This window comes from Phacochoerus africanus, chromosome X (assembly GCF_016906955.1).
Source record: "Phacochoerus africanus isolate WHEZ1 chromosome X, ROS_Pafr_v1, whole genome shotgun sequence".
In the NCBI taxonomy this organism is placed as follows: domain Eukaryota; kingdom Metazoa; phylum Chordata; class Mammalia; order Artiodactyla; family Suidae; genus Phacochoerus; species Phacochoerus africanus.
Genome location: NC_062560.1, coordinates 68,216,402 through 68,475,376, shown reverse-complemented (window position 1 = coordinate 68,475,376; position 258,975 = coordinate 68,216,402). Strand labels below are relative to the sequence as shown.

Below are 258,975 nucleotides of genomic sequence, written 5' to 3'. Positions count from 1 at the left end.
TGCACCAAGTCCTATAGGGCATCTCTCCCACAGTGAATGGCATCGTGTGAGCTCTTAGTGAATTTCCATTGTTGGGCCTCATGGATTAGAGCCTTACCCTCTTTTTTATACCAGCCTGTGTGTGCTTCCTTTAATATTGGGGAAGGCTAGGGAGTCTGGGGCGGTGGGGGGCGGGGGGGTGCATTTCCTAGGCCCATAATTTGCTCAAGCTCCTGCAATCTAAATATCTGTTTTGCAATTTGATCAGCTTTCCTGTTCCCTTGACACAAAAAAAGATCCATCCTCTGATTGCCCCTACAATGGATTACTGCTACCTGGGTCAGGAGCTGTATTATTTCTAAAAGAGCCAGAATCAAATCTTCACGTTTTATGGAGGAATTTCTATCAGTTAACATTCTTCCTTCTTTCCAGATGGCAGCATCAGCATGTAGCATTTAGGATCAGTAAAAAAATTTAATTTCTTATCCCTCCTTAAATTGTAAGGTTCTCATTAAAGCAATTAGTTTAGCTTTCTTGAGTGATGTCTGGGATGGCAGGGCCTTGGCTTCTATGACTTCATCTAGACTAACTATGGCATACCCTGCCTTTCAGATTCCCATTTCTATAAAACTACTCCCATCACTAAACCACTCAACCTCATTGCCATTTATTAACTAGTTCAGATTTGTTTTTGTTGGTCTTTTTTTTTGCCCCTTATCTCTTATTCTCTTCTCTTGTGGTTTGATGACTATCTTTTTTTTTTTTTTTTTTCCGCTTTCTAGGACCTCACCTGCAGCATATGAAAGTACCCCAGCTAGGGGTTGAATTGGAGTTATAGCTGCCAGCCTGCACCACAGCCATGGCAATGGAGTGAGGCCAGGGATTGAACCCACATCCTCATGGATACTAGTCAGGATCTTAACCCACTGAGCCATGATGGGAACTCCTTGATGACTATCTTTAGTGTTGTATTCAAGTTGCTTTTTCTTATTTGTGAGTGTATCTATTGTGGATTTTTGGTTTGTATCTACCCTGAAGTTTTGATATAGGAGTCTATAAATATACAAGATTGTTTTAAGATGTTGGTCTCTTAATTGCAAGTGCATCTCCAGTGTCCTGCATTTGCACTCTCCTCTTCTCATGGTTTCTGACGTTGGTAGCATATTTGTGTGTGGATGATTTCCTACCTTTGCTATATGTCTCCCTTTACTGGTGAGCCTTGTCGTTTGTAATATTTTTGCTTCTAGTTGTGGTCTTTTCTTTTCCACCTAAAGAAGTTCCTTTAGTATTTGTTGTAAAGCTGGTTTAGTAGTGCTGAATTCTCTTAGCTTTTGCTTGTCTGTTAAAGCTTTTGATTTCTCCTTCAAATCTGAATGAGAGCCTTGCTGGGTAGAGTAATTTGGTTGGAAGTTTTTCCTTTCATCACTTATAGTATATTGTGCCACTCCCTTCTGGCCTGCAGAGTTTCTGCTGAAAAATCTGCTAATAACCTTATTCGGGTACCCTTGTATGTTACTAGTTTCTTTTCCCTAGCTGCTTTCAGTATTTTCTCTTTGTCTTTAATTTTGGTCAGTTTGATTAATATGTCTTGATTAATATGTGTTCCTCCTTGGATTTATTTTATATGGACTCATTGTGCTTCCTCTATTTGAATGAATGATCCTTTACTTGTATTAGAGAAGTTTTCAGCTATTATCTCTTCAAAGGTTTTTTTTCTGTCCCTTTCTCTCTCTTTTCTTATGGCACCCCTATAATACAGATGTTGGTGCATTTGCCATTGTCCCAGAGTTCTCTTAGATTGTCTTCATTTCTTTTCTTTTTTCTCTTTTCTGTTCCACATCAGTGATTCCTGCTAGTCTGTCCTCCACCTCGTTTATTCGTTCTTCTGCCTACTGTATTCTGCTGTTGTTTGCTTCTAATGAATTTTTTATTTCCATTATTTTATTTTGCATCTCTGCTTGTTTAATCCTTAACTCTTGCATTTCTCTGCTCAATATTTCTTTTTTTTTTTTTTGTCTTTTTTGCTATTTCTTGGGCCGCTCCTGAGGCATATGGAGGTTCCCAGGCTAGGGGTCAAATCGGAGCTGTAGCCATCGGCCTACGCCAGAGCCACAGCAACGTGGGATCCGAGCCGCGTCTGCAACCTACACCACAGCTCATGGCAATGCCAGATCGTTAACCCACTGAGCAAAGGCAGGGACCGAACCCGCAACCTCATGGTTCCTAGTCGGATTCGTTAACCACTGCACCATGATGGGAACTCCTCAATATTTCTTATAATTTATCAATCTGTGCCTCCAGTTTATTTCCAATGTTTTGAATCTTCTTCACTATCATCAGTCTAAAGTCTTTTTCATGGAGGCTGATAATCTCCACATCACTTACCTGTTTTTCCCAGGATTTTTCTTGCTCCCTTATCTGAGTCATAATTCTCTGCCTTTTCACTTTGTATAGATTTTTGTCGTGGTCTCCTATTTCAGACAAATAGAGTTGTAGCCTCTCTTATTTCTGATATCTACTCCCCCCTTGTGGCTGAAGTTGGTATGGGGGATTGCTGTAGGCTTCCTGATGGGAGGAACTGGTGCCTGCCCACTGGTAGGTGGAGCTGATTCTCATCCCTCTGGTGGGTGGGGCTTTGTCTGGGTGAGATTTGAGGTGGGTGTGTGCCTGGGGGGTCTTTAGGTAGCTTGTTTGCTGATTGGTCAGCCTGTGATCCCTGGATTTTTTTTAGATTTTTGTTTGGCCTGGGGCTTCTCAACACTGATGAGTGGGGCCAGATTTTTCCAAAATAGCCACCTCTGGAGGAAAACATGATGATGATTATTCCCAAGACCTTTGCCTCCAATGTCCTTCCCCCACAACAAGACACTTTCACCCCCTGTTTTCCCAAGAGATCCTTCAAGAACTGCAGCCAGGTCTGATCCAGATTCCTACGGAGTCTCTGCTTTTCCCTGGGACTAAGTGCACATGAAAGCCTGTGTGTGCCTTTTAAGAATGGGGTCTCGGAGCTCCTGTCATGGCTCAGCAGTAAACAAACCCAACCAGTATCTATGAGGATTTGAGTTCAGTCCCTGGCCCCACTCAGTGGGTTAAGGATCTGGCATTGCTGTGAGCTGTGGTGTAGGTCCCAGATGTGGCTCGGATCTGGTCTTGCTGTGGCTATGGTATAGGCTGGCAGCTACAGCTCTGATTATACCCCTAATCTGGGAACCTCCATAATGCCATGGCTGTGGCCCTAGAAGAGACAAAAAAAAAAAAAAAAAAAAAAAAAGAACAGCATTCCAGGAAAACTTTGTTCTTTTATGAGAGAAAGAAACCAAATCCAGTCTTGTATAGCCTACTCTTAATAAAATTCATTTAATCCAACTTTAGAAAATCCTGGCCACTTACGAAACTCTTTCCCCAATGTTCCTTTTCTGCAAACCTTCTGCAAATTCCTGTAGCATTATTTTGTCCCTTATTCTTTTCCCATTCAGAAACAGCCAGCTCTAGGACAAACTCACCCTTTTCCTTTCAATAAAATGCATTTCCATTCTTCATACCTTATTTTATGAAAATACACATCCTACTATCCATAAGCAACCATGAATTGTCTTTTCCATTAGCATTCTGTAGATTGGGAGGGAACGTCTCAAGGTGGCACCGAACATCTTTAGTTTTTCCCTCATAAGAAGACAAAAGTAAGAGTTCCCATGGCTCAGCAGGTTAAGAACCTGGCTAGTATCCATGAAGATGCAGGTTTGATCCCTGGCTTCGCTCAGTAGATTTAGGATCTGGCATTGCCCCCAGTTGTGGTGTAGGTCGCAGTTGTGGCTTGGATCTCATATTGCCATGGCTGTGGTGTAGATCAAGAGCTGCAGCCCTGATCTGACCCCTAGCCTGGGACTTTCCATATGCCACAAGTGCAGACCTTAAATGGAAAAAAAGAAAAGACAAAAGTAGATAAATTTAGATCTTTTTAGCAATTAATGTTCCAATATTTTATCTTATTGAAATGGCTTGGATATTCAGTAAATTCTTATCATTTAACTTAATTTAGCTTCAAGTTATCAAAAATTGGAGGGACTGTTTTTTTTTTTTTTTTTTGGCTGAGCCCAGAGTTTATAGAAGTTCCCAGGGCAGGGATTGAACCCACAGCTACAGCAGCAACCTGAGCTGCTACAGTGACAATTTCGGATCCTTAATCTGCTGCACCACAAGAGAATTCCTGGAGGAAATATTTTAGATGGACATTTCCAAAACATAACTATTTCTGTAGAGTTTACAAAATAACCTCTTATCTCAGTAATATTTACTTTAAAAATTAATCAAATCAGATTATTTTCCTAGTTGAAAGATTTTATATCAGAAATAATATACACTTATTGACTTTCAGTAACCCTAGGTACAATTCAAATATTATACTTGATGATTCCAAAGATAGGTTTACATTAACTAAACCCACAAGCTTAAGCTAGCTTTAATACCAGATACTAATTCAACATTGAATGTTTCCCATATCACATGAACCTGAGATGTACTCTGGTGAGTTATTTTTATATTTATTTCTGAGAGTTTATACAAACATTCAATTTTCTTTGTGCCAAATAAAAATAGATACAGCTCATTTACAAGTTAATTTTACCTAAAGACAGACAGAACCATTGTAAATCAAGTATAATAGAAAAAAATTAAAATCTTTTTAGAAAAAAAGACTATCAGAACCAGAGATCTCATAGTTTTTCTACTTGAATTTAAAAAGGCCTCAGAATTCCCATTATGGCTCATTGGTAACAAACCTGACTAGTATCCATGAGGATGCACGTTCAATCCCTGGCCCCACCCACTGTGTTAAGGAACCAACATTGCCATTAGCTGTGGTGTAGCTTGCAGATGCAGCTCAGATCTCCAGTTGTTATGGCTATTGTGTAGGCCGGCAGCTGCAGCTCCTATTCAACCCTTAGCCTAGGAACTTCCATATGCTGAGGGTGCAGCCCTAAAAAGACAATAAATAAATAAATACAAATAAACAGGCCTCTTTTTCCCCCTCAGTATAAGTACTACATACAGATGGATAAAATAGTTCCTGAACCCCCATGCAGAATAGTTTCATTGAAAAGGCAGAAGAGTAGGAGTTCCCATCCTGGTGCAGCGGAAGAGAATCTGACTAGGAACCATGATGTTGAAGGTTCGGTCCCTGGCTTTGGTCAGCGGGTTAAGGACCCAGCACTGCCGAGAGTGAGGTATAGTTTGCAGACTTGGCTCAGATCTGGCATTGCTGTGTCTGTGGTGTGAGCCAGCAGCTGTAGCTCTTACTCAATTCCCTAGCCTGGAAACCTCCATATGCCACAAGTGTGGCCCTAACGCAAAAAAAAAAAAAAGTAAAATGCAAGTTCCTCATTTTGTTCTTTTTTTTTTTTTTTTTTTTTTTTTTAAGGGCTGCACATGTGGCATATGGAAGTTCCCAGGCTAGGGGTTGAATTGGATCCACAGCCACAGCAATGCTTGCGGGGTACCTAACCCACTGAGTTACTCAAAGTATCAAACCTGAATCCTCATAGATACTAGTCGGGTTAGTTACCACCAAGCCACAATGGGAACTCTTTTTTTATCTTTAAAATCCCATTAGGTAACCTAAGGCTGGAGTCTCAGGCAATGCAGGCTATGTTTGTATTTCAAGGCTTAAGTGCTCCACCATGCCCACAGTCTTGGCATAGACTATCAGGAGCAGTAGGACAAACAAAGATACCAATGACGAAACTTAAAGACACAAACAAGAAGTTTTCAGGATCAAGTGTATCAGAGTATAGGGTTGAGGAACAAGGGAGAGATAAAGGGAGGAAGGACAGAAAAGACTGAAAAAGAGAAAGAGACGTAAAGAAATTGCCATTTTAACCCACCCCCTGCAGGTGTCTATTCAAGCACCAACTTGTGTGCTTCCAGAAAGGGCCAGTGAAGGAGGAAGTACCCTGTCACTGCCCACCGGGGTGATCAAGCCAAGAAACCACCTAGTTGTATGTCACTTGTGAGACTGCAACCCGCAGGTGGGACTCTCATCCATGCATACACCTGTCACCAGTATATAGAAGTCTGCCATTTCAATCTGTTCCCAATGGAACTTCTCTTGGTGGTAGGAAAATACAAGTGAGAATATTAGGACAATCAGACTTCCAGCCAGTACACAAAATGAGGTTTGGACCTCTATCACTCTCATAAATCTCCCACCAGGGAGAGCCTCCTAGACCAGAATATGTATGCTGTAAGGCAAGCCTCTCCCATCTCTGTTTGTCAACCATCAATGTGAGCAGTTGCCAGCCAGAGTGAGCATGATCTCACAGGCTGAAAGGATTGATGCTGTAACTGCCCACTGTCTACTCGCTCAGAGTAGGACAGAAATAGGAGAAGAGAGAGAGAGAGATTTCAGGAGAGGAAAAGGGACCAAGGGGAAAGAGAAAATGGTGAGGGAAAGAAAGAAGAAAAAGTGGGTGGGGAAGTTCCCATCATGGCACAGCAGAAATGAATCTGACTAGGAACCATGAGGTTTCAGATTTGATCCCCGGCCTCGCTCAGTGGGATAAGGATCTGGTGTTGCTGTAAGCTGTGGTGTAGGTAGCAGACGTGGCTTGGATCCTGCATTGCTGTGGCTCTGGCGTAAGCTGGTGGCTACAGCTCTGATTCCACCCCTAGCCTGGGAACCTCCATATGCTTTGGATGCAGCCCTAATTAAAAAAAAAAAAAAAAAAAACGCAGGTGCAGGAGTTCCCACTGTGGTGCATTGGGTTAAGTTTGGGTCACTGTGCAGATGTAGATCCCCAGCCTGATGAAGTGGGTTAATGATCCAGCATTGTGATAACTGTGGCTCAGATTCCCTTCCCCCCCCTCCCCCCGACCCCCTGCAGCCCAGGAACTTCCTTCCACATGCCCCGTGTACAGTCATTAAAAAAAAAAAAAGAATGCAAGTGCAAAGGAGTTCCCTGGTGGCTTGGATTTGATCCCTGGCCCAGGAACTTCTGTATGCTGTGGGTGGAGCCCAAAAAATAATAATAATAAAAAGAATACAGGTTCAAAACCCCTAATTCAACAGTGTATTAAAATAATAATATATCATCCACAAATAGAGTTTAATACAAGAATGGAAGGATTGTTTTATCAGGAAATCTATTAATATGTAACATCATATCTATGTTATTCACAGAGTATCATGTTCCAGAAAGGTTTTTTGTGTAGCTCAAAAGAATACAGGTGATAAGATAAATGTAGAGGAGTTCCCATCATGGTGTAGTGGTTAAAGAATTCAACTAGGAACCATGAAGTTATGGATTCAATCCCTGGCCTTGCTCAGTGGGTTAAGGATCTGGCGTTGCCGTGAGCTGTGGTGTAGGTCGCAGACAGGGCTCAGATCCCATGTTGCTGTAGCATAGGCTGGCAGCTACAGCTCCGATTAGACCTCTAGCCTGGGAACCTCCACATGCTGTGGGAGTGGCCCTAGAAAAGGCAAAAAGTCAAAAAAAAAAAAAAGAAAGAAAGAAAAATGTAGAATGTGTAGAAAAAAACACGAAACAAGGAATATAAAAATGACACCAACACCATCATTTTTAAAATGACTAAAAATAAAAATCTAGGAGTTCCCATCATGGCGAAGCAGAAATGAATCTGACTAGGAACCATGTGGTTGCGGATTCGATCCCTGGCCTCACTCAGTGGGTTATGGATCCAGCGTTGCCGTGAAATGTGGTGTAGGTCACAGACATGGCTCAGATCCTGCATTGCTGTGGCTGTGGTGTAGGCTGGCAGCTACAGCTCCCATTTGACCCCTAGCCTGGGAACCTCCATATACCTCAGGTGTGGCCCTAAAAATAAAAAGGCAAAAAAATAAAATAAAATAAAATAAAAATCCATTCCTGGTTTAAAAAAAAAAAACAAAGAAAACAAAGAATAAGTATGGCTTTTTTAATCTGACAAAGAATATCAACCTTAAATCAATAGTCAATATTATACTGAACACTAGACATACAATAAAACAATGGATTTTTTAAAGTTATAACCATTATAATGGTTGCAAAATTTTTACTAAACACAGTTAGGAATGTTTTGATAATTGAGATAAGACATAAATTTAAAATAAGTACAAAGATTGGAAAGGACTTTAAATCACTATTAACATGAATGAACACTCTACCTAGAAAGCCTATCAGTTGGAAAAGTATTAGAATGCCATTAATAATAAATATTTTGTTAGTGCTTACCATGTGCCAAGTACTATCCTAAGTATTTTACACCTCATCTTATTTAGCCCTCACAACAATTCTTTAAGGTAGATACTACTATTATTTGGAATGCACACAGGAAGAAATTGAGAATTAGAGATTAAAAAACTTGCCTCTAGAATACGTAATAAGTATCTGATCTTAAATACAGCTTGATTTAAGACAGCTTGACTATATAGAAAATGCTCTTAATTTCTACATTATACTTCCTCAGAATTAATAGTTTAGAAATAAATATTTAGGCACTGTACACTAGGCTGTCCTCAGATATGTCTCTAGAGACATATGTCTTCAAAAGTGTCTGCAAGGAACAGCTGCAGCCTGGTGAACCTGCATCTCCCAGTTTCCTATAGCTATCTCTCTCTGGACTTTTTTTTTTTTTTTTTGCCATGCTGGCAGCTTGTGGAAGTCCCTGGGCCAGAAATTGAATCCAAGCCACAGCAGTGATGATGCTGAGACCTTAACTGCTAGGTTATCAGGGAACTCCTGGACTTCTACTTTGATCGAAAAGATGTGGTGCCAGAGAGTGTGGACCAATTCCTCTTTTAATTTATTTTTTATTGTTATTTCCCCCAACACACTTTTTCTTCCACTGTACAGCATGGGGGCCCAGTTACATATACATGTATGCATAATTTGCCTCCCATTGTTGTGTTGCGATGTATCTAGACATAGTTCTCAATGCTACACAGCAGGATCTCATTGTAAATCCATTCCAAGAGCAATAGTTTGCATCTCTTAACTCCAAGCTCCCAATCTATCCCATTCCCTCTCCCCCGCTCTTGGCAGCCACAAGTCTATTCTCCAAGTCCATGATTTTCTTTTCTGTGGAAAGGTTCATTTATTCTGTATATTAGATTCCAGTTATAAGTGATATCATATGGTATTTGTCTTTATCTTTCTAACTTATTTAACTCAGTATGAGAGTCTCTAGTTCCATCCATGTTGCTGCAAATGGCATTCTTTCATTCTTTTTTATGGCTGAGTAGTATTCCATTGTGTATATATACCACACCTGCCTCATCCAATCATCTGTCAATGGACATTTGGGTTGTTTCCAGCTCTTGGCTATTGTGAATAGAGCTGCAATGAACATGTGGGTGCATGTGTTTTGTGTTTTTGTGGGGTTTTTTTTTTTTGGCCATTTCTTGGGCTGCTCCCATGGCATATGGAGGTTCCCAGGCTAGGGGTTGAATCAGAGCTGTAGCTGCCTGGCCTACGCCAGAGCCATAGCAATGTGGGATCTGAGCCACGCCTGTGACCTACACCACAGCTCACGGCAATGCCGTATTCTTAACCCACTGAGTAAAGCCAGGGATTGAACCCACAACCTCATGGTTCCTAGTTGGATTCGTTAACCACTGAGCCATGATGGGAACTCCCACGTGTCTTTATTATGTAGAGTTTTGTCCTTATATAAGCTCAACATTGGGATTGCTGGGTCATATGGTAGTTCTATGTTTAAATTCTAAGGTACCTCCATGCTGTTCTCCATAGCGGCTGTACCAGCTTACATTCCCACCAACAGTGCAGGAGGATTCCCTTATCTCCACAACCCCTGCAGCACTTGTTATTTGTGGACTTATTAATGATGGCCATTCTGAGTGGTATGAGGTGGTATCTCATGGTAATTTTGATTTGAATTTCTCTAATCATCAGGGATGTTGAGCATTTTTTCATGTGCTTGTTGGCCATCTGTATCTCTTCCTTGGAGAAATGTCTATTTAGGTCTTTTGCCCATTTTTCCATTGGGTTGTTGGCTTTTTTGCTATTGAGTTGCATAAATTGCTTTTATATTTTAGAGATTAAGCCCTTGTCAGTTGCATCTTTTCAAACTATTTTCTTCCATCCTGTAAGTTGACTTTTTGTTTTCTTTTTGGTTTCCTTTGCTGTGCAAAACTCGTCAGTTTGATTATGTCCCATTGGTTTATTCTTGCTTTTATTTCTGTTGCTTTGGGAGACTGACCTGAGAAAATATTCATAAGGTTAATGTCAGAGAATGTTTTGCCTATGTTCTCCTCTAGGAGTTTGATGGTGTCTTGTCTTATATTTAAGTCTTTCAGCCATTTTGAGTTTATTTCTGTGCATGGTGTGAGGGTGTGTTCTAGTTTCTTTGCTTTGCATGCAGCTGTCCAGGTTTCCCAGCAAGACTTGCTGAATAAACTTTTTCCCATTTTATGTTCTTGCCTCCTTTGTCAAAAATTAATTGACCATAGGTGTCTGGGTTCTCTATTCTGTTCCATAGGTCTGTATGTCTGTTTTGGTACCAGTACCACACTGTTTTGATGACTGTGGCTTTGTAATATTGCCTGAAGTCTGGAAGAGTTATGCCTCCTGCTTGGTTTTTGTTCCTTAGGATTGCTTTGGTGATTCTGGGTTTTTCGTGGTTCCATATAAATTTTTGGATTGTTTGTTCTAGTTCTGTGAAAAATGTCATGGGTAATTTGATAGGGATTGCATGGAATCTGTAGATCACTTTGGGTAGTATGGCCGTTTTTACAATATTAATTGTTCCAATCCAGGAACGTGGACTATCTTTCCATTTCTTTACATATTCTTTAATTTTCTTGATTAATGTTTTATTGTTCTCGGCATGTAAGTCCTTTACCTCCTTGGTCAGGTATATTCCCAGGTATTTGATTTTTTGATGTACAATTTTAAAGGGTATTTTATTTTTATATTCCTTTTCCAATATTTCATTGTTAGTATACAGAAATGCGACTGACTTCTGAATGTTAATCTTATATCCTGCTACTTTGCTGAATTTGTTGATCAGTTCAAGTAGTTTCTGGGTTGAGTCCTTAGGGTATTCTATGTATAGTATCATGTCATCTGCATACAGTGACAGTTTTATCATCTCGATAGATGCAGAAAAAGCATTTGACAAAGCCCAACATCCATTTATGATAAAAACTCTCACCAAAGTGGGTATAGAGGGTACATTCCTTACAATAATCAAGGCCATTTATGACAAACCCACAGCAAATATAATACTCAATGGAGAAAAATTAAAAGCCTTCCCACTAAAATCTGGAATAAGACAGGGATGCCCACTCTCACCACTGCTGTTCAACATAGTATTGGAAGTCCTAGCCACAGCAATCAAACAAAAGAAATAAAAGCATCCAAATAGGAAGAGAAGAGATTAAACTGTCACTGTATGTAGACAACATGATACTATACATAGTGTGGACAAATTCTTGGTGAAGAAGCACAAGGGCTCCAAATGTCCCTTGAAGATATAAACCCAGTGTAGCAGCCAAGTATGTGCAGAAACCATCCTAAGACATGTGGGGTTGCATGCTGGATACCAAGGAATCTGCCATGGCCCTGGAGAAGAACCTTAACCAGGTCCTGCTAGATTTGCATACCTTGGGTTCTTGAGCCACACATATCCCCATCTCCATGACTTTCTGCAAAATCACTTCCTGGTAGGAGGTGAAACTTACTAAGAAGTTGGGTCACCACATGATCAACCTCCACAATCTGACCAGAGGTACAAAACAAGTCTGTCTGGTGGAGAATCTCTTGGAAAAAGCTCACTCTCAAGTTTGGTAACTAGGAGCCTCCCAAGCCCAGTGTCCCCACCATCACCTAATTCCCTTAAACTGGGGCTTCTGCCAGAGCCTCTTCCTCCAGCAGAAGACAGCTTACTACCCACCATAGAACTCTCTCAGTCCATGGACCAAGTAGAAAAAATAAGGCTTGTTTTGGCTATCATAAATGAATAAATTATACATAGATAGATAGATAGATAGATAGATAGATAGATAGATAGATAGGATGGATGAAATATTTTTAAAATAGTTTTTCTAGCTCCCAGCAATAACCAATTAAAACAATAGAAAGCATATTTGGGAAAAACCACTTCCACAATAAGAAAATTAAATATTTAATCAAGGGAGTCCTGATATTAAATAGCTTTGTGGTCTTGGACAAGCCACTTAATCTCTCGGAGTCTTCGTTTCTTTATCTCTAAAATGGGGATGATAAATCCCTACTATGCAGGGTTCTTGTGAAAATTACTAATAATTTATATGAACATATGGTCCTGTGTTTAGCACATAAGAGGTACAAAACAAAATGTATTTATCTGGATTCCAAAGGAACTAAGATTATAAACTGAATAATAATTTTAACAGGGACCATATAGAATCTTTATAAAGAAAACTTTACTGGAGTTCCCATTGTGGTGCAGCGGAAACGAATCTTAGTAGGTTAAGGATCCAGCATTGCCATGAGCTGTGGTATAAGTCGCAGACAAGCCTCTGATCTGGCATTGCTGTGTCTGTGGCATAGGCCAACAGCTGTAGCTCCAATTAGACCCCTAGCCTGGGAACCTCCATATGCCACAGGTGTGTCCCTAAAAAAGCAAAAAGACAAAAAAATAAATAAAAATTTACTAAGAGATATGAATGTGTAAATAAGTGAGTCAAGAAAAATGACATACATGGCACAATTGCAATCAATAACCCAATGTAAAATTTGGGAATAAAAAGGGAAAATGTAACAAAATTTTCCTGAAGTTCCTCTGAAAAATTAAATAGCTGAAAAATAGAAAACAGGAGTTCCCTTGTGGCACAGAATGGTAAGGATCTGGCATTGTCATTGCAGAGGCTTGGGTGGATCCCTGGCCCAGGAACGTCCATATCTCACAGGCACAGCCAAAAAAAAAAAAAAAAAAATGGAAAACAGAAAAGAGGTGTGCAGGCTAGTCTTGTCAGATGTTAAAATTTAATATAAGCTAAAAAATTAAATCAACTTGATATTAGCACAAGAATGAAAAGACAGATTAATGGAATAGAGCAGATACCAAAGAAAAAAATACTCTCATACCATATAAAATAAATTCCAATTAGGAAAAAAAAAGTAGTGATATGTAAAAAAAAAAAATCAAATTATGGGAGTTTGCATTGTGGCTCACTGGGTTAAGAACCTGACTAGTATCCATGAGGATGTGGGTTAAATTCCTGTCCTTGCTCAGTGGGTTGGGGATCTGGCATTACCCGATCTTTGGTATATGTAGATCACAGATATGGTTCAAATCCTGAATTGGCCAGCAGCTGCAGCTCCAATTTGACCACTAGCCCAGGAACTTCCATATGCCTTGGGTTCAGCCGTAAAAAGAAAAAAAAATAATAAAATTATGAAAAAGAAACTAATGGAAGGAAATGTTGATTATTCAATAAATCTCAGGATAAAAGATTACTTTCTAATTTTAAGAACAATGGGAAATAAAGCATTAAAAATTAAGTTTGACTTTTAAATCATCCACCATTAAAAACAACAAATTGAAGTTCCCACTGTGGCACAGTGGATTAAGAATCCAACTGCAGGAGTTCCCACTGAGGTGCAATAGGATCTGCAGCGTCTCTGGAGCCCTGGGGTTCAGATTCGATCCCTGGCCCTGCACAGTGGGTTAAAGGATCTGGCATTGCAGCAGCTAGGACATAAGTCTCAGCTGTGGCTCTAATTCAATCCCTGGTCCAGGATTTCCATATGCCACAGGTGTGGCCATAAAATTTTAATACATACATACATACATACATACAAGAAAAAACTTGCTACAAATATGACCGAATAATGGTCATATTCTTAACATATGAGTGGTTCATACAAATTGATAAAATTCCAAAGATCTAGTAAATAAATGGGTGAAGGATATAGATGATTAAAAAATTCAAAGATGATGGAGTTGCCGTCATGGCTCCGTGGTGAATGAATCCCACTAGGAACCATGAGGTTGCGAGTTCAATCCCTGTTCTTGCTCAGTGGGTTAAGGATCTGGCATTGCCGTGAGCTGTGGTGTAGGTCACAGATGTGGCTCAGATCCCGCATTGCTGTGGCTCTGGCATAAGCTGGTGGCTACAGCTCCGATTAGACCCCTAGCCTGGGAACCTCCATATGCCGAGGGAGCGGCCCAAGAAATGTCATAAAAGACAAAAACAAAACAAAAAACAAAAAACAAAAACAAATTCAAAGATGAAACATCAATGGATAATAAACAAGTAATAAATGTTTAATTTCACTAAACCAAGGAACTTCAACTAAAAATAAACGGTAACAATATCAACTAACAAATTAGCAAATTAGGTTGGTGATTAGGAACATTCATACGCTGACATTCATGCACTGCTGGAAGGAATATTACAATTAGTAGGAGTATAAAATAATACATTTCTGAAAAGTAAATTGGCATTTTGAAGAGCCTTTAAAAATGTTTATACTTTTCAGCCGGTAATTCCGGTTTTGTGAATCTATTTTAATGATATAATCCAAAATGTAGATAAAGATTAATGCTTAAAGATGTAATGTTGCTTTAGTTTTGATAATGAGGATGGAGAAATCAAATATAGGATATTAAGGGAAAGGTTAAATTATTTATAATTCATCCAAACAATGTAATTCTATACAGCTATTAAGATGATTAACAAATAATTTTTAATACATGAATAAACATTTATGCTATAATGTTAAGTGAAAAAAGCAGAAATTGGGCACCATTGGAAACAAAACTGGCAAAATGTCGGGTTGGAAAGAAACATGACAAAATATTAAAAGTAGCTGATTCAGGGAGTTCCTGTCGTGGCGCAGAGGAAACGAATCCAACTAGGAACCATGAGGCTGCGGGTTCGATTCCTGGCCTCAGTCTGTGGGTTAAGGATCCAGCCTTGAGCTGTGTGTGGTGTAGGTCGCAGATGTGGTTCAGATCTAGTGTTGCTGTGGCTGTGGCATAGACAGGCAGCTACAGCTCCGATTTCACCCCTAGCCTGGGAACCTTCATGTTCCCTTTAGTGCAGCCCTAAAAAAAGGACAAAAAAACTGTGGCCAATTCCGAATAGTGAGGTTTTTCTGTTTTCCAAATAGCTCTGAAATTTTTATTCATATAAAAAAGGCAGGAGTTCCTGTCGTGGCGCGGTGGTTAAAGAACCCGACTAGGAACCACGAGGTTGTGGGTTTGATTCCTGGTCTTGCTCAGTGGGTTAAGGATCCAGCATTGCCGTGAACTATGGTGTAGGTTGCAGACGCAGCTCAGATCCCGCATTGCTATGGCTCTGGCGTAGGCCGGTGGCTACAGCTCCGATTGGACCCCTAGCCTGGGAACCTCCATATGCCACGGGAAGCGGCCCTAGAAAAGTCAAAAAGACAAAAAAAAAAAAAAAAAAGGCAAACACACTTACTATTACAAATATTTTGAATAGGAGTTCCCATTGTAGCTCAGCAGAAATGAATCCAACTAAGAACCATGAGGTTTCGGGTTCAATCCTTGGCCTTGCTCAGTGGGTTAAGGATCTGGCATTGCCGTGAGCTGTGGTGTAGGTCACAGACATGGCTCGGATCCTGCATTGTGGTGGCTGTGGTGTAGGCCAGCAGCTGTAGCTCCAATTCTACCCCTAGCCTGGGAACCTCCATATTCTGCGGGTGCGGCCCTAAAAAGAAAAAAAATTTTTGAATAATCCAGAATATTGAAATAGAAAAGTTTCTGTTCTACCTCTCATCCCACTACTTCCCAGAAGTTCTTACTGTAAGGCTTCTTGTATATAAAAAAATCATTACCCGAGTTCCTGCTGTGGGGTGGGGGGTTAAGAATCTAACTGTAATGGCTTGGGTCATTGCAGAAGCAAGAGTTTGACCTCTGGCCTGGTGCAGTGGGTTAAAGAATCTGGCATTGCCCAGGTGTGGCATAGATCGCAGCTGAAACTCAGATTCTATCTCTGGCCCAGGAACTTCTATAGGCCAAGAATGTGGCCATTAAAATTTTTTTAAAGAGGGATCATTACCTTATCATAAGTTTACTTTGAGACTATGGTACATTTATTTATATTTCCAGGTAAAATTGTAAACACAATATGTTCTATATGCTTAGATTACTGTATAGAACAGATTGGCATTGATTATTGCTCTATAGGAGTTTACAATTTATATTTCTACTGTTTCAGAGTACAGAACAATTGGTAATTATATTAATTACTACTGACAAAAGTGAAAATGTGTGTACTGAATTAATTTTATATACCAAGAGACAAAGTCTAGGTTCTGCTACTTATATGTGTGATTTGAGCACTTAAGAATTTTAGACTCATTTTCTTTATCTGTAAAACTGTAAGGTGTTTTGATTAGATGATTTCTACTGTTACTTGTAGCTTTATAATCCTTGATTTAACTAATCAAAACATAGCAATTTATGCCTGTTTTCCTTGAACATAGAGACTCAGTACATTAAAAGAATTTAATTTTTAGGAGTTCCCATCATGGCTCAGAAGTTAATGAACCTGACTAGCATCCATGAGGACGAGGGTTTGATCGCTGGCCTCACTCAATGGGTTAAGGATCTGGCAAGGCCGTGAGCTGTGGTGTAGGTTGCAGACATGGCTTGGATCTGGCATTGCCGTGGCTGTGGAGTAGGCCGGCGGCTATAGCTCCAATTAGACCGCTAGCCTGGGGACCTCCATATGCCGCGGTGTGGCCCTAAAAAGACAAAAAAATTTAATTTTTAAAAATAATCCAATTTTAGGAGTTCCCGTTGTGGCGCAGTGGTTAACGAATCCGACTAGGAACCATGAGGTGGCGGGTTCGGTCCCTGCCCTTGCTCAGTGGGTTAACGATCCGGCATTGCCGTGAGCTGTGGTGTAGGTTGCAGACGCGGCTCGGATCCCGCGTTGCTGTGGCTCTGGCGTAGGCCGGTGGCTACAGCTCTGATTCAACCCCTAGCCTGGGAACCTCCATATGCCGCGGAAGCGGCCCAAGAAATAGCAACAACAACAACAACAAAAAAAAAGACAAAAGACAAAAAAAAAATCCAATTTTAGTCAACTGTATGTTGCTTTTCCATTCTGTGTATTTCCCCTTGCCTTATTTCTTCCATTATTCAGTTGGGAGCACAAAGCAACATTAGTAGGAAAGGGCCAAAGTAAGATAGAGTAACTGTTACAGAGAAAATATGTCAATGTTTCCATGTATGTACTTGACTGGCTGACTGACTATGATTGAATAACAAAACCCAGTATAAATAATTTGTATATTACTTTCCTCTTTTGTTTTTCTGAATCTTGGATTCTACCTAGTATTTTAGACTTTTGGATAATATCTACTATTAGCAATAGAGGACAGCACGAACTATAGAATGTTGAGTTCCCATTGTGGCTCAGCGGGTTAAGAACATGATTAGTATACATGAGGATGCAGGTTCAATCCCTGGCCTTGTTCAATGGGTTAAAAGATCCGGCATTGCTGTGAGCCATTGTGTAGGTCACAAGAGGCAGCACAGATCTGGTGTTGCTGCAGCTGTGGCATAGGCTGGCAGCTGCAGCTCCAATTAGACCCCTAGCCCAGGAACTTCCATATGCCATGGGTGCAGCCCCCCCCCAAAAAGAGTAGAATAGGTTTTGTCATTCTGTTGATTTTAAAGGCCATTTATTTTAGTTAGGCTGGGCCTGGCTTAATTTACGGTAATTAACTCCTAAATTAGGGTCTTTCTTTGAAGAGTCATTCACAAATTGCCCACTTGTCACAAAATTTACTATTACTTCTCAAAATTAAACTTGTTTTTCTTTTCTTTTTTTAATGGCTGCACCCATGGCATATGGAATTTCCTGGCCAGGGACTGAGTCTGAGCCACACTGCCACCTTCGCCCTATCCTTTAACCCACTGTGCTGGGCCAGGAATCAAATCTGCACCTCCAGAGCCACCCGAGCTACTGCTATAAGGTCCTTAACCCCTGCACCACAGTGGGAACTCCAAACTTGCATTTTTATAATCACTATTATTCAAGTTTGAAATATCAGTAATCTATTTTCAAAATGGATGTAAATTTATTACTTTTAGTATAATCTTTCTAATTCTAAAATGTGCATTACATATTTATTCATTTATAAATTAATTTCCTATTTGTTCCAGAAAATATAGATACTGATACTAGTTTACTAACATTCTATTTTTTTAGGAATATAAATGGGTGATGTTCAAATATCCAAATTAACCAGAGGGTTTTGAACCAAAGTACTCATTTAGTTAACTGAGAATTTAAGTTTACTCTTCCACTACATGCCCACTAGGTTTTTTGTTTGTTTGTTTTTTGTTTTGCTTTGTTTCATTTTGGCTGCACCCACAGCATGTGGAAGTTCCTGGGCCAGGGATTAAAATCAGGCCACAGTAGTGACAATGTCACTTAACCTGCTGAGCCACCAGGTAACTCCCCCACTAATTTAGTTTGACTTCTCTTTTACATTCTGGAAAATTATGTAGAAACACACAGTACATTATATATTGAATGTTCATCCTATATCAAAAGAAATGCCCTCAGGAAAAAATATGGCCAACAAAAAATATCAAAAGTTATTTAAAAATGCTTCCATTTGAAGATAGGTTCATTTGTGCCATATTTTAGGTTCCACATATAAGTGATATATGGTATTTGTCTTTCTCTTTCTGACTTACTTCACTTAGTATGAGCATCTCTAACTGCATCCATGTTGCTGCAAATGGCATTATTTGTTCTTTTATATGTCTGAGTAGTAGTATATTGTATATATGTACCACATCTTCTTAATCCTTTCATCATTTAGGTTGTTTCCATGTCTAGGCTATTATAAATAGTGCTTAAATTAACATAAGGGGTGCACGTGTCTTTGTTGATAGACAACATTAGATTAGCTCTGTTCTGCAGTGATAAGAGAAAGTTGGGATAAAAAAGTCCCAAAATAACTGGCATACTTACTAGTGTGTATGAATTTTAGAGACTGCTGTAGACATACTGAAATGCAACCAGTAAGACAGGTAAAAACTGGAAATTTTTTTCTTTTTTTGTCTTTTTGCCATTTCTTGGGCCACTTCCCAGGGCACATGGAGGTTCCAATGCTAGGGGTCTAATCGGAGCCATGGCCACCGGCCTACACCAGAGCCACAGCAACATGGGATCCGAGCTGCGTCTGCAACCTACACCACAGCTCACGGCAATGCCAGATCCTTAACCTACTGAGCAAGGCCAGGGATTGAACCCGCAACCTCATGGTTCCTAGTCGGATTCGTTAATCACTGAGCCATGACGGGAGCTCCTGGAAATATTTTAAATATTATAAAATAACTTAAAAGGGAAAAGAGTCTGAAAAAGAATATATATGTATGTATTTATAACTGAATCACTGCTGTACAATTGAAACTAAAACAACATTGTAAGCCAACTATACTTCAATAGAAATAAATACATAAATGCTAGGGAGTTCCCATCATGGCTCAATGGAAAGCAATCCGACTAGTATCCATGAGGATGTAGATTCCATCCCTGGCCTTGCTCAGTGGGTTAAGGATCTGGTGTTGCCATGAACTGTGGTGTAGTTCACAGACGTGGCTCGGATCCCACATTGCTGTGGCTGTGGCATAGGCCAGTGGCTACAGCTGTGATTCAACCCCTAACCTGGCAACTTCCATATGCTGTGAGTATAGCCCTACAGAGCAAAAAATAAAAATAAAAATAAATACACTAAAAATTGTGATAAAATAAAATCGGTTTGTGACCTTGAGAATAATTTTGTCTTTAGGCTCTATATCATAGCTTACATATTACTAAGACCAATAAACATACTTCCTCAGTGCTCCTGAAAATAAATTGAGCAGTCGTATATGTTAGGTAAATTTTATTCAGTAAATCAGCTAACAAATATAATATAGGCTCCCACTTAGATTATTTCTCTTTATATTATTCCTTACCTAATAATCTATTAAATTTTTCTCGTTTTTACTGTACTGAATTCTTGTAATTAACTTCATCCTCTACAATTTACTCTAATTCTTCAGGAATTCTTAGCAAATATCTTTCTAGGTTTATTCAGAAACCAGCACTAAAGAACAAACACAGCTTACTGCACTCAAAGCATATGGAGGTTCCCAGGCTAGGGGTTGAATCGGAGCTGCAGCTGCCAGGCTACACCGCAGTCACAGCAACTCAGGATCCGAGCCGAGAACACCACAGCTCACGGCAATGCTAGATCCTTAACCTGCTGAGCTAGGCCAGGGATCCAACCCACATCCTCATGGATCCTAGTTGGGTTCATTAACCGCTGAGCTATGAAGGGAACTCCCAAAGTCTTGGGTTTTTGAATCTAGTGTTCTCCCTACAATCAATCCAGACTGGGTTATCTAAAAAAGGTGTTAGTAACTGTTTCACACAAACAATTACTGAGAAGAGGACTATAATAATCTGCCCTTTGGGAAAAATCTGGTGCATGATTGGGATTATGAAATACTGCTATGGTTATCCAAAGTTTGAAATATTGGGGAGTTCCTGCTGTGGTGCAACAGGATCTGCAGCATCTCTGAAGTGCCAGGATGCATGTTCGATCCCCAGCATGACACAATGGGTTAAAGGATCTGGTGTTGCCGCAGTTGGAGCGTAGTTCACCGCACTGCTGGGATCTGATCCCTGGCCTGAGGACTCCATTAGCCAAGAGGATGCAAAAAAAAATGTGTGTGTGGGGGGGAAACCACTTGTAATGTAGGAAGTTACCTTGAGGCATTAACAGGTTAAGTATCCAGCGCTGCTGCAGCTATGGTGCAGGTCACAACTGAGGTGAGGGTTCGAGCCCCAGCCTAGAATCTTCCACATGCTGCAGGTGTGGCCAAAAGAAAAAGAGATTCGCAACATGATTTTACAGAATTAAGATAGGTGATATTAAGATACAAAAATAAATGTCCTACTTAAGCAGTTTTTAAGTGCTATTCCCTTACTTAAAACACTGGCAATCTAGTTCTCAGGAAGGCGTAAAGAAGGATTTATTTTTTATTTTTTATTTTATTTTTTTGTCTTTTCTAGGGCCACACTCGAGGCACATGGAGGTTCCCAGGCTAGGGGTCTAATCAGAGTTGTAGCCGCTGGCCTATGCCACAGCCACAGCAACTCAGGATCCAAGCCGCGTCTGTGACCTACACCACAGCTCACCACAACGCCGGATCCTTAACCCACTGAGCAAGGCCAGGGATCGAACCTGCAACCTCATTGTTCCTAGTGGGATTCATTAACACTGCGCTGCGACAGGAACTCCAAGAAGGATTTTTTAATTGCTCTGACTTCCTGCCTCAACCTTTCAGGATATTCCGGGGAATCATAGGGAATGAAGTCAACATTGTCCAATGACTTAAGGAGATGCATAATAAAAAGAGGAGATAAGACACAGATAAACATGCTTGACTTTGAAAAAAGGGAGTATTTTAAAGGATAAAATAGCAACTGAGAATCCTTCAGATGAAGGAGGCATCTTCAGAGGGCGTCCTTTGTCACTCCCCATTCGAGTTTGCACTTTTTCTTTCTTTTTGCCTGTTTTAAAGTTTTTGTTTTCCTCTTTATATGCTAGAAGATATCCAAAACCTCCAGTGAACAGAAGGCCCCAGGCTATTTGGGCTCTTGTGTGTCTGTTTCTTACCTCAGCAATCCTCACTTTACTGCTATCCTTAAGAAATAGCAACAGATGGGAGTTCCCATTGTGACTCAGTGGTTAATGAACCAAAGTAGTATCCATGAGGATGCGGGTGGGTTCAACCCTGGCCTTGCTCAGTGGGTTAAAGCCCTGGTGTTGCCGTGAGCTGTGGTTAAAGCTAGTGGTTTAAGGATTTGGCATTGTCGCTGCTGTGGCTCTCGTCAAAGCTATGGTGTGGGTTTGATCCCTGACCCAGAAGCTTCTACATGCCATGAGTATGGCAAAATAAATAAATAAGTAAAATAAAGTATACAAGTCAATACTTTTTAGTATGTTTACGGAGTTATGCAACCATAACCACAATCAATTTTAGAACATTTCATAATTCCTCCAAAACCCTGCACCAGTAGTCACTCCCCATTTTCCCTCAAGTTCCCTAGTTCTGGACAACCACTAATATACTTTCTGTTTCAATAGATAGACATTTCATATCAATGGAATCATACATGCAGTGTTTTCTGAATGGTTTCTTCTATTTAGCATATTTTCAAGTTTTATCCATGTTTTAGTGTTTCAGTACTTTTTCCATTTTAATTGTGGAATAAATAATATTTCATTGTGTGGATATACCACATTATTTTATGCACTCATCAGTTGGTGAATATTTGTATTGTTTCCACTTTGGGGCTATCATGATTAATGCTGATATAAACATTCAAATACAATTTTTTGAGTAGACATATTTTCAATTCTTTGGAGTTTTGGGGTAACTCTGTGTTTAGATTATTGAGGTAATCAGTTTTCCAAAACAGCTGCAACATTTTATATTCTCACTAGCAGTGAATGAGGGTCCCAATTTTTCCACATCCTTGTCAACACTAAATTCTACTCCAAGGGCAGGAGGAGAGATGATGTATCCCAGCTTCACTGTAAAATAGGGAAAAAGGAACAAATTCCTCTTTCTTCTGCCTTTTGTTCTATTTAGGCCCTCAAGGGATTAGATAATTCCCAACAAACACTGGGGAGGGCAATCTACTTTACTGAGTTCACAGATTCAAATGTTAATCTCATCCAGAGACACACTCACAGACACACCCAGAAATACTGTTTAATCTGGGCACCCCTTGGCCCATTCAAGTTGACACATAAAATTAACCCTCACAACTCCACCCCTTGTCAATCTGGCTCCCACTCAGCAGCTCCTTAAATCATATTTAATCATTAAATAAAGACAATAACAAGGTCATAATTTTTTCTAACATGATAAATCTATCCTGTATATAACTGAAACACACTGCACTGACCCCTCTCCTTAAAGAGGAAGTGAAGTTCTTGAGTGATGTTTACTCTTAATATTGCATAACAACTATTATAATGTAAAATTAACAATACTTAAATACTGTGACATAAAATCAGTACACACACACACACATAAACACCTGCATTCATAGAAAAGTAAGGAAAAAATCATCATGACAATTACAATCCTTGTTTCTGTCACTGGTCAGTCCTCATACCTCGTATTTTGTAACTACCTTCTTCTACTATCTATTCTGTATTCCCTTTATCTTCTATAAGTATCTCAGCTGGTCATGGTTCTTTACCTGGTAGGATGATTCAAACATTCATTTCTGAAAGTTCTGGGCCATTACTAATCTTGACTGCATTGGATTGTTGTAGTTTTCCATTGACCTTAATCACAGAACCTGGTAAACCAGGGAAGCCCTAAGGGATCTTCTATATTCCAGATATATTCCTCCTTACCTCCATCCTGGAGTAACAATCCAATATTCCCTTTATATTCAGGATCAAACACCCCAGTCAACCCTATAATTCCCTTCTTTGCCTGATGTTTTAGAGGTATTGGGAGCCCAAAGTGGCCGGGTGGCAGTCTTAACTTTCTGTTCAATGGAATCATTGTGTCTACTGGTAGAAGCATTCTTCCATATGGAACTAAGGCCTCAAAGTCAACAGAGCATAATGTCCTGGTAACAAGAATAAAATATCTTGATAATTCACTAGAGGTAATAGTGAGTAGTGCCACTCCCATTTTGACTGCCTGATTCCTGTACCCATGAATCCTGGCTATGAAAGAAACAGCACCAGGAGTTCCCGTCGTGGCTCAGTGGTTAACAAATCCGACTAGGAACCATGAGGACGAAGGTTCGATCCCTGGCCTTGCTCACTGGGTTAAGGATCCGGCATTGCCGTGAGCTGCGGTGTAGGTTGCAGACTCGGCTCTGATCCCCTAGCATGGGAACCTCCATATGCCACAGAAGTGGCCCTAGAAAAGGCAAAAAAAAGACAAAAAAAAGAAAGAAAGAAACAGCACCATATATTAGATGTTGATTCAGAGCATATATAGATGTCTGGAAAATGTTACTCTAGCTCTAAAATATATTTCCATCTAGCTGGCACTGTAATTGAGTCTTCAAAAGCCATTCCAGGAGTTTCCTGGTGGCTCAGTGTGTCAAGGATCCAGCATTGTCACTGCCATGGCTTGGGTCACTGCCGTGGTTTGGTTTCAGTATCTGGCCCTGGAATTTCCACGTGCTGCGGGTGTGACCAAAAGAAAAAAAAAACGCCATGCCACTTTTCTATGAAGCCAGCTGCTTCAGGATGGCAGATACATGATAAGACTAGTGAATTCCGTGAGCATGGGCTCATTGCCACACTTCTTTCACTGCGAAGCTTTTTTTTTTTTTTTTTTTGCCTTTTCTAGGGCTGCTCCCGTGGCATGTGGAGGTTCCCAGGCCAGGGGTCTAATGGGAACTGTAGCTGCCCGGCCTATGCCAGAGCCACAGCAACGCGGGATCCGAGCCACGTCTGCAAACTACACCACAGCTCACGGCAATGCCGGATCCTTAACCCACTGAGCAGGGCCAGGGACTGAATCCGCAACCTCATGGTTCCTAGTCAGATTTGTTAACCACTGTGCCACAACAGGAACTCCTCACTGTGAAGCTTCTTGATCAGAAGTGATGCTGTAGCCTTTTGCAGCAACAGGGATAGAAGAAGAGATTCTCATACTGAGTTAAATAAGTCATAAAGAGAAGGACAAATAGCATAGGGTATCATTTATATGCATAATCTAATGTATGGCACAAATAAACCTATCTACAGAACAGAAAAAACCTCATGGAGAACAGATTTGTGGTTGCCAAGGAGAAGGAGGACAGAGTGGAATGGACTGAGAGTTTGGACTTAGTAGATGCAAACTATTGCATTTGGAATGGATAAGCAGGAGTACCCATCGTGCCTCAGTGGTTAACGAACCCAACTAGTATCCATGAGGATGCGGGTTCAATCCCTGGCCTTGCTCAGTGGGTTAAGGATCTGGCATTGCTGTGAGCTGTGGTGTAGGTTGCAGACACAGCTGGGATCCAGAGTTGCTATGACTGTGGTGTAGGCCAGAAGCTACAGCTCCAATTTGCCCCCTAGCCTGGGAACCTCCATATGCCATGGATGTGGACCTAAAAAGACCAAAAAAAAAAAAAAAAGATGGAATGGATAAAATGAGGTCCTGCTATACAGCAGGGAACTATGTCCAACCACTTGAGATGGATCATGATGGAAGATAATATGAGAAAAAAGAATATATGTATATATATATATTCTAGGTCACTTTGCTGTACAGCAGAAATTGACAGAACATTGTAAATCAACTATGATAATTTTTTAAAAAAGCAATGCTGTGTAGTATACCATGTTGGTGGATAGGTCATTCTGTAAGTCCAGGGATGATACTGTTGATAGAAGCATTGCATGCAGGAAAGGCAAATCCATATCCAGAGTAAGCTGTTTCAGTAAGAACAAAATGCTTTTGCTTTCATGATAGAAGTGGTCTAAGGTAATCGACCAGCAACTGAGTAGCTGATCACCCAGGGAATGGATTTATGTCATGAGGTCAGTGTTGGTCTCTTTTGCTGGCAGATTGGGCTACTCGACGGTGGCCATGATCAGATTGGCTTTGGTCAGTAGAAATCTATGTTACTGAGCACATGTATAACCTCCATCCCTACAACCATGGCCACTTTGTTCATAAGCCCATTTGGCAAAGACAGGGCTGACTGGTATCCAGGGAATGGGTCATCCTATCTACTAGATTATTAAAACTCTGTTCTGCTAAGTTTGGTGAGCATTCACCTGAGACACAAATATCTTCACTTTTTTTTTTTTGCCTATTCAGAGAGGTCTATCCACATAACTCTGCTCCAAGTGCCTTTGTCTCCAGTTTTCCAGTCTTGTTCCCTCTAGTCCCAGAGCATCCAGCCAAATCATTGGCTATACCCCATAAGTTGGTACATAATCATAAATTTGACCATTACTCCTTCAAAGCACAGTGCAACAACTAGGTGCCCTTCTCAACATTCTGCACACTTGGAGAATGTCACTTTACCAGTGTCCTTGAGCAATGTCTCAGAATGGGCCTGTAGTGCTGCATTTGTCCACTTTCAGGTGGTGCCTTTATGTTGTACAGAACCATCTATAAACCATATCATAGTGTTCTCTTTTTCTGTCAACTGATCCCATAGAACTCTTCATGAGGCTAACAGGACCAGACTGGGAGAGAGATGGTAGTGTAAGAGGAGAGGAATTCATGCGTATTTGGGCCACTCTTTCATGAGACTTACTTGTGTCTTCAAAGACTGCTTCCACCCAATCCTATATATACCACTTCCACTTGATAATGCTGTGTTGCTGTGCATGCCCAACTTTATGGCTTGGTGGGTCAGATAACACACAGTTCATGATGGGCAGCTTAGGGCAAGTGATAACTTGGTGGCCCATGGTGAAGCACTTAGTCTCTGCTAAAATCCAGTAGTAGTCCAAGAACTATTTCTCTAAAGGAAAGTAGCTATTTGCAGATGATGGCAGGGACTTGTTCCAAAATCTTAAAGGTTTGTACTACAATTCACATCATATACAGTCTGCCCCAAATCTTTAAAGAGTATCTCTACCTGCTTTAAGTATCATTGAATATGCAGATTTATATGGTCTAAGTGAAAGAGCAGTTTGCACAACAGCCAGGATCTATTGCAGAGCCTTCTCTTGTTCTGGGCCCCACCCAAAAGTAGTAGCTTTTTTGGAGTTCCCACTGTGGAGCAGTGGGTGAATGATCTGGCTTATCTCCATGAAGGTGCTGATTTAATCCCTGGCCCAGTGCAGTGGTTTAAGGATCTAGAGTTGGTGCAGCTGTGGCATAGGTTGGGAACTTTCATATGCTGTGGGGGCAGCAAAAAAAGAAAAAAAAAAGTAGTAGCTTTTTAGGTCACTCGGTAAATGGGCCAGAGAAATATATCCAAATAGGAATATGTTGCCTCCATAATACAAACAAGCCCACTAGGTGTTGTGCTCTCTTTCTTGGCAGTAGGAGGGGCCAGATGCAACAACTTGTTTTTAAGATTAGAAAGGATTTCTCAACATGCCCCACATCATAGGACCCCTCAAAATTTCATTGATGTAGAAGTCACTTGAGTTTTAATCAGATATATTGCCCATTTTCTGACACACAAATGTCTTACTAACAAGTATAGAGTAGTTACTACCTCTTGCTCACTAGGTCCACTCAATATAATCTTATCAATGTAATGGGATAGTGTAATATCTTGTGGAAGGGAAAGTTGATCAAGGTCCCAAATTATGACGAAGGACTCAAGGTAGGAGGTACTCTCCTACTCTGAGGTAGGAGAGTGAAAGTGTATTGTTGGTCTTTTCATCTGAAAACATAACGCTTCTGGTGGATTTTATGGACAAGTATGTAGAAACGATACCTGCATATCAAATACCAGGGGATGTTATAGTTTGCTCAAGCAATGCAACTATATTTGGTATAGCAGCTGCAATTGGAGTCACCACCTGATTAAGCTTATCATAATCCATTGTTTTTCTCCAAAATCCGTCTGTCTTCTGCACGATACAAATAGGAGAGTAGGATGGGAATGTGGCGGGAATTGCCACCCCTATGCCTTTTTTCTTTTTTCTTTTTTTCTTTTATTTTGGCCATACCCGTGGCATATGGAAGTTCCCAGGCAGGCTACAGCAACACTGGATCTTTAACTCACTGTGCCAGGCTGGGTATTGAACCCGTGTCAACTCAAAGACAACACTGGATCCTTAACCTGTTGTGCTACAGAGGGAACTCCCTCTGCTTTCAGTTCCTTGATGATGGCATAAATGTGTGCAATCCTTCCAGGAATGTGGTATTGCTTTTGATACACTGTTTTTCTAGGTAGTAGTAGTTCTAAGGGTTTCCATTGGCCTTTCACATCATAATAGCCCTAACTTCAAAGGTCAGAGAACCAATGTGGGGATTCTACTATCTGTTAAATATGTCTATTCCAATTATGCATTCTGGAACTGGAGAAATAACCACAGGATGGGTTTGGGAATCCTCTGTGAGATGGATCTGAGCTAAAACTCCATTGAACACTGAACCTGCAAAAGCCCCCACCCTGACTTGAGGGCAACAGTTGCATTTTAGTTTTCCTAGAATCAATGTTAGTTCAGAGCCAGAGTCCAGTAGTTCCCAAAAGTTCTGATTATTTTCCTTTCCCCAATATGCAGTTACCTTGGTAAAATGCCATATGTCCCTTTATTTACGGCTGATAGAAAAATGAGCAGTATAATTTTTAGTAGTGTACCAGCCCTTCCTTGAAGCAATGTGCTCTCCCCTTTATACAAGGGTTTCTGGGTCTGTAAACTTGCCCGTCTTAATTGACTGAATGACTGTTATCATATGTTTTTATGATTTGGGTTAGACTTTGCTTTACTTGACTTAGAACGTTTCTGCTCATATAGACCATGTAGGGTTTTAGTGGGCTTTCTCTCTTTCACTTCTAAGAACACCAGGATCAATTAGCCAATGCTATAGGTCTGGGCAAGTCATACTTTTGTAATTGCAGCTTTAAATTTTTTTTTTTACTTTTTGTCTTTTTGCCTTTTCTAGGGCCTCTCCTCAGCATATGGAGGTTCCCAGGCTTGGGGTCTAATCGGAGCTACAGCTGCTGGCCTACACCAGAGCCACAACAACACGGGATCCGAGCCACGTCTGCAACCTACACCACAGCTCGTGGCAATGCCGGATCCTTAACCCACTGAGCAAGGCCAGGGATCGAACCTGAAACTTCATGGTTCCTAGTCGGATTCATTAACCACTGAGTCACACGGGAACTCCCTGTAATTGCATCTTTAAGTCCTCTGTCCATTACGGAAATCATGCCCACATTCCCTTTAATGGTTGAGTGCAGACACTTGGCTTCTGTCACCTGGGGATCCAATTATTCCCATTGCATTGAAGTTTCCTAATTCAGTGACTGTAGTTCCCACTCTGAGGTCTAGCCTGCAAAGAAGAGTGCTCAGAGAGCTCTTTAAGGATGCTGTAACTCTCCTCACAAATGTATGCCTCAGAGCACTGGTGAAATGTGTCTTTTGGACCCTCCCAATTTGGGTGAGTTGTCTTAATTGACAAATCCATTCCACCATTACAATCTCTCAAAGCCCTAAACCTTTGTAGCCCTTCCTCTATATTAAAAAAAAAGCATTTCCAATTCACTCATGCTGGTTACCTTTCAGTCCTACTAAACCACAAACCTAACTGTTAGAGCCCTTCCTAAATCCTCAGGTTGCAACATTAAGCATAGGGTTTTTGTTTAATGAGCCCATATCAATAAATATGATCTGATTCATTATGTTTCATCCACCATTATCCACACACTTCATATCCATTCCCACATATGCTCCCAGGATTTCTGTTTGTATAAATTAGAAAACTCAAGTAGTTATTTTGGAATACATACACCTTCTCATGGATCACACATTGTACCTCTTCTTTAGGGGCTTGCAGGGACTTAAGTCTAGTTATAGGTCTAGAAGCAAAGAGTGGTGGTAGGGGTGGGTCCTAAGGAGAATCACCAATGTCTTGCACGGCAAGTGCCTCAGGGGAGGTCTTTAGAGTTTCCTTGGGCAATGCATGGTTAATCCCCTTAGGTGGAGGAGGAAAGCCTGATACTGCTATTGGTTGAAAAACTGATACCAATCAGGGTGGAGATGCTATTGCCTGCTGGAGGTGAAAGGCTGCTTAGGATGGGGGTTGAGAAGACAGTTCTGCTGAGATAATGGAGGAGTCTTTCCACTGGTGGTAAAAAAAGATTAATCAGAATTTGAGGGTCCAGTGTCCTCAGCTTCATCAGAGTTCTCCCTTATGTCCCCATCCCCGTTTATTGGATCTCATTCTTTCACAAGCCATGCATTCACTTTATTTATTTATTTGCTTTTTAGGGCTGCACCCACGGCATATGGAGGTTCCTAGGCCAGGGGTCAAATCGGAGCTACAGCTGGTGGTCTACACCACAGCCACAACAACACAGGATCCTTAAACCACTGAGCAAGGCCAGAGATCGAACTTGCATCCTCATGGATGCTAGTCAGATTCATTAACCACTGAGCCACAGACAGGAACTCCTAAGCCTTCACATTAACAATATATAACCTGAGGAGTTCCCACTGTGGCCCAACAGGATCTGTGGAGTCTCTGCGGTACCAGGACACAGGTTCTACCCCAGACACAGAGGGTTAAAGAATCTGTTGTTGCCACAGCTTATTAGATCGCAACTGTGCCTCAGATCTGATCCCTGTCCCGGGGAACTCCATATGCTGTGAGGCCACCAAAATAAGAAAGAGAGTAGACACCCTGCAAAACTGGGAATTCCACTTGCATTGTAATTCAGCCAGTCACAGGATGAGATTCTGCTTTTGATTTTCAGCAATTTCAGCTCTGTAGATTAGAGATAAAGTCTCCTTCATGGCACATGGAGAAATTCTTAAGTTATTTCTGTGCCTCTTGACTGTGAATTTGAATCCCTGAGTTCATCCTTTTCTTTCACTGCGATGTCCAATAACATTAGGAGCAATTAACCAACATCATTATATTTATTAGTTTTCTAAATATAGTGGAAATAATCATACACAGACTTATGTAGCTCCTTGCTCATTAGCATCTTTGAATCTAATCAGATTAGAGGGTCAATTCCCCAAACCCCAGAACCACTTCAGAAAAGAAATCCTTAAAATTATTTCCCTCTAAGAATTGGATAACATGAAGTCCCATGATCTATTATCTCCAGCTTGGAGACAGTGGTATAACACTCTAAATTTGAAGCCCTGAGAACTAGGGGAGCCAATGGTATAAATCCTAGTCTGAGAACAGGAGACGATGAGATGAGATCTTGCAGCTCAAGGAGTGAAATGGGAAAAAAACGGCAATTTTCTCCTTTGTCTTTTGTTCTTTTTAGGACCTCAATGGATTGAGTAGTGCCTACCCACATTGGGAAGGGCAATCTACTTTACTGAGTTCACCAATTCAAATGTTAATCTCATGCCGAAACACTCTCAAAGACACACCCAGTACTGTTTAATCTGGATACCCTTGACTAGTCCAGTTGATACATTAAAATTAACTATCACAGGGCTTTCCCCTTGTGGCTCAGCTGAAATGAACCCAACTAGTATGAGGATACGGGTTTAATCCGTGGCCCTGTTTAGGGGGTTAAGGATCCAGCGTTGCTGCTGAGAGCTGTGGCTCGGATCTGGCGTCGATGTGGATGTGGTATAGGCCAGAAGCTATATATACAATTCGACCCCTAGCCTGGGAATTTCCATATGCCACAGGTGTGGCACTAAAAAAATTAAATTAAATTAACTATCAAAATATTCATAGGAGATATTATCTATAGTTTTCTTGTGATATGTTTGTTTGCTTTTGATATCAGTGTAATACTTCACAGAATGAGTTACAAAGCATTATTTCCTCTTCAATTTTTTTGAGGAATTTGAAGAATTGCCATTAATTTTTCTTTAAATGTTTTCTAGAATTCAAGAGTGAGCTTAGTGGTGTCTGGGAAGTTTTTTGATCCCTTTTTTTCCTGTGAGCTTGGCAATAAACATCTCATCTTTCATTCTTGATTTTAGTAACATGAGTCCTATCTCATTTTTTTCTTGGTCTGCCTATCTAGTTTTGTCAGTTTTGTTGGTTGCTGCACATTATCAACTTTCGTTTTCATTGATTTTTTTCACTATCATTTTTCCATTCTCTATTTCATTAATTTTTTCTTGAATTTTCATTACTTCTTTCTTTCAATGTGTTTTGCAATTTACTTGCTTTTTTTTTCCAGTCTATTATTGTGGAGGGTTAGGTTAGTGATTTTGGATCTTTTATCTTTTTTTTTCTTTTTTTGCCTTTTCTAGGGCTGCTCCTGTGGCATATGGAGGTTCCCAGGCTAGGGGTCTAATGGGAACTGTAGCTGCCCGGCCTACGCCAGAGCCACAGCAACGCGGGATCCGAGCCGCATCTGCAACCTACACCACAGCTCACGGCAACGCCAGATCCTTAACCCACCAAGCAAGGCTAGGGATTGAACCCACAACCTCATGGTTCCTAGTCAGATTCGTTAATCACTGTGCCAAGATGGAACTCCTCTTCTTTTTTAATATAGGCATTTACAACTTTAAATTTCCCTCTAAGAATTGCTTAGATGTGTTTCATAGTTTTTGCTTCATTGTCATTAATCTAAAATGATTTTTTTTTGTCTTTTTGGCATTTTCTTGGGCCGCTCTCTTGGCATATGGAGGTTCCCAGGCTAGGGGTCGATTCGGAGCTATGGCCACCAGTCTACACCACAGCCACAGCAACGTGGGATCCGAGCTGTGTCTGCAACCTACACCACAGATCACGGCAATGCCAGATCATTAACCCACTGAGCAAGGCCAGCGATCAAACCCACAACCTCACGGTTCCTAGTCAGATTAGTTAACCACTGTGCCACGACAGGAACTCCAAATCTAAAATGATTTTTAAATTTCCCTGTTTGTTTCTTCTTCCTTGGTAATTCAGGAGTGTGCTCTTTAATTTCCGCATATTTGTAAGTTTCCCACTTTTCTTTGTTATTGACTTCAAAATTTATTCCATTGTGATCAGAGAACATAATTTGTATTACAGAATTTCCTTGACTTATGATGGAGTTACACCCAGATAAACTCATAAGTTGAAAATATTTAAGTCAAAAATGCAATTAATACATCTAACCTACCAAACATCATAGCTTAGCCTACCTTAACTTAAACATGCTTAGAAAATTTGCATTAGCCTAAACTTTGAATCAAAAGTGTTTCACTTCTAGACTGAATATAGTTGTATTTTTTTATGGTGACTATATATAATTTTTTTGTTATTTCTCCAATACAATTTTTTTTTCTACTGTACAGCATGGTGACCCAGTTACACATACATGTACACATTCTATTTTCTCCCATTATCATGCTCCATCATAAGTGACTAGACATAGTTCCCAGTGCTACACAGCAGGATCTCATTGCTAATACATTCCAAAGGCAATAGTCTGCATCTATTAATCCCAAGCTCCCAATCCACCCAACTCTCTGCCCCTCCCCAACCACAAGTCTATTCTCCAAGTCCATGATTTTCTTTTCTGTGGAAAGGTTCATTTGTGCCATATATTAGATTCCAGATATGAGTGATATCATATGTTATTTGTCTTTCTCTTTCTGATTTACTTCACTCAGTATGAGACTCTGGTTCCATCCATGTTGCTACAAATGGAATAATTTTGTTCTTTTTTATGGCTGAGTAGTATTCCATTGCATATATATAGCACATCTTCCTAATCCAATCACCTGTAGATGGACATTTGGGTGGTTTCCATGTCTTGGCTATTGTGGATAGTGCAGCCATGAATATGTGGGTGCATGTGTCTATTTTAAGGAACGTTTTATCAGGCTATAAGCCCAAGAGTGGGGTTGCTGGGTCATGCAGTAGTTCCATGTTTAGATTTCTAAGGTACCTCCATACTGTTCTCCATAGCGGCTGTACCAGCTTACATTCCCACCAACAGTGCAGGAGGGTTCCCTTTTCTCCACACCCTCTCCAGCATTTGTTATTTTTGGACTTATTAGTGATGGCCATTCTGACTGCTGTGAGGTGGTATCTCATGGTAGTTTTGATTTGCATTTCTCTAATCATCAGGGATGTTGAACATTTTTTCATGTGCTTGTTGGCCATCTGTATATCTTCCTTGGAGAAATGTCTATTCAGGTCTTTTGCCCATTTTTCAATTAGGTTGTTGGCTTTTTTGTTGTTGAGTTGTATAAATTGCTTATATATTCTAGAGATTAAGCCCTTGTCAGTTGCATCATTTGAAACTATTTTTCTCCCATTCTGTAAGTTGTCTTTTTGTTTTCTTTTTGGTTTCCTTTGCTGTGCAAAAGCTTGTCAGTTTGATTAAGTCCCATTGGTTTATTCTTGCTTTTATTTCTGTTGCTTTGGGAGACTGACCTGAGAAAATATTTATGAGGTTAATGTCAGAGAGTGTTTTGCCTATGTTCTCTAGGAGTTTGGTGGTGTCTTGTCTTATTTTTATGTCTTTCAGCCATTTTGAGTTTATTTCTGTGCATGGTGTGAGGGTGTGTTCCAGTTTCATTGATTTGCATGCAGCTGTCCAGGCTTCCCAGCACCACTTACTGAAAAGACTATCTTTTTCCCATTTTATGTTCTTGCCTCCTTTGTCAAAGTTTAATTGACCGTAGGTGTCAGGGTTTATTTCTGGGTTCTCTATTCTGTTCCATTGGTCTGTATGTCTATATAGTTGTATTTTTTAATTCAGTATGACAAATTGCCTTTCTATTGGCTTGTTTAATCTATTCTTATGTAATGGCATTATTGATATATTTGGATTTAAATATCATTTTATTTTCCCCCAGCTTTATTGAGATATAATTGACATCTAACATTGTGTACTTACAATGTGATGATTTGATACAAATATATATTGTGAAATAATTATCATATATGGTTAGTTCACACATCCTTCACTTCACATTATTACTATTTTTATTGTTATTATGGTAAGAACATTTAAGATTTAGTCTCTTAGAAACTTTCAAGTTAACTATAATCACTATGTTGTACATTACTGTTGAGAGTTTAGCTAAACTACTCCAAAATATTGCTGCCTTAGATTCCGTTTTGCATGGGCAAGTGGCCTTCAAGGCTGTTGAACTGACACTAGCTCCTCTTGGGAGCACCTGCCCTAGAAACAACCTGTGAAGTCACAAGCAAATATAAGTTCCTGATGCTCCCCCAAAGCCCCTTATTATAAACAGTCCCCATCAGAGTCTTCCTCTTGTGCAACCCTTAGATGAAATCTCTCAAAAGCTTACCAAATACCTGGTTTTCTTGGTGCAAATTAATCAATCTGGCTTTAGCCTGGGAACCCCAAAGCACTTCACCCTCAGATCCTAATAAAGGTGTGTATCTTGGGTTCTACTGCTCTCTTGGCCTGCACCCTGCTTTGACCTACTTTCTCAGATGGTCCCTTGAGGCATGCTGTGAACCTCCTCCAGGATCTGTGAATAATAAACATGACTTTTTTTTTAATTGATGTATAGTTGATGTACAAAAAACTTCTCTATTATATTTAATTTTTTTTTTTGGCTGCACTGGCAGCATATGGACATTCCCAGGCAACACCAGATCATTAATCCATTGCACCACAATGGGAACTCCAAAAAAACTTCTCTATTTTAATTCCCTTGTGTTTTTTTTTTTGTTTTTTTTTTTTTGTTTTTTTTTTTTTTTGTCACACCTGAAGCACAGGGAAGTTCTCCGGCCAGGGACTGAACCCATGCCACAGCAGTGACAACTCAGGATCCCCAACCTGCTGCACCACAAGAGGTCTTTTGTTGAACTGAAGCTCACCATCCCACACCCTGGGATTCTACTTAAAAGCTAGAGCTTGGGGAGCTCCCATCATGGCTCAGCAGTTAGCAAACCTGACTAGCATTCATGAGGACTCAGGTTTGACCCCTGGCCTCAGTCAGTGGGTTAAGGATCTGGCATTGCTGTGAGTTGCAGTGTAGGTAGCAGATGCAACTCTAGATCCCACATTGCTGAGGCTCTGGCATAAGTCGGTGGCTATAGCTCTGATTGGACCTCTAGCCTGGGAACCTCCATATGCCAGGAGTGTGGCCCTAAAAAGACAAAAAGACCAAGAAAGTAAAAAGATAGCCTGGAGTTCCCTTGTGACTCAATGGGTTAAGGATCTGGTGTTGTCACTGCTGTAGCTCTGGTTATAGATATGGCATGGGTTTGATTCCTGGCTTGGGAACATCTGTAAGCTGTGGGTGTGGCCAAAAAAAAAAAAAAAGGTAATGAAGCTCTGGTTCAATAAAGCTTGATTAAGAAAAATGGTAACAAAAATTCCCTTGTGGGAGTTCCCGTCATGGCTCAGTGGTTAATGAATCCCGCTAGGAACCATGAGGTTGAGGGTTTGATCCCTTGCCTTGCTCCGTGGGTTGAGGATCCAGCATTGCTGTGGGCTTTGGTGTAGGTCATAGATGCGGCTGGATCTTTTGTTGCTGTGGCTCTGGTGTAGGCCAGCGGCTACGGCTCCGATTGGACCCCTAGCCTGGGAATCTCCATGTGCCATGGGTGCAGCCATAGAAAAGACAAAAAGACAAAAAAAAAAAAAAGAAAAGAAAAGAGAAAATTCCCTTGTGGCACAGTGGGTTAAGGATCCAGCATTGCAGCAGCTATGGTGCAGGTTGCCACCATGGCATAGGTTCTATCCCGAGTCCATGAACTTCCACATGTTGCATGTATGGCCAAAAAAAAAAGATAAAAGTCACAACAATTGCATTTCCAGAACTTCTTTATCTTGTAACTAGAAGTTTGTACCCTTTGACCAACATCTCCTTATATTCCCTTTGTCCCAGCAACCACCATTCCAGTCTATGTTTTTATGAGTTTGGCTTTTTTAGATTACACACACACACACATGTTTTTGTTGTTGCTGCAACCACAGTATATGGAAGTTCCTGGGTCAGAGATTGAATAGGAGCCACAGCTGCAACCAACAACACAGCTGCAGCAACAGCAGATCCTTAACCCACTGCACCAGGCTCAGGATTGAACCTGTGCTGCTTCAGAGATAATGCCAGATCCTTAACCACTGTGCATCATCGGGAACTTCCCGTATACACATGTAAATGATATCATATAGTATTTGTCTTTCTCTGTCTGACCTATTTCACTTAGCCAAATGCCCTCAAGTTTCATCCATATTTTTGCAAATGGCAGGATTTCCTTTTTTATGGGTTAATAATATCTCTTCCTCTCTCTCTCTATATATATATATCCATATCACATTTTCTTTACCCATTCATTTGTTGATGGACACTTAGGATGCTACCCATGTCTTGACTATTGAGGATAATGCTGCTATGAACATGAGAGTGCAAATACATGTACAAGAGAGTGATTTAATTTGCTTCAAATATATATCCAGAAGTGGGATTGCTGGATCATATGGTAATTCTATTTTTAACTTTTGGGTAACCTCCATACTGTTTTCCATGCTGCCTGCTGCACATATTTACATTCCTATCAACAATTGTTAGAATTTTACTTTTTGTTTCCTATATGTATGTTGACCTTTTTTTCCCCTCTATTCCTTATTTACTGGTTTCTTTTGCATTAGAGTGAATATTTTCTGATGCAGAATTTAAATTTCATTCATGATATTTCTCCTATATTTTTGGAAGTTATTTCCAGAGGGATTGTTCCGCAGCTTACTATATATACCATAATGCATCAAAATTGGCTTAAGATTTACACAAAATTAATTCCGCTAAGTTATAGATATATCACTCCTGTATAACTCTACTTCATCCCCCCACTTTTGTGGTGTTAATGTTAAACATATTACATTTATAAATTTGTCAATCCAAACAATGTATTGTTATGGCATTACTTTATATAATTTAATGTCTTTTTAAAAACTTAATGTCTTCTAGAGAAACTAAGAGAAGGAAGAGCTAGTATTATTTATAGAGTTTGTTACTATTATTATTATTATTTGCTTTTTAGGGCCACACCCATGGCATATGGAGGTTCCCAGGCTAGGGGTCTAATCAGAGCTACAGCTGCTGGCCTACACCACAGCTCATGGCAACACTGGATCCTTAACCCACTGAGCAAGGCCAGGGATTGGACCTGCAACTTCATGGTTCCTAGTCAGATTCATTTCCTCTGTGCCCTGATGGGAACACCTAGATTTTGTTATATTAACCTGATTGTCATTTCTTGCTCTCTGCATTTGTTCCTACGGATTTGAGTAACCACATGGTATCATGTTCTTACCCTAATACAGTTTTGTTCTCTCTCCCCTTCCTTTTACTGTATTGGCAAATATATTACATTTCTATATGTTATATGCCAAACAACAAATTATATACACATTATTTTATTTTATACAATTAAAAATAATTCAAGGAGTTCCCTTCGTGGCTCAGTGGTTAACAAATCCGACTAGGAACCATGAGGTTGTAGGTTCGATCCCTGACCTTGCTCGGTGGGTTAAGGATCTGGTGTTGCCATGAGCTGTGGTGTAGGTTGCAGATGCGGCTCAGATCCTGCGTTGCTGTGGCTCTGGTGTAGGCCAGTGGCTACAGCTCCGATTAGACCCGTAGTCTGGGAACCTCCATATGCCGTGGGAGCGGCCCAAGACATGGCAAAAAGACAAATAATAATAATAATTCAAGAGGAGTTCCCGTCATGGCTCAGCAGAAACGAATCTGACTAGGATCCATGAGGATGCTTTTTTTTTTTTTTTTTTTGTCTTTTTGCTATTTCTTTCGGCGGCTCCCGCAGCATATGGAGGTTCCCAGGCTAGGGGTCGAATCGGAGCCACAGCCACTGGCCTACGCCAGAGCCACAGCAATGCGGGATCCGAGCTGCGTCTGCAACCTACACCACAGCTCACGGCAACGCCGGATCGTTAACCCACTGAGCAAGGGCAGGGACCGAACCCGCAACCTCATGGTTCCTAGTCAGATTCGTTAACCACTGCGCCACGACGGGAACTCTAAGGATGCATTTTTGATCCCTGGCCTCACTCAGTGGGTTAAGGATCTGGCATTGCAGTGAGCTGTTGTTTAGGGCTGTGGCTGTAGCTCTCATTTGACCCCTAGCATGGGAACCTCCATATGTCAGGAGTGTAGCCCTAAAATAAATAAATGAATAAATAAATAAATAAATAAATAAATTAATTAATTAATTTAAGAATGTAGGAGAAATGTGATTTTACTTTTTTAAAATAATTACAATAGTTATCTTTACAATTGCATTTTGTTTTTCATGTGGATTTGAATAATTTGAGTTTTTGTCTGGATTCAGTTGCTTTCAGCCTGAATAATTTCCTCTGATACTTCTTGTAATGTGGGTCTGCTAGCAAGAAATTTTCTCACTTTTTGTTTATCTGGTAATGTCTTTATTTCACCTTCATTTTAAAAGATTTCCTTCTTGGATATAGTATTCTCCTTTCTTTGATTTTTTTTCTCTTTGAGCACATTAAATGTGTTTTCCCACTGCCTTCTGGCCCCCATCATTTTTGGTGAGAAATCAGCTTTTAATCATTCTTTGTAAGGTAGGAATAATTTTTCTTTTGCTGATTTCAAGTCTGTCTTTCAGAAATTTTTTGCTATTATATGACTATTTGTGGATCTCTGTGTATTTTTCCTACTTGCAATTCACTGAGCTTCCTGCAGAGAGTAATATTTTTCAATAAATTTGGAAAGATTTCAGTCATCATTTTTTTCTACTATTTTTTTCTACTCTCCTTTCCCACTTTTCTTTCCTTCTAATACTCCCAATCCACATATGTCAGTACTCGTAATATTGAGACATGTGTGTCTCTAGGGCTTTCTTAATTTTTTAAAATTTTTTCTCTATTCTTCAGAGTTTATAAATTCTATCAATTTTCATGATGGTTATTTTAAAATTATTTATTGAGGTATAATTGACATACAACATTATAATAGCTTCAGGTATACAACGCAATGATTCAATATTTGTATATATTGTGAAATGATCACCAAAATAAGTCTACTTAGCACCTGTCACCATCCATAGTTACAAATTTCTTTTCTTGCCATGAGAACTTTTAAGATGCACTCTCTTAGCAACTTTTAAATGTGCAGTACAATATTATTAACTATTGTCAGTATGCTGTACATTACATTCCCATGATTTATTTATAACTGAAAATTTGTAACTTTTGACCACTTTCACCCATTTCACCCTCATCCCCATCACCTGCCTCTGGCAATTCCACCAATCTGTTTCTGTAAGTTCATTTTTTGTTCGTTCTTTTAGATTCTACATGTAAGGTCATATGGTATTTACCATTCTGTCTGACATTTTACTGAGCATAATGCCCTCAAAGTTCAGCCATATGGTCACAAATGGTAAAATTTAATTCTTTTTATGTCTGAATAATATTCATAAACACATAAAATTTCTTTATCCACTTATCTGTCTGGGGAGAGTTAGACTGTTTCTGCCATTAGCTATCGTATATAACGCTGCAATGAACATGGGGGTGCATATATCTTTTTGAATTAATGTTTTTATTTTCTTTGGATAAATATTCAGAAATGGAATTTCTGTATACTCTATTTTTAGGGTTTTTGTTTTCGGTTTTTTTGGCTGTGCTCATAGCATGTGGAAGTTCCTGGGCCAGGGGTCAAACCTGAGCCATACCCCATACCTGTAACCTGAGCCACAGAATTGACCACAGAAGTGGTGGCCTTAACTTCTAGGCCACCAGTTAACATTGCTTTTTTTTTTTTTACTATTACTATTATTATTATTTATTACTATTTTGTTATGTATATTGTAGCTATGCAATATGTTAAAATATATTAACATATTATAATGCAAATAATATATTTACAATCCAATAATACATTGTTTTAATTATTACACGATTTTGTTATTTTAAGAAACTGAGACAGGGAAAGTGAGCAACTACTTATTTACACAACTTATTATATTAATCTTCTTATTTACCACTTTTGTCACTCTTAGAATTTTATACATTTTTTTTTTTTGTGGCCATCTTGGGGAGAACTGTTAAATTTTCAACTTTGATCTTCCATTAAAATGTGATTTTTTGGCATTCCTATCCTGGCTCAACAGTAAAGAGCCTGACTAGTATCCCTGAGGACTCGGGTTCAATCCCTGGCCTTGTTCAGTGGGTTAAGGATCTGGTATTGCCATGAGTTGTGGTGTAGGTTGCAGATGCGGCTCGGATCTGGTGTTGCTGTGGCTGTGGTATAGGCTGGCGGCTCTAGCCTGGGAACTTCCTTATGCCATGGGTATGGCCCTGAAAAGACAAAAAAAAAAAAAGTGATTTTTTTAAAGCATTGAATTAAAATAAATGATTTAGTGATTTAATTATGTATCTTCCAAAAGATAAGTCCATGTCTTAACCCCCAGTACCTGTGAATATGACCTTAAATGAAAATAGGATCTTTGCAGACATAACCAAGTAAAGGTTCTCAAGATGAGTTCATTCTTGGAGTTCCCATTGTGGCACAGCAGAAAGGAATCCGACTAGGAACCATGAGGTTTTGGGTTTGATCCCTGGCCTTGCTCAGTGAGTTAAGGCTCCGGCGTTGCCATGGGGGCCTGTGGTGTAGGTCGCAGACACGGCTCAGTTCTGGTGTTGCTGCGACTGTGGTGTAAGCCAGTAGCTGTAGCTCCGAATAGACCCCTAGCCTGGGAACCTCCATGTGCTGCAGGTGTGGCCCTAAAAAGACAAAAAGATGAAGAAGAAAAAAAAAAGATGAGATCATTCTGGATTTGGGATGAGCCAAAATCCAATGATTGGTGCCCTTATGAAAAAAATAACAAAAGAAAAAAAAAGAAAAAAAGGACAGAGATTTAATACAGGGACAAACAAGGAAAAAGGCCATGTGAGGAAGAGATTTGAGTTAGGACACCACAATTTCCAGCAATTTTCAGGAATGCAGGAGTTACCAAAAGCTGGAAGAAGAATTTTTCACTAGAGATTTTGAAGGGATTCTGGCCTGTGTTTGATTTCAAACTTCTGGCCTCTAGAACTGTGAGAAAACAAATATCTGTTGTTTAAGTCATCCAGTTTGAATACCCCTATCAGGCAAACATTCCTGATTTTTTTCTACATAAATCCATATCTGCTTTAGTTTATAAACATTTCCTTCCCCTCGGAGTTAAGCCTTTGGCCACAGGGTTAAGACTGGTGATCTTGTTTTCTTTTTTGGCTGCCTCATGGTATATGGAGTTACCATGGCCCAGGGATCAGATCTGAGCCACAGTCACAACCTACAAAGCAGCTGCAATCATTTAACCCACTGCATTGGGCCAGGGATTGAACCTGTGTCCTGGTGTTGCAGAGACACCATTGATCCCATTGTGCCACAGGGGAGCTGCAACACTGGTGATTTTTTTTTCAGCCACCTCTGCTGCATATGGAAGTTCTTGGGCTACAGGTCGAATTGCAGGTGCAGCTGCAGGCCTACGCCACAGCCACAGCCACAGCAACGTGGGATCCGAGCCACGTCTGCAAACTACACCACAGCTCACGGCAACGCCGGATCCTTAACCCACTGAGTGAGGTCAGGGCTTGAACCTGCAACCTCATGGTTATTAGTCAGATTCATTACTGCTGTGCCAGGACAGGAACTCCATACATATATTCATTTTAATAAGTTTCTTTTTATCAAACTCATCATTACAGTAAAGAAAATAGTAGGGAAGTTGTGCCAGTTTATTGATGTGTTTATCATCTCCAAATCCTTCCTTATCAGCTGCTCTTTGAAAGTAGATCTGGGCCATTTAAATATTTTCCCTTTGGTTGGTGAAAACTTAAGCTTTGTCAGTAGAGGGAAATGGAAATACAGTTTAGGAAGAAAGGGTTTTGCATCCTGTTTCTGGTGTGCTTACTGGGTAGGCTGCTCCTGAAGCCTGTTCAGCTTTCTCTAGTGCCTGGCTCCTTCGGTGCATGGTTTTGGTAGTACCTAGCAGCCTTCTCTGGTACCCTCCCTCTGGTGCTTTTGTAGTAAAATGCCTCTGGTGAGACACTTCTCTGTGAACATATTTCCCAGGTACCTTAGAGGATTGATGCCAGAGGGTATAGGCTTCTAGAAAATTCTAGAAGTTGGAGTTTCAGCAAGTTCTGCCTGCAAGGTACCATAGCATCTTTCCTGTCATTTAATGAGCCTTAATGGCTGTGTCCTCTCCAACAAGATTTGGATCCTAGCCCTGGATGGGCAGTAGGAATTGAGAGTACTCTATCTCAGCAATAGGGGTAATGGCTATTATATTATATATTATGTCTTCTATTCCTATATTCTTTAGAGTTCTCTTTGTGCCTTACTAGGTATTCCTCATTATTCCAATCTCCTGTTATTGTTAATAATTCTGTATCTTAAACTTTCTTGGAGTTCCCACTGTGGCAGAGCAGGATAGGATCTAGCATTGTCTCTGCATAGGGTGTGGGTTTGATCCCTGGCCTCTTTCAGTGGGTTAAGGATTTGGTGTTGCTGCAACTGTGGTGTAGGTCATGCCTGCAGCTCAGATTCTATCCTTGGCCCAGGAACTTCCACATACCTTGGGTGGGGCCAAAAAAAAAAAAAACAAATAAAAAACACTTAAACCTTCCTCTATTTGAATTACTATGAGGCTTTTTCCTCTTGATTGCACCAGAATTATACTGAAGTGATCCCTGGAAAAACAATGCCCTAAAAAGTTTGAAATATGTGCTTGCTTCAGCAGCACATATACTAAAACTGGAGCGATACAGAGAAGATCAGTATGGCCCCTGCACAAGAATGACATGCAAATTCGTGAAGCATTCTATATTTTTAGTTCTATTTTTTGAAATGCTTTTCACGAATAGATTATATTGGAGTTCCTGTTGTGGCACAGCAGAAACAAATCCGACTAGGAACCATGAGGTTGTGGGTTCGATCCCTGGTCTTGTTCAGTGGGCTGAGGATCTGGTGCTGCCCTGAGCTGTGGTGTAGGTTGCAGACTCAGCTTAGATCCTGAGTTGCTGTGCCTCTGGCGCAGGCTGGCGGCTACAGCTCCAGTTGGACCCCTAGCCTGCGAATCTCCATATGTCATGGGTGTGGCCCTAAAAAACATAAAAAGACAAAATAAATAAATAAATTATATTAAGTTCTTTATGATTATCATGTGAGTTTCAGGAGGAAAGAGCTTGGGAGGCTAGGGAAGAAGAAAGTTTCTTTTCTGTCTGTGATTTAGAATTTGAAATTAAATGAAAACTAGAAAAAGTGTCAATAATTCATCTTAAAATGTTATGAGTACTAGTTGGTGGGTTAATGCATTTATAATGTTCTCTTATAGTAGAATTAATGTGTGGAAAGCTGTTTTAGAAATTGTTTACCTCAAACTTAATAAATATACTTTTTCCTTAAAAAAAAGTTTGAAATATGACACAAATATATTCACAAGACTTTTACAGCAATTCCTGTCAAGTGGGAATGGCAATTACTATTACTCACATCTAATAGATGAGGAATAAAGTTCATGGAATTTAAGTGAGATGAAATTCCCTGGTGGCTCAGCAGATTATGGATCTGGCATCATCATTGCTGTGGTGTGGGTTCAATCCCTGGCCTGGGAACTTTTGCATGCCAGAAAAAAAAATCTGAATTTAAGTAAGTTGTCCGAAGTCATATAGTCACTTTTATCATTGGTAAAATGCAAATAACAATAGAGACTACCTCCTAGGGTCATTATAAAGATTAAATAAAGTATGTGAAGTATTTAGTACATGGTAATGGCTTAATGTATTTTTTTTGGGGGGGGCTGCATCTGTGGCATGTGGAAGTTCTTGGGCCAAGGATCAAACCTATGCCACAGCAGTGACCCAGGCCACTTCAGTGAACAACACAGGATCCTTAACCCACTGCACCAAAAGAGAACTCCAGTGATGGCTTAATGTTAACTGTTGTATATATTATACTTGACCTGTAAAGTATATTCAGTCTGGTGTTTTGCTAACCTACTTTCAATGAGTTATCTAGGTTTTCAATATCTAATATTTTTCAGTTGATGGCATTTGTTTCAAGTACTATAGCATAATGACCAAAGATAGACCTATCATATCACAAATATGTGTGGTTATTTTTTCTGAGGGGAAAATGTTGACTAGAGTGAGAGCTAACCAACCTAGGCTAAGTTTATGTCAATGTAATGCAATTCTAGGCCCACTATGGTCAATGACTGAGCTCTGAGTAAGGAAATAAAATTCTTAAGAATCCAGCCATAACTTTTTTTTTGTCTTTTGTCTTTTTAGGGCCTCACCCAGGGCATATGGATGTTCCCAGGCTAGGGGTCAAATCTGAGCTGTAGCTCCCAGCCTACAACTACAGCTCACTGTAACTGTGGTGACAGGAACTCCAACCCTAACTTTAAAGGGGAATCTTCAAATCAGAATGTAAATGTATGAGCAATTTAAACATTTTTGGTCTCAACAGGTTCAGCTTTGATGAATTACTTTTTTTTGGTCAGAGCTTGAGGGAACAGGTATTAAGTAAGGGAAAGTAGGGCATGAGACTGTTTACTATATGTGTGTCAACTACTCTACAAATGCTTCAATCACAAGTTTTCGGTAACCAAATACTGAAAGTCAATACCAAGCTTGGAGTTATATATTAAATAACATGTTGCCCCACACCGGCATAAAACTCTCTTGCATACAGATATGCAATAATACATAAAAATCCATGGTTAACATAAAATACTTATTTACGTTTATGCCAGTATTTGAGGACACAATTGAAAATTCCTATAATGGACAAATACGGCATGTTAAACATTCAAAAGGGGAAAAAATAATATGCTTCATGTCTGATCTGACTGAAAATTTCTCCTGAAATTTTTTTTTTTTTTTTTGGCTTTCAGGGCAGCACCCCCACGGCATATGAAAGTTCCTAGGCTAGGGTTTGAATTGGAGCTGCAGCTGCCAGCCTACACCATGGCTGCAGCAACACTGGCAGCCATGTCTGCGACCTACACCATAGCTCACCTCAAAGCCAGATCCTTAACCCGCTGAGCAAGGTCAGGGGTCCGACCCGTGTCCTCATGGATACTAGCGGGGTTCTTTATTCTTCAACCACTGAGCCAGATGGGAACACCCCAGGGGATTTTTTTTTTTTTATTTTGTCTTTTTGCTATTTCTTGGGCCGCTCCCGTGGCACATGGAAGTTCCCAGGCTAGGGGTCTAACCAGAGCTGTAGCTCCTGGCCTACGCCAGAGTCACAGCAACGCGGGATCCGAGCCGCGTCTGTAACCCACACCACAGCTCATGGCAACGCGGGATCCTTAACCCAGTGAGCAAGGCCAGGGATCGAACCCAAAACCCCATGGTTTCCAGTCGGATTCATCAACCACTGAGCCACGACGGGAACTCCCCCAGGGGACTTTTTAAAAAACTGCTGCGCCGCGGGACTTCTTCAAGTTCTAGGGCCAGCTGCTGGCAACTCCAGATCCTTGTACCCACCATCTGGCCTCAGCACCTCAGCAGAAACTGAGCTGCTGCAGCAGGATTCTTAACTCACTGCACCACAGCGGGAAGGAACTCCAGGTGACGTTTTGAGAACAGGTCTTTTTCTTTAACAACATGGACCCTGCACTCTGGACTGCTAAGTATCACAGCATTTTCATCTGGTACAAAAATCATTTTCTTTTTTTCTCTTTTTTTTGGCATGCGTAAGTTCCCGGGGCATGCGTAAGTTCCCGGGGCATGCGTAAGTTCCTGGGGCCAGGGATCAACCCACGCCACAACAGTGACCCGAAAAACAGCAGTGACAACCTCGGATCCTTAACCTGCTGAGCCACAAGGGAACTCCACAAAGACCATCTTAAAGAGAAGCAAGAGACAACGAAGTAGGGGCTCCTTTTTCTTTCTCAGTCACAAGATCCTTTAGCGGTTAGACTCCTCTCGGTGCAAGAGAGAAAAAAAACCCAAAGCCTCTTCGGTGCCGAGAGGAAATAGAAGCAAGCAGCTAATTCAAGTCGGCTCCTCATCTATTCCTCACCACCACACCAGACGGTAAGGTTCTCAACAGGAAAGGGCCTGGCTACCCTCACAGGAAGGGCAACCCGCTCTGGAGTTCGCGGAAGGGAACGTCACCACCGAGTTCTACTGCGGCTGCCAGAGCGTCAGCCGTCAGTTAGCACCTCCCCTTCCTTCCTGGAGTGGTAGCTAGGCAACCGTCGGCCTTCTAGGAGAGCTGGAGACTGGAGGGTGCATCAGTGCCTCTGGCGGCGAACAACGAACTCTGCAGGCCTCTCACATTTTTTACCCTCCCCTCTCTCCACCCCCTTTGCCCCCGCCCACTCCTCCGCCACTTCGGCTCCTCCCTCCTCTTCTCTCTCTCCCTCTCCTTCCTCCTCCGCCTCCTCAGCTCTTGGGCTAGAATATCTATGGGTCGAAACGTGATGCGATGAATCCGAGAGAGACCGAAACTGGGACGAGGAGTGCGGCGGAAGCGGCGGGACTCCTGGGCATGGGGGCTTCACCACAATAGAGGCAGCGCCCCCACCCGCTCCCGCCAGCCCCTCCGGAACGAAGCCCCCAAAACCCCTCGGGAAAAGGATGGCGGCGGCACCTACCCAGATTGAAGCCGGTGGGTAGCTGTGTCCGGAGGCTAAGGGGATGGGGGCTTAGCGCGACGGCTGTCAGTTTCTTTTGAAAAACCTTCTATTTCTCTTCTTTGCCCCCTTCTCAACCTCTTTTCCCCCTCTTCTTCAGAGCTGTATTACCTGATCGCTAGATTCCTGCAGTCCGGACCCTGCAACAAATCTGCCCAGGTGAGCAGGGGAAGGAGATCTAGAGTCTTGAGGAACGGTCCCAAAGGGGAAATCATGTCAGCGGGGAGTACGGTTCCGCTGTGGGTGAGGGAAAGGCCGTCCTTGACTAGCCCTACGGTCAGCAGCTGGGTTCGAACTGGGGAGGGAGGAAGGAATGAGTTGGCCTGAGCTGCTCCTCATATCCGTGTTTCCCTTTTACTCAGGTGCTAGTGCAGGAGCTCGAGGAGCATCAGGTACGGAGCCCCTTCGGGAAGAAGTGGGGAGGGTTGGGGTGAGACTGGAGGAAAGGAAGGGCAGGTTTGGGGCGGAGGGCAGGGGCCGGGAGGGAGGCTAGGATCTGGGCACTCTTAGCTGTGGTAACGGGGGTGAACCGGTTTCTTTCCTCAAAGGGGCGGATATCGCAGGGGTCTTAACAGGTCCCCTCTTTATGCCTGTGGGAGGTGGTTTTTCAGGATTTTCTCCTCCCCAGCCTCCTTTCCCCACACTCTAGCTCTGAGACAACAGCTATCAGGCCAAGAAAAATTAAGACGCTAAAGGGTTGAGGACCAGGACTCAAGCTGGGTCGGTTGATGGGGAGCAGAGGCTTGGCCTTTATCGTTGGCCACCACCCTCCCCCTTTCTTTTCTCCGGTCCCCAGCTTATTCCGCGCCGCTTAGACTGGGAGGGGAGAGAGCACCGAAGAAGCTTCGAGGATCTGGTGAGTAAAGTTTTCATTTCAACTTAACCCAACTCTTTCTCCACTCCCTCCCCACCTTGTTCCCCCAACCCGCCCCGACCCCTCTACCAGCAGGGCTCTAGTGATCTCTGTGCTAAACTGAAGAACTGCCCCCTTCCCCCCTCCCGGCGAGTCTGAGAAAGGGTACCCTTGGCCTTGTTTGTTTCCACCCGAAAACTTTGAAGAATGTGAGCTGGTTATCAGAGATGCTGTATTGTGGATTATGAATATGTTACAAACATCGGGAAAGGCCCATTGTAGGGGGAAAAGGGAGAAAAACCAGGGGGTTATCTTGGGGCACGTACCAAGGACTGACGCTGGCCAATGACAGCGTTGGTAACAGCCCGGAGTTCCGGATTAGTGGAAGAAAACTGGTTTCTGGTTGGTCCTGGATTGAAATACGGGAACTGTGGCCAGGCTTAGTCTTTTTTTTTTTTGGGGGGGGAGTGGGGGGAGCGGCACGGGAGGAGGGGGGTTCTGGAGGGGAGTTGACGGACCTAGGACTAGGGAGAAAGGACACAATTAAAATAATAGGGAGCGTCGAGCTAATTCCAAAAATTGCCAGGTTTAGACAATCGGCTGTGTAATACAAGCGTAATCGTTGTATATCTCAGATTTTAGAAAATAGATCATCAAATCGTTATTAAATCGCATTTGTGCAGTTAAAATTTCACTAATAATAACTATGCATTATGACCTTTTTGAGAATTGATGAAACACGATTTTGGATTTACAAGGAGACAACAATGGTCATATTTTAAAACAATATACTTTATTAAAGAACCAAAAGCACTAGATTGACTGTTTTTCCTCCTATAAATATAATTCGTAATGTAAATGCATTTTCTGTTCATCATTGACACACAGAGAAAGGTGATCCTTTTTATTTTTAGGAGGATGTTCCCTTGTCTTAGCCACTGGCACAGTGAATTGGAAGGAAATGAAAGGAGAAAGGGGTGATGTTACTAAAATCTAAAATCAGCTATCTTTCCTTCAAATAAGATCCAACGGGAGGAAAATCAGACAAAAGTTGAGGAAAGTTGGAGGGATATGATAGGCTCTAAATAGAAATAAAATGATTTAAAATTCCTTTCAACAGGACAATATTTAAATTGCTTTGGTGTTCATTTGATATTTTTCTTTTTATTAAATTACAATAATGTGGCCATACTAATTATTACATTATCTCCTGATCACATTTTTTATTTTTGCAAATCACAGGAAATGTTATAATAATTGTGATAAGGATAAACTCGACCATCTGTACTATTAATGATAAAAAATTCTCAAATGGATATAAATTATTTTTGAAAAACTGCATGTATTACCAGTTTATTTAATTTGTAGTCAGACTTTTTGTTGGACTGATGTTCTACCAAAAAAAAAAAAGGGCAAATACAACAGTGCCTACCAATATGTTTTAACACTTTATGACTAATGTGGTTTTGAAGATAGAGAGTTTTATTCAGAGGCATATTGAAAATGTTTTTGTTTACATTTATTTGTCTCTAAGTGGAACATTTTAAGCATGTGGCGGAGGAGACTTAAAAGGAAAAAGCTTTTTAAAAATTAACTTCACAGTGGTAAAATGTAAATGAGCATCAAAATAATTAAAAATACAGTGCTAACCACACACATTCTTTCTCTCTCTCACACACACACACACACACATGAACACACTTGTGCACACACAAAGCCCAGTTTACTAAATTTCCTTTCCTTATATTGTAAAGGCATGTTTTCATGTAATTGTTATCATTGTCCACTTTATGCTTTATACTTTCTTAACACTTTACATATAATTACCTGTATTTGAATAGTTATTGTTATTTTAATGGTGATGAAAAATTCAATTGTATTTGTAAGTTGATTTGAACTCAATTGCCATTTGAGCATCTTTAGGTTACTTCCATCTTTGCATAAAGTAGTTTTTCTGCTTTTTCCCTGTTTTTTAAAGTGTTTTCCTGGGCTATATTTCTTCCATCTTTTCTTTCTTTCTTTCTTTCTTTCTTTCTTTCTTTCTTTCTTTCTTTCTTTCTTTCTTTCTTTCTTTCTTTCTTTCTTTCTTTCTTTCTTTCTTTCTTTCTTTCCTTTTCTTTCTTTCCTTTTCTTTCTTTCTTTCTTTGGCTTTTTACCCGAGGCATAAGTTCCCAGGCTAGGGTTCAAATCGGCAATGAGGGATCCAAGCCAAGTCTGTGACTTACAACAGCTCATGGCAGGATCCTTAAGCCAGGGAGTGAACCTGCATCCTCATGGATACTGGTTGGGTTCCTAATCCACTTAGCCACATCTGGAACTTTCCTGGCTATATTTCTGTAGTGGAGTTATCAGGTCAAGGGTCTCATCCATTTTATAGCTTTGGTTATATATTGTAAGATTGCTCTTAAGAAGATTGTACTAATTTATAATGTCACCATCTATGTATTTATAATGAATTTTTAAAATATTTAAAAATTTTTGGTGGCTTTAATAGATGAAAATAGTCCTTAGTTGATCTAATTAGTGCTTTCCTCCATTATTAGTGAAGCTTAAACTTTAAAAAGTTTTTAAAAAATTTTAAAATCCATTTGTATATCCCTCCATTACTTGATTTCAGCTTATTTTTAAATTTTATTGTTTTTTTATAATTCCTTATACATCTTTAATTTTTACATACACAGAATTTACTCTATTGTTTGATTTTAGCTATAGTTTACACAAATATTTTGGTGTTTTTGTTTTTAATTTAATTTTTCATTTGGTCACGCCTGCCACTTGTGGAAATTCCCAGGCCAGAACCTGTGCCACAGCAGCAACCCTAGCTGCTGCTGTGACAATGCCAGATCCTTAACTCACTGTGCCACAAGGAAACTCTTTAACTTTTATATTGTACACTTAGGTTTTTATTTTTCCACATGGGCTTCAATTTTTTTAGGGATGTTGCATTTTGATAATATGGTCTTATGCTAAGTCATGTGTCTGTACGCTACCTATAGATTCCTTTGTAAGGGAAGATAAGACAGGGTTGAGTAAGAATTTGAATAGAAGGAAGAAAAGTATAGTGGCTGAGGGAGTTTTTGTCATGGCTCAGTGGAAACGAATCTGACTAGCATCCATGAGGATACGGGTTCAATGCCTGGCCTCACTCAGTGGGTTAAGGATCCAGCGTTGCTGTGAGCTGTGGTATAGGTTGAAGACGGCTCAGATCTGGCATTGCTGCAGCTGTGGCATAGCCCAGTGGCTGCAGCTCCAATTCGACTCCTAGCCTGGGAACCTCCATGTGCCACTGGTGCAGCCTTAAAAAGATAACAACAAAAAAAGAAGTATAGAGGCTGCAAACTGAGTGTGAAGTGTTTGATTGCTAGATTCATGGGTTGTATTTTTTTTTTCTTGTCTTTTTGCCTTTTCTAGGGCCTCTCCCACAGCATATGGAGATTCCCAGGCTAGGGGTCTAATCAGAGCCGTAGCCACCAGCCTACGCCAGAGCCACAGCAATATGGGATCCCAGCGGTGTCTGCAAACTACACCACAGCTCACCGCAACACCGGATCCTTAACCCAGTGAGCAAGGCCAGGGATCAAACCCACAACTTCATGGTTCCTAGTTGGATTTGTTAACAACTGAGCCACGACGGGAACTCCCATCAGTTGTATTATTGATAAATGTTTCAAATCTGATTTGAGATTTTGAGCAGCTTCATTGTGGGAGAGGTGGATTTTTTTCTTGGGCTAGGCATTTTTCAAAGTGCTATTACAACAATGGATTTATACAGTGGTGATTTTTTTTTAAGGGCCGCACCCATGGCATAGGGAGGTTCCCAGGCTAGGGGTCTAATCAGAGCTACAGCTTCCAGCCTATGCCACAGCCATAGCAACATCAGATCCTAGCCATGTCTATAACCTACACCACAGCCCATGGCAACACCAGATCCTTAACCCACTGAGCTAGGCCAGGGATCAAACCTGCAACCTCATGGTTCTTAGTTGGATTTGTTTCTGCTGCACCAGGAAGGAAACTCCTGTCAAAGTGTTATCTTTGATTTAACTATGTGTTTTGGATTGAAATTTAGGGCAAAGTGTTAATAAGGAGTACAATCTTAAATGTTAAATTATATAGCAGCACTTCAAACTTAAGATGTACTGGGGTATAAAAAGGAAAGAATACAAATGTATAATGAGGTGTAGGACTATAAACAAAGATATCAAAATACTGAATTGAAGTTGCATAGTCATGTATACTATATATTTGAAACAAAAATCCTGCCTTTCTGTCCTTATGTTTACTTTCACTTGAACTTCTATATTGCCTAACTTGATTTATCCAGGAGAATTTAAGATAATTGGATTTCTTCAACACTTCATTACTATTATTACTATTGCATATTTTAGAAATCCCTATTTTTCCTTTCTTAAATCTGATTTATTCGTGTTTTACTTATGATTTGGAGCACAAGGGAAAATGTTTTTTTTTTTTTTGTTGTTAAAGCTATTTGCAGCCAAGACATAGCAAGATCTGAAGTGCATGAGTCCGTGAAATGTTTGTCAGTTTATATTGAACTGTAAAAAAAAAAAAGTCTTTTCATGAAATGTTTATCAGTTTATGCTGAACTGTAACATTTTAGATTATAACATTAAAAAAAATTCTAAGTTTGTAGTTCCACTCTGATGCAGTGTGTTAAGAATCTAACCGCAGGGAGTTCCTGCTGTGGCTCAGTGGGTTATGAACCCAACTGGTATCCATGAGGATGCAGTTCAATCCCTGGCCTCCTCAGTGGGTTAGGCGTTACTGTGAAGTGTTGCTGTGGCTGTAGTGTAGGTTGGTAGCTGCAGCTCTGATTCGACCTCTCGCCAGGGAACTTCCATATGCCCTGGCTGCAGCCCTGAAAAGCAAAAAAAAAAATCTGACTGCTGCCGCTTGCTTCGGAGTTTGGGATTTGATCCCAGGCCTGGTTTCAGTGGGTTAAATAAAGGGTCTGGCGTAGGTTGCAGCTGCAGCTAGGATTCAGTCCCTGTACTGGGGGAACTTCCATATGGCAGGGATTCAGCCATAAAAATATTTCTAAATTAATTTTCAGAATTTTAAGTAGTGATACAGGGAGAGATTTGAAGTCAGGGTGATTGTTTTTGAATTTTGATCTGAGAGTTTTTCTTTATACTTGAATTATTTACAACGTAATAGTATTAGATTTTCTTCTTTAATCTCAAGGTAGATTAAATAGTTACGGATGTCCTTTCATTTGTGGTGACCCTGTTGAATTGGTGACTGTTTTATCGCTTCCTCCTTAGAGCTTTATAGAGGATGACAAACAGTAGTGAGGGGTGTGTGTGTGTTTAAATGAACAGTTTTTGTTAATATACCATTTCCTGTGTGGCTCACAACAAATTTTATATATTTGAATGGTGACTTGGAAACATTTTTTAAAGACATGCTTTAAGTTTTTTTTTTTTTTTTTTTTTTTATCTTTTTGCCATTTCTTGGGCTGCTCCTGCGGCATATGGAGGTTCCGAGGCTAGGGGTCGAATTGGAGCTGTAGCCACCAGCCTATGTCAGAGCCACAGCAACGCGGGATCCAAGCCATGTCTGCAACCTACACCACAGCTCATGGCAACGCTGGATTGTTAACCCGCTGAGCAAGGCCAGGGATTGAATCCAAAACCTCATGGTTCTTAGTCAGATTTGTTAACCACTGCGCCATGACGGGAACTCCATGCTTTAAGATTTTTGAATCATTTTATGGGGACTCCTATCATAAGACTGAACCAAAGACATAATTATCTTTAGGTGTGGTATATATTTTTACATTTATTCAGCATTTTTCATCCATAGAATTTTTTTTCTTTTTTGTCTTTTTGTATTTTCTATGGCCGTACCCGTAGCATATGGAGGTTCCCAGGCTAGGGGTCCAGTCGGAGCTGTAGCCGCCAGCCTACGCCAGAGCCACAGCACTATGGGATCTGAGCCGGGTCTGCGACCTACACCACACCTCACGGCAATGCCGGATCCTTAACCCCCTGAGCGAGGCCAGGGATCAAACCCACAACCTCATGGTTCCTAGTCTGATTCGTTAACCACTTAGCCACGAGGGGGAACTCTCATCCATAGAATTGAAAGCACTAATTAATGCTTACATTTGGAGTGACATGGATTGTATTAGTTTTACTTTATATACAAAAGACTCGAAGCAATCTTATGCTATTAAAAAAAATTTTTTTTGGTGTTCCCATCATGGCACAGAGGAAACGAATCCGACTAGGAACCATGAGGTTGTGGGTTCAATCCCTGGTCTCACTCAGTGTGTTAAGGATTCAGTGTTGCCGTGAGCTGTGGTGTAGATTGCAAATGCGGCTTGGATCTGGTGTTGCTGTGGCTCTGGCGTAGGCCGGCAGCTGTAGCTCCAGTTAGAGCCCTAGCCTGGGAAACTCTATGTGCCTTGGGTGCAGCCCTAAAAAGACAAAAAAACCCCACAACTTTTGTCAAGATGGAATGTTCACTACTATCTTTAAAAATAATACATCTAGGAGTTCCTGTAGTGGCTCAGTGGTTAATGAATCTAACATCCATGAGGACGAAGGTTTGATCCCTGGCCTTGCTCAGTGGGTTAAGTATCTGGCCTTGTTGTGAGCTGTGGTGTTGGTTGCAGATGCGGTTCTGATACTGTGTTGCTGTGGCTGTGTCATAGGCCAGCAGCTACAGCTCAGATTCGAACCCTAGCCTGGAAACCTCCATATGCTGCAAGTGCGGCCCTAAAAAAAAAATCTATGATCTATGGTGATATATGTTATTGTAAGAATTTTTATCTGCATTTAACAATTTGAGTTTAAAAGTGGTTTCACATCTCCTTTGATCCTCACCAACTACTTTAAAACACTGTTTGAATTCCAGACATACCTGTATTTTTTTCTTAGCTTATTTAGTTCCTATAATTATTAGTAATAGCTTAAATTGCCTATTAGAACTGTGGAACGATCTTTGAGTGCTGATAGCGTGGTTATTGTATCTCTAAGTGTGGAAGCAGTTTAAGCATGTGTGATTTATTAACTGTTATTTGGACATAGCCATAGTTAGGAGGAACAAAATGCATCATGGGAAACCAAAAAAGCATGTGCTTGCTGTTTGATCTCTGTATAGATATAGGCTAACTTATAGGTACTATGACAGATGGCAGTCAGTGTCTGGAAACTGGTATTCCTCACTACTGATTTGCTTGAACCAAGTGTACACTGTTGCTTTCTATAATATGTTAGTTTTAGCTATTCATCCGGATTGATCCTTGGCTTTTTCATACTTGGGTTCTAGGAACATACTCTCAATGATTAAAATTCATTAGTCCTAGGAAAACTGGTATCTTAGTACAAATGAGGTGGTATTAGGGCCATGAAGAGCGCTGCTGTTAAAGAGTAAAAATTTGAATTGTGGGTGAATGTTTCTTTTTTTTTCTTTTTTCTTTTTGTCTTTTTGCCTTTTCTAGGGCTGTTCCTGTGGCATATGGAGGTTCCCAGGCTAGGGGTCTAATCGGAGCTATAGCCGCTGGCCTACACCAGAGCCACAGCAACACAGGATCAGAGCCGCATCTGCAACCTACACCACAGCTCATGGCAACGCCAGGTCCTTAACCCACTGAGCAAGGCCAGGGATCGAACCCACAACCTCATGGTTCCTAGTCAGAATCGTTAACCACTGCGCCACGACAGGAACTCCAGTCTATCTGTTTTTATTAAAGTTTTACTGATGTTGGTTATTGTAGGAAGCAAAATAGTAATTTGAAGTAAACTTAGTGACATTTCTCACCTAGGATTTTGTAGGTACTAGAAAAGGCTATAAAATTTAGTTGGGGGAGATAGTCATTACTTGCTGAGCCATCCTGGGCAAGTTGCTTTACCTTTCAGAGATTCAGTTTCCTCATTTGTAACATAAAAAAAAAAAAAAACCCTACATGTTTTACAAGGTTATTTGGACCAAATTAATTAAATATAAAAGAATGCATTTTCTTAATTGAAAATGCTGGTCAAATGAGTTGGTTACTACATTTTACAAATAGGACAGAGAGGAGTTCCCATCGTGGTTCAGTGGTTGACGAGTGAGCTGTGGTGTAGGTTGAAGATGTGTCTTGGATCCCGAGTTGCTGTGGCTCTGGCGTAGGCCGGCAGCTGCAGCTTCGGTTGGACCCCTAGCCTGGGAACCTCCATATACCATGGGTGCGGCCCTAGAAAAGACAAAAAAGGCAAAAAAAAAAATAGGACTGAGAGATTAAATGGCTCCCATGAAAATCTGAAGAACTATGACTCCAGAATTTATATTTTCTTAGCTACCTAATTATCACCACTCAATTTTCTTAAAGTATTTTTATAAGGGACATATAAAACTACCATATTAAGAATATTTTATTTATTTATTTATTTATTTATTTATTTATTTATTTCTGCTTTTTAGGTGCTGCACCTGCAGCATATGGAAGTTCACAGGCTAAGGGTCAAATGAGAACTGCAGCTGCCAGCCTGTGCCATCCTTCATTGCAGCTTATGGCAACACCGTATTCTTTTATATATATATATTTTTATTTTTTATTTTGTTGTTGTTGTTGCTATTTCTTGGGCCGCTCCCGTGGCATATGGAGGTTCCCAGGCTAGGGGTCGAATCAGAGCTGTAGCCACTGGCCTACGCCAGAGCCACAGCAACACGGGATCCGAGCCGCATCTGCGACCTACACCACAGCTCACGGCAACGCCGGATCGTTAACCCACTGAGCAAGGGCAGGGACCGAACCCTCAACCTCATGGTTCCTAGTCGGATTTGTTAACCACTGCGCCACGACGGAAACTCCAACACCGTATTCTTAACACACTGAGCAGGGTCAGGGATCTAATCTGCATCCTCGTGGATATTACTTGGGTTTGTTACCACTGAGCCACAATGGAAACTCCATTTTTTGTTTGTTTGTTTGTTTGAAGGCTGCACCTGGAGGTTCCCAGGCTACGGGTCTAATCTGATCAGAGCAGTTGCTGCCAGCCTTTGCCAGAGTCACAGCAAAGCCAGATCCGAGCAGTGTCTGTGACCTACATCACAGCTCACAGCAATGCTGGATCCTTAACCCACTGAACAAGGCCAGGGATCGAACCCGCAACTTCATGGTTCCTAGTCAGAATCGTTAACCACTGCGCCACGACGGGAACTCCTTTATTTTTTTATTTTTTTTTTATTTTTTTGGTCTTTTTGCTATTTCCTGGGCGGCTCCCGCGGCATATGGAGGTTCCCAGGCTAGGGGTCTAATCAGAGCTGTGGTCGCCAGCCTACGCCAGAGCCACAGCAACGCAGGATCCGAGCTGCGTCTGCAACCTACACCACAGCTCACGGCAACGCTGGAACGTTAACCCACTGAGCAAGGGCAGGGACCGAACCCGTAACCTCATGGTTCCTAGTCGGATTTGTTAACCACTGCGCCATGACGGGAACTCCTCCTTTATTTTTTATTTATTTATTTTTTTAGTCTTTTTGTCTTTTTAGGGCCATGCCTATGGCATATGGAGGTTCCCAGGCTAGGAGTCCAATCGGAGTTGTAGCTGCTGAACTACGCCAGAGCCACAGCAATGTAGGATCTGAGCCATGTCCTCGGCCTGCACCACAGCTCATGGCAATGCAGGATCTTTAACCCACTGAGGAAGGCCAGGGATCCAACCCCTGTCCTCATGGATGCTAGTCAGGTTCGCTAACCACTCAGCCACAATGGGAATTCCTATTTCTTGTATTTTAAATGACCTTGTTTGAAGGCATTTTCTTATGCCTTTAGTGTCTACCATGCTGCTTTATAATTAGCTGGTTCTTAGTTACTGTTTGTTCAGTTTTGTTAACTTTTGTCAGAAGCATCTCATGATATATATTTTTTTGGATTAGTAATCTGCTAGCTGGTATGGAGGTCCGTTCCCCCTAGCCTGTCCCCGTACCTATGGTATGAGAAAGTTCTGGGGCCAGGGATCAAATTCCTGCCATAGCTGCAACCTGAGCTGCCGCAGTGACAATGACAGATCCTTAACTTGCGCACTACTAGGGAACTCCGCGGAGTTCTTTTATTGAATCTTTCTCTACTGAGAAACTTCTAGAATGTGGGTCGGCCCCTTGTTCTTTTTATGATATCATCTGGCCTCAAGGTTATAGTACTTTTTTTTTTTCCTTTTCTGACTGCACCTGCAGCCTGTGGAAGTTCCTGGGCCAGGGATCAAATCCTAGCCACAGCTGTGATCTATGCCTTAGCTGTGGCAACACTGGATCCTTAACCTGCTCTGCCACAGCAGGAACTCCAAGATTATAGCACTTTCATTGCTTTCTTGAGATTGTATAACCCAGAGATATTTGAGCCCTAGGTAGATTGCTCTGCCTGTCTTATTCCTGAGGAAATCTTAAAATTAATACAAAGAAAAAATGCTATAAGCAGTGATTAATATTTTCAAAAGAAAGTGATAGGAAATCTTAACATTTTATAGCCCACCCTCTTAACCAGTGGTATTACAGCAACAGAGAGGCCAGGCCTATTTTCTTTCCCTTGCTGCCCAGTTTTTTCATTCTCTTCCTTCAAATTCAGCAAACATTAAAACTCAGTATTTAGATTATAAAGATATTATTGGATTATCACAGACATTTATATTTTACCAAAAATACCAAGCAGAAAATAAACTTACTAATTTTTAAATGTTTTCTTCCATTCTTATTTATTTATTTATTTATTTATTTATTTATTTATTTATTTATTTGCTTTTTAGGGCCATACCCATGGCATATGGAGGTTTCCAGGCTAGTGGTCTAATTGGAGCTACAGCTGCTGGCCTACACCACAGCCACTGTAATGCCAGATCCCAGCTGTGTCTGCGAACTACACCACAGCTCATGGCAACACCGGATCCTTAACCCACCGAGTGAGGCCAGGGATCAAACCTGCAACCTCATGGTTCCTAGTCAGATTCGTTTCTGCTGTGCCATGACAGGAACTCTGTTATTTTTTGTACAAATATTTGCACTTTTTCCTTTCAAAATCAGATAATACTTTGGGTAGTCTTTTTATTGTTTTTTTTTTTAACTTAATATTGCAGAAAAGAATCTTAAACATTGAGAAGATAGTATGTAATAATCAATTGTGCAAAGTATGTTTACAGGCTGGGGATGCCTTTCTTTTTGCTTGGAATGCCTTCTCTTCCTTTTGTCTGTCTTCTTAAATTTCACTTAGACTTCAAGTGTGAAACTGGACATGAACCCCTACCCCCAGGCCGAGTTAGATACTGTACTTATTTGTTTCCTTAGCTCTTTGTACTAAACCTCTAGGCACTGGTAGCTTTGACTTTTTCTGTGTACTAATTTGTTTTCCCCATTGGGATTATGGGTTCTCATAGGGCAGCAGTTTAATTTTTCCATTGTATCCCTGTACTTCAAATGTCTGAATAAATAAATGCATGAATGAATGATTTTCTTTTTGTTTTCCAAATAATATGAAGTGGTTATCATTACTCCCTGTTTTATAGATGAGGAAGTTTGGGCTCAGAGAGACTGAGTAACTTTGCAGGTCACATAAGTGGGAACCAAGTGATACTGGAAAAATTCAAATCTAAGTCTTCTACTGTATCACACTGCCAGAAGGAGTAACAGCTAGTAAATTTTAGAGCCTGAGTTATCTAGGCTCTTAGACTTCACAGTACCATGGTTATCTCTGTACTATGCCTATATTGATATAAAGCCTTGCTATATTTTTCAAAATCTGTTTTCTGTCCCTAAATATCAAAAATTCATGTGACTAACTTTATGTGCTTCTTTTTTTTTGTTTGTTTGTTTTTTATGGCCACACCCACGGCATATGGAGATTCCCAGGCTATGGTTCTAATCCAAGCTGTAGCCGCCAGCCTATTCCACAGCCACAGCAACACAGGATCCGAGCCATGTCTGTGACCTACACCACAGCTCATGGCAACACCGGATCCTTAACCCACTGAGTGAGGCCAGGGATTGAACCCACAACCTCATGGTTCCTAGTCGGATTCGTTAACTACTGCTCCACGATGGGAACTCCCTCCTTTTAACTAATTTTGATGAGTAGGATCATCTCAGTGAGCTCTCTGGTATTCTCAGTTGGTATTCTCGTAATGATTCTAAAGTATGGTAATTTCAGTTGTATTTGCTCTTTAGGTTAGCCAAGCTTCCTGTGAAGATGGTTTATAATCTAGTATTCATGTAATTTCTTTCAGTTTATTCAAATTTATAGGTTTTTCTCGTGTCTTTGTGTTAATTACCTTCATTTGTCAGCTACCTTAATGGGACAGTGATAGAAATAACAGTGGTCAGGGAGACCCAGATTCCTGTCCATTCATTGTGACCACTGGGCTTTACTTCTCTGGGTCTGTATTTCCTATTGTAAGAATTAGGTTGATTATATATAAGGATCCTTCCAGTTCACAGGTTCTGTAATTTAACTCCTTGGAGCTGTTTTATAGAACAATACAAAAGTTTGAACTATACTTTTAAACTTTGTTTTTAGAGATTTCGTTAGATCTCAAAGTGCTTATTCTGTTACTTATTGGCTTTATGTTTCAGAAAGAGAAATTTGGTTAAATAACTGAAATTAAAATATTTTGAGTTTTAATTGAAAAGAGTGGCTTATAATAAGCCATGAATTTCACAGAATTTCTTTTTTCTTTTCTAGGGCGGCACCCGCTGCATATGGAGGTTCCCATGCTAGGGGTCTAATTGGAGCTACAGCTGCCGGGCCTGTGCCATAGCCACAGTAACGAGGGATCCGAGCTGCGTCTGTGACCTACACCACAGCTCACAGCAACGCCAGATCCTTAACCCACTGAGCGATGCCAGGGATTGAACCCTCAACCTCATGGTTCCTAGTATATTCGTTTCCGCTGCACCATGACGGGAACTCCAATAGAATATTTTTAATACATATTTTTTTTTAAAATACATACTTCTAATATTACATTTTATTCACATATAATTCTTTTTTTTTTTTGTCTTTTTGTCCTTTCTAGGGCTGCTCCTGCGGCATATGGAGGTTCCCAGGCTAGGGGTCCAATCGGAGCTGTAGCTACCAGCCTACACCAGAGCCACAGCAATGCCAGATCCAAGCCACGTCTGCGACCTACACCACAGCTCATGGCAATGCCAGATCCTTAACCCACTGAGCGAGGCCAGGGATTGAACCCAAAACCTCGTGGTTTGTAATTGAATTCATTAACCACTGTGCCACAATGGGAACTCCCTCACATATAATTCTAATACAGAATTTTTACAAACTTAGAAATGTAATTACTGAGAGTAGGTAAGGGTTTTCATGCTTGAAAAGGTCATCGTTTCCAGCTTTGGAGTTCCCATGTGTCTTAGTGGTAATGAACCTGACTAGTATCCATGAGGATGCAGGTTCGATCCCTGGCCTTGCTCTGTGTGTTAAGGATCCCATATTGCTGTGGCTGTGGCTGGCAGCTGCAGCTCTGATTTGACCCCTAGCCAAAAAAAAAAAAAAAAAAATCCAGCTTTATTGAAAGCAGATGGGTGGAAGTAAATGTTAATTAACACTTAATAAGTCCTGAAGTTTGACTTAGAAGAAACTATTATTGCAAGAATTGTACTGATATAGTCTAGACGCCTGTTAATGTTGTTTAAAGGAGAAGAGCCCCTTCAGACTCAAAAGTGTTATTACTAATGTATTGATAGAATCTATGTTTTTCTAGCACTGGTTTTTGTTTTTTTTTTTGGCTGTGCCCACAGCATATGGAAGTTCCTAGGCTTGGGATTGAATTCAAACCGCAGCAGTGACAGTGCCAAATGCTTAACCACTAGGCCACTAGAGAACTCTAGTAGTTTTTCGTTTTTTTTTTTTTTTTTTTTTTTTTGTCTTTTGTCCTTTTTAGGGCCACACCTGTGGCAAATGGAGGTTCCCAGGCTAGGGTCTAATTGGAGCTGCAGCCCCTGGCCTATGCCAGCGCCATAGCAATGCCAGATCCGAGCTGCATCTGTGACCTATACCACAGCTCACGGCAAGGCCAGATCCTTAACCCATTGAGTGAGGCCAGGGGTTGAACCTGCAACTTCATGGTTCCTAGTTGGATTCGTTTCCACTGTGCCACAATGGGAACTCCTCTAGTAGTGTTTTATAATCAAATTTTTATTGATTTTAGAGGAATGGATTTTTGAATGGGCTGCATAGAAATTTTCTATTGCAGAGTGAAAATCAAACTTATGACCTTTAATAGTTTATAATATAAATCTTCAAGGGGGGAATTTGAGAGTACATGAGCCTTGTTTTAGTTGCTTAATTAATGATTCTGAATTTTTAAATGATTACTGAGGAATTGATAAACAATATATATTATTAGCTGAAGTTTAGACATCTTTTTTTTTTTTTTTGCTTTTTAGGTCCACACCTGTGGCATATGGAGTTTCCCAGGCTAGGGGTCAAATTAGAGCTGCAGCTGCCGGCCTACCCCACAGCCACAGCAACATGGGACCAAGCTTTGTCTGTGACCTACGCCACAGCTCATGGCAAAGCTGGGTGCTTAACCCACTGAGCGAGTCCAGGGATCAAACCCAAATCCTCATGGATCCTTGTGAGGTTCATTACCCACTAAGCCACAAAGGGAACTCATAGACATCATTTTTTTTTGTAAACTGAAGTAGCCAGTGGACCTAAGAGCTCAGTTTAAGATTTAATTTTGGGAGTTCCCTTGTGGCTCAGTGGTAATGACCCTGACTAGGATCCATAAGGACACGGGTTCTATCCCTGGCCTAGCTTAGTGAGTTCAGGATCCAGCATTGCTATGATCTGCAGTGTAGGTTGCAGATGCAGCTCGGATCTGGCATTGCTGTGGCTTTGGTGTAGGCTGGCAGCTGTAGCTCTGATTGGACCCCTAGCCTGGGAACTTATATACTCCTCTTGTGCAGACCTAAAAAAAAAGCAAAAAGAAAAAAAAAGATTTAATTTTGACAGGTTTTCTATAAGATGTTAATTCAGAAAATTCATATTAGAGAACTCCCATTTTCTGGGTTATATATTGCTATATATCACAAATTCTAGGGTAATTAGATTTTTGTAATAAGTGAATAACTTTTGGGATGATAATGAAATGAAGAAAAGAAAATTGATTAAAAAAAAAGAGAAAATGGAGTTCCTGTCGTGGAGCAGTGGTTAAGGAATCCGACTAGGAACCATGAGGTTGCGGGTTCGGTCCCTGCCCTTGCTCAGTGGGTTAACGATCCGGCGTTGCCATGAGCTGTGGTGTAGGTTGCAGACTCTGCTCGGATCCTGCGTTGCTGTGGCTCTGGCGTAGGCTGGTGGCTACAGCTCTGATTAGACCCCTAGCCTGGGAACCTCCATATGCCGCGGGAGCGGCCCAAGAAAAGGCAAAAAGACAAAAAAAAAAGAGAAAATGCCACTAAAGATGTCAACTATCATCATGTGTAAAGCCTTATAACATTTACTTTGTGAAAAAATAGTGGCTGATATCAAAAGCCTAGTTTAATTTTTTTTTCTTTTAGGGCCGCACTTGCAGCATGTGGAGGTTCTCAGGGTAGGGGTCCAATCCGAGCTACAGCTGCTGGCCTATGCCAAAGCCACAGCAACGTGGGATCTGAGCCGCATCTGTGACCTACCACAGCTCATGGCAATGCCGGATCCTTTAACTCACTGAACGAGGCCAGGGATCAAACCGCAACCTCATGGTTCCTAGTCGGATTCGTTTCCACTGCACCATGATGGGAACTCCTTAAAAATGATTTAAGGAGGTCTCTTGAGGTGCAGCAGGTTAAGGATCTGGTGTTGTCACTGCAGCAGCTTGGTTCACTGCTTTGGTGCTGGTTTGATTCCCTGTTCCAGGAATCCAATCCACATGCTTCGGGCACAGCCAAAAGAAAAATGAGTTAATATTGCAATGAGTTTTGAGTACATAGCTTGGTTGTTTAGGATGTGATATTTGAAATAATCATTAATTTGATACTCTTTTGAAAATCAGTTAACTTTTTTTTAGGAAAAACAGTTCTTATTAAGCAAATATGTCCTGTTAATCATAAAGGGACCTCGGTGAGAGTTTGGTGCCAGTATTATCTTTTGTTTACATTATTATCATTTATACAGAATCTTGTTTCTGTGATTCTTGATCAGTTCATCACTACTGATCAAGTACTAATGGAGTTTACTCATCATCTTCGTATGTCTTTGCTTTTAGGCAGACTCATTTTTTGCTGTTTTTGTAATGCTTATTGTGTAAGATTAACAGCTAAGCAAATGATTTAATCAAGGCACGTAAAGTTAAACTACGGTGTTATTTACATGTTATCATCTGTTTAAATGTGCTTAATTTTTGTAGCTTTTTTTTAGATTTGGTTGAAATATTACATATTTAAAATAATTATTTTCCTTATTGCATATTTTAAAATTATACTTTGTTCCATGATGGAACAGTATGATAATAGACTAGATTAGTGTTTTTAAACCAAATTTGTTCTACTATATTTTATTTATGCTTTTTAGGTGGCAGCCAATGCACACATTCCTCCAGACTACCTCCTTAAAATTTGTGAGCGGATTGGTCCCTTACTAGATAAGGAGATCCCTCAGAGTGTTCCTGGGGTACAGACTTTACTAGGTGTTGGTCGGCAGTCTCTGTTACGGGATGCCAAAGGTAAGATTTTTATAGTTTTCAGAGGAAAGAGTAGAGAGCGCCTATTTTTTTGTTAAGTAAATGTTCCCATGCTTTTCTAAATACTAATTTTCTTTTACTTTTTCTTATTTTGCCAGTCTTGTTTTTATTTTCCTAGTGCACAAGTAAATTTTTAGAGGCCTAAGTGGAATCCTTTTCTTTAAAAGAGTCAATATTGTAGTGGTAAAGGATATAAACTCTCAGAGTTCTCACTGTGGCACAACGGGATTGGCAGCATTTCTGCAGTGCCAGGATGTAGGTTTAATCCCCAGTGTGGCACAGTGGGTTAAAATAGTCTGGTGTTGCTGCAGCTCTGGCTTAGGTTACAACTGCAGCTTGGATCTGATCCCTGGCCCGGGAACTCCATATGTTGGGAGGTGGCCAAAAAAGAAAAAAAGGATGTAAAATCTCTGTAATCCTTTGGAATAGAGATCTCAAAAGATCTCTGCTTTGATTAGTACAGTATAAATGTTTTATTCTTTCATTACACTTTGATGTTCTTAATCTTTGTGAGTCTTAAGATCATCCTAATCACATTGCATGTTTAGTAACAGGTAAGTGAAATATATGATACATAAAGATGTTTATAATTGAAGATAAAAATATCAATCCATTTAGTGTTGTTTTTCTACTCCACTATTTTTCAGTCTTACAGATTAGCCTCAAAGTTTTACATGGAACCCCAATATGTAAATCATGTAGAGACTTTTCTAAATGTAAAAATGTAAAATTATGCATTAAATGCCTCAATGAATTAAATATTTCAGGTCTGGCAAGCAGTTTATTTCCATGTTTTTTGTTTGTATTTTTAGGGCTTCACCTGCTGCATCTGGAAGTTCCTCAGCTAGGGGTCCAATCAGAGCTGCAGCTGCTGGCCTACGCCGCAGCCACAGCCACAGCAATGACAGATCTGAGCCTCATCTGCGACCTACACCACAGCTCATGGCAATGTCGGATCATTAACCCCCTAAGCGAGGCCAGGGATCGAACCTGCAACCTTATGGCTTCTAGTTGGATTTGTTTCCGCTGCACCACGACGGGAACTCCCATAGCATAATGTTTTTAAAATTCTAATTCATGGGAGTTCCTGCTATGGCACAGTGGTTTAAGAATCTGACTGCAGCGGCTTGGTTTGCTGCAGAGGCGCAGGTTTGATCCCCGGCCACTACTACACTACCATGTAGTAGTGTAGGTTGCAGTGGCTTAGATTCAGTTTCTGGCCTGGGAACTTCCATATGCTGTAGGTGTGGCCATTAAGAAAAAAATCCTAATTCACATAGAAATAGTTACATAAATGATACCAGTTTTTTTTTATTATGGTTGATTTACAATGTTCTCCCAATTTCTGCTGTACAGCAAAGTGATCCAGTCATATACATTGTTTTTTTCACATTATCTTCCGTCATGTTCCATCACAAGTGACTAGATAGAGTTCCCTGTGCTATACAGCAGAAACAGTTCTTAAATATTTTATAATTTGGGGAAATCCTTCAGTTCAGTTAATTTGAAACCTTTCAAGAAAATATTAGAATATTTTTGTTTCAAAGTTGAATTTTTAGGAATACTTCATATTTCCTTGAATTTTTTAACATAAACATTTAGACAAAAAAACCAAAACTATATATATACTCAATTATCATCTGATATTGTTGTTTCCTGTTGTGGCACAGCTGGCAGGCACACCATAACATGAGCATGCACAGAGTATAAATGTTTCTGAAGTTTACCTGGCATAATTTGCTATATTCATTTCTTTGCTTATACAGTTTTATATAAGCAGACATGTATAAGCCTAAAGATCAAGAAGGGGACCAATGTAATGGTAAAACTGTATTAATCCATGACATATTTGTGTAAGATTCAAATATATGTATAATAAAAACTTTAGTTCTAGATCAGCACAGAAATAAAATATTCTGATGATAAGATTAAGTTGTTAGTGTTTACCTGTCTGTAATATAGATTATAACATTTAAACATATGCATGTTTTTATTATAGTTTTAATAGTTTAAAATGTATTTTGACAAATGAAATAGAAAACCAACTTTTGCCTTTCAAGTACAGTTGAAAAAATACTTTCCTCTGCCTTGATTAACTTTTGAATCTTTTTGTATAGACTGTAAGAGTACACTATGGAATGGATCTGCTTTTGCAGCTCTACATAGAGGCAGACCTCCAGAACTACCTGTAAATTATGTGAAACCTCCAAATGTGGGTGAGTAATGTCCATGTGAGTTATAAACATATTTTTGATTTGTTCCTTCCTGAACTCATTTATAAAGTCAAAGATAGGTACCAGAATTAAATTTAAGTATAAACCAACTGCTTACATTCTTGAGGAGTTTCATGGTTAGTTTTAAAGCATTTTTACTTAAAGCAAATATAATCATGGTTTTGTAAATAGTGACCTTTTCTTTTTAAAATAATTAATTTTTTTCTTTCTCCTCTCCTCTCCTCTCTCCTCCTCCCCTCCCTCTCCTAGCCTCCCTCCCTCCCCTTCTTCCTTCTTTCCTCCCTCCCTTCCTCCCTCCTTCCCTTCCTTCCTTTTTTCTTTCCTCCCTTCTTTTTTCTTCTTAGCAGAAGCATTTCCTTTTTTATATGCTTCAGGTGTTTTTAACCATATGGATGTCTATTAACATACTTCTATGCTGAGCTCAAAGATTTTACAGGAAACTATGTAAAGATAGATTTCAGAAGGAAACAAAAGTACATTTTGCTTATAGCTGCTTGCCAAACTTATAATGATGTAATAAATTTTATATATCTTTCTTAAAACAAGTCACATTTCCCACTTAGAGTATGCTGAAATTCACATGTCCCATTCATATTATTCTTGGGATATCTCTCTTTTTTTTTTTTTTTTTTGTCTTTTTGCCTTTTCTAGGCCGCTCCCGTGGCATATGGAGATTCCCTGGCTAGGGGCCTCATTGGAGCTGTAGCCACCAGCCTACTCCAGAGCCACAGCAATTCAGGATCTGAGCCGTGTCTGCAACCTACACCACAGCTTACGGCAATGCCAGATCCTTAACCCCCTGAGCAAGGCCAGGGATCAAACCTGCAACCTCATGGTTCCTAGTTGGATTTGTTAACCACTGAGCCACGACGGGAACTCCTGGGATATCTCTAATCAGACCATTATGAATCACCAGTAGTGATTCCTGAGGAGATCTAGCTAACAGAACCATTTATACTAAAGTTAATTCTTACAAAGAATGTATAGAACCAAACAGCTAGATGAGTAGCTGCTACTGTTTCCCTATTTTCTCACTCTTCTGAAAAGTCAGATTTTATGTAGTGCTTAGTGCCTAGAGACTATGCCTTAAATTCAAGTAGAAAAATACAAATATTTTTGGTGCTGGACAAAAAAAGGAAAACAAGAAAAATATGAATTTTTTAATGAATACTATTTTATATGATTAGATTACAGAACTTATTTACCCAAAGAAGTTAATAAATTTAGACTAGAAATAATTTAAAAAGATATTTAGGTGAAGTCATTTATCAAGATTCATAAGCATTATTAAGACAAATTAGATTCTTTTTGCTAACAGTGTTCTTCTATAAGCTGGTTATTACTGGAAAAAGTAGACTACTGAGTTGTGTCCAGGTATTTTTAACTTTTTTTTTTAATTTTCAGGGGTAGTTTGCTTACCATCTAGAATTTTCCAGTGTTTACTTTTCCCTTAAGCCGTAGTCACAATTAATTTATAGAATTGAGATAGCTTTTATTATTCATGCATTTATTTATGCTCAAGTGATGTAATAGTTTAAGCCATACTGTCAACATTGTTTGTAATGCTTTATACTTCCTTCAGTGGTCACATGTGAAGTGCTGAGGAGCAGCCTTTAGAGTATTTGGTTTTTAATATTTCTTGATTCTTTCTTTTTCATTTAAAAAGTTCTTATTACTATGTATGCATATACATTCAAACTTCTGTTGGTTTTGTCCAGTGCACGCTTTACATTCTGACTTAATCACTGTTATTCGTAACAGTAGTTGCTTAGAATTTTAGTGTCCCTGGCATTGATGCTTTTATGTTCTTAAATTTGCCATGTTATTTGGGGAAGATCTATTAGAATAGAGATAATTCAATCATGATGTATTTTCATGTAATGTATTCTAGTAAAGATACTTAAGTTCAAGATATTTAGAATTCAGAACCTGATAAAAACTCAGGAGAGCTGACTAGGAAAGAAAACAAAATGAATAAAAAATCTTTTTAAAATTATTTGAGGCACTTTTCTCATTGTGGAGTACAGGCTTTAAATTCAATCAGTTTTATAGTTTTCTAGTGTAAATAAAACTTAATCATGAAAGTAAAAATTTGAAAATGTTAGCACTAGGAAGAACTTTAAAGAGTTCCCATTGTGGCTCAGCAAGTTAAGAACCCCACATAGTGTCTGTGAGGATATGGGTTTGAATCTTTGCCTTGCTCAGTGGCTTAAGGATCCTGCATTGCCGCAAAATGCAGCACAGGTCGAAGATAAGACTGGGATCTGTTGTTGCTGTGGCTGTGGTGTAGGCCAGCAGTTGAAGCTCCAGTTTGACCCCTAGCCTGGGAACTTCCATATGCCGCAGGTGTGGCCCTAAAAAGAAGAAACAAAAAAGAGGAAGAACCTTAGGAATACTTGGTAAAAGAGTTCCTTGGTCAAGTAAATGTGGGAAATAGTGTTAAAAAAAAAATGTAGAAGTTCCCATCATGGCTCAGTGGTTAACGAATCCGACTGGGAACCATGAGGTTGTGGGTTCAATCCCTGGCCTTGCTCAGTGGGTTAAGGATCTGAGTTGCCATGAGCTGTGTTGTGTAGGTCGCAGACACGGCTCAGATCTGGCGTTCTGGTGGCTCTGGTGTAGGCCGGCAGCTGCAGCTCCAATTGGACCCCTAGCCTGGGAACCTCCATATGCCACGGGAGTGGCCCAAGAAATGGCAAAAAAAAAAAAAAAAAAAGAAAAAAGAAAAAAATGAATGGGAGTTCCTGTCATGGTGCAGTGGAAACGAATCTGACTAGGAACCCTGAGGTTGTGGGTTCATTCCCTGGCCTCTCAGTGGATTAAAGATCCGGTGTTGCCAGGAGCTGTGGTATTAGTTGCAGATGCGGCTCGGATATGGCATTGCTGTGGCTGTGGCATAGGCCGGCAGCTACAGCTCCGATTAGACCCCTAGCCTGGGAACCTCCATATGCTTCGGGTGTGCAACCCTAAAAGGACAAAAAGACAAAAAAAAAGAAAAAGACAAAAACGAATGCATGTAGGACTGCTCAGAGTCATGTAGGAATGTAGGACTCCTTTCATCCGGTAAAATGCATTGTGAAATGCCTTATTGGGAGCATTATCTAAGTAATTGGACAGTGAATACCCGTAACATTCTAAAAGTTTCTGGAACAGATTTGGGAAACTGGATTGTAAACCCATTTTTACAGCAGAAAAACCTAAAATCCAAAGAAGTATGTGACTGGCATATGTTACACTGCTTGCCTTCCAGTCTATTTCTTTTTCTTTTTTTGTTTTTCATATCTTAAAGTTTTATTGGAGTATAGTTAATTTACAATGTTGTGATAACTCTGCTGTACAACAAAGTGATTCAGTTATACATGTACATACATTCTTTTTCAGATTATTTTCCCATATAGATTATCACAGAATATTACAGTCTATTTCTACACCATTTCGTGGTCAGATGTTACTAGTACTTCCTTGTTATAACAGATGTACACTCAGAGAACTTGAAAAGATAAAGTATTAGCCACATTACTTTTATTCTTTAAGTCAAATATAAATCACATAAAAGTTCTCCCTTTTTAAGTGTGCAGTTCAGTGAGTTTTGACAAATGTATACATTGTATATAACCACTAGCACAATAAAAATATTGATCATCTTATCACCCTTTAAATTTTTTTCATGTCTCATTGTAGTAAATCCCCTCTTCCTCAATCCCTGGAAACTACTAATCTATTTGTCATTTGCCCTATTTAGTTTCATCCAGGTGAAATCATACAGTATGTAGCCTTTTGTGTCTGTCTGATTTCACTTAGACCTAATTTTTTTTGATTCATGTGTATCAATTCATTTATTAGTGAAATGCCGTGGGTGCGGCCCTAAAAAGACAACAGACCAAAATAAACAAACAAATAAATAAATAAATAAAAGCCTAGAAATATTTTTGTACAGGTTGTTACATGAACATCTATTTTCATTTCTTCTGAGTAAATATCTAAGTAGTCGATTGTTGGATCATATGGTAAATGCAGGTTTAACTTTAAGACACTGTCAAATTATTTCAAAAGTGGCTATCCCATTTTTTATTCCTACCAGCAATGAATAATTTTAGAATTAGTTTCTCAATTTCTATAAAAAAGTGACTGGGATTTTTCTTGGAATTACATTGAATCTGTAGATAAATTTGGGAAAAATTAATATCTGAACAATATTGAGCCTTCCAATCCAGGAACATAGTATAATTCTCCATTTATTTAGGTGTTTTAAAATATCTCACAGTAATGTTTTGTGAAATTTTTCCCTAACGATTTCATTGGTTTTTGATGCTGTTTTATTTTATTTTATTTTTTTGGCTTTTTAGGGCTGCACCCATAGCATATGGAAATTCCCAGGCTAGGGGTCTCATCAGAGCTAAAGCTGCTGGCCCACACGAGAGCCAAAGCAATGCAGGATCTGAGCTGTGTCTGTGACCAACACCACAGCTCATGGCAACACCGGATCCTCAACCCACTGAGTGAAGCCAGGGATCGAACCCGCAACCTCATGGTTCCTAGTCTGATTCGTTTCTGCTGTGCCACAACAGGAACTCTCTCTCTCTTTTTTTTTTTTTTTGATGCTATTTTAAATTGTATATATATATTTTATGGTCACACTCATGACATATGGAAGTTTCCAGGCCAGGGAATGAATCCAAGCTGTAGCTACGACTTCTGCCACTGTAGTTGGTTTCTTTTTTTTTTTTTTTGTCTTTTTTTGCTATTTGTTTGGGCCGCTCCCGCGGCATATGGAGGTTCCCAGGCTAGGGGTCGAGTCAGAGCTGTAGCCACTGGCCTACGCCAGAGCCACAGCAACGCGGGATCTGAGCTGCATCTGCAACCTACACCACAGCTCACGGCAAGGCCGGATCCTTAACCCACTGAGCAAGGGCAGGGACCGAACCCGCAACCTCATAGTTCCTAGTCGGATTCGTTAACCACTGCGGCACGACGGCAACTCCTGTAGTTGGTTTCTTAACCCACTGTGCCACAGTGGGAATTCCTAAATTGTATATTTTTACTTATATAATATTTTTATTTTATTTATCTTTTTCTTCTACCATGCCTGTGGCATGCAGTTCCTGGTCCAGGGATCAAACCCAAGCCACAGCAGTGATAACACTGAATCCTTTACTACTGTGCTACCAGGGAACACCTAAATTGTATATTTTAAAATTTCAGTTTCCAGGAGTTCCCGTTGTGGCCCAGCAGGTTAAGGACCTGACATTAATTCAATCCCTGGCCTCACTCATTGGGTTAAGGATCTGGCATTGCCACAAGCTGTGGCATAGGTCGTACATACCATTTAGATCTGCTGTTGCCTTGGCTATGGCATAGGCCCAACTCAACCCCCTAGCCTGGGAACTTCCATATGCTGTGGGTGTGGCCATAAAAACAAAACTAATATAAAATTTCAGTTTCTAGTTGTTGCTAGTAAATAGAAAGTCTTTTAAAAAATATATTGACATTGATAGATTCACAGTTTACTAATTAGATATAATATCCTTTTTTTTTGAAATTCTTTGGGATTCTCTACATAGATGATCATGTTGTCTGCAAATAAAGATAGTTTCACTTTTCCTTTATAATCTTGTCTCCCTTATAGTGCTTTTTTTTGCATTGAACTGCTAGTACCTCAAGTACAATTGTGAATTTAAGTGTTGAGACTGGACGTCCTTGCTTTGTTCCTGATCACAGAGGGAAAGCAGGCAATCTTTCACCATTATGTATAATTATAGATGCCCTTTATCTTCAGGTTGAGGATATTCCCTTCTATTCCTACTTTGTGTAGAATTTTTATCATAGATATGTCCCACATTTAAAATTTTATTCAGTATAGTTGGATGTGTACCATTTATTTCTTGGCACTCATTTTATTTTATTTATTTATTTTTATTTTTTTGTCTTTTTTGTCCTTTTTTTTTAGGGCCGCACCAGCGGCATATGGAGGTTCCCAGGCTAGGGGTCTGATTGGAGCTACAGGTGCCAGCCTACACCAGAGCCACAGCAACACCAGATCCAAATGCGTCTTCAACCTACGCCACAGCTCATGGCAGCGTTGGATCCTTAACCCACTAAGCAAGGCCAGGGATCGAACCCACAACCTCATGGTTCCTATTCAGATTCGTTTCTGCTGCACCACGAGGGGAACTCCTCTAGGCACTTGTTTTAACTGATATTTTATGTAGAATAGTGCTACCCAATAGAACTTTCAGTGATAATGGAGATGCTCTGTCCTGTGATATCCAAAACAGTAGCTGCTAGTCACATGTGGCTATTGTATCTTGAGGTCTAAATTTTTAATTTTATGGAATTTTAAGTAAATTGACATTCAGTAACCACATGCTTAAGGACAGTACAGATCTAGGCCAGTGTGGAAACGAGTAAGCAACCCTCTGGTTCATAATTTGGTAATAATATATTGACTAGTGATTCACTTTACATACTTAACCTGGAATATTTCCAATTTTTGTACTTGGAAACTACCTTTAGCTTTTCCTATTATGATTTTAATAACTCACTTCAAAGATCACATTGTGGCACTTGTTTCCAAAGAAAGTTTTGTTTTATTTATTATATTTTATTTATTTATTTATTTATTTATTTATTTTTTGCCTTTTAGGGCTGCACCCACAGCATATGGAGATTCTCAGGCTAGGGGTTGAATCGGAACTGTAGTTGCTGGCCTGTGCCACAGCCACAGCAACGCCAGATCTGAGCTGCGTCTGTGACCCACACCACAGCTCACACAAAACCGGATCCTTAACCCACTGAGTGAGGCCAGGGATTGAACCCGCAACCTCATGGTTCCTAGTCGGATTCGTTTTCACTGTGCCACAATGGGAACTCCCAAAGAAAGTTTTATAATTGTCTTTGGCCAAAACCAAATTCTTACCTTATCTGGACTCTCCACTGTATTGGATTGTTTATTCAGTATTTCCATCTTTTGTACAGTTAATTAATATGAAATAGAGGGGAGGGAGTTAATTCCCAGATTCCATTCTCCAGACAATGGTATTACTTTAAATATACGTGTACTTTACCAAGAGTGAATCTCCAAATTCCTAGAAAGCAGAAGCCTGTATTTACATTGTTATAGGTCTAAGCTCGAGTCATGCCACTTCATTAGCTGTATGCTTGACTAATCAAGTTGATTTTGCATTGTGCCAAATCAAATCAGAGGAAGAAAATTGAAGTAAATTCAAACAGTATATATATTTTTTTCATATTAAGTCCTTGTCATTTTTTTAACCATTTCTTTTTGAAGTATAGTTAATTTACAAAGTTGTGTTAGTTTCAGGTGTATAGCAGAGTGATTTACTTATGCACACAAACACACAAATTTTTCTTTTTCAGATTCTTTTCTATTATAGGTTATTCCAAGATACTGAATATAGTTCCCTGTGCTATACAGTAGGTTCTTGTTGTTTATCTATTTTATAAATTGTAGTACGGATATGTTAATCTCAAACGCCTAATTTGTCCCTTACACTCTTGCTATCCCCTTTGTTAAACATAAGTTTGTTTTTTATGTCTATGAGTCTATTTATGTTCAAATCATTTTTTTTGTTTTGTTTTGTTATTTTGGCTACACTTGCAGCAGCATGCGGAAGTTCTTGGGTCAGGTATTGAACCCCACCATAGCAGCTACTTGAGCTGCAGCAGTGATGATGTTGGATCTTTAGCCCACTGACCCACAGGAAAACTGTTCAAATCAGTATTAATACCTAATACCACTCAAAGAAATCCTAAAGCATATGTAATTAGTATTTGTAGTATTATTTGAGATCTTCACTATAAACACTACACATTGTTATTTCTTCATTCCTTTAAAAATTAGTAGCTGTTGGAGTTCCCTTTGTGGCTCAGCAGCTAACCAATCTGACTAGCATCCTTGAGGACACAGGTTCGATCCCTGGCCTCGCTCAGTGGGTTAAGGATTTGGCCTTGCTGTGAGCTGTGGCGTAGTTCACAGACTTGGCTCAGATCCTGTGTTGCTGTGGCTATGGTATAAGCCGGCAACTACAGCTCTGATTCGACCTCTAGCCTGGGAACCTCCATATGCGGCAGGTGCGGCCCTAAAAAGCAAAAAAGAAAAGAAAAGAATAAAAATTAGTAGTTTTTTTGAAAACTTTGTAGTGGTCACCCTAAAATTTGAAAATTAAATTTCTCACAATCATTAATTTTGCTATGAGCTAGTTTCTAAAAAGCCTGTTTTGGAGTTCCTGTCGTGGCTCAGTGGTTAACGAATCTGACTAGGAACCATGAGGTTGCGGGTTCGATCCCTGGCCTCATTCAGTGGGTTAAGGATCCGGCATTGCCGTGAGCTGTGGTGTAGGTTGCAGACATGGCTTGGATCCTATGTTGCTGCAGCTCTGGCATAGGCCAGCGGCTACAGCTCTGATTAGACACCTAGCCTGGAAACCTCCATATGCCATAGGAGTGGCCCAAGAAATGGCAAAAAGACCAAAAAAAAAAAAAATTTAAAAAAGCCTGTTTCATGTCTGTTCGAAATCTATTATTTGGAAGAACTAGTGTTATAGTTATTATCCATTATGGTAATAGTTTTAGATATTGTCCTAATTATCACATTTTAATAATTTTTGTAAAATTATCCATTGAAATGGCAGCAGGATGGCTTATTCATTTTAGTTTGAGACTTAACACTATACCCAAGGAACAAATACACATGCTTTTATTTCTAAGCTGAGTCAAGGGCATAATGAGATAAAACTCTCTAAACCTTTTCCCCCTCTTTTATCTTTAGTACAATTGAGGTATAGCTTGTGTCCTGTAATTTACCTAGTAGACCTGTAATTTACACCTTATATAGGTCAGGAGGCTTGCATTAACTCTGTAGCCAAATTAATATTTATATGTTGCCATAAGCTTCCATTCAGTATTGATTGGCTCTTAACTTATTGGAATTGTATGTGTCACACCTAAAAGCCAGAATTCACATGGAAGTGAGAAATCTGCCTCTTGTTAATATGTAAATATAAATTGTAAGAAAGTAGTCTAATTGGAACTGTATTTGGCTGAGGTGACTGGGCTTCTGCCAGGAATATTTGTTATCCTCCCTCTCTAATTTTATGTAGTTCTCATCTCTCGTCCATGGATCACACTTTTGCCAGGCCTCGCATTTTGCCTGCTCCCTCCACTTCACCTTCCTCCTTTTTGTACTCAATAATTGTATATAAAGCAAGTTGCTTCTAAAGTTATTACTTTTTTTGTATCTGGAGAGGAGCAAGGGATTCTTGTCATACCTGCAAGTAATTAGAACTAGAATATAGGAGTTCCCGTCGTGGTGCAGTGGTTAACGAATCCGACTAGGAACCATGAGGTTGCGGGTTCGGTCCCTGCCCTTGCTCAGTGGGTTAAGGATCCGGCGTTGCCGTGAGCTGTGGCTCGGACCCCGCGTTGCTGTGGCTCTGGCGTAGGCCGGTGGCTACAGCTCCGATTCAACCCCTAGCCTGGGAACCTCCATATGCTGCGGGAGCGGCCCAAGAAATAGCAACAACAACAACAACAACAAAAAGAACTGGAATATAAACTCAGTCTTTTGTATGCTACATTGTGAGTGCTCACTAAATGTTAAATAAATGGAAGTGCTATAATTGCTGTCACATGGAAATGGAAGCATCCCTTTTAAAGGCATTTATATGTTGTTTACAGCTCAACTGAGTTTGTAGCTCCTTGTATCTGTTTCTGGAATCAATATTGTATTAATATTAGGATAAATAATTCTAGAATTTTAGAGAACAGATTTTATTATATGAGTCTTGGTATGATCATGTAAAATATAATGAAAAAAATTCATTTAATCCTATTATGAACATTTTTTCGTTTCCTCATTATCCTTTGTCATTTCTTCAGCTTTTTCTTTCAACATACATCAAAGTGTTCAAAAAGGATCTTTTAGTATTTGTTCTATATATTTTACTCAGCACCTTATTGAAATAGAACTTTATATTTATCATTCACAAAGGCAAGTTGTAAAACAGTTCCAGATTTATTTAGTTGGAGGAAAAGGCAGTTTAAAACATCTATGTATAATAACCAAATCAAGTTAAGTGATTTAGAAGATAGTAAAATAAATATTTTAGGTATTCTCAAATTATAGGTGAACTTTGCAGGAGAAAGGCTGAATGGAATTAGAAATATTATTTCTTTGCCATAGCTTAATATTATCCTAGCAATAAGACATTCAATGACCATGAATATTAATAGCCTGTAGGACTTACTAGTTTTGTGTAAATTGCACTGTGGATAGGTATTAAGCAGTGGGAATGGCATCAGTCTTAAAGATTGTAAATCTGTCCCTCTCTGTGTTTAAAGTTTCATAGTAGCATCAAATCCATGAAATAAATAATTCTGTTTTGCTTTAACTACAGTTCTCAGGTTTTATTAAAATTGATTTTTGCTCTTTTTCTTGGCTTCTTTTAAGATTTTATATTAATTTATTGTTAGAGCTTTTTTTTAAAAGGCTAAACCAAGCTTCACACAGAAAATACTATAGTTGACACTGAATTTCATAAGTCACTTTCCAGTATTCTTGACAAGAATTTTTTCTTGGTCTGTTATTGTCCTTTCTTGATTGATATGTTCAGCTGCATTTTAACCAATTAGAAGATTGTATATTTATGCTATTTTATTTTCTAATTAAAATTAAGAAAATAAAATTACAAATGTTGATCAAGTAATTTTTTTGTAAAAGAGAAAAGACTAATCCAAGAATATTTTATCCTCTGAATACAGCTTGTTTCTTGAAAAACCTCTTTTTTGGCCATACCTACAGCATGTGGAAGTTCTCAGGCTAGGGATCGAACCTATGCCACAACAGCAACCTGGGCCACTGCAGTGACAACTCTGTGTCCTTAACCTGCTGTGATGTAAGAGAACTCCAAGACAATTGTTTTTGAAGACAATATTGATGATGATGGGTATGGTGTAAGAAGCCTGATCTTTGAACAATAGTCCTTTCTGCATTGTGTGTATAAAGGCTTGAGTCTTTTATTTGGTTAGCAGTTATTGGTTGAGCCTGATAGTGTTTTTGATTGTCTTAAAAGGCTTTTGCTGAAAGCACCCCTTTCCCTGCTCATCCTCTACCTTACCCCCACATTCCTGAGGTTTATCTTTGAAGTAGATGTGTAGTTACTGTTTCTTTGAAGGTCAAAACTTCATTGTTATGAAGTTGTTTTAGTGGATTTTAAAGCATTTCTTTGTGATACTATAGGTATCATATTAGAACATGCTTGTGATAGTAATGTCCTTTGTAAGGACATTCCGCTCACGAGGCTGGCCTAGCAAAGTTAAGTTGAGATTATTCTTTAAAATAACTAGACGCACTATTTGCAAAGTATTATTGGTCAAGAGGCACCTATAAACTCTCTAGGTTGTTCATGGCTTCTATGGATATGAAGTTAGCTTGACCCATATTTAGAACAATTCAGTTTATCTTTTAATGCCAGTTGCAGAAGAATTAGAAATAATCTATTTTTATATAATCTATATTAAAGTTTACAAATGAAAAGTTAGCAAATTATGCAAGGATTTCAAGAACAGTTTGTATAGGGGACAGAAAATGTGGTATATATACACAATTGAATACTACTCATCCATAAAAACAAATGGGATAATCCCTTTTGCAGCAACATGGATGGAACTAGAGGTTCTCATACTAAGTGAAGTAATTAAGAAAGAGAAAGACAAATACCACATGATATCACTTATATGTGGAATCTAAAATGTGGCACAAATGAACCTATCTACAGAACAGAAACAGACCCACAGACATGGAGAACAGACTTGTGGTTGCCAAGGGGGAGGAGGGGGAGAGTGGGATTGACTGGGCATTTGGGGTTGGTTAGTAGATGCAAACTATTATATTTAGTATGGATAAGCAACGAGGGGACTACATCCAATCACTTTTGATAGAACATCATGGAAAATAATAGAAAAAGAATGTATATCTATGTATGATTGACTAGGTCACTTTGCTGTACAGCAGAAATTGACAGAACATTGTAAATCAAGTATAATACAAAAATTTGAAAACAAAATAATAACACCAATTTGTACATTTCTGTTTTTCATACGGAGCTTGATGTCAAGTAGTTGATATATTCTTTTTCCCAGTGGGTAGTTACCTGACTTTGGTTAAGTAGTAGTATCTCTTAGCATCACTGATTAGATATTTCTTGTGATATAAGCTGTAGAATTCAGTAAATTCATCTTTATTGGCGGTGAAAGTTTCTCATTAGTGATTTTCTGGGTTAGGGTCAGGTGTTTTTTGATTTTTTTGTTTTGCTTTTTTTTGGGGGGGTGCTTTTGTCAGTAGTTAACTGCTGAATGTGTAGGGTTTTTCAAAAAAACTTGCCTTGTTAAAACCTCATCAGGGAATCCCCATTGCTGCTCAGCGGAAATGAACCCAACCAGTATCCATGGGGATATGGGTTCAATCCTTGGCCTCACTCAGTGGGTTAAGGATCCAGTGTTGCTGTAAGCTGCAGTGTAGGTCCCAGTCACAGCTCGATATGTGTTGCTGTGGCTATGGTGTAGGCTGGCAGCTGTAACTCCAATTCAGCTCCTAACCTGGGAACTTCCTTATGCCATGGGTATAGCCCTAAAAAGAGGAAAAAAAAAAAACCTCATCAGAGACCATTGGGAATAAGCCTATAGTCTGACAAAATCAGATTTATTGATTCATAGTGGAGAGTATACTCCTGAGAACTGTGGAAGGCCTCTGGATAAGAGGGAGGAGGGAAGTGTCTTTTGTAAGTTTTGGCTTACCACTGAAGAATTTTGAGGAGGGTCTGAAGGAAGCCAGGATTATTTCTGGATTGGTGGCTGCTTCTGAAGCAAATTGAGAGAAGTGGGGATCAACTATAAGTTGGGTGCTGTCATGAAGCGGGGTCCTGGTTTAAGAATTGTGTATCTCCAGTAATAAATGAAAATAGCAAAGTGAGGATGGGGGCATCATTGGTGAGAATGCAGTCATCACCCAAAGAAGGGGTCATTATGATATTTTACAATTGCTGCCTGACCTTGGGAAGAACAGTGTTTCCAATAACTTTGTAGCTGGCTTTATCTGTGGCTGTCCTCCCAGCCTGATTAATTGCAGGGCTGCTTCTTTCTTTTTCTGTCTTGGCTGATATTTACTCTTTCACTCCTGGACTCTTTGATTTTCTCAAATATGTTCTTATAAGTCTTTAAAGCATGTGATCAGTATATAGCAATTTGTTAATAATTGCATTTAAGGGCTTTTCTAGTCTGTTGAATTGAAAACCTTTTGTTTTAGCCTATAAATACTTTTCTAATACCAGTTTAAAGTTCCATACCAGTGTAAAATAATTTTAAAGCAAATAAGTTTTCCTTCACTGTATATAGAGAATGAATGGGGTAGATGTGTGGTCTAACAACTTTGATGTGGCCATCTCAGAATACTCTTTGAATCTTGGTGAACTTTCCAGTAAAACTCAATTTAGTAGATACAAGAATCCCTGCTGATTTTGTTCTGTCTTTTGTGGGTAGAGGAAAGATTGAGGAATATGATGTAGAATTTTTGACATTAAAGTTATTTCCTTTTTCAGGCTCATGGCAGATTGTATTTTCTATAATGTTATTAAATAGACAGCATTGAAAGAAAGGAAGGCTATTGAGCTAGGATGACGAGAACTAAGAATTGAACTAAGGCTCTGCCATCTACTGGCTCTGTGATGTTAGGAAAGACACTTGGTTTCTTTGGGTTTTAATTGCCTCATTTACAAATTGAAGGAAATGCTTGCCTTCAGATCAAGATTACTATAAACTCAAATGAGATGTCTGTGGAATTACTTTATAAGATTTAAAATGTTATGCAAATGTAATTTGTAATTATAATAGTGAGTCACAGATGCTGATAATAATGTTGACAGTGGTAATGACTCATAAAGATCTGGTATTCAAGTTACTATCATTTAAAGATTATCTAGCTCACATGCAACTGTACTGGGGTGCTTTTTTAGTATCTAAACTTAAATGTCAGGAACTGTTCTTTGTCTCCAAATCCAGTGTCCTTTCCACAAAATTCTCAGCAAAGTAAATTCTGTATTTCCTAGTTGCCATAATAGAACCTCTTGTGAAAAACAGTAGGTGCTCTGAGATATGTATGATACTCATATTTATTATCACTTTTCCAAATAGTTTCCAGCCTCTGATTTAGTTTTGAATCATAGTTTTCACATTGTTATATGTGTTTTGAATAAGACATGAGAGAATATGGTGGAAATTTTATTCAATACTTTGAGGTCCAACTGTATCAAGCCCCTTGAAAAATGAGTAGTGGTTTTATTTAGAACGTAATTGCCTGTTTGATATAATAAGAGCCTAGAGTCTGTGGCGGGAGATGAGACTAGAAAGGAAAGTTGGGGCCCAATTATTTCGGGAAAGATGGGACAATATTTTTTTTTTTTTTTCTTTTTAGGGCCGCACCTACGGCACATAGAAGTTCCCAGGCTAGGGGTCAAATTGGAGCTGCAGCCGTTGGCTTACACCACAGCCACAGCAACGCAGGATCCGAGCTGTGTCTGTGACCTACACCACAGCTCATGGCAACACCAGATCCTTAACCCACTGATCGAGGCCAGGGATCGAACCCACAACCTCATGGTTCCTAGTCAGATTCATTTACGCTGAGCCATGACAGGAACTCCGAGACCATATTAACTAAAGAAATACTTGAGTGTCTTTTGCTTCCAAGGGACTGTGAAAGGTCATTATGTGACACATTAGTCATTAATCCATATCCTTAAAGTACTTATAACTTAGATCAGAGATATACACAAATAACTAATACAAGGACCATGTTAAGAAGTGAAGCAGGAGGAGTTCCCCTGTAGAACAGTGGGTTACGGATCCAGCATTGTCACTGCATCACTTTGGGTTGCTGCTGTTGCTTGGGTTTGATCCCTGGCCTAGGAATGTCCATATGCTGTGGGCGTGGCCAAGAAAAAGTGAAGCAGAAGGGTTCGCTTTGGGCTGAAATGATTGAGATGGATTTCATGAAAATGTATGTGGTTTTAGGCTATTCCTAAGGAGAAGAAGGATATTGACTGACAAATGGCGGAGGTTATACCTAAGGCTAAGGGAATAGCATAAGCAAAGGTGCTGGGTGGTAAACTGGGAGAAGTTTAGGTTCGAAGTTTAAGTGGAAGTTCATTATTTTTTATCAATGAATGTCTAGTTTCTCTAGCACCATTTGTTTAAAAGGATATCCTTCATTGAATTTGATTTGCACTTTTTTCAAACATTAGTTAAGAATATTTGTGGCTCTATGTGTTGGTCCTCTATTCTGATCTGTTGATCTATGTTTATCTCTTCACCAGTACTGAATTGTTTTGATTACTGTAGCTGCATAGTAAGCCTTAACATTAGAAAGAGTAATCCCTCCAACTTTATTGTTTATTGAAATTGTTTTCAACATTCTAGGGCCATTGCCATTTCATATAAGTTTTAGAACAAGGTTCTTTTTTTTTTGTCTTTTTTTTGTCTGTTGTTGTTGTTGTTGCTATTTCTTGGGCCACTCCCGCGGCATATGGAGGTTCCCAGGCTAGGGGTCCAATCGGAGCTGTAGCCACCGGCCTACGCCAGAGCCACAGCAACGCGGGATCCGAGCCGCATCTGCAATCTACACCACAGCTCACGGCAACGCCGGATCGTTAACCCACTGAGCAAGGGCAGGGACCGAACCCGCAACCTCATGGTTCCTAGTCGGATTCGTTAACCACTGCGCCACGACGGGAACTCCAGAACAAGGTTCTTAATCTCTATAAAAGCCTTTTGAAAGGAATTGCTTTAAGCCTATAATTTCAGTTTGGGAGAATTGATATGTTTGCTATGTACCTATTTAGGTCTCCTTTGATTTCTTTCATAAGCATTTTATAATTACAGCATACAGGTGTTGTACATGTTTTGTTAAGTGTATAACCAAGTATTTAATTTTTGGAGTGATTATAAATGGTATTGTGTATGGTTGTTTTTTTATACTTTATTTTTTTATTGAGGTATAGCTGGTCTACAATATTATGTAAGTTTCAGGTGCACAACATGGTGATTCACAATTTTTAAAGATTATACTCCATTTATAGTTATTATAAATATTGGCTATATTTTCTATGCTGTATTATGTATTCTTGTAGCTTATTTATTTTATATGTAGTAGGTTATTTCTTAATCCACTACGTGTATCAGTTGTATTGGTTTTTAATTAGTTTCTGCATATTCATTGCTGGTATATAGAAATGCATTTGATTTGTTTGTGTTGAACTTGTTTCTCATGACCTTGCTGAACCCACCTTTTACAGTTTGGGGGTTGGATAATTTGGCAAATATAATCATATTCTGTGTTGGTTTGGGCTAGAAGTTGTTTGGGATGAAAACTTTTTGTAGTCATTGGAGCATAGTTTACATATTGAAGCAAACGATAATTTTTATACCTTTTTCTCGTATTTTCAAAAAAAGCTATTATAGAATATTGGTTAAGAGATTACCCTCTGATGTCAGATTGCCTGAATTTGAATTCTGGTTCTGCTGCTTACAAGCTTGGGATCTTGGAGAAATTATTTAACCCCCTTATGCTTCAGTTTCCACATCTTTGAACACAGGGTATTAATAGTACTCACTTCATAGGGTTATAGGTAAATTAAAAATATAGAGTGCTTAGCATAGTGCCTGGCCTAATACCAAACTTCTCCCCTTCCCTCCACCCTACCCATTTTGGAATGTGAGAGCATCGGGATTCCAGAGAGGAAAGGAAAGGGAAGAATAATAGGAAATAAGCTTCATGGAAACTAAGCCTACTGGGCTAGACATTCTACAAAATTCACAGCACTTAATTTTCAAGTTAGGTGGTATTAGGCCTGTTTTATAGATTTTTACAGTTAAGGAAGGAGCTACGTCACCTGTTCTTTATTTATTTTACTTATTTTTTTGGCTGCATCTGTGGCATGTGGATGTTCCTGGGCCAGGGATTGAACCCATGCCACAGCAGCAACCTGAGCTGTTGCAATGACAACACTGGATCCTTAACTCATTGCACCACAAGGAAACTCCTAGGCCACTTATTCTTTTCTCAATGCTGTGTACCTTTTCACTATACCATTCTGCCAAAATAGGGGGAATTGGTAAAGCAAAAATTCAGTCTGTCAACACCTTTTGAGCTACTTGCCTGGCTCACTGATTTTTCCCATAGGATTACTAGTGTATATGGCCTTTGCTCTGTTCTCCTTGCCCCTCCAACACATGTCCTCATAGTTTACTCTTTTGTATTGAATAGTGACTTGATACCCAAAAAACAAGGGGGTAAGTTCACTGCTTTAGACCCATCAGTATATTTTATTTGATAGGAGGCAAACCATTGCTGATATATTTAAACATAAAGCACTGAGAGGCAGCTATGATAGAAGTAAAAGAAGATTGGATGCAAGTTTCAAGCATCTGCCTACTCTGTTAATTATCACCTGTATGTCTTTGGAAAACTTGCTTCACCAACCTGGATCATAGTTTATTTATATGTAAGATGAGTGGTTGGATTAAAAATTAATCTTTAAGGTCCTCTCAAGCTCTAGCACAATTCTACAATAGACACAAGTTCAAAGAGAGAAAGGCAAAACATGGTTGCTTGTAGACTACTTTCTAGGACCTAGAAATGGTGATTAGCCTCTCAGAATCGTCACTACTGGAGGTTTGCATTTTTTCCTTTTTATTTTTGACAGATACAAATTGGGTACATTTAAGTTGTACAATGTGATGTTTTGATATATGTCTCTGATGTGAAATGATTGCAACAGTAAACAATTGACATGTCCATGGAGTTCTTTTGTGGCACAAGGGGTAAAGGACCCAGTGTTGTTACAGCAGCCACTTGGGTTGCCTCTGTGGCGCAGGCTCAATACCTGGCCTGGGAACTTCCATATATGGTGAGCGTGTCAAAAAAAAAAAAAAATTAGGGTGGGGAAAAAAATGCAATTGTAATGTATACATGTAAGGATAACTTGATCCCCTTGCTGTACAGTGGGAAAATAAAAAAAAATTAACATGTCTATTACCTATTATGTTACTACTTTTTTTTTTCTTAATGGCCACACCCATGGCATATAGAAGTTCATGAGCCAGAGACTGAAACCAAGTCGAAGCTGGGGCAACACTAGATCCTTTAACACACTGTGAGGGGCCAGGTATCACACTTATACCTCTACAGCAGCCCTAGCTTTGTTTTTTTAAAGGGCAGCACCTGCTGCATACAGAAGTTTCCTGGCTAGGGGTTGAATCAGAGCTGCAGCTGCCAGCCTATGCCACAGCCACAGTAATGCCAGATCTGAACTGTGTCTGCGACCTATACCACAGCTTGCAGCAACTCTGGATCCTTAACCCACTGAGTGAAGCCAGGGGTCGAACCCGCAACCTCATGAATACTAGTTAGGTTCATTTCTCCTGAGCTACAATGGGAACTCCTGCAGTCGATTCTTAACCCACTGTGCCACAGTGGGAACTTCTCATATTAACATTTTTTTGTGTGTGATAAGAACACTTAAGATCTACTTTCTTGGAGTTCCCATTGTGGTGCAGCAGAAACAAGTCAAACTAGTAGCCATGGTTTGTGGGTTCGATCCCCAGCCTTGCTCAGTGGATTAAGGATCTAGCATTGCTGTGAGCAGTGGTGTAGGTTGCAGACGCAGCTCAGATCCCACGTTGCTGTGGCTGTGGTGTAGGCCGACTCGACCCCTAGCCTGGGAACCTCCATATGCCCTGGGTGTGGCCCTCAAAATAAAAAAAATATCTACTTTATTAGTAAATTAAAACTGAATGTTTGTACTACTTTAACAGTATCTTCTCCATCTCTCTCACATTTGGCAACTACCATTCTACTTATTGTTACTATGAATTCAAATTTTAAAAAAAGATTCTACATATAAATGAAATAAGGCAGTATTTATTCTTCTCTATCTGGTTTATTTCACTTATCATATCTAACAAATTCATCCGTATTGTCATAAATGGCAGGTTTACATTTTCTTTTTTTTTTAATTTTTTTTTTTTTTGTCTTTTTGCCATTTCTTGGGCTGCTCCTGCGGCATGTGGAGGTTCCCAGGCTAGGGGTCTAATCGAAGCTGTAGCCACCGGCCTACGCCAGAGCCACAGCAACTCGAGATCCGAGCCTCGTCTGTGACCTACACCACAGCTCACAGCAACGCCAGATCCTTAACCCACTGAGCAAGGCCAGGGATCGAACCCGCGACCTCATGGTTCCTAGTTGGATTTGTTAACCACTGCGCCACGACGGGAACTCCCAGGTTTACATTTTCTTATGCGGAATGCAACTGTTTTTCCTATCTCTTGCTTTTCCTCTATCTAGAATTAAAGAACACAAAGCTCAGTTTTATTTTATTTTATTTTATTTTTTATTTTTATTTTTGATTTTTAGGGCTGTACCTGTGGCACATGGAGGTTCCCAGGCTAGGGGTCCAATCAGAGCTACAGCTGCCAGCCTACACCACAGCCACGGCAGAGCAGGATCCAAGCCACGTCTGTGACCACAGAAGGTCACCACAACTCGCAGCAATGTCAGATGCTTAACCCACTGAATGAAGCCAGTGATGAACCTGTAACCTCATGGTTCCTAGTCAGATTCATTTCCACTGCACCATGACAGGAACTCCTCAGTTATATAAATATATATATAGTTTTCAAAATGAATATGGGCTTTTATTTATTTATTTATTTTTAATGAATTTTGTTACATATATAGTTGTACAATGATCATCACAATCCAGTTTTATAGCATCTCCATCCAAAACCCTCAGTGCATCCCCTAATCCCCAAAATTGTCTCATTTGGAAACCATAAGGTTTTCAAAGTCTGTGAGTCAGTATCTGTTCTACAAAGAAGTTCATTGTGTCCTTTTTTTAGATTCCATGTGTAAGTGTTAGCATTTGATGTTGGTGTCTCACTGTCTGATTGATTTCACTTAGCACGATAATTTCTAGGTCCATCCATGTTGCTAAAAATGCCATTACTTCTTTCCTTTTAGTTGCTAATATTCCATTGTGTATATGTACTATATCTTCTTTATCCACTCCTCTGTCGATGGACATTTAATTTGTTTCCATGTCTTAGCTATTGTATATAGTGCTGCAATGAATATTGGAGTACTTGTGTCTTTTCGAGTCATGGTTTTCTCTGGATAGATGCCCAGGAGTGGGATTGCTGGGTCAAATGGTAATTCTAGTTTGAGTTTTCTGAGGAATTTCCATACTGTTTTCCACTGTGGTTGCACCAATTTACCATCCCACCAACAGTGTACTAGGGTTCCTTTTTCTCCACACCCTCTCCAGCACTTATTGTTTGTAGCCTTTTGGATGACGGCCATTCTGGCTGGTGTTAGGTTGTACCTCATAGTGGTTTTGATTTGCATTTCTCTAATAATGAGTGATGTTGAACGTCTTTTCATGTGTTTTTTGTCCATCTGTATGTCTTCTTTGGAGAATTGTCCGTTTGGATCTTCTGCTCATTTTTTGATGCTTTTTTTTTTTTTTTTTGAATTGAGCTGCAGAAGGTGTTTATAAATTTTGGAGGTTAATCCCTTGTCAGTTGATTCATTTGCAAATATTTTCTCCCATTGTGTGGGTTGTCTTTTTGTTTTGTTTAGGGTTTCCTTTGCTGTGGAGAAACTTTTAAGTTTAATTAAGTCTCATTTGTTTATTCTTGTTTTTATTGTCATTACTCTAGGAGGTGGATATTAGAAGATATTGCTGTCGTTTATGTTGGAGAATGTTTGGCTAACGTTTTCGTCTAAGAGTTCTGGTCTTATATTTAGGTCTTTAATCCATTTTGAGTTTATTGTTGTATATGGTGCTAGGAAGTGTTCTAATTTCACTCTTCTACATGTAGCCGTCCAGTTTTCCCAGCACCACTTGTTGAAGGGACTGTTTTTTCTCCATTATGTATTCTTGCCTACTTTGTCATAGATTAGGTGTGTGGGTTTAATTCTGGGCTTACTATCCTGTTCCCCTGATCTATATTTCTGTCTTTGTGTCAGTGCCGTACTGTTTTGATGACTATAGCTTTGTAGTATAGTCTGAAGTCAGAGAGCCTTATTCTTCCAGCTCCATTTTTCTTTCTCAGGATGCTTTGGCTATTCTGGGTTTTTGTGCTTCTAAACAAATTTTATTTTTATTTTTATTTTTTGCTTTTTAGGGCTGCACCAATGGCATATGGAAGTTCCCAGGCTAGGGGTCCAATCGGAGCTATAGCTGCAGGCCTACCCCAGAGTCATAGCAACTCATGATCCGAGCTGTTTCTGCTACCTACACCACAGCTCATGGCAACACCAGATCCTTAAACCACTGAAGCGATGCCTGGGATCGAACCCGCCACCTCATGGTTCCTAGTCAGATTCATTTCTGCTGCACCAGGACATGAACTCCTAAACAAACTTAAAATATTTTGTTCTAGTTCCGTGAAAAATGTCCTTGGTAATTTGATGGGGATTGCATTGAATCTGTAGATCACCTTGGGTAGTATAGTCATTTTGATAATATTGACTCTTCCAATCCAAGAGCACGGTATGTCTTTCCATCTGTTTGTGTAATCTTTGATTTCTTTCTGCAGTGTCTATTATAGTTTTCAGAGTATAGGTCTTTTGTCTCTTTCAGTAGGTTTATTCCTAAATATTTTAATCTTTTTGATGTGATGGTAAATGGGATTGTTTCCATAATTTCTCTTTCTGATTTTTTGTTGTTAGTATATAGAAATGCCGTCAATTTCTGTGTATTAATTTTGTATCCTGTGACTTTACCAAATGCATTGATGAGCTCTAACAGTTTTCTGGTAGTCTTTAGGATTCTCTAGGTATAGTATCATGTCATCTGCAAATAATGATAGTTTTACTTCTTCCTGTCCAATTTGGATTCCTTTTATTTCTTTTACTTCTCTGATTGCTGCGGCTAGGACTTCCAAGACTATGTTGAAGAGTAGTGGCAAGAGTAGACATCCTTGTCTTGTTCTTGATCTCAGCGGGAATTCTTTCAGCTTTTCACCATTGAGAATGATGTTCGCTGTGGATTTGTCATATATGGCCTTTATTATGTTGAGGTAAATTCCCTCTGTGCCCACTTTCTGAAGGGTTTTTATCAGAAATGGGTGTTGGATTTTGTCAAAGGCTTTTTCCGCATCTATTGAGAGGATCATATGGTTTTTCTTCTTCAGTTTGTTAATGTGGTGTATCACACTGATTGATTTGTGGATATTGAAGAGTCCTTGCGTCCCTGGGATAAATCACACTTGATCATTATGTACAATCCTTTTAATGTACTGTTGGATGCAGTATGCTAGTATTTTGTGGAGGATTTTTGCATCTATGTTTATCAGTGAAATTGGCCTGTAATTTTCTTTTTTGGGGTATCTTTGTCTGGGTTTTGTATCAGAGTGATGGTGACCTCATAGAATGAGTTTGGGAGTGTCCCTTCCTCTCCAATTTTTTGGAATAGTTTCAGAAGGATAGGTGTTAGCTCTTTTCTAAATGTTTGATAGAATTCGCTGTGAAGCCATCTGGTCCTGGACTTTTCTTTGTTGGAAGTTGTTTTTTTTTTTTTTTTTCCTTTTGGCTTTTGTCTTTTGAGGACTGCACCTGTGGCATATGGTGGTTCCCAGGCTAGGGGTCGAATCGGAGCTACAGCTGCTGGCCTACGCTAGAGCCACAGCAATGCCAGATCTGAGCCGCATATGCAAATTGCACCACAGCTCACGGCAATGCTGGATCATTAACCCACTGAGCGAGGCCAGGGATGGAACCCTAAACCTCATGGTTCCTAGTAGGATTCATTTCCACTGCACCACGACGGGAACTGCATGTTGGAAGTTTTTTAATCACAGTTTCATTTTCAGTATTTGTGATTGGTTCATTCATCTTTTCTATTTCGTCTTGGTTTAGGCTTGGAAGATTGTAGCTCTAAGGATTTGTCTGTTTCTTCTAGGTTTTCCTTTTTATTGGCATATAGCTGTATGTAGTATTTTTTTTATGACCTTTTTATTTCTGTGATGTCCCTTGTTGCTTCTTCTTTTTCATTTCTAATTTTATCGATTTGAGTCTTCTCTCTTTTTTTCTTGATAAGTATGGCTAAGGGTTTATCAATGTTGTTGATCTTTTCAAAGAACCAGCTTTTAGTTTCATTGATTTTTTTCCTATGGTTTCCTCTGTTTCTATTTCATTTATTTCTTCTCTGATCTTTATGATTTCTGTCCTTCTGCTAACTTTCATTCTTGTCTGTTCTCTGTCTAGCTGCTTTAGATGTAAAGTTAGGTTGTTTATTTGAGCTCCTTTTTGTTTCCTAAATTATACTTGTATTGCTGTAAACCTTCCTCTTAGAACTGCTTTTGCTGCATAACATAGGTTTTGGAGTGTTGTATCTTTTTTTTTTTTTTTTGTCTTTTTGCCATTTCTTGGGCCTCTCCCACAGCATATGGAGGTTCCCAGGCTAGGGGTCGAATCGGAGCTGTAGCCACCGGCCTATGCCAGAGCCACAGCAACATGGGATCCGAGCCGTGTCTGTGACCTACACCACAGCTCATGGCAACGCCGGATCCTTAACCTGCTGAGCAAGGGCAGGGATCGAACCCGCAACCTCATGGTTCCTAGTCTGATTTGTTAACCACTGAGCCACAACGGGAAATCCTGGAGTGTTGTATCTTTGTTGTCATTTGCTTCTAGTTATTTCTGAATTTCTTCTTCGATTTCATCAGTGATCCATTGGTTGTTTAGTAGCATGTTGTTTAGTCTCCATGTTTTTTTCCTGCAGTTTTTTTCTTGTTGCTGATTTTCAGTCGTATAGCATTGTGGTCGGAAAAGATGCTTGATATGATTTTACTTTCCTTAAAGTTACCGAGGCTTGATTTGTGGCCAGAATGTGGCCAACGTGGATCAATCCTAGAGAATGTTCTGTGTGCACTTGAGAAGAATGTGTATTCTTTTGAATGGAATATCTTATAAATATCCTTTAAGTCCATCTGGTCTAATGCTTCATTCAGGGCCTATGTTTCCTTATTGATTTTCTGTCTGGATGATCTGTCCATTGCTGTAAGTGGGGTGTTAAAGTCCCTTGCTATTCTTGTTATTGTCGTTTTCTCCTTTTAAGGTTGTTTGCAGTTACCTCATTCTATTGAGGTGAACCTATGTTGGGTGGATACATATTTACAATTGTTATATCTACTTCTTGGATTGATTGATCCTTTTGCAGATGTTTCCGAGCCAGGGATTGGACCTACATTACAGCTGTGACCCAAGCCACAGAAGTGATAACTCCAGAGCCCTAACGTGCTGGACCACCAAGTGTTCTTGTTGTTGATTTTTGGTTTTTTATCACCATTTAATATTTGAGGGTCTAGCACTAACTTTTGAAGTCCAAATAATAAATAGTACTGATCTTGGTAGTTGTGGCTTAGTGGGTTATAAACAGGACTAGTATCCATGAGCATGTGGCTCATATCTGGTGTTGGCTGTGGCTGTGGTGTAGGCCTACAGCTGCAGCTCTGATTCAACCCCTAGCCTGGGAGCTTGCCAAGGGTATTCCTAAAAAGCAAAAACATCTCGGAATTCTTTTGTGGCAAGCAGGTTAAGCATTTGGCATTGTCACTACAATGGCTTGGGTTTGCTGCTGTGGCTAAGGTTCTGTCCCTGGCCTGGGAACTTCTACATGCCATGGGCAGGTTCCAAAAAAAGATCATTAATAGTAAATCTTGTGCTACACTCAACAAATGTTTTAAAATATACACTGTTTTTTTTTCTAACACTAGAATTTTACAGGTTATTGGTAGTTTTAAAATTTTTTCCTATAAAATGACACGATGGGTCACTAATGGAAAGGACAGTGATGAAAAGAATAGCATAATCCTGCTGTATAGCACAGGTAACTATATCTAGTCACTTGGATGGAACATGATAGAACATAATGTGACAAAAAGTATGTAAATATATATGACTGGTTCACTTTGCTGTACAATAGAAATTGACAGAACATTTTAAACAACTACAATGGAAAAAAATAAAAATCTTTAAAAAAAAAGAAATATACGGGGGTACAATGATAGATGTACAAGGATATACATTGAAGCAATTATATAATAGCAAAAATTTAAAACAACTTGTCTATCAATAATGATGTGGTTAAATAAATTTGGCATATTCATGCCGTGTAATACTATGCAGCCATTAAAAACAACAAACTTGGAGTTCCCGTCGTGGCGCAGTGGTTAGCGAATCTGACTAGGAACTATGAGGTTGCGGGTTCGATCCTTGGCCTTGCTCAGTGGGTTAAGGATTTGGCGTTGCCATGAGCTGTTGTTTAGGTTGCAGACGCGGCTTGGATCCCATGTTGCTGTGGCTCTGGTGTAGGCCGGCGGCTCCGATTAGACCCCTAGCCTGGGAACCTCCATATGCCATGGAAGCGGCCCTAGAAAATGGCAAAAAGACAAGAAAAAAGAAACTATATAAAATACATAGAAAGGTATTGATTTCTTATTAAAAAATATGAGATTGGATATAAATGGAGATAAAAGGAAATATGGGATTATATTACAGACTGGACAGTATAGATGATGATTTCCTAATGGAGAGGTAAAAGAGCACGATATCTAGCTCAAACTAATAATGTCCCCCCATTACTCCCTGCTCCAACTTAGTTATTATGTTGAACCATTTAAAATTACTACTACTATCTGCTGTATAGGACAGGGAACTATATCCAATCTCATATTATCTTCTATCATAAAACACGATAGAAGATAATATGAGAAGAAGAAAGTATATATATTTATAACTGGGTCATTTTCCTATATAGCAGAAACTGACAGAACATTATAAACCAACCATAATAAAAATTTCAAAAAATAAAATTACTATTTCTGTTTTTAGAATATAGTTGAATTTCAGCACTTTCATATGGTTCCACTCATATGGGAATACCCCCCCTCCACAAACACCTTTAAAGTTCCATATGGGGAATGAAACTATAGATTTGTTAAATCTATGGAATAAATTCATAGCTAAAATATAAGTGCTAAGAACAGTCATATTTTGCTTTAGTATTCTCTGTCAAAGAAATTGATGTCTAAACTGTAAAGGATAGAACAAGCAAGGTTAAAAGAAAACAAAACCCAAGATACATGAGTACCCAGATGCTTTAAGAGGCCCAAATGAATAATGTCTGGTATACTGAAATAGTTTTCACTGGCAAGTATTCTTTGTGAAATCAGAGTAGACAAGAAGATTGGAAGTGACCCAGTGGACAAGCATATAAAAGGGAACAAAGAATAGATCTAGAAATTATTGACTGGTCAACTTAGCTTTATCTCCATGAAAATATTAGACAGGCTTACTTAATAGGTAGTTTGTATACTTTTGGAAAAGAAGGAGATGATACAGAAAAAATGTCAAACCCACTTTATTTCTTCTTTAATGTGACTAATAGTATATGGTAGCTGTTTTAGAAAACTAATGTAGTTATTGTAATCTTAAATTGTATTTTAAAAAATTCCATTTATAGAAGTGTAACTGGAAATAATCCATTGTACTCTGTCCTGATCGGACCACTGGGATGATTTGCTCAGTCTTTATTGTTTAAAGAGGCTCAAACATTGATGATCTAGAAACTTCCCAGAAAAAAAGCAGCCACAGTAGTGTTTTTGGTGAAAGTGTTTTTCTTATAGGGGATGACAGGAAAGAGAGGTGTTTATAAATTATGGCAGGGAGTAATGTAGAGGGAACCTCACGTGTTAAGAGAAGGCTTAAGATAAAAATGATATCTATCTTTATTTTGTGGCTTACTATATAACAAAGAGATTTGACTTTTTTTTTTTAGTGTAGCCCCCAAGGACTGAACATATATGATACTGTGGAAATTACAGAAAAGAAATTGAACTCAAAGGTAGAGTCTTCAAAAATTTGAGCAGCTCAACGTATAAATTGTTCATTTTTGAGAAATGACAGTTTTTGCTTTACTAGAAGTGTATAGGCAGAAGCTGAATGGCCATCTACCAGATATTTCATAGAAAAGATAACTTTGTGGGGAAGAAAGTTAGACTAGAATTGGTAGTTCCCAAAATTGGCACAGTTACTTGCAGAGCTTATTAGAAAAACACATTTTGAGGGCTATGTATATTTCTGTAGATAGATCACTTTCTCCACTATTTTATTCATTCTTGCAATTGAGTAAATAATAAAGCTTTTGCCCAGTGGAATGATATAAATTGCAAAAGGATGGGGATCTTGTTCCTAAGTTGTATTTTGAGTGTCTGTATTGGCGCTTAGCTCATAGTAGGTAGTCAACATATATGTTTTAAAGAAGATGATTATTCCATTTATAGCTGTTTATTAATCTCTGTTACTTAATTGGTAAAATACACAAATAATTCTTAGCCTGTTATTACCTGAATCTTTAAGCATTTTGGTTTCTTCTTGAGTTAGTTTGTATATATTTTTTCAAGAACAATTTGGAAGCTTATCTTACAAAATATAAAAAAAATTTAGGAGACAGTGGATTCTGAATATAATATTTTGTATTTAAATACATTGTATACACACACATATATTTGACTAATTTATCTGCTAGTTGAATTTGTCAACATTGCTAAATACAAAGAAATTATTGTGACGTCAAGGATATTTCTCTCAAAAGCAAAGTTCTTAAAATATTTCAGGACAGAGTTGTCATGTTCAAAGTACTGCTCAAGACAAAATGCTGTCTAGTTGATTGTTCGAAGTTGATTATAACCATCTCAGCTTCCCAGATAGAAAGGTGTAATACTTAAAGTGCACTATTCTTCAAAGGTTGCCAAATCCAAAACAACACTGAATGGAGAAGCAGGCATTTTGTTCTAAAATTATGTTGACTGGAGTTCCCCTTTTGGCCCAGCTGAAACCTGATTAGAATCCATGCGGATGTGGGTTCGGTCTCTGGCCTTGCTTAGTGGGTTAAGGATCTGGTGTTGCTATGAGCTGTGTAGGTCTCAGACTTGGCTTGGATCCTGATTTGCTGTGGCTTGGCATAAGCCAGCATCTGCAACTCCTATTCAACCCCTAGCTTGGGAACTTCCATATGCTGCAGCTGTGGCCCTAAAAAGCAAAAAAAAAAAAAAAAAAAGTTCATTGATGCCCTATTCTAACCAGCATTTTGAGAGTTGTATTGTCATTTCACTTTTGTAATTTTGATTTTTTTTTTTTTTTGGTCTTTTTAAGGCTGCACCTGGGGCATATGGAGGTTCCCAGGCTAGGGGTCAAATTGGAACTGTAGCTGCTAGCCTGCACCACAGCCACAGCAATGCCAGATCCAAGCCGTGTCTGCAACCTACACAACAGCTCATGGCAATGCCAGATCCTTAGCCCACTGAGCAAGGCCAGGGATTGAACCTGCATCCTCATGGATATAGTCAGATTCCTTTCTGCTGAGCCATGATAGGAGCTCCCTTACTTTTGTAACTTTGAGAGCTAAATTCCTCAGTAAATAGAGTCTGAGGTAACATTTACTCTTTATAGCGTTTTTGAAATACTGAAGTAATCAAGCTAATTATACATACTAAAACTTATTACATATTTTTGAAATACTGTAGATTTTATTAGAAGGCTTAATATTAAGAATGCAGTAATGAATAGTGGATATATTGGTATAGGACTTGGGAATTTTTTCTTATTTATTTGTAGTTCTTTCTCATTAATACTTCATTCTGCTTTGTTAGGGTGAAAATTTAAATTGCTCATTTCTAATCTTGCGTTGTGCGTATAATAGAAGAAATGATACATAAGTAGTACATTTGATATAGATACTTTTTAAATTTTATTTTTGACTTTGTTTTTTTTTTAACTCAATGAATTTTACATTTATAGTTGTACAACAGTCATCACAACCCAATTTTATACTTTTTTCATCCCCAAACCCCAGCCCATCCTGCTTCCCACCCTACACCTGGTCTCCATGTTTTTCAAAATCTGTGAGTCATTGTCTGTTCTGCAGAGAAATTCACTGTATCCTTTTTTTTAGATTCCACATCTAAGTGATAGCGTATGATGTTGGTGTGTCACTGTCTAACTTCACTTAGCATGGTAATTTCTAGGTCCATCCATCTTGCTGCAAATGCCATTATTTCATTCCTTTTAATGGCTGAGTAATAGTCTATTGTGTACATGTACCACATCTTCCAGATCCACTCCTCTGTCTATGGACATTTAGGTTGCTTCCGTGTCTTGGCTATCATATATAGTGCTGCAGTGAACATTGGGGTACATGTATCTTTTTGAGTCATGGTTTTCCCTGGATAGATGCCCAGGAGTGGGATTGCTGGATCAAATGGTAATTCTAGTTTGAGTTTTCTGAGGAATCTCCATACTGTTTTCCACAGTGGTTACACCAATTTACATTGGCACCAACAGTGTATGAGGCTTCCCTTTTCTCCACACTCTCTCTAGCATTTATTGTTTGTAGACTTTTTGATGATGACCATTCAGGCTGATGTAAGGTTGTACCTCATAGTAGTTTTGATTTGCATTTCTCTAAAAATGAGTGATGTTGAACATCTTTTCATGTGTTTTTTGGCCATCTGTATGTCTTCTTTGGAGAATTGTCCGTTTGGATCTTCTGCTCATTTTTTGATGCTTTTTTTTTTTTTTTTTGAATTGAGCTGCAGAAGGTGTTTATAAATTTTGGAGGTTAATCCCTTGTCAGTCGCTTCATTTGCAAATGTTTCCTCCCAATCTGTGGGTTGTCTTTTCCTGGGCTTTTTCATTTCGCTCACATTTTCTTTTTCTGTGAGTTTAGGGAAACCAACTGTTGTAATCTTGGAGGGCTATTTCTATGCAAGAGTGCCCCTTTGTATTTAGTGGGGTGTTACTATTTATTTTTGGCATGAGAGTGGATATTTTCTGTCTCTTTCTTCAGTGTGAGCAGTATATCTGCTTGATAGGATGCTGAGTGTGTTTCCATGGGCATGGGTAGTAGTGCCTGGTTGCTGGGCTCTTGGTAGTAGCAAGGACCTACAGGAAGGTGGTGCAGGTTACTCCTAGTTGCTGGGCCCTGGGGAGTGATAATAAGCCTCAGGCAGATTTAGGCAGTGCCTGGAGCATTTCACAGTGGTAATGGCAAGATATCTGAGTTCCCAGGGGTGTGAGAGCAGCAACAGGTGTTGTTTGGTCATACTGCCCTCCTCTGTGGTGCCCTCTGAAGTTATTGGGGCCGCAAGTGGTGCCTGTTCATGGATCCCTAGTGGTGGTGGGCCATGGCCACCTCTGGAGTCAGAGATACCTGCAGTGGTTTGACCCCACACCTGTAGACCATGCATGACACACTCCATTCCACTTTGCCCACTCAGGAGGTGCTGCACAGGCTGCTCCTAGTTGCAGGGTCCTGGGAAGTGACAGTGATCAGGCATGTGTGGGTGCTGCTTGAGCCTTTGGCAGTGACAGCAGCAGGGCAGGTGTGTTCCCAGGGGAGTAATAGCAACAACGGGTGTTGGTCAGTTGCAGTGCCCTTTTTTGCCAACCTCTGAGGTTACTGGGTTTATAGGTGGAGCCTGTTCACAGACCCCTATTGGTGGCCAGCCATGTCTCCCTCTGGTTTCTGAGATGACAGCTGTAGTTTGTCCCTGACATTCATAGATCATGCAAGAGGTGCCGAGTTATGATTGGCCTCCCTCTGCCCTTAGCTCACACAACAGGTACCTGGCCACCTATAGCCTGAACAAGAGGCATCGGGTCTCCCGTAGCCTGAGCAAGTGGCCTCTCACCACCCATACCCTGTGCCAGAGGCACCCTGCCCTCTGAGAGTTGAAGTGTGCCCGGGGAAAGAGATTCCTATGGTGGTCCACCCCTCCTCCTCTCACCCTCCCCAACAATGGTGCATTGCTTCTGCAGGCCCAGACCTCCTTCTGCTCCGTAGCTTGTGGCATACCACTCCCTAACCCCTCAGGCTATCTCAATACAGCCAACCCTAGTTTTCTCTCTGGAACTGACCTCTGGAGCTTGAGTCTCAGTGCCCAGCCCCCACCTAAGCATCTCAGGCTGTGGTGGTCAGAGCACTGATGCAGATGATCTGTGCTGCTCTCGCTCTGCTTTGCCCTCCTCAGTCCAGCTGCTGAGCTTTCTCTGTGACTTTGACATGCCTCCCTCTCAGCTGATCTCCCTTTTGGTTAGGTGTCTTCCCAGGGTGTGCGTTCCTTTTCTCTTTCATAGCTACCTATCAGGGTGCTAGTCCCATCTTGATTCATTTTCTCTCTCTCTCTCTCTTTTTTACTTTTGTTCTACCCAGTTAGTGGAGGGTTTCAGGCCCATTTTTGAGGTTTAAGTTCTTCTGCCAGCATTCAGTAGATGTTTTGTGCAAATTTTTCTACATGTAGATTTGTTTTTTTGATGTGTTTGTGGGAGAAGATGAGCACCATGTCTTACTCCTCTGCCGTCTTGATCCTCCTCCCTCAAAAAACCAGCTTTTAGTATCATTGATCTTTTCTATGGTTTTCTTCATTTCTATTTCATTTATTTCTGCTCTGATCTTAGTTTCTTAGTTTCTGCTAACTTTAAGATTGTCTGATTTTCTGGTCTCACGGATAATTTAAGGCCTGTGTTTTACTTTTTTTGGGGTGGGGGCCACCCCAAGGCATATGGAGGTTCCCAGGCTAGTGGTCAAAATGAAGCTGTAGCCACTGGCCTACACCACAACCACAGCAACATAGGATCCAAGCCACGTCTGTGACCTACACCACAGCTCATGGCAATGCCAGATCCTTAACCCACTGAGCAAGGCCAGGGATCAAATCTGTGTCCTCATGGATTCTAGTTAGATTTGTTTCCTCTGAGCCACGATGGGAACTCTCATAAGGCCTGTGTTTTTTGTTGATTTTCTCTCTGGATGATCTGTCTATTGCTGTAAGTGGGTGTTAAATTCCCCCTCTATTATTGTGTTATTGTCAATTTCTCCTTTTAAGGTTGTTAGTTGCTTTATATTTTCAGGTGATTCTATGTTGGGTGCATATGTATTTACAATTTTTATATCTTCTTGGATTGATCCTTTGATCATTATGTAATGTCCTTCTTTGTCTTTTATAATATTATTTATTTTAAGGTCTATTTTGTCTGATATGAGTATTGCTACTCCAGCTTTCTTTTGATTCCTGTTTGCATGGAATGATTTCTTTCATCCTATCACTTTCAGTTTGTATGTGTCTCTAGAACTAAAGTGGGTCTCTTGAAAATAGCATATATATGGGTCTCCTTTTGGATCCAGTCAACTGGTCTCTGTCTTTTGGTTGGGGCATTTAGTCCATTTACATTTAAGGTAATTATTGATATGTATGTTTTCACCGCCATTTTATTAACTGTTTTGGATTTGTTTTTGTTGGTTTTCTTCTTCCCTTCTCTTGTTCTCTTCTCTTGTGGTTTGATGTCTATCTTTAGTGTTGTATTTGGTTGGATTGCCTTTTCTTATTTGTTTGTGTATCTATTGTAGACTTTCGGTTTGTAGCTACCCTGAAGTTTTGATATAGGAGTCTATAAATATACAAGATTATTTTAAGTTGTTGGTCTCTTAATTGCAAGTGCATCTCCAATGTTCTGCATTTACACTCTCCTCATGGTTTCTGATGTTGGTAGCATATTTGTGTGTGGATGATTTCCTACCTTTGCTATATGTCTCCCTTTACTGGTGAGCCTTGTCGTTTGTAATATTTTTGCTTCTAGTTGTGGTCTTTTCTTTTCCACCTAGAGAAGTTCCTTTAGTATTTGTTGCAAAGCTGATTTAGTGGTGCTGAATTCTCTTAGCTTTTGCTTGTCTGTTAAAGCTTTTGATTTCTCCTTCAAATCTGAATGAGAGCCTTGCTGGGTAGAGTAATTTGGTTGGAAGTTTTTCCTTTCATCACTTATAGTATATTGTGCCACTCCCTTCTGGCCTGCAGAGTTTCTGCTGAAAAATCTGCTAATAACCTTATTCGGGTACCCTTGTATGTTACTAGTTTCTTTTCCCTAGCTGCTTTCAGTATTTTCTCTTTGTCTTTAATTTTGGTCAGTTTGATTAATATGTCTTGATTAATATGTGTTCCTCCTTGGATTTATTTTATATGGACTCATTGTGCTTCCTCTATTTGAATGAATGATCCTTTACTTGTATTAGAGAAGTTTTCAGCTATTATCTCTTCAAAGGTTTTTTTTCTGTCCCTTTCTCTCTCTTTTCTTATGGCACCCCTATAATACAGATGTTGGTGCATTTGCCATTGTCCCAGAGTTCTCTTAGATTGTCTTGATTTCCTTTCAACCTTTTTTCTCTTTCCTGTTCTGCATCAGTGATTTCCACTAGTCTGTCCTCCATCTCATTTATTCGTTCTTCTGCCTACTGTATTCTGCTGTTGTTTGCTTCTAATGAATTTTTTATTTCCATTGTTTTATTTTGCATCTCTGCTTGCTTAATCCTTAAATATTGTATTTCTTTGCCCAGTGTTTCTTGTAATTTATCAGTCTATGCCTCTAGTTTATTTCCAATGTCTTGAATCTTCTTCACTATCATCAGTCCAAGGTCTTTTTCCTGGAGGTTGTTAATATCTAGATCACTTTGCTGTTTTATTTTTTTTTTTCTTACTCCCTTGTCTGAGTCATAATTCTCTGTTTTTATTTTGTATAGATTTTTGGCGTGGTCTCCTTTTTCAGACAATAGAGTTGTAGCCTCTCTTGCTTCTGAGGTCCACCCCTCTTGTGGCTGAAGTTGGCATGGGGGCTTGCTGTAGGCTTCCTGATGGGAGGGACTGTTGCCTGCCCACTGGTAGGTGGAGCTGATTTTTATCCCTCTATTGGTTGGGTCTTTGTCTTTGGGTGAAATCAGAGCCTATCAGTGTGCCTGGAGGGGTCTTTAGGCAGCCTTTTTGCTGATGGTTGGGGCTGTGATCCCACCCAGATTATTATTTGGCCTGGAACTTTTTAGTCTTTATGAGTAGGGCCAGATTTTTCCCAAATGGCTACCTCTAGAGGACCTTTGCTTCCAATGTTCTTCTTCCACACCAAGCCCCATTCACCCCTGTTTTCCCAGGAGATCCTCCTAGAACTGCCGTTAGGTCCAACTCAGATTCCTGTGGAGTCTCTGCTTTACCCTGGGACCCAGTGCACATGAAAGCCTGTGTGCGCCTTTTTAGAATGGGGTCTCCATTTCTTCCAGTCCCGTGGAGTTCCTGCACACAATCCCCACTGACCTTCAATGTCAAATGCTCTGTGGGCTCCTTCTCCCGATTCCAGATCCTCAGGTGTGGGGACCTGACCTGGGGCTCAGAACTCTCACTCCCATAGGTGAGACTTTGTGATATAGTTGCCCTCCAGTCTGTGAGCTGTCCACCCAGTGGTTATGGGATTGCTTATATCACATAATCAACTCTCTTACCATCTTGATGTGGCCTCCTTTGTTTTCTGGAGTAGGATATCTTTTTTGATAGTTTACAGAGTCTATTTGGTTGAAGGTTTTACAGCATGGTTGTAATTTTGTTGCTTTTATGAGAGAAGGTGAGCTCCAGCCCTTCTACTCTTCCATCTTAATCCCATCTCTGACTGCTTTATTTTTATTTATTTATTTTTCAATTGAGGTATAGTTTGTTTACAATATTAGTTTCGACTGTACAACAGTGATTTAAAGTTTTTATAGATTATACTCCATTTATAGATATTATAGTATAATGGCTGTATTTCCCCATGCTGTATAATATATCCTTGTAGCTTTTTCATTTTATATATAGTAGTTAGTACCTATTAATCTTCTACCTCTATCTTCCCCACTGTTCTTTTCTCTTACTGTTGGTAACACTAGTTACTGATGGTCTCCATATTTTGTTTGATTTTGGTTCAGTCTTAGGAGATTGTACATTTCTAAGAATTTGTTCACTTTATTGGAACATATTTTTCATGTAATCTTTTTTTGTTTGTTTGTTTGCTTTGTTTTTGTCTTTTCTATGGCTGCTTCCGCAGCACATGGAAGTTCCCAGGCTAGGGGTCGAATCAGAGCTGTAGACTCCGGCCTACGCCAGAGCCACAGCAACGTGGGATCCGAGCCGTGTCTGTGACCTACACCACAGCTCATGGTAACGCTGGATCCTTAACCCACTGAGAAATGCCAGGGATCAAACCTGCAACCTCATGGTTCCTAGTCGGTTTCGTTAACCATTGTGCCACGATGGGAACTCCTTTCATAGTAATCTTGATAAAGATGTTTAAATACGGCATGATGATAATTGTGTGTGTGTCCCTTTATTTTATTATTACTCTTGAGGAAAGGAATATGTACTTTGAGCATCCCTCTCCCCCGGAGGAGCTATATAATATTTATGCCAGAAAATGAGATCCACTTTTTTCTAGTAAAATACTCAAGGATTATTCATAAGTGAACTCTTTTTATTTGTATCTTTAGTCATCAGCCATTACCATTTTTAGAAAATGTTCCTGATAAAGGGCTCTTTAGAGATGTAAGTAAATCAGAAAGCATCAGTATTGAAAAATAGTGGCTAAATGAAGAATACATGCAAAAGAGTGTTCACAGAACTCCTTACTATATAGAGCCTATGGCCTCTTGACATTACAAAATGAATATTTGATAATCCTACTGTCAAATTTGCAGTATACCTTATATTGGAGTTTTTTTTTTTTTTGAATAGCTGTTAGTGAAGACCAGAATATAATAGAAAACTTAAATTTAAAATAAAAATGTATTGTTAAAACAGTGTTCAGAGAATATTTAAAAATCTACCTATATTTTTATCACAAAGCAGTTGATTTCATTTCTCTTTTTTCTTTTTTCTTTTTTTTTTTTTTTTTGTTGTTGTTGTTGTTGTTGCTATTTCTTGGGCCGCTCCTGCGGCATATGGAGGTTCCCAGGCTAGGGGTCTAATTGGAGCTATAGCCACTGGCCTACGCCAGAGCCACAGCAACTCGGGCTCCGAGCCGCGTCTGCAACCCACACCACAGCTCACGGCAACGCCGGATCCTCAACCCACTGAGCAAGGCAAGGGATCAAACCCACAACCTCATGGTTCCTAGTCGGATTCGTTAACCACTGCGCCACAACGGGAACTCCCCAGAAGCATGTTATTTTGTTTCCAAAAAATAGCAGTTTTTCTATAGATCTTTCTGTTACTGATTTTCAATTTAGTTCCATAAGCTATTATTATTTATAGATATTATTTATGCAGTGTGGTAAAATTTTGCCTCACCTCAAGGGTACTTTGAACTAATAAGTAATAAGGCTCCTGTGATTTGATTAGTACATAATATGTGGGATGTTAAGTATTTTCAGTGTAAAAGGGAAGACTGGAGGAATTTCACAGAGTAAGTAGGTGCTTGTGTATCCTTACAAGGGGAACGAGATCTTCATTTTATGGAAGTGAGTAGAATCCAGGGGGTATTTAGAGGAGAATTGTGGAGATTTATGTTTTATTCTAGCTGCTTTTTAAGAAAATTAAGAATACAAAAGAAACAAAAAAAGGAGACAGAAATCTAAGATGACATCATAGAAGATGAAGCCTTAAAAACCCATTGATAATTAGAGGGAACGTCTGTAGTTTCTGAAACCAAAAGGAGAGAATCTATAAACAAGCCTAGAAAGGATTGTTACTGAAAACCTATGTGGTATCATAGCTTCCTTTCTCTTTTTCCTGATAGATCTCTTGTATTACTCTTGAATTTTTAGGGGCTGTTTATGGGGTTGATGGGTGTGAAGAAGTAGGACAGGAGTTTATGAAATGCCTTATAAGATTTTTAAGACGTTTTATACCTAACTAAATACAGTCTTTATTCTAAAATTCTTTCAAGTTATAGTCAGATTTACCTATATATTTAGTTACAGTGTCTTTGACTGTAGTATACCAAGAAAGGCAAAGTGGAAGTGTACTTAAGAAACCATAGTAAGGCAAACACAAAATCCGACTTCTGGGATTTGAAAGAAGTTTATTCTTAGTGCTTTGTGGTGGTGAACTTGAGTTCATAAAATCATGAAATATGTAATGGAATTTTAGACTTCTCACAGTGCAGAATTGCTATGGTCTGTGTACCTTATTTTGTTTCATCTTAATATTCATGATTTAACTTCATGCTAATTGTAGGTTTCACTTTTAGGCTTTAAGAAGTGAATCTCCTGTTTTATGTTTTCCAGTGAATATCACTTCTGCCAGGCAATTAACCGGATGTAGTCGCTTCAGCCATATTTTCCCTTCATCTGCTTACCAGCACATTAAGATGCATAAGAGAATTCTGGGACACTTGTCATCTGTCTACTGTGTAGCATTTGACAGAAGTGGGAGAAGAATTTTTACAGTGAGTTTAAAATTTATGATACTGTAGCATGTTAGAGATTTATAACAATTGAAGCTAGGCTTCATTGCTTTGACTTAATGCTTTGTAAGCAGTTCATCCTTTTTAGACACATGAATACAAAGATGAGTAGAAATTGAAAATCTTTCTTCTTTCTATATAAGTAAATGGATGAAATATAATGACCTCTATTATTTGTGAAATTTAATTAAAAATTAAATCTTCAGAAGGTCTTATATTCTAGAGGTGGTTAATTTATGTGAAACAACTTTACTCAATTTAATTTCATTCCATTTTAGCAAAATTTATTAAAATGCATTTTCCAGGAGTTCCCACCATGGCTCAGTGGAAATGAATCTGACTGGTATCATTCTGGTTTGATCCCTGGCCTCGCTCAGTGCATTAAGGATCCAGTGTTGCCGTGAGGTGTGCAGGTTGTAGACGCAGCTTGGATCCTGTGTTGCTGTGGCTGTGGTGTAGGCCAGCGGCTACAGCTCTGATTAGACCCCTAGCCTGGGAACCTCTACATGCTGTGGGTGCCGACCTAAAAAGTTAAAAAAAATGCATTTTTCATTTGTCTCATAGAGTAATTAGTGTCAATTCTGGTTAATTAATGATTACGTCATCCTCATGGTTGAGTAGTTGAACTACACAGTAATGAAGATTATAGTTTTTGTATATATCTTTCTTTGAATTCAGAACTAATTATATTTAAAATTGAATTTTTATTAACCAGAGCATATTTTGTGCTTCTGAGTACAAAATTGTAGCACACTGATATTTCCAAGTAAAGGCTTAGTCTCATTTCTTCAGTACCAATTTAAATAGAAGTATAAGTAATGGCATAATTTTCTTTTTCTTTTTAAAATTTTTTTTTTGTCTTTTTGTATTTTCTAGGGCCACACCCACAGCATATGGAGGTTCCCAGGCTAGGGGTCTAATCAGAGCTGTAGCCGCCAGCCTACGTATGCCATAACCACAGCAACATGGGATCTGAGCCACTTCTGCAACCTACACTACAGCTCATGGCAATGCCAGATCCTTAACCCACTGAGCGAGGCCAGGGATCGAACCCACAAGCTCATGGTTCCTAGTCGGATTCGTTAACCACTTAACGACAACGGGAACTCCTAATCTTCTTTTTAAATGCCTATGTTACAACAAAGGAAGTGGTTTGTATTTTGAGAAGCTCAGCTTCTTGGAGTTCATTACAGACTCTTCCATTGATGTTTTTATGACTCCGGAATTCATCTTAACTAAATGGATGTTGATGATAATGATTATTTTCATCTTGTTATAAACAGATAATTATTAAATAGCTTATCTAACAGAGTAGAATTGCTTTTTATTATTTTAAAGCTCTTGAAATTCTCAGTAGTAAGTTCAACATAATATTTTCACCAGAGATTACTAACAAAGCTTCATGTTCACTGAGAAATACCTGTAGACTTAAGGTTAAAGTTTTAAGTATCTGTAGAGAAAAATATATTCAAGCAATTAAGAAAAAAGCCTGTCAGGGGTAAGGAAAGAAATAAAAGAGAAATAATAGCAGAGATACTTAATGCCAAATCACTTAAAAATGAGTTAAAATATTTTGAGTTGTCAGAATTGGTAGTAGTTTTGAGTTCTTTACATATGCCATTATAATTTTGGATAATATTTTGTTGGTGCCATCATTTGGGTATCTTTTATATATGCTACTAGATCTATTTTATATGAAGAAAAGAGACCACAAAGTAAAGGCTTAGAAATAACTTAATAAAATCCTCACTTTGTCTTTTTGTGTATTTTTTGAGGGGGGAGGAGGCGGTGAATTTCTGCTTCATTTTAAATCTTCTGTCCTTTCGTATTACTATAGGGCTCAGATGACTGCTTGGTGAAAATTTGGGCAACAGATGATGGACGCCTCCTTGCTACACTTCGAGGGCACTCTGCTGAAATTTCTGACATGGCTGTTAACTATGAAAACACTCTTATTGCCGCAGGCAGCTGTGATAAGGTTGTAAGAGTGTGGTGTCTTCGAACTTGTGCGCCAGTTGCAGTCCTTCAGGGACATTCAGCTTCTATTACTTCCATACAGGTAAAAAAAATGAAAAGATACCTGTAATACATGTAATAAGGATGAGAATCATCTTGGTTTTTTTGTTACATTCTATGAATAATATAGAGAATGACAACATAAAAATGTTGATCTCTTAAGGGCTTTGTCGCTACCTTGCAGACAGGTATGTTTTAAAGTTCCCTTTTCATATAAATCTGTTCCCTTTAGAAATAAGTAAAAAGGTCGTTGAAAAGTTTTTTTCATAGTCAATGTATGTAATTATATTTATCTCATTCGTGTTTGTGAAGAAGGGAAAAGACTTGTAATTGCCTTAAGGAACAACACTAATACTTTTTAGAGAAGGTATAAATAGGTTCTAACTTGAATATTGGCATACTTTGTGTTAATTTCAAGATGTTCGTCAGGTCAGATTTAGTGTGGTTTAATGTTAGGGAAATTGTTATTCTTAACTTCAGCTATTTTGTATTTCAACTTGATGTTTGACATACAACCTATTGACTTCTTTTTTTTTTTTTTTTTTTTCTTTTGAGGGCCTCAGCACGGCATATGGAGGTTCCCAGCCAAGGATTGAATAGGCTGTAGACGCCGGCCTACGCCAGAGCCACAGCATCTCGGGATCCGAGCTGCATCTGCCACCCACACCACAGCTCATGGCAACACTGGATCCTTAACCCACTGAGCGAGGCCAGGGAACGAATCCACAAGCAACCTCATGGTTCCTAGTCGGGTTCGTTAACCACTGAGACACAACAGGAACTCCCCATATTACTTTTTTTAAATACTTGTCTATATAGTGTTTTTACCAGATGTTGGTAGTGAAAATCCTTGATACTTCTTAGGACTTTATTCTCTTGTGTTGACAGCAAAATACAGGAATCCTTTTGAAACTGTCTTTTGTTTTGGTCAAGGAAGCCACTTTGATGGATGAGATAATTACTCCCTTTTCTTTGTTCTTTAAGTTGCCAGTCAACTTTTTATGTGTTATTTAAATAATAATCACCTATTCATGAGGCGATAACAAGAATTGGATTCAATGTGTATTGAATTTGAAAAATTTTATGTGAAATTTTTATTAGATGAAATTATTTTTTGAATTTTGTTTTGGGATATTACCAGCTACGTGTGTTCCCACCACCCTGACAGATTATTTCTGGAATGTGGACATAGTCTCATAGAACATAAAACCATATGAGTATTTGTTCATACTGAAAATGTTAATGATACTGTTCGGCTCCTTCATAGCTTCATTTGTTGGTTTCTGTCTTAGTTTGTTTACATGAGAGAGATCCAGGGATCACTTTCTTTTTTGTTTGTTTGTTTGCGTATGTATCTCTTTATAACATTCTTTCCCTTAGTGATATCATTAAGTCTCATGGCTTTAAATTTCATCTGTAGGCTGATGACTCTAAGCTTAAATTTCCATCTTGGGGTTATCTTTTAGCTCCATACTTGTATATTCCACTATCCACTTAGTGTCATCATATGAATGTCTACAAGGTATCTCAGACTCAACATTTTCAAAATTGACTCCTATCTTGCTTCCTCAGATCTGCTCCTACCAAAGCTTTCTTCATCCAAACAAATGACAATTTCATCCTTCCAATTTCCCAGAGTAGTCACCCCTAACTTCCTTTCTCATATCCCATATCTGACTTGTTAGCAAATCATGCTGGCTCTACCAACGTGAATATGTATCTAGGTTTTGTGTGTAGGCTGTAATTTGCAGACTCATGCCATAGATTGTGGATTAAGCTTTCTAATGTAAGCTTCTCTATCTCAAATGAAAATATAAGTGTGCTGAGTACTGGTTTCTTTACTGTCCATCAACTGTTAGTGGATAATATTAATTGATATTTTTTTGTGTGATTTAAACTCTAGTCTTTAGGAATTCCATGCTTCCAAACAAGAAAACTAAATAAATACTTAAAATATCTCTAACGATCATCTTCTTTTGAGATTAAAATTTATTCAGATCCTATTCATCTTGATCCTTAATCTTCATCTCAGTGGAAGGTACTATGTTCACTTGGGATTTTAAAGACTCATGGGTATGTTAGAGACCCTGGTTTGATTACCAGTCTTCTCCTATACTCCAGTACCACAGTGTCTTTTCTCTTCTCTCTGATTGGCTTCTGTGGATATGTACCATACTGAGAATTAGAGCCTAAGAATCGTAAATGATAAAGATCATCCATGGTCCATCTAGGATAGTAGTCATACTTTACATTGGCAACTCAAGTATATTTTTTAATCTCTTTTTTCCACAATGATACATAAGGAGATTAGACCAAATTTTTTTTTTTCTTTTTCTTTTTTTGTCTTTTAGGGCCACACCCGCGGCATATGGAGGTTCCCAGGCTAGGGGTCCAATCAGAGCTGTTGCTGCAGGCCTACATCACAGCTCACAGCAATGTCAGATCCTTAACCCAATGAGTGAGGCCAGGGATCGAACCCATAACCTCATGGTTCCTAGTCGTATTCGTTTGCACTGCACCACGATGGGGACTCCGAGATTGGACCTATTTTTTTTTTTCCACTGAAACACATGAAAATTATTTAAATTTAAAAATGTCAAAATTGGATACAATACTTCATTGAAGTTAGAGTTTAAAGTAAACTGTTAAAACCCAAATACTTAGACTTTAACTTTCTAATCACTTTTTTTAGATTAACTTCTGATACCTTTTTCAGGTGAACCTATAAAAATTTTATATTATTGCTTTGTAAGCCTGTATTCAACAGATTTGTAGTAGTTTAACTAGTAATGACTTTGTGAGTTTTTTCTTCATTAAAAGGAGTACAGTAATCTTAAAGTGTGATGTTGAATAATGTAAAAATAATTTTTTTTTTGTCTTTTTGCTATTTCTTTGGGCCGCTCCCGCGGCATATGGAGGTTCCCAGGCTAGGGGTCGAATCGGAGCTATAGCCACCGGCCTACGCCAGAGCCACAGCAATGCGGGATCTGAGCCGCGTCTGCAACCTACACCACAGCTCATGGCAATGCCGGATCGTTAACCCACTGAGCAAGGGCAGGGACCGAACCCGCAACCTCATGGTTCCTAGTCGGATTTGTTAACCACTGCGCCACGACGGGAACTCCCTAAAAATAATTGTTTTAAGGCTAATTTTTTTTCTGAACCTGTGGCATGTGGAAGTTCCTAAGCCAGTGATCAAACCCGCCCAACAGCGGTGACCTGAGCCACTGCAGTGACAACACCATCTCCTTAACGTTCTGTATTAAAAGGCAACTCTCAGAATTAAAATTTTTTATCCTAAATTCAATGACTGACTTTTTTATACAGTTTTTTTGAGTTTTTAAATATTTATATAAGGTATTCATTAATCCAGGACATTTAAATAACTAATTTCTTGAAACTAATTAAATTTGAACCTGAAAATTTTCTAATTTAATTAGATTTTTTTTTTCAGTTTTGTCCATCAACTAAAGGCACAACAAGATACCTCACTTCTACTGGTGCTGATGGAACAATTTGTTTCTGGCAATGGCATGTAAAAACAATGAAGTTTAGGTAAGTTTAGAATTGGGTTAGAAATTTTGTGAAAAGTCAACTGTGTTCATTTTTATTTATCACCTTAAGAGATTCTTAATAGTCCACGTATTTAAATATATAAATGTATGTATGCATGAGTGTATATATATACATCCATACTTACTTCAGTTAATTGAATTTTAGAGATAGAGATTTTAGAATAAATTTTTTATGAAACCAGTGTTGAAGAGACTAATTTATACAAAATTTTGATGAATATTTATTTCATTTCTTACTCTGGCAAGAGCACTTTGAACTTCTTTTAATGATAATAGTAAGTAGCATGGTAATTTATAAAGTTAAAATAGTAGTACTAATATCATAAAGTATATTTTTAAATGCATTTTAACTTCAATAATGGGAATAATACTTATTGACTACTTCAGTTTTGTGGTTTCTATGATATTGATGGTAAATCTGTCAAATCTAGCAGTGTACTAAAATTATTGGACATTAAATGATGAAAAATATAAACATCTTGCTTTTCTCTTAGAGATCGCCCAGTGAAATTTACTGAAAGATCTAGACCAGGAGTTCAGATATCTTGTTCATCTTTCAGTTCTGGTATGTGTAAAAATGGAATGTTTTAAGTATCTAAAATACTGAATAATCCAGTTGTAAAATGTTTTTCAGTTGTAATATTTTTTTAGTTTTGTGGAGAAAAATGTATATGTTTGGGTATTAATGGAAGCATACTAAAAACATAAACCATATGTTAGAGGGAGCTTTGTAGACTCTAACATGTGATAGATATTGATTTTTTTCTTATTTATAATTAGTATATTTTTATATAGTGAAGAATTTAGTTGGTAAAAAGTATAGCCTCCTCCCCAGCACTCACGCATAATTCAACACTAAAATCCTGCCCTGAGTTTTCAGAAAAAAAAATGTACTGTGAATCCATATAGAAGACACATTCAGTGTGTAAACAGTGCTTTTCTACTGATAAAAATTATATGCTTTTTAACCTTTTCTTTTTTATTGTGGTAAAATATAACATTTGCCATTTTAAGAACCATTTTTAAGTGTATTGTTTTGTGGTATTAAATATATCCATATTGTTCTGCATATATTAGCACCATTCATCTCTAGAATTATTTCATCATCCCAAAAGCTGTTGAGTGTTTACACTCAACTGCTATAGCCACTGTAAAGAGAATTATGTCTTTTTTTTTTTTTTTGTCTTTTTGCCATTTCTTGGGCCGCTCCCATGGCATATGTAGTTTCCCAGGCTAGGGGTCTAATCAGAGCTGTAGCCGCTGGCCTACACCACAGCCACAGCAACGTGGGATCCAAGCCGCGTCTTCAACCTACACCACAGCTCGTGGCAACACTGGATCCTTAACCCACTGAGCAAGGGCAGGGATCGAACCCGCAACCTCATGGTTCCTAGTTGGATTGGTTAACCACTGAGCCATGACAGGAACTCCTATAGGTCATTTTATAAATAATTTTGGAACATCATGTTTTTAGATAAAATATAAAGAAATGAATTCCTCAAGGCTGTGACCTTTAATGTTTGTGATCCATAGGCCTGTATTTAGTGTATAGTTGGTGGGTTTTTGTTAAGTGAATGGTGTACTTGTCCTTTAAATATTCCTCTTGTTTTTCTCGAATTTTACTTATTTTTCTTTTTTTTCAGATATTTCTTTCCATTTTGTATTTCACATAACATGTGAAATAAATTCCATTTATTTATGGTTTATTCCAAGTATTTTTCTTTTTTTCCTGTTTTTTTTTTTTAAATTATAGTTGATTTACATTGTTCTGCCAATTTCTGCTATACAGCAAAATAACCCAGTCATACATCTATACATACTCTCTTTCTCATACTATCTTTCATCATGTTCCATTACAAGTTATTGGGCATAGTTCCTTGTGCTATTCAGCAGGACCTCATTGTCTATCCATTCTAAATGTAACAGTTCACATCTATTAATCCCCAACTCTCAGTCCATTCCACTCCCTGCCTTTCCCCTCTGCCCTTGGCAACCACAAGTCTGCTGTCCATGTCTTTAAGTCTGTTTCTGTTTTGTAGATAGGTTCATCTGTGCCATATTTTAGATTCCATGTATAAGTGATATCATATGCTGTCTTTCTCACTTACTTCACTTAGTATGAGAATCTCTAGTTCCATCCATGTTGCTGCAAATGGCATTATTTCATTGTTTTTATGGCTGAGTAGTATTCCATTGTATATATGTATCACATCTTCTTAATCCATTCATCTGTTCATGGACGTTTAGGTTGTTTCCATGTCTTGGCTATTGTGAATAGTGCTGCAATGAACATAGGGTTGCATGTATCTTTTTGAATAAAAGTTTTGTCTGGATATATGTATGCCTAGGATTGGGATTGTTGGATCATATGGTTTTATTATTCTTTGAAATGTTAATAGGTCTTTAATGAATAGCAGATAACCTTGTGTTTCTTGAAGTCTTTTTATTAATAAGGTAGTGTATAGCTAAGAAAGCAATCAGGTTTTTTTTTTTTTTTTTTGCAATCAGGGTTTTTAAAGTTCCTTGGTATAATATTTGTTTGTTTTTTAACCCTCTAGGTGGTATGTTCATTACAACAGGTAGCACTGACCATGTAATTAGAATATATTATTTGGGTTCTGAGATCCCTGAGAAAATTGCTGAATTAGAGTCACATACGGTAAGAACAAAATGAGAATCTTAAATATGTTGCTTTCTTTTTTTTAATACCCCTGGAAAGTTGCTTTTATTTCTTCTTTTATGATCTCTACCCTAATTTAATATAGATTGGTACTAAAACCTACATGGTAAGATATATATCTCTTTAGACTTTTAGTGTAGAAGTATGGATTTAATGTGGTTGTAGTATTTAATAAAACAAGTTATATCTGACTATATGGGATGGGAAATATAATATTACAGTAGTAACTTGTGAAAATCCTCTTTTAGCCTGCTTTATTTTATTATATAAGCTGTTTGTTACTTTAAAGTCTATATACTTATTAAAAGACAAATTAAGGTATGTCTGAGGAAAAATTCTTTTTAGTGAATTTAGCTTGTTAGTTTGATTATTTTCAGAATGCCATCAGACTCCTGAAATCTAATCCCACTTAGTTATCAATAACAACCTTCCATACAGGTTACAGTTTTATCCTGGGGTGACAGCCATTGCTGCCAAGCTACCTACACTCTCTTGTGACATTTTCAGGAATCTTGGAGCCACTATTGTTTATTCATATCCTTGTGCACTTTTTATTTCTTTCTCTTCTTTACTTCTTTACCTTCTTCTCCAGATAATTATTTATGGTAGAATATAGGAGTATAATGTTTCAGCTTACTCTATTTTTTATGTGCCTTACTGTCAGCTTCACAAGTCATGTTCTTACTGTGCCTACTACTGTTGACACTTTATTTGGAATTGTATTGGTGCATATCAATAAAACACACACAATTTGCCTGAAAGATGACTTTAAAAAAAAAAGATTTTGTGAATTTCAAAGTCAATCATATTACTAAAATTTGTAGTAAAAGAGATCCCCATTAACAAAACCTTCTCATTGAGCTTTTGAGCCTTCTACTTTTGTTTTATCATATAAACATAATTGGACATCCCTTTTTTTTTTTTTCTTTTTAGGGCCGCACCTATGGCACATGGAAGTTTCCATGCTAGGGGTCGAATCGGAACTGCAGCTCCCAGCCTATGCCACAGCCACAGCAATGCCAGATTCAGGCCATGTTTTTGAGCAAGGCCAGGGATTGAACCTGCATCCTCAGGGATACTAGTCAGGTTTTTTTGTGTGTGTGTGTGTGTGTGTGTGTCTTTTGAGGGCTGCACCCATGGCATATGGAGGTTCCCAGGCTAGGGGTCAAATCAGAGCTGCAGTTGTTCGCCTACACCACAGCAAAACAGCAACGTGGGATCTGAGCCACCTCTGCGACCTGCACCACAGCTCACGGCAACGCAGGATCCTTAATTACTAAGCGAAGCCAGGGGATTAAACCTTTGTCCTTATGGATGCTAGTCAGGTTTGTTTCTGCTCAGCAAGGATGGGAACTCCAGGTTCTTTTTTTTTTTTTTTTTTTGTGGAATGCACCCATGTCATCTGAAGGTTCCCAGGCTAGGGAATGAACCAGAGCTACAGCTGCCAACTACGCCACAGCCACAGCAACACAGGATCTGAGCCTCATCTGCGACCTACACCATGGCTCATGGCAACACCAGATCCTTAACCCACTGAGCAAGGCCAGGGATTGAGCCCGCAACCTCACGGTTACTAGTCGAATTCGTTTCCACTCTGCCACAATGGGAACTCCCACTAGTCGAGTTCTTAACTCACTGAGCCACAGTGGGACCTCTCTGGACATTCCTCTTACGAAGAGTTACTGAACCAAGCTGAGCTGTCACCTTGCTCTTACTTATTCCTAGATACTCAAATCCTGGAATATTATTTAAATTGTGAAAGAAAAAACTTAGGAAATACATAAAGATCTCAGCCTGAGACTATCCAGTGGGAAAAATCCACTTGTTCTAGAGTACACAAAGGAGGCATCTTTATAGTTACTACCTTAACAAGGTGTGTTTCCAGTGTAGTCAGATTTATTGAGAACTGAGAGACAAAGGGGTAATAAGTAAATGGGAAAGAAATGAGGAGGGAAAAAATGAAGAAAAATTGATTAGTAGAGTATTTTTTTTTTGGCAGGGGCCAAGCTAAGGAAAAAAGTCAGAAAACTTAAACATTCTGTCATTGAAAGTAAGATGTCCTTCCAGAACATCTAAAACCAGTTATTGCAACTGGCAGTGAGAATCCCAAATCTGTCAGATACTCAGTGAAATCATGGAACAGTGTGAATCACAGATAAGTCTGAACATATGAAGACAGTTTAATAATTTTTTAAAATGAAAAATAATTAAACACAAAAACATAGAATATCTGAGCTTTTTATTAAAAATTAAGTTCAAATAAAACATTTTTTAAAAATTAAGTTCAAATGCTGTTCAATAATTGAGTGGTTTGTAAAAATGTCTATAGCATTTGAAGGTACATTACTATAGTACAATCACTGAAATAACACATTATGCTTGTAAAAGTATGGTTTAATCATTATAAAGGAAGATTCAAAAGCAGTATCTAAATTATAGTACCTAAAGATGGTCAGATGAATTAATTGTAAAATAATTGATTAAGCCATGTAAGAAACAGGAAAAAATTGATTTGTTTTCTGAAATTGAAGAAAGTTAAGTGAGAAATTTAATTCAACTGCTATTAAATGAATTATTTTAAGGCGGCATTTTAGATTAGTGTGCTGGCTTTATTGGGGGTTATAATAAACTAATACCTATTCTGAACTATTTATCCTTGAGATTATGGTTTAGAAACAGGTTTGCTTATGTCTGGTTTGTCTCACATTACTGCTTATAGGTATTTCTCCTTAGGTAATGTGTTGTTTCAGCTTTTATTAATTTTTTTAAAGAAAATTAGAGTTTTTTTTTTTTTTAAAGAAAAGTGTAGCATTAAAAATGTCTACTCCATGATGCTTTTACATGTGAATTGGGAGGGGAAGAGTATTTTATCCATTTTAAAAATAAATTAATTCTAACCAAAAATCTGTTTTGTGTCTTAGGATAAGGTTGTTGCTGTTCAGTTCTGTAACAATGGAGACAGGTAACTATGTAGTATATATCTGTATAAACAGATGTCTTCACATATTTTACCTTTGTTTCCTCAGAAGACACTATTTCTACTTATGTTCAGTCTCTTATGCTGAAAGCCCTAATCTATTTTTGATAATATTCTTACCCCAGTTCTTCTGAGCTCCCATCCAAGTAGTATCTATAGTCTATCATTTTTTTCCTTTCTGAGTGATTTTTTTAATTTTTCTTTTTCCATTTGTTATCACCCACTTTAGTGAAGAATTCTATTATTTGACCCATTACCTTCATTTTTCTTCTCCCTTCTAAATATATCTCATCCATCTCTGTCAGATAATATTACTCTGTTCAGAAATCTTTAGTATTTCCTCTTTGTCTATAGAATAGAATTTACATGTTTTAGGCTGGTATTCAGAACTCTACAACTTGACTTAGACCCATGTTCTTTTCTCATCTGCTATTCCCCATTTAAATATTTAGATCCAGACTAATTGATTTAGTCATTGTTACTGTTATATCTCATATACATTCTCTCATCCATTCTTTTGCTTATACTTTGCCTCACACCAGAAATAATCATACCCTACCTCCCTTTCACTCCTTCTCTATCCACCTGTGTCTTTCTTCTCCCTTTTGTTCTCCTTCCTTTTATTTTCCTTCTCCCTCCTATCTCTTTCTTCTTAAGTTCTGTCATCCTTTACAGGCTTACACCCTACCCAAGTCTCTCCTGACTGCTTGAGATTTTAGCTATATGTCTTCCTCTGAACTTCTGATCACTTACTGTCTCTATTATTCATATAATACACATTTCCTATGTCTGTAAACTCAGAAATTATATACAGGTATTCATGCACCCTCTCAAATGCCTAGTCCCCAGAAGGTGATAATCTTCTGCCTTAGCTTACAAATTGACTTAGAATAGATTTAAAAACTTACCTACTTAGCATAAATTTGTATCCATATATGTCTGTAAGGACATATATCTGAATTTTTAAATTCCTTGCCTTTTTTCTTAAATAAGAAACATTTTATCTTAATTAGTTATATGTCTAATAAACATATCACAAGATGTCCAATTTTACTAATGATAAGAGAAATGTAATTTAGAATAATAGTAACAATTGTTTTCTTTCAGAATGACAAGATATTGAAGAATGATAACACCTAATATTGCTAAGGGTTTAGACACTCTTTCTCCCACAACTTTGATGCTGATGTAAATTGTTTTTTTTAAAAAAAAAACTTTACAGGGAAATAATTTGGCAGTATTGCAAAGACTTTAAAAATGTGCCTACACTTTGACTCAGCAAAGATATGTATAAGGTTGGATAAAGACATATATAGAGCTATTTATCACAATATTATTTACAATGGTGAAAATTGGAAATAGTATAAATATTCATCATTGGGAGGTTGATTAAATAAATTTTGATACATCCCTATCATTAAACATTTATTAAAAGTGATGGTAGTTTAAACATAAATATATATCTACAAAATACAGTTGACCTTTGAAAAAACATAAGTTTGAACTGTATAGGTCCACTTATATGCAGATTTTTTTAAATAAATACATGAGGATATTTTTTGGAGATTTGTGACAATTGACAAAACTCACAGACAAACTGCATAGCCTAGGATTATCAAAAAAAATAATAAAAATTTATGTCATGAATGTATGAAATATAAGTAGATACACATATAACATACAAAATATGTATTGCGAAATGTTAATGTCATTGGTAATTCTGGTCAACAGTAGGCTAATGGTATTTAAGTTTTGGGGAATCAAAAATTACATACAAATTTTTGATTGTGTGGCAATGTGCAGGCCAGTGCCTCTAACCCCTGTATTAGCCAAGGGTCAAACTGTACACTTAAGGAACAACATTCTAAAACATTATATATAGTGTAATTTTATTTCACATAGGTGGAATGTATAAGTATATATATATATATATATATATATATATATATATATGTCTTCAATAAAATCTGAAGGAATAGATAAAAATGATAAGAATTATAGGTGAATGAATTTGTTTTTTGGCCATACTTATGGCATGCACAAGTTCCCAGGCTTGGGATCCAACCTGAGCCACAGCAGTGACAATGCCAACTCTTTAATGACTTAGCTAGTACCAAGGAACTCCTGTTTTTTTATAGCAGTTTTATTGAGATATAATCACATAAAATTTAGTGTTTTTAATATATTCATAGGGTTTTTCAACCTTTACTATGATTAATTTTATTTCATTATTTTGATTGAAATATATTTGATTTACAATTTTAGTTTCAAATGTACAACATAGAGATTTGATATTTTTATAGATTATACTCCATTTAGTTATTACAAAATAATGCCTGTATTTCTGCATGTTACATCATATATCCTGTTGCTTATCTATTTTATACATAGCAGTTTATCTTAATCCTCTATCTCTAGAACATTGTCATCACCCCCAAAATAAGCCCCATATCATATGCTTTAGCTCTCAATCCCCAGTCTTTTCACACCCCCACACTCAGCTCTGAAGAACCATTAATCAGGCTACTTTTTGATTAGCTTATTAGCTTGTTGCCTATTTTGAACATTTCGTGTAAATGGAATCATAACAATATGTGGTCTTTTGCGATGTTTTCACTTAGCATGACATTTTCAAGATTCATCAGTGTTGGAGCATGTATAAGAATTTGGTTCCTTTTTATGACTGTCAAACATTCAATTATATGGATATACCATAATTTGTTTATCCGTTTATCAGTTGATTGACATTTGAGTTGTAACCACTTCTTGGCATGTAATGAATAATGCTTAGAATATTTGTGTACAAATTTTTATGTAGACCTCTGTTTTCATTTCTCTTGTATATTTACCGAGTAGAATTGCTGAATCTTATGATACTGTTTTATCATTTTGCGGAACTGCCAAACTGTTCTCCAAAGCGTACCATTTTCACTCTCCCCAGAAGTGAATGAGTATGAATGTATTGCTTTTATAATTAGAAAAGTAGTGGTTTCCATTTTAGAGGAAGTTAATAAGGCTATTTTAACTGTTTCCTTGCAGTTTAAGATTCGTTAGTGGAAGTAGAGATGGAACAGCAAGAATTTGGCAATATCAGCAACAAGAATGGAAGAGTATAGTGCTAGATATGGCTACTAAAATGACTGGGTAAGATTGGATGTTAGATATTTTAGTGGTTCTCATATGATGTAGTATCTTTTACCTTACTGAATTCTATTTAATAATTTAAATATCTTTTTAGTTTGGAATTAATGGGTAGATGTGAAATTTGCATCTGTATTTAATCTCTAAGCACATTACCTTTTGCTGTTGATTGACAGATTGGATGATAGGAACATAACTGACTCATTCAAAATTCTGGTCTCTTGTGATCCAAAGATCTCTGTGCTTTACTAATGCCCACAGAGTCATTTACTGCCTTAATTTTCTTTCTTTCTTTTTTTTTTTTTCCCTTTTCTAGGGCTGCTCCCGCAGCATATGGAGGTTCCCAAGCTAGGGGTCGAATCGGAGCTGTAGCCGCCGGCCTACACCAGAGCCACAGCAACATGGGATCCAAGCCGCATCTGTGACCTACACCACAGCTCATGGCAATGCTGGATCCTTAACCCACTGAGCAAGGCCAGGGATCGAACCCACAACCTCATGGTTCCTAGTCGGATTCGTTAACCACTGTACCACGACAGGAACTCCCTGCCTTAATTTTTTATAGGTTGTTTTTGAAAATTTTATGGCCACACATGGCATATGGAAGTTCCCGGGCCAGGGATTGAACTTGTGTCTCTGCAGGGACCTAAGCCATGCAGTCAGATTCTAAACGCACTGTGCCACAGCAAGAACTTCTATAGGTCATTATTTATATCTATTTGTACTGTTTCTACTTTGAAGGTTGTCCCTATTAAATGTCATCATGTTTAGATATTCCTCTTACTTACTAAGGATGCCTTTATGTTTCATATTGTTGGCATTCTTACTCAACATTATAAGTACACTTAATCAGAATTCTGTTTCATCATATTCACTGTTCACTGGAAGATACATAGTTACCTCTTTAGGATACTATAGTTTCTTTAGGGTATGACTCTGAAATTAATTATCTTCCCATTAATAACAGTATAGAATGGACTTTGTAGTCCTAGTCAGCTAATGATGATGTCATTCTATAAAATCAAAGGTTACTCAATTTCCTGCTGCTTTTTTGTAAGATCTATTAGTTTCAAAAAATGAATATTAAGGAAATAAAGTATCTATTATATTTTCTGATAGCCAATATAATTGTACTTTTTCAGGGTATTTGCAGATTTCTTTACAGTTTCACTTCTATGTTGTTCTCATATAACTAACTACAAAATTTTTGTCATCTTTGTAGGTTTTTTTCCTCCCTATAATAAGCTTATAGATATTACCCTATGTAGTTACTTTTTTTTTTTTTTTTTGTCTTTTTGCCATTTCTTGGGCCGCTCCCGCGGCATATGGAGGTTCCCAGGCTAGGGGTCAAATCGGAGCTGCAGCCACCAGCCTACGCCAGAGCCACAGCAGCGCGGGATCCGAGCCACGTCTGAGACCTACACCACAGCTCACGGCAACGCCGGATCCTTAACCCACTGAGCAAGGCCAGGGTTCGAACCCGCAACCTCATGGTTCCTAGTCGGATTCGTTAACCACTGTGCCATGATGGGAACTCCTGTAGTTACTTTTATTATTTTATTTCATGACTATTTAAAAGTATAGTTTAGGATTTTTAAAATCTAAAACATTGCTGAGTTCCCGTTGTGACGCAGTGGTTAACAAATCCTACTAGGAACCATGAGGTTGTGGGTTCGATCCCTGGCCTTGCTCAGTGGGTTAAAGATCCGGCGTTGCCGTGAGCTGTGGTGTAGGTCACAGACACGGCTTGGATCCCATGTTGCTGTGGCTCTGGTGTAGGCTGGGGGCTGCAGCTCCGATTCGACCCCTAGCCTGGGAACCTCCATATGCCGAGGGAGCGGCCCTAGAAAAGGCAAAAAGACAAAAAAAGAAAAATCTAAAACATTGCATACTCCTGGGGAAATTTTGGTCATAATTTGCTATGTTAGATGTTCTTTTTTCAAAATGTACAGTGTATGAATCCTGAAATTATTTTGTTTAGGAATAATTTACCATCTGGTGAAGACAAGGTCACTAAACTTAAAGTGACTATGGTGGCCTGGGATCGCTATGACACCACAGTCATTACTGCAGTGAATAATTTTCTTTTGAAAGTATGGAATTCTATCACAGGCCAGCTTCTTCATACTTTATCTGTAAGTATTCTATTTTTGTGATAATTTAAATGGTGAGAGTTGGCATTATTCCAAAAGACAGGAAATATAAGTGTTCTAGTTTACATTCTATGACTTACTATCCCTTGGAGAAGTAATTATTAAAGGTACCTCTATTGACATATCTGCAAAGCAGGGATCATAGTTTAGCTTCTAAAAGCAAGTATGAAAAGTTTTTCAGGATAGTTTCCTGTTCTTGTATTTATTTTTATCTATAATGTAATCATATGCGGTCAAGGGGATATAAGTTTTTTTTTTTAAGCATGAGTTGGGATTTTTTTATTGTTAGTGTTTTAAGGGTAGAGCTGACTTCATTTTGACAAGGGTATGTTGTATATTCTACCTTCAGGGATTAGTTTATGCAAGAAGTAGAGTTAAGAAGAAGAGGAAGGAGAAAATGGTACCTTTTATTGATTGATTGATTGGCTGTGCCATGAAGTTTCAGGACCAGGGATCAAACCCAAGCCACAGCAGTGACAATGCCAGATCCTTTAGTTGCTAGGCCACCAAGAAACTCCTTTCTTTAAAAAAAATGTCATAGTTAAATTCCACTCATAAGCCTTATTGCCTATCTGCTTCAATTATTGATTCAGAAGTAGTTTAGAAAGGGCCAAGTGATTGCCATATGGTTTACACAGTAGTAAATGATAGGCACTAGAAACCAATTCTCATGACTCAGTTCTCTTTGTTGTATACCATAGTATCATTCTTATTAGACTCCTATATAAGATAATCTTTTCTGAGGCTTCTGAAGTTTCTAAAGGTTGGTTTAATTTTGGGAGGATTTGCAGTTTATCTTTCATATACCTCCCAGGTCTTCCTTCCTAAGTAAAACCCTAATACTGTATTAGTGGAGTTTCAGATTCTTCCTTTTACTGGTTAAACCAATGCTTATCTCATTCTGACCTTTCCTGTTCTTTAATATAAATTTTTATTAATATGTATGTTTGATTACTTATATTAGGAATACTTTTATTAGGAAATGCTTGTCTTTGTCAGCACAGTCTAATAAAAATATAATGCAAGCCATGTATATAAATTATCCTTGTGACCACAATAAAAATAAACTATAATAGATGAAATTAATTTTAGTAGTTTGGTTTTTTTTTGTTTGTTTGTTTTTGTTTTTTTTTTGGCTTTTTAGGGCTTCAACTGAAGTTTTGGGGCTAGAGGTTGAGTTGGAGCTGCAGCTGCCGGCCTGTACCACAGCCACAGCAATGCAGGATCTGAGCTGCATCTGCAACACTGGATCCTTTACCCACTGACTGAGGCTAGGGATTGAACCTACATCTTCATAGATACTAGTTGGGCTCATAACCCATTGAGCCACAACTGGCACTCCAATTTTAATCATATATTTTATTTAACTTAGTATATCCAAATGAGTAGCATTTCAGCATGTAGTTAACATACAAAATATTTATGGAATAGTTGACATTTTTTCATAAAATTTTGAAATCGAGTGTGTATTTTATACTTATAGAATGCCTCAATTTGTATTAGCCACATTTCGGATGCTGAATAGCCACATGTGGCCAGTGGTTACAGGTCTTTATTTCTAAAAATCACAATTTCAAAGACCTTGTTGTAGCCATTGGTTTTATAAATCCATGTAAAAATCTGTCCTAATAAGTACCTTAATTTAGAGTTCTCTTTAGTAGTACTCTTACAGTGGGCTGGCTCCTGGATCCTCTGTTTTCAGTGACTTTTACTGAAGAAATTTTAGAATAGACTATTTTTTTTAGTCTATGTAGCAGTGAAATCTACTTAGTTGTGCTATAGCATTTATATTTTATATGTTAACAATTTGTATGACAGGGTCTTAGTAGGGCATAAAGTTCTTCCATTTAGCAAGTACTGAGTATCTACTACGCCAGCCATTGACTTAGTTGTAATGGTAAGTTAGAGTCCCTGTCCTTCTGGAATTTATATCCTATTAAGTAAAACTTAAAAAGAAAGGTGCAAAACACAATGCAAGTTTCTAATAGGATGACCACCTGGTCTGGGAGGGTCAGAGAAAGCTTCCAGAGGAAGTGAAGATTTGGTTAAGATTTGTAAGATAGATAAAAATTACCCATCTCTCAGCCTAAATGTTATCTCCTTGACAAAGCCTTCCCTGATCAAACAGTCTAGAACAACCTTCCAGTCATTGTCTGGCTTTATTTTCATGATGTTATTTATCACTACCTGTTATTTTCTTGTTATATTTTCTTGTTTGTGCTTTTCTGTCTCAATGTGGTAGGGGATCAGTAAATACTAGGTCAATTACATATGTGAGGAGGTTGGAAGGTCCCTCCAGGAAAAAAGAAAAGCATGAAGTAGAAAGGAGTTGAAAGAAAACCAATTTTTGGCTAGAGCACAGAGAACAGAAAGAATATCACCAGAAAGGACTGGAGAAATGGATAGGGGGCAGACCATTCAAGGTCTTGGAAGGTCTGTTCTGAGACCACCAGGACACCATGAAAAGGTTTAAAAGCAAAGGAATAATGTGAATTTTGTTTTTGAAAAATACCTTGTAATTCTAGTAAAAGAGTAGAGAGAATGTATTGGAATGGAGATAAGACTGACTGAGTATATTGTAAGATTCTATGATAGGGTGGGCCATGATGATAATTTGGATTAATGTGATGGTAGTGGTGGAAATAAGGTACTTAATAAATAAAAATAGGGCAGATAATAAATCTGAAGACATTACTGAATTTGACTAGATTTTGATTAATCCAGTAATTAAATCATTTTCACCAAAAATATAACCACCTATTTAAAAGCTTCTCTTTCCTAACTACACTAATGTAGTCATATCATTATTTGAGTTTACAGAGTATTTTTATTGTTTACTGGTTAAGAATTTGAGTATTTACTAGTTCATATTGTAAAAAAAAAGTATTTACTATATCAAAGTGATTATTCAGCAGGAGATTTTGTTATAACAAAGAAATATATATATATATATATTTTTTTTTTTGTCTTTTTGCCTTTTTCTAGGGTCACTTCCCTCGGCATATGGAGGATCCCCGGCTAGGGGTCTAATTGGAATTGTAGCCACTGGCCTACTCCACAGCCACAGCAACACGGGAACTGAGCCACGTCTGCAACCTACACCACAGCTCATGGCAATACCGGATTCTTAACCCAATGAGCGAGGCCAGAAATTGAACCCGCAACCTCATGGTTCCTAGTGAGATTTGTTAACCACTGTGCCACAATGGGAACTCCAAGAAATAATTTTTTGATAATCAGTTGGGGAAAAAGTTTTGTGATAGTATTTAGTGTAATGAATTTTACCTTCTCATCTTATACGTTACATTTTGAACTATTCTGCAATTTTTTTTTCATTTTTTTATTACTCAAATGAATTATCACATCTGTAGTTGTATAATGATCATAACAATCTGATTTCACAGGATTTCCATCCCACAGCCCAGGCACATCCCCCCACCCCCCAAACTGTCTCCTCCAGAGACCATAAGTTTTTCAATGTCTGTGAGTCAGCATCTGTTCTGCAAAGAAGTTCCGTCTGTCCTTTTTTTCAGATTCACATGTCAGTGAAAGCATTTGATGTTGGTGTCTCATTGTATGGCTGACTTCACTTAGCATGATAGTTTCTAGGTCCATCCATGTTGCGAAAAATGCTGGTATTTTGTTCTTTTTGATGGCTGAGTAATATTCCATTGTGTATATGTACCACATCTTCTGGATCCACTCCTCTGTCGATGGACATTTAGGTTGTCTCCATGTCTTGCCTATTGTAAATAGTGCTGCAATGAACATCGGAGTACATGTGTCTTTGTGAGTCGTGGTTTTCTCTGGATAGATGCCCAGGAGTGGGATTGCTGGATCAAATGGTAGTTCTATGTTTAGTTTTCTGAGGCATCTCCATTCTGCTTTCCACAGTGGTTGCACCCATTTACAATCCCACCCACAGTGTACTAGGGTTCCTTTTTCTCCACACCCTCTCCAGCACTTCTTGTTTGTAGACTTTTGGATGATGGCCATTCTGGCTGGTGTAAGGTGGTACCTCGTTGTGGTTTTGATTTGCATTTCTCTAATAATGAGTGATGCTGAACATCTTTTCATGTGTTTTTTGGCCATCTGTATGTCTTCTTTGGAGAACTGTCTGTTTAGATCTTCTGCCCATTTTTTGATGGGGTTGTTTGTCTTTTTGGTATGGAGCTGCAGGAGGTGTTTGTAAATTTTGGAGATGAATCCCTTTTCCGGCGATTCACTTGCAAAGATGTTCTCCCATTCTGTGGGTTGTCTTTTTGTGTTGTTTAGGGTTTCCTTTGCTGTGCAGAAACTTTGAAGTTCGATTGGGTCCCATTTGTTTATTTTTGTTTTTATTGTCAATGCTCTGAGAGGTGGATCTGAGAAGATGTTGCTGTCATTTATGTCAGCGAGTGTTTGGCCTATGTTTTCCTCTAGGAGTTTGATAGTGTCTGGTCTTCTATCTAGGTCTTTAATCCATTTGGAGTTTATTTTTGTGTATGGTGTTAGGGAGTGTTCTACTTTCATTCTTTTCCATGTGGCTGTCCAGTTTTCCCAGCACCACTTATTGAACAAGCTGTCCTTTCTCCATTGTATATATAGTCTTGCTTCCTTTGTCATAGATTAGTTGGCTGTAAGTGCATGGATTTAATTCTGGGCTTTCTATCCTGTTCCACTCATCTGTATGTCTGTCTTTGTGCCAGTACCATATGGTTTTGATGACTGTTGCTTTGTAGTATAGTGTGAAGTCCGGGAGCCTGATTCCTCCAGCTCCATTTTTCTTTTTCAGGATGTCTTTGGCTATTCTGGGTCTTTTGTACTTCCAAACAAACTTTAAAATATTTTGTTCGAATTCAGTGAAAAATGTCCTTGGTAGTTTGATGGGGATTGCATTGAATCTGTAGATTGCCTTAGGTAGTATAGTCATTTTGATAATATTAACTCTTCCAATCCAAGAACATGGTATATCTTTCCATCTATTTGTGTCATCTTTGATTTCTTTCATCAGTGGCTTGTAGTTTTCAGAGTACAGGTCTTTTGTCTCTTTAGGTAGGTTTACTCCTAGGTGTTTTATTCTTTTGGATGTGATGGTAAATGGGATTGCTTCCCTAATTTCCTTTTCTGCTTTTTCACTGTTAGTATATAGAAATGCTATTGATTTCTGTGTATTGATTTTGTATCCTGTGACTTTGCCAAATTCGTGGATAAGCTCTAACAGTTTTCTGGTAGAGTCTTTAGGATTCTCTAGGTATAGTATCATGTCATCTGCAAATAGCGATAGTTTTACTTCTTCCTTTCCAATTTGGATTCCTTTTATTTCTTTTACTTCTCTGATTGTTGTGGCTAGGACTTCCAGAACTATGTTGAAGAGTAGTGGCGAGAGTGGACATCCTTGTCTTGTTCCTGATCTCAGTGGGAATTCTTTCAGCTTTTCACCATTGAGAATGATGTTCGCTGTGGGTTTGTCGTATATGGCCTTTATCATGTTGAGGTAGGTTCCCGTTATGCCCACTTTCTGAAGGGTTTTTATCAGAAATGGGTGTTGGATTTTGTCAAAGGCTTTTTCCGCATCTATTGAGAGGATCATATGGTTTTTCTTCTTCAGTTTGTTAATGTGGTGTATCACACTGATGGATTTGTGGATATTGAAGAACCCCTGCATCCCTGGGATAAATCCCACTTGATCATGATGTCCAATCCTTTTAATGTATTGTTGGATGTGGTTCGCTAGTATTTTGTTGAGGATTTTTGCATCGATGTTCATCAGTGAAATTGGCCTGTGGTTTTCTTTTTTTGTGGAATCTTTGTCTGGTTTTGGTACCAGGGTGACAGTGGCCTCGTAGAATGAGTTTGGGAGTATCCCTTCCTCTGCAATTTTTTGAAATAGTTTCAGAAGGAGAGGTGTTAGCTCTTCTCTAAATGTTTGATAGAATTTGCCTGTGAAGCCATCTGGTCCCAGACTTTGGTTTCTTTGAAGATTTTTTTTTTGTCTTTTGTCTTTGTTGTTGTTGTTGTTGCTATTTCTTGGGCCGCTCCCGCGGCATATGGAGGTTCCCAGGCTAGGGGTTGAATCGGAGCTGTAGCCACCGGCCTACGCCAGAGCCACAGCAACGCGGGATCCGAGCTGCGTCTGCAACCTGCACCACAGCTCACGGCAACGCCGGATCATTAACCCACTGAGCAAGGGCAGGGACCGAACCCGCAACCTCATGGTTCCTAGTCGGATTCGTTAACCACTGCGCCACGACGGGAACTCCTCTTTGGAGATTTTTAATCACAGTTTCAATTTCAGTTCTTGTGATTGGTCCATTCATCTTTTCTATTTCAACTCAGTTTAGTTGTGGAAGATCGTACTTTTCTCAGAATTTGTCCATTTCTTCTAGGTTTTCCATCTTATTGGTATATAGTTTCATAAGTAGTCTCTTATGATCCTTTGTATTTCTGTGATGTCCATTGTTATTTCTCCTTTTTCATTTCTAATTTTATTGATTTGAGTCCTCTGTCTTTTTTTCTTGGTAAGTCTGGCTAGGGGGTTATCAATTTTGTTGATCTTTTCAAAGAACCAGCTTTTCGTTTCATTGATCTTTTCTATGGTTTTCCTTGTTTCTATTTCATTGCTTTCTGCTCTGATCTTTATGATTTCTTTCCTTCTACTAACTTTAGGTCTTGTCTGTTCTTCTCTCTCAAGCTGCTTTAGATGTAAAGTTAGCTTGTTTATTTGGGCTTTTTCTTGTTTCCTGAGGTGGGCTTGTATTACTATAAACTTTCCTCTTAGAACGGCTTTTGCTGCATCCCATAGGTTTTGGAGTGTCGTATCTTCCTTGTCATTTGCTGCTAGGTATTTTTTAATTTCCTCTTTGATTTCTTCAGTGATCCATTGGTTGTTTAGTAGCATGTTGTTGAGTCTCTACGTGTTTGTGTTTTTTGCAGTTTTTTTCTTGTTGTTGCTTTCCAGTCGTATAGCATTGTGGTCGGAAAAGATGTTTGATATGATTTCAATTTTCTTAAAGTTACTGAGGTTGGATTTGTAGCCCAGGATATGGTCAATCTTAGAGAATGTTCCATGTGCACTTGAGAAGAATGTGTATTCTTTTGCTTTTGGATGAAATGTCCTATAAATATCTATTCAGTCCATCTGGTTTAATGCATCATTCAGGGCCTGTGTTTCCTTATTGATTTTCTGTCTGGTTGATCTGTCCATTGCTGTAAGTGGGGTGTTCAAGTCTCCCACTATGATTGTGTTATTGTCAATTTCTCCTTTTAAGGTTGTTAGCAGTTGCCTTATATATTATGGTGAACCTGTGTTGGGAGCGTAGATATTTACAATTGTTATAACATCTTCTTGGAGTGATCCTTTGATCATTAGGTAGTGACCTTCTTTGTCCCTTAAAATATTCTTCATTTTAAAGTCTATTTTGTCTGATATGAGTATTGCTACTCCAGCTTTCTTTTGATCCCCGTTTGCATGAAATATTTTCTTCCATCCTCTCACTTTCAATTTGTATGTGTCCCTAGAAGTGAAGTGGGTCTCTTGAAGACAGCATATATATAGGTCTTGTTTTTGTATCCATTCAGCCAGTCTCTGTATTTTGGTTGGGTCGTTTAGTCCATTCACATTTAGTAATTATTGATATGTATGTTCTTACCGCCATTTTATTCATTACTTTGCATTTGTTTTTGCTGCTCTTTTTCCTTTCCTTCTTCTCTTGTTCTTTTCTGCCTATAGAAGTTCCTTTAGTATTTGTGGTAAGGCTGGTTTAGTGTTGCTGAATTCTCTCAGCTTTTGCTTATCTGTGATGGTTTTTATTTCACCTTCAAATCTGAATGAAAGCCTTGCTGGGTAAAGTAATCTTGGTTGTAGGTTTTTTCCTTTCATCATGTTAAGTATATCATGCCACTCCCTTCTGGCCTGCAGAGTTTTTGTTGAAAAATCTGCCAATAGTCTTATCAGGGTTCCCTTGTATGTTACTTGTTTCTTTTCCCTCGCCGCTTTCAAGATTTTCTGTCTTTAATTTTGATCATTTGGATTAATATGTGTCTCAGGGTATTCCTCCTTGGGTTTATTTTGTATGGTACTTGTGCTTCCTGGATTTGAGTGAGTGATTCCTCCCCCATGTGAGGAAAGTTTTCAGCTATTATCTCTTGGAATATTTTTTCTGTCTCCTCTCTCTCTTCTCCTTCAGGCACCTCTGTAATACAGATGTTGGTGCATTTCATGTTGTCCCAGAGTTCTCTGAGACTCTCTTCATTTGTTTTCAATCTTTTTTCTCTTTTCTGTTCTGCATCCGTAATTTCCACTAATCTGTCCTCCACCTCACTTATTCGTTCTTCTGCTTCCTGTATTTTGCTGTTAGCTGCTTCTAGTGAATTTTTTATTTAAGTTACTGTATTTTGCATCTCTTCTTGTTTCAGTTTTATATCTTGTATCTCTTTGCTCTGTGTTTCCTGTAAGTTATCCATCTTTGCCTCCAGTTTATTTCCAATGTTTTGCATCATCTTCAGCATCAACAGTCTAAAGTCTTTTTCCTGGAGGCTGAGAATCTCCTCTTGGCTTAGCTGTTTTTCTGGGGTTTTTTCTTTCTCCCTCATCTGAGTTATAGTTCTCTATCTTTTCATTTTTATAGGTTTTTGGTGTGGTGACCTTCTTATAGATAATAGAGTTGTAGCCTCTCTTACTTCTGATGTCTGCCCACCTGTGGCTAAAGTCAGTATGGGGGCTTGGGGTAGGCTTCCTGTTGGGAAGGGCTAATGCCTGCCCCCTGGTAGGAGGAGCCGATTCTAATCCCTCTGTTGGGTGGGGCTTAGTCTCTGGATGGGATTAGAGGCAGCTGTGTGCCTGAGGGGTCTTTAGGTAGCCTGTTTACTGAGGGGCAGTGCTGTGATCCCACCTGGGTTGTTGTTTTCCCTGGGGCTTCTCAGTGCTGACTGATGGATGGGGCCAGATTTTCCCAAAATGGCCACCTCCAGAGAAAGGCACTGCTGCTGAATATTCCCGAGAGCTTTGCTTTCAATGTCCTTCCCTCACAACAAGCCACATTCACCCCTGTTTTCCCAGGATGTCCTCCAAGAACTGTGGTCAGGTTTGACCCAGATTCCCTCGGAGACTTTGCTTTGCCCTGGGGCCCAGTGCAGGTGAAAGTCTGTGTGCACCTTTTAAGAATATGGTCTCTGTTTCCCCCAGTCCCGTGAAGCTCTTGGGCATGAGCCCCACTGGCCTTCAATGCCAGTTGCTCCGGGGCTCTTTCTCCCTATGCCAGATCCCCACACGTGAGAGTTTGATATGTGGCTTGGAACTCTCACTCCTGTAGGTGAGTCTCTTTCTGTGAACCAGTTAGTTTTCAGTCTGTGGAGCTTCCCACCTGGGAGGTGTGGGGTTGTTTATATCGTGAAATCGCCCCTCCTACCTCTTGATGTGGCCTCCTCTTTTTCTTCTGGAGTAGGGTATCTTTTTTAAGGTTTCCAGTTCATTTGGGTGAAGAATGCTCAGTCTTTAGTTGTGAATTTTGTTGTTTTTAGGAGAGAAGTTGAACTCCAGTCCTTCTATTCCGCCATCTTAATCCCGTCTCCCTGCAATTTTTTTGTTTTTTTATTTTTTGGGTTTTTTTTGCCTGCACCGTGCAGAAATTCCCGTTCCAGGGATCAAATCTGCTCCATGGCAGTGACTCAGGACACTACAGTGACATCGGATCCTTAACCTGCTCTGCCACAAAGGAACTCCCTGCAGTTATTTTTTTAATAAGCTATATATTTTTCCATAATGGTAATATGGTAGGATACTTTATTTTCTTATACAAAGATTTTGGATAAAATGCACTTTTTGGATTCACAATATTTAGATTCACAATAATTTCTAGAAGCTCTTGATGTGTAATAAGCTGACGTGTTCCTAAATGAAATGCAACTTCAGGATGTCCTGCATGCTTTTCTAAGACATGGAGCCTGTTGTTAATCATGTCCTCTCTAGCCAGGAGTTAAGGAGAATCAGCAATGATCTAAATTAGATTTTGAAAAACTTTTTCGTTAAGAGGCCAGACAGAAAATATTTTAGACTTTGCAGGCCACATATGGCCTCTGTTGCATATTCTTTTGTTTTTTACAACCTTTTAAAAATGTAAAAACCATTCTTAGCTCACAGGCTGTGTGTCCAGAAATGTTGGGAAGCTATATTTGGCCTACTTGACTCCTAATCTAAGGTCTATAGAGATACTCATTGGTTTATTGAAGAGGAAATGCATACATAGAGCATTGGTTGTAAAACTTTTTTTTAAGCAGCGAACCCATTATTCAGATAGCATATTAAAAGAAACTTTCAACTATAAAGTAGATGAAGGGCAGAGCCACTATACTTTGTTGTTTGAATGTATCATCGAGCCTCCCAAGATACAATATGAATACCAGTGATAGAGAATGCTGGATGGACAAAAATGAAGGTTTGTCTGTTATCACTGTGGCAAAATTGGGTGTTACTAAAAGATTCTGTTTGTTACATACTCTGTGGCCTTTTAATAAGAATTCCACTTCAGGGGCCTGGTTAATGAACTGTAACTATTTTGGACTGAAAACACCTTTTCAGGTCTTCTGTCTATTGGATACTTTATGAAATCAACATTTAAACATATAAAGAACTCTAACTGAACTATTTCTTGTAGTATCCATGTAGTAAATGCTGTTAAATTTGGGTACATGTATTCATCTGAACCAGATTGATAGCATACACCTAAGATCTTTTAACCGAATAAACCAGATGCTTGGTGTTGCTTTTCATTTTTAATATTGATTTTCTCACAGGGGCATGATGATGAAGTATTTGTTTTGGAAGCACATCCATTTGATCAAAGGATCATACTTTCGGCAGGTCATGATGGGAACATTTTTATTTGGGACCTTGACCGGGGGACCAAAATTCGGAATTATTTTAACATGGTAAGGAAATCTAAGCTTAGCTTTATTCAAACAGGTTTCTCTTAATATGACAGCTTAGTAATTAAAGTATTCTTAGTGCTGAGGAATCTCTTGTTATCTCTTTAAATCCATATCATAACTTAAAGAATGACTCAAGATCTGAGAGTAAGGCCAGTTGAGAATTATGCCTTTCAGGGTGTCTCTGTAATTGTAATGTTAGCATTTTCCAGTTTCTGGTTCCCAGTTCTGAATTCTAGAAACTCAAAATAGTAAGATTTGGAGCTAACACTAACCAAAATCACACACAAAAAGTTAATGTTTAAACTGTAATCCTAATTAATGAATCACAACAGTGATCGTATTGTGTCTGTTTCTGGTAATCCTCATATAGCTTAGTTAGTAAATCAGGAAGTTGTTTGGCACACATGGAATTGGAGATATAATACTTGTAAGATACATTTCATACAAACTTCAGAAAAATCTGGTGCGCTTTCTCTTCTCCTAGTAGAACCCCCTCCTGTGGTAATGGGAATGTTGATATTCTCCATGTTTAATTTTCCTTTCTCTTTTTTTTGATTTTCCTTTCTGAAGAATGGTTCTGACTAAACATTTCTAAATTGTTGGCTTTTGAGACCCCTTTTGTAGGCTTTATACAGATTCAGAACATTTAAAATATCCTTTGTCTTTTATTAGTGAGACTGATTTGTGTGCTTTAATTTTAGGATGGTTAAGTCTTATATTACAATTTAAATATGGAGATAATATCTTGACTTTGCTGAGATAGTACCTTTGTCAATTTGGTTGTGTTTAGGTCTTTTTTATTCTCCTCAGCATTCATTTAGTTTATCTTCAGATATGACATTGCTAATAAAGTTTGATGACATCCATTGCATTTTGAGTCTCCCTAATTTCTTTCAGAGAGAGCTTTACTGTTACAGTAGGGTTCTGTCTACAGAAGTCAGGAAGTACATTGGAATGTTGATGCATCACAGAATCCAAGATATTAGCAAGCAGAAGCTATTGCCTACTTATTATTTGAAAATTACCTCTTAAGATGACTTAAAATGACTTCTAAATTTCAGATTGAAGGCCAAGGCCACGGTGCAGTGTTTGACTGTAAATTTTCACCAGATGGAAACCATTTTGCCTGCACTGATTCTCATGGGCATTTGCTGCTTTTTGGATTTGGATGCAGTAAATACTATGAAAAGGTTAGTATATTTTTGTTGTAGATTGAAATTTTTGATTTTGTCATTCATAAATCTTATTTGAAGTATTGCAGTTAATGAGGATTATTATGAGCCAATAAGATATAAAATAACAAAAGTCATCTCTTTTGGTAAAATTTTTTTATCATTGCCAGAACATAAGGATCGGCAATGCAAATTACTATCAAGATGGAGGGTGAAGTAGATATAAAAATTCATTAGGAAATCCTTTTGTTTAGAACATGTTCTCTGTACTGCCTTTCAGATATAATAAGAGAATAACTTTACCAGATTATATCCTTTACTTATCCTAAATTGGGAATAAACAGCTGGGGACTGAATTTTTATTTTCTTGCTTGGCTACTTTACCTATTACTGATCTTGTTAAAATATTTTCGAAGCTAACTTAATTGGTTCCTTATATTTTATTAGTTGTGAATTTAGGATTCTAGAATATTGGTGTTGGTAAAGAACTCTGAGTCTTTGAGATCAGCTCAAAACTTGAATCACCTTTGAGTGTATTTGATGCAATTGATATTTACATGCCTCACCATTTATATTATACTGCATCTATGGTTTTTTAATTCTTTTGCCACACCCATGGCATTTGGAAGTTCCTAGGCCCGGGATTAAACATGTGCCGCAGCAGCAACCCAAGCCGCTGCGGTAAAAATGCAAGATTCTTAACCCACTGTGCTACAAGATAACTCCTCTATCTATTCTTATTTGAATAAAAATGAGAAAGAAAAATATTTATAAAAGTTTGTTATGTTTTTGCAACTTAAAAATAGCTAACTTTATCTATTCTCTTCTTATCCTAATTGAAGAAATACGATGTAGGAGGGCCAGAAAGTAATAGATTGTAAGGTTTTCTGGGGAAAAAAAGGATTATGACCTAGATGATTCAATTCTACTTAGAGGGAATATACGGCCATAGAGGACAATAAAGATAATGTAAAAGTTGTCTGATTTGAAAAACACATATGCTCTAAGAGTGGAAACAAATGCTTATCTATGAATTTCATGTGCACATTAAATACTAAAAATCTGTCATAAAGATTCCAGATCAGATGTTCTTCCATACGGATTATCGACCGCTTATCCGTGATGCCAACAACTATGTATTGGATGAACAAACCCAACAAGCTCCTCATCTCATGCCTCCCCCATTCTTGGTGGATGTTGATGGAAACCCTCATCCCACAAAATTCCAAAGGCTAGTACCAGGACGGGAAAATTGTAAAGATGAACAACTTATACCACAGCTGGGATATGTGGCTAATGGTATGTTATCTTCAAAATTTAATTTAAAACATTTTTCAAAATATTATACTTGATGCTATTCTCTCTATATTACCATGCTAAAACTCTGTAGTAGGTTTTAATGTATTTTACCTAATACTCCTATTAATTTTCAGTTGTATAGAACTTTATACCTTACCAAAGTACTTTTACATTGTTTATCTCACCTGGAAACGGATAAATGGATTAGGACAAACAAAAGTATACTCAAGCAGAGAATGTGTTGCCCTGCTTCCTTAGAACCTGAACATATATATGATCCTATTGTTTATAGTATTGACTTCTAATGATGATTAAATGTACTAACTTTAATGTGTCCATCTTTTATAATTGGTGAAATTCTATTGCTCATACATAGTATTGCTATTTTAATTTGAGAGTCCATAGTTAATAGTCTGAAGAAGAGGAAATTTAAAAAACTACAGACTGGGAAGTGGCAATTTACCCATCCTCCTGTTTGAAATATAAAGAATTATTGAGTGTTGGGAAGGGTGATTGTGAGTGTTTAACACTCAAACTTCGAAGATAATGAAGAAGCGGTGATGAATGTGAAGCACGATGGGAGGATTGTGGAATAAGATATTGAAGGAAGCTATTCTCTATCAAAGAAACTCCTCTGGTTGGCATATTTCCTTGGGTATACTGCCTCCACTGTATGCTCACACAGCAGAATGTCTTCATACTTTAGTTTGTTATTTGTAGGTTTTCTTCCAGGTGGAGATAGTGTGTTATTTATTTGCAAATGGAATTTTTAAAATTTTTGTTTTATTTTATTTTTTTAACATATTTTTTTTTGGTCTTTTTTTGTCTTTTCTAGGGCCACACCAATGGCATATGGAGGTTCCCAGGCTAGGGGTCAAATTGGAGATGTAGCTGCTGGCCTATGCCACAGACACTGCAGCATGGGATCCGAGCCACGTCTGCAACCTAAACCATAGTTCACGGCAATGCCGCATCCTTAACCCACTGGGCGAGGCCAGGAATCGAACCCACAACCTCATGGTTCCTAGTCGGATTCGTTAACCACTGAGCCATGATGGGAACTCCAACAAATGGAATTTTTCCAAATTAGAGTAGATGATTTACAATGTTGTGTCAATTTCTGCTGTACAGCATAGTGACCCAGTCATACATATATATATAATATGTATTCTTTTTCTCATATTATCTTCCATCATGGTCTATCCTAAGAGACTGGATAGAGTTCCCTCTGCTATACAGTAGGGCCTCATTGCTTATCCATTCTAAATAATAGTTTGCATCTACCAACCCCAAATGGAATTTTATTTTTTTATTTTTTTGCTCTTTAGGGCCATATGTGTGGCATATGGGAGTTCCCAGGCTAGGGATTGAATTGGAGCTGTAGCTGCCAGCCTATGCCACAGCCACAGCAACGCAGGATCTGAGCCATGTCTGTGACCTACACCACAGCTCCCGGTAATGCCAGATCCTTAACCCACTTGATGAGGCCAGGAATTGAACCTGCATGCTCATGGATACTAGTCAGATTCATTACCGCTGAGCCACGATAGGAATTCCCCCAAATGGAATTTTATATCATTGTATGTCCTTCATTCTGACTTGAGTCGACCTTTATGGAATGAAATATTGCATTTCCTTTTATGTTCTCTCTCAGAAAGATTTGTAGAACAACGAAATGGTGTTACACATATGCCAATAGTTACTTTGTTGATATCATATTTATTAAATGAGGTGGGAAACATGAATATTAAATAAAACTGAAAACATATGAATAAAAAATATAATTCATAATAGCTTAAATAATTCACCATACTTTATTTCCTGTAAGACTTGATCACTTGGCTACTCTATCAGATACCATTTAACCTGACTAGAGGACAAGATGAAAAACAGTTCTAAGATGTATTTAAGAAAGAAAAAGATCATAGAGGTAAATAAAGGTTTTATTCAGATATAATTATTAAATTTCATTATGTCATAAGAAATAATTTCTATACTTACCAATATCCTGAGGTGTTATCAAATGAGACAATATTTGAAAGACCGTAATTTTGATTTCTTTCTGAAAGTAGATTCTCCTGAAAGACACAAAGCATTTTAGGTATTTGCAGTTGAACTTGTAATAACCTTATTCAGATCTCTACTCCCAGCTTTTAGCTTGGAATATTCCATAGAGAATATTCATTTTTAAATGAATAATTTAATAATTTTTCTTTAAGATGAGAGGGCCCTCATAATAGTGTCTAATTTGGAGATATATTGGTTAGGTCAAACATAAGAGCTGATATATGCTTTCTTTTTCTTTTTTTTTTTTTTTGTCTTTTCTAGGGCCACACCCACAGCATATGGAGGTTCCCAGGCTAGGGGTCTAATTGGAGTTGTAGCCACCAGCCTATGCCACAGCTACAGCAACACCAGATCTCAGCCACGCCTGCAACCTACACCACAGTTCACGGCAATGCCGGATCCTTAACCCACTGAATGAGGCCAGGGATCGAACCCACAACCTCATGGTTCCTAGTTGGATTCGTTAATCACTGCACCACGGTGGGAACTCCCTTTATTTTCATTTTAACCCTTTTAAAATTATTTGTTTAGAAATTTATAGATTAAGCACAATCTTACTATATATATATATAATTTTTTTTTTTTTGGTCTTTTGTCCTTTTAGAAACCGTGGCATATGGAGGTTCCCACGCTAGGGGTCGAATCAGAACTGCAGCTGCTGGCCTATGCCAGAGCCACAGCAATGCCAGATCCGAGTCGCATCTGTGACCTACATCACAGCTCACGGCAACACTGGATCCTTAACCCGGTGAGTGAGGCCAGGGATCGAACCCACAACGTCATGGCTCCTAGTCAGATTTGTTTCCATTGTGCCACGATGGGAACTCCACGATCTTACTATAATTATGGTATACTAAATGTAAATAATTTTGTGGCTTTTATATCTTTGGTCTCATTAAGGTGATGGTGAAGTAGTAGAACAGGTTATTGGGCAACAAACCAATGACCAAGATGAGAGCATTCTGGATGGAATAATCAGGGAGTTACAAAGAGAACAAGATCTGAGACTAATTAATGAAGGAGATGTTCCACATTTTCCAATTAATAGATCATATTCTGCTAATGGTGGTAAGTATGTATATATTTGTAAAAGGTATGACAAATGTACTTTATTTTACATGTACCAAATAATTACATGTGAGGAACATTTTATGTTTTTAAATAAAAGTATCATTTTTTTTTTTTTTAAGGCTGCACCCGCAGCATATGGAGGTTCCCAGGCTAGGGATCTAATCAGAGCTACAGCTGCTGGCCTATGCCATAGCCACAGCAATGCCAGATCTGAGCCGTGTCTGCGACCTACACCACAGCTCATGGCAACACCGGATCCTTAACCCACTGAGTGAGGCTGAGGATCAAACCCGCAAACTCATGGTTCTAAGTCAGATTCATTTCCACTGTGCCATGATGGGAACTCCTAAAAGCAGCATTTTTATTAATTTAGAGTTATGATATCAGATACAGCAAAGTGACATAAAGTCATTGTCATTTGTGGCTGAAGTGTTTTACCATCTCCTCTAAAGAATACAGATGATGTATTTTAATATTGTTTCTTTTTAACTCAGTAATGTATTTGCAGTCTTTACTTTTGTTCTCTTATTCTAATAAGTAAAGGTACTACAATAAGTCCAGCCCCTTTGTAGGGGAACAACCTATAAAGTTTTCAAACTTAAAACCATTCTAAGTTTAAAAATCACTTCCCCCAAATTTTACCCTTCTTTGTTGAAATGGAAGCAGCATATCATTTGTCTCTCTTGAATTTACAAAAACACACTGGAAGACAAGAAGCCCTCTTTTGGGGGGATACAGATACAACTTTTGTTTTGGTGGCACCTGTGGCAGGCAGAAGAACCTGAGGTACTGCAGTGATAATGCCAGATTCTTGATCTCCTGAGCCATCAGGGAACTCCTGGATGCAACTTCTTAATCAACTCTCACAAGTTTGATCTTAATTATAAGTATTATTCTTCGTTTTATAGGAAGATACTTTCTAGTTTATTTATTTATTTGTTGTGTTATAGGGCTGCCCCTGTGGCATATGAAAGTTCCCAGGTTAGGGGTCGAATTGGAGCTACAGCTGCTGGCCTACGCCACAGCCACAGCAATGCGGGATCTGAGCTGTGTCTGTGACATACACCACAGCTCATAGCAATGCTGGATCCCTGACCCACTGAGCAAGGCCAAGGATCAAACCTGCATCCTCGTGGATACCAGTCAGGTTCATTACCACTGAGCCACAATGGAAACTCCTCTGGTTTATTTGTAACTGATACATAGTTTGTTAATTACCAGTATTATTCAAACCTACGGTATGTCTTCCTTTACATTACATGAAATGCATTTGAGTTTTGTATAGATCTTAACCTGTATCATTTTTACATTTATCAAGAACTATTAGTTCTACTTTAAAAGGCAGTCCTTGGAGTTCCCATTGTGGCTCAGGGGGTTAAGAACAGCATAGTATCCATGAGGATATGAGTTTGATCCCTGGCCTTGCTCAGTGGGTTAAGGATCAAGCATTGCTGCAAGCTGCAGTGTAGGTCGCAGATGTGGCTTGGATCCAGTGCTGCCATGGCTATGAAATAACCCACAGCTGCAGGTCTGATTTGACTCCTAGCCTGGGACCTTCCATATAGCTGCAGGTGTGGCAGTAAAAAGAAAAAAAGAGAAAAAAAATGAAAGAATAAAATCCAATCCTTTAATGGAATTTTGGCCAGCGTGTTTCCTTTTAACAGGTACATGATTGAGGCTATTTACTTGGGTATTGTGGCATTTTGGAGTCCACAGAAATGAATAAGATGATTTAAATTTGAGGTCATTTACAGGTTATTCATATCCTGATTTCTTTAGTATCCTATGAAATTAAAATAAAAACATTCTTTGTTCCTGTCATTTGGAACACCTAGCTCGGATGAGCTTTCCTTGACTTAAAACAAGATAAGAAAAAGGCTTGTAATCAATCCTATATACCTAGGACTTTTGTTCCTAAGGCACAAAACTTTCTTAGAACCCTTATTTAGGGATCAATACCTTCAGTAGTAGGTTTCTGTGGATAGAGTTGAAATGCTGTTAGTCAAAGTGACCCCATTGACTTCTCTTTGCAGTGCTCATTTGTTTTGAGTTTTTTCTGGTGCTTATTTTAACAGTTTAATGTTTCAGTTTCCATTTTTTAAATTTACAAATATAGCAAAAATAAATGGGAACCTTTCTAGAGGATTAAAGGAAACTTTCATTCCTTATTAATTTTGAAAATGAAATTTCTGATAGTTTAAAAAAATTTATAATTCTTCTCTTACTGTTTTTGTAAACATTTATGGATCTACCAAATATGTTAAATACACTTTTTTTTTTCCTTTTTAGGGCCACAACTGTGGCATATGAAAGTTCCCAGGCTAGGGGTTGAATCAGAGCTACAATTGCTGGCCTTTGCCACAGCCACAGTAACTCCAGTCTGAGCCTCTTCTGTGACCTGTGGTGCCGCCCACAGCAGCACCATATCTTTTAACTCACTGAGCAAGGCCAGGGATCGAACCCACATCCTCATGGAGATTGTGTCAGATTCTTAACCTGCTGAGCCACAACAGCACTCCCTTAAATACACTTTGTGTATTTACTGGGCATTAAGTAGATGACAGATGTGAAAGTGCTTTGAAAAAAATGAAAAGAGCAATGGAGACATCAAAGATTTATTGAGTGTCTGCTTTATTTATGAGACTATAAAAACCATAAAGAGTGTCTAGAAAATGTGTTAAATGGGGATAGCAATATTGTCCAGCAGTACTATCTCTAAATCTCCTATTTTATTTATTTATTAGAAGTTTGGCATCTTTGCTCAGAAAGTTCTGCTTTCCTTTGTTTTTGTGTTAGCTCTGAGAAATCCAAATATGGACATATCTTCTTCCCCAAACATTGGACTCCGACGTAGTGGTCAAATTGAAGGTGTCCGACAAATGCATAACAATGCTCCTCGAAGCCAGATGGCCACTGAACGAGACCTCATGGCATGGAGCAGAAGAGTAGTGGTCAATGAACTAAATAATGGGGTTAGTAGGTGAGTTGATATGGTAACCTTCATAAGAAAATCGAGGGCTTTCTTTTTTAGTGAGTAAATTAAAATGTACTATGTTGGCCTAATAACTCAGGTTTTTTTTTTTTCTTAAATTTTATCTGAGTAATTCATTAGTTTGTCCACATTATTCCATTAGTTCATTCCCTAACACCTATTTTGAGATTATCTTAAATTTGCTTAGCTTTGTGATAAATTGTTTAGGGAACACTAGAAAATGATAAACTTGTTCTCTGTCTTCTATGAATTCATAGTCTAAAGATAATAAAAAATACTATTAAGTAAGAACATGAGGCCATATGTGATTAAATATGTCAATGATACATAGACCCAAAATTCAACAGTATCTGAGGAGAAGGTGATCCATGCAGTATTGGAGTAGTTTGGGAATGCAATATAGATACGTAATAGACCCCACTGCTTTGAATATATTTAGAAATGTCATTTAAGTACACTTCTTTGGAAGAAAGGATTCCATTAGGATTAATTTCAAACTTTATCTCCCTAACAAAACCTTTTTACTACCTTTCAATAAGCAGTAAAATTAATTTGGTTTCACCATTTCTTTCTTTAGCAATAAAAAAAGGAGACATAGCTAATTTATGAACTGAATGCTACCCACTGGCAGTAGAGCAATTTGAAGTAATTCTTTTCTCAAAATGTAGCATTGTCTGTCAGCAGATGAAAGGATAAACAAACTGTGATGCATACATATAGTGGACTATTATTCAGGCATAAAAACTTATTGTACTTGCTACAACAAGAATAAATATTGAAAACATTATACTAGAGTTCCCTTGTGGTACAACATGTTAAGGATCTGGCGTTGTCACTGCAGTGGCTCAGGTTGCTGCTATGGCGTGGTTTTGATCCCTGTCCTGGGAGCTTCTACATGCTGCAGGAACAGCCAAAAGAAAAGAAAGAAACATTATGCTAAGTGAAATAAGCCAGACACAAAAGGACAAATAGTGTTTTCTTATGATTTTTATTTTTTTCCATTATAACTGGTTTACAGTGTTCTGTCAATTTTCTGCTGTACAGCAGGGTGACCAAGTTACACATACATGTATACATTCTATTTTTGCACCTTACCATGCTCCATCATAAGTGATGAGATACAGTTCCCAGTGCTACACAGCAGGATCTCATTGCTTATCCATTCCAAAGGCAATAGTTTGCATCTATTAACCCCAAATTCCAAGTCCATCCCACTCCCTTCCCCTCCCCCTTGGCAACCACAAGTCTGTTCTCCATGTCCATGATTTTCTTTTCTGTGGAAAGGTTCATTTGTGCCCTATATTAGATTCCAAATAAAAGTGATATCATATGGTATTTGTCTTTCTCTTTCTGACTTACCTCACTTAAGTATGAGAGTCTCTAGTTCCATCCATGTTGCTGCAATTGGCATTATTTTGTTCTTTTTTATGGCTGAGTAGGATTCCATTGTGTATGTATACTACATCTTAATCCATTCATGTCGATGGCATTTAAGTTGTTTCCATGTCTTGGCTCTTGTGAGTAGTGCTGCCATGAACATGTGGGTGCATGTGTCTTTTTCAAAGAAAGCTTTGTCCGGATATATGCCCAAGAGTGGGATTGCTGAGTCATATGGTAGTTCTGTATATAGTTTTCTAAGGTACCTCCATACTGTTTTCCATAGCTGTTGTACCAATTTACATTCCCACCAACAGTGCAGGAGGGTTCCCTTTTCTCCACACCTTCTCCAGCACTTATTTGTGGACTTATTAATGATGTCCATTCTGACTGGTGTGAGGTGGTATCTCATGGTAGTTTTGATTTGCATTTCTCTAGTCATCAGGGATGTTGAGCATTTTTTCATGAGCTTGTTGGTCATCTGTATATCTTCTTTGGAGAAATATCTTTTCAGGTCTTTTGCCCATTTTTCAATTGGGTTGTTGGCTTTTTTGCTGTTGAGTTGTATAAGTTGTTTGTATATTTTGGAGATTAAGCCTTTGTCAGTTGCATCATTTGAAACTATTTTCTCCCATTCTGTAAATTGTCTTTTTGTTTTCTTTTGCTGTGCAAAAGATTTTCAGTTTGATTAGGTCCCATTGGTTTATTTTTGCTTTTATTTCTGTTGCTTTGGGAGGCTGACTTGAGAAAACATTTGTAAGGTTGATGTCAGAGAATGTTTTGCCTATGTTTTCTTCTAGGAGTTTGATGGTGTCTTTTCTTACATTTAAGTCTTTAAGCCATTTTGAGTATATTTTTGTGCATGGTGTGAGTGTGTTCCAGTTTCATTGATTTACTTGTTGCTGTCCAGTTTTCCCCAAACAGTGTTTAATTCTACTTGTTTGAAATACCTAGAATAGGCAAATTCATGGAGACATAAAGGAGATTACAGGTTAACAGGGTCTGGTGGAAGGAGAAAGAAAGGGTTATTGCTTCAATGTTACAAAGTTTATGTTTGGAAGAATGAAAAAGTTTTGAAAATAGCGATTATGGTTATATAATATTTTAAATGTCATTAACCCCACTGAATTGTATACCCAAAAATGGTTAAAATGGCCAATTTTACATTTAAAGGTGTTTTTATGTGACTTTTAAACCATTGGTAATGGTTTTTGATGATCTTCTGTTACTATGACGTTTGATTTGTTAATAGGGTTCAGGAAGAATGTCGAACTGCAAAAGGTGATATAGAAATCAGTCTTTATACAGTTGAAAAGAAGAAAAAGCCATCTTATACTACCCAAAGGGTAAGTTTAGCTTTATAGTACTCTGGGATACATTGTTTGCCAATATTTGCAGATACCAGGTTTTTGAAAGGTGACAGTTATGTATTAAGGGATTATTTTGATAGGTGTTTTTATATATATATATATATATATATATATATATATATATATATATATCTTGAACCCCAAATTGAGATAGATGGCTATGATTAATAAAAATAAAATTACACAAACCTAGCACTGTCCCCAAAAATCTAAGACCTGTGGTCTTTGTACATATAAGATATTTGTATTAAAATACCATTTTCATGTGGTTAAAGTAGAACCTTAAAATTATTGCCTGGTCACTAATCAAAATGTAAAACAAATGCTCAGATACACTAGGCCAGAGGTTGGCAAACTACTGCCCATGGGCTAAATCTGGTCTAGTGCCTATTCTGGTTAATAAAGTTTTATTGGAACACAGCCATACCTCTTCATTTACATATTATCTATGGCTGCTTTTATGCTATATGGAGTTGAATAGTTGAAATAAAGGTCATATGACCTGCAAAGCCAAAATATTTATACTCTGGCTCTTTTCAGAAAGTTTGCTGACTCCTTCCCCTCTCCTAATTAGACAGGAACAAAATCTAATTTATACATTAGGAAGATTCATATTCTTAGTAGAAACTGCTTATAAGCAGGGAGTAAGAAGAGTCCTGCCCCTTTCCTAGTACTCTGGAATTGAACTAACTAGTGGCATGAGAATGTGTAGTTTTGTTCCTAGATCTAATAACTATGACTTCTGAATAGTATGGCAAATTGGAAATATAATTTTAATTTTATAAAGGAAATATAGTCAATTTTAATTTTATAAAGGAAATATAGTCAATGGATACTGAATTTTAAATGATTTTTTCAGTATTCATAAACACAATTTTTGATGATTATCCAATGAATATCTCTAAATAGTCTTAGACCATTTTTGTACCCACTTTCTTAATTTCCATTCAGGTTTTTTTTAGCTTATTTGATGTTCTCTAATAAGATTATTTTATTAGAGATTTTTTTTTCCATTATAGTTGATTTACAGTGTTCTGTCAATTTTCTTAGAGATTTTTAAATGACCCAAGATTTATCTTTTTCCTGCTAAACTGCTTTATCAAACATTAGACTTGTCTGTGACTAGTAAACAGAGTTATTGGATCTGTAAACATTTTTATTTATTGAAAATGAGAAACATTTACATAAAGATAAGAAGTAGGCCCTTGATACTCATAAGAACTTTAAACTTATTTACTCCTGATGACATTATTAAGGTTGTAGGGTTTTTTTATTCCTTTTTTTTTTTTTTTTTGGCTACACCCACAGTATGCAGAAGTTCCTGGGCCAGAGCAGTAACCCAAGCCACAGCAGTAACACCGATCTTTAATCCACTGAGCCACCAGGGAACTCCAGGATTGTAGTTTTGACATATGGTATATCAGTAATAATATTTTATACTTTTTAAAGATTAGAATAAAACTGTTTTCCTTTACATTTTAGTTGTTAAAATTTAAATCTTTATTTTGACCAATTAACTAATGTAGTTTTTTTTTTCTTTGTTGTTTTGTTTTTGGCCATACCCTTGGCATGTGGAAGTTCCCAGGCCAGGGATCAAACCTGGCCTCAACAGCAACCTGAGCTGCTACAGAGACAACATCGGATCCTTAACTTGCTGTGCCACAGCAGGAACTCCTAAATGTAGTTTTTATAGAACTAAAGAAATAAATGTTACATTAAGAATTACATATACATAGATGTGATAGATCTCTTGCTTCATCCTGTAATAAATTATATATAATATGGCATATGTAAATTCTAATTGGGCAAATTCTCACAGCTTAGAGTTTTAGCGCTGTCTTTAATTTGATCACAAAGCTTTCAAAATAAGAAAGTAATCAATATTAATGGAAGTGGGTCAAATATATAAAAATAATTTTTTTTTATTTTTATTGTTTTTACAGCAACACCTGAGGCATATGGAAGTTCCCGGGCTAGGGGTCAATCGGAGCTGCAGTTGCTGGCCTACACCACAGCCGCAGCAATATTGGCTTCTAGCCACATCTGCAATCTACCACAGCTCGTGGCAATACCAGGTTCTTAACCCACTGAGCGAGGCCAGGGATTGAACCCACATCCTCACAGACACTGTCAGGTTCTTATCCTGCTGAGCAACAACGGGAACTCTGAAAAATACCTTTTTTTATATAAAAAATGTGGTATAAAATGTATCTTGGGTTTTCTTTTGGGGGATATATTCTTATCCTCACCTCTACCCTCACCCCTCACCTGCCCAATTGATTTGCTTTATATATGTTCTTTTGTGTATATTCACTGAGCTTTTCATTTTTAAAAATCTATTGTCTTTCTGTTTTATAGAATGATTATCAGCCTAGCTGTGGGCGTTCTTTACGAAGGACACAACGTAAGCGTCAGCATACATACCAAACACGGTCCAATATAGAGCATAATTCACAAGCATCATGTCAAAATTCAGGTGTACAAGAAGACTCCAATAGCTCCTCAGAGGTTAGATATTTGCTATTATTTATTCAGTGTAGTTTTTTGTTTCCCTGTTAGTATTGTCACTTGGGTTTATGGGGGTTTTTTGGATTTTTTTCAATTAGATTTAATAACATGAGACTATCAATGAGGTCAATATCCATGACTTTGTAAAATCTCAAATAAGTTAAGGCACATCTGATACTTAGATTCTTTTTCAAAGTTCTTTTTTTTCCTTTGAAAGGCTGAAAATGTACACATCATGCAAAGAAATAGCAATTTGATAACGCTTTTTTTTTCTTTTTGCCTTTTTAGGGCTGTACCTGCTGCATATGGAAGTTCCCAGGCTAGGGGTCAAATTGGAACTATAGCTGCTGGCCTATGCCACAGGCATAGCAATGCCAGATCCAAGCCACATCTGTGACGTACACTGCAGCTCACGGCAACTCTGGATTCTAAACCCACTGAGCAAGGCCAGAGATAGAACCCATATCTTCATGGATACTAGTCAGGTTTGTTACAATGGGAACTCCAGAAAATTATTTTAATGACTTTCTTATAGGAAGATTATTCAGTAAGGCATTTAATAGGTAAATTTGAGCATTACATTAAATTCCTTTAGATAATTTCTCAAGTTTCTTTTTTTTTTTTTTTGGTTGCGCCTGAGGCACATGAAAGAATCCATACCAGCAGCAGCCCATGCAGCTGCAGTGACAATGCTGGACCCTTAACCTGCTGCGCCACAGGAGAACTCCTCTTATTTGTACCTAAGTTATTATCTTGGTTGAAGGTATCAAACATGCCAGTAAAAGTTTGGCTTTGGACAGTGAGAAAATAGAGTGAGAGCAAATCTGCCTAGAAATGGAAAGAAGTGAAATATAAACAGTGATAATTAGTTATTCAGGCCCACAGCTTGTTGACTGTGTAATCAGAATATACATGTTTTCTGTTATTGTTGATTTTATCAGTTGTGGAGATTACTGAGTGATGATTTGTCTAAGACCTACCCTTTTCATGGTAATGGAACAAAGACTATAGCGCTTTTCTTCATGTTCTTCTATTCTCCAGTACTTTTCTTTTGTTCTTTGTGACAACTCTAGTTGTTAAGTGAATAATGAGGGTTTAATTATGTGTGGACCATGTATGGCATCTCCATTCTTTATTCTTCTCTCACCATTCATAATTCTTTAACTTTTTTTTTATTGTTTTTTTAGTGGTGCTCCAGTGGCATATGGAAGTTCCCAGGCTATGGGTTGAATTGGAGCTACAGCTGCCAGCCTATACCACAGCCACAGCAATGCCAGATCTGAGCTGTGTCTGCGATCTGCACTGCAGCTCTCCACAATGCTTGATCCTGAATCCACTGGGCAGGGCCAGGGATTGAACCTGCATCCTCATGGATATCTGATGGGTTCGTTACTGCTGAGTCACAAGGGGAACTCCATAGTTCTTTAACTCTTATCAACCCTCCTCTCCCTACCACCCATGAAAATCTTGATCCAAAAACAATTATCTTGTATTCAGGAAGTGATGTTACCTTTTTAGTGTAGTAATGGTATTGTGGTTGTGTTTTTTAAAAAATGAATCCTATTTTTTTTGGCTGCACCCATAGCACATGGAAGTTCCCAAGCAAGGAACCAAATCTGTGCCACAGCAGCAACCCAAGTCACTACAGTGACAATGCCAGATCCTTAACCTACTGTTCCACAAGAAAACTCCAAAAAGAATCCTAATCTTAATAAATATTTATAGTGGAAATGCTTTTTTTTTTTTTTTTTTAAAATAATCCCTGGGGTATGAGGCAGTTGATAAGCATATATATAAAATAAAATAGGCAGTGAATTATTGTCTAAAATAGATATTGTGTGCACAAGGGTTATCTGTTTCCTCTGCTTTGGTATGTTAGATCTTACATCATAAAAAGATCACCAATTTTTTCATGGAAAGTAATAATAACTTGGTAGGGGCATACAGGTATTTTTTTAATGCATTTTTTCTTCTTAACTCTGCTTTATTGTTGTTATTATTATTTTTATTATTATTATTTTGTCTTTTTGCCTTTTCTAGGGCCGCTCCTGTGGCATATGGAGGTTCCCAGGCTAGGGGTCGAATCGGAGCTGTAGCCGCCGGCCTACCTCCAGAGCCACAGCAACTCGGGATCCAAGCTGTGTCTGCAACCTACGCCACAGCTCACGGCAACACCGGATCCTTAACCCACTGAATAAGGCCAGGGATCGAACCCACAACCTCATGGTCCCTAGTCGGATTCATTAACCACTGCGCCATGACGGGAACTCCGGGGCATATAGGTATTTTTAAAAGAATGGTTTTAACAAAATTTATGAAGGTTATGTTTGGGAGTCTTAGGAGTCTTTGAAATAATCAAAAATATCTCCTATCAAGATATTTGGGTGCTAGAAATCTTTAAATACCTGGTAGGCTTAGTTGTGAGTTACAAGTATATACAGAAAAATGATTACAGAAGTTCCCATGGTGGCTCAGTGGTTAATGAATCTGACTAGGAACCATGAGGTTGCAGGTTTGATCCCTGGCCTTGCTCAGTGGGTTAAGGATCCGGCGTTGCCGTGAGCTGTGGTGTAGGTCGCAGACACGCCTCGGATCCTGAGTTGCTGTGGCTCTGGAGTAGGTCCCTAGGCTGGGAACCTCCATATGCCATGGGTGCCGCCCTAGAAAAGGCAAAAAGACAAAAAAAAAAAAGAAAAGAAAAATGACTACATACATTTTATTTTATTTTATTTTATTCTTGTTTTATTATTTAATATTTTCCACTGTACAGCATGGGGACCAAGTTCCTCTTACATGTATACGTTTTCCCCCCCACCCTTTGTTCTGTTGCAATATAAGTATCAAGACATAGTTCTCAATGCTATTCAGCAATCCTGTAAATCCATTCTTAAGTTGTATCCAATAACCCCAAGCTCCCGAACCCTCCCACTTCCTCCCTCTCGGGGAAGCCACAGGTGTATTCTCCAAGTCCATGATTTTCTTTTCTGTGGAAAGGTTCATTTGTGCTGTATATCCAGTTATAAGTGATATCATATGGTATTTGTCTTTCTCTTTCTGACTCATTTCACTCAGTATGAGAGTCTCTAGTTCCATCCATGTTGCTGCAAATGACATTATGTACATTTTAACTGGAACTTTTTTTGGGAGGAAGGAATACAAAAAGTGTTATAAAACAGATAATATATGCTAATTAATAATTTGCTAGTTAATAATAACCATATCTCAATTGCTGGCTTTTTGTTGCAGGAAGATGAAACAGTTGGCACAAGTGATGCTTCTGTAGAGGATCCTATTATTGAATGGCAAAGTGAAAGTTCCTCCAGGTAGTTTTAATGGTTTTTATTTGATCAAAATTATTTGATACTTTTAATGTGAAGTTAAGTTCTTGTAGGAATTTGATACAGTCTGAGTAAAAATAGTATTTTATAGTAGAAAGACTACTGAGGTGGAAGCCCAGAGATCTTTTATTTTCTCCTGAATCTACTAGTATCTTTTTGGGCACCATGGGCTTTAGTTTCCTAATCTGTAAAGTAAGGGGTTTTTTTTGTAAATCCAAAATCCTACATCTTGGCAAGCGTGTGTATTTATTTCAGGTTTAAAACAACTATATTTAACCATTTTCAGGGATAAGGAACATCATTATTTAAAGAAGCTTTTGTGATTTGGACAGGAATTTTGAATTTTAAATCCTGTTATGAGAAACTAAACATTATACTTTATCCAAGAAGCATTTCACTAAAATCACTTAGGTAATGATCAAAATTCTATATTGATTTTTTTTTTTAAATCTTTGGCTAGAACAAAATCAAACCATGTCATTTATAATGCTATTTGATTAAAAATGATCATCTTTTAATTGAGGCAAAATTATTCCTTTTATAAATTTACATATTCATAATTTTGATTTATTTACAGTGACTCATCAAGTGAATATTCTGATTGGACAGCAGATGCCGGAATAAATTTGCAACCTCCAAAAAGGCAAACCAGACAGGCAACAAGGAAAATATGCAGCAGCTCGGAGGAAGAGAATTTGAAGTCACTAGAAGAAAGGCAGAAGAAACCAAAACAGACTAGAAAGAAGGTTTGTAAGTTTGCAGGTTGTTTTTGTTGTTTTTTGGTTTTGTCTTTGACAGTTGAATATTTAACAGTAACACATCACTTTTCTCTAAAAATAATACTCCACCTGAGAAATAAAGTAAAATTGTGTAAAATGACTTTAAAATGTAAAGATTTTTTTGAAATTTTTCTGTTATCAAAGGTAGAAGTTGTAATATTTTCATTATACTTTTGTAATTAAAACGTATTAACAGTTTGTTAAAATGTAGTAGGTTTTTTTTCTTTGCTTCTTTTTTTCTTTCTTATTTTTTTCTTTTTTCTTTTTGCTTCTTTTTCTTTTGCTTCTTTTGCACCTGAGGCAAATGGAAGTTCCCAAATTAGAGGTTGAATTGGAGCTTCAGTTGCCAGCCTGTGCCACAGCCATAGCAATGCCAGATCTAAGCCACATCTGCGACCTACATCACAACTCATGGCAACGCTCTATCCTTAACCCACTGGAAAAGTCCAGGGATCGAACCCACAACCTCATGGATACTAATTGGGTTTGTTACCACTAAGCCACAATGAGAACTCCTGTAGTAGAGTTTTAAATAAGACACTATAATATAAAAGTGTTATTCTTGGAGTTCCTTTTGTGGCTCAGTGGGTTAAGAACCCAACATCGAGTCCATGAGGATGTGGATTCAATCACTGGCCTCACTCAGTAGTTTAAGGATCCCGCATTACCATGAACTGTGACATATGTCGCAGATATGACTTGGATCCGGCATTGCTGTTGCTGTGGAATAGGCCTGCAGCTGCAGCTCTGATTCAACCTATGGCCTGAGAATTTCCATATACAGCAGATGCAGCCCTAAAATAAAGAAAAGAAAAAGAAAAGGTATTATTCTTGTCATGTCACCAGTCATAATATTCTATACGTTTTTGACTTGTAAAATGGATGGATATGGTACATTATTTAGGGCTCTTCTTCCATTTCTTTGTATTTATTTCATTCCAGTGATTTTCTTTCTTTCTTTTTTTTTTTTTTTATCTTTTTTGCTATTTCTTGGGCTGCTCCCGCGGCATGTGGAGATTCCCAGGCTAGGGGTCCAATCGGAGCTGTAGCCACCTTCCTACACCAGAGCCACAGCAACGCGGGATCCGAGCCACGTCTGCAACCTACACCACAGCTCACGGCAATGCCGGATCATTAACCCACTGAGCAAGGGCAGGGACCGAACCCGCAACCTCATGGTTCCTAGTTGGATTCGTTAACCACTGCACCACGATGGGAACTCCAGCCAGTGATTTTTTTTCCCCGTCGTGATTTCATTGGATGATATAAAGACTTAATCCATATAGTTCTTTGAATATTAACTTAAAATATGTTATATATGTGTTCTCTAGCCTTTGCTTTAGTAGGCAGAATTTTCTTCTTGATGGTCACCATTTTATTCGCAAAAATTTATTGTTACTTGTATTGGAATTCTTGTGATATTCTAGACATGTAAAGTAAAATATGTGGTTTTTAGATAGTATGTAGTGTTATATTATCTGTCAGCCAAAATTGAGCAACATATCAAAGAACTTACTTGATTATTTTATTGGTACAATATTTGTGCATAGTTAATTGGTAAAAGAAAATATTTAAAATTTGTATATTTTATCTTTTGTTATAACCTGATGTTTTTAACTTTTTCTACCTGCTGTTTTTCATGCAACTGTTCAAATATTTATAGTTTGTGTATTTGTTAACTATATTTTAGAAAGGAGGACTGGTTTCTATGGCAGGTGAGCCCAATGAAGAATGGTTTGCTCCTCAGTGGATCTTGGATACCATACCACGACGTTCCCCCTTTGTCCCACAGATGGGAGATGAGGTAATTGTTACCTGTTATAATGTTTTCCTCTTGGAACGTCAAGATCACTCACTTTAATCAGTCTTAGGGTATTTATATTCTCAATTTTATTATAGTTATATGTAGACTATCTTTTTTCTTTGTATGTATACACACACACACACACACACACACACACACACACACATTTTATATTGCCATGGTGTGCAGCAGCATGAGTGGGATCTCACTTTCCTGTCCAGGGTTGAACCCAGGCCATAGTGGTACAAGCTTTGAATCCTAACTACTAGAGCACCAGGGAGCTCCCTATATGTATACTGTCTTAACTATGCTGCTCGATTATATACTTCCTGTGGATAGTGACTGAATCTTAACTAAATTCTGTGCCCTTTGTAGGGCCTGACACAGTCTTTAGTATAGTAGATGCTTAATGAACACTGAAATAAATTGGTTGGCTTTTGATGTCATGAAAATAATTTATTTTTATCTTAATTGTCACATAGTAGAAGTGAGTGGTATTTTGAGGCCTAATTCAAGTCCTAATTTTTTTTTTTTTAAAGAAGAAGCCCATGCTCAACCTGATAGAAAGTATTCCAGGAGTTCCTATTATAGCTCAGTGGGTTAAAGACCCCACATTTTCTCTGTGGTGACACAGGTTCGATCCCTGGCTTCTCTTAGTTGGTTAAGGATCTGGCTTTGCCACAAGCTGCAGTGTAGGTCACTGATATGGCTCGGATCCTGTGTTCCCATGGTTGTGACATGCCTGTAGCTGCGGCTCCAATTCAGCCTCTAGCCCGAACCTTCATATGCTGCAGGTGTGGCCATAAAAGGGAAAAAAAAATACTCTAGAGGATGATTACCCCTTTCAATGTTAAGTGAATGTTATTTCACTAACAAGGACTTCCTACTGAACTTATGATTGTATTACATAGCCATATTTATGATTGGTCAGTCAAAAATTTATTTAAATTCTATACAGTGGAAAATTGAGTTTCTTATGAAAATTATGGTAGCAATGTAATATTTGATGCCTGGTTGGATTGTATAGTCTCTAATATATTGACTAATCATTTATTTATTTATTTATTTATTTATTTATTTATTTATTTATTTAGGTCTTTTTGCCATTTTCTTGGGCTGCTCCCATGGCATATGGAGGTTCCCAGGCTAGGGGTCGAATCAGAGCTATAGCCGCTGGTCTACACCAGAGCCACAATAACGTGGGATCCGAGCCGCGTCTGCAACCTATACCACAACTCACGGCAACGCCGGGTCCTTAACCCACTGAGCAAGGCCAGGGATCGAACCCACAACCTCATGGTTCCTAGTCGGATTCGTTAACCACTGAGCCACAACGGGAACTCCTAATCATTTATTTTTGAGTTAGTGAATGCTTACCCATGGTTTTCAACTTAAGAATGATAGTAAAAATGTAATATTATCATTATAATAAAAGAAGAAGCAAAACCTTGAAAATGACTAAATAAAAGTCTTGGGCCCAATAAAAATTTCACCAAATTTTTCTATGATTGCCTTTTATAGAAACTTTCTACCAGAGATAGCTACCAAGTAGCCTTACAATTAAGCTATAACTTGCTGATTATCTTTTGATATTATTAAAGTTTTTCCTTTCCAAAGAAGTGTATCTTCTTATAAGTGTTGGACTTTTGAGCAATGCTTATTTCTCTGGTCATTTTGCTGAAACATGCTCTGAATGTTTTTGGGGGGCATTTCCAAAAGTCAGGATTTCTTGTACTTCTTGCCTATTTTGATAGAGACTTAAGAGGAATAATTTTGAATTAATCTTAGAACAAAATATGAATCTGTATAGTCTGTGACCTAATGACTCCTCTCAACTCTGAATCAAAGTCAAAAATGACCCATATTTACCTTTCCTTCTGTTTTGTGAAACTTAGCACATGCTTATATGCTTTGAGACTAGTGTATATTAGGTAATGATAGTTGTTTAGTTAATGGAAAAGGTATACAAGTGAATCAGACAGTGAAATATGTGAATTAAAGAATGTTTTTAATGAACTCATTAAGGCAGAAGTATACTTTTTATATAATCAATCTCTTAATGACAGCATTACTTTTTACTTTAAGTGTTAGACAGTCATTATTTTGCCTGGAATGCCCCTACCCACAGGTCATTGCCTCTCAAAATGCTTATCCTTCAAGGTTTAACTTAAATGCCAGCGTTTTCTGCACGTTATCCCTACTTTGCATTTACTTGCCACTCCTTCTTTATGAGCTTTCCTGTTTAAATTATGATACTTTTGACATTCTGCCTTGTATTATACTCATATATCTACATGTCTAACCATACACTTAAGGGAAAGGATTATATTTGGATGTGTTACAACAACACCCAGTGCCTTGTACATACGTATTTGAATAATATTTGTTGAGTACAGGAATAAATATATAATAAAGGATATCTGAATAACATGCTCATCATTGATTTTTTAATACCTTTAATATTAAAATATTTTAAATTGTTCACTGGTGTTTTTAGCTATTAGAAATTTGACTTAGACCTTGTTGCTTGGTAGAATATGTCAGTGTATTTTTAAAATCTCGTAGTATTTTTTTAATGTTACTTTCTTCCATTTATCTCTACCACCACTTTAAAATTATTGTGGGAAACATAAGATTTTGACAAATTACTTAACCTCTCTTTTGCCCTGGTTTCCTCCACCATCCAGTGAGGATAAAGGTATCTACCTTATACCTCTGGGAAGAATTAAATTAATACATATTTGTAGGGCACTTAGGATAGTACCTGAGGCTTGCTAGTCTCTCTGTCCCTTGTTATTGTTGTTAATCTTTAAAACACTCCTGCTAGCAGAGTATTCTCTTCATTTTACAAGTAGAATGTAGAATACCAGAGTCACCTGATCTATAAGGGTAGCACCAACAGCAGTCAGGTCTTCTGACTTCTCTCCTGTCATCATATTTGCCCTTGTGTATTGATTGTGGGGCGTTTAGATTAATAATAAATCAAGGAAGCAGAGAGGAAAAAACTCCTTTGAAGTAGGCCTGTTTTTTGGAAGTACCTATGTGTATAAGAAGGGCAACATGACGTATATATTCTACTTGCAAGTTGATCTTTAGCTTCCCAGTGATATTTAGGGAACATTATTGCAAGACTGTTTACACTGACATTGTTCCACCTTGGTGAGCATATGCTTGGGACAATCAGTTGTATCCAGGGTTGGCACTCCCTTGGGAAATATTCCTAATTGTTTAATCAGATCCATAGTCTGAGCTTTAGAGGAAATTAAGATTTTTGTGGTTAGGAGGTGATCTGAAGCTATCAGTACAATGTGGAGTCACAAAAAAAATTGTGGGAAAGAAACTTTTTTTTTAAAAGGGCCACACCTGTGGTATATGGAAGCTACCAGGCTAGGAGTTGAATCAGAGCTGTAATTGCCAGCCACGGCCACAGCCATAGCCACAGCAATGTGGGATCCGAGTCATGCCTGTGATCTACACCACAGCTCACAGCAACACCGGATCATTAACCCACTGAATGAAGCCAGGGTTCAAATCTGCGTCCTTATGGATACTAGCCAGGTTCATTACTGCTGAGCCACAACAGGAACTCCAAAGAAAGCTTTTTTTTAATGAGTCAGAATATGGCAGTGAATACTGTCTTAAGGAGGTAAACGGTTTTACTGAGCACTTGAATTCATTTTCCTTCCATACCATGCCTGTTCTGATGTTAATTCTTGCAAAAGAAAAAATTTGATTTGCCTGGAAATTACTATGTTTAGTAGCCTGTGGTTAGAAATAGGCTATTAAATTGTTGATGCTTTAGAATGTCAATTACAGTTTGAAATATATTGCTTTAAAATATGACCACTTTTGTGTACATTTGTTATTAGTCTGTTTCTTCAGAAATTTATTGAGGTTCTGGGGGAAAAAAGACTGTACATGCTTTTATTGTGCAATACTTAGTGCAGGACTATATAAGCATGAGTACTGAATGAACATTATTTGATGATAAGTACTTTTAGTTTATAATTTTTTTTAAATTATAATTTATGTTTTTTGTAAGCAAAAGAGATCATTTGTAGGAATATATTGTGATGTCTAGAGTTGCTAAAGGGGATGCTGTTGTTTAATACCTCATGGTTTTTTGTTGTTGTTGTTTTAGCTCATCTATTTTAGGCAAGGCCATGAAGCTTATGTACGAGCTGTAAGAAAATCAAAAATATACAGCGTTAATTTACAAAAACAGCCATGGAATAAAATGGATCTCAGGGTAAGTTTGCCAAATTAGTAAGTTATGCAATTGAAGAAGTATCTTCAGAATTAAGTTATTTGCCTGTAGGCTTATTCTCAGTTTCATGGATATTTCACCATTGATTGTGGATCCTGGATAAGCTGATGTACCATACTCTTATATAGCTGAGTGTTATGGGTCACTTTTATGTTTACCAAAATGTGTATGCCACCTACTGTCATGATTATTTGACCTAATTTCCTTCAAACTTAAGGTCCTCTAGTGTATACCATTCTATAATTGGAGCAAAGCAGTAGTTTCATGGTATGGATATTTTCCTCACTAGCTTTGAGCATTTTGTAGTCTCTATAAATGGTGATTTCATGTGTGGACCACAAACACTCTCAAGATTCCTGCAGCTTTAGAATATAGTAAATATCATAAATCTCAAGTAACTCATGACTTTGTGTGAGATATATATATTTGGCCATGCTTGCAGCGTGCAGAAATTCCTGGGCCTTTGGATCAAACTCCTGCCCTAGTGGCAACCGTGCCAGATCCTTAACCCAATGAGCCACCAGAGGACTCTGTATACTATAATTATATATTCATTCATTCAGTCATACATAATGTATATAAGTACAGACAAAGAGACATAGGGATACATATATCATCATTTCTACCTAGGTTTATGTGTGTTTGTTGTTTTGTTTTTTCTACTTGGAGAACAAGAGACTGAAGGGCAGTTTTATGATGGTTTTCCAGGTAAACGAAAGGTTGTTATATAATTATGCTTACTTAATAGGAAGGATAGAAGAGAATGTGCATATTTATTGAAATAAGATTTAGACACACGTGAAAATTGTATTAAGGTTATAAGGTGCTAAAATGTCTTGCTAAAATATCCAGCAATGCCAGATTCTTAAACCACCGTGCCAGGCCGAGTACCAACCTGGGTCCCAGCACTCCCATGACGCTGCCGATCCTGTCGTGCCACCGTGGGAGCTCCAAAACGATATGATTTCTTATTTTAAATTCTGACTCTGGGTTCTAGAAAATTTTAAGATGAAGCAGGTGTAAGAGCCTGGGCTTTGCAATAAAACCTGAATTTCAACCCCAGCTCTGCTATATACTAGTGTATACCTTTAAGCAAGTCACTGTACTCATGAGGCTCAGTTTTGTCATCTATTAAGTGTAACTAATAACAATGTATAAGGATGGTATTATAAAATAATATTGTAGGCATTCAAAAATGTAAGTCCTTTCCCCATATACATAAGATGTCCACCTGCCTACTTAAAAACTGTATTTCTGCTAGAGGAGGGATTCTTAACCAGCAGCCTAATTCTTAACTCTCCAGAGAAACACCTGGGGAATTTTTTTCAAAATACATATGAGTGAGCTTTGCCCCAGACATAGTGAACATAACTCTATAGTAGTAGGGTTTAGGAATGTGAATTTTAAAAATGTTCCCAAGAGGATTCTGCAGCTTAACCTTGGTTTCAAGCCCTGCACTAAACCACAAATTTGCTATTAAGGAGTAAAGAGCCATTGTCTTATTATTTAACACTTAGTAGAGTGACTAGTATTTGGTAGGTATTCATAATTTTTAAATTGTTCAAATAATAAGGAAATAATATGCAAATATGTTAGTCAATTATTTGTATTGAAAGTAATAATATATTTGTATTCTCATGAATAGGAACAAGAGTTTGTTAAGATTGTGGGTATCAAATATGAGGTTGGACCACCTACACTCTGTTGCTTGAAGCTTGCATTTCTGGACCCCATTTCCGGCAAAATGACTGGAGAATCTTTTTCCATTAAGTAAGTATCTACCTCTGGTCATGGGTGTGTGTGTGTGTGTGTGTGTGTGTGTGTTTTAATACCTTATTGTATATTCTGTAGAGTTCAGTGGGAGAGAAAATACCACAGCACTGCAGGATTTAGAGGTTTGTTTTTTTCTTTTTTTTTTTTTTTAGGGCCGCACCGACGGTATATGGAACTTCCCAGGCTAGGGGTTTAGCGGTCTAATCGGAGCTGTAGCCACCGGCCTATGCCACAGGCACAGCGATGCCTAGATTCAAATCGTATCTGTGACTTAACACCACAGCTCACAGCAACTCCGGATCCTTAACCCACTGAGTCCAGGGATCAAAACTCGCATCCTCATGGCTACTAGTCAGTTCATTATTGCTGAACCATGATGGGAATTCCAGGCTTTAGAGTTTTAAAGACCAAAATTTAATGTTTAATTCTTGCTTTGTTTTTCCACATGATAGCTCTATATGTATATATAAGTATGTCAGTGGAAATAATGATGCACAATATGAAAGCTGTGAGTTTCAATTTTATTTGAGGACTTACTAAGGACTATAACCTGGGAGACAGCCTCCCATATAGCTCTTACAAACTGCTCCGAAGAGGTAGGGGAGGAGCCAATATATATATGAATTTTTTTGGCTGGGAAACACATGTAATCAAGCCTACATCTTGATAAAAGGTTATTGCTAGTTACGAGGGTAAGGTATGTCTGTTAATGATTTTAGTGCCTTTCTATGTGTGGGAGGATGCGAGAATCTGGGGTCACTGAAATCCTTCCTTAGATATGCATCTTAACTTTCTAGAGACCCATATATCCAAAACACAGAAAACTTCATCCTGAATTCCTTTTAGTGTGTGCTTTAGGTCAGCAACTACAGTGGCAAATGACTTGATAATTGTAGAACTGGAGCAGTGGGCAACATATTTTTGTTTTCAGTGCCCCTCGTTGGTCATAAATTCAGCCAAGGTTTCTCCCATGGCACTAGGAAAGCTAATTCTTAGGTCAGGCAAATTCTTTGTTGATAGGCCACTTAATGTGCTATTTCCGGATTAGGCCTTACTAATAGAAATCCTCCAGATCATTTGTCTTAATAGTCTCTTATAATCCAGGAAATGTTCTCTTTTATTGCTTCTTCCCATAGCTAGAATTGCACTATTACAATTAATTTTATATAGAGCAATGTATGTGATCAATTTTCTCAAGACATTTAGCCATGATTAGTTTTGTTGGAGACCTGGTTATGCATTGGTAAGAAACAATCTTAAGAGATAGTCAGGATATGGGAGTTCCTGTCGTGGCGCAGTGGTTAATGAATCTGACTAGGAACTGTGAGGTTGCAGGTTCAATCCCCGGCCTCACTCAGTGGGTTAAGGATCCAGCATTGCCGTGAGCTGTGGTATAGGTGGCAGATGTGGCTCGAATCCTTTGTTGCTGAAGTCCTGGTGTAGGATGGCGGCTACAGCTCCGATTAGACCCCTAGCCTGGGAACCTCCATATGCTGTGGGAGCGGCCCTAGAAAAGGCAAAAAGATTAAAAAAAAAAAAAGAGGATATAATTAATTAGCTAGTGACATTAATAAGGTCATAGTAAATATTTAAGCCAAAAACATCCATGTGACCCAGTCTGTTCCATACCAATCACTATCTTTAAGGGAAATGATACATTGGCATTGTTCATAAGGCACCCAGCCCAATATTCTAGTGATATTAGACTGATTATCCTTGGTATGATTTAATTGTTTCCAACATAAGGGCCTTTAAACTTAAATGACCATAGCGTCGTGTCGCCCATATAAATCCATCCTGTAATTGAGGGAAAGTTCCTCCTAATAATCAAGAAGTTATAGTCTTTGACTGAAATTTAGTTTATTGTCTGATTGAGCTTAAGTATCTTTATTTATTTATTTTGAAGCAGAGAAAGATTTATTGAAGAGCCAAGGAGAATGGGCAGTTCATGCTAAAAAATCTTGAATTCTGTGCTTGAGTAACTTGAAAAGCAAATTCATATTTATGGCCAAGGTCAGAACAAGTATGATTCATTGGCCAAGTGAGGTTATCTATTTAGTAATAGCAATAGTGGCCCAAACAGAACTATAACTTCTTTCTTTCAACAAAAATTTTCTGCGGGCTATCCAGTTAGAGCCTTGGAGAGAAGAAATCCACCAAGGTAAACCAGAAGTACAGGTAATTGACCTACAGTTGGATGATTTCTGAAATTTGGATTGTTTGTTTTGTTTTGTTTTTGTGGGGCCATACCTGTGGCATATGGAAGTACCCAGGCTAGGGGTTAAATTGGAGCTGCAGCTGCTGGCCTATGCCACAACCACAGCAACGCCTGATCTGATCCACATTTGTAGCCTATACCACAGCTCATGGCAACGCCAGACTCTTAACCCACTGAGCATGGCCAGGGATCGAACCTGCATCCTCATAGATATTAGTTGGGTTTGTAACCTGCTAAGCCACAATGGGAACTTCTTTTTTTTTTAAATTACTCAATGAATTTTATTACATTTATAGTTGTACAGTGATCATCACAACCCAATTTTATAGCATTTCCATCACAATGGGAACTTTTGATTTCTGAAATTTGCATAGGATTTGTTCCCATGATAGATGACTTTTGCATAAGTCTAAGAAACCAACACTATAAAATAATCATACAGGTCAGTCTGGCATCTTGGGATAACTGTCTACTTCTGATGTTACTTTCTTTTCATCTTGGGGTTGGTGTTGTTTCTTCTCTGAGCATTATTTGGAGGTGTATTTGAGGTCAGCAGTAGGTCATGGGGCACCTGATCTTCATCCAAAAGATAGATTATTGTGGTAAACTTCAGAAACAAGCTTAGAATGTCCTTTTAATTATTCAGTTAAATGTTCAATAATGTAACTACAAGGAGCCATCTTGTAAGTGAATCTTAGGCAATAAATATAAAACCCGAAAGACAATTAACAACACTAGAACTTAATATCCATTGAAACATAATTTTTCTCTCTGAAATTTCCCTAATTTCTACCAAATATATTAATGCTAATTTGTTTGCAAAATGAGTCTGGTTTCAGACTTTGCCTGATTATTTGCAAAAAGTAAAATTGATCATATAGGCTTTTTTAAATTGGATGTACTGGAAATTTTCATAAGAAATCTCAAATTGAACCTTTAAAAGGCCTCTCAAGGCTTAAGAAAGCCACACCGAGGACTTGCCATTCATTAGATTCTGCCACAGTACTTATAGTTTTGGGTGGATTCATTTCTCCCTGAGATCCCCAGAATATTTTGAGGTTTCTGTGTCTGCCAGGTAGTATTTACCTATTAAAGCTGCTGGGAACCTTGTATTCAAGGTACTAGGTTATTTTTCCAAGGAGCTTTATGATTCCATGAAGTCTGCTCTAGTTATTTAAAGCTGTCTGGTAATATCTGGTTCTATGAATGTTCTCAAATACGACATTCTGGTCAAATTCATTGTTTACAATTATGACCTGTTATAGGAGAACAGGTTCTTATTGGACTTATGCAAATACCTATATTGACAAAAAATAAGAATACCTAGTTTCCAACTTTTGGAGGCATTAGATAGAGAAGAGATAATTTTTTAAAATTATGCTTAAAAAGATATAATTTACCAAATCACTGTTAAGTCATAATTAGCTTAAGGGGAAGGGTTAGTTGCTTTGTATCTAGAAAACAAAGATTAAAAGCAAGTGATTTTTCAGACAAAAAATAAAATAAAAATCTATCATTCAGCTCTATGTTACTAATTCTTGTTGATCTTTATCTTCCATTAATAGTTTTATGAAGCCATTGAGTTTCCCATTAGAATTCTTTCATTTCTTATTAAGTGGTATGATATGAAAGTTGTCATAAACCTGTACTTGTCAAAAATTTCTTTGAGAATTTTTGAAGATGAACCATTTTTGCAAAAGTACCAGAATACAGCAATAACTGTCTATAAATGACAGAAGGCGTAAAAACCATGGTTAAAGATCTGGTTATAATTCATTGATAAGGAAATGTGGTTATTTCTATAATATAGAAAATTTTAAGGTAATAGCTAGAATTATGACTGCTAACATTCTAGGACATATCTGAATTTTAAGAATTTTATACAATTTCTAGAATATTTCTACTAATGACATTTTCCCATAAAACCATAGGAAGGTTTATCATCACTCATTTGACAATGCTTCCCATGTAATTTAGCATACCAGCTAATCCTAATTAGGTTAATAAATCCTTTGAGACTTTCCAGATGCTTTCTGAAGTGTCTCAAAGTTAGCTACAGATAGAAAGAACTTCATTTAGAACTTGATTTTGGGAATTTCATCAAAGATTATCAGAAGGTTTTAAAACACTTCACCAAATCATAGATCACTGAAACAATACTTAACCACACAAAGTTACAGAAGATTTTAAAGGCAAATACAGAAAGTTACAACAGGTTATTAAAAAGGTAAAGAAACTTAATAATCTGTTATCAAAAGTAGATAAAGTATTCCAAGAAAACTTTATATTCTTTTAACAGAGAAAACCAAATCCAGGCTTTGCTCCACCTTTAATATTAAAAGTCATTTACTCATTTAAACTTATTCTAATCTTAGTACTGACCATATGTAGAATTCCTTTCTAAAGATTCTTTTCTCACAAGACTTTTACAACTTTCTATATTGATATTAGTTTGTCCCTTATTTTCTTTCCCACTTAGAAATAAATAGCTTTAAGACAACAATCAATTTTCTTCTTCCTTAAAAAATGGATTTCCATTTCTTATACCTTCTTTTTCCTTGCAGAGAAAGATGTTTCCCTATTAATATTTAGTAGTTTTATTTATTTTAATTTTTAATTTTTTAATTTTTTTTGTTGTTGTTGCACCTTGGGCCAGGTATCGAATCTGAGCCACAGCTGTGGCAATGCTGGATCCTTAACCCGCTATGCCAAAATAGGAACTCCCTTTAATTATATATTTTATTTAGAATTCTTAACCTTTAAAAACTTTTATTCTAATAAAAGCTAAAAAACAAGTACTATGAACTGTCTTTTACATTAGCATCTGTAGAATGGCAAAACTTATAAAAACTATAAATTCTAAAAAAATTGTTCTTTCTTATAGATGATGTCTTAGTGTGGCACCAAACATAAGTTTATCTGTGGTTTCTCTGAAAAAAGAAAGCCTATGTTCAATAAATAATGTTTCAGCATCTTATTTTATTTGGGAATAATCTAAATATTCAGTAAAGTTCCTTCATTTAACCTAATTCTAAAGTTTCAAGTTACCAAAAATGTGGAGAAACTATTTTTAAGTAGACATTCCTAGAACTTAATTATTCCTAAAGAGTACATAATTATTCCTAAAACCTCTCATTTCATTAGCATTTAATTGACTCATAAAAATTTTATTATACCAAATTATTTTTCTTGCTGACAAGTTTTATTACAAATAGTAAGATTTAGAATTCTTTTTATGAACCAAAAAGAAAACAAAAAGACAACTTTCAGAATGGGAGAAAATAGTTTCAAATGATGCAACGGACAAGGGCTTAATCTCTAGAATATATAAACAACTTATTCAACCCAACAGCAAAAAAAGCCAATCAATCAATGGAAAAATGGGCAAAAGACCTGAATAGACATTTCTCCAAAGAAGATATACAGATGGCCAGCAAACACATGAAAAAATGCTCAACATCGTTGATTATAAGAGAAATGCAAGTCAAAACTACCATGAGAGACCACCTCACACCAGTCAGAATGGCCATCATTAATAAATCCACAAATAACAAGTGCTCTAGGGGCTGTGGAGAAAAGGGAACCCTCCTGCACTGCTGGTGGGAATGTAAACTGGTACAGCCACTATGGAGAACAGTTTGGAGGTACCTTAGAAATCTATACATAGAACTTCCATATGACCCTGCAATCCCACTCTTGGGCATCTATCCGGACAAAACTCTACTTAAAAGAGACACATGCACCTGCATGTTCATTGCAGCACTATTCACAATAGCCAGGACATGGAAACAACCCAAATGTCCATCGACAGATGATTGGATTCGGAAGAGGTGGTATATATACACAATGGAATACTACTCAGCCATAAAAAAGAATGACATAATGCCATTTGCAGCAACATGGATGGAACTAGAGCATCTCATACTGAGTGAAATGAGCCAGAAAGACAAAGACAAATACCATATGATATCACTTATAACTGGATTCTAATATCCAGCACAAATGAACATCTCCTCAGAAAAGAAAATCATGGACTTGGAGAACAGACTTGTGGCTGCCTGATGGGAGGGGGAGGGAGGGGGAGGGATCGGGAGCTTGGGCTTATCAGACACAATTTAGAATAGATTTACAAGGAGATCCTGCTGAGTAGCATTGAGAACTTTGTCTAGATACTCATGTTGCAACAGAACAAAGGCTGGGGGAAAAATGTAATTGTAATGTATACATGTAAGGATAACTTGATCCTTACAAGGCTTGGATTTGGCTTGGATTTGGTGTTGCCATGGCTGTGGTGTAGGCTGGCAGCTGCAGTTCCAATTTGACCCCTAGCCTGGGAATTTCCATATGTCACATGTGTGGCCCTAAAAAGCAAAAAAAAAAAAAAAAAATTTATTGAGATTTTGTTTGACTTTTAGTAAGCCTAGGTACAATAAAAGAATTATACTTAATGATGACTCAGTGATATCTGTACTGAATATTCCAGTTAACTTAAACTCACTTTTACTATAAAGTATCCATTTAATAGTGAATGTTTCCCAAATCATGTGAACCAGAAATTCATTAGTGTTTTTATATTTTTGAGAATTTAAATAGGCATTTAGTTTCCTTTAAGCCAATTAAATATAAATAGAGCTCATTTACAAATTAATTTTGGCAGTATCATCCAGAGACAGAGACATATCATATCTATAGCAGATATACATATAGGTAGACACAACCAGAGATCTCATAGCTTCATTTTTTTCACTTTTAAAGTTTTATTGAAGTATAGTTGATTTCAGTGTTGTGATAATTTCTGCTGTACAGCAAAGTGATTCAGTTGTATATGTACACACAACCATTATTTTTCAGATTATTTTACCATGTAGATTATCACAACATACCGAAGTTCCCTGTGCTATATAGCAGATCACCGTTGGTCAACCATTCCATATACCACAGTGTGCATATGCCAGTCCCAAACCCCTAGTCCATCCATCCCCCGTCCCCATCCCCTTTGGGAACCATAAGTTTGTTTTCAAAGTCTATGAGTCTGTTTCTATTTTGCAAATAAGTTCATTTGTATCCTTTTTAATTTTTTAATTTTTTTTGTCTTTTTAAGGCCACACCCCCAGCATATGGAAGTTTTCATGCTAGGGGTTGAATCGGAGTTGTAGCTGCTGGCCTACCCCACAGCCACAGCAATGTGGGATTTGAACCGCATCTGCGACCTAAACCACAGCTCACTGCAACGCTGGATACCTAACCCACTGAGCGAGACCAGAGATCGAACCTGCATCCTCATGGATGCTAGTCAGATTCCGTATCCTTTCTTTTAGATTCCACATATAAGTAATATCATATTGTGTTTGTCTTTCACTCTTGACTAACTTCACTTAATATGATAATCGCAAAAAACTTGGTCATGAATCAAGTATTACAATATAGAATTCACTAGTTCATAAATATCTGTTAGAATGAGTTTACTTGCTTGAGTTTGAAAAGGCCTATCCCCCTCCCAGTTTTCTCATTCTCAGGAATTGGAGATGGTCTAGGTAAGTGTAAGATAGTTCCTAAGAGCCCTGGTGGAACATTTACTTTTCAAAGGGAGAGGAACTTGCATTTTCCTCTTCAAGGACTTTTGTTCCTTTAGAGTCAGAATTTTGAAAAGATTTTTTTTATCAAGTCATCTTTCTCTGTGTCCTCAAAAAATCAGTTTGGGAATGTCAGAAGAGCCCCATTTTGGCCATTCAGTGTGGAATTTCATTATTTCCCAAATAATTAAGTATTTGCAAATAAGTTCCATACACACATAAACCCTGCTGTGATGTTAGAGGCTATCTGGCACACCTCCTTTCTCTCCTTGGAAAACTTTACTCCTCATTTTAAAGTTGGTTTGCTGGAAAAAAACTGCCAATGAAATTGTGTGGTTGGCCAGTGTGCTGTTTGTGTGAGCTTAACTCCCCTAGGCTTCACCCCTAGAGTTGCTTAATTTCTTTTATGTGTCTTGGTTTCTCTTTCTAGCTGTCTAAAACCATCATGGGTGCTCAGAGCACTGAGTGTCCAACTCTTAACTCATGTGTCCCTGAATGAGCAAGTTATTAATTAATGAGGGGTTTACCTATGGGACCCCTGCAAGCCTCCACCACTTCTGTAAATTTCTCAGTTGCCCGAGAAAGCCATAACTGGCAGGGCGGAGCTGTGTCCCTTTTCCAAAGAGCTGAGGGCCCTCATGTAGTATCTTCACTTTTATTCTTACAAATTCTGTTAATATTGCCAAATTTAGGAAAGAAGTTAGGTCAACCTACCTAATCACACAGTTGAAACTGTTGCCGAAATCTGGCCTCTATCTACCGGTGCCAAGTTGAAACACAGATACAGAGTTTTGGGTAAAGGAGAAAAAGGTAGCTTTTATTGCTTTGCCAGGCAAAGGAGGCCACCTCAGGCTCATGTCTTAAAAGACTGCCCGCCATTGGCAAGAATTGTGGAAAGTTTTATAGTGAAAAGGAGAAAAACAGTTTTCTGGATAAGAATCAGGGTTGAGGGCAAATATACATTCTTCTCTCTTGGGGGGAATCTTTAGCATCGAGGTTGGTGTCATGAGATCTAAGTGTGACCCTGGTGATTTTCTGGGTTATCATGTCTGGATCTTTCCTAGAAATAAAAGTATTTGTGAGAAGGGCATATTGATTAGTGATTAGGGCAATTTAGGAAGGTCCTCAAAAGAAACATCATGTGCTTATAATTTGTGACTCACAGACAATTGTGCTCAGGGTGCCTAATCTATAGCTTGTGGTTGATTGTGTTTAGGGTGCAGTTAAGCCAGGGAGAAGGACAAGGAAGGACTCTAAGCTGTTCAGTTTTAAAATATTCATTTCTAAAAGAAGCATAAGGAATATAACTCTTCTCTTAGTTGTATAAGATGCCTATTTTATTATGTATTCTCCCTTGTCTTTGCATCCCCTTCCTTCCCTGATCAGCAACTGTCTGAACCTGTCCCTAGGAACTCAGGGAGGGCTCTGGAGGCTGAATGAGGCCCACTTCCTGAAAATAAGAAATGGGGGGCATAGAAAGGCTTTTGTGCCGAAGTGCCCCACAGGGCCCCACTCAGTTACAAAACCCCTCAATGTCTTTAAACTGAGCAAATTTTCCCACTGTCTCTCAACCAGGCACTTTTTCCCTGTGACTCACAACTGGGCAAATCCTCTTTAGTGTCTCTCAACTGAGGAGTCAGGTACCTTTTTACCCACTCAGGATCATCAACCAAGAACAGGTGATCCAATACCAGGAGAAACTTACACAAATTCGTTTGGTCTCACCAAGGAGGCAGATGTGCCCAAGGGGCCTTTGCTGATACCAAGGCTCCAGATCCATGTAGGTTCGGGCAAAGGAGAGAAGTCTGCTCTGGGTCCTTTTGTGATTGCCAAAACTGTCAACATAAATAAAAATGCACAATGTGAGAGCTATGATTTTCAGTTTTATTTGGAGACTTTTTGAGGACTGTAGCCTGGGGGACAGCCTCCCGTATAGCTCTTACAAACTGCTCTGAAGAGGTAGGGGAAGAACCAATGTATGTGTATTTTTTTATGATTTTTAATTTTTGGCTGGGAAATATAGGTAGTGAATCATCTATCTTGATTATAATTTATTGCTAGGCACAAGGATCAGATATCTCAGTTAATGATTTTAGTGCTCTTCTGTGTATGGGAAGATGCAAGAGTCTGGGATCATTGAAATTCTTCCTTAGATATGCATTTTATCTAGGAACCCATATATCCAAAACACAGAATGCTTCATCTTGAGTTCCTTCCAGGGTGTTCCGTAGGTCAGCAACTACAGTGGCTAATAACCTGATAATTGTAGAACTGGAATGGCAGGCAACATTTTTTTGGTATATACACACACACACACACACACACACACAACATATATCACTATTAATGGGTATGGTTGTATGTGTAGGTATCTCTACGAGCTTTACTTAACCTCTCTAAATTTATGCCTTCATCTATAAAGTGGAAATGTTAATATGTTCCTTAGGATTGTTGTGAGTTATAAAAGGGAAACCTTGAGTTCCTGGACTTCCCATGTGGCTTACAACAAGAGAAACCTGGAGTTCCCATTGTGGCACAATGGTTAATGAATCCGAGTAGGAACCATGAGGTTGCGGGTTTGATCCCTGGCCTAGTTTAGTGGTTAAGGATCCAGTGTTGCTGTGAGCTGTGGTGTAGGTTGTAGATGCTGCTTGGATCTGGCGTTGCTGTGGCGTAGGCCGGCAGCTGTAGCTCTGATTCAGCCGCTAGCCTGGGAACTTCCATATGCCGTGGGTGTAGCCCTAAAAATAAAAAATTTAAAAAATTTAAAAAAAAGGCAAAAAGAAAAACCTTTATAAGTACCTAACAGTTTGCTTGAAAAATGGCGGTTGCATTTATTTCTGTTAATAGTAATAGGTGTAGTCAATGACATATTTCTTTTTTTTAATGACACATTTCTTAAAGTTGAGTTTGAAATCTAAGGACATGAAAAAACTTCAATTCCTACTGTTGTTAAAAAGTCCTTAATTTAAAATACCTTATATTTAGCTTTAGGTACCTTCATTGGCATCTTTATATTATTAAGGTATACAACAATAGGCAGGACACTGCCAAAAAGATGAGGTTTAATTTAAGTAAAGACATTTGTAGGGATCTTGAGGTTTGCAATGTTTTATTTAATGGCTCCACATTAAGCATTTATTCCTGGATATTTAGAAAAGAATATATACTATTATATCTGTATATACTAAATCATATATACTTTATTTTCTCTACAGGTATCATGACATGCCAGATGTCATTGACTTCCTTGTGCTACATCAATTTTATAATGAAGCCAAAGAAAGGAATTGGCAGATTGGTAAGTATAGAATTCTCTCTTAATAATTATCATTTTAAGTAGAGTCAATAACTTTTAAACCCTGATTTAACAGAAAGAAACTGGTTTAACATGTACCCTGAAAAAGCTGTTAGCCAAATTAGAAAAATTAAATGAAAAATTTCCTTTTAGTTATGTTTAGCTGACTTTATACACATTGTGTGTAGCATAAATACTTTTCTGTGAATACCTACTCTATCAGAATACAAATCTGAATTAAAAAGAAAATCTTCAAATGTCAGTTGCCCTAAAATAGAGTATTAACAGTAGGGCTCTTAACAGACCAACAGACTTTTACTGATTGTGACCTTCTCCCTCTATCTCTATCTCTTTCTCTCTCTCTCTCTCTCTCTCTCTCTCTCCTACCTCTATCTGCTCCTCCACCCTCCTCCTCTCTCCCTCTCTGTACCTTTATCCCTCTCCCTTTTTTATCCTCATTCGCTCCCACTCTATTCCTTCCCCTTTCACTGGCTCTTTAACCTTGGGCAAGATTTTAACCGCTCTGTGCCTCACTTTAATCATTTATAAAATGAGAATCACATTAGTGCATACCTATAAGGTTGATGAGAATGGTAAATGAGTTAATATACAGAAAGCATTTGAAATGTTACCTAATATAGAGTAAACATTATGTAATTATCTGCTATTAGTACTTTTAAATTCTCCTTTCTTATATGGAAGAAACGTTTTGGTCCACAATAGTTGGCTTTGTATTCCTTAGCTATTTAGAAGCACAAAGCTAGTAAGAGGAGATTTTTCAAAACAAGAAGGTGAAACAAAAAATAAGGTGAAGAAACAACTGTAGTATATGTACAATACAAAAAGTAGTATGCCTAATGATGATCCCAAGTAATTGATAAAAGTTAAATTATATGTGATAATATGTGATTTGTTTCAAAACGATTATTAGCACTTGGAAATCAAAATTCATTTTTGTTTTGGTCTTTTTTAGGGCAGCACCCACTGCATATGGAAGTTCCCAGGCTAGGAGTAGAATCAGAGCTGTAACTGCCAGCCTATGCCACAGATCTGAGCTGTGTTTGTGATCTACACCAAAACTCATAGCAATGCCAGATCTTTAACCCATTGAATGAGGCCAGGGATCTAACCCACGTCCTCATGGATACTAGTCGGGTTCATTACCACTGAGCCACAATGGGAACTCTCCAAAATCAAAATTCTTGAAGAGGGTGAAATGTAAAATTCACTTAGCTGGAAAACTCAGATTAAAACTTCTAATAATGCTGGCTACAATGCTACTTCTGTATTCAACAGCAAGTAGCAGCTTAAGAACAGAGCTATTATGCTCAAGAACACTCTTTTTTAAGAATTTGTAAAAACATTGTAGGTGATAGATTCCGCAGTATAATAGATGACGCCTGGTGGTTTGGGACTGTGGAGAGTCAGCAGCCTTTTCAACCAGAGTATCCTGATAGTTCTTTCCAGTGTTACAGTGTTCAGTAAGTACAGTTATCATCCTTTATACCTTACATAATACGTTAATACTATATGGATTTTCTATAAACCTACCAGGAATAAGGCCTTTTTACCTGACTTACCTGATCTTATAAGACTTGTACCTGTAAGGAAATAATCATAGTACCTTTAAAGAAGGAATCTGATGACAAACCTTTTGTTCTAATATGCATGCTAAAACAAACCTTTTGTTCTAATATGCATGAACCGAGGACCTATTTTTGCCTCCCTTATTCCTGTTTTTATCCTAAGTTTTTTCTATTTTAGACAAGAATTGCAACTATTATTTCATGAAGAATACTGAAATTAATCCAGTGCTTAAAATAATTGTTATACTATTTACCTAGTCTTTAATAGTATGAATTCTAGGCACAGGTGACTGCAATATGTTCAGATGTACTGTTCGTCTACATTTACTTCTTTTTAAAAATTTTTATTATAATTGATTTACAATGTTCTGTTATTTTCTGCTGTTCAGAAAAATGACCCAGTTATACATTTATATACATTCTTTTTTTCACATTATACTCCATCATGTTCCATCACAAGTAATTAGATATAGTTCCCTGGGCTATACAGCAGGATCTTATTGCTTATCCACTCGAAACACAAAAGTTTGCATCTACTAACTCCAAGCTTATACTCCCTCCCTCTGTCCCTCCCCTTGGCAGCCACAAGTCTGTTCTTCATGTCCATGAGTTTGTTTCTTTTCTGTGGAAAGGTTCATTTGTGCCATTTATTAGATTCCAGATATAAGTGATATCATATCATATTTGTCTTTCTCTTTCTTACTTACTTCACTTAATATGAGAGTCTCTAGTTCCACCTGTGTTGCTGCAGATGGCATTATTTTGTTCTTTCCCATGGCTGAGTAGTATTCCATTGTGAATATGTGCTAATCTTCCTAATCCATTCATCTGTCCATGGACATTTAGATTGTTTACATGTCTTAGCTATTGTGAATAGTGCTGCAATGAACATATGAGTGCATGTATCTTTTTGAATGAAAGTTTTTTTCTGGATATATGCCCAGGAGTGGGACTGCTGGATCATATGGTAGTTGTATATTTAGTTTTCTGAGGGACTCCATACTGTTTTCCATAGTAGTTGTACCAATTTATATTCCCACCAACAGTGTAGGAAGGTTCCCTTTTCTCCACACCCTCTCCAGTATTTGTTATTTGTAGACTCACTAACAATGGCCATTCTGACTGGTATGAGGTGGTACCTCATTGTAATTTTGATTTGCATTTCTCTGATAATTAGAGATGCTGAACATTTTTTCATGTGCCTGTTGGCCATCCATATGTCTTCATTGGATGAATGTCTATTTAGGTCTTCTGCCCATTTTTCAATTGGTTGTTTTTTTGCTGTTGAGTTGTATGAGTTAGTTGTTTGTATATTTTGGAGATTAAACCCTTGTCAGTTGCATCATTTGAAACTGTTTTCTCCCATTCTGTAAGTTGTCTTTTTGGTTTTTTTTTTTATGGTTTCCTATTTTGTGCAAAAGCTTGTTAATTTGTTTAGGTCCCATTGATTTATTTTTGTCTTTATTTCTATTGCCTGGGGAAACTGACCTAAGGAAACATTTGTACGGTTGATGTCACAGACCGTTTTGCCTATGTTCTCTTGTAGGAGTTTGATGGTGTCTTGTCTTATGTTTAAGTCTTTAAGCCATTTTGATGTATGCTGTGAGGGTGTGTTCTAGTTTCACTGATTAACATGCAGTTGTCCAGTTTTCCCAGCCCCACTTGCTGAAGAGACTTTTTTCCCATTTTATATTCTTTCCTCCTTTATTAAAGATTAATTGACCATAGGTGTCTGGGTTTATTTCTGGGTTCTCTATTCTGTTCCATTGGTTGGTATGCTGTTTGGTACCAGTATCACACTGTCTTGATTACAATAGTTTTGTAGTATTGTCTGAAATCTGGGAGAGTTATGCCTCCTGCTTGTTTTTTTTTCCTCAGGATTGCTTTGGCAGTTCCGGGACTTTCACCTCCTTGGTCAGGTTTATTCCTAGGTATTTAATTTTTGGGGGTGTGGATTTAAAAGGTATTGTATTTTTTGTTTTCGTTCTCTAATATTTCATTTTTAGTATATGGAATTCAACTGATTTCTGAATGTTAATCTTGTATCATGCTGTTTTGTTTAATTTACTGATCAGTTTGAGTAGTTTTTGTGTGGAATCCTTAGGGTTTTCTGTATATTGTATCATGTCATCTACTTAGAGTGACAATTTTATCTCTTCTCTTCCAATTAAACTTAGAAGTTTAAGAAGGATGGGTATAAATTCTTCTTTGTATGTTTGGTAGAATTCACCTGTGAAGCCATCTGGTCCTTGACTTTTGTTTGTAGGACGCATGTTTTTTTTTTTTTTTTTTTTTTGTCTTTTTAGGGCTGCACCCATAGCATATGGAGGTTCCCAGGCTAGGGGTCTAATTGGAGCTACAGCTGCCATCCTACACCAGAGCCACAGCAAATGCCAGATCCGAGCCATGTCTATGACCTACAGCACAGCTCATGGCAATGCCGGATCCTTAACTCACTGAGCGAGGCCAAAGATTGAACCTACAAGCTCATGGTTCCTAGTTGGATTCGTTTCTGCTGTGCCACAATGGGAACTCTTGTAGGAAGCATTTTTATTACATATTCAATTTCATTTCTAGTGATCTGTATGTTCAACTGATCTATTTCTTCTTGATTCAGTTTTGATGGGCTGTATGTCTCTAGAAAGTTGTCCATTTCTTCAAGGTTGTCAAATTTTTTGGCATATAATGTTTATAGTATTCTCTTATGGCTTTTTGTATTTCTGCAGTATCTGTTGAGATTTCTCCCTTTTCATTTCTTAATTTGTTCATTTGAGTTCTTTGTCTCCTCTTCTTGGTGAGTCTGGCCAGAGGTTTGTCAATTTTGTTTACTCTTTCAAAGAAGCAGTTCTTGGTTTTATTGTTTTTTTTTTTTTTCTATAGTTTTTTTTTTAATTTTTCTCTTTTTTTAATTTTATTTATTTATTTTTTCCACTGTACAGCATGGGGACCAAGTTACATAAACATGTATACATAGTTTTTCCTCCCCTTATTTGAATTTCTATTTTATTGACTTCCTCTCTGATCTTTATGATTTCCTTCCTTTTGCTGACTTTAGGTTTTGTTTGTTCTTCTTTTTCTAATTCATTTAGGTAGTAGATTAAATTGTTGATTTGAGATTTTTCTTCTTTTCTGAGGAAGGCCCATATTGCTATGAATTTCCCTCTAAACACTGTTTTTGCCACATCCATAGATTTTGAGTGGTTTTGTTTCCATTATCATTTGTCTTGAGGTATTTTTTAATTTCTCTTTTGATTTCCTCATTGACCCATTGGTTTTTTAGTAGCATGTTGTTTAGTCTCTATGTAGTCAGTTTTTTAACATTTCTTTTCCTGTGGTTGATTTCTAGTTTCATGCCATTGTGGTCAGAAAAGACACTTGAACTAATTTCTATACTCTTAAATTTGTTGAGGTTAGTTTTTTCCCCCAATATGTGGTTAGTCCTTGAGAATGTTCCATGTGCACTTTGAAAAGAATGTATATTTTGATCTTTTTGGGATGCAATGTCCTGAATATATCAATTAAGCTTACTTTTCTATTGTGTCATTTAGGATCTCTGTTGCCATACTGATTTTCTGTCTAGAGGATCTGTCCATTGATGGGAGTGAGGTGTTAAAGTCTTCTACTATTTTTGTATTCTTATGAATTTCTCCTTTCATATCTGTTAGTATTATATGTATTTGGGTGCTCCTATATTAGGGACATACATATTGATGAGTATAATTTCCTTTTCTTGATTTGATCCTTTTATCAGTAAATAGTGTCCTTTTTGTCTTTCTTTACAGTCTTTGTTTTAAAGTCTATTTTATATGATATGAATATTGCAACTCGTGCTTTCCTGTCTTTTCCATTTTCATGTAATGCCTTTTTTCAATCTCCTCACTTTCAATTTATATGCATCCTTTGCCCTAACATGAGTCTCTTGTAGGTAGCATATTGTAGCTTCTTGTTCTTTTATCCAGTTTGCTACTCTGTCTTTTGATTGGAGCATTCAGCCATTGACATTTAAGGTAATTATTGATAAACATGTATTTACTGCCATTTTAAACCTTTTTTTCCAGTTGATTCTGTATTTCTCCTGTGTTCCTTTGTATTTTTGGTTCAATGATTTCCTTTTATTTTATGCTTGTGTCCACTTCATTTTAGTTTTTGTTAATGTATTATTTGGTTTTGACTTGTGGTTGCCCTTTTTTTCAAAAGGGCATGTTAACCTCTTCCTATATCTGCTTACTTTAGCCTGATAGTCTAATAGGCGCAAACACCTTCTGAAAAAGTCTAGATTTCCTTATTGCCCTTCCCCACATTTTATGATTTTCACATCCTTTTTTTTAACATCTTCATGTTTGTCCTTTTGCTGTTCCTTGAGTTGTCACTTTTAAAATAGTTTTTTTTCTTTTTAGATCTGTGTACTAGTTTATTTGAGTGATTACTTTCCAATTGTGATTTCTTCTGTCCTATAACTTCTTATTTCTTTCCTATTAGAGGAGACCTTTCAGTATTTCTTTTAGAATGGGCTTGGTATTGCTGTATTCTTTCAGTTTTGTTGTTGTTGTTGTTGTTGTTGCTGTTGGAGAAATTCTTTACTTCTCCTATTTTAAATGATGTTCTTGCTGGGTAGAGTAGTCTAAGCTGCAAATTTTCCCTTTTAGAACTTAGAATATATCTTGCCACTCTCTTCTGGCCTGTTGTGTTTCTGTAGAGAAATCATCTGATAGCCTTATGGGGGTTCCCTTATAGTTAAGGCTTTGTTTGTCTCTTGCTGCCTTTAGAATCCTCTTTATCTGTAACTTTTGCCATTTTTATAAAAATATGTATCTGTGGGTCTGTTTGGATTCAACTTGTTTGAGACTCTCTATGCTTCCTGTATCTTAAATATGTGTTTCCTTTAGATTTGGAAAGTTTCAACAACAATTTCTGCAAATATATTTTGAATCCCCATTTCTTTTTCTTCACTTTATGGAATCCCTAGTATTCAGAGATTGGCCCACTCATAGATCTCTTATATTGCTGTCATGTTTTTTCATTTGGTTTTCTATCTTCTGTCCTGATTTGGTGATTTCCATTATTCCATCTTCCAAGTCACAAATTCGTTGTTCTGCACTATTCACTCTGCTCTTCAGTGCCTTTAACTCAGCTTGCATCTTTGCAAATGAATTTTCTAAGTTTTCTTGGATCCTCATATTTTCTAGTTCCTTTCCAAAGTAATCTGCATTACTGTTCATATGCACTCTTAATTCCTTCCATATTTTCACTATCTCATTTTTGGATTTGTCTGTTAGACTGTAGAGGTCTGTTTCATTGTTTGCTCCTGCAGGTGAATTATCCTGTCCTTTTAACTGGGGATGGTTCCTGAGCTTCTTTATTTTACTTATATTTTTCCTACTTTGTGAGTTTAGGGAAAACAACTACTGTAGTCTTTTGGGGCTGTTTATATGTGTGAGTGCACCTGGGTATTTTGTGAGTGCTTAGCACTGCATTTGCTTCCAGGGAGATGGAGGCAGTGGTCAGGGCTAGTAGCCAGTGCCTGGTTGCTGGGCCCTTGACAGTGGCAAGGAACTGTGGGAAGGTCGCATAGGCTGCTCCTCGTTGTGGCGCCCTGGATAGTGGCAGTGACCCTCAGGTAGGTATAAGTTGTGCCTGAGTTGTTGGTGGTAGTGGTGGCAGGGCTTGTGCATTCCCAGGGGAGCGAGAGCAACAACAGGTGGTGCTTGCTTTCAGTACTCTCCTCTGTATCTACCTCTGAGGTGACTAGGGCCATAAGTTCATGGACCTCTAATGATGGTGGGCCATGCCCACCTCAGGAATCTGAGGTGACTAGACTTTGCTCCCACTGCCTGTAGACCATGCAAGAGGCATTCCATTGTGCTCAGGATGCGCCGCCATCTGTAACCCATGCAAGAGGGGCCTGTTGCTCATAGCCTGCACAAGAGTCACCTTGCCACATGTAACCCCACCCTCCAAGAGTCCATGCATGTGCATAGAAAGATATTTCTATGGTGGTCTACCTCTCTTCCTCTTGACCTCCCCAACAATGGTACCTTTCTTATTTTGTAGGCCCAGACCTCATGATGGGTTTCTTAGGCTCTGGCTTTCGCCTCCCCAGCCCTTGGCACACTGCTCGCTAGCCCCTCAGGCTGTCTCCACACAGTGAGCCCTAGTCCTCTCCCAAAACTAACTTCCATAGCCTAAGTGCCCAACCCCCACCTGAGTGTCTCAGGCTGTGGTGTCCTGGGAGGTGGTACCAATGGTCTGTGCAGCTCTCTTTCTGCTTTGCCCTCCTCAGTCCAGCTGCTGCACTCTTCTGTGAGGCTTTGAAGTCCCTCTGTTTCAGCTGATCTCCCCATTGGTTAGGTGGCTTCCCAGGGTGTGGGTTCCTTTCCTCTTTAACAGTTCCCTCTCAGAAGTGCTAGTCCCATCCTGATTCCTCTTTTCCCCTTTCTCTTTTTTCCTTTTGTTCCACCCAGTTATATGGAAGGTTTCTTGTGCGTTTTGGAAGTTTAAGGTCTTTTGTCAGTGTTAACTAGATGTTCTGTGTGTATCATTCTACATGTAGATTTTTTTTTTTGATGTGTCTGTGGGAGAATGTGAATGCTACATCTTACTTCTCTGCCATCTTGATCCTACCCATCTGATCAATATCTCTTATTTATGAAACTGTCTCTTTTGATGGATGTTCTGCTATATACTCAATGCCCTCTTGTTCCAAAGGCAAAACAGGCTTCCCCTGAGTAGAATACTTGGTTTTTGCTGACCAAAAGGTGGCTTTTTATTATGCAGTAAGTTTGTCTGTTGTTGTTATGATTGCTATCTTCTTTCTCCTGGTCCAAAAATATGTTTAGCAGCTTATTAAACTTTATGACAAGGGATACAGGTGAACAACCAATGGAAGAGGAACATAGGGAAAAGTATGGGGGAGGAGCACAGAGCTTTCATGTGCTCTCCAGATCTATAACTCTGCCCAAATCTACACGTTCACTGACCTAGAAGTTCTACATTCACTTTTATTCTTTTTGAGATACCATAGTTATAAGATTCCAAATAAATGATGCTTTAGTCTCAAGAATGTTAGAACATGTTTTAATCTCCATAGTGCAGATCAAAAGGGAATAATAAATTTTTAGAGAAGCTGTAATACTCAGTCTGTTGGAATAAAGTAGATCATCTTACAGAAAGAAATCTAGAAAATTGACTTTTTTAACCTGAAAGGAATTTTCCAAAGAGATCTTTTCATTCGTACCCTGGCTTAACATTGAATGTATGTTTGGTTGGAATTTTTTTAAAAAGCCAGGCAGACCTAAGAGTAGTCTTATGATTAAGTTTCATATTGGTAGACCATGTTTTCTCTATTGGAGATTTATTATCATCTTTGTTGAATTGTAGTTCAAGAAAAATGTATTGCCCTTTCCAAGTTTTACCCTCCAAACGTCATGCAAATAATGCAAGTATATAAAACTGTCATGTGAATTTGATTTGTTTCTTGTTATTTTGTTTATTAGAGTATAGTTGATTTACAGTGTTATGTGTCAATTTCTGCTGTATAGAGTAGTGGCTCAGTCATACATATATACATACTCTTTCTCTCATACTATCTTCTAGCATGTTCTACATCAAGAGATTCTACATAATTCTCTGTGCTGTACAGTAGTACTCCATTGCTAATCAATTATAAATGTAACAGCTTGTATCTTGTTATTTTTTAATAGCTGGGACAATAACGAGAGAGAAAAGATGAGCCCTTGGGATATGGAGCCAATTCCAGAAGGAAGTAAATATGCTTTAAAAAATGAATTATAATTTTTCTAGAAGAAAAGTGGCAATACTATGATCCTGGAAACTAATTACTTCTGATTTGTCATCTTATTCATAGCTGCCTTTCCAGATGAAGTTGGCGCTGGTGTTCCTGTATCCCAAGAGGAACTAACTGCTTTGCTATATAAACCCCAAGAAGGAGAGTGGGGGGCTCATTCCAGAGATGAGGAATGTGAACGAGTTATTCAGGGCATCAACCACCTTCTTTCCCTGGGTATGGTGAATGTGAAAGAATATTAGGAAGATGGGAAGGAATAATGAAATCCAGCAGAATTTAAGTTCTATGAAAGGAAATGCATTTTTTACTATATACCTTCACCTCAAGAGGCACAGTAATTCTAGTTTTTTAATAATAGCATTTTTGTATGCTTGGCCAAAGTATTGGCTGGCAAACCTTTTCAGTTCTGGACTTATAATAGTGAAAGCAGGCATATGGGTGTCTTTGACTTTTAATTATTTTGCTCTCATGCTATTCCCTGAACCTGACTTTGGATGGGTTCTTTACTAAAGACAGTGGGTAGAGTAATATATTTTACTCTATGACTGCTTATATTTTCTGGAGAATGTCACATGAGGCATTTGGCATTTATAGAAAATACATAAATTTGAAGTTAAACACAGTTCTCCTTTAGTTTGGTCTTATTGTACCTGATTTGAACTAGTGTATCATACACGATTCACAGATGGTATGTCCAAATAACAATAACATTACAATAGTATTAATCTAATATTTGCATAATGGATCATTTTAGAAATGTAGTATTATATTGCCCACCCTTCTTGCTTATATGTGTTTTTGTTTGTTAACATGAAATGTTAGTGCTCTTTATAACTCCCTTTTTTGATTTTGGAAACATTATAGATTTTGCCAGCCCTTTTGCTGTCCCAGTGGATCTCAGTGCCTATCCCTTGTATTGTACTGTAGTTGCTTATCCAACTGACCTCAACACTATCAGGCGGAGACTTGAAAATCGCTTTTACAGGTCTGTTTAGTTTTTATCATTTACTAAGAAGCTTATAGCTTTCTTATGTCTTTTGCTTTCCTTTTTGCATAGTGATACACTGAGATGTGTATTTTCATAGTGTAAAATAACTATTCAAAAGACCTGCCCCAAAATTTCTTCTGAAAATTTGGAACACTAATTTCTCTTTATTCAGTAGATTCTCAGTCTTCCAGGGTAAGAAGAGTTACGGACAGGGAGGAAATTATGACTAGCACAAATCACATATGAAACAAAAACTGCAGTTAATTTTAGTTTATTAAGAGCAGATTAAGTGGTTTTTGGATTCATCATGAATATGGTGCTCTAGAGACTTGGAGCATGTTTAAATATCCTGTTGGGAAATTAGGCAGCAGTTAATTAGATTTAATACCATCCTCCAAATGAGTATCAAAAAAGCCAAGTTATTTTTTTCCTTGGTTTTGGTTGGGAGTGGAGTGATTATGGAAAGGTGATAGAGGACAGATTTTTGGTACTTCTCTCACCCCAGAGTCTACAGTGTCCTAATCATGGTTGTTCCATGAAATGGTTATAAATATAACCAGTTGGGTATATTTAATAACATTACCTATGATTTTATTCAATAATATATATATCATAAAAGTAACTAGATAAACAAGATCTGTCCTTTTATACAATCTAATTTTTTTCTTTTTTCTTTTTATATTTTTGCTCTCTTTTGAAAACTAAATATTCTTTTGATCTTACCAAAACAGTGTTTATTTGTTTTTGTTTCTTTGTGCTTGGTCAAATCACTCTTTACCCATAATGTCCTAGGTCAGTTCTTTTCCAAGGTTTAATATCTGAGTTTATAGTCCAGTGGTTCTAAACTCTTGCCTGTGCTTCACATACTGTAACTATGTACCTTTATTAGTCCACATTAGTCACATACATATTTTGAGTCACATACATATATTGGAACACCTTTGACTTATCATTAATTAATGCCTAGCTGTTCTGTGTTGTCTGTTACTAGAATAGATTTTAAATGTATCAACCAAGAATAATGGTATTTTTTTCTTTCATAGGAGGATATCAGCATTGATGTGGGAAGTACGCTACATTGAGCATAATGCTAGGACTTTCAATGAGCCAGACAGTCCTATAGTGAAAGCAGCCAAAATTGTAACTGATGTCTTACTTCGATTTATTGGGTAAGAAGCAGTTTTCTCTCCCATAGGAGCTGACTTCTATTTTTTTTTAATTTATTGGAATGTATTTTAATTTATCTTGTTTCATAGGGATCAGAGCTGTACTGATATACTGGATACTTATAATAAGATTAAAGCAGAAGAACTAAACAGTACTGATGCAGAGGAGGTAAGAATCGCAGATGATTAGTAGGCAGGAATTTCTTTTTTGTTGTTTAAAGTACAATAAGTATTATATGTAAGTGTTATAATTGTCTATAAGCAGTGAAGCTAAGATTTCTAAAAGCTAGCTGAACACCTGCATCTTTTTGTATTAAATTCTTTAACTTGTATTTAGACAGTATATACAAAAATATAGTGATGCTACAGTGTTTAGTCAGGGAGAGGTGGTGAGTCATCCTTTTTGACACTGGTTTTCAGTAAGACTTAATTTTCCAGCCCTTGAAATAGGACAAAGCACTAAATTGTGTTTTAAAAGAATGGTTAGTTGATGCACATTTTAGTAGGGATTCATCTTCTACACATATATATTAAATATTGAAGTATTTTATAATTTTAGGTTTGAAAGTCTACATTTTTAGTAGTTTTGCAGAATTGCTATTGGATTTCCTTTATGGAAATTTGCAAGTAGAAACCAGTTTTTCATAAAGAAATATTAGTATTGTCAGCAGACCTTCTGATTTCCCAACCCAGACATATCCCTAATTCACATTAAGATATTTTTGACTAGTGATTTTCTTTCTTTCCTATCTACCTTTGGATTTTGTCAAATCTAAAAAAGTCATTGCCAAGACTGATGTCAAGCAGCTCACCCACCCAGTGTTTTCTTTTAGGAGTTTTATGGTTTCATGTCTTATATCCAACTCTTAATTTATTTTGAGTTGAGTTTTTGTTTTTTTTTTTTTTGTTTTTGGTCTTTTTGCCATTCCTTGGGCCGCTGCCGCAGCATATGGAGATTCCCAGGCTAGGGGTCTAATCAGAGCTGTAGCTGCCGGCCTACGCCAGAGCCACAGCAACTCGGGGTCCGAGCCGTTTCTGTGACCTACACCACAGCTCACAGCAATGCCAGATCCTTAACCCACTGAGCAAGGCCAGGGATCGAACCCGCAACCTCATGGTTCCTAGTTGAATTTGTTAACCACTGAGCCACGATGGGAACTCCTTGAGTTGAGTTTTAAATATGGTATAAGATAGGGGTCCAGTTTCATTCTTTTGCAAGTGCATATATAGTTTTCCTAACACAATTTATTGAATAAACTAACCTTTCCCCATTGCACAGTCTTGGCTCTTTTGTTGTAAATTCATTGACCAGTATGCGTGGGTTTATTTCTGTCTATTCTGTTCCATTGATCTTTGTGTTTTATGTCAATATCATACTCTTGATTACTATAGCTTTATAATACAGTTTCATATCAGAAATATGATGCCTCCAGCTTTTTTCTTCCTCAAGATTTCTATTAGGATTCTTTTACAGGGTTCCATATAAATTTTATGATTGTTTCTTATATTTCTGCAAAAAAAATGCTGTTAGAATTTTGATACAGATTGCATTGAATCTGTATATTGCTTTGGGTGATATGGACATTTTAACAATATTAATTCTTTCTAATCTATGAGCATGGAATATCTTTCCATTTACTTTGCATTATCTTTGATTTTTTTCATCAGTGTCTTTTATAGTGTTCAGTGTACAGATCTTTTATCTCCTTGGTTAAATTTATTTATAAATATTTTATTTATTTATTTTTTGTCTTTTTGCCTTTTCTAGGGCCACTCCCGTGGCATATGGAGGTTCCCAGGGTAGGGGTCTAATCGGAGCTTTAGCTGCCGCCTACGCCACAGTCACAGCACCCCAGATCTGAGCTGTGTCTGCAACCTACACCATAGCTCATGGCAACGCTGGATCCTTAACCCACTGAGCAAGGCCAGGGATCGAACCCACAACCTCATGGTTCCTAGTTGGATTCGTTAACCACTGAGCCATGACGGGAATTCCTATTTATAGATATTTTATTCTTTTTGTTGCGATTATAAATGGCATTTTCTTAATTTCACTTTCCGATAGTGCATTGTTAGTATATGGAAACACAGTTTATTTTTGTATATTGATTTTGTATCCTGCAACCTTACTGAGTTTATTTGTTCTGCTTTTTGGTGGAATATTTAGGGTCTTCTACATGTAATATCATGTCATCAGCTAATAGAGATAGTATTACTTCTTCGTCTTTGATTTGGATGTCTTTTGTTTTTCTTGACTATTTGTTCTAGCTAGGACTTCAAATACAATGTTAAATAAAATTGTCTAGAATGAGTATCCTTGTCTTCTTCCTAATCTTAGAGGAAAAGCTTTTAGCTTTTTACTATTGACTGTGAAGTTAGCTGTGGGTTTTTCATATGTGAACTTCGTTGACATGCAACATTCTCTCTATACCTATTTTGTTGAGTGTTTTTATCATGGATGGATGTAGCTCTCCTTAAAGTAATACTCTTTGGATTAGATTAGAAAATTAAAAGTAAAATGTAATTCAACAACTTAATTTTATTAAAAAGGGGCAACAGTTGCTCATGAGCTACTTTTCTTTTTTTCCTAGGTATTACCTGTATTCACTATCACCAGATTAATTGTAGTGCATGAACCTTGCCTTTTTGTATTAAAAAACTATCCCTCAGAGGGATACTTAACTAAATTTTATGTTTTAATACTCATTCATATTTTCCCTATAGGAAACAAGTATTTCTTGAAATAGCAAAAGATTAATTATGAGTGATCCATAATTATAGTATATTAAACTAGCATGGTCACATAAAATAATTTTTAATACTAACGTTTAGGTACAACTTTAGATACCAGTCACTATACTTTTCACTTCATTTCCTATTCTGATTTAAAGAGAAACATTGTTTACTTTTCTTCTCCCAATTTATTTTCCAACCTACACACAGCATTTAGGCAAAGTTTGGAGTGAGTCTCCCACATTTGTTCACTATTATCTTCTACTATGAAAAAAAAAACTAATTTATTCTCCCTAAACTCACTACAAAACAAAACAAATCAAGCTTTGTTGAACATAATTTTGTTTCTTATTTAAATGATATTTGCCATTTCTTTGTAAATGTTTATCTAATTTTAAGATGAATATAACAATATCATTTCTCTCACTCTTCCCTTTTAACTTAGGATACGGAAATAGTTGACTTAGATTCAGATGGTCCTGGTACTTCATCTGGAAGAAGAGTAAGTGAATAAATGAATTGCTGATAAGAAAAACTGTCAGGCTTCCCATGTCAGATTCCTAAGAGCAACTCCACATATTTGGATAATTGCTAGAAAGACTTACGGAACTCAGTGTATATAGTTGTTAACTCATTGCCAAGGTTTATGACAGTGATACAGTAAGGATACAACAGCTAGATCACAGGGAAAAAGATACAGGCAGAATCTGGAGGAATCCATGTTCGGATTTCATTATGTTCTCTCTCTCTCCTCTGAGAGACCACACAGAATACACTCTTCTTCCACAATGAAAATGTAGCAATATCTGTGTGATTAGAACTGCCAAGGAATTTATTGGAGGCTCTTATGTAGATACCATCTGACTAGCACATGCCAAGATTCCAGACTCTCAGAAAGCAGGAAAGCATAGGAAATATACAGGAAAGTGGGTATTCACCACAAATTATACTCATTGTACAAACAGTGTGGGCACAGTAAACCACCTTTATTATTTAGGAAAGAGTTCAAGTGCCAAGTTCCCATTCCCAGATGCCATTCATGGGCCAACCTTGCAAGCAGGCCCTGCTAAAGATATCCTCAGATGTGTTATGTTAACTGTGTTCTGCACAATTCCTCTCTATGATAATTAGGCAAACATAAATGTATATAAGGGAAAATTTCCTTTCAAATACTGAAAGAGGAGTTCCCATCATGGCGCAGAGGAAAAGAATCTGACTAGGAACCATGAGGTTGCTGGTTCAATCCCTGGCCTTGCTCAGTGGGTTAAGGATCCGGCATTGCCGTGAGCTGTGGTGTAGGCCACAGATGCGGCACTGATCCTGTGTTGCCATGGCTGTGGTGTAGGCTGGCAGCTGTAGCTTTAACTCTGATTAGACTCCCTAGCCTGGGAATCTCCATATGCCGCAGGTGCGACCTTAAAAAGCAAAAAAACAAACAAACAAAAAAAACCACCAAATACTTTTAAGAGATCGTATAAAAATGCGTAAAATGTAAAGGTCAAAATTTGTTGTGACCATAAGGAATTTACTTAAAAATATTGTTGTTCCCTGGTGGCTTATGTTGTTTGTTGAGGATCTGGTATTGTCACTACTGTGGCTTAAGTTGCTGCTATGCGATGAGTGTGATCACTTGTCAGGAACATCCACATGCTGTGGGCAAATATATATGTATACACCTTTGTTCAAGTGTTATTTTGAGATGATTATGGTGCCATTATCAAACATTCTTAACTACCAGCAGAGATTAAGATACTAAAATTAGGAGTTCCTGTTGTGGCTCAGTGGTTAGCGAATCCGACTAGGAACCATGAGAATGTGGGTTTGATCCCTGGCCTCTCTCAGTGGGTTAAGGATCTGGCGTTGATGTGAGCTGTGGTGTAGGTTGCAGACAGGTCTCGGATACCTTGTCGCCTGTGACTCTGGCATGGGCTGGCAGCTACAGCTCCGGTTAGACCCCTACCCTGGGAACCTCCATATGCCCCCGGTACCGCCCTAGAAAAGACAAAAAAATATATATTAAAATTATTGACCTTGTATAGTAAAAAAATTGTTCTTCTTTGTTATATTTGAGATTTAAATTTTCTCAAAATGAGAATTCAGAATACTAGTATTCTGTTTCCATGAATATAATATCTAGTTTTTATTTGTTTATATTTTTGCCCAAGAGAATGATGTTTAATCTAAAGTAAGAAACTTTTAATTAGCAGCCACTGTTTTATGTAGATATATTCACATTAGAAAGACAGGGAAAAATCAATGAAGACCTAAGGAAAGAGCTTTTAGATATAATTTTTTTTAAATCTACAGGTCAAATGCCGAGGCAGGAGACAGTCTTTAAAGTGTAATCCTGATGCTTGGAGAAAACAATGCAAGGAACTTTTGGGCCTAATTTATGAACGTGAAGATTCAGAGCCATTTCGACAGCCATCTGATCATCTTTCCTACCCAGTAAGCATACGGTTATTTAAATAATTATCAATATCTAATTTCTCATAGATGTTCATGCTAAGATCTAAGAGCCTTTTCCCCCCTTTCTCCCTTCCTTTGTCCTTCCGTTTATGTGCCTTTGAATTATGAAATAGGTAGTGTGATTAGTCATGACTTTTAAAAATGCCTGACATGTACTTTGTGTGTAAATTACACGGGTATAAACCAAATTTATTTATTTTTGCTTTTTAGGGCTGCACATGCAGCATATGGAAATTCCCAGGCTAGGGGTCAAATTGGAGCTGCATCTGCAGACCTATGCCACAGCCACAGCAACTGGGGATCTGAGCCACGTCTGTGACCCATATACCACAGCTTGCAGCAACATCAAATCCTTAACCCACTGAGCAAGGCCAGTGGTCAAACCCACATCCTCATGGTTACTCGCTGGGTTTGTTACCACTGAGCCACAGTGTCAACTCTGTAAACCAAATTTAAATCTAAATATCTTTGCAGTTCCTTCCTGCTTTTATTTTGGATATTTGTTTAATGCATTTTACTAACTTCTAATATACTTCTCTACACTCTGGAGACCTTTGGTAGCATGTGACAACACTGTTTAATTTATACATATGGAGTTCCCGTCGTGGCTCAGTGGTTAATGAATCCGACTAGGAACCATGAGGTTGCGGGTTCGATCCCTGGCCTTGCTCAGTGGGTTAAGGATCTGGCATTGCTCTGTGCTGTGGTGTAGGTCGCAGATGTGGCTCAGATCCCGTGTTGCTGTGGCTGTGGCGTAGGTTGGTGGCTACAGCTCTGATTAGACCCCTAGCCTGGGAACCTCCATATGCTGCAGGTGCAGCCCTAGAAAAGACAAATAGAGAAAAAAAAATTATACATATATTTGATATGATCACTTAGTGTAACCAATATACCCTATTACTTTTAACGAAAGATGAAAACATGAATCTTAGATTATATGATTCCTTTTCTAGGAGTATATCTGCATGTTAAATAACCTTTAGTATAGATAGCACATCTCTCTTAACTTTTCAGAGAAAAGGTCCAGCAATATTTCAGAAGTACCTCAGACCATCCTCTGAAATTAGTAAATATCAATATTCTTTGTATACACAGGTTTCAGTTGGAAAAAATATCATTTAAATAAGAAACAAAATTATGTTCAGCAAAGCTTGATTTGTTTTGTAGTGAGTTTAGGGAGAATAAATTAGTTTTGTTTTTTTCAGAGTAGAAGATAGTAGTGAATGTAGAATTCCTTCATCTTAAATTGTAGTGAGTAAAAAAAATGTAGTCAGTAAAAACAAAATTCCTATTTATGGATCTTTAAGTATTAAATCATAATTGCATTGCAAGTCTTGATATTTTGTTGCGGTGATCTGGAAATATATCTTCTTTACCCTAATAGGGCCATCAAGAGCAAGAGGATGAATCCTCTGAGTCAGTTATTCCAGAACGCCAACAAGATCCACCTGTTGGTGAGGTAAGCCTAGTAGTCTCTCAAAAGATATATATATATATATATATTTTTTTTTTTTGTCTTTTTGCCATTTCTTGGGCCCCTCCCGCGGCATATGGAGGTTCCCAGGCTAGGGGTTGAATTGGAGCTGTAGCCACCGGCCTACTCCACAGCCACAGCAACGCGGGATCCGAGCCACGTCTGCAACCTATACCACAGCTCACGGCAACGCCGGATCGTTAACCCACTGAGCAAGGGCAGGGATTGAACCCACAACCTCATGGTTCCTAGTCGGATTCGTTAACCACTGTGCCACGATGGGAACTCCTGTTTTTGTGTTGTTTTCCTTTTTAAAATTTCTGTACTGTAAATAAAACTTTAATCATTTGTGAAGCTATTTTCTAACTCTGCTCACTCTCTTTTTACCTTTGAGTTTTTGGTTGTTCATTTTTTGTTTTTTAAATCAACATGTATTCTCAAGAGTTCTTTGTAACGTCTGGGTAGATATTTGTTTCTGTAGATCTAAAGCTACTGTTGCAGAGTAGAAAACATTAACTATACAACATAATTATGTCTGTAATTACAGCTGATCATTCTCACTCGAATTTCATTCAGCAGAGTGACTGGATCTTTTGGTCATCATATTACACAAAGTTCCAATATTTTTCTTCTTTGAAAGTCTTTGTTTTATAAGCCATATTGTGTTGGATTACACTTTTGGTTATTTTATGATTTATGTACAAAAATTAAAAAGATACATTACAATCAATTATAGTGTCTCATACTTTGAAAAATATTATCTGTCTTTTTGTAATATCTTTCTTCTGTCCCTTCTGGCCCTTCGACTTTTCCTTTGAGTAAATGCTGTGCTTTTACTTCTTTTTTGGGGGATGGGAGGTTTACTTCTTAATGATTCTAAATAGGAGGAAGGATCTAATACCAACTATGGTTTTCACCCTACAACATGTTTATCATTGGTGGTTGTGGTATATATAGGTATAAATTTCAGATGTAATTTCATATGATAACTCTAGGAATATCTTAACTTGAAAGATTTGGGTTAAAATAAACTAATAAAAGTCAAACTAATTATGAATCTATAAGACCAATGACTTTAGATGATGCAAATGACTAACTAATAAAAGTCAAACTAATTATGAATCTATAAGACCAATGACTTTAGATGATGCAAAACTGTCCCATTTATTAAAAAAAAAGAAGATAGGAAGAAGGCATAGACATGGTCAGTTTGACTTTGACCTTCAACTAATGACAATTTAGGTAGAATGCTGTCATGCCAACTCCCTGGCAAATTGCTCAATGAAAGTAGAAGATTGGATTATTCACATAGAATTAAATAGTCTCATGTCACAAATTAGCTATATATTTCCAAGATATTTCCAGGTATGTAGAGATGAAGCCAGTGGCTGTGGATTTTCTGTTCTGTCCCTTGAGAGAGTCATATGGTTATCCATTGAAGAATGAAAGCTAAGGTCCTCCTACAGGCCCCTGCTCTTTCCTCGAGCCATCAAAAGAGCTCTATTAAATGGAAGATTTGGAGTTAGGGGGAGATAATTGGCAGATTGAAGAGCAGTGTGTTTTTTTAATGGTTGATTGGTGATGGAAATCTTAGTCCCATTGTATTATATAGTATTGTTACTCAGCCTGTGTGTTTGATAACATTCTTCTTTGTAGGATTATCAAGATGTTATAGACACTCCTATGGACTTCAGCACTGTGAAAGAAACTTTGGAAGCAGGAAACTATGGTAGTCCTCTGGAATTTTATAAGGATGTTCGCCAAATATTCAGCAACTCCAAAGCTTATACCTCTAATAAAAAGTCAAGGGTATGAAAAACCAATAATATTAGGTGGATTGATTACATAAGCATTTAGTAATATATATCAAGCAGTTTTATTTTATCAGTTTTTAAATTGCTGAACAAGTATGTACTAACATTCTGCCATAGTTACTGAGGTTTGATTCTCAGTGCTTTATTTGAAACAGTTTATTAGGCATAATATTTACCATTGTCATTCTAAAATTAGCTCCCCTCTTCCCTTCTCCTACATGCTTCTTCTTTATTCTTTAGTAATAACTATATTTGCCAGAGATAAGTCAAGGAAAGGAATTCTAGAAATTTGAGTACTCTTTAATATGTCCAATAAATAATTTGATAAATAAAAATGGTTGACAGGATTAATTTATATGAAATATCTGGATTAGCTCTGAATATTTATGTTCCCTTTATTATAACAAATAGTGAACCATATTGGGAAATTATAACTGTTTATTCATACATTTAATGCTTTCCCTATGTTTTCTCACAACTTAAATATCTTGAGAACAAGAAAATAGTAACAATTTTTGTCTTTTGTTGTCACTAGTATCTGATTAACTTTTTTTTTTTCTTTTTAGCACTACAGGTATGACATATGGAATTTTCCAGGCTAGAGGTAGAATCAGAGCTACAACTGCCGGCCTACGCCACAGCCATAGAAACTCAGGATCTGAGCTGCGTCTGTGACCTACACCACAGCATAGCAACAAAAGATCCTTAATCCACTAAGCGAGGCCAGGGATTAAACCCACATCCTCATGGATACTAGTTGGGTTCATTACCACTGAGCCACAATGGGAACTCCTGATTAACTTTTAAATTAATTATGCAATAGGTATGTACATGCTCACTTTCACCTAATATAAGATGAATTTTCACTGATTTCTGCACACATAATTTTTGCACATTTGATTTATTTTCTATATTTACATATATACTTATGTGTTTATATATTTTAAAACAGCAAATTTTATATTTTGAAGCCTTTTTTATTTTCCCATTTTGTTATTACTCCCTGAAAACAGAAGTGTTAATGCCTCTGTATATGTAGCTTTCTGTTATTTCACCAGTGTTCTGGTGAAGGGAGTTAGGTTGTTTTTAGTTTTTCACTTTAAATTAATAATACTGTGGCTCACATATTAAGCATCTTTGAATATAATTTTTTTGTGTGTATAATTCTCTGATATTTCCTTAGGATATTCCTAGAAATGAAATTATTAGCCAAAGAATTTATATTTTAAAGTTTTTGGCACATACTGCAAATTATCCTTAGACTGTTCTAGTTAAAATACCCACTGGCAATCTATGAGAATCTTTTTTCCTACCTTTCCCAATATTAGTTACTATCTTTAAGAAATCTTTATTAATTTATAGGTGAAAATGGTATTTTGTTTTAATTACTCAGGATGAATTTTTAAAGTGTAGGAAATAGCATATATATATTTATTTGTCTGAAAGGATAATGCTGGTATTGTTTAGCTATGTTTATACCTTTTATTTTTATATAATTAAAGTAGTAAAACAAGACTAACTTCTACCTTTTCAGATCTATAGCATGACACTGCGATTATCTGCCTTATTTGAAAGTCGTATTAAAAATATCATCTCTGAATATAAGTCAGCAATCCAGAGTCAGAAGAGGAGAAGGCCACGGTACAGAAAACGTCTAAGAAGCAGCAGCAGTTCATTATCTAGTAGCAGAGCTCCTAGGTATACTACACTGATGTAGAGGTTTATGTTTTTTGTATTTTGTATGTATTACTTAACTTCTTAAAGTTTATTGACTGCTTTGAGGGGATCCTAAGACTCAAAAGATTTTTTAAGAACTTTTTTACACCTGTGTAAAGATGGAGCTGATAACCCAAAGCTTTGTTTATGTGGTTTTTACTACACTGAAACCTTTTTGCTTTTTCAGGGTTGCATCTGCAGCGTATGGAAATTTCCAGGCTAGGAGTTGAATCGGAGCTGCTATTGCCAGCCTATGCCACAACCTTAGCGATGCAGGATCCAAGCTATGTCTGTGACACAGCTCACGGTAACACCAGATCCTTAATCCACTGAGTGAGGCCAGGGATCAAACCCACATCCTCATAGATACTGTTCGGGTTCGTAACCCACTGAGCCACAACTGAACTCCACCAAAACCTTTTTTTTTTTAATTTTAGTGATTGAAATTTAACTTCGTCCTGTTACCGATTTGAAGCATTTCACTTATAATATATTGCATTTCTTTGTTGCTTCACTTAAGCATTTTGTATCATACTCTCTATCGTAATATGTTGCTAATAGAAAAAGTGTTTATTATTACATATTTTTACTTATAGTCCAAAAGGGAAACAGAAACTAATGAAGTTGCAGCCCAAAAATGACCAGAATACCTCAGTGTCTTATGCCAGGACTAGCTCTCCTTTCTCATCTCCTGGTAAATATGTCCTTTTTTTGGTGTTCTATATTTTAGTTTAATACTAATTTTTACTGCTTAAGGATATAGAAGAGGCAGCATGGTTTATAATGTAGAGAGAAGTGGATTTGGGTGTAGAAAGTTGTGTTTTATCCCTAGTTCTTCTATCTGTGTGGCCCTGGGTAAGACATTAGGTCATAAGATTCAGTTTCCTCATTTTTAAAGTGAGAGTGTTAAGATTAGATGGATTTTAAAGTCAGGTAGTTTTTAAATTATGTGACTTATGATTTTTAACATCAGCAATATCTCAGACCACTCATCTATAATATATTTGCCAACATAAGAATTAAATATTCATTATGTGGGGAGGTGGTCTTCTTGGATAAGTTTTTCTGACATTCTCTGCTTAAAAGCTTATAGTGTGATAAAATATTTGTTCTCAAAATATTCATATTTCCTCCTTCAGACAACTTGTAATTTTGATGTTAGAGTAATAAAATAACTGAGTGAAATACAGTTTTTTAAAAAGGCTGTTTAATTTTACTGAAAACATGATAAATATGTTAACATTACAGTCTTTTTAAATATAAGTTTCAGATGCTGCTGAAGGACTTTCACTGTATTTACTTGATGATGAACTGGATGGGCCATTTTCTTCATCCAGCTTCAGTGGATATAGCCGAAGTGGAAATAGCCATGACCCAGGGAAAGCCAAATCATTTCGAAATAGAGTTTTGCCAATTAAACAAGGTAAGAAATAAATATGGACAGGGCATTTATTCTTTGTCCCTTTATGATGGCAGACAAATCATTTAAAAGCTGATTATTTAGGTAGTAAAAATTATTGTGTCCATATAGTTAATGAAGAATTCTACATTGTTGAATTTGAGTCAAATAAGGATTTCATATCAACAACTAGGAACAGGCCATCAGCAGATTTCCAAACGTATCTTAGTCTTTTAAAATAAAATTTAAAATGAGTAGAGAGGAAAAACTAAATAGATCTTTCCCCAAAATAAGACTGTTAGACATATTTGGGATTTTGTGTGTGTGTGTTATTAAGCTATATTGAGAAGAAAGGAGAAAATTTCCAAAATCATCTTTAAATAGGCATCATATTTTTAGGGGCTACTCCAATTTTACAAAAGGATTTGTGTTGAAAAATGAGCCTTATTTCAGTCAACACCTACTTCTACTATCTGCCTTTGGTTTTCCATTTATATAAAAATAACTCAGATATTCTCTTAGTTTAGGCCCACTGTCTCAATAATTCAGGGGCTTTCAGACTGCCCTATTTCTGGGTAATCCACAAAGGTACTTGAAAAATTCTCAGAAGAGGGAGTTCCCATTGTGGCTCGCTGGGTTATGAACCCAACCAGTATCCCTGAGGATGCAGGTTCGATCCCTGGCATCACTCAGTGGGTTAAGGATCCAGCGTTGCCACCAGCTGTGGTGTAGGTTGCAGAAGTGGCTCAGATCCCACATTGTGGGGCTATGACATAGGCCAACAGCTGCAGCTCTGACTGGACCCCTAGGCCTGGGAACTTCCATATGCCACAGGTGCGGCCCTAAAAAGCAAAAAAAAAAAAAAAAAGAAAAGAAAATTTCAGAAGAGCTTTCACCATTCAACCAGAACAACTCTGGTTTTTATTTCATGTAATGAGCTTTCATGAAGCTTTTATTTGAAGAATAATTTTTACTGCTTAAAAAGAAGTAACTGACCTAATAATTCATTATCAGGTGCATCCATTTGGTCCTTGTCTAGCAGCATTGATTATAAGTACTTTAAGATTTTTTTTTTTTCTTTTCACCATGCCTGTGGCATGTGGCCATTCCTGGGCCAGGGATTGAACCCGTGCCATGGCAACAACCCAAGCCACTGCAATGGCAACACTGGATGTTTAGCCTGTTGAACTACCAGGGAACTCCTTATACTTAATCCTATGTTATGGACCCTGAACATGTCCAAAGAAAGTTCTAATATGTTCATATATTTAAAGTTTGTAAAAAATAGTTAATATTCTTTTGCCAATATCTTTATTGGAATAGATATTTCTATTTTATATAAGTTTTATTGGAAGATTAAGTAGCTTATTGCTACTGAAGTATCAAATAACAAAAATAGACATTCTAAATATATATTTTGTGTCAGTTATGTGAGAAATATTGAAATGTATCAGATTTGGGGTTCCCTTCGTGGCTCAGTGGTTAACGAACCTGACTAGCATCCATGAGGGCGCAGGTTCTATCCCTGGCCTCACTCAGTGGGTTAAGGATCCGGCATTGCCATGAGCTGTGGTATAGGTCGCAGACACAGCTCGGATCCTATGTTGCTGTGGCTGTGGTGTAGGCCAGCGGCAAAAGCTCCAATTGGACCCCTAGCCTGGGAACCTCCATATGCTGCAGGTGTGGTCCTGGAAAAAAAAAAAAAAGAAATGTATCTGATTACTTTTAAAATAATTAGTGTCTTCATTTTTCCCAGTCTATATCTTTACCCTCTCCTCTGATCCTGCTGCCCATTATGTACTCATGCCACTTCCTTCTTCTTTTTGCTCTTCTCTTCACTGTCAATTTTCTTTCCATCTGAACATTCCTTTATCCTTTGTTGTCTGGCCTCTGCCCTCACCACTCACCCCACAATTATCCCAGTATCACCAGTAATCTTCAATGACCAACCAGTGTCCTTTTTTAAGTCCCCATCTGCTTAATCTCTCTTATGTCATTACATGATATTGAATGCCCCTCTAGGAGCTCTACTGCCTGGCTTTTATATGCTACTGATTCTCCTATATCTCTGTTTCTCCTATATTTTGTATTTTCTTTGGTCCTTCATGCCTTCTATTTACAGTTTACCACTTTTTTGTCTTCTACAAATAAAGGAATCTAATAACTACATCGGTCATCTTTATGCTGATGACTCTCCAAATTCATATATCATAAACATCTCTTTATTATACCAGTCTCATTTATAGTACTTCCTAAAATAATTTTTCCTGGGTGCATCTTTCTTTCTCAATTTGCTTTTTTTTTCTGCACTCAGTGTTTTAGCTAATGGCACCATCACCTTCTGAGTCATCCAACTTAGAATTTTGCAGTGTTCTTTGACTCATATTTTATCCCTCATAAGTGTCAGTTGCTAAGTTTTGTGAATTCTACAACTCTAATATGACTTAAATTTATTGTGTACAGTATGTACTGCTATCCCTGTAATCTCTAGCCTAGTATAGCAGTCCTCTTGGGCTGTCACAAGATACCACAGACTGGGTAGCTTGAACAACAGAAATTCATTTTTTTAGCAGCTTTCTTGAGATAGCATTGACATATAAAAATTGTATGTATTTAAATAACTTGATGTTTTGATATATGTTTAAACTGTGAAATAGTCACCAGAGTCAAACTAATTAACATATATATCACCTCTATATAGTTATTGTATGTGTGTGTTTTTATGTGTTGAGAAGATTTATGGTTATCTTCTTGGCAAATTTCAAGTATACAACACAGTATTGTTAACTATAGTCACCATGATGTACATGTGATATCTAGAATAACTCAATCTTTGTACCCTTTTGACTGATACCTCCGCAATTTCTCCTTCAGCCCCTGGCAACCACCATGCTACTCTCTGCTTCTTTGAGTATGACTGTTTTAGGTTACACATATAAGTGATATACAATATTTCTCTTTTTGTGTCTTGCTCATTTTGCTTAGCATAATGTCCTCCAGTTCCATGCATGTTTTCCTAAATGGAAAGATTTCTTTTTTATCCATTTCATCTGTACAGGTTGTTTCCATGTCTTGGCTCTTGAGAATAATGCTGTATTAAACATGAGAATACAAACATCTCTTCAAGATCCTGATTTCAGTTTCTTTAGATATATACCCAAAAGTGGGATTGCTGGATCAAATGGTAGTTCTATTATTAATTTTTTAAGGAACTTCCATACTAATTTCCATAAATAGCTATACTAATTTACTTTCTCACCATAAGTCCACAAGGATTCCTTTTTCTCCACATCCTCTCCAATGCTTTGATCCTTTTGATATTAGCCATCCTAACATGTGTGAAGTAATATCTGGTCATGGTTTTGATTTGCATTTCCCTGATTGTTAGAGATGTGGAACACCTTTTCGTATACTTAGAACAGACATTTATTTTTTCATTGTTTGGGAAGCTCAAAATCCAAGATTAAGGTGCCAATAAAGGTAATGTCTGGTGAGGGTTTTCTTGCTGGCTTTCTGATGCCCACCTTTTCCCTTTCTCCTCATGTGGCTTTTTCTCTGTGCATATAGGCAGGGAGAGAATGAGCAAGCACTGGTGTGTCTTTCTCTTCCTATAAGGACATCAGTCCTGGTGCATTAGGGCCCACCTACCCTTATGATTTCATTTAACTTTAATTACTTCCTTAAAGGCCCTTTGTCCATATACAGTCATATTGGGAGTTAGAGCTTCAACATATGTATTTTGGGTGGGCAGGAGGACGCAGAAATCAAAACCTAACACCTAAACTATTAGATTTATCTTGTAACTGTGGTTACCAAACAGCCCTGCTGTTTGCTCTCTCCAATTTTTCCAGTCCATACTTGCTTGTTTTTCTCCTTTTTTACTTATCTTTGCCAATTATTCTTCATCTTTAAATGATGGAATATCCCAAGTCTCAGTCCTCAGCCACCTTTTCTCTTTACTTGTTCTCTCAATGAGTTCTCTCAGTTCTCTTCACACTAAATGTTATCTCTTTAATGAAAATTTCCAAAATTATATCTCAAGCTTTCTCTAAGTCTCCCCTGAGTTCTGAAATAGTATATCCACTTCCTTTTTTCTCTCTCTTTTTTTAATTTCTTTGCTTGGATTTCTAGTAGTATTTAAAACTAGAATCTTGAATTTTTTTTTCCCCACTAGCTTGCCCAAACCTATTCCTCCTCCATGGTTCTCTAACCTTGCAAAATATCTCTACCATTCACCCCGTTATTCAGGCCATAAAACCTAGGAGTTGACCTTCATTTTATGCTTAACACTTGCCATCCAATCCATCAGCAATTCCTGTAGTTAGAACTTTAAAGATTGGTTCTGGTAACTCCTGCAGAAGGAAATATTCTGAATCTAATCACTTCTCATCACCTCTATTATTATATCTTATTATATCTTACCCTTATTATATCTTACCTAGAGTATTACAGTGTATTCTCAACTGATCTCTGCTTTCAATCTTACCCCTTCTATATTCTGTTCTCTATATAGCAGCCATAACATTCTTTTAATAATATGAATCTGATTCTGTCATTATCTAGCTTTAAAACCCTCCACTACCAGTCATCTCCTGTTACTCCCTGTTTTTCTCTTTTGCTCTAGTTATAGTGGGTTTCAGTACCCTCCACTGGATGTTCTTTCCCAAGATCTAACTTTATTCAGTTCTTTTCTCAAATACCACCTCAAAAGAAAAGTCTTCCCTATCTAAAATATATCCCCCTTGCATATATTTGCATTCTTTTTTATCCACCTTTCTTTTCTTTATAGCTCACACTATTATTTGAAATTATATTATTTGTTCACTTCATTGTCTATCAAGTTTTCCACACTAAAATATAAGTTCAAAGAGCAAGGACTTTGTCTCATCATTGCTATATTCCAAGCTCCAAACAGTGCCTGGCTCATATTAGCTAATCAATAATATTTGTTGAATGAATGAGCAAAATTATTCTGATATATGTTCCCAGATAATTCCTTCTAGAACTTAAGCCCTTAAAATTTCTGCCTAGCTACCTTGCCACCCATCATCCCTCCATACTTCCCTCATCACATGAAAAAAGTAGACAAAAATTGAAACTTTAGTATCTTCCATTTCCCACAAATTTAAATTCATACACCAGGGAGTTCCCTGGTGGCATAGCAGTTAAGGATTCAACATTGTCATTGCTGTGGCTCAGATTCAATCCCTGCCCTGGGAACTTATGCATGCCACAGGCAAGGCCAAAAATAATAAAGCACAAAAATTAAACAATAAGTTCATATTCTCAATGATTTTACCACATCCATCTTTGGGCACCGAATAGTTTTGATAAACTGTTTATTTTACTTTTGAACCTAAATAACCATCTTATCAATGTCAAAACTTAACTTTTAAAAACCATTCATCTTGATTTAGATCACTCCCTTGATGGACCCCTTACAAATGGTGATGGCAGAGAGCCCCGGACAGGAATCAAGAGAAAACTACTTAGTGCATCAGAAGATGAAAGCATGGGAAGAGAAGAGAAAGAGAAAAAAGAAACAAAAGAGAAATCGCATTTATCTTCCTCAGAGAGTGGAGAGTTAGGATCCAGTTTAAGTTCTGAAAGTACCTGTGGTTCTGATTCTGACTCTGAATCAACTTCCAGAACAGATCAAGATTACGTAGATGGAGACCATGACTATAGCAAATTCATACAAACTAGGCCTAAAAGAAAACTCAGAAAGCAATATGCCAATGGAAAAAGAAACTGGAAGACAAGAGGCACGGGAGGAAGAGGCAGATGGGGCAGATGGGGTAGATGGAGTAGAGGAGGAAGAGGAAGAGGAGGCAGGGGACGAGGTAGTCGAGGAAGGGGTGGAGGTGGCACAAGAGGGAGAGGGAGAGGGAGAGGAGGAAGAGGTTCTTCTAGAGGAGCCACCAGAGCCAAACGTGCACGTATTGCAGATGATGAATTTGATACCATGTTTTCAGGACGTTTCAGTAGACTGCCTCGAATTAAAACAAGAAACCAAGGCAGGAGGACTGTTTTATATAATGATGATTCTGATAATGACAATTTTGTGTCCACTGAAGATCCTCTGAATCTTGGTACATCCAGATCAGGCAGAGTGCGTAAAATGACAGAAAAAGCCAGGGTTAGCCATCTCATGGGATGGAATTATTAACAGTTAATAAATTTAGAATAATTTAAAAAATTCAATGGCCTTCTACTGCAGGGAATTTACCAGGAAATCTACAAAGCAAGTTGTGTGGGGACTTCTGCTTCCTTTCACATTGGTGCTTTTCCATTATGCCAGTATACATTTGTTTTCAAGACTTTTAATCTCCACACTTCATTTGTTCAAACAAGCCTTACTCATTAGGCCTTAAATTTAAAAAAAAAATTCTACACACACACACACACACACACACACACACACACACACACACCACAGACACTACAGATATACTACATAAAGGAGCATTCAGCTTCTTAGAGTAGCATGACATTTTTATCTCAATGGAATATCCCTCTTTTGCTTTTGTATCACAGAAGTATAGCACCTTCTTACAGAGTTTTATATAGTTTGTTTTTGCCATTTTGATTCCTGTACCAGTAATAATAACTTTTGCACAATACACCAATCCTAAAGGCAGCTATTAAATGTTTACAGTTTCTATATTGTAAGAACGATCTGGATTATTTTACTCTTCCCAGGCCAAACTTTCATGAATTGTACTGAACTGAAGTATATATTTATACTACAGTTTTTTTTGGGGGGTGGGGGGTTCTTAATATGCTTTTCATTGATTTGCTTAATTCATGTTAAAGGTGAGAAAGGGTTGGTGCCTTGTAAATATGTAGCAAATCTTTGTGGTGTGTCCTGATGTGTGCATTAACTTTATTAAAAAAGAATACTTGAGGTATCAATCTAGATAAGGTGCCAAATGCAAAAGTTTCTTGCATCCATTTTCTTTTCCCTGTTATATTTTATTGCATTAATAGAACTTGTATAGCTTAAAGAATAACTTAAACATTTGAAGAATCCTCATCCACAAAGAATAACTGAATAGTAGCTCAGCTACCTCTATTAACTACAACTACTGGAAACATTAAGTAAAATTGATGCCGTTATTCCTTACTGACTAAGGAGAAATAGAACAAGCTTGGTGGGAATGAATACTCATAAATTATAAGCTGAGAGGTTGTTAATAATTGTATCAGCTCTCAAATTAATAGTTGTAATTAAACTTTCTTAAGTATAGTATGTTCTACCTTATTAGGCTTTTCTTAGAACATATTTGTGTAAGTAGACATGATCAACTGCTTATATGTCTCTTCTACCACTTACTCTTTAACAGCTGTGGGTGACTGGTTTTGAATTTTAAAATGTAACACAGCACCTAGTTTGAGTGTTTTGGCTAGCTAATATTTTGAATCAACGTTCTGCTCATACCATTCCAAAGGGTTCTTCTGTTATAATCTTTCAGAAAAGAACCTCGTTGCACTGTACACTGATATTTTGAGTCATTATTGTATAAATGAAAAAAATCTTTTAAAACTATGGTCTTGTTTACAGCAGTAGAGTGCACATGATTTCGTAAGTGAGCTTGAGTTCCAAAATCAATTTTACTCCTCAATTTGAAAGATTGTAAATTCGCTAATTCATTAGATGCTTAGATTTTTGAGGTAAGAAGGATAATGCTGATACCTGTTTTTGTAACAACAGATTTGTTGTACATAGATCAGACTTGAGGAATGAAAGAAACTTCTTAATGTATGCTTAGTAATCCCAGGATATTTCTTAAGCTAATGTATTTGTCTCATTCTTTCAATCATTTCATGCATCTGAAAATCCTTAAGTGCAGAGGGAAGGAGTACACACATAACTTTGCTTTTTTGGTTGGGCTGGGTGGGGTTTATTCTTAGATCAACATCTTTAAGCAATTTTCACTTGCAGTAGAAATGATGTTCAGGCTTTAAGAAAGTATTGTGAATTATTAATGGAACTAACTTATGTTACTGGACAGTAGATCAAGCTGATTTTTTGGTTGTTGTAGTCTTCTTGTCACTAAACCAAAACTGCTTCTGGTTGTAACTGCCACCTTTACCCATAATATAGATTCAAAAATGTTCATGTTTGAAATTCTACACTTGATTTTTGCTAAAGTGTACTATTTTAGTTATTCATCTCTTGGACATTTAGACTAAATTTTTGTTTGTGTTTTCCTGGAATTGATAACACTTTGGCCTACCCTATTCAAGGTAACATGTTCCTTAAATTCATGGATATACCCAAATGTGTATCATGTGTATCATTTTAGTGTGAAAATTTTTTTGACATTCTTCTATGAAGAGCTGAACTCTTTAAATGTAGAAGAATTGCCATTTGTGTGATTTAGCTATCTCAAGCTTTATTTATAATTTATTTTGAAAAATAAAAATGGCACATTTATTTCCCAAATGTCAAGATTTTCTAGGTTTAGATAATTAGAGTACTAAGGTTGAAGACATTTTTAAGCATATTTTATATGTAGTGAAATACTGTGAAAATACTAGTGAACAGCATTTTGCTGTAATGTTGATTTCTGTTATTAGAATTTAAAGAGTTAGTCACCAGGGTATGTTAGATGAATGTAGTTATCATTTAATATAAAACAAACAGATCATTTTCTGTTTGCATGCAAATTATTTTAGTAAGTGTGAAAATAAAAGTTTGGAAGACAATATTTTACTTTTATATCTGGACTCCCCATCCCCCTCCAATTTATACTTTGCTTTTTTTGTAATACGGCCTCCAGTGAATGTGTTTGTAATTTGTATTACATTGAATAGTTTATCACTTTAATTTTTTAGAAATCCTTTAAACCTAATTAAGATCTGGGTTTAGCCATAGTGAAGCAAGTAGAAAATGAGCTAAGAATTTTGAAGAAAAGTCTATAAATCTTAAGTGAATTAAGACAAAAAACACTGTTATGTTTAGATCCATGCGAGCATATACATGTACAAATCTATTCCTATGCCAGATACTAATTGTCAATGAATTGTAATATTTCTCATGAATGCTAATAATATTTTAATTCCAAGCTTTAAAATTTTAGCATGTATATCGTTTATGAAAACAGAATTGTGTGTTATGGCTTACTGTGTATCTTTCAGCAATAGGATGCTCTCCAAAACATTCACTAGCTTATTAGCGTACTGACTAAATTTGTGTGTGTGTGTGTGTGCGTGTGTGCGTGTGTGTGCACGCGTGTGTGGGCTTCTCTATGTAGATTTTTTTTCATCAACTGGACAGTTTATCTCAGACATTAAAAAAAGAAGTTGGTATGGATAGTTGTATTCACTGTCTACCAGTTCATTGCTTCTGTTGTAAAGTGCTTAGCCTGTATATATACTGCTTAATCATCCATATCATTATGCCTTTTAGATAAACTAGCTTTTGTCATATACATGTGTCCCTCTACTTTTTAAAATTTATTTTGCCCTTCTTTCATGTGTTTCTTTTTATGTTTACTTTCTCAGAGATCAGGCTTGTGCTAGAATTCTCCCATACAACACTTTGTTTCACCCAGAGGCTAAGAAACTGAGTAAAATTCATATTCCACACAATTGTGTGCTCAGATCTCTGACTCAGCCTTCTAACACTTTGAAGTAAATTTGAGTGATTTATCTTTGTTGTTTCTTTCTTTCTTTCTTTCTTTCTTTCTTTCTTTCTTTCTTTCTTTCTTCCTTCCTTCCTTCCTTCCTTCCTTCCTAGCCTTCCTTCCTTCCTCCGTCCTTCCTTCCTTTTTATTCGTTCTTCTTCGTTCGGTCGTTCTTTCGGTATTTCTTTCTTTCTTTCTTTCTTTCTTTCTTTCTTTCTTTCTTTCTTTCTTTCTTTCTTTCTTTCTTTCTTTCTTTCTTTCCTTTCTTTCTCTCTCTTTCTCTCTCTCTCTCTTTCTTTCTTTTTGTCTTTTTGCCTTTTCTAGGGCTGCTCCCATGGCATATGGAGGTTCCCAGGCTAGGGGTCTAATCGGAGCTGTAGCCGCCAGCCTATGCCACAGCCACAGCTCAGAGCAATGCCGGATCCTTAACCCACTGAGCAAGGCCAGGGATCAGACCCGAAACCTCATGGTTCCTAGTCAGATTCGTTAACCACTGAGCCACAATGGGAACTCCTGTTGTTCATTTTCTTGTAGTCCTAGATTGTCAGCAGACAACAGCAATGATTAAGAGAAAGATGTGAATGCCACTTCTAACTTTTTGATAAAAACTTTTGAGAATTTTTCAAAATTTGTATGTTGTGACAGTGAAAAATTAAACACCTTATTTCTTGCTTATATGACTCGGGAATGATTTTATCCACATTTTCCAACTGGTACTTATCTTTAAAGTTGGAATTTTCACATCCACAGAAAGGAGACTTCCATCCTATATAATTTTCAGTGTACTTTGATAACCAGTCTTTTAAAAAATTACTAACATTTTGAGTTCTGAAGTAGTTTACTTCTGGGGGAAGAAATGGAACTTTCAACTTTTAAAGTTCATTGTTTTAAATGTTAACTCCATCCTCAACATTTTGTGTTATATGAAGCTTTATGAAAGTTATATTGAAAATAGAATATTCTAAAATCATTTTTAAGGCTCGTTTTAAAAATTAGTGTGAAAATATTTGCATGCTTTTTTCTTTTTACCTCTCAGTAAAGTTTCTTTACCAAGTTTAATTATCTAATTTAATAGGTTTTGGTGAAATTCTAATTATGAAGTTAAATTATTTTCATGGTGCTATATTTTGTGAATATGGATTGCTCTCAACTTTCTTGACATTTATTTCTTATATAGTCTTATCATTGATTGTTTCCTTTTCCATCATTCCTCTCCTGCTTGCTTTTATCCTCATTTCTCTTTCTGCAATGAAGATTACACCTAATATTGCACACTTCAACAAGACTGGCAATTTATGATTCATTGACAGGAGAAGTACAGTAGAAAGGCCCTGCAGTTTAGAGTTTAGGTGTGTTTGTTTATTTATATGTATGCCCATTTGTTATTCTTATACCTATCTTAAATAAATCTAGAATATGAGACTTTGACATAAAAGCATTGTAAGTATTTTCTAGAAAATAAAACTATTGATAAATATTAAAATTGCCATTGGTATTTGACTTTTAAAATCACATACAAAATATTTAGAAACCCAATTGGGAAATGTGTTTCTACATATGTCACCAGATACATATTTAAGCAGTACTACAAATGTTAATTCTTTCAACAAATACTGCGGTGATGGCAATCAGTAATTTATTTCTTTGTCCTGTAACTTATCATCCTTGTCTTTTGTAATCCCTTACAGAGTATTAACAAAACTGTACCTTATGTTTGTTATTAGTATTCATAAATTTTAAGACAGAAAATCACTTAGTTAATGTGATGTTGTATATGGACCAAATGTCCATTAAACTAAAATTCAGTAAAGAAAGGTAAACTAAACTGGCTTGGTTTATAAAAGATGTTTTGTTTGGCAGTTGTTAGACATTATAAGCAATTATCATCAAAGATAGAAAAACTGGACTAATATGTTGCCATTCTTTATGGGATGTTTACAATAAAATTCCAAGTTGTTTGGAATCAGTTGCACTCTTGCTGCTTTATACCTCAACTCAGGTACTGGAGATAAATTAACAAGAAGAAAGAAATATGGAGTTACCTTTCTATTATCCAGCTTTAGAGATTGTAACATGTAGCTCTTAGGACTTTCTTTTTCTTTTTTTTTTTTTTTTTGGTCATATAGTATTTTATTATTACTATTTTAATCTGAGAAATTAGGGTGCTTCTTCCTATCAAAGAAAATTAAGTTGTTTCTTTGTTTTCTTGGTTTTTGTTTTTTGCCTTAGTTGTTGCAGATATACTTTGGGTTACTTTTATGTAATAAATGTGTTAATGTTTTAAATATGGGCTGCTTGGTACATTAAATAAGAGCCTCCAACATTTTATTTTGAAGAGAGCTCTTTGAAATGAATGGATTTCAAATGTGTTTATGGCTTATAAGTTTTAAGAGCTGAGCTATGAATCTCTGGAATTCTTATTTATAGTAATATTGTCCACAGAAGCTTAACTATATTATCAATGGTGTTTTAATTCAGTGTAAGTGAAGGAGGGAGAGAAGTAAGGTGAGACATAACTTTTAAGCCAGGAAATGAAAGCCCTAACAAGAATATTCATCGCTCTTAACACAACTAAAAGGTTGCTCAGAATTTTCTTCCCAGTGAAGGTTAAATATAAGTAAGCTGGCCAAAGACTGGACTGTCTATTTTATGTATTTAGAATTAAGAAATAAGGTATTTAGAATAAATATCAGCTTTGCCTTCTGGCATCATATCCTATGGCTATGAAAGTCCAAATTTTTACAATTTTTGGAGATTGACAGAGAGATACATTGTTTGGCATTTGTGTGCAGTTACTTGATTGGTTAAAGATAGCCCTCTTTGGCCTATCAGTGGGTCAGGGATCCAGCCCCCAACCCACTGATAGGCCCTGAGCTGTGGTGTAGATCACAGACGCGGCCCCATCCCACCTTGCTATGCCTGTGGTGTAGGCTGGCAGCTGTAGCTCCAATTTGACCCCTAGCTGGGGAACCTCCATATGTCTCAGGTGTGGCCCTAAAAAGCAAAAAAGAAAAAGATTATAACAAAGTATTGCAGCATTACTCAGAACGAGATCCTTTTTTTCTTGGTTGAGAAGGTCGAGGACAGCCTCACTCTCTACCCTCTTAATTATATGCCCTTGACAATTTAAAACTGCACAAAGTAAATTGAAACCAATATATTGAGCCTGTGAGTTGGTTTTCTTTAGATATTTAAGCCTGTACACTTAGAGTTACTTTCTTAGATCTTCTATATGAATACTTAAGGGATTTATTTAAAATGCTACATATTGCTAGTAAACCAAATACAACATTAAATAAAATGAACTTTTTATAGTGTTAATGTTTTCCTAAAGTTTTGAAGTATTTTTTTCTTTTTCTTTCTTTGTAACTTTAGTATGTTTTTCCTTTGCCAGTTGTGGCAGTTGCCATAACAAAGTTACTTCTCATCTGTTAACTATGAACATCTAATAGATAATTTTGTTATTAATTAACAAATTAAAGTTTAATTTGACATTGGAGGATTTTTAAAAACAACTTCCTGAAGCTATTATGCTTTCAGTAATTTGTAGATTTTGTATAGTCAAATTGTCTGCCCAGCATCTTTATGATTCTCTTGAGAAAATAAGTTTTGTAGTAAATATATAAAGAAGTCAAAACATTTTTAATTGCTTGATTTATGTTACTAATATTACTTGGTGGAATTTATTCATCTTTAGGACTGTTTTTAGTTGATTTTTGTCACATTACAGTTCTAAGTAGTATTTGTTTAGCAACATGTTAATTAGGAATTTTGCATAGTCAATTAATTTAAGACAGTGAAACTATCTTAAGGTGGTTTTTTTCAAAAAAAAGTTTACAATATCATGTTAAAATGAGATTTGCCGCCCAAATTATATATAGCTCATTTTTAGGGAGGATTCTTTTGTTACCCATGGGTATTGTTCATCTAAGACATTAATATTGAGGTATTGGTGGTTCTGAATTATTTCTATTTGTTAGGTTTTTAATTTGTAAGTTAGAACACACCTTGTATATAAAAACATAAGTTTTAATTTTATCTAATCTGATCTTGAACAGAAAATATCATCTGTTTGATCATAGTCATATTGCCAGTTAATCCTCTCAGTTTTGGAGGTTGCTGTTCATTTTTATTGTAATTGTGTTGAGTAGTTATAATATAGAAAAATAGTTATTAAGGCAAAATAGTAGTTCAAGTTTATGCTAGATATATTTTTCTCTCCAGTTGCCTCAAAAATGTGACTAGTGAATATAATGACAAATATTTAACACTGTCAAAATACTAATCTTTTATCACTTTGCTTATGATTATTCAAACTGAAGTTGTCAGAGAACAATCTGAGATAATGGGTTACATTCTTTTTCCAGATGCATATGGAGATCTCCTCCATAGAAGAAGATAATTATCAGCAGGAATCTGTAGCCTATGCTCTTAGTGTCAACGAAAAGAAGTGGCTAAAGGAAGACTAGTCTATTCCTTCTCAGACTTGGTCGTTTGTTCATTTTATTAATTTCTTCAACATTTTTTAATTTCAATATTTACTGAGTACTTGTTTTGTTTCAAACACTGAATTTTTTTTTTCTTTTTAAGGCTCCACCCATGGCATATGGAGGTTCCAGGCTAGGGGCTGAATCAGAGCTGTAGCTGCCAGCCTACACCACAGCCACAGCAACACCAGATCTGAGCAGCGTCTGCAACTTGTACCACAGCTCATGGCAACACTGGATCCATAGCCCACTGAGCGAGGCCAGGGATAATAAAACCTGCATCAGATTTGTTTCCACTGCACCACGATGGGAACTCCCAAAACACTGTAATTTTTAAAAGGGCTTTGCAAATTACAAATTTAATCTTCAGAGATATTCTCAAGCACCAGAATGACAATATCAGTAAGTTCCATTTTTCGGATCAGAATAATAAGTTTCAGTGAAATCTAATTTGCCAAAGGTCCTATGGCGAATAAATAGAAAAGTTTTGATTCATTCAAAATATCTGCCCCAAGGTTTCTAGTCTTAGCTTTTATATTTTATTATTACTGGGGGGATGTTTGGTTCCATTTCCTTTTTTTTCATTATCCATGAAGACTCCAAAGTCATGCATTCTGTACTTTGAAGATCACATTTCCTTTTGCTTCTGGCTAAGATGATTTAAGTAAAGACACTGAGATGTGTATCTTTATGCCTCTCAGTATTTTGGGGAGGTGGTAGTTAGGAGCTAAATATTTTGAAGATACCAGATTTAGAAGTAGAAAAGAGTACATATCTTATGCATACTTAACACAAAGGTAACCAAGAAAAATGAAGAGAATGTACTTATATTTTAATTTGAGAATGAACTCCGCTAGTAATGTACACAAGTATGCCTTACAGTCCATGATACAAAATTTCCCTTGTATACTCTGTGCTCTCTTGTCAGCTGCAAAGCCTAAAATTTTTTTTTCCACTTCTGAGTTTAAATGGGTTTTAAGTACAGTTCTCAGAGAATACAGCAAACTTCCTGTCTTAAGTGTTCCCATGGTGGTACAGCAGTCAGGAACCTGACTAGTATCCATGAGGATGTGGGTTCTGTCCCTGGCCTTGCTCAGTGGGTTAAGGATCTGGCATTGCCATGAACTTTGGTGTAGGGTGCAGGTGCAGCTCAGATCTGGTGTGGCTGTAGCTGTGGCATAGGCCAGCAGCTGCAGTTCCTGATTTCACCCCCTAGACTGGGAACGTCCATATGGTGTGAAAATGGCCCTAAAAGGCTAAATAAATAAATATTTAAAATTTTTCCCTAAATCCAAAATGTCTGTTGTGAATTAGACCAGTCTATAAAAGAAAGCTTTTCCTAACCCAATTTTCATATACAAATCCTTCTTTGGTATCATTTAATTAATTAATTAATTTATTATTTTATTTTGTCCTTTGTCATTTTAGGGCTGCACCTGCGGTATATGGATGTTCCCAGGCTAGGGGTCCAATCGGAGTTATCGCTGCCGGCCTACACCACAGCCACAGCAATGCCAGATCCGAGCCACGTCTGTGACTTACACTACAGCTCATGGCAACGCTGGATCCTTGAGCCACTGAGCGAGGCCAGGGATCAAACCCGCAACCTCATGGTTCCTAGTCGGATTTGTTTCCACTGCACCACAACGGGAACTGGTATCATTTTAATTTGGATTTTTTTTCCTAGGTAAGACTGGTTCAGGGATGGCATTTCGTGGAATTTGAGTATCCCTATAAATATAGTAAAACTAAACCCCTGCTAATGTGAATTTCATAACAATTCTATTAGTTTATATTGTTACTGGGGAAAAAAGCTTCAAGTAATTTAATTCAGAACTAATGTGTTTGTTACATGGTAGATCTCCCCTCTTTATTCTTAAATAAGGGGTTTGCAGTGATTTTTTTTTATTTAACTGTTGTATTAGTTTCGGGTGTACAGCAAAGTGAATCAGTCAAAAATATAAACATATTCATACTTTTTCCCCATATAGGTTATTACACACTATTGACTAGATTTTCCTATGCTCTACAGTAGTTTCTCATTAATCATCTACAACTATGGTAACCATAAGATTGGTTTTGAAATCTGAATTTGTTACTGTTTATAAATAAGTTCTTTTGTATCATTTTTAAATTAGAATCTACATATAAGTGATATCATATGATATTTGACTTACTTCACTCAGCATGATCACCTCTAAGTCCATTCATGTTGCTGCAAATGACATTATTTCATTCTTTTTATGGCTAATATTCCATTGTATACATGTACCACATCTTCTTGATCCATTCCTTTTTTCGTGGACATTTAGGTTGCTTCCATGTCTTGTTTATTGTAAATAGTGCTGCAATGAATATTGGGCTGCATGTATCTTTTCAAATTAGGGTTTTCTGCAGATAGATGCCCTGGAATGGGATTGCTGGATCATATGGTAGTTCTATATTTAGTTTTTTAAGGAAACTCCATAATGGTTGTACCCACCAACAGTGTAGGAAGGTTCCCTTTTCTCCACACCCTCTCTAGCATTTATTGTTTGTAGACTTTTTGATGATGGCCACTCTGACTGGTGTGAAGTGATACCTCATTGTAGTTTTGACTTGCATAAGTTTATAGGAATACAATTTTATCTCAGGAAACAAGAAAATTCTCAAACAACCTAAACTTTTACACCTAGAGCAACTAGAGAAGGAAGAACAAAGCTCAAAGTTAGAAGGAAAGAGACAAAATGATAGAGAAGATCAATGAAAAAAAATTGGTTCTTTAAAAAGATCACAAAACTGATAAATCTCTAGCTAGACTCATCAAGAAAAAAAAAGAGCTCAAATAAGAAATGAAATTACAGCTGACATCACAGAAATATAAAGGATCATAAGAGACTACTATAAGCAACCATTTGCCAATAAAGTGGACAACCTAGAAGAAATGGACAAATTCTTACAAAGCTACAAACTTACAAGACTGAACTAGGAAGGAATAGAAGATTTGAAAAGACCAATCACAAATTCTGAAATTGAAACTATGATTAAAAATCTTCTAAAAAAACAGCCCAGGATCTGATGACTTCATTAGTGAATTCTATCAAACATTCAGAGAAGAGTTAACACCTATCCTGAAACAGTTCCAAAGATTTGCAGTGGAAGGAACACTCCCATGCTCATTCTATGAGGCCGCTATCACCCTGATACCAAAGCTTGAGAAAGATACCACACACACACACACACACACACACACACACAAAGAAATTGCAGGGCATTATCACTGATGAACATAGATGAAACAAAATTAGGCTTGCTTACAAATTTCTAGTAAGTCAATTCTTTGTTTTGGACTTCAGAATAGGAGAGTTTATTATTCTAGCTAGTTAGAGGAATTCAGATTTAGCTAACTGATGATTTCTACACTACTTTTGATTGTATTAAGAGAATATGACCAGAGTTTCTATTGTGGCGCAGCAGAAATGAATCCAACTAGGAACCATGACGTTGCGGGTTCAATCTCTGGTCTTGCTCGGTGGGTTAAGGATCTGGTGTTGCCGTGAGCTGTGGTATAAATCACAGACGTGGCTTGGATCTGGTGTTGCTATGGCTGTGGCCATGGCCAGCAGTTGTAGCCCTGATTAGACCCCTAGCCTGGGAACTTCCATGTGCCATGGGTGTGACCTAAAAAGAAAAAAAAGAGAGAGAGAATTTGACTTAGAAATCTAGGTTGGATCATTACGCTATGGTTGGACACCATTCTGTGGCCTGGCCCACATGCTTGACAATGTAGGTTTCAATGGAAGTAGTCTGACCTAGAGTCAGGTACTGTGATTAATGGTGTAGGATAAGGGGAGAAAGGGAAACTAAGAGGAACCTGGTACTTCTCTGAGATTTATCTTAACTAGAGGAAAGAGAAGAATGGGGTTTGGAGGGTTAATGAGGAATGAAATCCTCCAGTGTTCAGGATTCCTGTGTCAATGCCTTCAACCACAGCAGCTTCAGAAGCAGGTTAGAGAAAGCCCTATTTGATTTTTTTTTTTTTTGAGGGAAAATGTGGTTGCAATGTGATTGTTGGTAATGGTGGGATTTTAACATCATAATCAATGTATTAGTAAATAGTTATACTTCTTGAGAGCTCAACACTATTAAGAAGGTATTACTGGCTCCACTTTGTACATGAAGCTGAGGTGTAGAAATGCAAAAAAAAAAAAAAGTGCCCACTGCTAATAAATGGCAGGATTTACACCCAGATCTGTTTCCAAACCCTGTATATCTATTATGCATGCTACTTCCCATTGGGCTAGTTTTAGCTGCAGTTATGTCATAGATTTATTGAATGGCACTGGCCAATTCCATTTGCTTTTTGGTTTTGGTTGTCTGTAGCTATACAAGCCTGAAGTTAATCACAGGGTAATTTCTAAGGTCTTTATGATTTTATTGTCTTAAATTTCTTTTTTTGGAGATATTTTTTAATATAATGATTTTTATTTTTTTTATTAAAGCTGGTTAACAGTGTTCTGTCAATTTTCTACTATATAGCATGGTGACCCAGTTACACATACATGTATAGATCCTTTTTTCTCACATTATCATGTTCCATCATAAGTGACTAGATACAGTTCCCAGCGCTACACAGCAGGATCTTATTTCTTATCCATTCCAAAGGCAATGGTCTGCATCTATTAACCCCCAAATCCCAGCCCGTCCTGCCCTCTCCCCCTTGGCAACCACAAGTCTATTCTCCAACTCTACGGTTTTTGTTTCTGGGGAAAGGTTCATTTATGCCATATAATAGATTCCAGATATAAGTGATATTATATGGTATTTGTCTTTCTCTTTCTGCCTTAATTTTCTCAGTATGAGACTATAGTTCCATCCATGTTGCTGCAAATGGCATTATTTTGTTCTTTTTTATGGCTGAGTAGTATTCATTTTGTGTATATATACCACATCTTCCTAATCCAATTGTTAGGAACATTGGAGTTTTTTCCATGTTTTGGCTATTGTGAATAGTGCTACAATGATCATGTGGGTGCATGTGTCTTTTTCAAAGAAAGTTTTGTCCAGACATATGCCAAAGAGTGGGATTGCTAGGTCATATGGTAGTTCTATGTATAGTTTTCTAAGGTACCTCCATACTGTTTTCTGTAGTAGTTTTACCAGCTTACATTGCCATCAACAGTGCAGGAGAGTTCCCTTTTCTCCACACCCCCTACAGCCTTTGTTATTTGTGGACTTATTAATAATGGCCGTTCTGACTGCGGTGAGGTGGTACCTCATGGTGGTTTTGAAATCACGGATACTGAGCATTTTTTTCATGTGTTTGTTGGCCATCTGTATATCTTCCTTGGAGAATAGTCTATTCAGGTCTTTTGCCCATTTTTCCATTGGGTTGTTGGCTTTTTTGCTGTTGAGTTGTATAAGTTGCTTGTATATTTTAGAGATTAAGCCCTTGTCAGTTGCATCATTTGAAAGTATTCTCTCCCATTCTGTAAGTTTTCTTTTTGGTTTCCTTAGCTGTGCAAAATCTTGTCAGTTTGATTAGGTCCCAGTGGTTTATTTTTGCTTTTATTTCTGTTGCCTTGAGAGACTGACCTGAGAAAACATTCATAAGGTTGATGTGAGAGAATGTTCTGCCTATGTTCTCTTCCAGGAGTTTGGTGGTGTCTTATCTTATATTTAAGTCTTTAAGCCATTTTGAGTTTATTTTCATGCATGGTGTGAGGGTGTGTTCTAGATTCACTGATTTGCATGCAGCTGTCCAGGTTTCCCAGCAATACTTGCTGAAAAGATTTTTTCCCATTTGATGTTCTTGCCTCCATTGTCGAAGATTAAATGCCTTGAAGTGCCTGGATTTATTTCTGGGTTCTCTATTCTGTTCATTTTTTCTGTTTGTTTGTCTGTTTTAGTCTGTATTTCTGTTTGGGTACCAGTACCACACTGTCTTGATGACTCTGGCTTTGTAATATTGCCTGAAGTCTGGGACAGTTGTGCCTCCTTTTTGGTTTTTGTTCCTTAGGATTGCTTTGGTGATTCTGGGTTTTTTGTGGTTTCATATAAATTTTTGGATTTTTTGTTCTAATTCTGTGAAAAATGCAATTGGTAATTTGATAGGGATTGCATTGAATCTGTAGATTGCTTTGGCTAATATGGCCATTTTTACAATATTAATTTTTCCAATCCAGGAGCATGGACTATCTTTCCATTTCTTTACATCTTCTTTAGTTCCCTTGATTAATGTTTTTTTAGTTCTCAGCATATAAGTCTTTTACCTCTTTGGTCAAGTTTATTCCAGGGTAATTTATTTTTTGGGGTGCAATTTTAAAAAGTTTGTATTTTTGTATTCTTTTTCTAGTATTTCATTGTTAGTATATAGAAATGTGACTGATTTCTGAATGTTAATCTTATATCCTGCTACTTTGCTGAATTTGTTGATCAGTTTGAGTAGTTTTTGGATTGAGTCCTTAGGGTTTTTTTATATATGGTATCATGTCATCTGCATACAGTAACAGTTTTACCTCTTCTCTTCCTATTTGGATGCCTTTTATTTCTTTTTTTTTCTGATTGCTGTGGACTTCCAGTACTATACTGAATAACAGTTGTGAGAGTGGGCATTCTTGTCTAGTTCCAGAATTTAATGGGAAGGCTTTCAGCTTTTCTCCATTGAGTATTATATTTGCTGTGGGTTTGTCATTAATGGCTTTGATTATGTTAAGGGATGTTCCCTCTATACCCACTTTGGTAAGAGTTTTGATCATGAATGGATGTTGGACTTTATCAAATGCTTTTTCTGCATCTATTGAGATGGTCATGTGGTTTTTGACTTTTCTTTTATTAATGTGGTGTATGACGTTGGTTGATTTGTGTATGTTGAACCATCCTTGTGAACCTGGGATGAATCCCACCTAGTCCTGGTGTGTGATCTTTTTTTCTATGTTGTTGGATTTGGTTGGCTAAAATTTTGTTGAGATATTCTCTTAAATTTCTTGCATGTCTGAAACTCCAAAACAAACTTTCATTGGAGGATTGATTTTCTTAGAATCTCAATAAGTCTTTCATTCTACAGATTAAAGTTCTTTATTTGAAGACAAATATCCTATCTGATCTGATTTATTATGTTTTAATTTTCATAAAAGAAGGCTTACAAAATGCAATTGAATTATAAAAAACAAATTAGAAAGACTTCTAGCATGACAATGGGAGAAGCTCTGATAATGTTTGCTGTTTAAGCTACCCACTCCATGGTATTTTTGTTATAGCAGCCTGAACTGATTAAGACAAGTACATTCAATTCATAATTGCAAAAGATCCCCCAAAGAAGACCCCAGGCCTAGTGGGTTCACTGGTGAATGCTACCAAATAACACTAATCCTTCAAAAACTATTACAGAAAATAGAAATGAAAGGGACACTTTCCAACTTATGCTGAGCCTAGTGTTACACAGGTATCAAAATATGACAAAGACAGCACAAGAAAACCACAGATTAATATTTCTTGAGAGTATCATTAGGTACAAAAATACTAGCAAACTAAATACAGCAATATATATAAATGTACATAAACCTCATGAGCAACTGGGATTTATCCCAGGAAAGATTGGCTTAAAATCTGAAAATCAGTTAATGTAATGTACCATACTAATAGACTATATGAATGAATGAATTTTATTATTTTTATAATAATTATGTGAATGAATGGATTATATATGAATGAAAACTATACAATCTTGTCATGTAGAATTAGAATTACAAAAATCATTTGACAAAATTTAACACCAATTTTTGATAAAAATATGCAACAAACAGAAGGTAACTTCCTGAATCTGATAAAGAGCATCTATGAAAACCCAATCAATATGATACTTAATAGAGAAATATTCAGTACTCGCCCCAGGATCAGGAACAACATTGTCCTCAATGTCCTAACATGGATATTTAAGCAAGAAAAATATCAAGATTTCAGAGTGGAAAATAAGTAAAATTGTCTGCAAATTACACTATTCTATATGTTTAAAGTCTTAAAGAATGCATGTTAAAAGTATTAGAACAAATGAATGAGTATAGCAAGTTTGCATGATACATGATCAGTATTCAAAAATCATTTATATTTTTATACACTATCAGTGAAGAATCTAAAATTAAAATCAAAACAATTCCATTTACAATAGAATCAAAAGTAGGAGTTCCCATTGTGGCGCAGTGGTTAATGAATCCGACCAGGAACCATGAGGTTGTGGGTTCAATTCTGGCCTTGCTCAGTGGGTTAAGGATCCGGCGTTGCTGTGAGCTGTGGTGTAGGTTGCAGACGCGGCTCAGATCCCATGTTGTTGTGGTTCTGGTGTAAGCTGGCAAGTACAGCTCCGATTTGACCCCTAGCCTGGGAACCTCCATATGCCATGGAAGTGGCCCTAGAAAATGGCAAAAAGACCAAAAAAAAAATCATTCTTCAAAACAAACAAACAAAAAACACAATAGAATCAAAAGTAATAAAATACTGAGGAATAAGTTTAACAAAAGAAGTTCAGGACCTGTACATTGAACAGGTACACTGTACATTTAACAACAAAATAACTGTTGAATGAAATTAAAGAAGACCTAAATAAATGGAAAGATATTCTGTGTTCATGGTTTGGAAGACAAAATTAAAAGGGAAATACACCTGAATTGATCTACAAACATAGCACAATCTTTAGCAAAATTCCAAATGGCTTTTGTGCAGAAACTTCAGAAATTCATATGCAAATGCAAGGGACCTGGAATAGCCAAAACAATCCCCAAAAGAACAAAGTAGGAGGACTCAGGGTCCCAAATTTCAAGGCTTACTAAGAACTACTGTAAGTCTGTGGTACTGATATATAGATAGACATATAAGTCAGTGGAATAGAATTCAGTGTCCAAAAATTAACCATACACCTATGATCAATTGATTTTAAGGCCACACCCGTGGCATATGGATAGTCCCAGGCTAGGGATCTAATCAGAGCTGTTGCTGCTAGCCTACACCAGAGCCACAGCAATGCCAGATCCGAGCTGCATCTGCAACCTACACCACAGCTCACAGCAACTCTGGATCCTTAACTCATTGAGTAAGGCCAGGGATTGAACCTGCAACCTCATGTTTCCTAGTTGGATTCGTTTCCGCTGAGCCACGATGGGAACTCCCAGATCAATTAATTTTAATGATTATTCCAAGACTGTTCAATGGAAATAGTCCTTTCAGCAAATAGTGCTGGATGACTGCATATCCACATGCAAAAGAATGAATTAGACCACTACATGACACCACTTAGAAAAATTAAAATGGATCGGAGACCTAAAGGTAAAAATTATAAAACTCTGAAGAAAATCTAGGTGTAAATATTTCTTACCTTAGATTAGGTAATATTTTCATATTTTCATAGCTATGACAACTAAAGTACAAGCAATGAAAGGAAGAACAATAAATTGGACTTCATCAAAAGTAGCCATTTTTGGAGTTCCCATGGTAGCGCAGTGGTTGACGAATCCGACTAGGAACCATGAGGTTGCGGGTTCGATCCCTGGCCTTATTCAGTGGGTTAAGGATCCGGCGTTGCCGTGAGCTGTGGTGTAGGTCGCAGGTGTGGCTCGGATCCCATGTTGCTGTGGCTCTGGCATAGGCTGGTGGCTACGGCTCAGATTTGACCCATAGCCTGGGAACCTCCATATGCCGGGGGAGCGGCCCTAGCAAAGGCAAAAAGACCAAAAAAAAAAAAAAGTAGTCATTTTTCCCTCAAAGAACATTATCAAGAAATTCAAATAAAACCCATAGAAAGGAAGAAAATAGTTGCAAATCACGTAGATTGGTCTAGAATCCAGAGTATATGTAAAGAATACTTATATCTCAATAACAAAAGTATGAGAAACCCAATTAAAAAATGGGCAAAGGATTCAAATAAGTATTTATTCCAAGAACATAAATGGCCAATAAGTACATGAAAAGTTGGTCAACAACATTAGTCATTAGGAAAATGCAAATCAAATCTATAATGAGGTACTACTTTCCATCTACTAGGATGGCTATAATAATAACACAATAACAAATATTAGTGAGGATGTAGAGTGATTAGAACCCTCATACATTGCTGGTTTGAATGTAAAATTGTGTGCCTACTTTGTAAAACATTTTGGCATTTCCTCAAAAAGTAAAACATAGTGTTTGCATATTCTGGCAAGTCCACTCCAAGGTATATATATATATATATATATATATATATATATATATATATAACAGAATTGAAAACGTATATTTACACAAAAGTTCACAGAAGTATTATTCACAATAGCTACAAAGTAAAAACAACCCAAATGTCTATCAACTTGTTAATGGATAAAGAAATATTCATTCATGCCATGGATTACTGAGCCAAAAAAATTAATGAAGTACTGATATATACTACAACATAGATGCACTTAAAAATATTATACTAAGTTAAGACAGTTACGAAAGGCCACATTTTGTATGATTCCATTTATATGGAATGTTCAGAATAGAAATTGAAAGTAGATTAGTGGTTACCTAGGGTTTGGGTTGAGAGGGCAGGTGTGTGCTAATGGGTACGGTGGTTCTTTCTGGGGTCATTAAATGTTCTATAATAGATTATGGCAGCGGTTGCACAACTCTGTACATATACTGAAAAACCATTGAATTGTGCATTTAATACAGTGAACTTTATGTTATGTAAGTTATATCTTAAAAAACTCTTAAAATATATAGTGCCTTGAAAAAGAATAAACCAGTAAAATCAAATTTTCTTTAAAAATTAAAATGTTTTTTGTTTAATAAGTTTAAATCACTATTATAACATCTTAATATTTTTATTCTTCCACACACAATTGAAAAATTCAAAACAATAAAATGAAAGTGACAGTTTAGAGAAATGCCCTTTCCTGCTGATGGTTTGCTACTATCTCTCTAAGCAACCCCACATCTTTCTCTAGATCTGACTCAACCGAGTAATAGGGTGAAAGAAATATGAGTGGTATCTAGAGATAGATGTGTGGAAGATAGAAATGGGTTCCTGGCTACTGCAATTCGCTTATCCCTGCATGTTCAAATCTGGGACAAAATGGCTTGAGTGGGAAATTAGCCCGAGTGTATCATCTTTTAGTTGCAAGATGGAGACCTAGTCCCATGACTAGGAGGCTACCCTGAGTTTTGTGAGCCGTTTCCATCTCTAGCTTCCCAGGGGATACAGCAGTGTCATCACCTGAAGTAACACCAAGGCCTTCTTGGATGAGTCACTTCTGTATCCCACTCTTTGGAAATATTGGGGGAAGGATCCTCGTTCATTGTGTAATGTGATGATGTGAGATTCTAATGAACCTCATCAAACAGATGAACTGACATTTCATTAAAGCCTACACACTTCCATCATCCTTCTGGTTACTAAGAATTGTGTCCCTTTTCTAAGATCACATTTTGACCTACAAACACTTATTGTCCATCTTTTCTCTTGAAGCAGTATTGGAAGCAGACTTGGGGGGAAAGGTAGGGGAGTGGACATAAAAATAGCAAGACCCCAATGACTGTCCAGATTTCCTTTCACTTACTCCAAACCTCATGTGTTCCAAAGACTAAGAATTATCTGGAAATGATGAGGGCTTTAGGTTTGCATTGCAATTTATAAGTGGTTTACTACTGAGGCAGAATAATAATTCAGGTAGTTAGTGTAGGAACGTGGGCCTTGATATATTATTTGATATGGTTATTGATTAACATCTGTAATTTAAGGGTTCCAGGGAATAACATCCCCACTGGGCTTGTTTACTGCAGAGAGTATATCTGTTTTATGTCCAGATGGACATTAATCTCTAATGCACTCCTTAACTGATAGAAAAGGAATGAGAGGAATGTCAACTCCCAGTCTAGGGAAAACAAGAACAAAGAAACCATAAAACTTACTGGACATATCCACCTCTAAGACCCCTATTGGACAAGGACTGATATAGGTAAGGCCAATGGGAAAAAGAACTGATATCTGGACCCCACGTTGATACGCCTGTACTTAAGAAATAAAAACCCCCATAGAACAATAGAAAGGGGACTCCTCCTCCCCCTCCAAGTGTCTGTGCTTGGAGCTATTTACTTTCATGTAATAAAGACTTTTGCTTGGTTTCTGCCTGTGTGTTCGTGAATGTCATTTCTTGGCTCTGTGAACAAGAACCCAGATTCCGGTAATATCTTTCTGGTAACACTACCTCCCTTCTGGTCCAAAGTGTTTCAGGCTTGAACGATAAAACCATGTGGTTTTTAAATTCTTTGAAATCAAATTCCTTTTTCTCCCATTTTTACACACTTCATTTGAAAGTATCACAAAAATGCAGTAACATCACTGCTTTTCATCAGTAGTGTCCAACCATAAATTTGTATTTAAAAAGCTACATGTGATCTAGCAATCCCACTCCTAAGCATATGTCTGGAGGAAACCATAATTCAAAAAGATACATGAACCTCAATGTTAATTGTGGCACTATTTATAATAGCCAACATATGGAAGTAACCAAAGTGTCCATCAACAGAGGAATAGATAAAGATGTCTCTCTCTCCCCACCCCCACACACTAGAATATTCCTCAGCAATAAAAAGTAATGAAATAATTCCATTGTAGCAATATGGATGGACCTGGAGATTATCATACTAAGTGAAGTAAGTCAGACAAAAAAAGACATATATCTTAAGAGATCAGTAATATGTGGAATTTAAAAAAAGAATGATACATGGGAGCTTGTTAACAAAACAGAATTAGACTCAAAGATTTCAAAACTATACTTATGGTTACCAGAGGGGAAACTTTGGGGAGAGGGATAAAATGGGAGTTTGGAATTGATGTATACCCACTACTATATATAAAATAGATAGGTAACAAGGACCTACTGTATAGCACAGGGAAATCTACTCAATACTCTATGGCGACCAATATGGGAAAATCACCTGAAAAGGAATGGTTCTATGTACATGTATAGCTGATTTGCGTTGCTGTACACCTGAAACTAACACAATGTTTTGTATCAACTATACTCCTAGAATTTAATTTAAAAAAAAGGAAAAAAGGTACAGACATATGATCACTTATTGGATTTATAATAGGCTTTACTTCCAGTGGCTTACCTTCCATCACAGAAATGAGGGAAATGTCAATTCTGTGAAATTCTAAATCAAAGTTTAAAATTTTTCATAGTAAATTATACATGTTGCTTTAACTGTATTGACATAAGCTGAACTGAGGATAAAATCTAAATTCCTTACCATAACTTTCAAGACCCTACACAATCTGGTATATACTTACCTTTCTTCCTCATGGCCTTTGTACTTTCTGAAGGATTATATTTTGCATGGGTGCCCCATACTTGCCATGCAGGTGTCAGCTTAAATATCTCTTCAGAAAAGTCTTCCTTAGCCACCTTATCTAAAGAATAATGCTTTCCATCTAGTCTTGGTCACCATTTGAATTTATTTTTGCTTATTTTTGCTTTGTTTGTCTGTGATACTAGACTGTAACCTCCCTGAAAACAGGAATCTTCTCTCTCTTGTTTAATTTAGATTAGTTGGCATATAGTAGTTCTGCTTGTAAATATGCTTGAAGCTGTCAATATGTTGGTACAATTGTCTTTAGAAACCAGTGTATATAAGAATACTTCCTTCAAGTGAATTTATTTTTGTCATTTTAAGTACATTTGACTCCGAAAGATGGAAGAATAATAGATGAATTTATCATGCCATTTTGAAGATGTTCCACATCAATTAAATATCCTCTCCTCAGTGTTAAACCTTCATATTTCCCTAAAGCATAATTTTCAAAATTAAAAATTTTTAACTTGTCAATTAATTAATGAACCAAATGATCAAATTATAGCATCATGTTACAATGTCTCTTTTATCTGAAGTAACTTTGCAGTACAGATGAAATGTGGAAAGGACCCAGCAGATGCATAATGTTAAATCAAATTGACCAGGATTGTCCTATTGAGGCAGAATAATAACTCAGGTAGCCAGTGTAGGAACATGGGTTTTGATTCATTCTTTGATATGGCTATTGATTAGCATTTGTTGCTTAAGGGCTCCAGGGACTAACATCCTTACAGGCCTTGTTTACTGTAGGGAGTATACCTATGCCCAGATGGACATTAATCCCTAACCCTCTGTGACTCAGTTTATAGGAAGAAAAGGGCAAAGAAACCATGAGACTTAGGCAAGGCCAATGGGAGAAAACCACAACTTTCTGGACTCTACCTTGGTACCCCCATATCTTTAAGGGATAAACCCCCCTGTAATACAATAGCAGTCCTGGGAGCTATTTGCTTTCCTATAATAAATGTCAGAATTGACATTAGATTTTGGCCTTGCCAAAAATAGGTTAGGGAAGGTAGACAAAAAAGAAGAAATTCTAAAGAAATGTGCTTTCACAGACAACACAGGACTTCTTAATATCAGCATTAACTATTAGCAAAAATGTCAATTCATTGTAACTATATGGAGAGCAAGAGAATCTTCAGTATAAGAAGTGGTTAAAACTTATAAGGTTTTCTTGATTATGGACAAAAATGGTCTATGAAAAACTTTGGGGGGTGAAGGAGAAAAAATTAGCTTTATTGCTTTGCCAAGCAAAGGAGGCCCTAGCAGGCTAATGCCCTAAAAAATGTGCCCTCCCTTGGGAGAGATTAGGATGTAGCTTTACAGTTTGGGAGTAGAAAATAGGCCCACAGCTAAGGATCAGGGTAGATTCAAACTTTCATTCATCTTCAAAGTTCATGTTTAGTGGTCCCAGGACTGGTTCTGGTGGTCTTCCTCTCTGTTTTCATTTGTTGGGGGTTTTAGTTCTGCAGAAGGGCTCAAAGATATTGTTATGTGTATTCCTTGAAGAACCAGGATCCTGCCCAAAGGCTGCACTATTGTTTCTTGACTGCTCCTCCCTTGTCTCTGCATCCCCTCCATTCCCTGATTAGCAACTGTTTGAACCTGCACTTTGGAACTCAGGGAAGGTCTTGGAAGCTGAAGCTTATTCCCTAAAAACAAGGAATGAGGGACATAGAAATGCTTGTGCCCAGGAGCCCTCCAGGGCCCTGCTCTGTTTCATTCCCACCTTTTTTTCTTTGATACTCCTCAATTTTGAGGAGAAGAGATGTTAGACAGGAAAGTGAATATTTTTTTCTTTTTTGGATAGAGATGTTAATCATAAACTCAACAGAGGAACTCAGTTTTATGGGTACTTAGTTCTAAATCCCCACTTTTTTTTTTACATTTAAAAATTGATAGTTGTTTTATGTATTCAAGTGATAAAGTTAAATGTTAATACACAAAGTTAAGAACGTGAATAAGTAGTAACTGTCATATATTGGTGACAAGAATATGTACATTATATAAATGAACAATTTAGTAATATGTCAAGAGTGTTAAAATGTTCATAATCATGTCTCAGAAAATTCCATTTACAGTAATTTATCATAAGAAACTAAACAAGAGATTAAAAAGACAATTAAAATGTTAATTTCCAAATTATTTACAACAGCAAATATTTGCAAACACCATCTAATGAGAAGGAAGGTTAAATAAATTATGGTATATAAACACAATGAGATATTAATAAGTCAACTATATAATTCTTTCAATAATTTTTTTTTCTTTTTAGGGCCAGACCCATGGCATATGGAAGTTCCTAGGTCAGGGTTGAATTGGAGCTGCAGCTGCTAGCATATGCCACCACCACAGCAATGCCAGATCCAAGCCATGCCTGCAATCTACACCATAGCTCACAGCAATGCTGGATTCTTAACCCACTGAGCAAGGCCAGGGATAGAACCTGCGTCCTTATGGATGCTAGTTGGGTTTGTTCCCACTGAGCCATGACAGGAACTCCTCAATAAATATTTTTTTACATGGAGAAACACTGAGGATTTTAAGTGAAAAACTAAGAATGCCAACAGTTAATACATTTTGATCCAAATTCTGTTTATGTATATGTCTATTTAAATATATAAATGTATTTTATTAAAAATATAATGAATTTCAATTATGTAGCCTAAAATACTAATAATTATTACTTCTGAAGAGTTTATTTATAGGATCACTGGTATTTTTTCTCCTTTTATTTTTATGTACTTTATAAAATGGGTATATTTTGTAATTAGGATATATACACACTTGCATGCATATACATCCATACAGATAAATATGTATATCCTAATTTGTCTTTTTTTTACCATTTTTTTTATTACTCAAATGAATTTATCACATCTGTAGTTGTATAATGATCATAACAATCTGATTTCACAGGATTTCCTTCCCACAGCCCAGGCACATCCCCCACCCCCCAAACTGTCTCCTCCAGAGACCATAAGTTTTTCAATGTCTGTGAGTCAGCATCTGTTCTGCAAAGAAGTTCCGTCTGTCCTTTTTTCAGATTCCACATGCCAGTGAAAGCATTTGATGTTGGTATCTCATTGTATGGCTGACTTCACTTAGCATGATAGTTTCTAGGTCCATCCATGTTGCGAAAAATGCTGGTATTTCGTTCCTTTTAATGGCTGAGTCATATTCCATTGTGTATATGTACCACATCTTCTGGATCCACTCCTCTGTTGATGGACATTTAGGTTGTTTCCATGTTTTGGCTATTGTAAATAGTGCTGCAATGAACATTGGAGTACATGTGTCTTTGCGAGTCGTGGTTTTTCTCTGGATAGATGCCCAGGAGAGGGATTGCTGGGTCAAATGGTAGTTCTATGTTTAGTTTTCTGAGGCATCTCCATACTGCTTTCCACAGTGGTTGCATCAATGTACAATCCCACCCACAGTGTCATAGGGTTCCTTTTTGTCCACACCCTCTCCAGCACTTCTTGTTTGTAGACTTTTGGATGATGGCCATTCTGGCTGGTGTAAGGTGGTACCTCAGAGTGGTTTTGATTTGCATGTCTCTAATCATGAGTGACGTTGAACATCTTTTCATGTGTTTTTTGGCCATCTGTATGTCTTCTTTGGAGAACTGTCTGTTTAGATCTTCTGCCCATTTTTTGATGGGGTTGTTTGTTTTTTTGGTATGGAGCTGCAGAAGGTGTTTATCAATTTTGGAGATTAATCCCTTGTCAGTGGATTCACTTGCAAAGATGTTCTCCCACTCTGTGGGTTGTCTTTTTGTGTTGTTTAGGGTTTCCTTTGCTGTGCAGAAACTTTGAAGTTTGATTAGGTCCCATGTGTTTATTTTTGTTTTTACTGTCATCACTCTAAGAGGTGGATCTGAGAAGATGTTGCTGTCGTTTATGTCAGCGAGTGTTTGGCCTATGTCTTCCTCTAAGAGTTTGATAGTGTCTGGTCTTCTATCTAGGTCTTTCATCCATTTGGAGTTTATTTTTGTGTATGGTGTGAGGGAGTGTTCCACTTTCATTCTTTTCCATATTGCTGTCCAGTTTTCCCAGCACCACTTATTCAAGGGGCTCCCTTTCCTTCATTTTTCACTCTTCCCTCCTTTGTCATAGATGAGTTGGCTGTAGGTGCGTGGGTTGAATTCTGGGCTTTCTATCCTGTTCCACTGATGTATATGTCTGTCTTTGTGCCAGTACCATACGGTTTTGATGATTGCTGCTTTGTAGTATAGTATGAAGTCCGGGAGCCGGATTTCTCCAGCTCCATTTTTCTTTTTCAGGATGTCTTTGGCTATCCTGGGTCCTTTGTGCTTCCAAACAAACTTTAAAATATTTTGATCTAGTTCTGTGAAAAATGTCCTTGGTAATTTGATGGGGATTGCATTGAATCTGTAGATTGCCTTAGGTAGTATAGTCATTTTGATAATATTAACTCTTCCAATCCAAGAGCATGGTGTGTCTTTCCATCTGTTTCTGTCATCTTTGATTTCTTTCATCAGTGGCTTAGAGTTTTCAGAGTACAGGTCTTTTGTCTCTTTAGGTAGGTTTACTCCTAGCTATTTTATTCTTTTGGATGCGTTGGTAAACGGGATTGCTTCCCTAATTTCTGTTTCTGATCTTTCATTGTTAGTGTATAGAAATGCCTGCATATCAATTTTGTGTATTAATTTTGTATCCTGCGACTTTGCCAAATTCATGGATGAGCTCTAACAGTTTTCTGGTAGAGTCTTTAGGATTCTCTAGGTATAGTATCATGTCATCTGCAAATAGCGATAATTTTACTTCTTCCTTTCCCATTTGGATCCCTTTTATCTCTTTTACTTCTCTGATTGCTGTCACTAGGATTTCCAAAACTATGTTGAATAGTGTTGGCAAGAGTGGACATCCTTGTCTTGTTCCTGATCTCAGCAGGAATTCTTTCAGCTTTCCCCCATTGAGAATGATGTTTGCTGTGGGTTTGTCATATATGGCCTTTATTATGTTGAGGTAGGTTCCGTCTATGCCCACTTTCTGAAGGATTTTTTTTTTATCAGAAATGGGTGTTGGATGTTGTCAAAGGCTTTTTCTGCATCTATTGAGAGGATCATATGGTTTTTCTTCTTCAGTTTGTTAATGTGGTGTATCACACTGATTGATTTGTGGATATTGAAGAACTCTTGCATCCTTGGGCAAGGACTTTCTTAATTTATTGAAATAGCTACAGATTATGAATTACCTGTGAATGAAATGTTTCGTGAGATACAAAATGAAATCCAAAAAAAATGAGTAAGCAGCAATATACAAGGCAAGTTTGAAAATGAACCAAATGGAATTTATTATACTGAAAAAAGCAATTAAAAAATCAATGTATGTTTGAAAATATTGATGAATGGATTTTTTTCTGTGGGAAATTGCTAAAATTCATTGAATAAATTATATATATGAAAAAATCAAAAAATAAATCAATGTATGTTCTAAAGAGAAGATTAGACAGAATTAAAATATTAGCAAAATAGATCAATCTAGTGAAATTACACATAATGCAATAGAGTAAGGAAAATAAAAAATATGAAAGAGGAGTTTATACTACATCAAACTAAAGTTTCTGCATAGCAGAAGAAACCATCAGCAGAATGAAAAGTCATCCTACTGAATTGGAGAAAATATTTGAAAATTATATATCTCATAAGAAGTCCTAATTGGAAGCCCTAGCCAGAGAAATTAGGCAAGAAAAAGAAATAAGAGATATCACATTTGAAAGGAGGAAGTAAATCTTAAGTATTCTCACCAACACACAAGATTTACCTATGTGAGATAATGGATGTGTTAATTATCTTGATCTTGGTAATCATTCCACATTGTTTAGTTATATCAAATTTCCATGTAGTACATTGAAATTATACACGATTACATTTGTCACTTATTTCTTGATAAAGTTGAAAAAATATAGATGTCACAGTGTAAACCACCTATAATGGAAAAAGCTAAAAATCATTAAAATAAAAAAAAGAAAGATATCATTTCATTGTGAGGCTTATTGTTGTTTATTTGAAAGTTAATTACTAATGTCAGTTTTTTTCTTGTTTCTTTAAACATGTCTCTGTCTTTCATTTTGCTCAGTTTTGCTATGATGTGTCCAGTGTGACATTTGAATTTATACTTTCTTGGTGTTTTTAGAGTATCATGATTCTAGAGCTTCCTGACTTCCATCAGTTCTGTAAGTATTTAGCCTGGTCTCTCCAAATATATTTTGTGCCCTGTTCTCTCTTTTGTCTTTACAGGATAATAATTACACATATGCTAGATCTTTTTAAAGTATACTACATTCCGTATTCTTTTCTATATTTTCCATCCTACTTTACCCCCTTGCTCTCCATTCAAATGACCTATCTTCCAATTTACTAATCTTCTCTTCTGTTATGTTTAATATGCTGTTAAATCCATATATTAAGATATTCATTCTAAATATTTCATTGTTTGGTTCTATAATCTTCATTATATTTTTAAATATAAATTCCAGTTTTCTAGTGAGCTTTCCATATTTTGCTCTATTTTCTTGAACATATTAATCATAGTTATTTTATTTGCTTTACCTCTTTATTGAGCTTTCACATTTATATATTAAATACATAAAGTACACTAATCTTTTTTTTTTTTCTTTTTAGGACTGCTCCACGGCATATGGATGTTCAAAAAAAGACTAGGGGTCAAAACAAATCTGTACCACTGGCCTACACCACAGCCACAGCAGTGTTAGATCTGAGCCACATCTGCAATCTACACAATGGCACACAGCAATGCCAGATCCTTAACCCACTGAGAGAGGCCAGGAATCGAACCTGCATCCTCATGGATGCTAGTCTGATTTGTTTCCATTGAGCCATGACAGGAACTCCAAGTACACTAATATTAATTGCTGATGGGCTTATGGTTCATTTCTATTTTGTGTTATGATGAATAAAAATGGTGTGAACATTATGCATGTCTTTTGCTAGGTATGTACATTTATATCTCTATAATGATAGGGTAGGCATAATCAGAGATATTTTAAAGAGTCTATTTTTTTAGTGTCTCCACTACCTAGATAACCTGTTATGTGTTTCCTTTTTTGATATTTTATGTAAAATTTTTTTAAAAAAAATTCATTTCCCCAATACATAATTTTTTCTACTGTACATCTGTACAGCAGAAAAAAATAATGCATATGTTTCTATTTTGTGTTTTTTATCCTTGTTTTTCTCTCATTTTGTCATAAGTTCTTGAAAAAAGACTTTTTTAGATTACATGTTGGGCATTGTGTATAAAAACTGCTGGGGATCTGGATGTTATTCTACATAGAATTTAATTTTGTTCTAGCCTGCAGTTAGGATAGGGACAAAACGTCTTGGTTACATAAGAGATTGAGATTGTTTTAAGTTTATCAGGCATTTTATTTTATTTTATTTTATTTTATTTTATTTTATTTTATTTTATTTTATTTTATTTTATTTTATTTTATTTTATTTTATTTTGTCTTTTTTGCCATTTCTTGGGCTGCTCCTGGGGCATATGGAAGTTCTCAGGCTAGGGACTGAATCGGAGCTGTAGCTGCCGGCCTATACCAGAGCCACAACAATGCAGGATCCAAACTGTGTCTGCAACCTACACCACAGCTCATGGCAATGCCAGATCCTTAACTTACTGAGCAAGGCCAGGGATTGAACCTGCAACTTCATGGTTCCTAGTCAGATTCGTTAACCACTGAGCCAGAACAGGAACTCCTATCAGGCATTTTAAATGCCAGTCTATTTCTGATTTGCCCTTACTCATATGGTGCATCTCTTCAAAGATTTCAACTTCAAGCCTTAGGTTTTCCAAGGCCTCCTCCCCTTTGGCAAGCCTTGAATTTTAACTTTCATCTCTTTTTTTTTTGTGACAATGCTGAAAGTTCTGCGTAATTTCTTAGCATACCTTTTTGCTTGACTTCTCAGACTCTTGCCCATTTCCATTCCTATCTCACTGGCAATATAGCTAATTTCTCTGCAGTTTTCTCCTCAAGTTTTTAACTCTGATTTTTGTCTCCCTAACCTCTTGAGACTACAGAAAACTTTATGTTACCAATTTATGTTCAAATTCCAGGCCCTCTATCTGCTATAAACAAATATCCCCAAAGAAAAAAGGATCAGTTATGGTTTGCCTCAACTGTTTCCCTCTCTAAGATCTTGACCTCTCAAGTACTAAATGCCTTGATTGCTCTATGGTGCTTTCAAACAAGCAATTTAAAAAATGTAATCCAGTCTTTATAACTGTTCCTGGCAGAAGGGTTAATATGATACAAATTATATCATCATATCCAGAAGTGGAAGTCCTTGGCTTGTATCTATTTTTTTCCTTCTATTATCTTTTTTTTTTTGTCTTTTTGCCTTTTCTAGGGCCACTCCCAGGGCATATGGAGGTTCCCAGGCTAGGGGTCTAATTGGAGCTATAGCCACCGGCCTAAGCTAGAGCCACAGCAACATGGGATCCAAACTGCATCTGTGACCTACACCACAGCTCATGGCAATGCTGGATCCTTAACCCACTGAGCAAGGCCAGGGATCGAACCCACAACCTCATGGTTCCCAGTCGGATTCGTTAACCACTGAGACACAATGGGAACTCCTCCTTCTATTATCTTAATTTGACTCTTTCTCTATGTTACATTTAAGTATCCAGGTGATGAAGTAAAGTGAGAGGTTTACATCTGGATATGTAACATTAACAAAGAGCCATTGTGCATTCTCATTTTGCATTACAGAGTTCTGGCATCATGCAAAGGTATGAGTAATATCACTTATCCATTATTTGGAATAAGCATTAGTTGAGTCAGTTTTGAAAATGTGTTTACCTAAAGGATTCCATTGTTTTTCTTTCCCAAGTTCCTAAGTTTAATTAGCATAGCTAAAGAAGTAGGTATGTAAAAGCAGTTCTTGATAGGATGAGTATGAGTCTAGTTTTTCACATCATATTGCAGTAATTGAGAACACAACTTCTTCTTTCAGACTGCCTAGGTTAGAATTGAAGCTTTTAAAAAATCTAAGCTTTTCAATGTGCTGGTTGCATGACCTTGGAAAAGTTACCTCACAGCACTGTGTCTCATTTTCCTTATTCCACACTTACAAAATGGGGATTAATTATTATAACAACCTCTTTGAGTGATACATGAGTTAGTGTATTTAAATTACTTAGAACTGTACCCAGCACATTAAAAATAGTCAATAAACCTTTTAGCTATTATTATTTTGTGTCCTGCAGTCCCCTTGGAATAGAGTAGCTTATACACTGTTCATCTCTTTCCTTTTTATGCTCTTCAGCTTTTTATTCCTTCTCAGTTTTTGATATCTTTTTATGTTTATTTCCATTCTTTTACTCAAATATAATTTTCTTTTCTTATGGAACAATTTTTGGTAGTTTTTCATTTTTTTGTATATTCTTTCATCGTCTTAACCATAGACACAGATGTTCAAGCTGCGGCTAATTTGTTCATATAGTCCCTGTAACAACAACAACAAAAATCCTGCCACTAGATTAAAAAAAATAGACACAGACACTTTAAACAATTCTTCAGATTGATAGTTCACAAGCTCTTGGTCTTTTTAAAATTTATGTTTTGATAAAAATCATGCACATTCATTCTTTTCTGTGAATGTAGAAAATTTATCCAAACTCCATATTCCTCCTATACTTGCAATGTAATTAAATAAAAATAAAGTACAAATAAGACTGACTCTGACCTGTCAATCCCAAGGGACAAAATAGGCTTCTATATAAACAAGTTATGTTTTCCCTCCAGCCTTAGACCAATATAGTTTATTGTTCATTTAGTTTTTCTCAGAAATCAAGAAGGTTATTAAAATGCCTGCCCTGCCCCCAAACTTGTATATGGATTCAGCAGCAGAGAGCAGGAACGCTGGCCAGAACATCTTTACTGTTATGGTGACAATCAGCAACAATTTATCATCTTTTACTTTCTTTTCATCTTTCCTCTTCCAACATTCCATTCTGTAGAATAAATGCATATCTCTACTCCCAAGTCATATTCAAGGCTCGAATTATATACAGGCAGAAAATATAACTACCTCCAGGTAGGTGATGGTAGGTACAAAAATATTTTGTACCCAAATATTTCCCTTGTGCCCCCTAATAAAATGCCTAGAATCGCTCCTTTCCAGATTAATTCATTTGAGTTTATATTTTCTGTTATTGAAATCCCCCTGTGAAACTGCAACGCCCTCTTCTCCATCTAGGGAGCATGAAAAACTATCCTCAGCCAACAACACTCTTTTGTTACTCAGTACTGAAGATTAGTTAGTTATTTGTTGGAACTGACAGGACAACAGATTGGAGGGCGACAGGTTCAGATAGAAGAAGCTATGAAAGCAAGGCCAGCCAGGCTGGATAATGGAGCCTGAGGTCCTTAGGAGGAGGTGGAAGGAGATATATGCAATTTTACAGTATTTTCAAAGGTTGGGGCTAGGGATTGCAACTCCTTTCTGTTCCACCACCAAATTCTGGTTTAATTGGTCTGGAGAAGGGTCCAGTTACCTGTAGTTTTTAACACTTTCTAGGTGATTAAAAGTGTAGTCATGTTCGAGAATTATTGTCTAAATAGGACTTCAGAGGAGTTTTAGAGCATTAATGTGAAGTTTGTCAGCAGAATTCCACAATCCTCTTCACATACAGCTTAACTCTGTGCAAGACACAGTGGTTCAAAATATTCTTTTTTTTGGCCATATCTGCAGCATGTGAAAGTTCCCAGGCCATGGATCAAACCCATACCACAGCAGTGACAATGCTGGATCCTTAACCTACTGAGCCACCAGGGAACTCCCAAAGCATTCTATTCTTATTCACCCAGCTCTAAGAGGTTGTAGAAAACCAGCATCAGGACACTGATGATTATCCAGATGTTTGAAAGCAGTTACCACCTCTTACAATTTTGTTAGTTATCTTTTGTGTCTATTAAAAAACCATGAAAAAGACAATGGCACTTTACTGTTTATAAACTAGAATGTTTTATTATCTAAAAATCTACATTGACCTGTAAGAGTCCACCACTGTTCACCTCCCTAGCTTTCTGCACTCTGATAACTTAATTTTTCTGTCACCTGTTTTTTTGTTTGTTTTGTTCTGTTTTCTGCAACCATGGCATGTGGAAATCCTTGGGCCAGGGATCAAACCCATGTCACAGCAATGACAATGTGGTGTCTTTAACTCACTGTGCCACCAGGGAACTCTGTCAGCTCTTATAAAATTTATACACTCTTTTATATTATATGCCCTTGAAATTTTGCTATGCGTACTTTACTCAAAATATCTAAAAGTAATATCTTAATCTGTTTTGCAAAAAACTTAAACAATTTTACTTAAAACATTTTGCTCCAGTTGCACACTTTTTAAATTATTGATTTGTTCTTATTTTAACATCCCACAAATTAAAAAAATTCTTTTTTTGTTGTTTTTTTCTTTATTTTATTATTTTTATTTCCCCAATACAATTTTTTTTTCTACTGTACATCATGGTGACCCAGTTACACGTATATGTACACATTCTATTTTCTGACATTATCATACTCCATCATAAGTGACTAGACATAGTTTCCAGTACTACACAGCAGGATCCCATTGCTAATCCATTCCATAGGCTATAGTTTGCATCTATTATCTTAATTTTACAAAGTGCTTATTTAGATTTATCTACTTATTTGCCAGATCCCTTGATTCTCATTCCTTCTTGCATTACTGATCCACTTCTGGGATTACTTTTTTTCCTACCTGAGTTATATTCTTCAGAAGTTCCTTTAGTAAAGGCATATTAGGGTAAATTATTCAGAGGTCTTTATTTCCCACTTGAGATTAAAAGATAATTTTGTTAGCTACACAATTCTATGTGGGAAGTCATCTTCTCCAAACACTTTAAATATATAATTCATCTTCTGTTTTCCCTTATTGCTTTATGAGGTAGGCTATTAGTTTGTTTTCCATTTTACACAATCTGTCTTTACTCTCTGGTTTCTTTTAAAATTTCTTCTTGTTTTGAGAATGTCACCAAAAGTATGGATATGCAGTTTTATTTTTTGTTTTTTATTTTTATATATTTTTAGGGCTATGTCCATGGCATATGGAAGTTCCCAGGCTAGGGGCTGAATCCAAGCTGAAGCTGCCAGCCTACTCTATAGCCATAGCAATGAAGGATCCAAGCTGCATCTGCAACCAACTACAGCTAATGGCAATGTCATTTTCTTAACCCACTGAGCAAGGCGAGACATCAAACCAAGTCCTCAGGGATACTCATTGGGTTTGTTACCACTGAGCCACAAAGGGAACTCCTGGATATGCATTTTTTTTGTCTTTTTGCTATTTCTTTGGGCCGTTCCCGTGGCATATGGAGGTTCCCAGGCTAGGGGTCGAATCGGAGCTGTAGCCACCGGCCTACGCCAGAGCCACAGCAACGCGGGATCCGAGCCGCATCTGCAACCTACACCACAGCTCACGGCAATGCCGGATTGTCAACCCACTGAGCAAGGGCAGGGACCGAACCCGCAACCTCATGGTTCCTAGTCGGATTCGTTAACCACTGCGCCACGACGGGAACTCCCCTGGATATGCATTTTTAAATTGGCATATACCAGTTTTAATTTGAATTTACCTGATGATTAGTGGTGTAGAGTACTTTTCACGTAGTTATTGGCCATTTGTATGTTTTCTTTGGAAAAATATTTATTCAGGTCATTTGCCCATTTTTACAATTAGTTATTTGCTTTTTTTTTTGCTCTTGAACTGCATGAGTTTTTTAAAAAAAACATATATTTTGGATATTAACCCATTATTCAATAAATTATTTGCAAAAAATTTCTCCCATTATGTAGATGAGTTTTTCAGTATATTGATTATCTCCTTTTCTTTGCAGAAGCTTTTTAGTTTGACATAATCCCACTTGTTTATTTAGCTTTGTTCCTGTGGTTTTTTTGTCTTATTCAAAAAAATCTTTTCCAAGACCAATGTCATAGAAAATTTTTTTTATGTTTTCTTTTAGGAGATTTATAATTTCAAGTCTTACATTTAAGTCTTTAATCCATGGTATGTTAACTTTTGTCAGTAGTGTAAGATGATGGTTCAGTTTCATTCTTTTGCATATGGATATTCAGTTTTCCAAATACTGTTACTATTCTTCACTATATTTATTGAAGAGACTATTATGCTCCATCATGTGTTCTTGGCATCTTTGTCAAAGATTGTTGACTGTAGATAATTGTGTTTATATCTGGTCTCTCTATTTTGTTCCAATTGCCTCTGTGCCTGTTTTTATGCCAGTATCATACTGTTTTGATTGCTATAACTTTGTAATATAAGTTGAAATCAGGAAGGATGATCTCTCCTACTTTGTTGTTCTCTCTCAGAATTGCTTTGGCTATTCAGGGTCTTTGGTTTCACACAAATTCTAGTATAGTTTTTTTTCTTTTTCTTTGAAAAATTCCATTGGAATTTTGATAGTGATTGCCTTGAATCTGGACATCAATTTAGATTGTATGGACATTATAACAACATTAATTTTTTTCAATCTATGAGCATAGAACATTTTTCCCTTTATTTGCATCTTCCCCAATTTCTTTTACAAATTTCTTATAGTTTTCAGAGTACAGATGTTTTACCCCTTTAGTTAAATTTGGAATGATAGCTTTACAGTGCTATCAAACAAACAAACACAAAACCTTAGCTAAATTAGAAATTTGTACTCTTCAAAATATCTTTAAAAAACAAATATAACTGAGACTTCTGCTTCTATGCATGAAGGAGTAAGGCAACCTATAATAACATTCTTGTAGTAAACAACTAAATATAGTGAAAAAATATAGGAAAAAAACCCTTTAGGCAAAAGAGAGAATAAGACAATGACCACTAGAGAACATAAATAAATATGGTGAACCTAAAGTCACCAAAGTTTTCTGCTTTGAAATAATTCCAAGACTACTTCATATGCAGGGACAACCCAAAGAGAATTTGAGAATCACATTGAGTTGAAGAGAAATAGAAGAGATCAGGGAGGTGAGAAATTAAAGGATACAGTGTTTGAGGGATGAGAGCTACATAGACCACAAGCTCTGTAATCAACATGAGGGTCCCTTAGGTCTTTGGCCAAATTCCAGTCTTTGCATGCAGAGTATAAAGCCCCAAACATAAAGTAAGAACAACTTTTGAAGAAAATTCATTACCAAGTATCTGTCAAACAAAACATTTTCCTTAGCTTACAGAGGGCTGAGAATAATTTTGTTTACTTCCAGCCAAATGAGAAAAATCTTGTTGAATACATGGGACATCAGTAGAGACCCAAGAAAGGCTATACCTAAGAAGTAAATAAAAATTAGAAGTAGAATAAAGGTAACACTAAGCCTGCCACAAAGAATTTATGAATATTAAAATTATCAAATTAATTCCCAATTTATTTAACTGCCTGCCAGAAAAAGTTTAATAGTATTAGAAAAATGACAGCAAAAGCTAACACTCAGCAAAATAAAATTCACAATGTTTGGCATTGAATCAATATTTCCTAGCTATATAAAGGAGTAAGCAAAATATAATCCCTAAGAGGGAGATAAATCAGTCAATAGAATCAGAATCAGAAACAATAAGGAATGTAAAATTATAAGAACACTAAAACAGCTATTATAACTATACTCTGCATTCTCATACATGTAGAGGAAAACATGAACATGAAAAGAGAAAAAATAGATACATGAACATGAGAAGAGAAAAAATAGATACAAAAAAGAACAAAGTGCACCTTCAAGAGAATACCATATCAGAAATGGAAAAAAAAAAAGAAAACAACAAACCATGATGGGATTGACAGCATGTCAAGTGTTTGGCTCAGCTACTCCATGGGATAGTATCACTGCCTTGGCAACCATTTTGTTTGGCAGTCTATAGTGACCCTAAACTGATGTCAGCCCCTTCACACAAGTGCATGATCTAAATAGCAGCCTGCAGAGTCACAAGCAAATGTAAATTCCTAAAATGACTTCTCTGACATCTCTTGTGATTAGTCTCCCTTGTCTCCTGGAGTCTTCTTTTGTGCCCCTTAGATAAAAATGCATGTAGAGCTTACTAAACCATGATCTTTTGGTTTGAATTGACCTATCTGACCTTAGGCCAAGAACCCCAAAACAATCTACCCAGAGGCCCTAATAAAGGCATGTGCCCCAGGTCCTATCTTCCTTTGCACTTGGCCTTGATTTCTCCATGTGACCCCTTGATACGTGACAGGAACTTTCTCTAGAACTCATGAGTAATAAATTTTATTTCAATTTATCTTGTTTATTTTTTAACCATGGCTCATCATCCACCACCCCGTGTTCCACTTTAGAAGTGATAATTTGACAAATTCACAACAGAGAAGATTAGACATTTCAAAAGAAAAGATTAGTTACCTTGAAGGTGTAGCAAAAGAAATAATCCAAAATGAGGCACAGAAGTAAAAAAGAAAGAAAAAAATGAACAGAAATTTAGTGAGCTCTGGGACTATATCAAACTGTCTAAATATGTGTAATTTGATTCCCAGAAGGAGGATGTGATGTACAGACAATAACTTGAAGAAATAATGGTTGGACTTTTATCAGGTATAATACATATTATAATCCAAGAGAGCTAAGAGTCTATACAAACCAGAGGCAGAAGAAATATTGGGAAAGATACACAATGCATATGATAGACTGAAAATATTGGTAAAAAAGAGAAAATGTTAAATGCAGCCAGAGAAAAAAAGTCATATTAAGGGAACAAAATCAATGAGAATCATCCTTCATCCAAAACAATGAAAACTGTAAGACAATGGAATAACATCTTTAAATGTACTGAAAGAAAAAAATCAAACTGGAGCATAATACCCCATATAATTTTTTAAAAAATAAAGTAAAATAATGACATTTTTGTACAAAGGCGGAAAGTATTAATATCAGATGATTTGCACTACAAAGAATGTTAAAAGTTCTTCAGGGAGAAGGAAAAGGACTCAAGATGGAAATTTGGATCTTTACAAAGAAATGAAGTGGGCCAGAAATGGTAAATATGTAAGTAAATATTACATAATAAAATTAATTTATAAATAATAAAATATTAATTTAAATATGTTCAAATATATGAATGTTTACTGAGTAAACTGTTAAAGATTAATTTTCAGAAATATTAACTCACTACTTTCATACAAATATAAAAATGACACATGTCAAAGATTTTAGTTAAATAATTAATGAGAGATCCAGAAAGATAGTAAAACCAGTTCATTTGAGAAGCTAATTATGTATAGGGAATTTAATAAAAAAAATTGTTAGGATAAGATTGTTATTTTAGATACAAAACATGTTGACTCCTACAAGACCATAAAATGTAACCCTTGGGATTATCTGTTTCAACAGAAATTATTTTCATCTCCACTATGCAAAATCTATAAACTAGCATCTAACTTTACTTAGTCTGAGATTTTTAATTAATAACAGTGTGTCAAACTAGGGTCATTTTTCTAAGTAGTCTTGGGAGGACTTTGCCCCATATAATATTAAAAGACATAATGCCTCTATATTTTACTTTCAAGTTTTGGATAATGTTTCATAGTAGAATGGATAGATAAATAAAATTTTCTTCTTAGGACAAAGTAGATTTTTTAATATCTATCAGAATGAGACTTGGATTGGTCAGCTAACAAAAAAGGAAAATATTAAAAACCAGAGGATTAAAGCGGTGTCTCACCAAATAAAGGAAAATATAGAACTACTATAGGATTTGAGAGAAAGGTAGAGTTTAGATGAAATTCAAAAGAAGTGATTTCATGGGCTAAGCAGGACCAACATCTGACCTGGATTTCAAAGTGGACTTATAATACTTTTTTCCTTGGGAAAATAGAGTCAATATAGATATACTGTGTTATATCTAGAAACTTCTTATCAGAGTCTCTGCACCTTGGTTGGAAATAAAATTCTCTTATCTGTTTCAAACTGATATACTTCCTCCAGGTAGTATTACAGTATTTTATTCTTCCTGATAGAGGCTCAAACAGTGATGTTTCTGATAGTCTATGATCTTAGAGGAAGCAGTAGTCACTCAAAAGAAAATGATTTTTATGATCCTTCACAGCTGCAATGAGTCTTTGGGGAAAATATTGTTTCCTGATATCTTTTGAATGGTTTTATCTGTGGCTATTAAATAGCAGTCAGATAAAGAGCAACAGCAGATTTTTTTTACATAAAACTGATTTTTAATTCATCAGGGCCATTTGGACAGTTTCTTTTCTGAAGTTATGTATTAGTATTAAAATAGTGCTTGGCTTTCTTTCTTTCTTTCTTTTTTCTTTTTCTTTCTTGAATAGAAAACACCATTTATTCTGGAAGCAGTGTGAAACCACAGTTGACATGCATCACAGGTGACATCAAGGGGAAATGAGAAGATGCAGATATGGAAGAGTGCCACCTTTTGTGCACCTGAGCAGAGACCACCTGCTCCATCTATGCCCCCAGATAAACAGACATATTTTCATCATGGTGGAGGTGGGTTTGTATTTTGAGCCAGACTGGGTGCTAAAGTCAGGTTCTCCTCCCAGGAGCTGGGAATTGGATGTTTCCTTCTCCATTGCAGTTGTTTGTTTCAGGGACAATTTTAATACATTTATTTTGTAAAACTGTTGACAGTTTCAAAGGTTCATCCAAGAATTCTGGGTTCAGGTGGCCTGGGATTAAAAACCCAGGGAGTTTCTGCCATGGCTCAATGGGTTAAGGACCTGACATTGTCTCTGTGAGGATATGGGTTCAATCTCTGGCATCACTCAGTGGGTTAAGGGTCCAGAGTTGCCACAAGCTGCAGTGTAGTTCACAGACATCCATGGATATGGCATTGCTGTGGCCATGGCATAGGCTGGCAGCTGCAGGTCCTATTGGACCCCTAGCCTAGGAACATCCATATACCATGGATGTGGTCCTCTTGATGTGGCCTCCTCTTTGTCTTCTGGAGTATGACATCTTTGAAAGTTTCCAGTCCATTTGGTTGAAGGTTGCTCAGCATTTGGCTGTAATTTTCTTGTTTTTATGAGAGAAGTTGAGCTCCAGTCCTTCTATTACACACAATCTTAATACCCGACTTGGCTTTCTTTCTTTCCTTTTTCTTTTTCTTTTTTTTTTTCTTTTTAGGGTTGCACACATGGCATATGGAGGTTCTCAGGCTAGGGGTCAAAACAAAACTGTAGCTGCTGACCTACACCACAGCCACAGCCATACCAGAACCAAGCCCCATCTGTGACCTACACCACAGCTCATGGCAACACTAGATCCTTAACCCACTGAGCAAGGTCAGGGATTGAACCTACATCCTTGTGGATTCTAGTCAGATTTGTTTCCACTGCACCACAACAGGATATCCAAGAGTGTTTGACTTTCTACAACCCCTTTAGTCAACTGAATTTCCCAAACACAACCTCAGTCTCTACCCTTTTCCCCTCTGCCAAGAATGATGAAATCTATGATTTCATGACTGGTTTGGTATCTATAATGTGGTGATTTCAGACACGTCTATATAGATAAATACTTCTGTCTTAAGAGGAGAACAGTACGCTAAGGAAGAGTGAGTGAGAGTCAGAGACATGTTAACAAAAAAGATGGTGTCCCAGGTGTTGCGGCGGCTGTCAGCAGCCCAAAGCTGGAGTGTATCAGCTCTGGTGGCAGCCCTATGGCCAGTGTACCAGCGCCAGTAGCTCTGTGGCCGCAGTGTACCAGCTCCAGGAATTCTGTGGCTGCAGTGTACTAGCTCCAGCAGCTCTTTCACCTGGCAAGAAACAAAGCGAGCACTCAGAGAGTTGGAGAACTCAGGTTTATTACGCCGGTGGGCTCAGAGGAGATTGCTCTCCAGAGTCTGAGTCCCGAAGAGGGATTTCACAAGCTTTTATGGGCTAGTTCTTCTGGGTCCGTGCTTGGCGGACCAGAGTGAGAACTGGCAAAGTAATAGATGCGGAAAAAAGTTTACAGAAGCAGATGTGTGGGGGAGGGGTGGTTGGGGCAGTTGGCTGGACTTTGCTTGGTCATCATGGCCGGGGTCTCTCCTTTCTACATTTTTATTGGGAGGTTTTCTCCTACACAGGCAGTAATAGTTGATAAGTGGTGGCAAACAAGTGCAGAGGGTACAATTGCCTACCTGTCCTGAAGTTTGCAGTAGATAAAGTTGTTTACTAGGAAGCTGTTTTAGGGGCCATGGTTGCATATATTTGGAGAGGCAGTGCAAAGTTATACCAGAAAATAAATGTATGCAATAGTGATTGGGTGAGGACTTGTGCATTAGTATCATCTGAAGAACTTTTTCTTACCTGCCTGTCACTGACAATTACTAATAAGTAATTATTAGTAAGTAATTAGATAATTAGATAAGTAATTATCTTGTCCTTAATTATGCACCTGGTTGAGAAAAAAAATTAAGAGAAAATGATGAAAAATTTCAGAATTATAAATATGGCTAAAACATAACTAATTTTTTTCGTATTTGATTACAAATCTTAGACTGCTACAATATTAAACTTATGAGCCCATTCAACTGTTATGGAAGATAAAATTTTCCACCACCCTCTTATATATGTTGCAGGAACATGCAGGTTAAACTGACAAAAACAGATTAACAAGAGAGAAGACATATTAATGTTTTAAATTTTCATGTAGGTGAGGGAGCTTCACAGAGAAAAAAGTAAAAATCCAAAAAGGCATTTATACCTGGTGGATTATATATCACTTCAATAAAGGATGATAAACTGTGGAAAAGTGACTAGAAAAAGGAAAAAGTGGGTTTGGGATCCTAAGATTGGTAAATTGTGGAACATTAACTGGACAGTGTATGGTAGATAAGGGTTGTTTAGTACATCTTGTTATGCAGATTCAAGTCCTTATCTTTTGGTGAGAGTTGCTCTCTTCCTGGTAACATTTTTGTAACACTTTTACAAATGGAAATTTCTGCCCTGCTTTTAGATATGGGAGGGTAGATAGTTCCATCAGTGTTTGGGCTTTCTTGATTGCCTTCAACTCAAAATAATCCTCATGCCACAGTTGCATGTTTTGAGGTGGTATATTCTGATCCCCTTCAGTAATTTCCAAAATGTTAACTTTCAAGTAACTCTTTATTCTTGGAAGTTATTCCATTATAGGAATAATATTCCAAATGATAGTGAAGTTTCTGATAGCCCACAAAGTTGACTAAGTACTTGAAATAATGTGCATTTGTAACAGAAAATAGTATAAGCCAGATCTCCCAGAATATACAGATGAAATGAAAAAAAAAACCCTCTCCCCAGCAAAAGGCAAATTCTTTTTTAAAAAAATTATCAAAGTATAGTTGATTTACAATACTGTGTTAATTTCTGCTGTACAGCACAGTGATTCAGTTAAATATGTATATACATTCTTTCTCATATTCTTTTCCACTATGGTTTATCATAGGATATTGAGTATAGTTCCCTGTGCTACACAATAGTACCTTGCTGTTAATCCATTCTATATTTAATAGTTTTCATCAGTTAATCCCAAACTTTGAATCCATTCCTGCCTCATCCCCTTCCCCTTGGCAACCACAAGTCTGTTCTCTATATCTGTGAGTCTGTTTCTGTCTAATAGCTAAGTTATTATGTGTTATATTTTATATTTCACATATAAGTGATATCATATAGTATTTGTCTTTGTCTGGCTTACTTCACTTAGTATAATAATTTCAAGGTCCATTCATGTTGCTGCAAATGACATTATATCATTATTTTTATGACTGAGTAGTATTCCAGTGTATGTGTTTGTGTGTGTGTGTGTGTGTGTGTGTGTGTGTGTTCTTTATCCATGCATCTGTTGATGGACATTGGACATTTAGGTGACTTCGATGTCTTGACAATTTTAAATAATGCTGTTATGAATAGTGTGATGCATGAATCTTTCTGAATTAGATTTTTTTCTGGATAAATGTGTAGGAGTAGGATTGCTGGATCATAGGAAAACTCTATTTTTAGTTTTTTCAGAAACATCCATCCTGTTTTCCATAGTGGCTTCACCAATTTACATTCCCACCAACAGTGCAGGAGGGTTTTCTCTCAACATAATTTCTAGTATTTGTTATTTGCAGACTCTTTAATGATGGCCAATCTGGCTGGTGTGAGGTGGCACCTCGTTGTAGTTAACAAATTATTTGTTTTGAACTCTTATGCTTGTCCTTGAGGAAAAACAAATTTAGAGTAGTATGAAGCCCAAGATACTATACTACTTTTGATATTCTATAATATAAATTATGAAATTTATATTATAAATTCTGGTCATTGCAAGTGTCTTACAATAGAACATGATTTTGTTGATGAAAAGTTAATCAGTCAATCTAAGAAGAATGAAAAATTTTATTTGACCCGAATTGATGATTATAACCTAGGAACAGCATCTCAGAAAACTCCAAAAACTCCAAAAATGGAACACCACCCATTATAAATCAAGGCACAGTGGTCCCTTACAAGATTAGAAAGGAATGTTATCTTTTAAGGAGTTGTCTTTTTGGTGCCAGGAGAATGTTGCTCTCTATGATGAGCAGGTATTTTTGCCAATGTAGGGGGGGTTTGTTGATACATAATGTAGGTATACAATGCATAATATGGGGGAGAGAGGAGGCCAAAGGGTAGAGAAAAAATTTTATATTTAAATTTTTCTTGCTTTGCCATAAAATATGAATCTTATTTCACAATGTCTAATTTTATTTCAATACATATATTTTTTATTATTCATTACTTACAATACTCTTATGCATATACAATTTGATTAAGGTCTTTTTTTAACCTATGAGAGAAATAATAGAAAGGAGAGAGAGAGATTTTTTTAAAGAAAATAATCGGGAAATATATAGAAAAGAGAGAAAAAGAAAGAGGAGAAAACCAAGTTATTAAGAACTTACTTTATGGAAAACACCATGCTAAGTGGCCAAAACAGATTTATATGGACAAGTGGGCAAGAGATTGTAGTAAATAGGAGTAATCAAGAGGTGAGGCTAAAGATAGAGATAAAAGAAGTGATGTATGTGTATGATCATGTTGGAGAGAAAGAATATGCCTAAAATGAAAGCATTCTTTACTTGCTCTAAGTATATTACAATATCAGAATAGTATTGCTCTTTACAAAAACAAGTTCTGAGTATGTGGGAGAGGAAAAGAAGTCTAAGAAAAAAGTTATGAGCAGTTTGTTTACAACATAAATACTGCCTGGTTGATCATTTCATGTCTAGCAAGAAATTAGCCTCTTTAAGAGAGTATTTTGACAAAGGTGATGGGGGTGGGGTGCTGTTGAGCAGGAACTAGTTACCTGCTTTTGCCCATTATGAGTACTGTAATTTTTTCCTTAAAATAATTTAGAAAGAGCCACCTGTCCTAGGTACCTGTAAATAATAATGTCTAAAGGAATTTTTAAAATTTGGGATTTTATGAATGCAACACAAGAATTTATAGAATGCCTTAAAACTGTTTAGATGCAGATCAAGATGGTAGAGGAGTAAGAGGTCACACTCACCCTCTCCCACACATTAAAAAAAAAACACATCTATGTGTAAAACTCCTAGCACAGAACATCAACTGAATCCTGGCAGAACTCAAACCTCCAAAAATGGCAAGACATAACTGGGTAAAACAAAAGAAAAAAAAGAGAGAGAGAGAAAAGGAATCAGGATGGCACAAGCACTCCAGAGAGAGAGCTGTGTAGGAGAAAAGGAACCCACACACTGGGAAGCCATCTAACCAATGGAAAGATCAGCTGAGCCAGAGGGACCTCAAAGTTGCTGAAAAAAGCTCAGCAGTAGGACTGAGAAGGGAAAAGCAAAGTGAGAGCCACACAGATCATCTGAACCACCAGCCCAGAAGCCACAGCCTGAGATGCTCAGGGTGGGGGCTGGGCACTGAAACTTAGACTACCAGAGGTCAGTCCCCGGAAGAGGGCTGGGGTTGGCAGTGTGGAGACAGCCTAAGGGGATAAGGTGCAGTGTGCCATGGGCAGGGGAATGGTATGCCATAGGCTTGGGAGTGGAACACCACAGCAGAGGGAACCTGGGAGAAGTTCTGAACAGGGACACATAGGAGAAGCAAGGCACCATTGCTGGGGAGGAAGAGAGGAGGAGGGGCAGACCACCATAGGAAACTCCTTGCCTTGGAGCATGCATGCCTGCCCTCAGGCTCACAGAGGGCGGGGCAGTTCCAGTGCAGACTGCCTGGGGCAAGAAGCCACTTGCTAGTTTGCAGCAGACCAGGTGTCTCTGGCGCAGGCCACCCATGGTGTGAAGCCGCTTGCTGGTCTGCACCACACCAGACATCTCTGGCACAGGCAGCCCGTGATGTGAAGCTGCTTGCTAGTCCGTGGCAGAATGGGTGTCTCTGGTTCAGGGAGCCCACAGTGTGAAGTCGCTTGCTAATCTGTGGTGGACTGGGCATCTCTGGTTCAGGAGGCCTGTGGTGTGGAGCCCTTCACTATTCTTCAGAACATCAGAGGACTCTGGCGCAGACTGCATGTGTCAAGAAGCCTCTTACTCATATATGAGGGGTTGGGTGCTTCCTATGCAGGTTACTGGTGGCCAAGCACCTCTAGTGTGGGCTAAGGGCATCAGGGGGCAAAGTGCGACATGGCGCCCACCAAGCACCATAGCTGTAGCTCTCACTCCCCTGGAAACATGCTGGCCCTGCTGCTGTCACTGCCAAACACTCTGGATGGCACCCAGACACTTGGTCACTGTCCCTTCCCAAGATCATACAACGAGGAGCACAGAGTACAGCACCTCCTGAGTGGTCTGAGTGGGACAGGGGTCTTAAATGACTTGGAAGTGGTGGGGGGAAACCACCATAGTTATCCCTGACTCTAAGGATGGTCATGGCCCACTACCACTAGGGGTCCCTGAACAGGCACCATCTGTTGTTCCAATCAACCCAGAGGAGGGCATTACAATTGAAAACTAGCTGTTGTTGCTCACTATCCTGGGAACTCATGCACCCTGATGTTGCTACTGCCAAATGCTCTGGTCACCTTGTAGATTGGCCTAAAGCTCATTATCACTTCCCAGAATCCTGCAATTAGAAGTAGCCAGTGCCAACTTCTTGCAAGTCCTTGCTGCTGGTGAGAGCCCAGAAACCAGGCACAGATTACTGGCCCTACCTATTGCTTCTTTCTCCCTGAAAACACACTGAGCATCCAGGGGATAGCAGCCTGCTCACACTGAAGAAACAGACAGGAAATAATCAACCTCTTACACCAAAAATAAATAGTAACCCCACCAAAAAATACAAAGGGGTGCTCTAGCTCAGAATTAGCCTTACAAGACTACAGTTTGGCTTCCCCAAACTCACAGAAAAAGAAAACCACAAGGAAGATGAAGAAGCTCAGAAACCACTCCCAGCTAAAGGAACAGGAAAATTCATCTAAAGCAGTCAACAACAAAATAGACCTCTGCAGTCTGAGAGACATTGAGCTCAAAAGGGAGATAGTGAAAATGCTGAAGGAATTAAGGCTGAATATCAAGGAATTAAGAGAAGACACAAACAGTAATGCAGATTCCTTTAGAAATGAACTAGAAAATATAAGAAGGAGCCACAAAAAGATAGAAAAATAATTTCAAGGGATGAAAACTGATATAAAGGCAATAAAGACCAGAATGGATAATGCAGAGGAATGAATTAGTGATGTGGAAGATAAAATAATGGAAATCACCCAATCAGGATGGCAGACAGAAAACCAAATGAATAAACATGAATGCAATATAAGAGATCTATGGGATGATATAAAGCAGGCCAATCTATGCATAATAGGAATTCCAGAAGGAGAAGAAAAAGAAAAGGGGATTGAAAATATATTTGAGGAAATGATGGTTGAAAACTTTCCAAATCTATAGGATACTGATATCAAGATACAGGAAGCACAGAGGGCCCCAAAAAAGCTGAACCCAAATAGGCCCACACCAAGACATATTATAATAAAAATGGCAAAAGTTAAAGAGAGGATTCTAAAGGCAGCAAGAGAAAAGCAAAGCATTAATTATAAGGGAACTCCAATAAGGCTATCAGCTGATTTCTCTACAGAAACACTACAGGCCAGAGTGAGTGGCAAGATATATTTAGTGCTGAAAGGAAAAAATTTGCAACATAAAATACTCTACCCAGCAAGAATATCTTTGAAAAGAGAAGGGGACATAAAAAATTTCTCTAACAAATAAAAGCAAAAAGATTACAACAGTACTAAACCCTTTCTAAAAGAAATTCTGAAAGGGCTTCTCTAAATTAAAAAATAAAAGAAGAGAAAAGAAATAGAATGGAGGAAACCACAATTGGAAAGCAATCAATTAAATAAGCCAGCATAAAGAAATAAACATGAAGATGTTCAAAATAAATAAACAAATAAATAAATAAGACATAAAAATGTTACAATATGGGGAGGGAAAATAAGAAAATATAGATTCTTTTATTAAAATTAAAAAAAAAATTAATGATGTGTTTGAGCCTAATGGCTATCAGGCCAAAGCAAACATATATAGGAAGGGGTTAAAATACTTTAAAAACAGGGCAACCACAAATCAAAATGGAACATCAATTCACAAAAACAGAAAAGAAAAGTACTCAAGCATAAAATAAATGGAAATCATCCAACCAAAAAAAGAAAAGAAAAGAGAAACAAAGAATCAACTGTAAAACAAGGTCTAAAATGACAATAAATTCATATCTATCAATAACCACCTTAAATGTTAATGGACTGAATGCTCCAATCAAAAGACACAGAGTGGCAGATTAGATAAAAAAGCAAAAACCTACAATCTGCTGCCTTCAAGAAACTAACCTTAGGGCAAAGGACAGATATAGTTTGAAAGTGAGGGGATGGGAAAAGATATTTCATGCAAATGGACAAGATAGGAAAGCAGGAGTTGCAATCTTCATACCAGACAAAATAGACTTTAAAATGAAGGCCATAAAGAAAGACAAAAAGGATGCTATTTAATTGTTAAAGGATCCATTCAAGAAGAGGATATTACAGTCATCAATATATATGCCCCTAATATAGGAGCACCCAGATAGCTACAACAAATACTAACAGACATAAAAAGAGAAATAGGTAGAAATGCAATAATAGTAGGAGACTTCAACACCCCATTCACATCAATGAACAGATCCTCTAGACAGAAAATCAATAAGGCAACAGAGATCCTAAAGGACATAATAGAAAAGTTAGACTTAATCAACATTTTCAGGACATTACATCCAAAAAAAAATCAGAATATACATTCTTCTCAAGTGCTCATGGAACATTCCCAAGAATTGATCACATCCTGGGGCACAAAGCCAACCTCAACAAATTTAAGAGTATAGAAATTATTTCAAGTCTCTTCTCTGACCACAATGACATGAGGAAATCAAGAAGGAAATTGAAAAATACCTCAAGACAAATGATAATGAAGACCCAACCACACCAAATTTATGGGATGCTGCAAAAGCAGTGCTCAGAGAGAAGTTCATAGCATTATAGGCCTTCCCCGAGAAAGAAGAAAAATCTCAAATTGACAACTTAACTCCCCACCTAAATGAATTAGAAAAAGAACAAATGAAACCTAAAGTCAGCAGAAGGAAGGAAATCATAAAGATCAAAGATGAAATCAATAAAATAGAGATTAAAAAACCAATAGGAAAAAAATAAATAAAACCAAGAGCTGGTTCTTTGAAAAGGTAAACAAAATTGACAAACCTCTGGCTAGACTCACCAAGAAGAGGAGGGAAAAAACCCAAATAAACAAAATTAGAAATGAAAAAGAAGTCACAACAGATGCTACAGTAATACAAAAAACCATGAGAGAATATGATGAAAAATTGCATGCCAACAAATTTGACAACCTAGAAGAAGTGGACAACTTTCTAGAATCTTACAGCCTGCCAAAACTGAATCAAGAAAAATAGATCAACTGAAGAGACCGATTACTAGAAATGAAATTGAAGATGTCATAAAAACACTCCCTACAAATAAAAATCCAGGACCAGATGGCTTCGCAAGTGAATTCTACCAAATATACAAAGAGGAACTTATACCTATCCTGCTAAAACTTTTTCAAATGTCTGAAGAAGAAGGAACACTCCCAGAGACATTCTATGATGCCCCCATCACCCTAATTCCAAAACCAGACAAAGATACTACCAAAAAAGAAAACTATTGCCCAGTATCTTTGATGAATTTAGATGCAAAAATTCTCAACAAAATTTTAGCAAACCAAATTCAACAACATATAAAAAAAGATGATATATCATGACCAAGTAGGATTCAACCCAGGTTCACAAGAATGGTTCAACATACTCAAATCAAAAAAAAAAAAAAGTAATACACCACATTAACAAAAGAGAAGTCAAAAACCACATGATCATCTCAATGGATGTAGGAAAAGCTTTTGACAAAGTCTAACATCCATTCATGATCAAAACTCTTACCAAAGTAGGTATAGAGGGAACATATCAACATAATCAAAGCCATTTATGACAAACACACAGCAAATATAATAGTCAATGGAGAAAAGCTGAAAACCTTCCTGCTAAAATCTGGAACAAGACAAGAATGCCCACTCTCACCACTTTTATTCAACATATAATTGGAAGTCATAGCCATAGAAACATAGATTTGGAAGTCATAGCCATAGAAAAATGAAAGAAATAAAAAGAAAATGTATCCAAATTGGAAGAGAAGAGGTAAAATTGGCACTGTATGAAGATGGCATGATACTGTATATAGAAAACCCCAAGGACTCAACCCAAAAACTACTCGGACTGATCAACGAATTCAGCAAAGTAGCAGGATATAAGATTAACTTTCAGAAATCAGCCGCATTTCTGTATACTAACAATTAAATATTAGAAAAGGAATACAGAAATACAATGCCTCTTAAAATTACACCCCAAAAAATCAAATACCTGGGAATAAACCTGAGCAAGGAGGTGAAAAACTTATATACTAAGAACTACAAAACAGGGGAGTTCCTGCCATGGTGCAGTGGTTGACCAATCCAACTAGGAACCATGAGGTTGCAGGTTCGATCTCTGGCCTTGTTCAGTGGATTAAGGATCCCGTGTTGCCATGAGCTGTGGTGTGGGTCGCAGACATGGCTTGGATCCTGCATTGCTGTGGCTCTGGTGTAGGCCGGCAGCTACAGCTCTGATTAGACCCCTAGTCTGGAAACCTCCATATGCCACAGGAGTGGCTGAAGAAAAGGCAAAAAGACAAAAAAAAAAAAAAGAACTATAGTACATTAATCAAGGAAATTAAAGACTATGTGAAGAAATGGAAAGATATTCCATATTCCTGGGTTGGAAAAATTAATATTGAAAAATGGCCATACTACCCAATGCAATCTACAGATTCAATGCAATACCTATCAAATTACCCATGACGCTTTTCACAGAAACACGACAAACAATCGAAAAATTTATATGGAACAACAAAAGACCCAGAATTGCCAAGATATCCTGAGGAAAAAAACCAAGCAGGAGGCATAACTCTCCCAGTCTTCAGGCAATATTACAAAGCCACAGTAATCAAGACACTGTTTACTGGTACCAAAACAGACAGAGAGAGCAATGGAATAGAATATAGAATGCAGAAATGAACCCAGAAACTATGGTCAATTAATTTTCAAGAAAGGAGGCAAGACCCTAAAATGGGAAAAAGAGTTTTTTCAGCAAGTATTGCTGGGAAACCTGGATAGATGCATGCAAATCAGTGAAACTAGAACACACCCTCACACCATGCACAAAAGTAAACTTAAAGTGGCTTAAAGACTTTAAGGCAAGACACCATCAAACTCCTGGAAGAGAACATAGGCAAAACATTCTCTGACATCAACCTTATGAATGTTTTCTCAGGTCAGTCTCCCAAGGCAATAGAAATAAAAGCAAAAATAAACAAATGTGACCTTATCAAACTGACAAGCTTTTGCGCAGCAAAGGAAACCATAAAAACCTCAAAAGGCCAATTTACAAAATGGGAGATAATAGTTTCAAACTATGCAACTGACAAGGGCTTAATCTCTAGAATATACAAACAATTTATACAACTCAAGAGCAAAAAAGCCAACAAACCAATTGAGAAATGGGCAAAAGACCTGAATAAACATTTCTCTGAAGAAGATATACAGATGGCCAACAAGCACATGATAAAATGCTCAACATCACTGATTATTAGAGAAATTCAAATCAAAGCTATTATGAGGTACCATTTCACACCTGTCAGAATGGTCATCATTAATAAGTCCAAAAATAATAAATGCTGGGAAGGGCATGGAGAAAAGGGAACCCACCTGCACTGTTGGTGGGAATGTAAATTGGTACATCCACTATGGAGAACAGTATGGAGGTACCTCAGAAAACCATATACAGAACTATCATACGACCCAGCAAGCCCACTCTTGGGCACATATCAGGACAAAGCTTTCCTTGAAAAAGACACAGGCACCCTCATGTTCATTGCAGCACTATTCACAATAGTCAATAAATGGAAACAAAAAAAGTGTTCATTGACAGATGATTGGATTAGGAAGATGCGGCATATGTACATAATGGAATACTACTCAGCCACAAAAAAGAACAAAATAATGCCATTTGCAGCAACATGGATGGAACTAGAGACTTTCATCCTGAGTGAAGTAAGTCAGAAAGAGAAAGACAAATACCATATGATATCACTTATATCTGGAATCCAATACATGGAACAAATGAACCTTTCCACAGAAAAGAAAATCATGGACTTGGAGAAGAGACTTGTGGTTGCCAAGGGGGAGTTGGATGGACTGGGAATCTGGGGTTAATAGATGCAGACTCTTGCCTTTGGAAAGGATGGGAAATGAGATCCACTTGTATAGCACTGGGAACTTTGTCTAATCATTTCTGATGAATCTATGCTTGTATGTGTAACCAGGTCAACACACTGTACTGTAGAAAGTTGACAGAATGCTATAAACCAGCTATAATACACAAATAAAAATAAAAAGGGAAAATAATAAAAAAAACTGGCTCAAAAACTCTATGTAGTAAAAATTAGATACAATTTAACATAACTACATTAAATGGATATAATTACTATAGATACTGAGTGTACGTTTGAAATGATCTTCAAGTTCTTTCTCTAAAAATCTGGTGAGAATCTAATCCTGTAAAATTAAGAGAAGACGGCCTGTTTGGTCCAGTCTGGAATATTTTTCACCCTTTTTCTCCTGAAGCTTTTTCATGTCCCTGGATTTCATAGTCCTCAAATTTTGTGTTAGAATTTCTCAGATAATTTGCATATTATTCTCAAATTTTAATTAGGTTATCCCTCAAATTTTCCTGTAACAACATTTTAAAAAATAAGTAGTCTTTCACAAGAGATTTGTTCTTCCAATACCTTGTGCAAAATTCTTGTTACCTCCTTTTTTTGTAAACCAAGGAAATAGCTCAGGTCTTTGCTAGCTTGGCAACTCTCTAACTGGAGTAACTCTTTCTGCCAAAGTTACTCTAAAACAGTATTCTTTTGTCACTGCTATTAAAATGCTGTGAGAATGGGGTAGTATGGAGTCAAGTGGGAGTGTAATACATTTTATTTATTCTCATTTGAGTGGGAGGTATCACTACTTGATTGGAATCCACACTAGATAAGGATTCCCTCCTTCCCCTGTATTGAGCAGTACCACTAAATATGCTTCCTCTGCAGTACTAAATCCAATTCTTTTTACTGATATATACCCATACCTGTATACAATTTATACTGATATATACATTTATGGTGTATCAAGCCAATTTTTCAGAGTGTTATAATGTTCAGGGCTTACCATGCACTTCTTTTATTCTACAATTTGTCTTCTGTCAACAAATATACTTTCTGAAAAAAATGTGATTCATCTGCTCTGCCTATGTACTTTGAGTCTAAACTTAGCTCAGAACATGGAGGGACTAGTTGAGGAGGTAAGGGTAGAGAAACTTTAATTAGAACTGGGATGGAGATTCTAGGCTCTGGTGTCCTCCTGATATCTGTGTAAAACTACCTTGTCTAGGAAAGCTCACTATGATAGAAGATAATGTCACATCTGGAAAAAAGACATCAAGTATGAAATAGTATTTACATTGTTTTAGCAACTGTACAGTGTACACATTTTAATAAACTTAGAGTTTGATATGCCTCAAAAACAACATATGGCTTCTGTTTATAGAATGGTATTTTTAATTAAAGCACACTGTTCCTTCTGTTTTGTCATTTTCTAAACCCACAAAATCTTTAAAAATATGTAATCACATAAGCTAGTATTTTTCATCATTCAGTATCTGTTTTACTGATGTTTCAAATTTGAGATGAAAATAATTTTTTTGGTATTTTTAGGGCTGCCCCCATGGCATGTGGATGTTCCCAGGCTAGGAGTGAAATCAGAGCTGTAGCCACTGGCCTATGCCAGAGTGACAGCAATTCAGGATCCAAGCCACACCTGCGACATACACCACAGCTCACAGCAATGCCAGATCTTTAACCCCTGATCAAGGCCAGGTATCAAACCCACATCCTCATGGATCCTAGTTGGGTTAATTAATCACTTAGCCACGATGGGAACTCTGAGATGAAAATAAATTAAAAAAATAATTTTAAGCTGGAGTAATCTGTTTAATTTCTTGTATTTTCACAATCTCCTGTCATATTCTCTGGGAACTCTTCTGGCTTGGGAAAAAAATGTTTAAGTTTTTAATATATTTTGTTTCAACAAACTTAACTACTCTACAGATACTTAAACAATGTAAGTGTTCCAGTTATCATAATATTTAACAGTAGAACAGTAAGAACATGTTCACAGAGCTGAGAGGTGTGATTGACAATTTGCCAATAAGTGAAAATATTTCCATCTTCTTTGGGGCCAAACATATTCTTCAAGATTATATGAGCTATGTTTGTTTGAGAGAACATAGTTTGTTAGGTTTAACTGAGGGAAAAATAGAGTTCATGTGTTTGCTTGGAGTATATGGAGTTACCAGCAAATTCCCTAGAAAATGAGGAGACAAGAGTGAGTAAATTATTGTCGTTTCATTTAAAAAAAAAATTCTGATATTTATTTATTTATTACTCAAATGAATTTATCACATCTGTATTTGCATAATGATCATCACAATCCAATTTCAAAGGTTTGGCATCCCATAACCCAAGCACATCCCCCCACCCCTCAAACTGCTTCCTCTGGAGACCATAAGTTTTTCAATGTCTGTGAGTCAGTATCTGTTCTACAAAGAAGTTCCGTCTGTCCTTTTTTCAGATTCCACATGTCAGTGAAAGCATTTGATGTTGGTGTCTCATTGTATGGCTGACTTCACTTAGCATGATAGTTTCTAGGTCCATCCATGTTGCAAAAAATGCTGGTATTTCGTTCCTTTTAATGGCTGAGTCATATTCCATTGTGTATATGTACCACTTCTTCTTGATACATTCCTCTGTTGATGGACATTTAGGTTGTTTCCATGTCTTGGCTATTGTAAATAGTGCTGCAATGAACATCGGAGTATATCTGTCTTTGAGAGTTGTGATTTTCTCTGGATAGATGACCAGGAGTGGGATTGCTGGGTCAAATAGTAGTTCTATGTTTAGTTTTCTGAGGAATCTCCATACTGTTTTCCACAGTGGTTGCACCAATTTACAATCCCACCCACAGTGTCATAGGGCTTCTTTTTCTCCACACCCTCTCCAGCACTTCTTGTTTGTAGACTTTTGGATGATGGCCATTCTGGCTGGTGTAAGGTGGTATCTTATAGTGGTTTTGATTTGCATGTCTAAATTTATGTTCACTCCCTGGAGTTCCCATCATGGCTCAGTGGTTAACAAATCTGACTAGGAACCATTAAGTTGTGGGTTCGATCCTTGGCTTTGCTCAGTGGGTTAAGGATCTGGCATTGAGGTGAGCTGTGGTGTAGGTTGCAGATGCAGCTTGGATCCTGCATTGCTGTGGCTCTGGTGTAAGCTGGTGGCTACAGCTCCAACTCGACCCCTAGCCTGGGAACCTCCATATGCTGTGGGAGCGGCCCAAGAAATGGCAAAAAAATAAATAAATTTATATTCACTCCAGATTATGAGGTATTTCTGGAAGTGGTAGGAAAAGAAATATTAATAACACATTTTGGAAAAATTGAAATAGCTTTGTCTCTGTTTAGAGCATTGCTGGGTATATAAATAATTTGTTTTTTTCTCTATTTTATGCATTATGATATTGAAACCCCTTCCCTCCTCACCCTAAAAAGGAGAAATATGGCTTGCATTGTGACAATGCTAAACTTTAGAAAAGACCTGTGCTTCCAGAGAGTAGGGGCAGTTGAGAAATTCCCTCATCTCTTTGCATTCCAAACAACTAACTACAAAGAACCACCCTGTTCTGGTGTATTCTGAGAATTTAACTACCTCTGTCTTTCAGATAAGTCTCATTTTTCATCCCCGTCATGATCCCTTTTTCTACCTACTTCATAAAAGCTCATACACCCTTCCTTTTCTTTGAGGTGCCCCTCATTAATGAATGTTCTCCCTACTGAAATAACCTGAAAAAAAATCATGTCCTTAATTTTCCAGCATTATGTCTTTGACAGTATTGTGCCATGACTCAGAAGGGATTTCATATTGCTTTTAGATCCCTGGATATTCCACCCAGTTAACCAGGCATCTCAGAGAATTTTTGTGCTCTGTTCCTGACTGATGATCTAGGTATCCAATGATGATTCTGATCCTTGGTCCTGTATTCCACTCTCTTGTCCACTGATACTTCAATAAGGATTTGAATTTTTTTCTGAATACTCACCTGATTTTTGGTTCCAGCTTCTTTTGCTTTGTCTGGCAATTCAGTGATCTTTGTAAATATGTGCTGTATATTAGATACCAGATATGAGAGATATCATATGCTAATTGTCTTTCTCTTTCTGACTTACTTCACTCAGGATGAGAGACTCTAGTTCCATCCATGTTGCTGCAAATGGTATTATTTTGTTCTTTTTTATGGCTGAGTAGTATTCCATTGCGTACATATGCCACAGCTTCCTAATCCAATCATCTGTTGATGGACATTTGGGTTGTTTCGATTTCTTGGCTATTGTGAATAGTGTTGCAATGAACATGCAGGTGCAAGTGTCTTTTTAAAGTAGAGTTTTGTCCAGAAATACGCCCAAGAATGGGATTGCTGGGTCATGTGGGAGTTCTATGAACAGGTTTCTAAGGTATATCCATACTGTTCTCAATAGTGGCTGTACCAGCTTACATTCCCACCAACAGTGCAGGTGGGTTCCCTTTTCTCCACACCCCCTCCAGCACTTGTTATTTGTGAACTTATTAATGATGGCCATTCTGAGTGGTGTGATGTGGTATCTCATGGTAGTTTTGATTTGCATTTCTCTTATAATCAGCGATGTTGAGCATTTTTTCATGTGTTTATTGGCTATCTGTATGTCTTCATTTGAGAAATGTCTATTCAGGCCTTTTGTCCATTTATCCATTGGGTTGTTGGCTTTTTTTTCTGTTGAGTTGTGTAAGTTTCTTGTATATTCTAGAGATTAAGCCCTTGTTGTTGAATCATTTGAAACATTTTCTCCCATTCTGTAAGTTGTCTTTTTGAGGGTTTTTTTATGGTTTCCTTTGCTGTGCCAAAGCTTGTCAGTTTGATTATGTCCCATTGGTTTATTTTTGCTTGTCTTTCTGTTGTTTGGGAGAGTAACCTGAGAAAATATTCATGAGGTTGATGTCAGAGAATGTTTTGCCTATGTTCTCTTCCTGGAGTTTGATGGTGTCTTGTCTTAGATTAAAGTTTTAAGCCATTTAAGTTTAATTTTGTGCATGGTGTGAGGGTGTGTTCTAGTTTCATTGATTTGCATGCAGCTCTCCAGTCTTCCCAGCACATCTTGCCAAAAAGACTTTTTTCCCATTTTATATTCTTGTCTCCTTTGTCAAAGATGAATTGACTATAGGTGTCAGGGTTTATTTCTGCATTCTCTATTCTGTTCCATTGGTCTGTCTGTTTGTTTTGATACCAGTACCACACTGTCTGGATGACTGTGGCTTTGTAATATTGCCTGAAGACTGGGAGAGTTATACCTCCTGCTTTGTTTTTATTTCTCAGGATTGCTTTGACAATTCTGGGTCTGTTGTGGTTCCATGTGAATTTTTGGATTGTTTGTTCTAGTTCTGCGAAAAATGTCATGGGTAATTTGTAGGGATTGCATTGAATCCGTAGATGGTATTGGGTAGTATGGACATTTTTAAAATATTAATTTTCCAACCCAGAAACATGGAATATCTTTCCATTTCTTTATTCTACTTTAATTTCCTTGATTAATGTTTTATAGTTCTCAGCATATAAGTCCTTTACCTCCTTGGTCAGGTGTATTCCCAGGTATTTGATTTTTTGGGGTGCTATTTTAAAAGGTATTTTTGTATTCCTTTTCTAATATTTCATTTTTTGTATACAGAAATGCAACTGATTTCTGAATGTTAATCTTATATCCTGCTACTTTGCTGAATTTGTTGATCAGTTCAAGTAGTTTTGGGGTGGAGTCTTTTGGGTTTTCTATACATAGTATCATGTAATGCATACAGTGATAGTTTTACCTCTTCTCTTCCTATTTGCATGCCTTTTATTTCTTTTGTTTGCCATATTGTTGTAGCTAGGACTTCCAGTACTATGTTGAATAACAGTGGTGAGAGTGGGCATCCTTGTCTTGTTCCAGATTTTAGTGGGAAGGCTTTCAGCTTTTCTCCATTGACTTATATTTGCTGTGGGTTTGTCATAAATGGCTTTGATTACATTAAGATATGTTCCCTTTATACCCACTTTGGTAAGAGTTTGATTGTGAATGGATGTTGGACTTTGTCAAATGCTTTTTCTGCAGATTTTGTAAATTAATTAATGATTTATAGAGATCTTGTCTCTGTTTAGTGAAAGACAGTAAGGAATCTGGATTGTTAATCTTTTCTCTTTGTCTGTCTCTTTTAAGCTCAAACAAATTTAAGTTTGAGCTTAATGAGAAGAGAATGCCTCCATGGTAAGAATTAGTAAGTTATGTAATTTCATGTTTACTTTTTTAAAAAAGGCTACATCTTCTGCATATGGCTGTATCCAGGCCAGGGTTTAAATCTGATCTGCATCTGCAATCTTAAAGCTGCAGCAGTGGCAATGCCAGATGCTTCAGTCTCCGGCTGGCCAGACCGAACTGCACCTCCACAGTGACCAAGCCTCTGCAGCCAGATTCTTAACCCATTGCACCATGGAGGGAACTGCCTGTGTTTACTTTTGACTCAGGGATGAAATAGAATTGGAACTATATTATTTATATCTCCATGTGTGTTATGTAATTCAGAAAGGCCTTTACCTCTCATTGTGTAAGTATGTAATACTTTCTTATCTCCAGATAGTATTACCAAATTCAGCTGTAAAAATGCTTAAAGATCTGCTTTGATTGATTTAGAGATAAATAAGTGCTTATATAAAAGGAATATTCTTAAAATTCCCAGAAAATAATGACTTTGAATTGCAAATATTTTCAGTGTGTTAAGAAATAAAAAGTAAACTTAACATAAATATATTAAGAAATGTTTTAAGAATTCAGGTTAATACAATTTATGTAAATCTTTGAAAAGTGAGATTAGTTTCATATTTTTATTTAACAAAACAGCTATTTCTTCTTTGTTAATAAATGTTAATATAACATATGTCGATTTTTACTCTGATAGGGTTATGCTCTTCCTAAGAGATACAGGTTTACTGACTGAATCAGCTATTATCAATTTTACTAAATGTTTAAGATTATGAAAAATGTAAACATATGCTTAACAAAATTAAACTATTATTCTGACAAAATTTATTTCAACAATAATTGTGTTTTGTCATGTTAGCTAAAAGATAATTTCCAAGATCTTTAGGTAATTAAAACACCTTAACAAATTTTAAATTAATTAATAGAATTAAATGTTTAGATCATTTTCAAGAAGCAGAATACTGAAATATTATGAAGCATAATTTAATTTTAATCGGTTAGTTTTGTTATTACTCAAAGGAATTTATAACATCTGTAGTTGCATAATGATCATAAAAATCTCATTTCACAGGATTTCCATCCCATAGGCCAAGCACATCCCCACCCCATCCAAACTGTCTCCTCCAGAGACCATAAGTTTTTCAATGTCTGTGAGTCAGCATCTGTTCTGCAAAGAAGTTCCGTCTGTCCTTTTTTCAGGTTCCACATGCCAGTGAAAGCATTTGATGTTGGTGTCTCATTGTATGGCTGACTTCACTTAGCATGATAGTTTCTAGGTCCATCCATGTTGTGAAAAATGCTGGTATTTCGTTCCTTTTAATGGCTGAGTCATATTCCATTGTGTATATGTACCACATCTTCTGGATCCACTCCTCTGTTGATGGACATTTAGGTTGTTTCCATGTTTTGGCTATTGTAAATAGTGCTGCAATGAACATTGGAGTACATGTGTCTTTGCGAGTCGTGGTTTTTCTCTGGATAGATGACCAGGAGAGGGATTGCTGGGTCAAATGGTAGTTCTATGTTTAGTTTTCTGAGGCATCTCCATACTGCTTTCCACAGTGGTTGCATCAATGTACAATCCCACCCACAGTGTCATAGGGTTCCTTTTTGTCCACACCCTCTCCAGCACTTCTTGTTTGTAGACTTTTGGATGATGGCCATTCTGGCTGGTGTAAGGTGGTACCTCAGAGTGGTTTTGATTTGCATGTCTCTAATCATGAGTGACGTTGAACATCTTTTCATGTGTTTTTTGGCCATCTGTATGTCTTCTTTGGAGAACTGTCTGTTTAGATCTTCTGCCCATTTTTTGATGGGGTTGTTTGTTTTTTTTGGTATGGAGCTGCAGAAGGTGTTTATCAATTTTGGAGATTAATCCCTTGTCAGTGGATTCACTTGCAAAGATGTTCTCCCACTCTGTGGGTTGTCTTTTTGTGTTGTTTAGGGTTTCCTTTGCTGTGCAGAAACTTTGAAGTTTGATTAGGTCCCATGTGTTTATTTTTGTTTTTACTGTCATCACTCTAAGAGGTGGATCTGAGAAGATGTTGCTGTCGTTTATGTCAGCGAGTGTTTGGCCTATGTCTTCCTCTAAGAGTTTGATAGTGTCTGGTCTTCTATCTAGGTCTTTCATCCATTTGGAGTTTATTTTTGTGTATGGTGTGAGGGAGTGTTCCACTTTCATTCTTTTCCATATTGCTGTCCAGTTTTCCCAGCACCACTTATTCAAGGGGCTCCCTTTCCTTCATTTTTCACTCTTCCCTCCTTTGTCATAGATGAGTTGGCTGTAGGTGCGTGGGTTGAATTCTGGGCTTTCTATCCTGTTCCACTGATGTATATGTCTGTCTTTGTGCCAGTACCATACGGTTTTGATGATTGCTGCTTTGTAGTATAGTATGAAGTCCGGGAGCCGGATTTCTCCAGCTCCATTTTTCTTTTTCAGGATGTCTTTGGCTATCCTGGGTCCTTTGTGCTTCCAAACAAACTTTAAAATATTTTGATCTAGTTCTGTGAAAAATGTCCTTGGTAATTTGATGGGGATTGCATTGAATCTGTAGATTGCCTTAGGTAGTATAGTCATTTTGATAATATTAACTCTTCCAATCCAAGAGCATGGTGTGTCTTTCCATCTGTTTCTGTCATCTTTGATTTCTTTCATCAGTGGCTTAGAGTTTTCAGAGTACAGGTCTTTTGTCTCTTTAGGTAGGTTTACTCCTAGCTATTTTATTCTTTTGGATGCGATGGTAAACGGGATTGCTTCCCTAATTTCTGTTTCTGATCTTTTGTTGTTGGTGTATAGAAATGCTGTCGATTTCTGTGTATTAATTTTGTATCCTGCGACTTTGCCAAATTCATGGATGAGCTCTAACAGTTTTCTGGTAGAGTCTTTAGGATTCTCTAGGTACAGTATCATGTAATCTGTAAATATAGTTTTACTTCTTCCTTTCCCATTTGGATTTCTTTTATCTAATTTACTTCTCTGATAGCTGTGGCTAGGACTTCCAGAACTATGTTGAAGTGTAGTGGTGAGAGCTGACATCCTTGTCTTGTTCCTGATCTCAGCAGGAATTCTTTCAGCTTTCCCCCATTGAGAATGATGTTTGCTGTGGGTTTGTCATATATGGCCTTTATTATGTTGAGGTAGGTTCCCTCTATGCACACTTTCTGAGGGATGTATTATCAGAAATGGGTGCTGGATGTTGTCAAAGGCTTTTTCTGCATGTATTGAGAGGATCATATGCTTTTTTTTTTTGATGGTTATCCCATGGTTTACATTAACTAGTAATCATTGAACTTAGAGTGAATTTTATGGTACATAAGTTATGCCTCAATAAAAGCTGTTAAGGAGTTTTTGTGTGGCGCAGCAGAGAGTTTCTGACTAGGAACCACAAGGTTTTGCCTTCAATCTCTGGCCTTGCTTAGTGGGTTAAGGATCCTGTGTTGTTGTGAGCTGTGCTGTAGGTCAAAGAGGCGGCTCAGATCTGTTGTTGCTGTGGCTGTGGCATAGGCTGGCAGCTGTAGCTCCAATTAGACCCTCAGCCTGGGACACTCTCTATCCTGCCTCTGAGGCCCGGAGATCACAGCGAGTAGTTTCCAGATCATA

The 258,975-nt window shown here is 37.5% G+C and overlaps 1 protein-coding gene and 1 non-coding gene across 3 annotated transcripts; both read left to right on the top strand.

The window, feature by feature from the left end:
• The first annotated feature begins 43,289 nt into the window (after positions 1-43,289).
• LOC125119050 (U6 spliceosomal RNA) lies at positions 43,290-43,396 on the top strand. The gene has a single exon (XR_007133006.1). It is a non-coding gene; the product is annotated as a U6 spliceosomal RNA (small nuclear RNA).
• Positions 43,397-46,919: 3,523 nt separating this feature from the next.
• Positions 46,920-201,298, top strand: BRWD3 (bromodomain and WD repeat domain containing 3). 2 transcript variants are annotated; one of them, XM_047764806.1, is made up of 41 exons: positions 46,920-47,189; positions 47,315-47,373; positions 47,577-47,606; positions 48,011-48,070; positions 64,572-64,722; positions 66,858-66,956; positions 104,180-104,340; positions 106,196-106,417; positions 109,829-109,929; positions 110,444-110,514; positions 112,508-112,608; positions 115,551-115,591; positions 118,646-118,750; positions 120,729-120,882; positions 131,674-131,808; positions 132,870-132,998; positions 134,054-134,279; positions 137,247-137,414; positions 140,214-140,397; positions 143,039-143,132; positions 145,515-145,664; positions 148,911-148,987; positions 149,580-149,748; positions 151,472-151,585; positions 155,727-155,834; positions 157,498-157,622; positions 168,635-168,717; positions 170,084-170,195; positions 178,001-178,062; positions 178,165-178,320; positions 178,969-179,089; positions 180,136-180,261; positions 180,349-180,427; positions 183,437-183,493; positions 185,299-185,439; positions 186,845-186,919; positions 188,591-188,743; positions 190,283-190,446; positions 191,061-191,158; positions 191,729-191,887; positions 197,281-201,298. In XM_047764806.1, the coding sequence occupies exons 1-41, from the start codon at positions 47,159-47,161 to the stop codon at positions 198,030-198,032; spliced, it is 5,403 nt and encodes a 1,800-aa protein (XP_047620762.1). In that variant the 5' UTR covers positions 46,920-47,158; the 3' UTR covers positions 198,033-201,298. The 2 variants fall into 2 exon arrangements, with proteins under 2 accessions (XP_047620762.1, XP_047620763.1); XM_047764807.1 differs by having other exon boundaries at positions 46,948-47,189; positions 149,580-149,743; positions 151,470-151,585.
• The last annotated feature ends 57,677 nt before the right edge of the window (positions 201,299-258,975 follow it).

Coding starts and splice junctions, on each gene's coding strand:
- BRWD3 (XM_047764806.1), top strand. CDS start 47,159: ATGGCGGCGGCACCTACCCAGATTGAAGCCG. Junction 64,723..66,857: donor TCTGTTACGGGATGCCAAAG/GTAAGATTTTTA, acceptor CTTTTTGTATAG/ACTGTAAGAGTACACTATGG. Junction 109,930..110,443: donor GTAAAAACAATGAAGTTTAG/GTAAGTTTAGAA, acceptor CTTTTCTCTTAG/AGATCGCCCAGTGAAATTTA.